Source organism: Manis pentadactyla, chromosome 12 (assembly GCF_030020395.1).
Source record: "Manis pentadactyla isolate mManPen7 chromosome 12, mManPen7.hap1, whole genome shotgun sequence".
NCBI lineage: Eukaryota > Metazoa > Chordata > Mammalia > Pholidota > Manidae > Manis > Manis pentadactyla.
The window spans coordinates 30,435,274-30,679,066 of NC_080030.1; the positions used below are offsets into that span (position 1 = coordinate 30,435,274).

The 243,793-nt window shown below is 48.4% G+C and overlaps 7 protein-coding genes and 1 long non-coding RNA gene across 21 annotated transcripts; 5 read left to right on the forward strand and 3 right to left on the reverse strand.

Annotated features, from left to right (window-relative positions):
- The first annotated feature begins 33,984 nt into the window (after positions 1-33,984).
- UNC93A (unc-93 homolog A) lies at positions 33,985-65,340 on the forward strand. 7 transcript variants are annotated; one of them, XM_057490277.1, is made up of 9 exons: positions 33,985-34,101; positions 41,722-41,858; positions 44,171-44,352; positions 45,278-45,507; positions 46,762-46,887; positions 51,308-51,516; positions 53,231-53,366; positions 55,515-55,646; positions 64,551-65,340. In XM_057490277.1, exons 2-9 carry the CDS (start codon positions 41,772-41,774, stop codon positions 64,814-64,816), a joined length of 1,368 nt encoding a protein of 455 aa, XP_057346260.1. In that variant the 5' UTR covers positions 33,985-34,101; positions 41,722-41,771; the 3' UTR covers positions 64,817-65,340. The 7 variants fall into 7 exon arrangements, with proteins under 7 accessions (XP_057346260.1, XP_057346264.1, XP_057346265.1 ...); XM_057490281.1 differs by having other exon boundaries at positions 44,176-44,352; XM_057490279.1 differs by having other exon boundaries at positions 34,026-34,101; positions 41,687-41,858.
- A 10,176-nt stretch (positions 65,341-75,516) lies between these two features.
- Positions 75,517-76,247, forward strand: TTLL2 (tubulin tyrosine ligase like 2; the record flags this gene model as incomplete). The annotated part of the gene is given in 3 exon segments (XM_036926527.2): positions 75,517-75,555; positions 75,557-75,811; positions 75,813-76,247. Coding segments are annotated over 3 exon segments (729 nt in total), but the record flags the coding sequence as incomplete, so codon positions are not given.
- Positions 76,248-77,307: 1,060 nt separating this feature from the next.
- LOC118932754 (uncharacterized) lies at positions 77,308-88,733 on the reverse strand. Its single transcript, XR_005032876.2, has 4 exons — positions 87,744-88,733; positions 83,676-83,817; positions 82,360-82,515; positions 77,308-77,353 (listed from the first exon to the last, which is right to left on the reverse strand). It is a non-coding gene; the product is annotated as an uncharacterized LOC118932754 (long non-coding RNA).
- A 17,205-nt stretch (positions 88,734-105,938) lies between these two features.
- GPR31 (G protein-coupled receptor 31) lies at positions 105,939-110,044 on the forward strand. Its single transcript, XM_036926498.2, is given in 2 exon segments — positions 105,939-107,451; positions 107,453-110,044. Coding segments are annotated over 2 exon segments (912 nt in total). The 5' UTR covers positions 105,939-107,335; the 3' UTR covers positions 108,249-110,044.
- Positions 110,045-119,185: 9,141 nt separating this feature from the next.
- On the reverse strand, positions 119,186-173,800 carry CCR6 (C-C motif chemokine receptor 6). Of its 3 annotated transcripts, none has more exons than XM_036926488.2 (3): positions 170,600-173,800; positions 121,706-121,814; positions 119,186-121,611 (listed from the first exon to the last, which is right to left on the reverse strand). In XM_036926488.2, the coding sequence occupies exons 2-3, from the start codon at positions 121,766-121,768 to the stop codon at positions 120,493-120,495; spliced, it is 1,182 nt and encodes a 393-aa protein (XP_036782383.1). In that variant the 5' UTR covers positions 121,769-121,814; positions 170,600-173,800; the 3' UTR covers positions 119,186-120,492. The 3 variants fall into 3 exon arrangements, with proteins under 3 accessions (XP_036782383.1, XP_036782380.1, XP_036782381.1); XM_036926485.2 differs by lacking the exon at positions 170,600-173,800 and adding an exon at positions 141,744-142,005; XM_036926486.2 differs by lacking the exon at positions 170,600-173,800 and adding an exon at positions 132,386-133,133.
- A 155-nt stretch (positions 173,801-173,955) lies between these two features.
- CEP43 (centrosomal protein 43) lies at positions 173,956-203,402 on the reverse strand. Of its 6 annotated transcripts, XR_005032871.2 has the most exons (14): positions 203,270-203,402; positions 202,679-202,732; positions 199,316-199,370; positions 198,776-198,864; positions 198,223-198,360; positions 193,755-193,835; positions 191,432-191,491; positions 184,586-184,812; positions 183,983-184,095; positions 182,616-182,684; positions 181,901-182,004; positions 178,235-178,274; positions 177,275-177,368; positions 176,007-176,025 (listed from the first exon to the last, which is right to left on the reverse strand). XR_005032871.2 is itself a non-coding variant. In XM_036926482.2 (13 exons), the coding sequence occupies exons 1-13, from the start codon at positions 203,369-203,371 to the stop codon at positions 175,951-175,953; spliced, it is 1,197 nt and encodes a 398-aa protein (XP_036782377.2). In that variant the 5' UTR covers positions 203,372-203,402; the 3' UTR covers positions 173,956-175,950. The 6 variants fall into 6 exon arrangements, 5 of the variants coding, with proteins under 5 accessions (XP_036782377.2, XP_036782378.2, XP_057346269.1 ...); XM_036926482.2 differs by lacking the exon at positions 181,901-182,004 and having other exon boundaries at positions 173,956-176,025; XM_057490286.1 differs by lacking the exons at positions 176,007-176,025; positions 181,901-182,004; positions 203,270-203,402 and adding exons at positions 176,051-176,233; positions 201,260-201,308.
- A 283-nt stretch (positions 203,403-203,685) lies between these two features.
- Positions 203,686-214,213, forward strand: LOC118932783 (probable ATP-dependent RNA helicase DDX4). Its single transcript, XM_036926528.2, is given in 2 exon segments — positions 203,686-203,813; positions 206,265-214,213. A coding segment is annotated over 1 exon segment (1,227 nt). The 5' UTR covers positions 203,686-203,813; positions 206,265-207,169; the 3' UTR covers positions 208,397-214,213.
- A 4,748-nt stretch (positions 214,214-218,961) lies between these two features.
- RNASET2 (ribonuclease T2) lies at positions 218,962-237,265 on the forward strand. The gene is made up of 10 exons (XM_036926505.2): positions 218,962-219,115; positions 219,499-219,660; positions 221,787-221,847; positions 223,464-223,519; positions 224,678-224,735; positions 228,201-228,268; positions 231,614-231,727; positions 234,684-234,729; positions 236,159-236,233; positions 236,947-237,265. Exons 2-10 carry the CDS (start codon positions 219,572-219,574, stop codon positions 237,166-237,168), a joined length of 789 nt encoding a protein of 262 aa, XP_036782400.2. The 5' UTR covers positions 218,962-219,115; positions 219,499-219,571; the 3' UTR covers positions 237,169-237,265.
- The last annotated feature ends 6,528 nt before the right edge of the window (positions 237,266-243,793 follow it).

Here is a 243,793-nt window from a genome sequence, read left to right on the forward strand (position 1 = left end):
AAATATAATATTCATTTTTGATTATTAGGTTAACATTCTTCAGGGAGAATGTGAATATGGACATACAAATCTGAAAAGGGCTTTTGGTCCCAGGAGACCTGAAGCCCCGGAAAGGACTGAGGCACGTTGGTGTGGAACACGCTGCATGACTCCACGGGGAGCGGCCGTGGGCCCAGCCCAGGTGGAGGGCGGCTCGGCCACTGGCCCTTCACAGAGTGCGACGGCTCCTCACTGTGGACGAGGGCTTAGTCCCTGATGGCCCCGAATGTGACTCCCTTTTTGGAATTCCGTACTGGCTACACCCGACTGCCATGCTGAGAACTTCTCCCTCTGATGGTTAATTTTCTGTCCACCTTGACTGGCCATGGGGTGCCCAGCCTGGACAACCAGTTGGGGGCCTGCATAGAATGCATGTGGGAGGGAAGAGAGCCCGCCCCCGACCAGCCTGGCGGCATGCACTGCCCTGAGCCACTGGGACGTGCACCATCGGTGCCCTGGGTCTCCAGCTTGCATGGTACTGATGGTGGGCTTTGCAAACCCCCTAAGTGTGCAAGCCAATTCCAATAATCTCTGCTTACCATACGTAGCACCTCCTATTGGTCCTGTTTCTCTGGAGAACCCTGACTAATACACTCACTCTGCACAAAGAGACCGTCCCTCTACTGGGGACTCTTTGTTCTACTCAGAAGCCCTGACGGTAGGATGAGGTGGCTCTGCTGAGCCCTGCTTGCCAGCCACCAGAAAGAGGGGCTATGTGGAAGCCTTCTGGGCAGGGGGAGGATGAGTGTGCACTGTGATGCACTGGAGGACCTGCATTCCCACTCGATGGCCTCTAACCCTCCCCAGGAGCCCACACGCAGCGGGGCCCCAAGCCCCCAGATGAGCCAAGTCAGGCCCTGGGGCGTGGCCTGGGCCTGGGCTGCAGGACCAGAAGGCTCAGCACGGGGTCAAGGTCACATGAGTGTGGCTTCCACCCTCTCCTCTCCTAGTACATTTCATGGGTGCTGGTGTTGGGGTCCAAGGAGTTTGCTTTTTCAGCCCTTACATTTATGTATATAGTGTTGTGCTGACAAATATTTAACAGCTTTCCAAAAAGGAGTGCATGGAAATACATAAGTTTATTATAAGCTTTGCTGATATAACGTGCTACATATCCTTGTCATATGATAGTAAAATATACATGCTCTTTATCATGAATCCCACTTCTAATCGACTCTCACAGGATGTTTTCATTGATTTGGTTGAACCCTGACTGGAAAAATCAAATTACTTGCAAGTCTGTTAAGTCTTCTCTATAAATTTACAGTCACTAATCTAAATTGTGACCTACTCAAATTATTGTCCCTCTTGTATATATTATATATACTAAACTGAAACTCCTTTCAGCTTCAGCACCACATACTGATCCACATTCATGTTTTTTCCATCCCTTTCTTAAGTCTAGACTATCAACAAAATAATAAACCCAGCCTCAGTTTGTAGAGCTTGCCAGTTCCTGTGAAACTGCTCGCTGAGGCTGCTCTGAAGGCAGCGGTGTAACACTGAGCATGCCATGGGGACGAGATGCCAGGAGGGCATGCGCCCTCCCACTGCATCTCCCGGCGAGACCTGAGGGCACCCAGAACGCCAGAGCAAAGGGGCTGAGCATACGCAGCTGTCAGCACCTGGTGAACTCCGCATGTGTATCACCTTCATGAACATAGTTTATATGACTGAAAGTGTGTATGATTTAATGTTCAGTAATGGTTGTGTTAAACAATAGATTTGCCAAAACCCTGAAACTGTTACAATATGAGATGTACATAGAAAGGGATGGAAGGCACCACGATGCAGGAAAATGTACAATTCCATGAAGTCACTTATAATGTATTTAAGATAAAGGTCTTGCCAATGTCAAACAAGGGAATGGTTCTGAATTTTTTTCGGAATAAGGGTATTTGTCTCTGCTGAGAAAAGGCTGCAGGTGCAGTCCTGGCAGCTATCACACTGCAAACTCCAGGGGAAAGCATCCCTGGGAGATTTCTGGTCTCACAGTTTTTAAGGCTGCAAGGAACTGGACCAGAAGCTATTTTGATGTGTGATCAGTCATCTCTGCAAGCAGAAAATCCAAATGCCACACATATCAGAAAACAGGCTCTGAGCCTCATACTCGCAGTCATTTTCAGTCACACGCCAGAACGTTGTTATAATGTGTGGAAATGAATTGGTGTTCGCAGGGCTGGCGGGCTCCCTTCCTCCGCCCACCAGCTGTTGCTCCCTCAGCAAACATACCATTGCATTTGCGCTGCCTGAAATGCTGAACCCTCCTTCAGATCGCCAGTCAGAAGAGTGTCTCCCCAGCCGAGCGAGGCCACGCTCCTCGCACACTGTCCAGATGCACAGCATGCCAGGCTGGAGACGCTTGAGCGCCCATACCCTCACCCCTGGGCAGACAGGCTGTCTGCTCACACCTCCCTCCCACGTTCTTGCAGACATTTCCCAAGAGTCTACAGCTTATGTTCTGGGCTTTTTTTTACTAGGCCAAGAAGGGAGATTAAAAAAGAAAGTCCTTTATCACACGCTGACCCCCTCTGCAAAGGCAGCAAGGCCAAGGGCGGTCGTCATGCTTTGGCTGTTGGGTGAAAAGCCCTTGGTTTCCAGGCTGTAAAGTCTGAGGTCCTCACTGCTGCTGGGACTTCTGGGGACCAGAGGCAGAGCAGATGGCCAGCTGCTCCAACAGGGCCACGCGAGAGCTGGTGTCCTTGTGGGGGCCAAGGGCCACTGCCTCGACCGGTGTGGTGATTGTCATGTTTACTGCAGGCCCCAGGCTCAGCAGCAGCGACTCATCCATGCAGACACAACATGGACGCATGAGCCAGAGCAGCAGTTTTTAACTGCAGGGCAGCAACTCTGCTGTGACCATGACATTTGCTTCCCCAGAATATTTCATTCCCAGTATCAGGGTTCTTGGAAATCAGATTCTTATTCTAGGCTTGTTTGGAACCGCTGCTTCAGAAAAGAGAACCACAGGATACAGACAACAAAACAGGACAATTACTGGCTCTTGAGCTGGGAAAACTGTGACTCTTGGCAGAAAGAGAACATTTAGGACACGGAACAGACATCCTTTTCCTGCCCGTCCACCCATTCACCTGGGGCTGGACAGAGCGTCTGTCCTGGGGGGTCAGCAAGGGGGCTGCGGGGAAGTGGGGTGTGAGACGCTGGGGGTACTGGGCGCCATGCCCAGCCTCAAGGTCAGTCTCTGGGCCATAACCGAGAGCCAACAGGATCCTAGAGGGGGGGTCTGAGAAGTGAATGTGTGAGGGCTTCAGGAAGCCTCAGGGCCTCCCCTAGGGCCCCCCACCACTGCCACGTTCTAGTGTCCTGTCCTCCCCTTTCTTCACAGTGTTATCTTGATGTGTTTTGGCGGTGCTCTGGGGCTTTGCTGGGTTTTGAGCCTCAGTTGTAGGAAATCACACCGTGTATGTTCTTCTGCAACCTGCCTGTCTCAGTCGGTATGGTCTCTGTGATTCATCCACATCGAAGAGGTTGATTTGGTTACATCATTTTCACTGCTGTACTAGAGGAATGTGACACCACGTATTTATATTTTCTGCTGCTGAGGAGGAGGACTACTTGATTTCAGGTTTTTATCAATCGTGAATAATGTCTCAGCACTGGAATGTAGCCCTGCTCCATGTGTGCAAAGGTTTCCTTGCACACCTAGGAGCAGAATAGCCAACTCATGACACCACACCTTTTCCTAACGATGACTGTTTTGCTTATCTGGTTCACATAACATCATGTCTAATTGTGGTTTTAATTTGCATTTGTATAGCACTAAGGTGGAGCCCTTTCTGTATGTTTATCGGGAAATGCCTATTTGTGTCTCTGCCCACTTTTCTTCTGGGTTCTCATTTTGTTATTCATTTGCAGGAACATATTTTTTTTCTTTTACTCAAAAATTTTTTTAATTTAAGTACAGCTTATACACAATATTATATTGGTTTCAAGGGTATAATATAGTGATTTGACAGCTTTCTATGTTATTAAATGCTTACCCCAACTAGTGTAGGTACTGTCAACATAGATGTTGCACAACCATTGACTGTATTCTCCATGCTGCGCTTTCATGATCATGACCAGTGTATATTATGATTGAGAGTCTGTGCCTCTTAATTCCTTCACCTATTTCACCCCATCCCAGCCCCTCCCCTGTGGTAACAGCCAGGTACTTCTCAGTGTCTGTGAGCCTACTGCTGTTTTGTTCATTTTGTTTTGTTTTTTGCTTTGTTTTTAGGTTCCACATGTAAGTGAAATCATATGATATTTGTCTTTCTCAGCCTGGTTTATTTCACTGAGCATAATACCCTATAGGCTCATCCATGTTGTCACAAAGGACAGGATTTTTTCTTTCTTATGGCTGAATAATATTCCATTGTATAGATTTACCACCTCTTCTTTATCCACTCATCTAAATGATGGACACTTTGGTTGCTTCCATGTCATGGCTATTGGAAATAATGTGGCAATAAGTATAGGGGGGGTGCATATATCTTTGTGAATTAGAGATTTTGTTTTCTTCAGGTAAATTCACAGAAGTGGAATTACTGGATTATATGGTATTTCTGTTTTTAGTTTTTTGAGGAACCTCCATAGTGCTTTCCTCAGTGGCTGCACCAATTTACATTCCCACCAACAGTGTAGGAGGGCTCCCTTTTTTCTACATCAACACTTCTTATTTCTTGTCTTTTGGATAGTGGCCATTCTGACTGGAGTGAGGTGATACCTCATTGTGGATTTGATTTGCATTTCCCTGATGATTAGTGATGTGGAGCATCTTTTCATGTGCCTATTAGCCATTTGTATTTATTCTTTGGAGAAATGTCTGTTCAGGTCCTCTGCCCATTTTCTAATTGGGTTATTTGTTTTTTGGTCTTGAGGTGTATGAGTTATTTATATATTTGGATGTTAGATCTTATCATTTGCAAATATATTTTCCCATATCATATGTTGCCTTTTTGTTTTGTTGATGGTTTCCTTTGTTGTACAGAAACTTTTTAGTTTGATGTAGTCCCACTTTTTAATTTTTGCTTTTGTTCCCCTTGCCTGAGGAGGCATGTCCAGAAAAAAATTACTTATGCTTATTTGTTCCAGAAAAAAATTATTCATGCTATGTTTTCTTGTAAGAGTTTTGTGTTCATGTGCATTGTATATTCTTGCCTCCTTTGTCATATATTAATGACCAAATATGCGTGGGTTTATTTCTGGGCTCTCTATTCTGTTCCATTGATCCATGGGTCTGTTCTTGTGCAAGTACCATACTGTTTTGATTACTATAGCTTTGCAATATAGCTTGAAGTCAGGGAGTGTTATGCCCCCAGCTTTATTCTTCTTTCTCAAGATTACATTGGCTATTCAGGGTCTTTTGTGTCTCCATATAAATTTTAGGATTCTTTTCTTTAGTTCATTGAAAAATGTTATTGGTATTTTGATAGGGATTATATTAAATCTATAAATTGCTTTGGGCAAGATGGCCATTTTGACAGTATTACCTCTTCCTATCCATGAGCATGGGTTATCTTTCCATTTATTTGAGTTTTCTTCAATTTCTTAATAGTTTTCAGAGTATAGATCTTTCACTTTCTTGGTTAGGTCTATTCCTAGGTGTTTTATTCTTTTTGATGCAATTGTAAATGGAATTGTTTTCTTAATTTCTTGATTTCTTTTTCTGCTTATTCATAGGAGCTTTTTAAATGCTTCATTCAGATATTAATCTTTGTCCTTTGTGTTGAAAATATCTTTTTTTCTGCTATGTGAATTGTTTTCTTACTCTCTTAGCAGTAACTTTTAAATGTAGCCGAATTTATCAAGTAGTAATACAAAAGTGACCTATCTGGTCTTGATATTTGGGGAGCAAATCTTCCCACCCTTGTTCTTTGTGAGAGGTGGACTTGGCTTTTCTTGAGTCTATGCTCTTTCAAAAAATTAAAAAGTCATCTAGTCAATTTCTGCAAAAAGGCATACTGGTATTTTGTTAGGGTTACATTCAATCTGGGCTAGTTTGGAGAAAATGAGCAACTTCCCACAATTACAACCAGCTTACCCACAACAGTCAAGGTACCCACTTACTTAGCTCCTCATTAATATCTTCCAGTTCAGTTTTATATTTTCTACAGAAAGGACTTGCATATATTTTGTTCAGTTTATACCCAGGTTCCTTATTTTTCATTGTTGTTATTATATGCCACTTAAATTATATTTTTGAACTGCGTTTTTCCTGCATAATAATGCAGTTGACTTTGTTTACTGACCTCACATTTGGCAGTTGATATTTTGTTGATTATTTCTGGGTTTTCTGTATTAATGGTCACATCTCTGAATAATATCTATTTTGATTCTTCTACTCTAATTCTTGACCTTGTATATTTTCATCTTGTCTCCTTTGTACTAGCAGTAAACAAAATTAATGTATGGATTTGGTTTGCTAATGTTTTGTGTTAAAATCTAGTATCTTTGCTCAGAATGAGACTGTGCTTTTCTTTCACTGTCCTTATCTGGCTCTGGCATCGAGGGTGTGCCTGTCTCATGAAGTAAACTGAAAAAATTCCTTCCTTTTTTGTTCTTTACAATTGTTTATATGCAATTAAAATTAGTTATTCTGGGAATGTTTGATAGAACTCACCTATAAAGCATCTGGCCTATGTATTTTCTCTATGGGAGGGTTTTTAAAATGTAACATGCATACAGAAAATACACAAACTGTGAGCTTGAATGAATTTTCTCAGAGCAAGCACACTGGGGTGACCAGTGCAGGGACCAGGGACAGGCCACCCCAAGATGTGCCGCTTTGGCAAGGATATTTTTTCCATCTGAAAACCATCAAGTCCCAAAAGACTCAGGAAGCTGCTTTGACCTGCACCCCACCCCGCCCCCCTACGGCAGCTGCATGAAAAGGATTTAGATGGCAGAATGGCCCAAGGAGAGCCATCACCATAGATGCTGTATTATAATGTAAACTAGGGGTAATTGCCAGGAAGGAGTGCCACAAAGCTTTTTGTTAAAATTTCCCTCTGTGCCCCATTATTTCTGTGTGGCCCTCAAATAAATTTTTTTTAATCAAACATTTACTCTTTTCATATTCCTGTGAGTTGCTTTCCCTCCTTTTGAAACCTCAGCCTCCACCTCTGCCTCCTAGGCTCAGGATGATACACAGACCTCATTGTCCCAACTGTCTTTGGAACCCACGTCTAGGGCTCCCGCTTAAGTGTGCAATCAAACTTTGCTTTTGTCCTCCTATTAACCTGTCTCATGTTGATTTGATTCTTAGACCAGCTGGAAGAACCTCTAGGGGGAGAGGAAATTTCTTCCTCGCCAGCACCAACACCAGGTCATGAGACAGAAACAGGAAGCCCTTGCCTTACTAGTTATCCCACCCACAAGGGTAGCCACCATCCTAACTTCTAATACTGTATGCTAGCTTTTCCTGCTTTTGACCTTTACTAAATGAGGTACATGTGAGTGTGTGACTCCTTCTTCTCAGTGTTATGTTTGTGAGATTCATTCATATTTTGTGGACAATAACAGTTCATTCACTTACTGTGTTATGTAGTATTGACGTAAAGCAGGGACATGGGACAAGCATTACGATTAAATTTTCCTGCCTATGATGAAAAATGCCAAGATATAAATAGTATAGTAAAAACAGCAGGAACTCCATCTTAAGGCTAAGATTCCATTTTAAACCAAGAAGTTAGGAGGCAAGATTCCTAACATATTTTATGGTAATTAGCCAATAGTTAACCCTATCTTAAGGCAGGGCAAGCAGTCCTAAATGATACGTTCCAACTGCTTGAAGGTAAACATTATCTTGAAGAAGAACAGGATCAAGAAATTCCTTGTGTTAAGTTTATCTGACAGAATATCTAGAGGACTGACTGTGGGTGGTGACAGGGTCTCTCGCCAGAGATGGACATCATGAGACCACACGTGAAGCCTACACACCCCCTCCTGCCCTTTGCTCCATTCTTGAAAGCCTTAAAGAACAGAATGCTAAGCCCTAAGTGTGCCTCTGAGGTTGCCTGCACTCCGCTTTCTTCTAGTGTGTACTTTGCTTTAAATAAAGACTTCCTGCTGCTCAACTTACTGCATTTTGTCTCTGTGCTCTTCCGGTGGTAAGTGTCTGTTACTTCACTATTTATTCAATTTTCTGGAATTAAGCACAAGTCTCTGCTCTCTCTGTCCTACTTTAGACAAGTAGGGAAGAGTTACTGAGATCTCTGATTTGGGCCTGCAAGTTCCTGTCACCTGGGTGCCCAGACAGGACTGCAGCAAGATCATCATACTAAAAAAGTATCCTGCCCCCAAATCTCCTTTTTTTGCCTTTGGGAAACTCTTAGAACATAATCTTACTCCATCCAGTATTCTGCCGCTCCCCCAAGTCCTGGGATGGTGGGGACTCAGTTCCACACCCTGCAGATTCAAGCAGACACTGGACGCCAGGGGGCGCTGGCTTCAGGAGCTGGCAAGGGGTCTGTTCTAGGCCGAGCAGTCCAGTGAGCTTCCCTTTTCTCCTTCTGTTCTTCCCTGCTATTCCCTGCTCTTCTGGCTTTAGTGAATTGCTTCCTCGCCTACACTCGTCCCACCTGCTACACCTGCTAGAGAATTCTCTCTCCATCAGAGTCAAGAACCCTCCTCATGCAGGTTGTGGTTTCACCTAGTGTACAAGGAGAGGCCTCCCCAGATGCAGCTGCCCAGCAACATATCCCATTGTGTTGTGTGACTAGGACACACTATTCAGCCCCTTTTACCTTTGATGAATAGTACTGCAAAGTATTCCTATACATATATTCTGATAAGCACATTTTCACTGGGAAGATACCTGTGCATGTGTACATCCATCTGGATGGATATGGCGCATATTTTCCCGGGTGTTTGTGCTGATTTCTACCATCACCAGGACAGCCTGAGATGTCCAGGAGTCCCTGCTGCCATCTGCTCATGCTTATGTCTCCTTTTCCTTCTAGCCTCCAGAGGTTTTGTTTTAAAGTCCTTTGTTAGTGCCCTTTGTGGCCTAGGGGAAAAACAACTGGTGGTGAATCCTTCCAGCTACCATTTCAGAAATGATTCCCAGATCTGCAAACATAAAAGACTCACAGGGACGTAATGAGCCACGGGGGAGGGAGGGCAGATTCAGGCAACAATGGCACCGGCCAGGAGCTGGAGGCCCCTGGGAGCAGCAGAGGGAGACAAGCCCTGCAGCCTGTACCCTCTGCCGCTTGTACCCTTGGCCACCTGCAGCTCACCTGCTGCTCACCTGCACCCTCGGCTGCCTGCAGCTCACCTGCACCCTCGGCCGCCTGCAGCTCACCTGCTGCTCACCTGTACTCTCAGCCTCCTGCAGCTCACCTGCTGCTCACCTGCACCCTCGGCCTCCTGCAGCTCACCTGCTGCTCACCTGCACCCTCAGCCTCCTGCAGCTCACCTGCTGCTCACCTGCACCCTCGGCCACCTGCAGCTCACCTGCACCCTCTGCCTCCTGCAGCTCACCTGCTGCTCACCTGCACCCTCTGCCTCCTGCAGCTCACCTGCTGCTCAGCTGCAGCTCATACGCAGCCTTCACCTAGGAGAAAGGAAGGGTTGCCACCCTGTGTTACCCAGTACAAAGTGAGTGCACAGGAGCATTTCATCTACCAGAAGGTGAACCGCTTGGCATTTAGCCGGATGGAGGCTGTGGTGATCACATAAAAGGATCATCTGCAACTCGCATGAAGAGGCGATGTCGCTGCCTCCCTCTCCTGGGCTCCAAGAAAACTCTCCATCACCCTCATTCCCAAACTGCTTCCTTCTCTCCCTGACCACCTCTCTCTCCTCCTCTCTCCTCTCTTCTTTCCTCCTTTTTCTTCCTGGAGGTACAAAGATTGGCCAGGTATGGGGCATGGGGATTTTCCAATAATTTGGATTTTGATTGAACTTTGATGTACTCCCTAATTACCATATCATTTTGCAACAGTTTATAGAGACTGAACTAGTGTCATGATTTTTTAATGTTTTCCCTCTAATTCTATACAATTATAGAATAATTAAGAGACATTATAATAATGCCACAAGCTGTCCTGGGACTAAAGAACCAGGAAGCTGAGGGCCAGGGCTGCAGGGGGCTGATCACTGTCAACACTTAAGTACTTCGGAATCTTGAACAGTCAGTGCCTCGCCACAGTCATTAGTCTGTGTTCCGGGCATGTGACAGATAACCCCTAGATCTTAGTGGCTTGTCTTTCTCACTGTGGGGCCACTGGACAGCTCTGCTGGGGCTGCTGGTCACCTGGGCCGCAGGCAGGCTCAAGCCTCTGGGCGGGACAGTAGCCCTCTGGGCGGGACAGCAGCCCTCTGGGCATGCTCTCTGCATGGCACGTTCAGCAGCTCCAAAGGCCCATCAGCCCCCCGCCCCCGCCCTGCATCAGCAGAAGCAAGCCCAGGATGAGGAGTGGGGGGTGCCCACTCATTCTCGGGACTGCAGGTCACCTGGCAGAGAGACCAAACAAGGGCCGAGCCAGCTCACCTTCCCACATACAAGCAAAGAGCAGGGATGGAAGGGACGCCTTCGACAAGGCCAGGTGTGCGTCCGCCTCCTATCAATGAGGGACACCAAAGCTGATGCTTGTTGAGTTCTCATGAACCGGGCACTGAGCTGAGCATTCCATGGGCACTGGTGGACTTGTTTATAACCACCTCACTGATGGACATTTTACCACACCCTTAACAACAGCCACTGAGATTTTCTGCACTACTTTAAAATGTGTGAAGCTGGGTGTTTAATGAAATTCAGGGCACAGCTAAGGTATCGATAGCTTATAAATGGATGTAAGGAAAAATACATCAACATTTCAACCCTTACCTTATGGTACAATGTTCAACTGATATAAGATTTGCAACCAAAACATAAATGGAAACAATTCATGAAATTTCTCCATCGATAGACTATCTCTTAGAGTGGGCAATCAATGGCATAGTTTTGCAACTGAATTTATGCAATGTGACGTCCCATATGCAAGAAATCATCCCAGCCCTGTGCTCAGCTTAGCACCAACAGGTGCAGAAAATACACCCACAGAGACACCTATGACTCAGCTATCTCCCTCCAAGGCCTCCCATGAGCCTCACGGGGCCTGCACCCTGCCAGTACCTGGATCCTTACCTTCATGCAGGTCCTTCCCAGACCAGCCCCAAGACTCCAGGACCCAACAGCCTGGAATTGCGAAAGCACCTTGGTTCCTTCTCCTTTGGAAGCAGGGTTGTTGCAAACGATGGGGCAGGGGGATGCCTCTTGGGGGGGTAAAGCTCCAGCCATGCAGGTCCGGCAGGCCCAAGAGCCTGCTAGAGGCACCTGGCCAGCGACAACGTTCAGAAAGCTGAACACCAGAGATCTTGTGTTGAATGCTCTTATACACACACACACACAAGAACACAGGGACCTTTTAGAGGTGTGGAGATGTTCAGCATGTCACATATGGGGAGGCATCTGTGTCCAAGCTCATCAGGAAGCAGTCATTAAACGTGCAATATTCGTATATGGACCACATCTCAGCAAAGCTTAAAAACAAACAAATGAACAAATAAAAGAAAGAGACACAGTTTTCGGCTAATACCCTCTCCCACTCCCCTCCCCTATGAGGGTGCGCGTCTCTTTCTCCTTGTTAACTTCTCCCTGAGGGGATGTGCCGTAACTGAGGAAATGGGGAAAGTCCGCGAGGACCAGCCAGCTGGGAGGTGCCCTGGCTGAGGCAGTGAGCGCTCACCGCCGTGCCCCACAGGCTGCCTCCTGCCCGGCTCCTGGCCCAGCGCCCCAACTGGCAGGTTTGGAGCCTCCGGGGTAGATTGGGGTAGATTTTTAAAGAAGAACCGCTTTTCCTGATTATCTTACGTTATACTGATCAGGCAGCTGCCTGAAGAGTAACCTCCACCCCACACACCCCACACGTGAATGTGCATGGCGGCCAGGGGTCCACGAGCCTGAGGGGCAGAGGCTGGCAGGTGGCACCAGAGCACGTCTCTTGGAGTCTGAAAGACAAGACCTGCCCAGCAGTGCTGATTTGGGGGATCCATCCCTGCGCTCCACCAGACGGGCCACATCAGCACCCCCATGGGGCCATCCTCCAAGGCTCCAGACGTGCACAGCCGAGTGACTCCTGCCTGGGGAAACTGATGGCGGAAAAGCCTGGGCAGGCTGTGGTGCATGAGCCCCAGAATCCTCTTCTGCACCCCTGGGCTCCATCTCACGGGGTGATGACTGAAGTGCCACGTCTGGTAGCCTGTGGCCCAGAGCACGTGCTCATCAGCCGCTACTGTCACTCCCTCTCCAGCAGACAGGTCACTTCCATGTGAACAGGTCAGTGTCCAAATCAAGGAGCTCAGCACGGCAGCAGGATTCATCAAAGGCAGAGCCCCACCGACCCTCTTCTGACCGCCCTCGTGAGCAGACGCATCGAAGTGGGCTTGTCACATCTCTGCGCAGGCCATGGAGGCAACAGCCGGTGCTGAGGACAACAGGCCAGGAAGGGTGGACCGGACAGCTCCCTGCCTCAGTCGGATCCTGTGAACCCCGGGCAGGTACCAGCTGGGCGAGCAGCCCCATTCTAGTGCGCCCTGCCCTGGGGCCTGCACACCCACTTCCCGGGAGGCAGTGGATGACTCGGGCTTCCTGATGGTAGTACAGGCACTGTGATCTACAGCACACAGCCAAGAGCGGGGGTCCAGCTGCATACTGACTAGTGTGACATTTTAAACAAGAAAACAGGATTAGAAGGGGCTCCCGTTTGTCACCAGGGTCATTCCCAGTGCCTGCTGAGCTTGGACTCTGCAGGAAGCCAGGAAGAGTGGGGGATGAGCAGGTGAGAGCTCAGCGAGAATGAAGGGCTCGGTTCTCCACACCAGAAATAAAATCCCACAGCTGCATGGTGGGAAAGGACAGAGCCGTGGCTTGAACACTTCCAAACAAAGTCTCCAAAAGGCCCTTGTTGCCCCAAATGAGGGACCAAACGTCCCTGGCTGTAAACAGCCAACTGGAAGGCAGGCCGCCTTTGAAGCGTGAGTGAGGGTGGCACACATGCCATCTGACAGGTGGCGAAGGTTAACGGGGGTCAGCAGAGAGCACCCGGAGGGCTGCATTTGGCCCTGAGGGGTGTCCAAGTTGACAGAAGCTTTTGACCCTCACAAAAGGAAGCAAGAAACACAAACAGAGCAGGACAAACACCCCGAAGCAGCGTGTGGGGCACCCAGGTTGCTTGGGCTCCTACGCCAGGACAGAGGTCTCGTGATCGACTGAGCAGCGAGGGCATTCAGTCCTCCCCTGAGAGTGGCAGGTTTCTTAGCAAATACGCTTGAATCAGCCACTTTGCCCCCTTTCCTGGGTGCTGGGGTGGCGGGATTGGGGAGTGACGTGGGCTGGCAGCCATCCTGAGCTCCAGATGAGGCTCAGGGAATCGGTGCACACTCAGCGCAACTGCCAAATGATTCAGGTAAACACACTTTTTCTTTTTTTTTTTTGCCTTCTACAAGCTACAGAGAATAGTTAAATTTCAGAGAATTTAGAGCTCATCTAACCCAATGTGCATGTTTTATGTTTCGACCACAGTCCCCCTCCAACGGTAGAAAGAAAGCCTATGGCCCGCAATTCTGGGCACTGCCTCACCAAGGCACACACAGTTTGTGCTTAGGTTCAGAACAATTCAAATAATTCCCTCAAAGTTCTGTATCTGACCTCTCAGAGCAGAGGAACTGGGAGGCAAGGCCCTGGTGGTTCCCACAAATTTCTCTTTTTGCTTAAGAGATAGAACACAGACAGATGCACAAACATAGCACATGTAAACATATCTGGGACTGTGTCAGCACGCATGTCTGGGTATGTACTGTGTGCATGTGCTGTTTGAAAGAAAAGCATTTGGGCTAGAATACTGGCTTTAGTAAAGCTCCTAAGCCTTTGTCCCAGGGTTCTGTATAACTAGCCACAGGCCAAGTGGAAAATCATTTCTTAAACTGCTGTTCTTTACTTCTGGGTTCCTATAATTTCTATAATCACTCCAAATTTCTAGCATCAAACATCCTCAGATTAAAGCATTATGATAAACATCGATTTGTCTTTCTCAGGAGTATTTATATTTAACAGAAATGAATTTTTCCAATACAAGAAAAAATTGCCTATGGTAGAAGTTCCAAGGTTCATGCACAAATGTATTATTCCATCCATCCATCCACCCATCCTTTAATGTAATTAATACTGTATTCACCGAGTTACCGCTGTGTTGGGAGCTCTTCTAGGCCCGGTAGGGAAAGTCTCTGCCTTCACAGAGTCACTCCGAGGAGCGCCTTGGCAGAGAGCAGTTTACAAAGCACGCTCACATTCACTGTTTTTTGAGAACCTCACAAGTCTGTGAGGAGGCCCAGTATATCAGTCAGCAAATGTTGTAGTAACAGTGGGTAACAAACCATCCTAAGTGCAGTGATTTCCAAACAAGCTTGTTTTTCTCTCTCTGAATCTCTAGGTCAACAGTGGCTCATCGGATCTGCACTGGGCTCAGCAGGTGGGCTGGAAGGCTTAGCTCCAGGCTGCGGGTTGAACCTTAGTTGGCCCCACATGTTATTGTGGGCCTGCACCTGATCAGGCATGTCCTTCCCATGGCAGACACACGAGTGAGACCGAGAGAGTCAGCAGGAACCCCGAGCCCCTCCCAGAGCTGGCACACCGGACCTTCTGCCCCGGGACCTCCAGCCTCCTCCAGTGTCCACAGCCAGGGCATGTGACCTGACTATCCTGGGAGGACACAGGAAGGTCACATGGCAAAGGGCAGGTGTGTAAGCCTTTTGCAGGCAAGGGAAGAAGTGGGGCTAATAATCCAATCTGGTGCCCTTGGAAAACGTATTTCAGGTGACATCCCTGTTTCACGGATGAGGAAACTGAGTCTCAGAGACACAAGTGGTTTGCTCAAGCTCACGTTCTTCAGCAGAGCCAGTCCTCCGGGGCTCAGCTCTTGGTCACTGTTCTGTCTCGGCTGCATTCCTGGGCGCCTCTCACGCACACTGACAGGCCAGCCCACTTTGTGACACTCACGCAAGCATGCCGAGGGCAGTGTTCATCCCCATCTGAGGCCACTTGGAAGCCTTACCCCAATGCATCTTGTGAACCCCTTAATTGTGGGTATCTGGGAGGTGGGTACCAGGGCCATGGACCCCAGGATAGAAATACGGAGCTGTGATGTAGATCCACCTCACCCCCAAGGCGGCGGGCTAGAAACAGGAGTGAACCCAGAGTGCTGAGCATTTCCCACACTTGTTCGTTAAGACACAAGCGAGGCCAGCACGAGGCTCTTGTGAGGTTGAGAGAGAGCCTAGCTACCCAAATCGTTTTCTTGTGCAGTAATCCTTTGGGCAAGGACCCACGGCATGTGGCAAGAGATATTAACTTTAAAATGAAACAGCCTCGAGGAAGTTATTAAAATGTTTATCTCCCATTGGCCACGACGGGACGCAGTGAGCCCAGGCCCAGGGGGAGCTGTTCTGCCGGCTGTGGCTCTGCTTCTGGCCTGACATCCCCCTCCGCCTGTGTTATCCTCACTGTGGACCGGGAGACAGGAGCACAGGTCTCTCTCTGATTAAAGAGAGTTACCTGCTGAGACAGTGCCTCATGCCCCTGCCAGGTCACCGTGGATTCCGCTCAGACATCACCCTCCCTGCCTCCCCTTTCTCTCCTGCCTTCTGCTCTGGGCCTTCCAAGCTGGTTTCCCCATACTTGTCAAGGACATTTTCGGTTGCATTGCTAATGATACAGCCTTAAAAATGCCTTTAAATGTAAACACATCCTGGCTGATGAGTAAGAGCTGACCCATCCATTCCCCAGGCAAATTTTCAGCTCTAGATTGGAAGCCAAAAAATAAAAAAGTGAACGTCAGCTCACGGCTTTAAAAACAGAAGCCAGACCCTAAAGCCTTCTGGGACCAGGCTGCTCTAGAAGCAGTGAGCTCTGGGCACATGCGAAGAACAGGCGTGGTGCTGACACATGGGTGCAGCACCCCTCCATGGGCAGGGCCCACGCAGAGCAGGACCATGTCTTCCCAGTTCCTCCATTGTGCGATTTCCCCCCACGCAAGCTGCCCTTCCACTTGATTTCAGGACACATGAATTGCTTGCAGTAATTAGCATCTTGTATTTTCATGTTCCTTAAAAACACTAGAAAAGCTTTGATTGTTCAAATTTCTACTCAGTTGGCTGTCACACCTGCCTTTCGCATGTGGTGGTACCCCGGTGGGATCATTTTAGGGAGTCACGTTTTAGGCTTACATGTTGTCCTTGGTCGGTTAGCAAATTTGCTTAGTTACCATTTAATTTTTTTGCTGGAAGACATGCCATTATCTATATGAATAGGAGCATGATAAATGTGAGCAGAGAAGGCATTTTATGAGGGCACATACCTTTCCAAAGCCATTCAGCACATTGTACAGTGACATACCTTCTCAGATGCTTGCTTAATTTATAGGATATACTTATAAACCCAGACCAATTTTGACTCCAAGGACAGCCCTCTGAAATGGCAGAGGCTCAATGGGCAAACCTCAGACCAGCTGTTTCTCTCTTGATAATCAATTTTGTCATTTTGATGGTTGAGGGCTATTGTAAGGCTGGGAGCTGTGCACGTCACTCTCAGGGAGGGTGTGTGGTGCTCAGTGGTTTGAGGGCAGAGGAGCCCTCAGCAAAATCTCTCTTGACAAATTCACTCGGTGCTTGTCACAAAAATAAACGAGGATAGTTTCTTGAGGGTAGTAAATGAGGATGACCCAGATAGCTTGCTTGTTTGAAGGCAACCCGCGGAGGGTAAACTACAGAGCCACTCCACTGCGAAGTAGCTATAACTAAAGTCAATGAGCTTCTCTGCCTGAAAACCCGTCTGTTTTCTGCTGAGGGTCTCTTCTCACTGCAGGAAATAGGAAGTGGCATCAAAAGCTCTCAGAAGTCACGCGGCAGCGTGAGCTTCTCCAGCGCGGGGTGGGTGCCCCTTGGGAGAAGTTCGTGACTCCCTTGACGTTTTGGTGATTGAATGGGACAGTGTATAGAAAGCACCCAATACTTAGATCTTTATTAAAACTACTTCCTGCCTTTGTTTTTATGCCTCAGTTTCCCTCTTTCTAAATGAGAATTTGGAAATCAGTGATATCTAAAGTTTGCTGAGATCGTCTATTTAGGTCTTCTGAGGACACAGAGCTAAGTAATACTTCTGGCCGTGCAGGTGTTTCAGCAGGAACCTCGGCCTGGAGGCTGAGGGAAATGGACTGGGCTCCCCAAAGGGCCCCGGAGCAAGCTGCCTTGGATGTGATTCCGGATCCCCATTACATCTCGCAACACGGGATGGGACAGACCCCTTCCTGCCATTTCTCCCCTGACCTTGTAGCTACTGTGCACACGTGGAAATGGGTCTTTCATCCCCTCATCGGGCATTTTCCAGGGAGGCGCCTGTTTGGCACTGCTGGGGTGCTGAGTTATGCGGGCCGATGGGAGGAGACGATCCACGCAGGTCTACGTGCAGGCACGGGAACAAGTGAGAAGCAGGTGTGGTGCCTTTTCCAACGGCTGTGCGCTTGAACACGGCGCAACCTCCATACCATGACACACGTGACTGTCACACCCACACCCTCGGGAGACGCCCACCCGCCTTCCTCAGCAGCGTGTTCTCCCTCTCTGGCGTCCCAGGGGAGGCCCTTCCCCTTTTCATTCTTTTCCCTTAGGGACTGTCCTTTCACCTTCGGGTGCCACTACTGAGCTCCTCAGCCAGTGTGACAGCGCCCCCCAGGGGACACGGCCTGAGCGTTACCTTGTTATCTTCCTCAAAATGACCATGGCCTCAGAGGCTGGGAGCGAGACGCTGTAATCCTGCAATGAACGGGACATTCCTGCAGGTGGAACCCTACATCCAATGATGCGAGTGCAGTCTAAGCCCGTTTTTTAACCGGTTACCACCAGGCCTGCTCGGGCTGGACACTCACTGCGTTCACCTGATTGGACAGCCACCCGGCTGGAAGGCAGGCTGTTCTCAGCGTCGCTTGGAACTTTCCCTGATTTGCACCATTCAGGTCACCACGCTGTATGTCGTTGTTAGTCTGCGTCTTTAACTGTTGCCTCTGGTGACCCTACATCTAGTGATTGGTCAACCAGCGTCAAATACACCATCAGATTCTCTAGGCTGTTGTACCAAAGCAGTCACATGAAAAAATACACATTGTTTTATCAAATTATTGTATAAGTCAGGATTCTACAGAGAAACAGAGTCAATGAGATGTATAAAAAATATATATGGAAGGAGATTTATTGCAAGAATTGGCTCCCTCGGTTATGGACGCTGAGGTCACATGATCTGCCGTGTGCCGTCCGGAGAGCCCAGAGTGCTGGCGGTGGGATTCAGTTCTGTAACCCAGTCAAAAGGCTGGCACCTCTGCCTTCATATTGCATCTGTCTCCTTTGCTGCCTTAACCTTCAGGCCAAAAAGAAAAAAAAAAAAAGGAAGTGGGCTTTTGCTCAGCCTGCAGCCCAGCACACAGGCTTGTTGATCATCAGAGGAATTTTGCTTACGGTTTGAGATTTTGCAAGTAGCTCTTTGCCCAAAGCTCGCCTCCTCCAGGAGACAAGGAGGTGGGAAATGGTGATCGTTCTATGGAACAAGCTCTTCCCATGTGTTCACGTCACAGCATCCTATGCATGACCCTTAGCCTCAGTTTACTGGTGAAACCCCCAAGAGCCTCCTTTCCTGTGGTCGGAGCCACTGCCACGGAGCCCACATTGCTGCTGTTGTGTCTGCCATTCAGGGGCGGCCACTCACCAAGAGGTGCGGCATGGAGCACGATTCTGCTCCTCTTCCCGAATCTCTGTGGATTTCAAAACAACCCCTTTGTGCTGGGGCAGAGTGAACAAACTTTAGTGTGGATTTTAATCGCTTTGATATTTGTAAAAGTGACACTTTTACCCGGTGGCCCACTTGGGGGCCAGGCCACGGTAGCCAGCCGGGTCACGGTGGGTGACATGAGAGAGGAGAGCACCCCCTGGCCTTTCGGGTTCCATGGCTGCCCCAGGAGGTAAACTGACATGCACACTCGAACAGAAGAAAAGCAAGCAAATTAATACTTTTATGTGTGGGAATCTTCAGAAGGAAAATAAAAACCTGAAGAAATGTGAGGCCCAAACAAATGTGTGGATACTTTTTACATAAAAAGTGATACTTGTGGGGACGTGACAAGACACAGGGGCAGGGGGCCATGGGACTGTGTCTAGGACATACATGGGGCGGGTATAGGGAGACTGGGGGTGTCTCAGTGGGTCTGTCTGTCCAGACCCATTTCGGCACCAACTCCCCATCTCTGGGGTAAGAGCATTCTCTTCCTGTGCAGGGCGGGCACCCACCTCACCAGAAATCTCATGACCTGCTTTCAGGTACAAGAGGGCAGGCAGAGAGCCACCTGCGCCTACTGCTTCTCAGGTGCAAAGGAGTCCGTGTGCCAAGGTGGCATGTTTAGGGGTGATGTGTCTGAACCCTTTCAAATGTTGGAAGAATATTAAAAAGCTGAGACGTAAGTAAGCTTGAAAAGCTGGGTGAGACATGAATCTGGCAGTGAGTGGCCCCTGGAAATGGGGCAGGTGGAGGGTGCAGGGTCCAGGGTCCATGGGTCGGGATGAAGCTGTGGTCCGGATGCCAGGGCCTCAAAGGCCCAACCAAAACGACCTGTTCCCCAATGAGCAGAAGGTGAGGGTGGAGGGATGGGCAGGGGAGATGGAGGGGTCCCCTGATGGAAATCACCTGCCCTGCAGGCCAGGCAGGGAGCAGGGCTGGCTTCACGGGACAGGCGGGTCTGCACTCAGAAGGGCCTGCATAGCCCAGTGCTCCACTGTTGTGTCTGAAAGTGTCAGTAACCTCAGGCGTGGTCGTGTTCTGTCCCCAGGTAGGGCACATGTGTGAGCCAAGGGGGCCGCCATGGGTCTGCCCCTGCTCTTTGCCTCCCTGTTGGCACAGAGCAGTCATGATGCCTGGTGGGCACAGGATTTGGGGGCCGGCGATAGTGGAGATGCAGATGAACCTGTTCTGTCTGTGACCCTAATAGGGGTCACAAGAGCCCAAGAGCTTCCCTCTGGAACCAGCACTTACAGGGGAAAGGAGGTGGTGGGTCCCAGGGCACCCCGACAGGGAGCCCCAAGCACAGGCGTGCTCCGTGTCCCCTGGCTCCTTTATCCTGGCAACGACATGATGGAGGGACAGAGGGCCCACAGCTCCCTTCCTCCGTTCTCCCCTGCTCACCAGACGCCTGGGAAGGTGCCGGCCGTTTGCAGACCGAGGAGCGGAGCAGGGGCAGCCGCGTCGTGCTGTGTGCAGCCCCCATTCCAGAGGGAGCGGAGCACAGAAGCACGAGCTACAGGTACACATTGAGCAATTCTGGTGATTTTGCAAATGAGATAAATGTTTTTATATTTGCATTTAAAATTGGCATTGCACACAATGAAGTTGACCAGTGACCTTCATGCTAATAATTGTTAATTTTCCTTTTTAGAACATTAACTGGCAAATGGAAGACCACCAGGATAGGTAGAAGAAGAAAGATTCCAGAAAAAGGAACATGCTGGGTCTTTAGCACTTTAGTGCACATCTGCCTGCTCTTCGAACAAGGGCTCTTCTTTTGCCATGCACTGGACTCCCAGATAGGTAGCTGGCCCTGGTAGGAAGCTAAGATACAAGGGCAAAGGTCACATGGCTGAGAAAAGAATGGCATGGTGGGTGCGTCAGTCCTAACCGAACAGCTGGCATGTGGTGGCCCGTGTCATGTATCAGCCATGGGGCCTCAGATGAGACCGTCACTGTGCAGCTCCTTTGTTCCATCAGTGGAGTGAGAATGATAGTAATAGACACCCCTCCTGGCGGCTGCAGTGAAGCCTCCTTGTGAGGTCCTACGGTGGAGCTCATCCCGTCTCCGCGCCAGGTGTCACAGTCCTGGGCACCATCTGCCAGGATGTGCAGCCTCATGTGTGAGCAGAGGTACAGGGCACAGGCCACAAGGCCTCCAGAGGTGGGCAGGACATAATCATGTCCTCCACGGGCTTACAGTTCAATGCGGGGCCTGAGCAACCGCAGCGCACCTGCCCTGTGACTAAGCGTGTCCGCAGGGCTATGGGGCTCAGAGGGAAGGAGCTCCTTCCAGGACTTCATGGGAGGAAGGGTTGGGGGAGAACCGTCCCCCTGGAAACTGGAGGTCCTCACTCCCGCTGCCTGTGGATGTGACCCTGTGTCTGTCATCCAGTTAAGATGGGGTCAGGCGCACCGCAGATCTAACGTAGCTGGAGTCCTTATAAGAAGAGGACAGAGACACGCGGGGAACAGGGTCACGTGAGGTTCGCAGCAGAGCCTGGGGGAACGTATCCACGAGCTAAGGGTCGTAGCAGATGCCAGAAGCTAGGAGAAAGGCACGGGCAGGCTGTCCCCCAGGCTTTGCCGGGAGCCCAGGCTCCTTGTGCTCCAGCCTCCAAAGGCCGAGATGATGGGTTTCTCCTGCTCCAGGGCTGAGCCTGTTGTCACAACAGGCCAGGGAAGGCCTCCAGGTGCTCCAGTTGGGGGCTGCCGCTCGAGGGCACGCCTGCCCAGCAAGAACTGTGAGACAGGCTCCGAGGGTGTTGCCATGACCAGCGGCATGTGTCACCTGGGACTCATTTGACCCGTAACAGAAGAATCGAAACTCCAGGGGGGCGCCCAGCCACGTGTCTTAACCAGCCCTCCGGGGCACTGGCTCAGGCCAGTGAGTGGGGAGGAACGTCTGCCTGACGTCTGAACGAGGGAGCAGTGGGCTGGACACCACACCATGCAGGCCTCGGATGCCCCGCCTGATGCACGTCCCAGGTGATGGGGAGGCTCTTGCACACTAGAAGCAGGGTAACGCGCTCCTTGGACACAGTAGCCCCGGGAGGAGGAGCTGGCTCTCCGCAAGGCAGCCAGCCAGTGGTGCAGGGAAGGCAGGGCCAGTGGTAGGCAGAGAAGGTGCAGGAGACCATGGGCGTGGGCCCCCCCACAGAGCTGGGGCTGAGAAAGGCTGAGCCGGCCCCTGAGGGGATGCTTGACAGTTTACAAAGGGCAGCCGCACATGTGTGTGTGCATGCATGTGTGAGCACGCATGTCCTCTCCTTTCGCTCCACAGTCAGTGCTGTCAAGGGTTCGGGATCATCCTCCCGGCCCTGCTGGCCCTTTGAGGCAGCCACCCAGACCCTTGCCTCCAACTCCAGGTGTGGCCCACCTGCTCTCTGGGGCAGCCCGGCCTGCGCCCAGCAGGGGAAACAGTAGGTACCACCCAGGGCTCTTCCTCCAGGCCCACTGGGCCCAGGGCTCTGATCCCTGCTCCTGGTTCTGGCAACTGGAATGATCAAGGTTTAGCCAGTAACCTTTGGGTTGCAGTGCATGACAGACTTTTGCTGTGCAGACATTTTAAAAGGCACGGACTTGCTCCTTCAGGTGGCAGGTGCCGCCCCGCACTAACAGAAAGAGCTCAGCCCTCTGCTGCCTGGCCCTGCCCTCCCGGCCAAAGGACATGGCATCCTGGTGCACAGATGCATGCTGTCACCGTGATCTCAGGGGCTGCCCATGCTCCCACGACCCCGGGCGGCCTCCCGCTCACGCGGTGACTGCAGGTCTACACGGGGAAGCAACCCCCTGGGAGAAGCTACCTTGGGGGACGGCTGATGCTTGCCGCACAGGCTGCTCTCCACCATCTGTGTCAGTCCCAGGAAGGGCTCCTTGCTGGCCCGCAGGCGACGCCAGGCCCACCCTCTGGCTGAGGCGTCTGGCTCCTCGGCCCCAGACAAGAGCAGCCACACTTGTGGTGTGGCAACCGTGTCCCCCACAGCGGGGCACAGTGAGAGCCAGCCCGCTCACTGGCCTCCCTCAGGCTGGTGCTGGCCGTAGGGCCGACCTGGCGAGGCCGCCTCGCCGCCTCCATCGGGATGGAGCCTTCAGCTTCTAGAGGCGAGCGCCTCCCTCCCTCACACACAGCCAGTGCTCCCAGCTCGGCTCCCAGGGCCCCAGCGAGCTCCCCCCGATGGGCCAGCTCCCCGCCTCCCAGTCACTGGGGGCCCAGGATGCGCAGCACACGGCCTCCCTGCCGCTGAGGGGCAGCCGCTTTGCTCAGAGGCTTCACAGGGGATGCTCGACGGCTGCTCACCTCATGCCGTGCGGCCCGGCCATCCTGGTAAAACCCCTGGTCTTCAGGGCTCTCTTGTCAGCCTGCCATCCTGCCACCGCCTCCCCGACCCAGGGCAGCTGTCAGCCCAGGGAAGGATGGTCGCTCTGGAGGCTGCTCCCTGCTTGAGGGGCGCTGGGTTCTGTGGGCTGTCTGTCTGTCTCTCGCCACGTCCTTCCACCTTCCAGGCGATTCTCAAAGTTGCCCCAAGAATGCAGATCCACACACAAGCCTGAGAGCCTCAGATGGAGGTGTTCCGGATCCCGGAGCCACTCCCCACTCCCAGGGGTTCCCCCCAGGGGCCACTCGCCCTCAAGAGGGCCCCAGATTGCCTGCCCTTCCAGGCTTCCGGCTGGGGTCTGCAGGTCAGCCTGACAAAGGGCAGGCCAACTGGAGGATGGAAGGCACGTGGGGGGCGAGGCAGGGGGATCCAAACGGAGCTTGGGTGCTTAGCGCATGGGCCTTTGCAGCACCTCAGCAAAAGGACAAGTGATGAGACAAAGGAGGGACTTGGGGCTGCTCAGGGCACGAGAAATGGAAGGAACGCTTTGGGGAGCTGGCGGAGGTAAGGCTGGTGCAGCAAGGTCTGTGGTGCAGACTCCCTGGTCCCCTCTGGTTGTCTCAGGATTAGGCAATCTGCCCTTCCCGGCAGGGGTCGGGGGCAGAGAGCTCTCCTTGTGTTTGACTTTTCTCAAAAGCTGTCTTCAGCTCAAACTACCCCCGTGCCCCCATGGCATATTTGGGGTGCCTACGGGTGCACTGAGGCAAGGATCCCGGGTCTGGCTCTTTCAGGCACCCTGTCCTTGGAGGGGAGTTACTGAAATGTCTGTGAACATGCTCAGATTGTCCATTTCAGTATCCTCCTGTCCCAAACACTCAGGGTCAGTGTGAGTCACGTGAGTGTGCAAACTGGCCCCTCAGGGAGGCCTTCCCCTCCACTAAGGCCCATGGGGCGCTGGCACACGCCCAGCCCACCGTGCCTGGGGCCGCTGCTCCATCTGGTGCGGCTCCACCTGCAGACCTGATATCTCTAGGAGACCTTCCTTTGATGTGAATCTGCACAAAAATCTCTGGGATCAGGGGAATACAAGGAAGTACACGGATGGGCTCTGGGCATGTTGAGATTAGAAGACTTTAAGAATATTATCAATTGCAGGGGAGATAAGAATTTTTCCTAAAAAGCTAAGATGGGAACTTATGCAAGACTCAAAGAAGGCCTTTTCTTTATGCTACTGAAGAAATCTTACCCTGTGCAGGAATGTCAGGTGAATGGGGGGGCCTGTCTGTCTGGAAGTCCCGGATGGGGGTTAGAGACCCGGCCTCTCCTACACCTCCTGGAAAGGGGAGGGGAGGGACCCAAACTTCCCCTGGGGGAGAGACACGAGTCAGATGACTGCCTCTTTTCAACCTTGCAAGGGGACCACCCACTTTAGAGTCACCTGGAGCGACGCAAACGTTGCAAAACAATGTAACTATTCTTTTGTCTGTGCCGGTTTGTTCCAGTTTTGTAAACTCCCTGCTGCTCTATTGCCACTTGGTGTTTCTTGTTTGTTAGTCCAGGTGGGGCCCTCCTAGGTGAGCTGAGGCTCCTCTGGGGTCCCTTTGGATTCTGAGGCACCTAAAGAAGAGACATGTTCTCTGATGTGCTCCCAGCTCCTGGAACCAGAGGGGAGGGGAAGCGTTCTCCTTCCGAGATGCTCCGTCTGCGGTCCTGCAAGTTAGACTAACAGAAGGCAGATCAAGCAGGGAAAAATTAACGGATGTTTTTTAGCCATACAGCTGGCGCCCATGACAGGACTCAGGGCCCCTCAGCCACGGGACGGGGTCTATCTCCAGGCAGGCCAGACCCATATTTCTCCAGAGACCCCTTGTGAATCCAGTATTTAATTTATCTGCCAACCAATACAAAAGGCCTGTGTCACAAAATGTACTTTGAAAGAAGGAAAAGAGGTATGAAATGTGAGACCTCCTTCCACATGAGGCTGTGCTTGTTGCTTCTCTTTGGAAATCCCCCTGAAACCAAGAGCTCAGCAGGACAGCCTCACAATTCCTGGAAGTGAGTCCGGCTCCTGCGCCTCTTCCTCTCTGCCCTCTCCTAGTGGGTCTCTGCTGGCTGCCAGGCTGGGGCCTGTGTCCTGCCCAGGACCAAATGGCCCCGTATCTGTGACTCTAGATGAGAAGGAGAGAGAGACAGAGAAGGAGGAAGAGATGGGGAGAGAGACAGAGAGAGATAGAGAGGGAGGCAGAGACGGAGGGTGCCCTGGTCCTGACCATAGCTTCCGCACCCCAGAAGCTGGCCCGGCAGGTTTTCCAAATCAGTCTTTCAAAGAGGCTTTGCCCAAGTGGGATTTCTGCAGCATTCACCAACAACCCTGGGAGGTGAGCTAAAAGTATAGTTTGAAATCCCAGAAGGATGGAAGGAAACGAACTTTCTTGGAGATGGCCATCTGTGCCCTGGCTTCAATATCAAATCCACTGCACGTGGGAAGGTGGGGCCTTACACAGCCCAGCTCAGACCCTGCTCATTTCCTGCTTCAAGCTAAGTCCTGACTTATATTTTTAAAAATTTGAAATGAGTCAAACGCCTGCCCTCTCACCTTGGCCTTCCTGCCCTTCACCAGCTCCACAGTGGCTTCACTCTGTTTTGCTTCTAAGTCATCATCTGAGAGGAACTTGTAGGTGTGAAAGTCAGAGAAAGCTGTGGCAAGGTGTTGGAGAAACCTGTTCACCCGTGGTGTATGATCGGCCCAGCTGAGCTCAGACTCGGTTTGTACCTATTAGGATCGATTCCCTCCATACTTCTCAGACCCCATGGCCACATATTTCTTCAGCAGCCATTGGAGGCCACTCCTTCAAAGCACTGTCCTACCACACGAAGACCCAGAGATGCCAGCCCCTTGACGGCATTCGGTGGAACAGAAGATGGTGAATGCTGGGAAGTGCTGGGCCAGGCATCCAGGGAGTGCTACGGAAACAGGGGTGAAGCACCAGGGTGAAAGGCCTCAAGGGAAGATTTCTGAGCAAAGTGACATTTTGGCGGAATTCTTCAGAAGACATGAAGTGAGGCCGGTGGAGAGGCAGGCGGGCATTCCAGCAGGCACCAGCATGGGCACAGTTGCCAAGGGGCCCCAGGCTCTCTCCAAGAAAGGGAACAGAGATGGGGGAGGTCTGGTTGGAAGAGGGGCAGGACTCTGTGGGCCTCTGGGCGCCACATCGAGGCATCACACATGTTCATCAAAACTAAATAAATGAATAAAGGAGCTATAAAGTTTTTATGGAACATGATCAAACTTCCATCTTAGACGGGTGGCTGTGGCTAGAGATGGGGCTTGTGCGTAGCGAGAGGTGAGGGGCCCTGACCTTAGTAAGCACTAGGTGTGGAGAGGGGATCAGAGTTCAGAGTTATTAAGAAGTTAGATTCTGTAGACTTTGTGATCACCTGGCGGCCAGGTTGAAAGAGGAAACATGCTCATAGTGTTTGCATCCAGCTGGCTGGGAACAGGGCAGTGGACACGCAGGATAACAAGTTCCAGAGGAACACCAGGTGTCCCCAGGAGGAGGAGAGGAGGCACAGCACAGTCATAAAACAGGTGAGTAGCTGCCAAAGGCATCCACAGGGGTGCACTGTTCATTGCGGCCATAGTAAAGTCCCTGCCATTTACTGGAAGTCTTCAATGCACTGGGACTTTATATATTAGTTATTATAATTTATTTTCTTATAGCGTATATGTTATTTATATATACTGACTCTGTGTATACAACAGCCACCCCCGTCCTACCGATGAGCAGGAAACCATAGGCAGGGCATCCCAGGGGTGAAGCTGAAGGGCTGGGTCTCTGGCGTCCGGCTGGCCTGGCTCCAAACCACTGCTCTGCCGCCTGCTGGTTTCGTGACCTTGGGTGGATTGCGTAAGTTCGCTGAATTTGTATTGCTTCATCAGCTACATGGGGAAAACATTGCTACTTCACAGGCTTGTCATGGGAAATCACGAAATAATGTATATAAATCACTTGGCTAGGTAGCTGCTCTCAGGAAAAATTGCCCAGACTTAAGAGACAAAACACAGAGATGGTTGGGTTCCTTCTTATGTGATACCAGGACTGTCACTAACCCCTCCAGCGATAATTCAACAGGGGTTGTGCATCTTTGATCAATTTTTGACTCACTACACTATGTCACAGCTCTGTAGGGATAATAAATAAACTTACTGAAGATTGACATTAGTGCAAATTATTTTTGTCCGTAGTAATGCAAAATCAATTTTGTTTGACAGAGAGGAAATTGATTTCCTATAGAAAAGAAAACCTCAAATATATTTTTCTACTGGTAGTAACTGATGTTGCAACTATTAACAAATTCATTTCAATATCCTTGATATTTATGTGTGTATCTGTGGTACATGAGGGTACACGCCATAAATACATATGCATTCTGTCTTCGAGTTACCCTTGAAACCAGTCTTAACCACTTCCTCTTTCTGGCTTCCTCATTGATTAATGAGTTTGACATGCATCCATTGAAGTTTGCATGAGTCATGATTTCGCCTTATTGAAAATTTTGCTCCAGCCCAAGGGATGGTAATGAACGCTGCCAAGTCAGGTATGAGGAATGGTAATTGGCCAGGTGTGACCCAAACCCGGTATCAGGCATGGAGGCCATGGCTGGTCCCCCAGAAGACACCAACTGGAGAGTATACCGACAGGGGGATCTGTTTGTTGGGAGGGTCTTTCCCAGTGGAACCCAGTAAGAGCACTAAGAAGAAATAAACCATGAAAGACACTAGACACAGCTCCTTGGACTCGGGGACCCTCCATGCTGATACTAAGGAGAGCAGTAAAGGCAAGCAAGCCAGGCTTTGGAGACCCCACTCAGTAAAGCACTTACTGCAGTTTCCTATCAAATCCCACTGTGTATCTCAGTTCAGGGCTCACCTGTGGGGGGCGGTAGGAGAGAGGGGAGCACGAACTGGCTTGGGGACATTGGGAAAGTGGCGTTGCTCAAGACACACTGTGCGGGCTCCTTCGTCAAGGACTCCCACATCACCTGGAGTTGGGTTTCTACCACTCTGTCGGTGTGACAGCCCCAGGCCTGCAGCTCTGGAGAGCAAGGTCCCAGATCCACATGGTTCTCGGTGTTCGTCTAGCACACATCTTGAAGAGGCACAGCTGGGGGGGCGGGGGCCGGGAGAAGTCCGGATTCACACACTGGGTCAGTAGAAACCACCCTGCAATAATCCATTCCTGGAGGCCATCTCTGGGAGCGGGCCCTGCTGGGTCCTCTTCTGGGTGGGGCCAAACTTGTTCTCCCAAAGTCTCTAGAAATTGTGGAAAGGTGACATCCAGGACCACGGTTCTCCCCAAAGGCCCAAAGCCCTGCTGAGAGACTGCTAATTGTCATCCAATATTTTTTCTCTCCTTCTGCATAAAAAGAACACTTAAATTTTAGCTGTCACTTAGCCTCCTGAAATAAGACTGTATTCCCAAGTGTCCCTGGCTTTTAGGAGTTGGCATGGGACTAGGTCCTGTCCAGTGAATCTAGGAAGCGGTATGAAGTATTCGTTACATCCACAGGGCACTTGCTGAAGGTACAGAGACGGCGTGGCAAGCAGCCTCCTGGGGGCTGTCTGGAGCATGTCTGGATGGCTCTGGAAGCCAGTGCAGGCCTGGTGAGCTCCAGGATGCAGACAGGGAGGCAGAAGGAGCCCGAATCCCTGCCAAGCAGGGAGCTAACCACCGTGGGAGGCACCCTCTAAGCCAAGGGCAGTGAACGCTCCAGGGTTAAGTCATGGTCACCCTGCGGTTTGCAGTCCTCGGAAGCAAGCCAAACTTTAACTGATGCACAAGGTGTGCACACAGGAAGAGCTGAATTCCAGTTACAAGCTGAGTCCTTAAAGCTGTTCTGTCCAACAGGAGTGAAAATGGCCTCCCCTAGGACAACGGAGATCTTCAAACAGGGCTTGTTATCCACCAATTAAAGTATTAAAAGGCTGGCTTCGTGCCAACAGTTTAGAAGACAAACACCTGGCCATGCTGCAGAGACCCAGCCCCTGGGGCCTCTGTCTGCCGTGGTAACATGCTTTACACTTGACCGCGGTAACACCTCGGCCTTGGCCTAAGAGACGGGCTCCGGCACGAATGCTCCATCTCTCTCTCCATAGATCTGCTGGTGTCCTACTGTATCAATGCACAAATTCACACATTATCAGTGAAAATACCAGCTGGCTTTTTGAAACAACACAATAAATTATACTAAAGTAAGTGACATAGAGACTGGAAGTGCTGAGAACCCCTTAGTGTGGTGGCTTAGCGAGTGTCATCTGTTATTTTTCGGGAAGAATCATGCAGATGTGGTGCTGTAGTCCCCAGCCACCAGAATGCTGCCCTGAGCCTAGTGGCCCCAGCCCAGCAGTGCCACCCCAGCCCCTTCCTGAGTCCAGCAGGGATGTGTCTGAAGGGCCAGCCCAGAGACAGGGCCCCAGGAAGTGTCCTGGGCTTTCCACGCATTTGGCAACAGCTTGATCTGGCTCCTTATCAGAAGGAAAAGGTGATTTTTAAAGAAACATTTGATATTGCTTCCCTAAGCATAATAGGGATATATGCTATTGCATGTTTTAATAAATTCAAGATGGGAATGCAGCCAAATAGAGCATAAAACAAAGGAAGGGCTACTTTATTTTGTTTTTGTTTTATGTTATTTTGTTTTGTAGGAAGAGCTGACAGGAGGCCTAGCCTCTCAACACCTTTTTCATCGGAATAGGGGATGGCTGCCTGTGCTAGGTGGTGCCCGAGCTCCAGGCTGGCTCATCTTGCTGAACTGAAGCTTCATGCCTGTCAATTAGCAATTCCCTTCTGTCTCCCTGCAGCCCCTGGCCGGCCACCCCACTCTGACTCTATGGGTCAGACTGTGTCCCAGCCCTGCCAGTAGGACCCTGCCTAACATGTCCTGTGTGGCTACTTGTGGCCTGATCACAGTGTCCTCCACGTGCTGGTTTCTGACCCTGAATGAGCACTTAGCAATTAATAAGAAAAACTTAAGTAACAGACAAATGATATGAAAAGCAAATTTATAGGAAAAGATGTGTAATGATTTATAAGCACAGGAAACAATGTTCAATCTCACTTGTTATTTAAAAAAGGCAAAGTGAACAACTGGATGCTCCTTTCACCCAACTGAATGCAAGATTAAAATGATAATGATCATTTCTTGGGTCTGGGGCTAGGAGCTGCTGGATGTAGCCAGTGTAACCTCTTGGCGGGTCGTTGGTTAAGGAGTAGGGTTCTGGTTCTATAAGATAAATATAAGAAATTCTACAAATTTCTCCTCTGGATACATGCCCATGTGTTCAAAAATAAGTATGCAAATAGTTTGGTGTAGTTTTGTTTAGAATAGCCAAAAACTAGAAACAGCTTGTGTTGGCACAGAGGGGCCAGCTACCAGATAAATCATGAGACTTCCACACTGAGGAATATCCTCACAGCCATCGCGGAGAAAGAGGTAGATCTTTATCTAATCATGTTAAAATATGGCCAAGTTTTTTATTCAATTAAAAAGGTGGATAGCAGAAAGAAAAAAAAATAGAATAATTCCATCTACATAAAAAAGTCTGCCTATGAGTTACCACAGGCATATAATAGGGCCAGAGACAGAGGTGGCAGGTACCAGAGATGTGCTCTTGACATCCTGCCCCCACCTCCCAAATGTCAGTGCAGCCCAGGCTGACCAGCCCTGGTTCCCTCCAGTCTCACCCTGACCTCTCCACGCCTTCCCCTGCCCCCCAGCCAACGTGCTGAGCTGCTCTGACCTGCTGCCGTGAGCCATGTGCCCTTTCCCTACTGCAGTACCATCCCCTCTGCTGGCAGATCCGCCCCATTGCGCTGCGCACCCCACGGGCTTCAGCCTAGAGCTGAAACCCTCCCCTCCATCTGGTCTGCCTGTCCCTGTGGCCATCACAGCACAAACACCCGTTAATCTGCCCCCCTACCCCCCAACGTGTGAGGGCTGGGAGTTCAAGGGCCCTGGCTGCCCACAGCTTGATTGCCAGCCCCTCGGCAGCCCAGGGCATGTCCAGCACACAGCAAGCACAGCTCCTGGGAATGAGCGAGTCATGTCTGGGGAAGGAAGTCTGAGGAGCGCCAGGAGTTCGCACAGGAAGCTCAGAGGGGCCGAGGAGTGGAGCGGCAGCCCCGGCCATGTCCCCAGTGGACACATGAGGACTGAATCCACCCAGCACCTCAGGCCATAGGAAGAGCTGTGGCTGCAAGCGGAACTCCAGGGTGAGCCAGAATATAACTGGCCTTGGATTGGAGACCAAAACCCAGCTTCCAGAGAGTGTCTCAGGGGTCAGGCTGATGGTGCCGGGCAAGCAGGGCAGATTTGGTAGCAGGGCTGGCCGCCCACCACCACTGAGAATTTAAAGCCGGTCAAAAGGAAAACATGATTTTTTTCCATCGTGATTTGCTCTGAGTCAAGGTTACTTTGCAAGTAAGTTGGCATTATGTTTCCAGAGTTTAACTTACAATAATAGAATAAATTAATCCCAGGAATAAAAATACAGCATAGGGAATGTAGTCAATAATATTGTAATAGCTTTGTGTAGTGATAGAGGGTAATTACACTTACCATGTTGAGCATTTTGTATATAATTGTGGAATCCCTGTGTTGTACACCTGAACCATTGTAATATTGTAGATCAATTTTACCTCAATTAAAACAATAAATACTTATAAAGCAAGCACCGCTCAGGTCTCCCTGTCACTGGTAGGCGAGAGATAAATGAAGAGAAGCCATGTGAAGGGCCAGCCCTCCAGGGAAGGAGGGTGAATCCAGACAGTGCCGGGTCCGAGCAGGGGCTAGCCCAGTGGCCTCCCATGGAAAGGAGAAAGGCCGTGGGCACCAGGACTGCACTTTTACAAGGTCCACCCCAGAGGAGGCCACGTGGGCGTCGCCTGGCCTGGGATGATGGGTGCCCTCCTGCTCGGGTGTCTCCTCCCTGCATGATGGGTGGCCTCGTGCCCGCCCAGTGCTCTCTGAACACCTCCTTTCCCCAGGTCTAGGGCGACCTGCACACGCGGTGTATATCCAGCTCAAGCTGGTCCCAGTGTGCGTCCTCCTTGCCTAAGAATTTTGCTGTGGTCTGTCCAAGTGGAGGCATTCTTTGCTTAGAGGTGGATTTGAAAGTAAAGGCTGGGGTGTCGTCTTCCACCCACGCACTGGTTTCCAACCCATCTCCCAGGAGGGCCTGCGTCCAGGTGAGGATGTACGACTGCTTTTGAACCACTGAATGCACCGGTTAACACCATGTGTTAGTGGGACACATGGGCTGAAATGACAGGAAACCCAGGATTCCTGGGGAAGCCCCCGTCTTGCTTACACGGCCCCCACAGAGCTCGGGTCCCGGGCAAGCCCTGGTCTCAGCCCTGCCGATTCTGAATGCTTATGACCATCAACAGAGATTTCCGCCTTGAGGGCCTTGGGTTCTGCACGCTGGGCATCATGCCTTGGGAACACGTGGCTTCCAGAGACGGAACCCAGACCCACAGAGACCGAGTCCTCCTGCAGGGGACATGCTGTAAGCACAGAACCCTTATTCACCCTTGTGAGCCGTGATCCTTTCCAGTTCCCAAAGCCCACCATCAGCTTGATTTCTCCTTGGCGAAATCACTGGCCAGGACTCTGGCCCTGCGGTGCCCTTGGCACAGAGCAGCAGGAAGCACTCCTTGACTGAACAGGATGCGTAAGTGTGGGGCTCCCCCCAGAGGAGCAGCTGATGCTCCAAGGCAGAGCCAACGTCTGGCCACACTGGCCACTTTGGAGAGCAGCCCCCAGCCAGGCGAGTGCCTGGGCCGTGCAGAGCAGAGCTCTGAGAATATTTACTGCATGTGGGTAGCCATCGGCAAGGCCTCCTCTGGGTCCCAACCACACATCTCGCTTCTTTCCAGATCTCTGGACAGGACCAGGCCTCGGGAGCTGCCCGTGCAGTGGGGAGCCAGCCCCAGGAGAGATGCTCGCCATGGAGGGCCCCAGGAGGAGGGCCTGGGTGGGAGCGCAGGAAGGGCGAGGCTGGGTGTCCTGTGCCATCGGGGAGTCTGGGAGGCATAAGTGGCATCCAGTGGCAGTGTCTGATGCTTGCATCTGCTTTGTAGACGACCAGATTCAGGCAGAGTGGGGACTTCAGAGAAGCCAAGGGAAGCATGTTAGTGACTGAGTAAGAGGCCTCACAATAAGCTGGGCTTATAGTTTTATTTTAGAGTTCTTTATAAAAGTACATTTTCCTTTAAAAGCTTTATTCTTTTAAAGTTAGGTATTCTTTCTAAAAATGTGGAAATAGTGTTTAGGTGCATCAAAGAGGAAAGTGCATGTGCCCCCTTCTTCCCACAAATTCTATTGTCCAGAGACAGGCTTGATGTGAATTTACTATAGACTCATTGGATGTAGTAGATATCTGTATGCATGTGTGTGTATCTATAGTCATATATGTATATACGCATGTGGATCTTTTTCTTTCAGTACAGGGAGTTGGTACTATTGCTATTCAAAACAAAGCAATAGCTTTCATTAGATGTCTTTATAAAATGTTCTCCCTGAGCCATCAGATGCCCCTCCCGCTCACCTTTCTACAGTTTGCCAGCAAATCTTCCCTAAAGACAGTTCAGTCATTCCCAGATAAGCCGCTGCTGGGAGCCTCTAACTGACGAGCAGGCTTTGCCACTTTCTGAGGCAAAAACAGGTGTGACTCAACGATTTCCCAGTGTGCTACGGAAAGTCAGTCATTTGCTTTGCAACCAGAGCAGACCAGAAACGCCTCTCAGAGTCCTGACACTCTCCAAGACTGAAGCAGCTATGTGCTACAAGAGAGATGCGCTGAGGCCACCAAACTAGGTAAAATTGATATAGGATGGCATTATTTGGTTTGGGGACAAAATGGAAATTTTATTGGGCATGTGCATCATAGGAGCAAAGGCACAAATTTACCTTCGGAGATTCACTGAGGTGGTTTGTGTCGCTGTGGTGTGTGTGTAGACAGGAACAACGGGTTGAAAACCACCTTGGACAGCCCGGCGTGTCACTTTGCCCCTCATGGAGATGTTGTGCACAGGCATGCCTGGCCCCCGGCTGTCCAGATTATAGTCCAGGGTCCTCAACTCCTCGCAGGCTTGGTGGGACTCTGTTCAGTCAAAAGGGCTGTGAGCTCCAACGGGCTGAGCTCACTGAGGTGGCCTGTAAGCAGCAGACCTGGGACTTTCAGTTTCTATTGAGAGAAGATCATCTAGGTCGATATCTTTGGAGCTGAGCAGCTGTAACAAGGGCCAGGTGTTATTCTGCCACCTTTGTGGAGATGTTGGAGGTGGTGGTGTGAACAAAATGTGACACCTTCCGCTACATTCTCGCCTAAGAGCTGCTTTATTTGGGGGACAAGTATCCCCTCCTGAAAGTTTTGATTTCTCTATTTGCTCTGCTGCTTATCATCTGTCTCCTGAACTAGAATTAAGCCTTCATGAGAACAGGGGCCCCCGATGTGTGATCAGTGCGGTGGTCCCAGCACGGAGAACGATAGCTGGCATAGGGCAGGCACCCAGCATGTCGCCGTGGGGCGACAGCAGAAGGCAGCCCTCTGCAGCTGCGGCGGAAGAGGTTGGCTGGGCAGGGTGGGACCGTGCATTTGGAAAACGAAGTGGTGTGTGCATGCCTGTGTGCGTGTGCCAGTGTGCTCCGAGCCAGCGGCTCTGGCGTCCCAAGTGCGAGAGTGGACATCTCGTCCCTGGCGCTCCTTCTACAGTCAGGCAGACAAGACAAGGCAAAGATGCAGCCAAGGTGAGGACCAGGGGTTCCTTGCTCTGGTCAAAATGCAGGTGCCCTGGGCAAGTGAGGCTGCTCCTGGCCCAGGTGGGCGTGGAGCTCAGGGCCCCGGGGCAGGGCAGACCCTGGCTCTCAGGACAGCCTGGAGGGCTTGAAAGAGCACGTGAGGGGAACTACTTGGGAGTATTCCTCGTCTTGCTCTAGGTCCTGCCTCACTGAGTTTGTGCTGAGTGGGGTCCTGCTCTTGCTGATAGTGATGGGAAGGAGCTGACGGGGCGCCAGCTGAGCAAGGCCCCCACGCAGGCCCAGGGGTCTGTTCAGCCAGGTCCCCACCACGCCGGCAGGCCCAGCTGTGGGGCCAGCTGCACCAACGCTCTGCCTGCTTTGGAGGCTTGCCCGGAGAAAACGCTTCTCAAGTCAGGGTTGTGTTCATAAAATCTGCTTTTCCTTTTTGTTTGTTTGTTTAACATCAACAGAAAGCACCAAATATATTTATTTCCAAAGTCTAAAATTCCTAACTTAGGTGATAAGTTTTTCCATCCCGTATATATACAATGTTCATCTTTATGTAGATGAATTTTTAACTAATGAATAGGGAAAATTTGAATTTATTTAGTACTGCTTATATTTTAAAAATGTCAACACTTAAATGTCAAGAAAATTGGTGTTCACATACTTACATACGTAATCTCTTTAAGAGAGTAAACTGTTCATTAGACCTCTTTGAAATGAAAAGGAGTCTTTAGCTTCTTAGCAGGAAACTGACTTAAAATGTGATCCTCTAGCCCAGACAGACCTCGGGCAAGCTGCCAGTGTGGTTCCAGACCACCTCAGTAAGAAAATAATGTTGAAATAAAATGAGCCCAAGGAAGTTTCTGGCTTTCCAGTGTATGTAGAAGTTATGCTTACACTATACTATAGTCTGTTATGTGTGTAATAATATTATGTCTTAAAAAAACAATGTACACACCTTAATTAAAAAATGTTGCTAAAAAATACTAACTGTCATCTGAGCTTTCAGGTCATAATCCTTCCACTGGGGAGGGTCTTGTCCTGATGTTCAGGCTGCTGACTGAGGAGGCTGGTGGCCGCTGAAGGCTGGGGTGGCTGTGGCAACTCCTTAAAGTAAGATGGCAGTGGAGTCGTGGCACTGATTGACTCTTCCTTTCACGAATGATTTACCTGTAGCATGCGATCCTGTTTGACAGCATTTTACCCACAGAAGAACTTCTTTCGAAATAGGGATCCATTATTCAAATGCTGTGGCTGCTTCATCAACTAAGTTGACACAATATTCTAAATCCTTTGTTATCATTTCAACAATCTTCACAGAATCTTTACCCATACATTCCATCTCAAGAAGCCACTTTCTTTGCTCATATGTAAGAAGCAACTCCTCATCCATCCAAGTTTTATTAGAAGATTGCAACCATGTGGTCACAGCTTCACGCTCCACTTCTAATTCAAGTTCTCTTGCTGTTTCCTCCACACCTGCAGTGACTTCCTCCACTGGAGTTTTGAGCCCATCAAAGTCCTCCATGAAGGTTGGAATCAACTTCTTCCAAACTCCTGTTAATGTTGATATTTTGACCTCTTCCCACAAATCACAAATGTTCTGAATGGCATCTAGAATAGTGAATCCTTTCCAGAAGGTCTTCAATTTACCAGATCCATCAGGGGAATCTCTGTCTATGGCAGTGATGGCCTTATGAAATGTGCTTCTTAAATATTAAAGCTTAAAAGTCTACATCGCTGCTGATGTTGAAACTGGCTGCAAGGTCGACTTTCCCAACCTCTCCAAACGCCGGCCACACCCCGGCAGGAGTGTGCACGTGGGCGGGGACACACTTTGCAGTCTGTGTCCCTTTGGTTCTGAGGAAAGAATCCGGACTACACTTAAAATGTAGTGTCCTCGTCACACTGCGGGGCCATGACTGGAAGGTCTCTCTTCTAAGTATTTTGGGAGAGTGACATCACCAAGAGGGTGATGGAGGTGGTTCCTGACTTTGCTCCTCCTCACGAGAACTAGCATCTGTTTAAGAATAAGACACCCCTGTAGGAACCCTAGAACACGGAGCCAGGCTGAGGCGCCCTGCACCTCAGAGACCAGCAGATGGACATGCCAGGAGGTAAGAGCACAGCCACCCTTGACCACACTGTCCCTGGGCCTGCCCAGCAAGCGCCCTGACGGCCCTCCTGAGCCTCCCGCTCCTCCAGTGGGCAAGGACAGCCCCCCAGCAGTGAGGGTGGTCCTGTGGGGGCCTCTGGCCTGATCTCACCCTGCAGGCGCACGGGGGAGTCCCAGGCTCAGCCACGGGAGTCTATGAAGAGGAGAGGGAGGGGCCCACCACATCTGAGCAGGGACCCACACGTCCTTCCTGTGGTGCCCAAGGAATGGGCCAACCCGGGGCTCGCTCAGCCGCAGCATCTGGGGGAGCCACACCCTGACCAGTAAACTTGGTGGGACCAGGTGGGGAGCTCTTCTGCCCCCAGAGCCCGGCCTGCCCACGCCCAGGCAGGGGGCTGGGTCACAGCCCACCTCTGTGGGGAGGAGAGCGCCCTCAGCCCGGGCTGACCAGAAGCTCCGGCAGCAGCGCCCGGAGTCTGGGTGGCCCAGAGAACCAGCCAAGAAGCAGGCGGGCACAGCGGACTCTCCCGCTCAATGAGAGCAGAGTCAGAGCCGGGCGGGGGCGGGAGCCCTCCCCCAGGCACAGGCAGGGCCATCAGGTCCCGAGGAGCTGAGGGCGGGGCCTGGCGCCGCCCACCCACCCAGAGAGACCACTGGGGAAATGGAGGAAGGCCTGGACCGTCCCTCCCAGCCCGCCCAGGCTAGGGAGCTGCGACTCAGCCCCACCCCCTGTTTGGAGTGCATTGTCCCCATCTGACCAGAAGGGCTTCCTGCAACGCCAGGAAGCCGGGGACCCCGGGGCACCCGAGCCGAGAGGCCCAGGCAGACCCAGCAGTCTGCAGAGGAGAGCCAGCGATCCTGTTCAGTCCGAGAGCTGGGCTGTGGGCTGGGTTCTATTCCAACCAGCTTCAGACCCACTCCTCCACTGCGTGCAGCAGAGCAGCTGATCTGCAGCCACACTCATCACGGAGACAGCCTCTGCCTGGCCCACCAGGAACCGTAGCCAGGGCCCCTGGGAGGCTGCATAGCCATCCAACAGCCCTGCCTCTGTATAGCGAGCGGCTCTTGTACAGAAAGCACAGCCATGGCCTCCCCCATCTGCAGAGCAAAACCAGTATCCTCCCCTGATCGGGGTAATTCAGTGCACCCTGAGCTGATTCAGGTCCCCAAACAATGCGCTGTGCAGACCCTGGGTCCCTCCCTGCTGTTCTGCCAGGGTACGGAAGCCAATTCGTACCCCACCTAGTGCTGAGTATAGGGCCCAGATACACCCCTAATAAGCCTGACCAGGGAATCCAGGCAGCCACCGCTCCCACCCCACAGCCTCACTTGGGCAGGAAACCTAGCCAGCAGTCCTGCCCTGTTGTTCTCAGCTGGGGGCATCTCCCGTATCCTCCCCCCACCCTGAGAGCCGCAGCAGTTATCTTGCTCAAAAATAAGCTGTAATAGCACACCCACCGGGCAGGCACATGACCCACAGACACACCCAGAAGAGCAAAGTGAGCCGACTGGGAAGGACTCTCTGCCAGAGCAAGCCTGTAAAGCCTGGAGGAGGAGCTCAGTGACTCCAAGGTGCAAACACAGACATAAGGAGTCAAGGATCATGAAAAATCGGGTTAATCTGAGTCCACCAGAGGAAACTAATAAAGTTCCCATAACTGACCCTAAAGACATGGAGACCTATGAACTGTCAAAGAATTCAGAATAATCCTCTTAAGAAAGCTTTAATGAACTACAAGAAAACACAAACAGCCAAACAAGATTAGGACAATGCATGAACAAAATGAGAACTTCCACAAGGAAAGAGCAAAAATAAAGAAAAAAAGAAAACCTGGAATCCTGGAGCTGGAAAATGTCCCTGAGCTGAGAAATTCAGTAGGGAGTTTCAAAAGCAGAGCCAACCATGCAGAAGAAAGAATGCGTCAACAGCCAAACATGGGAGCAGCTTGTGCCCACAGAGGGACGAGTGGGTAAAGAATTACAGCGATGGTACATCACCCGCCCATAAAAAACAAGGCAGCCCTGCCTTGTGAGGCGACCTGGGTGCACCTTGGAGGGGGCATCACACGAAGATTCGTGGAGGACGGATATTGTGTGCTCTCCCTTATATGCAGACTCTGACAAATAAATAAACAACCAAACTCATAGAAAAAGAGATCAGACTTGTGGTTACCAGAGGCGGAGGGCAAGGGGAAGGGGCATTGGAGGAAGGTGGTCAAAGGTGCAAACTTCCAGCCGTGAGATAAATAAGCCCTGGGGATTTGACTTACAGCCTGATGACCCGCTCACACTGCTGTGCGGGGTGCAGGGAAGTTGTTAGCAAATCCCTAGGGTTCTCAGCACAAGGAAGAAGGTGTTTTTCCTTTTTTCTCCCTTTCTTTTTATTGTATCTATATGAGATGGCTGTCAGTTGAACCTACTGTGCATCATTTCACGATATACCCAAACCAAACCATCATGCTATGCAGCTGAAACTTTTATGTATGTCAATTATTTCTCAATAAAACTGGGGGGAGGGCATTTTATCCTGCTAGAGACCAAGGCAAACTGTAAAATGCCCGAAAATATATATACCTGAAAACTCCCTTGTAAGATAAAGGGGAAAAGCCGGGAGGGAGAGCGAAATAGCAAACATGGCTAATGCATGACCTCGGTGATGAATCCGTGACTGGAAGTGGGACGGAAAGAGGGACGGAGTGCAGGTGACTTGCAAAGGCTAGCAGACTCTGAGGTTCCTGGTCACCCATGGGGCCCCCGGGGACACTGGCTGACTGCTGAAAGGGCCGGACAGTAGCTACAGGAAGCTGCTCCCCGGAGGCTGTTAGTAAATCCTTGAAGACTCTGCGGTAGGTCTAAATGGGGCATAGCAGAATAAAGCCTCAGGAAGGTCTTCTGATACCAAAATATAGGTCCTCTCTGGTAGTTATACAAGGTCAGAATCAATATAAACTAAAGTGTTGCTGAAAAATAAAGAAGCCAGAGTTTGTTAATGATGATAAGACTGCTGTGGAAACATCCATGTCAGGCTATGTATTATATTTCTTTAAATATTGTTCCACCTGGTATTTTTTTCTGGGTTAAAATGTCATCTTGGCCAACTGACATAACTGGTGACTGTGTTAGGGCCAACCTAGGGGCTTTCACAATTATTAGCTTCTTGAACTTTTGCAACCCTCCTTTTTCAAGAGGAAACTCAGGTTTGGGGAATTTTATGATCCACCTGGGATTGCCCAGCAAAGAAGTCACAGGGCTATGGTTTGAACCTACAGATCTTATTTGTTTCTGGGGTTGGTGTCCCCTTTTACTAGACTACTTTGTTCACACGTCTGTGTAAGTGTGGTGATTCATGTTTAATCTTTACATTAAAAAGCCATTACTTTCCTAAAATTTTGTTTTCATGGGAAGTTAAGCTGCAAGGGCAAGACCTTTATATGCTATTCCAATGGCACAGTGGGCTTCCCTCCGTAGAGGGAAGTTACCAGCACGGTAAGGTCTGCCTTATTGATCCAAACTAGATAAAAATAACTGGCTGCACAGAACTTTGAAAACGATCTTTCAACACCAAGTTTTACTAACAACTGAGTAAAGTAATTGAATAGTTAGATAAATAAATGGTTTTGCTTGCTTATTAGCTATGAGATATGGGGTGAGTTGTTTAAAACACTTGACTGTACTGTCCCATATGGATCCGCTGGTCACACGTAGCTACTTGAATTTAAGTTTGAACTAATTCAGTTTGTCAGTCGCATTAGTGATGTTTCAAGTGCTCAGTAGTCACTAGGGCTGGTGGCCACCATACTGGATGGTGCAGAAAGTTCTCCTGGGCAGCACTACCCGAGACCTGAAATCCCAAATCCCCAAACTCTCGTGCAGTTCGGTTTTCTGTCTGGCAATGGGTCTAAGCATTCTGATGATAGTTATCACAGCACTGCTGTGGGACAACATGAAACAATACAAGTCAAAGTGCTTTGCACATTGTAAAGTGCTATCTATGCTCATAAAGTTTTAAACCAATAATTGCAGTGTTGTAAATTCATATCATCTTTGAGATACTAATACTCTGCCCTCGGGCCTTATAATCATGTTAACTCTGCCAGAATTTGAACTGCGTATCTTGAAGCTGACATTTATACTTTGCTCTTTAAGACCGAAGTACATTCCACATTCTGCACCACTGAGAATTTCTCCTAATGTGGAAGGTGCCCTTAGACACATCTGTCGTATAAATATAATCAGTATTAGTTAGATAATATAATGGCGTAGATCATTATATAACATATATGATATGAAAGTCCTCAGTTTGCTGTAAGGACCATACCTAATGGAAACTAGCAGGGAAAGTGACAAGTACACCCCTTGTGATTAGAGTCCTGATCTCTTGTCCCGTTAGAGAGTGGGGTGTGGATTGCAGAGAAGGTGAATGAGTAACAACCGCGTGGTGCTCCATCGTCTGTGATAACCAAGTGCATTAACTCAAAACAGCCTTCATGACCTATGCACTTTAACTCAGATGTGAGCAAACGTGGCTTCATGGTGCAGGTGGCCTTGCCTGCACCCCGATTGGTTTCTTTTAGGGAACCACGATCCCAGGGCCCGCTGAGAGTTGACACCTTTAATTAGCACCATGGAGAGAAGCCTGAGGAACGTCCTCGTCGTTTCTTTAGGATTCCTGCTTCTCTTTACTGCCTATGGGGGTCTGCAGAGTCTGCAGGTGAGTGTGGGAACCTTCTGAATGTCTTCTCTTGGCCTCCAAGAATCTCCAGGTCACAGGTGACCAGGAATGGGGGGTTTCTCATTATCCACCAAACTGTCCTCTCATTATTTTGTTCACCCCCAAACTCCTCTAAAACAGTGGTTTTGTACGTGCAGCTCCTACTCCCGGGACTGCACAGCAGTGGGTGTGCCTGACCCTTGGACAGGGAGTCAGGTCTTGGGTGATGATTTGATAAGATATTCTTTGCTTTTAAGTGGTTAAAGAGACACAGGATGAATCCTTGTGAATCCTGTATTTCATGCCCCTGGCTTTCTGGTTAGGGGCAGTAATGTGAATATATCAGATTCCACCAGACCATATAAATTCTGAGTCTCCCCTGGGCAAAATTGTGAAAGTGGTCTTGTAAGTCTGACCTGTACGGCGCACTGCCCTCCTAGAGCCCCTCTAATGGCCATGACAGTGGTCAGCTTGCCAAGGAGTAGATTTGTTGTATCTTCCCAAGGTAGTTACGTTTATAAACTAAAGAATAATGGGCACACGATATCCTATTAGTTCCAGGTGTACACACAGTGACTTGACAATTATATACATTACTCAATGCTCACTGTGATAAGTGTGGCCACCACCTGCCACCATACAAAGTCATTACAGTATAACTGACTATACTCCATTACTGTACTTTACATCTCTGGCCTTCATGATTCTACAAAGTCTCCCTGACTCCACTGGGCTGGTCTCTCCCAGGAGCTCTAGGCCCCTGAGGACTCCAGCCCCATTTCAGTGGCCAGTATGTGGGTGTGACTGATGCCTGTCAGCTCCTGTCCCCTGCCACCCTGTCATTGTAATCTCCTTTGTATCAGCACAGCAGCATACAAAGCTTTTACTGGTGTGCACTTAAGGATCTATTTGTTGAGTGTTGAGTGACTGTCCTAATTGTTTATGGAAGCCAGGTTTTACTAAATTCAGTTCTCATATGTGTAGTTTAAAGTTCAACTTGTCTAAGACATTCAAATATTGGTGTCAGAACATGGTCATTCAAGTAGAAAAGAAATTTGCCTTTAAAGTGTGATTCCCCCTTTGGATATTGAAATCTGTCTTCCTTTGCAGGGGTTTGCAATCAAACTCTATGATACCTTGCCAGTTTGTGGCAGGACTGTGGGTGGAAAGGAAATTCCATGCAGAGAAGTGCTGCAGGTTTCTCATTAACATATAGAGATCAAGCTCATTAACACACAGGGACTTAATACATAAGTATTCCGAAAATAAAAGGCTCAGGCTGAACCAGCTCTCTTAGTCTGCACTCCTGGCAACAAGTTGTAAACAGAAACTTCCAGATAACCCCCACTTCAGAGCAGAGTGCTGTTTCTACCTTCCAGCCAGATTTTAGCATTTTCCTGGCTGTTGTTACTTTCAGTTTCAATTAATCAGCAAATGTTAGTAAGTGCCTGCTTTGGGCAGGCAGAAGGGGAGACTTAGGAAAAGCAGAACATTTCCTCTGCACTGGAAGGTGCTGTCATCAGCTGGGGTGACACCAGTGTCACCAGGCGGGATGGGCTAGAGATTGGGTGACTGTGGAGACGTGCCTGCTAATACAACAGCAAAGCAGAGATCTCCCTGGACACTATTTGGGGGCCCTTGGAGACCGTTGATCTATACCTGATGAATGGGCACCATTTGGAAATCAAAGATTTGGATGGCGAGAGCGGGTGGAGGGGTGAAGGGATGCGAGCAGCTGCACAGAGAGAAGCAAGAGAGAATCCCTACCCGGCGCCCCTGCCCCTCCTTCTTGTCCCCCCTCCCGTTCTCCCTGCCCCTCCCCCTCCTTTTCTACTTCATTCTTCATTTGTCTTCCCTCTTACAAAAGAAATAAGAGAAAAAAGCAATTAAGCTGGTTTTCCTTCACAGCAAAAGCCAGGCTTCCCCGCTGTGATACCCTTTGTTCTAGTCACCTATCTGGCCTTCTGGTCACTTCATACCAAGGTAGGCACTTAAGTGAAAAAACAACAAAAATAGGACGCATGTGAATTTTCATCCACTGGGGGTCAAATGGGACCTTCACTGTGACCCTGGCCCCTCCCGGGCGCCCGGACCCACTAGGCCGTCACCCAGCAGCTGCTCCTCCGCAGGGATAGGGGCAGACGCCACGGCGAGCCCAGGCCCCGGCCTGCCTACGGCCCGCTGTGGCCCTGGCACCCGGGCTCCGCTGCCCACTGCCTAGTCTCGGGCCGCAGTCACCCAGCCTGCTGCACGCCCACGCCCGGAGGTCCGCGCACGGGGTGCCTCTGACCGGGCTGGCCTTGTCTCCGCAGAGCAGCCTGTACAGCGAGGAGGGCCTGGGGGTGACGACGCTCAGCACCCTCTACGGCGGGGTGCTCCTGTCCTCCATGTTCCTCCCGCCGCTCCTCATCCAGAAGCTCGGCTGCAAGTGGACCATCGTCGTCTCCATGTGCTGCTACGTGGCCTTCTCCCTGGGCAACTTCTATGCCAGCTGGTATGGCCCACGCCAGGGCCCGGGGTGGCTAAGGGGACATGCGGCCACACTCCCCATGCTGGGTGCCTGCTGCCTCTGCTTTAGGACGCACTCTGCTTCCCCCAGCTCCTCTCACAGCCCTGGGGCAGCACCATGTCATGCTGTCTTCCCATTTTTCCCACCATGATGTCCTGTCCCTTCTGCTAGGCCCCCACCCCCAGCCCCAATCCTGACCTTTCCACAGCCTGCTCTCAGCCTCTAGCTCCCCTCTCCCAACCAGGCTGACACTTTCCCAGCCCCAGAAACTAGGGGGAGGTCTGATGTGTTGAGGCTGAATTGCAGAGAGACTTAGCGGAACGTGACCCATTGGCAAACCCGGTCACAGAGAGCGGACACGGAGGGGCTGAGGCTGGAGCCTGGCACCTGCCTGAGCACAGCTCCTCCTGGTGGAAGGGACCCTCGGGGACCAGCAAAGAGGTGAGGGCCACGTGCCCTTGCTCCCAGGAACAGACCTGTCAAGCATCTCTGAGGGACACGCCCTTGTTATCTAGGCCATCCCAGTTATGGTGGCTTCGCATTCTTCTTTTTCTTGTTACCACAGTTTCCATTCAGAATCCCCATGGAAGAGGGCACAAATTAAAAATTTGAAAATTTAAAAAATTCAATCAATCATTTTTAATGTAAAGCGATTAGAATTACCTAGAAACACAAAGGCTTATTTGTGCTCCCAGCTTGTTAAAATCACAAAAACAAAGAAATGTGATTGGCACTGACATTTTGCAGACAGACCTGAACCAGGAAAGGCGCTGAGTCTGATGGTGGATCCGTCTGTCTACCGGACTTATGAACATCGAGGGACCTTAGATGGGACAGGCAGGGAGTATGCCCCCAAACACAGGCAAGAAGGGAGGCCCCAGGGCGCCACATGTTTGCATTTGACTTACAGGTACACATTGATCCCCACCTCCATCCTGCTGGGACTCGGAGCAGCGCCTCTGTGGTCGGCGCAGTGCACCTACATCACCATTATGGGAAACACACACGCGGAGGAGGCAGGGAAAATTGGCCGAGATGTGGTGAACCAGTATTTCGGCATCTTCTTTCTCATGCTCCAGTTATCCGGTGTGTGGGGCAACCTGATCTCATCCCTGGTGTTTGGCCAGTTGCCCACTAAAGGTAAAAGGGATCAGGGCTCCATGGTGACTGTGGGGAGGTCCCTGCTCCCATTAGCACATGTCTTTATCCCGGGATTGGAGCAGGGGATCTCGTGAGGCCCTCCTGGTTCTCAGCCTGCCTGTGCTCAGCTTTGCCTGGTTCCCACTACCCCAAGACAGGCTGGCTGAGTCCAGTGGTGCCCCAGGATTCTGATCCTGCCCACCCTGGGCCTGTGCAGGGGAGTACTCAGGGAAACAGAGGGCCCTGCCAGGGGGATCAGGTTAGGGCTCCGTACCATCCTTTCAGGCCATCTAAGAATGGTTTGCCTAGTGTATTTCCCCCAATTCAGTCCCCTGAGAAGTGTCTTAAATATTATGCATAAGGCCACTGGTCCCTTCCCTGATCTGGGCGCTTGATGCGTCTGAAGATGGGAAGCCATAGGGGTGATAGATTCTGATTTTTTGCTCATTACTGCTGTCACCATCAGCAACAGCCAGCAAGTTGGGATTAAAGTTCAGTTTCTGTAACATGACTGGTAAGAAACGGAGGGAACAAATTCACGTTTAAAGACATTCCAGCAAGTGAGTGCAATTTGCTGAGTGGCCACAGGACAGAGAATTTGAGGGCTGGAGGCTCCGACAGCATCACTGTTTCATGCCTCCTTCCACCTCCGGCCTCCATGCCACCTACTCATTAGCTGGGCTGCAGAGCTTGCTGGCCAAGGGGGATTTTGTGGTGTTTCATGTGATTCAATTTGTTTTATAAAAACAATGAAATGCCGAGTGTTCTTCCTCTATGACACATTCCCCTTCCATCCAGAGATTCTAACATGGGTCTGACTGAGAGTCTTTGATAGTTCAAATTTCATTCTTTCAACAGATAGGAAACTAACATTCAGAAAAGGTAGGAAATACCTGCCTGAGGTCATGGAACTGGTCACAGTTGAATCTAGAAGAGAACCCAGTGGTCCCAACACCCATTCTGAATTTTGAAAAGTTGAAAACTTTTCAGTTATGTCGGGAAAGTAATATGATAAGTAACCACAACTTATTGTACATGTGTCCAGAGCACATCTTAAAATCAAGTATACAGACACATGCCTCAGGGGAAATGTTTGTGGAGACACTTGGTCCAGCAAACCCGCGTCTTGCTGTGCTGTGGCGAGGCCTTGTCTTGGGCATGCCCAGACTCCGTCCCCTGCACCACGCACCTCGCACCCCATAGCCTCCAAAACACCCGTGTTCTCACATTGCCTCTTTGCCTCCCACACCCCAGAGGCCATTCCAGAGGAGCAGCTCCTGTTCTGTGGGGCCAGCGACTGCCTGTTAGACATAAAGTCCACCAACAGCACCCGGAACCCCTCCCAGGAGCTGATCTACACCCTGCTGGGCATCTACACGGGTATGTGCGTGCTCAGAGGCAAGGACAGCAGGCCTGGCTCCTTCCTGTGCTGGAAGGAACGTAATCTCCCCAGAGCATAATCTTTCATCTGAAAAACCCTGCAAAATGTCCTCAGCTTGATCTCATTCAGGTGTTTTTTCATATGAAGTCAAATAAGCCAACCACTGCTAACTAATAGGGTTTCCTCGGATGTGAGGGTCATGGTTCATCGGTACACTGCAGTACAGTAGCCGTCAGCCACATGTGCTTAGTTAAATTTTAATCAGCTAAGTTACAGGTACTGTCCCGAGTGCCACCGGCCACATGGAGTGGATGACTACCATGTTGGATGACATCCTGGCTTACATGGCGTGAGTAGGCCAGCTATCTGAATTTCAGCTGTGTTCCAGTGACCCCGGAAACCCCAAATCCCTACAAACGGTCATATTTTTCTGGGGAAGGTATTTGAATGGTCCCTGCTGAAAGGAGGGTGTGGGGCATGGTGTCCCCTGCAGTCACCATCCTGGCACCAGGGAGGCCTCAGGACTGTCACCTGCTGGTCACAGTGCAGCTGCCGCACACAGACATCGGACATTCATGCCAACAGGGCTGCCCAGAGGGAGTTAATTCTCATGGTTCTTATCCTTAGAAGTTTATTTTAATGGAAAACATTTACATGAATGGGTTTCTAAATAACATCATTCTTATAGTCCAGATTTATTACTACTGAAGGGGATACCTTTAGAGTAGTTTCTTTTTTAACCATTTGGAGGGAATTTAAATTGATTCTTTGTCATTTTTGAATTTTGGGGTTCATAAAGGGTCTTGGAATGGGCCCTTTGTAAAGACTAAGGGTCTGAAATATATTGAATTTGGTGGGACTGTCCAGGATGCCCCTGGGAATCCACGGTTAGGCAGGTGCTAGCCAGAACCCTGCCCGGCATTCAGGTGTCTCTCAAAGCCACTTCCATTGGACGCACCCAGCGAGCACTTGTAAACAGTCACTTGGTGGGGACGAAGCAGAGTGCGGGCTGGTGTGTGACACCCACCATGGGTCAGAAACCAGGAAGACAAGAACCTCACGTCAGTAAGCTCAGAGTCCAGCCAGGGGGTCAGACTGCATTCAGCCGACCCACGTGTGAGGTGACAAGTGTTTCCGAGCGAGGCTCACAGCTGGTGTGCAGCGGCACCCTCTGCAGCATGGGTTCTAGGGCCGCTGGGATGAGGGGCTGTCCCGAGCCAGGTGGTGGAAGGTGGGGCTCACCAGCAGAGAGGGAGCTGAGAGGCCACGGGGCAGGGAAGCCAGTGAGGCTGGAGCGCACAGGCGTGGGAGGGGGGACAGCGGAGCCTGAGAAGGGACAGGCCGTGCCGCCAGGGAAGGCCTTGAAGCTTGCCGAGTGCCTGGACCAATGCACACCTGTTCCCTGGACAGGCTTGGGGTCAGCGTGATGGGAAGGGCGGGAAAACAGTGGGCAGAGAAGCCAGTTATGGGGCAAGTCCAGTGAACTGTGGAGGAAAGAAGAGGAAAGACAGTGGCACAGTGAAGACAGAGGCGAGCTCAGGGGAGTTCAGGGCTAATGGGACTTGCCTGTGGATGGGGCTGGGATGCGGGAGGGTGGGCCAGACAGCCCTGCAGTGGGGGGAGAGTCCACTGAGCTTGCGAGGTGTCCCTCCTGGTACAGCAGCAGGACGGGGCTGCCCTGGGCAGGAGGAGCCCTGGGCAGGGCGCAGGCTGTGGAACAGGGATGCATGGAGGAGGCTTCTCTCTGTGCGATGGGTGAATTCTGTGGAGGGCCTGAGATTCTCAGGGAGACAAGAAAGGGCTATGGGAAGAAGTAGAGATAGTGGGCTCAGGATGTGATGGAGGGTAGGAGCTGGAAGAAGGCAGTGGGGACCCAGGGTGAGCAGTTGGGTGGGGGACTGAGATGGTCACAGGTGGCAGAGGCTCCTGGGGGCTCAGGCATGACCCCAAGAGGCTGCTGCCCCTGGGAGAGCTGTGGGCCGGCGCCAGAGAGCAAGGCTGGGCTGAGCCAGCTGCGGGGTGAGTGGGGCTGCAGGAGGCCGTGGGTGGGGGTTGAGGACAGGGGGTGGGTTCTGCACCTGCCACCATTTGCCGGTTTCCTCTCCTCGTTGTGTGGCTCTCCGTGCACCTTCCCAGCCACCAGTCGCCTCTCCCGCATTCCCTGCAGCAGCCCTGGGCCTCCTGACACCTTGCACACCATCCCAGGAGCACAGGGGCCCAGTAGCCTGGGGGCGGCGTGCAGACATCTATGTGGACCCGAGGCCATGCGCATGTGATGAGGAGACACTGTCCCTTATTATTCGGGTCCTGACTTTCCTGCGGGGTTTCATATGTTCCTTCCCTTTAGCAAGGCTATGTTGCCATAAAGACCAAAGAAAGGGAAAAGAGAAAACGGACTAAAGGGCAGAGAACACAGTCTCCCTAGAGTAATTTCCCAAGATTTCTGAGCTTTGTCCTCATAACACACTTCCTTGTGAAGCTGTTCTCATCAAAATGCAGTGTGTTCATTGTGTAACACGGCCGTGTCCCCACACTCGCCTCCTGGGAAGGTTCTGGGTCACAGGACAGCTCGGGACACACACACATGTCCTATTAAACATGTGGCTTCTCTGCCCCTGGCCCCCCACCCACAGGCTGCCTCACCGCTTTGCCTGGACATGAGTGTCCTGGTGGGCTGCTCAGAACGCCACGTCCCTGCCCACGAGGTGGCACTGTGTAGTCAGCATTAGTGGGAACTACGCCCTTTCTCACCTGATTCACACACTACCAGTTGATGGGGTTGGCTTGGAAGAACGCTTTCCTGCTGAGACGCCCAGCAGCTCCCACCCAGGCGTGGTGACCTGCTCTGACGGTTCGTGGGCAGCTGTGGCCCCAGAGGTTAAGGGCTCTGCAGGCATTCATGCGGTGTTTAATGAATGTCGTTAAACTGTCGAGTTACCATGAGGTGGGGAGAGGGGCTGTTGTTTGGCCGAGAGGGAAAGTAGCTGAATTACAGGAATGAGGCTTCGAGGTCAGTTGGTGCCCCTCTGGGTGGGTGCAGATTGACAGTACGGCTCCCGGAGATGGGCTGAGGACGGGTCTCATGGCTTCAGCAGGTAGTCTGGGGCTGACCCTTGGGTCTCAGTGGCACTCAGCCAGCATGCCGCTGGGAAGGACCCGCTGTGGGGTGGCACCCGCTGGCTGTAAGGGACCAAAAAGGTCAGATGAGGCTGGTGAGACACAGTGAAGGGATAAAATAATCCAAACCATCTCCAAAGGACGACAGGTCTACAACCAGTTGATGGGGTTGGTGACTGACAGCAGCTCTGAGGGGTTCTGACCACCATCAGGAGACCATCACAGCTCTTAGATTGATCTGGGATTCCAAGACACAGTGCGTGATTATCACTGCAGGCAGAAGGGAACAGAAGAGATATACGTGTGTCACATTCAAACCAGTCAGGGTGTGGAAAGGTCTCCATGTAAAGAAAAAGAAGCTAAATAAATATACATAGTCTTTCACCAGGAGAAAGGAAGGTTTATCAAGTCATAAGGTGGTGCACGGCAGAGAAAGACATGTCACTTTATTTTGGAATCGCAAACATACAGGATGCCCCTTGAGGGTGCAGGGAGTAGTTGTCTTTAATAAAATTGTGTGCCTAGATAACTATTCACAAGCACTGTGCAGGGAAAGCCCCTCACCTCTGTCCCTGCCTACCCAGCAGCCCTGCCCACACAGACAGCCCTGTCTTCCTAGGCTCTCCAATGTCCTTGTAAACAGTATCTCTTCATGTCTCCCCTTGTTAAAAGCAAATGGTAGCACATTTTGCACCCTGTGGGTTCTGCACCTTGATTTCTCTCTCAGCCATTTGAGGAATTTTCCCTCCTTAGTGTATAAAGAGCTGTTGCTTTTTCTTTTTTCAAAAGCACAGTATCCTTCTGCAGTTGGGGCATACCATAATATCTGTAACTGGTTCCTCCTACAGGACTTTTAGGTAAATAGATCTGGAATAAATACAAAGCACAGCAAATGGAAGGTTTTCCTGGACTCATGGTCCTGGGAAGGGAGGCTGGCTGTTGGTAGAAATTCCCTGAGGATTAGGAAGAGAGAAGCAGCCAACCATTCAGGGTGCTGAGACGCCAGGGAAGTCCCCCCAGGTATGTGTATTTCATGTCGCTGAAGACAGGACTAACCTGTGTGATGGGCTGCACGGGGGAGCCTGGCAGACCCAAGTCACCAGAATCAGCACGGCGGTCACAGCCCTGTGTCAGCTCCCGGGTGGCAGGTGGCCAGGGGCTTCAGTCAGGCTGGGCCCGCGTCCAGACTTGAAGCTGACCCTCCGTCTCCAGAGAAGGAGAAGTGGCTGGAGGAAACCCAGGCAAAGGGTGGTGCCCCCGGGGTCTGAGCACCACAGCCCCCGCCCTTTGTTTTCCCTCCAGGAAGCGGGGTCCTGGCCGTCCTGCTGATAGCCGTATTTCTCCAACCCGTAAAAGATGTTCAGCAGAAAAATGAAGAGAAGAGACCATCGTTTTGGTTTACTGTTCTGTCGACTTTCAGGCTCCTTAAAGACAGACGTCTGTGTCTCCTGGTCCTGCTGCCCATGTACAGCGGATTTGAGCAAGCCTTCCTGGCTGGCGACTACACCAGGGTACGAGGGGCGCCCAGCGTGGGTGACTGAGGGTCTCCTGCGTCTGCACGTCGCAGAGCCCTGCCCCGGGCGGTGGGGGACAGGCTGTGCATGGCCTGCCTGGCCCTTCCTGGCCTGGGGCTGCCACAGTTAGGGTACTGGGTTTAGGATGGCCACGTTTATGGTCAGGAGACGAGCTCACCTGAGCTCAGACTTCCTTACGCTTGAGCTGTGTCTTCAGGTAAAGGACCAAAGGCATTCGTGAGTCATCACATTTAACACTTATCAGTGTTTGCTTGCCTGCATCTCACTCTCCCTCATATTTTAGAGTAAAAAATAGGGAAAAACATGAAATCCACGAGTAATGCCAACATTCCTCCTCACTCTAGCTTTCAATTATGTGTTACAGTCCAGAAAAGGACGTGGCCCTGGGGCAGAGTCACTGTGCCTGCTCAGAGCACCCTTACCACCTCAGGCCCCCAAGCTTTGCTCTACCTGCCTGTTTGTGCACAAAGGGGGGCCTCTCTGGGGGCGGCTGGAGCAGCACAGCAATGCCAGTGGGCACAGTGACCCCGTCCCTCGGTTGGCATTCACGGCCACCCCATCATGGGTTTCCCACCAAGACTCTGTCTCTAGTTCCCCTGCCCGGGTGGCATCCTGTCCTCAAGAGCCATCTGGGATGTCGTGGATGGCATGCCACAAACAGGGATGTGGAGCTGAGATCCCCTTCCCCAGAAAGTACCAGGTGGGAGCTGGGGCACTGTGAGGGCTGGAGAGCCAGGACCATGGTGGTCCAGCCAACCTGCACCCGGGGGCACTCCCCTGAGGGCACAGCCCTCCTCCAGACTTGTCATTACCCAGCCCTCCCAGATGCACTGGGGCATCCTCATCTGAGTGTCTGCCCGAGGCTGGCCTGGCATGGAGTGGTGGGTGAAGTATGAGCACCGGTGTGCAGGCCCGCCTGGGTCCTGGCTGGGGGCCGCTCTGCACCTCACATTCTGTACAGGAGCATTTTCCTTCTAGTTTCCTTTGAGGACCCCTTATTTTCTTTCTATCTGGTTCTTTTTTTTGTTAAGATGTTATTAGTTTAGAGCAATTTTAGGTTCATAACAAAATTGAGTGTAGGCACAGAGATTTCCCATATGCCCCTTGACCCCCATTCATAGCCTCCTCCAATATCAATGTCCCCACCAGACGGGGTACTTGTCACAACAGGGGGACCTGCACGGACATGTGCTCACCCACAGGCATGGTCCACACAGGGCTCACTCTTGTCATCATGCCTGCTGAAGTTCGGACAAATGTGTCCTGATGCCACTGTGACGTCATGCGCAGTATTTCACCCCAAAAACTGTCTAAGCTCTGCTCGTCTATTCCTCCGTCTTATTCCTTCCTGTCTCATAGGCAGAGTAGGAAACAAAGGGTTCATATCAGCCCCATATAAACAGGAAGTGTGTCGCAGTATATGGCAGACTGTGGGAGAATCATGTCCACAGGTCTGTCCAGACCATTCCTGCCAGTTCTTGCCCCAGAGGCATTTTCCTTGCAAGCACCCACATTGTTCCCTGACTCAGGGAGCTCGGAAGCCTAGTCAAAGGTCCCGGGGTGACAGGGCCATCAGCAGTCGGCCACGGAGTGCCATCTGGCATGAGCCGTGCTCCCCGCTCACATGGCCCAGCAGACCGCCCGTCGGAGCTTGGCCTTGCGGCCCCTGACGCTCTGTGCTTCCTCCCAGTCCTACACCACTTGCGCCCTGGGGATCCAGTTTGTCGGCTACGTGATGATCTGCTTCTCAGCCATCAACTCGCTGTGCTCCGTGTTCTACGGGAAGATCTCCCAGTACACGGGCAGAATCCCGCTCTACACACTGGGTAGGTAGGCACGCTCACCCGACTGAGGCAGTGCAGGCAACATGAGTTACATGCAGCTCCTCTGAAGTCAGGGACCCATCCCCTGACCCCTGCAATGCACTGGCACCAGGCTCAGGTGGGTGTTGGGCCAGGCCCGTGGACGCAAGTTCCCAGGGCAAGACTGTGGGCATTTAAAATGTAGTGTGGTAAGGGCTAGAATGGGAAGGTACAGGGTTTTGTGGGGGCACATCGAGGGATGTCCGAGCCTGTCTTCAGGGCCATGTGGCAAGGAGTCAGGGAGGGCTCCTGGGAGGCAGTGTCTCCACACAGTGGATGCACTGACCTAAAGCTGGCTGGCACCTCTACACACTGTTGCTCCTTATTTCTCTTGGAAAGGGGAGAAAGAAGATTTAGAGATGCTGTGGATAATGAAAAATAAGGGCGTTAACAGAACAGCCACCCACTGCCCAAGGTCTAAGGTGTCTGTGGTGAGGAGGCCCGAGGGGAAAGGGGCACCCTTGTCGGAGTGCCAGCCCTGTGGGAAGCTGAGGGTGCTGTTTCCCTGGCTCATCCTGAGTGCTGGTGGAGTGGACACTGCCCGCTTTGAGGGCAGGAAATCGAGGAACACAGAGGGTGGCTAGCAGCTTGCCAAGGTCACAGCTCAGGGCCCAGTGGGCACCCGCTACTTCTGACCACCTGGATCCTGCTCTTTCCGCCAGGCAGTGCTGGGCTGTTGTGAGCTGTTCTGTTACTATATTGGAGTAATAGAACTGCAGCACCTCCAGAAATCATGGGCCAAATCCTAGACCCCCCGGGACCAGGTCAGGAGGAATGAGCCTGGATGCTTCTGCCAGCCTCGCCTCCCCCATCCCTGCCCTGTCTGCAGGGCCTGGCTCCCACAGTGGGCACGGCCCTCCCCAGGCCTGCACCACCAGTGAGAAGCCATGCTTACGGCCCCCAGAAGGCGGAAGCCCTTCTGTGTCCCACCTGCTGGCCTTCCTGGCCCAGGCAGGACGGCACTTCCCCTGCGACACAGAGGCATTGCCCCAACCTCCCTGTGCTGTGGGGACCAGAGGCGGGCAGCTGGGCTACACAGGCCACGCAGGTCAGCCTGCACGTTCAGAGTCAAAGCCACGTGGAGAAATCAGTGTGAGTGTTTTCAGGAGACGTTATTTAGGCTGGGAAGCAAAGGATGGGGAAGGCTCCCTTAGCATTAGTGCACCAGGGCGCTCGGAGCTGGCGGGAGCTGGCGGCCTGGCACTGGCCTCCTGGCGATCCTCTGCCTCCACAGGCTCACAGCGTGCCCTTCCTCCCCCTGCACGCATACAGCATGGCCTTCCTCTCCCTGCACACTCACAGCATGGCCTTCCTCCCCCTGCACGCTCACAGCATCCTCTTCCTCCCCCTGCACACTCACAGCATGGCCTTCCTCCCCCTGCATGCTCACAGTATAGCCTTCCTCCCCCTGCACGCTCACAGCATCCTCTTCCTCGCCCTGCACGCTCACAGCATCCTCTTCCTCCTCCTGCATGCTCACAGCATGGCCTTCCTCCCCCTGCACGCTCACAGCATCCTCTTCCTCCCCCTGCACGCTCACAGCATCCTCTTCCTCCCCCTGCACGCTCACAGCATGGCCTTCCTCCCCCTGCATGCTCACAGTATGGCCTTCCTCCCCCTGCACGCTCACAGCATCCTCTTCCTCCCCCTGCACGCTCACAGCATCCTCTTCCTCCCCCTGCACGCTCACAGCATGGCCTTCCTCCCCCTGCATGCTCACAGTATGGCCTTCCTCCCCCTGCACGCTCACAGCATCCTATTCCTCGCCCTGCACGCTCACAGCATCCTCTTCCTCCTCCTGCATGCTCACAGCATGGCCTTCCTCCCCCTGCACGCTCACAGCATCCTCTTCCTCCCCCTGCACGCTCACAGCATCCTCTTCCTCCCCCTGCACGCTCACAGCATGGCCTTCCTCCCCCTGCATGCTCACAGTATGGCCTTCCTCCCCCTGCACGCTCACAGCATCCTATTCCTCGCCCTGCACGCTCACAGCATCCTCTTCCTCCTCCTGCATGCTCACAGCATGGCCTTCCTCCCCCTGCACGCTCACAGCATCCTCTTCCTCCCCCTGCACGCTCACAGCATCCTCTTCCTCCCCCTGCACGCTCACAGGAGCAGTGACCCACCTGTGTTGCATCATCACCCTCTTGCTGTGGAAGCCTCACCCCAGTCAGCTGGCTGTGTTCTTCATATTGCCCGGCCTTTGGGGCACAGCTGACGCCGTCTGGCAGACACAAAACAGTGGTGAGTTTCCCGCCTCCTGCCCCCAACCTCAGCAGCCATGGGTCGGGGCCTGGGGAGATGTGGGACACCCTCCAGCAGGGAGAGTGGAGCAGGGACCCTGGCAGGCAGGCAGAGGGCTCCAGTCTCCTCCTGTGGACTTGAAGATTTTCTCTGAGCACCTGGGCAGCCCTATGAGGAAAAGAGAAAATCACCCGAGTACAGCTTTCCTCCCCAGAATTGACACTCCTTCAGGGCTTTCCCAGACAAGGGTGCCTCGGAGCGGAGCGAGTCTCCTGCCACCTGCTTCTTGCAGGCCCTGGGGAGGCAGAGCCCTTCGGGGCGCTCAGCCGCGGTGGGAAGACAGACACATACCTTCTGGGGTAGAGGAACTAGGATCGCATCCGAGCAGCGGCACTGGGGCTGGGTGTCAAAGTTCTGGGGGATCTGAGCTGGGGCAGGAGGGGCGGTCAGCACGGGCTCCATCCTGGAGGTCATAGCTGAACTACATCCTGGGGACTGTCCCCAGGCAGGGCTGTAGGGCAGGGGATGCCAGGCAGGAGCAGTCCCAGTCCACCCAGGAGCCTGCGCCAGGACCCCACAGCCCCGGGCCTGTGAACAGCAGATGGCTCACGGTTTGCTTCTCACAGCTCTGAGACCGGGAGCCGAGAGGGAACCTGGTTACAGACGCCGTCTCCTCACGTGGTGCCTTTTGAGGTCCCCATTCATGAGCCTGGCCACCCCCGGGGGCTTGCCCCCTGATGCCATCACATTTGGGGTTAGGTTCCAGCATGTGAATTTGGGGGACACAGCATTCCAGCCACAGCAGAAGGGGGCAGGCTGAGCAGGAGCCCTGAGAGTGACCGAATGGGGCCTGGGCCTGCCTGGTGAGGGGACCGGTCTCTCAGTGTTACTGGAAGCAGCAGAAAGGGTGTGGCCAGGAGGGACAAGGGGTTGCTGTCATGATTAGGTGGGACAGGCAGGCCTGCAGCGAGGTAGCCCGGGGCCTCACAGGGCAGCTCCCTGGGCGTTCCAGATGGGTGTGAGGGGCACATGCAGACGAGGTGGCAGGCAGGTGCGCTGCTGAGGGCCTCAGCTGCCGGCAGGCCAAGGGATGCTGGTGGGGGCTCAGCACGGAGAGGGGGCTGCTCCTGATGTTCATCACCTGGGGTCGCGACCAGGCTCAGAGCTACAGTCTGTGGTGAGGCCAGTGCCCGGAAGGAGATGCAGGGGGCTGGGCGGGGGTGCAGGAGTGGGGATAGAGGACGGAGGAGGGACCGGGGGAGGGTGCCATCTTTGGGGTACAAAGGGGAGGAAGTGGGAATGAAGGGCACATAGGAAAAAGAGTGAAGAAAGTCCCATTTCCTCTAAGGTGATAGCCAGTGGCCATCGCAGGAGACAGACCCCAGGACGGTCACTGTGTGCCAGGGGCTGCGGGGGCCTCTCAGTGGGTGCACTGGCGGCTATAGCCCTGCTGGGCTGCCTACCCCTCCCAAGTCACTGCCAAGGCTTGGCTGAGAGGGCAGAGCCGGGCCTGGGCCCTGGTGCCCTGCAGAGGCCACAGCCCCCATCATCAGGTCCCCCGGTCTCATGGGTGGACAGGAGAGCACGGGGGGTGCAAGGCTAGGCCTGGGACAGCCTCGAGGGCATGCAGGGCCTTCCCAGGACCCCAGGACTGTGGAGCTGGTGCACGACTTCAGGCAGCTGAGTGGAGAGTGTGAGCAGGCGCACCTGGTGCATGGGGCTGCGCAGCCAGCACAGTGTGGGAGGGGCAGGGACGCACCAGGTCGAACTGGGGGCCACAGGTGAGGGTGACCAGAGGCACACAGGAGAGGAGGGGCCGGTGGCATCAGAGGTCAGGGGCCCTGAGAGCAGGAGCGCGCGCTGCCGGGCCCTCGGGTTTGGGGGGTGGAGCAAGGCCCAGGTGTGCGCGATGTGGAGCATGGCTCCTGAGCTCAGCCGGGGCCAGGCCGCTGGGTGCCAGTCAGGGCGCCACGCCGTGCAGGTCAGCAGGGGCGGGTCCCGGTGGAGACCGAGCGGCCAGAGCCCTCAGGGAGGGGAGCAGTCCTGCAGCAGCCAGGAGGCCCCGAGGGGTTGGAAGCAGGGGCCTGGGAGGGTGGGCGCCTCCTTGGCCGGCTCTGGTGGTGCTTCTACCATGAGATGTGTCACCAGAGAGGGCATGGCAGCCCCCGGAGAGAAGGGACAGGCTGCGCGCCGTGGCAGCACCTGGGGGCAGGGCTCCAGGGTCCCCCTTTGGTGCAGGCGGGAACCCTGATCCTTGATTGCCGTGGACCCATCTGTGGCCCAGGAGGCGAGCCCCTGTGTGTCGAGCTGTTTGGAGACTGGGAGACATGAGGGCTGCCAAGATGGGCTTGGCTTTGGAAGAGAGCTGCTCTCCTTAGAGACATCACCACTCAGCCTTGGCCTGGGAAACACCTGGGGGGAGGAATGGTGTCAGGCCAATCCGCAAATAAGCCACGAGCCCTCATTTCCAGGGACAGGAGGCTTGGCAGAGCCCTGTGCCCACAGATCCCCATGCCCTCAGCCACTGTGGGCTCAGCTGCCCGCACAGCCCCGCCTTCCATGTCAGCCTTCTTGCCGCTGAGAAAACATCCTTGAACAAACCTAATGCTGTAGGATTTATGGGGTGTGGGTCTCACAGTCTTTCCTGCTGCCTCAGTAATGCAGGGGCTTTGTGAGGTTCTGACCCAGGTGACAGACACGTGTCTGACACACAGCTGTAATCTGGTGTGTTCTGATCCAGAGCAAAACCTGGAACAATGCCTGAAACTATTCACCGCTAGGCTTTTGATACATTCACCAGAAACACTGATTCAGCAGAGAGATGAACAAAACCTGCTCCGGCTTTTCCTGGCAGTCTGGGATTATAACTAGAGACAGGTCCCATTATTTGTAGGAGTCCTAGGCACCTCACCCAGGAAGCATCAGCAGAGAATTCTTTCAGTATCCCTGTGGGGGTACGAAAGGCTCTGGTATTTTATTGAACACTCCAAATGCACATACTGACTTGCTTTCTAAAATGGTAGGACATCTCTGCATTTACCTGAATTTCAAAAAGTATTTATACCTGAAAAGCCAGGTAAGTAGCCACACAATACTGCACACTGTAATTCTCTAGATGTTTCGAATGCTTGCCATAAAAATGTTTGGTCTTCTTTCTCCCTGAAATGCACGAATAGCATGAACCCTCCCTTTCTCAAATGACCTTCAAGCCTGTCAGGGAAACCGGTGGTCAGAATTGTGCAGGGCTATGTGGGGTCCAGTGAATAACTTGAATAAAGACTCCCTAGAATAGGGATGCTAATTTAAAATGAATTACTTCTGTATTTTTGTACAGATGAAAGGTAATTTTTTTCAAGGTAAGATCAGTTGGGGAAAATTGCTCTTTTCCCATACTTGAGAATGTCTGCGGAGCCCGGACTTGCAGTCCTGGCCAGGAGTGGTCCTCCCCACAGGCCGCCTTCCGCAGGCCCTTGTGGAGCCGGCCCTCCTGCAGAAACAGGGCGTGTGGCCTTTGCATTTTAACAACTGGAAATTTTGTGTAGTTTTTGCGACCTCTCGAGGACAACTCTCTCTCATTTTTCCTTTTTTAAATAGCAAGTTGGGGTTCTAATACTATTGCCCCTGAATATGTGTCTCTATTTCAAGAAAGTATCTGAGCCACATACTTTCCTAATTAATGAGGCTGAATACAATTCAGAGCAATTAATCCTCCTTTTCCATCATCCCTTCTTAATTTAAAAACCTGATAATCACAGTTGTCCAGGTAAGAAGTGAGGCAGGTGAATGAGCCAGCAAGTCCTCCCTCTGGGGCAAAATTGGGGAGCGGCTGTGTGGCTGGTCCTGGGGCTCCAGCTCAGCCCCAGGTCAGTCCGCCTGGGCCAGTACCTCCCATCTGCTTACTCGCCCTGATGGCTCATGGAAGGGGGTGCCGTGGCCGCAGCAACCCTCACGAGCCAGTGCACTGCGTTTACAACTCAGAATGTCCAGTCTAAAAATACTCTTTTGCCAAATGGGCTGCTTCTGGGGCAACAAACTCAGGAAATCTGACTTCTCTGAATGCCCAGTTCATTTGTCTTGTCTTCCAAACGAGACCACCCGACTGCTTGTCCACATCCAAGGACAGGAGTCAGCATCCCATCCCTCCCCCGGGTGCCTTCCCAGGAGGATGAGGCTGAGAGCAAGTATCTTCCTCTTTTTAAATAAACTGTTGATTTGGTAATGATCCTAGATTTATGGAAAAGTACAAAGACAGGACAGAGTTCCCACATCCCTTTTACTCCATGTACCTGAACACTAACATTGAACAAAACCATGGTACATTTGTCAAAACTAGAAAATAAACATAAACATGTTCTTAACTGCACTCAAATGGATATGACTTAACTGAGCTTCAGACTATATTTAGATTTCTCCACTCTTCTCACGTTTTGTGCCCCAGGGTCCCATCCAGGGCACCACCTGCATTTAGTCACCACATCTCCACGTCTGGTCTGTGAAGGTCTCTCATTTTTCCTTGATTTACATAACCTGGGCACTTCTGAAGAACAACGGCCAGGTATTTTGTAGACTGTCCCTTAAGGGTTCATCTGATGTTTTCTGGTGATTAGGCTGGAGTTAGGGGCTTGCGGAGGAGCCCAGAGCACTGTGCGTCTCTCACCACACCAGCTGTGGGCATGGGGCAGCACGACAATTACCGGTGGTGTGAACCGTGGTCACTGGTCATCCTGGTGTCTGCGGGTCTCCAGTGCCTAGCTGCTCCTCTTCCCTTTCCACAGTCAGCTCTGTGGAAGCCAGTCAGCAAGTCCAGACCCCAGGCAAGCGGGAAGTAATCAACCTCCTCCTCCTGGAGGGGGGTGTGTACATAAATTATGTCTAATTCCTCTTAAGGAACAGCTGACCCTTTCCCCAGCCTACTTCCTTTTTATACACACATTTATCTATGCCCATATGGGCTCATGTATTTATTGCACCCTTTGGGTTGCAATCCAATGCTATGTTTCTTACTCTGTTGTTATGATTGTTCTAGCTTGGCTGTTGCCATCTTTCACATTGGCACATGTGTCCTTCTGACATGTCCCATTGATTTTTTTTAGTACTTCCTTATTTTCTGGCAATATAAAATGTCCCAGGCCCACTTTGTAATTCTCCTGGGCCAGTACTAGAATCAGTCACTTCTCCAAGAAGCCCAGGTTCATTTTATTAGATAATGGTATTAGAAACCAAGATCTGAGTGCTGGGTGTGCTCATTGCCACTGAGATGATGATGATTCTAAGCTCCCTCAGTGTACAGAGGGGAGGCATGGTGACCCGTATACATATCCATCTTTCTTGTCTCTGTATCTGCCTATCTGTGTGCACACTTATGTCCCCTCTACTCCGGCACTAAGGTTTCATTCTACTCCCTACTGCTGTCCTGGGACTTCTTTCTCTGCCAGAAACCTGGCCCCCACTCTTCAACCACACTGCTTACTTGTTCAATCCTAGTATACATGCAGAGTAACTTCAGAATTGTTGAAATGTTTTTAGCTTACTTTCCTTTTCTTTTTAATGTCTTTCCCCTCTACCCACCATATCAACTATTGATATTTGGCACAATTAATGTATTGCTTTCTTTGTTCAGATTAAAATAGGAATCAGATCATGAGTAGTTTCATGAAAAACCTGGTTTTGCTTAATTATGCCTGGCTCTGTCACCTTCTCCTTCCGGCAGGGCCTGAAGTTACTCGTGCACACCCCCAGTGGGTTCCCCTGTTCCCTTCTCTGTACTTCCTTAAAGGTGTTCTGGCTGCCAACCTCAGGGTCCCTGGCTTGCTCCCTCTGTGGGCTCTGATCCAGCTTCTGTTGGACAAAGCCATGCCCAGGATGGGGGAGAAGGGGCCTCACCTCTCTACAACTTGCCACGTGTCTTCTTCAGTCCTGCCAACTTCTAGGTTTTGAGTCCTCCTGTCCTCCTGTTCTGAGGGGCTCCCCCTGCCTCCCAAACACATTGAGGCTGTTTTGAATGTGGGGCATGAGCCCACAGACATTCTAGACCTCTCCTTCCCACAGGCAGATCTCTCTAGGGGCCAATTTCAGAATCAAGCCCCTCATTTGGTATATCAGGCTATGGGGGCCCAGCAAGTTTACATCGACAAAGAAACTCAGGAAGTTTAGGAGCACATGGCTGCATAAGAGGCTGAACTGGCCTTGGACCAATGAGAATCTGATCAGGGGAAAGCAGGGAGAGCCCCTTAGCTTGGAGCACAGCGATTTATAATCATCACAATCTGAATTTAATCTTAATGACACCACCTACAGACCAAAAACATGAGCTTAAAATTTGAATTGCCCTTGTTACTGGCATATTCATAAAATCGGGTGCATTTGCTCAGGTACCACACCTGTGAAGGTGCGGTTGGGCCCTTCTTGCCACAGACCATGAAGTAACCTACCCCTTTGCAGCCATAGCATCTCAGCTCAAATTTTCCTCCCGAGCATTGCGTTTTGGGAGCTGATTTTAAGAGTGACCCTCCAAAGAAGGACAAGGGGTCTTTAAGATAACTTTAGATGCTGACTAAATCCCTGGATGTTGTCCTTGGGTTCCCTTTGCATGTTAGCTTTCACCGAGGTGGACACCTTGCAGACTCTCAGCCAGAAGGGCACCTTCTTCCGAGGGTTCTGAACAGCCTCTTGTTTGCCCAAACACACACGTTACTTAAAATGTGTACCTCATATCTGCCCAAGGCCTCACCCTCTGGCGCCCCTGCCACCGTCGATGGACAGTTGAGTAGCTGAAAGCCAAGAGGCATCTCTGGGCACCATGCCAGCAGAACCTCTTCTCCCTACCACCCTGCCCCCTCCCTGCAGGAGAAGGAAAGGGACAGAACAAGAGCTGGGAAAGGAAAACCCCACACTGGGCTCTCCTGTCCGCAGCCACTCGCCCTGCAGAGGCAGCTCTGAGCGGGTCTGCATGACTTTGCATGCTTCAGCTGCCCCGGGAGTAGTGGGCTCCGTAGTGCGGTGGGACCTGCACCCCTGAGGCTGGGCCAGAGGCTGTGTGCATCCTGCCCCAGCTGGAGGCCTATGTGACATTCGGGCTCACTTAGTGCCACACTCACACAAAAGGGCCCTATGGTACATCTGCTGTGTGGCTGCCAGCCCTATATCACCCCGACTCTCTCCGGGGTGGGCTGCTGGGCTTTTAACACATGTAACCGGTAACCCTGTGGCTCATGGGCTTGAGGGCTTCCCTGCTGCTGGTATCCTGCTCACTTCATGAAGGCCCTGTCCATCCTGTGTCCACATAGTCACTCAACAAGTGACTTGCTGACCCTCTGATAGTGCTGGATTATCATTCTGGAAAGAGCGGTTTGTATGGGCATGGCAGTCACTGTCCCTACACAGGGCACAGGGCGTGGGCAGGGGGCCAAAGCGGGGGCACGATGGCCAGCAGCACGCAGGGGCCTGGAGGGCGGGGCCGGGAACGGAGGGCCCGCCCCCTTGTGAGGCAGAAGGCGGGGCCTATGAAGGGTCTCAGTGTGGGGGTGACAGGACAGGTTTTAGAAGACCGCTTGAGCGCCAGGCTGGGGGAAGCCCTGTTGGGGTGAAACTGGAGATTCAGAAATGATTAGAGCATGAAGCAGGGAACCACACAGACGGGATAGAAAAGCTAAGCACTCGGAGCCCACGTCCCGTGGGTGGGCCTCAGCCTCCCGGAAGCAGAAATTGACCCGGTCTCTGCAGAGCTCCGGGCTGTGATTGCCATGCAGTCCTTAACGGAGGCTAGAAAAGCACAGTAGTTTCAGATTCTTTTAAGATTTCTGATAACGTGTGTGAATTCTAGGCATCTGGAGGTACAGGGCCCACAAATCCGGTCCAGATGGGTACCATGCTCAGCTTCCTAGGGCATGAGTCAGCCTGGCTGCTGTAACAAAACTCCATAGGCCAGGCAGCTTCTGAACAGAAATCCACTTCTCCGGGTCCTGGAGGCTGGGAGCAGAGACCCGGGGTGGCAGGGCTGGTCTCTCCAAGGCTTCTCTCCTGGGCGTGCAGATGACCACCTTCTCCCTGGGTCATTGCATGGCTGTCCCTGTGTGTGTGTCTGTCCTGATCTCCTCTTTCTCTAAGTACACCAATCCCTAGGACAGGGGTCCACCCACATGACCTCATTTACCTTAATCACCCCTTAAAGGCTCATCTCCAAACATGGCCACAGTCTAGGGTCCTGGGGGTTAGGACTCCAGCCCATGGACTTTGAGGGAACACAGTTCACCCTTCACATAGACACAGGTCGTTTCTGTCTCAGAGCTTTATGTGACCACCAAAGGGTCCCCTAACACTAGTCCTTGCATCAGGGCATGAGTGTGGGGCACTCTGACACTGGCAGCATGCGTGGCTCAACCCTGGCTCATACAGTCTCCAGAATCATAATGCAAGTCCCATATAATGGTAATTTTGTTACTCCACAGCAGTCATCAAAAATCCTGAGGTTGAAATAACTCACCTGCTAAGCTAGTGTGCGAGTCTTGGCCGGCATTCCTGTGAAAGGCTAAACACCTCTCACAAATATGATCATTGCTTCGGTTTGTCCTCCATTCTGGGCTCCGGGGAGTGGCCGCACCTGAACTTGCACAGTCAGGTCTCGACACCTTGCTTTTCTTCTCTGCAACATGAGGGCTTAGGCCCAGAGGCTAACGTTTCATGAACTCGGTTTCTTATATGTAGCAGAGGTCTTCACTGCTGGAGAATGTCACCTGTCACCTCACCTGCTATAACCCGCAGCATGACATGATTCTGTGTTTTCAAAATGAAAAGGTTCTGATTTTGTGGAGAACGCTGGGCAAAGGGAGAGCGACCCATTTTCAGCAGGAAGTGGTGGCGGTCTGAGGCCTTCCCCAGCATGCTCACTCCATCTCTCCTTTGCAGCTCTTTATGGCGTCCTGTTTGAGAAGAACAAAGAGGCCGCCTTTGCCAACTACCGCCTTTGGGAAGCCCTGGGGTTCGTCATTGCGTTTGGCTATGGTACAGTTTTATGTGTTAATGTCAAACTCTATATCCTCCTGCTCATCCTGGTTCTGACCATGGTGGCATATGGGATTGTTGAGTATATGGAGTTTAAGAACTCAAACAGGCCGCAGGCCACAGAACAGACAAAACCAGCAGAGGAAGGGGAAACGCGGACGGAAATGTGAGAGCGACAGCCTCCTTGGCAGATGAGTGCGGAGGGCATCAGCAAGAGGAATTTATCTGAAGAGGCCTCGGGGTTTACAGTAGTTTCTTCACATTTGTTTCAGCAGTATTTGGCCATATTGAAGATACAATGATATAGTTTAGTTTCATTTCTTCATGTAATTTTTTTTTCTATTCCAACCAATTTTCAGTCCACCATCTCATCAATAGAAATCAGGAGCATACAGGAAGGAATCAGTTAATTTCCAACAAAAGAAAAATGTTTCTGGTATAATTAGCCCTAAGGAATTTGCTCAGAATCACAGAATCAACAACTTAGACTTGTTTGTGTTGTTGTCATTGTTGTTTTTTTTAAAGAATTGGAAGGATGCTTAAAATAATGCAGTCTAACACTGTGATTTTGCAAAAGGGTAAACTGACGTCTAGGCAAGGCCTTCCCAGGGTCAGTAAGTAATGAAGCCAGACTAGAGTTTATGTGTCTTAGAACTTAGTAAGAGTTTCTAAATAGATGCAATTATATTATGGACTTATCTCCTGTCCAAATGATTTTATTCTAAATATACCTAGATCACACCCAAAGCACCAAATGGGTGAGTCAGCCATTTGTCGGCCACTGGAATCCTCAGCAGTAATTGCGAGTGGGCTCCAATACCCAGGACCGACAGCCTGGCATGGGTGCACTTGCCCTCTACTGCAGCCCATCCGTGGGCATCGATGGGCTGTCCTCGTCCTCGTCATCATCGATGGCTTGGGAGCCCCTGGCGATGCTGGCTCGCCTCCTGCTCCAGCCCTTCAGCCCTTCCCAAGGCCCATGTGACTCTCCCTGGGCTCCCTGCCTCTGCGGTGCCTCTTGTCCCTGTTCCCCACCAGTCTATGCTCTTCGCCAGGACTTCCCCATGTCCTTGAAGGTGACCTTCTGCACATTCCAGTTGTCTGAGGCCAGACCCCAGGCAGCACCCGCCTCCTTGCTTAGTCCTTCCCGCCTCCGGCTTCAAGGAGGCAAATTCTCCCTTCCAGCCGAGGCCTCTGGAGGCCAGAGCTTCTAGAGCGTGCCCTCCTGCTGGCCAGCTGAGCTGGGCTGCCCCGCAGGCTGGGTGGCCCACGCAGTCCTGGCTGCTCATGTGTGGCTGCTCCCCGATGGGGCCAGAGCTTTCCGGGGTCCAGCATGTAGGCTGTAGGCCCTGAAGGCAAGTTTGCAGAGTGAAGAAAGTCGAAGAATGACTGCCCTCTCGGCCTCTCGGTGGTGCTCCCCCCAAACTGGCCCTGCGTCACGCCTCACATCCCCTCTCTGCCAGCTGAGCCCCTTGTGCAGGGGATGCCGGGGGAAACCCCAGTGCGGGTCCTCTGTGTTCTGCCCTTCCTGTGCCTGAGGGCATAGGCACTGCCAGTCAGCCTGTGGGAGGCAGTGTCCCTGGGCTCTCCAAGTTCCCCTCTCCAGCAGGGGGTCCCCGAGCCCCAGCTGCAGGACCAGTGGCACTCTATGCCCCGCCTCCCTGACCCACAGTCCTCTGGCAGGGCTGCCCCTTCTGCAGGCCACAGAGCAGGGGCAGGTCCTTGCCCATCCCCCGGATGCTCCGTGGATGCCCTGCCCACTTTCCACCCTCCCGCAGGCTCCCGTCCTCCCCACCCTGCACTGGAGCCTGCATCCTGCAGCCCAGCCCTTGGGGATCTCTCCTGCCTCAGGAGGACGGATCGGACCCCGGTGCATGGCTTTCCAGGCCTTTGTGATTCTCTCCCAGATGCCACTCTGCCCCGGCATCCATTTCAGTCGCACTGACCCACCCAGTCCTGCTCCTGACCAGCCCTTCCCCGCAGGCCCTTCACGCAAGCTGCTCTCCCCTCTCCATCCAAGTCATCTTCATGCCCTCAGCCCCAGAGGAGATACCATGACTTCTCGACGCCCTCACCAGTCCTGACAAAATTGGGCCTTTATGCTCCCTGAATCTCCTGTTTCCCATTCACTGCGGGCTGCCTTCTGTCATGCTGTCATGCTGGCCTGTCAGATGCGCGGCCATCTTTGCACTTCCCACAACACGCACGGTGGGTCATTGCACAGTCAGGGCTCGAGGTGTTCGTGCAGAAGCCTTCAGCAAGGGCTAGATGACAGGCACCATCCCTCCAGCTTAGAGCCCAGGGCTAATGAACGGTGTGGTGCTCCTGGATGCAAATCAGGTTTAGGACAGCCTGAGGCGAAGCTGATGTTCCGTCTCTCACTCAGCTCAGAGCACATGGACATGAGGTCCCCTAGGGCCGAGGCCCTGGAAGGTGAGGTTCCCTCGGGCCTTCCAGAGAGTCCCTGGGAGGTTATCCAGGAGATAATGGACCAGATTTTCCCGCCCTCATCAGGCTGGTCTCCTGAGCTATGGAGCTATGGAAGACACTGAGGAGCATGCTGTGGGCCAAAATCCAGGGGGAGCTTATTTTATTTATTGTTTTGGAAGGTTTAGTGGGCCCTCAGCTGCTGCTGACAGTGGGGTTGCCTGAGGGCAGGTTACTGGAAGCAGTGCCCGTTGAGCATCTGAGTGGGCTGCATGGACGGGCTGCCCCAGCTTAGAAGGCAAAGGTCAGACCCGTGGTGCCATTGCTGGGCATGCTCAGTTCCTCCCCTGCCCGGGTGCTGGTGCCTGAAGCCCTGTCCCAAGGGATCTCGTTGATGATCCATCAGACACTTGACACGGAGGAGAATGTGGGCAGAGAGGCCAGGGCGTAAACCTCAGGCCCAAAGACCAGCCCTGTCCCAGCTGCAGCGAGCAGAGCTTACTTGAGTGTGACAGGTGGCGGAGCAGCCCTGTGTCTCCGTGACCCCAAGAAGAGAGGCCTCCCTGCAGTGGCTCCACTCGAGGCATGGGTCACAGACTGACCAGATGGCTGTGCACAGTCCCTTGTCACCAGCCACTGCTGATGCTCACCGGAACAGGTGCCAGACCACACTTCTGCCAGGAGCCCGAGCCTCCTGAGGGACAGCAGGTTTCAGGGGGAGTCTGATGCAGAGCCCGCCTGCATGGTTGTGGGGGGCACCTGACCGGCTGGCAGGTGCTCTCAGCAGACACTCTTTCCCAGATGCTAAACCAGCAGATTGGCCTGGCATCCCGGCTCTGCCTGGAAGGGTTCCTGTGGCACCCAGGCCTTTCTCTTCTCTTCATCCATTGAACTTTTTGATGAGACTCTGTGTATGTGCCCGAGTACCCTAGCCTGGAGAACAGATCCTTATGTTTTCTTTTTTTCGGCCAGGGGTGCAGGGCGGATGGCAGGTCCCCTTGCCCACATCACGATCACCAGCCTCGTGTGCTAGTGGGGGGGCTGAATCATAGCAGAGCAAATGACTGGGCCTGGCTCTCAGCATTCCATTTGTAAAGTGACAATTTTCCTACTTCATAAGGAGTCATTAAGACTGTAAAGGGCTGTGTACAATGTAGTGATAGAAGGACCATGCCCTAGACTGAGGTTAAAATGCAATGCTTTCTATGAATCCTAAACTTCCATGGAGCTACTACAAACCTCACTGGATCTGGCCCAACAGTCATAGAGCTTTTGGCCCAAACCCAGGACCCACAACAGACCCAGGCTTTATTACTCGCTCAGTGGTGACTGAGGGTAAGATTTTTGAAAATATAATTATGAATGTATGTCACGATATATTACTAAAAACTCCTAAAACTTAAAGGTATAGCCAAAGGAAAATGTTAAATGTAAAAACAACAAAGTTAAAAGTGTATAATAAGGAGAAAGTGAATGTGTCAATTGTCTAAGCTTATGGCTATTCGACAATTGCTATAATTTACTAAAATGAGCCCTAAACTTACTGACAGCCAAGGAAATTTAAACAATACAGATTATCTAAGTCATTATTTCATAAAAAGAAGCTTGCCAGTGTTTTAAAAATAATAATTTTCTAGACCCCAAAGTGTAAACGAAGATTCACGTGGGTCTCTAACGGAGCATGTGGACCCTGTGGGTTCCGGCAGCCTGGCCACTGTGCTTACTGATACAAGCTGAGGGCCTACAGCTGCAACGTGACTCTGAGTAGGTGGGGCAAGGTGCGCCGTGAGCCCCGGGGGCTTGGTCACTCCCCTCCTGCAGTCCAGAACCGTCTACTCGGAAGCCTGGGTCAAGGCCCTTGGAGACCCTCACCCTAAGCCTCACCCAGCCTGGATTAGGTCTGCTCCCACTAGGGTTTACCTAGTCAGTGAGTTGAAGTGGACAAACCATTTTACTACTAGAGAGATGATACAAAATAAAAATGATGTGAGTTTAAAAGTACTGAAGTATTTTACAATTTTTTCCCATTTTATGTGCAAATCATACACAGAGATAACTGTTCCTCCTGAGCCCCTTTCCAGGCCAATCGCCTCTCCAGCCCCGGGGCCACACTGGGGGCCCCTGGTGCTGTTGGAAGCCCCCGGCTGCTCCTCCTGGGGCTCAGCCTTTCTCACAGGAGCCTCGAACTGTGTAAACGTCCTGGCCTCCTGCCCCCCCATACTGACTACTGCCTCAAGGACTTGCGCCCCCTCCAGCTCACCGGGCCAGCTACCTGGTTTTCTCTTGCAAATACCAGTATAAATTATGTGAAACATTAATCCAGTTACCAGTTGTGTCTCTATTACTGCATCTCACCTGCAATGCGAGTCTCCGTCCACCTGAGCTTCTGCATGCAGACCTGGACCATTCGTTGCTCCTGGCCGTCTGCATTCAGGTTTCAGATCCGCTGGCCTCCGGACACCCCTCTGAGCACCCTGGTGACCGACGCTGTTGGGAGAGCGCCCCGTAAGCACAGGTGTTCCCCTAAGCACAGGTACACCGTGTGCTGCAGGAGAGCCTCCACCCAGGGTGCCTGGCTGCTCCCAGGAGTGTCCTGGTGAGTTTGCTGAGCCCCCGGCCACCTGCAAGCCTTCGTGTGACTGTCCTCCCCACAACCCCGGGGCATTCGGGTTGGTCTTTCCTAACCTATGACCCAGAGGCTCTCGCCCTCCTCAGATGCCTTGGCTCCAGCCCAGGGGTCCTCCTTCAGCCGGTCTGGGGTGCAGCCTGGGCATCAGCAATTTTAAAGGCTCCTCAGGTGGTTTGAATGTGCAGCCCATGTGTGAGTCGAACCTGGTATTGACCTAAATTGTGTAATATCTCTGCTGTGCTGCTGCCTGCCCACCTAGCTAGCTCAGGCCACAGAAAGTACACTTTTTGAAGTTGGAAATTCTTTTACAGAATTTCTGAGATTAAATGTTATTCATTATTACTATTGTTACTATTGCAGTTCACATCACATGACATTACGGATTACACTGCCATTTGGGGACCATGAAACAACATAAAAATCATCATAGTTCCATCAGCTTTTGGCCAAACAGCTTGGGGAAACTCCAGTCCTGTGTAAATCCCTGTCTCACCTGCTCTGCCCAGAGCTCCTGGCCATGGGCGCCCTCGTAAACCCCAGTCACCAGTCTCACCGTTCCCTCAGTGTCCCGCCGTGCCCCCTTCACCCTCCAGCCGCAGTGCCCAGATTGCGCCACCCGCCTCCTGAGCCATGCAAACCAGCGGCCAGCGCTTCTGACTTTGCCTTCTGGAAACCTCCCAAACCCCTTCCCTCCCACGGTCTTGTTAGCTACTAACCCGGTCTACAGCCTTCCAACGTGCAGGACAGACGAGCCATCTCCCCTCCTCACTGTCCCCCCGCCACTACCGCCTGCCTGCAGGCTGAAATCCAGCACCTCCGGCTGGCCTGCGGCACCCCCATAATTTGCCCCAGCCAGCTTTGCCCTGCCCTGTCCCTTTTTCCCCAACAAGAGGAATTTCTCTTACAATCCTGGGACTTTTCAGTTACTGCTAGCTTTATTGAAATTCCTCTCCTCTTCCTCTGCCTGGCTAATTTCATTCTCAGAATTCAGGTTAGAGGTCACTTCTTCTGGGAAATCTTATTAAATCTGCCCTGCTGCTCCAGGCTGCAAGCTGCTTGGGCCAGGGGCCCTTTGCCTGCACTCCAGAGCCTCTGCCCTTCCTTCCATAACAATGCCCCCCCTCTGTCCCCTCCGGAGTGTGAGAGTGAGGAGTGGGCAGATCACACAGCCGGCGACACTCGGGTCTGGCGAGCAGGCCACGTTCCCCCAGCAGGTTCCTTCTCCCACCGGGGTCAGCGCCCTGAAGATGCGGGGCATCCAGGAGGAATCGCATGGGAAGAAAAGCATGTGGACCCCATTGTCCTGGCTTCCTGCGGCCGGCACCCCACCACCCCGCTGGGCAGCAGGGATGCTGGCAGGTACACGGTGGCCCCTGGAGGCAGGGCTAGCCACCCGTGCCCGAACAGATGAGTGTCCCCCAGCCAGGCACCGGTGCATGGCAGGTTTCAGGCCCCTCCACCCACCATGGCCTTAGGTGTGAAGCTTGGCCCCTAGGCTGCGTGCGTGTCATCACCACTCCCAGGAGGGAGCAAACATCTGAAAGCAGCTGTGACACTCCTTTATGTCTCCCTGCCTCATTTCCTTACAAAACAAAAACAAAAAAACTCCAAAGGCCTCCCTACCCGCTGCTCTCAGGGTAAAGCCTTTTCTCTTGGAATTCAAAAGGCAATCCTCTCTCCTCAGCGGCACGGCATTTTGGGGGGACACTGTTCAACCCCATATGGGATCCACAGAGGAGCGTCATGGGATGACTTGACTGTGAAAGGCTCACTCTGACTGCGGGCAAAGAGGACCCAGCGCAGTGATGAGACGAGAAAAGTCAGAAAGCTATTGAGCCATTATAGCAAGAAGCGACGGTGGCCAGCACGGGCGTGGTGGTGGCGGGAAGTGCTCAGCCTGGGACACTGAAGGGCAGGGTCTGCGGGATGTACTGATGTGCAGCACGAAGCCGAGGAGTGGTCCGGAGGACAGGGTTAACAAGAACTCAAGAATGAGGTGGCTGCTCAGACTGGGGACGCTGGCAGAGGGGTAAGTCTGTGGGGTACAGTACTGATGGGCACAGGAACTCATGCCTTCATCCTGAGCCCAGTGTCCCCTTCCCCTTCCAGGTGGTGGTTGGGGAATAGCTGTTTTCTTCTGGAAGCTTTTATGTGGCGGTGGACCTGACCTTAGTCTCTTGGGATGCTGGATAGGCGCCCTACCGATCAGGCCTCATTGACAAATGAGCAACTTTCCATGTCTGTAAGTCTCTGGCCGCACACCTGTCAAGGACACCCCACCTTCACAGACCCCCTCCCACGGGCCACCTGAACAGCCAGCCCCCCACCTGAGAGCACTGGGAAAGGTGAGCAGGTCAGGACGCTCCCAATTTGACTGTATCTGTGATCACTTTTGTGCAGTGAATTTAAGTAATTTACATGTTAGTAGTAAAAGCACGCTGACACATTTCCAGGCCAATCGTGACACACCCTTGTGACTGCCAGAGAGGCTGAGAACTGTAGTTCCAGATAAAATTTTTCTGAGCTCCCAGTGACTGCCTAGTGGTTGTTTTTTTTTTTTCCAGAATAAAGTCTATGGGCCTGTGACAGCTCTTCTAATTGGGCTGAAACTGAGGCCATTGACAAGTGTCTCATCTTCTGCCCTGGATAATGGCAAGTATTTTAAAATAATTCCACATTATGTTGTTATGGTCTAGTGTGTGTGTATATATATATTTGCATATTGCTTATTATATTTCTATCACATTATACATTCCTTTGCCTTTTTAATCTTGAGTATACTGAGCCCAATTTGACGTTTAAATTTTTAATTATTTTTAATTATAAGCATCAGTTAATATAAATCAGTGCCTTCAGGAAATAGCCATGGCTCTGCCTGTGTAATGAAATACCCTGCACTGCTATAATTATATATGTTATTTGCATTTTTAATTAATTTCATTATATTAGCAGTCATGCCATAATTTTCCTACCTGTCCACCTTATGTGGTACAGCCTGGAAACCCAAGTACCCAAATACATACAAATAGTTACTGATTTAAGCTCTTGGGGTAGAGGTGTAAAGGACTGGTATTTACTCTATTTGGTAAAAGGTCAAGTTTTGTGATATCTATTTTAGTTGGGAATATAATTTTCCATTGGCTTTGGGGTTCAAGGTCAAGAAGGTTGAGTTAGCCAGGGTCTCTTGGCTTCTGACCCCGGCCACTGGGGTGTCAGTAACAGGAAATTTTAGGCCGAGATAAGCGATGGGATAGGAATCTTATGTATGTTCTCTGTACTCAGCATTAGTTATCAGCAGTTGAAGGAAAAATGCACAAAATGTTGTATTCCAGTAATTTACAGGAAAATATGGAGACCCTCCCCCCTCACGCTCTCCTCCAACTCTGAACTTGGATTCGTTAGCTCCTTCATTTGTTCCACAGACATTGGGGCGCCCAGTCCACACAAATGGATGAACAAGACAGCCCTGCCCTCCAAAACTGTTATTTCAGAGGCTGAGGCAGACGGATGGCCATTTCCAGACCCATAGCAGCCGGTGGGATCTGGAAAGAGTCCGGGAGAGACTGCTCTGTGCCACAGCCCGGCTGCTGGGCGCCCCTCACTCCTGGTGCTGATCCAGGATATTCTGTCTCCTGTCCCCAACCTGCTTCCATCACTACATGCCCTCCCCCCACTGTGTACTTTTCTTAATCAAACAGAACTATTTGCTGTTGTCTGAAGAGACAGGAAGAGAGAAATTTCACATAGTTCCAGAATAGCTTTTCCTGAGCAGGAAAAGCTGTGAATCGTGCATTTCGGTTCTCAGGAAAATGTTAATAGGAAGTGGTACTTAGCTGACCCGGGACCCAGGGCCATGGGTTTACATGAGGTAAATACTCCCCTCCCAAGAGGGTCAGCACGGGCATGCTTGGGTCTGCGGTGAGAGGCCACTGGGCTGCCCACCCACCCATGACAGTCCCATTTCCCGGCTCTGTCCTCATCCACGCTTCTCTGCACCGACCCACAGAGCCCAGACACGTGGAGCTCCTAGTCACCAGGCACCAGTTCTCTGGGAAACAAGGCTCCAGCTGGGGCACCACGTTTTTTTTTGAGCCTCTGATAGGCTTATCCCGAGGCTGGGATGGTGGAAACTGCCATAAATTGGGCAATATTCAGTTTGGTTTGCCTGGCTCAGTAATCCCTACACTGGTTTTGCCAAATGGTAAATTTATGTAAGACAAATTTTAAAAGGGGGTCATGATCAAATACATTGGGAACCACAGCATATTTCTTGGAGATAGAAAGAAAAGAAGCATTTTTAACTTTGATCCAGCTTCCATGATGATTTGTTTCTGAATTGTTCCCCTCCCTACACACACACACACACACACACACACACACTACTTGAATGCCTGTTAACACTATTCACGCAGTTGGAAAATATCACTGTAAACTGCAAAGACTGGATTTGTAGTAGGCACTGCAGACTAATAACAGCCACACGTTCCTGGCAAAGCAGCCCCGAAAAGGCGCACGTCCACTTGCCGCCTGTGGTCACAGCTCTGCTGGACTCCCCTCTGGGGGCACCACCCTCACCTGCTGCGGTCTCGTGGTCAGAGGGGAGCCGGGCGGCACAGGGCGCTTCAGACTGGGAAACGAGGCCTCTTGGAAACAGCGCATCCTTCCCTCCCCAACTCTCCAGTTTCTAATTTGGAGAAAAAGGGGGTGAGCAAACTGGACCTCCCTCCCACCACTTCTCTTTCGCCCTTGCCTCTCTCCCCTTTCCCTCTTTCTTGTCAAAACTGGCTTCACTGAAAATATAGTATATGTCAAAACGTATTCATTTCGCACCAAGCAGAATCCCTCCAACACCCCAGAGCTCCACCAAGTGATTTATGCCTCTTTATGTGATAAGTTATGCATGAACAGTCTGATACTAACATTGTCAAACTGGTCAAAATGGCCTGAACTTGGAATTTTTGATGAACACATTGTTTGGGGACTTTGAAATTTTTACATTTTCCCCAAGAGGTTTTTATGTTTTCACTCTTTTTCTAGGTCACAGCAAAACATTGTGCTTCATCATCAGTTTTGATTTTTCTCAGAAACTATCTTGTTTTCTTTCTTTGAAAGTTCAGGAAAATGTCAAATCTGCATTTTCTGTTTATCTTTCAAATGGTGAGGTGTGATGTTAATGGTTTTTGCAAAACGAATTTTTAAAAACTCAAATTTTTCTTAGCTATTAGTTTCACAAATTGCCACATATTCGAGTGCGCTGAGCCTCTGGCCCTGACTCGCCTCTGGGGCCCTGGGATGGAGTTGGTGTTTGGAAACCATCACAGGTGTGTGGCCTGCGCTCCGGAAACTTGTCAGGCCAAAGAGCCTCTTGCTACTCACATATCATCAACTCCAGCTTCTTTCACATGCTCAAGTTTATGTAACTACAAGAAATTTGGCTTTCCCCCTTTCTAAATACTGCTCACTTCTTAGTCGCTCAGGGTTCACCGCAGCCACAGGCCTACAGCCGAGGTGCTCTGTGGAGGGCTGATGGTGAACCTTCAAACGTTTTTAACCTGTTGCTACTAGAGGGGGCTGTGCAGGGGAGCTCTGGGGGGACAGACAGGGTGTGTGGCCAGGCAGGTCTGCCGTGGGGGCGGTGGGGGCGGTGGAGGCGGCGGCCACAAAGCAAGGCGGGCGTTGAGTGAGGCCGCACAGGGAGGGAAGGCACGAGGCAGCCGGCCTCACGAAGCTGAAGCTTAAGCCCCCTGACCCTTCCCTCAGTACTGCCGTCTTGCAGCACACCCGCTAACACTTCTGATCAGTTCACAGAGCGGAAAACCCCACTTGATGGCCGAAGACGAGCCTGTGCGGCCTGGAAGCTGCTGGCATTGACGAGACCGCGCCGGCAGGGGTGCAGAGCGTGCTCCTGGAGCGCGGCTGGGACAGATTCCACAAAGGGGAGCAAGACGTGGAGGACTGGGACCTGCACTGGAGGCTGCCCACCTTCCGGATGGCCCGGCACCTGAAGCACATGTGGAGGGTGTACGGCTCGCGCCTCTACGAGTTCCTGCTGCTGACGTGCGTCGTGCCCGATGACTACGGCAAGTTCATGGCCGAGAACTTCAAGGAGAAGCCGTGCAGGGCAGGGCGCCCCTCACAGCTACGGGATCTGCAAGTCTGCAGAGCTGTCCCGTGGGAGGGGAATCATAATTTTCAGGGACATTAAGGACTTTGCTTTTGACAACACATGCGTGGTACAGAAATACATCTGCAACTCCTGCTGGTGGGCAGGTCACATCTGCGTCCCCGGCTTTAAGCCTTTGACGATCTACATTTATCGGGAAGGGCTAGTGCGCTTTGCCAAGGAAAAGTTTGACCTCGGTAACCTGTAGAACGATTATGCCCATTTGACCAACAGCAGAGTCAACAAACCTGGGGCTTGCAATGAAGCTACTTTTGGGGCGTCTAGGAATGCATTAAATATCAAAAGACGAATCCAAGAGCTCCAGAAAATAACGAATAAGCAACTTTCCCAAATGGGAGAAAAGAAAACAGAGAGAAGGTGACATGGCTTTTTGAGAATCAAGGATTCCTAGGCCAGGGAAAGCGGCAGCTCAGCGCCTCATCCCTGCATGGGCCACGCCATTGGGGCTGTAAATGCAGGAGTGCCTAGAAATATAACAATTTTGACCAAGTAGAGCGTGGTCAGCTGGTGGCTGGATTGCGTTATATTAGTGGCTCATTTGCTCAGATCTCTCAGGAGAGTCCCACACAGCCCCTTGCCTGTACTTGCAAAGCTTTATCACAGTCATGCTGTGCATTTATTTCAACTTGAAAAAAAGATTATTATAACATTTTTAAGGACTTTCAGGTTAAGACAGTATGAAAAAGGCCAAGGGTGTTTTTTTATAGACCATCTTTTGTCCAAAATTATTTTGGTCTAATGGTCAGTCATCCAGAGTGAGGTGAATTACTGAAGATCTCTCCTCGCAAAATACTCATACGACTCTGTTATTTCTAGGTTGTGGGCCCTGAACCAGACATGTTCCAAAGTGTTCCTCTGGAAATATCCATCAGCCATATTTGAAAAGTGCCCCCTTTGTTAGACTAACACCCCAGCATGGGATATCAGGACCTTCCGGCCCAGGCCTGCCATCCCTCCCGAGACATGGGAAGACATTTGAAGGATCCTGAGACTTAAAACTCCAGTATTCACTCAGAAACATGATGCTGAGTGACAGAAGCCAGATGCACAAGGTCCCATGTATGATTCCACTTATATGAAAGGTCCAGTTGGCAAATCCATGGTCAGAAAGTAGATTAAGGGTTTCCAGGAATGGCGAATTGAGGGGGAAGACTACTATCGGGCACAGGGTTTCCTTTTGGGAAATGCTCTGGAACCAAATAGTGGTGATGGTTGGACACACTGTGAATGTGCTAAATGTCACTCATGGTGTTACACTCTGTTACCACAATAAAGAAAGTAAAGAAATAGAAAAAGAAGATAAGCAAAATTAAGCTATTGTGACAAGGGGTGCATAGTGGGTGATACAGCTATAAAGAGGAGAATCAAGGAAGTGGTCGCCACCAGGGCCCGCATGACCGTTACTTACCGGACTAGGGACAGGGGCAGGGGCGCTTCTGAAATGGTGGCAAAATCCTGTTACTCCACCTGAAAGGTTCAGGAAAAAAGAGGAGAGAGAACAAAGCCCCAGTGGGTTTAGACATGAGGCTGCAAGGCATGTGTCGTGCACTGTCTGTTTTCATGCACACATACCTGTGTTTGCTCCTGACCTTGTTCCAAGAAAGACTTAAAGGAGGCAATAAGAATGCAGGCACTTCAAGAGCAAGCTGACCGTATGTCAGTTAGGCTCCTAAACTATAGTATTTGGCAAATAAAGTCAGGGACCTTTTTGGCAAATACTAGGGAGTTCTAATGAAACCAGATCATGCAACCACCACTATGCGAAAGCAGGAGATTAGATCTCTCTCCCACAGTGCTTTTTAATATTTCTTTATCATGAGCCAGGTTTTAATGGCACCTTAAATGTGAAGGCAAATGTTATAGAGATGAGCAAAGCATGTGTAATTAAGGAAAAATTACTGTATTTGCACATTTGAAGTTTTAGGGCAAGAATAGCTTTGGGTCATCTGTCAGGAGAAACACACAAAATCTAGGCAGTATATCTCTTATGATAAATGTGGGCCACTTAAACTGAAATAATAAGAAACTCACAAATTTCAAAGGAAACAGGAAATTTATATGCATAGAATTTGCATCCAGGTGCAAGATGCTTAAGAGAGATGGAGGAAAAATCATAGACAAAACTACAAAGTCCAGACACTTGCTAAGGAGATGGAGGGTAGTTCTTTAAAAATCCGTGAACTTCTGCTTCCAGGAAGATGGCATAGGCTTACATTTCCCTATTCTCTGCTATGAACACCTAAAAACCTTGGGAAGAGTGGGCAAAATAACATCAGAGTCACTAGAAGGGGGAAAGGAGGCTGCCCCCCTAGAGGCCCCAAGAAAACAGGGTGCTGAGTTCCCTGGGTTTTGGGGGGTTGGCCTCATGTCCGAAAGTGGGCACTGTAGGAGCCAACAGCCTGGCAACACAAGTGGACTCAAAGGACGCCCGAGCCTGCTCCCCGACCAGAGGGCACAGGGACAGCTCCAGGCCGACTGAGCTGGTGGAGCCGGGAACTGTGTCTGGGCCTCCAGCCCAGCAGTCAGCGGGCCTCGACAGTTTTGCAGTTGAAAATGAAAGTTCTTATTTCATTTCTAAACTGGATTCCATTTCCCTTTGACTCAGGGTTGGGGGAAACCAACAAAAGAGGAAGCAGAAAATCATGATCAGAACCTTCTAGACGGAATGGGAAGTAGTGGAGAAGTGTGCTCCTATTACATGTGGGTCACTGCAGGGTGGAAGGCAACAGGGAGATGTGGTGCCCACTTGCCAAAACCTCCTGGGATGGAAAGGACACTGAGTGGGAAATCCCCCTAAACGGTTGCTCCGGCCAGCTCTGGACACCAGGTGAGGAGGTCAGAGGTACCACAAATCCCAGGCATCGGATGTCAACATGCTGCCACACGCTGACCTGGTGGCTGTGCAGGGAGGTCTGCAGACACTGGCAGGAGGCCAGCGCTGTGCACAGGCCTGTTGGCCAGTCCCTTCGAGACTTGGGCTTCTGACCGTCTGTGCCCCTCCCTCCCACCTGGGAGGGGGAAGCCCCAGGAGTGAGGGGAGCTCCAAGCTGTGGCCATCCCAGCCATCGGCCCATAGGACAGGATGCCTGCTGGGCCGAGGGGCAACGCAGAGCAGGCCAATGCCATAAACTGGGCTAATAAGCATTCTTGACCCCCTCACGGCTCGCCCTTATTTCCCAAGTTGTATCTGGAGACCTGGGAGAAAGAAAGCATAAGGGGTCAGGTGCTGGGCAGTGATGCTGGCTGTGGGGTCCCCTGCCATGTGCACTGACATGTGGAGTCGCTTGGCCAGGCCAGTCGCTATAGAACTGGCTCTGCTGTGCTTTTTCCTCGGGGACACATGGACATTCCCACAACCTAGACCCCCAGACCGCACCAGCAGGGGGCAAGCAAGTGACCAGATGCTTTAGGGGCTCAGAGCAGCATCAGCCATACCCGGGCAGAACACAGACGTCACAGGGCTCAGCACCCCACTCTCCCGGGGAGTATTATTTTCATTGAAAAATTGATCTCGTTTTGTTTTTGGTGAAAATTCCACCATCAAATCTGTATTTATTACAAAAGCAGGACACCTTCCTCAAGACAGTGGTAGGGGCTTCTTTCAGGTTTGCAGAGAGGTCTTCGTTTTGTTTTTCTTCGTATTGTGCCATGTGTCTGCTGACTGTCCCCTGGAGAAGCAGAAGGAGCCGGAACAGCGAGTCACCCCAGGGCACCCTGACCCTCCCAGGCTGGGCTCGGATGATCCGAGGCTGAGATGTGACATCCACCCCCAGAAGGTCCATGTACCAGTCCCGCTTTTAATCAAACACTGTTACCAGTTTTAGAGGTAAATTTATATATAGAAACCAGAAAAAAAAAATATGAAAGAAACATGCTGAAATCACATGTCTCATAGTTATATTGAAGCTATGTAGAGCATCTTACTAATTTCTCATTTTCAAGATCTGGAAACATGAACATATGAACAGCACATTTGGGGAAGAGACTTGAATAGGTTATAACACACTAGTGTGATGTAAAGAAAAGGGGGCTTTGCTCCTGAGAACTCGGCAGGCAGGGGCAGAGCTGTCCCTGGGCCTTGGGCTGGGGCTCCATCTGTGCTGGGAGCAGGGAGTCCGGCACGGAGGAGATGCGGCTGAGGTCCGGCGAGGCCCCAGCTGGAGGCAGCAGTGACTTAGGTGGTGGGCCAAGGGGTGCCGTGCCGAGGGGTCTCATTGCCTCTGCGGGTCTCATGAACCGACACCTGAGTTCCAAGTGTCAAAGGAATAATTATTGTGATAAACGGTAAAGAGGACCCTACCCAGGCCTGAGGATGAGGGGCAAAGGCTGTCACAACAGGGGGAGGTCGGGGCACCTCCACGGAGAGCTGGGCCTTCTAGGGACTCACAGCCAAGGAGCAGAGTGGGCCCGGGGCCAGGGAATCCCAGGGGAGACACCAGGCTGGGGGAGCCTTGCCCAGGGCAGCCTGGGGTGGTCGGTATCCAGGGCGGGGAACCCCCCTAAACTGACCGACAGGATTCTTGCTACCACCGGACAGGGCAGGCTGAGGACAGGGCGCAGGACCAGGCCTTGTGGGAAGCAGGCTCGGAGGAGCCCGTCTCCAGCTGGTCAAGGAAGAGCATGTCCCTGGAGAACACCCACCTTGGGGGCAGTATAAGGTGACAGGCCCACCATGGAGCACACGGCCCAGCGGAAGGAAGCCTAGCCCCGGAGAGGCCAGGACCTCAGAGCATTTGCCTGAGGACAGGTGGCCCAGGGGGAGGGCAAAGGTCACAGTCTAGACCTGGTGTTCAGACTTCTTTAATCTCACTCGCTCGGGTTTCTCTTTAGTATGGTTACTCCTGTAACTTATTTCACTAACGATTTTGGTATTTTTCCATGAAGAATAGGACCTTTAACAGAAAAACCTAAGAATAGAGCTCTGTTTCACATCTCTGTTTCCTACACTTTTCATAAACCTCATAATCAGGCATATTAAACAGATGCAGCACACAGCCCACCCACAGGCAGAGGAGCTGAACACATGGGCCCCGGCAGAGAGGGAATTCAGCCTCGGCCACGTTGCTCATTTGCTCAAGTGTCATGCACTTAGAATGGTGGTCTGCTGGTCATGCCACGCGGGACCACACTTCCCAAACTTTCACCAGTCTGGAGCACAGACTGCAGGGCCCCACCCAAAATTTCTGGCCCAGCAGGTCGGGGATGGAGGGTGATCGTTCACACCCTGACAAGTCCCGGGTGACCCGAGGATGCAGGTTTGAGCACAGTCTTCTCTGTGACCACTCCCAGTTCCACAGTTTACGGCGGCCTTTCCGCCCACCTTCCTGCTGGTGGTCGCCTTCTCTGCAAGCAACTGGCACCAGGGGCAGCGGGCTGGCTGAAAACGAAGGGCAGGCAGGTCTGACCACAGAGTGACTGGAGGAGGACATGGGGTAGAGCCCACGAGGATGGCTACATGGGTCCCAGGAGCATGTGATGGTGCTGCTGGGGGCCTTTTCAGAAAGAAAAGGAACATTCTCATCTATCCCTCACCCTTCATCAGACTAGTGCAGGGATCTGGACCACACTGGGCCTCCTATGTCTTCCATAGATGGAATATAGTTGCACTAAGGTCTCTCATGGGCGCCTTGCAGCAGGCAGAACAGAGGCCCGAGTCCTACTTGTGGCATCTGCCAAGACATGGCCTTGCCCAGCAGAGGGGCCTGGCTGAAGCACTAAGCCAGGGGTCACGGATGGGAGGTTGTCCCCGGTATCAGGCAGGACTAACCACAGGGCCCTAACGAGGCCCTGGAAGCAGAAGCCAGAGGAGATTTGACCATTCTGTGACACTGGCTTTGAGAATGGAGGAGGGGCTGTGGGCTGAGGAGGGCAGGCAGCCTGTGGGAGCTGGAAGAAAGGAAACAGACCCTCTCCTGGAGCCCCACCACCCATTTTAGAATTCGGACCTCTGGAGCTGTAACAAATGTGGGTAGTTTTAAGCCACTGGGGTGTGACAGCACGAGCAGCTGGCCCTGGCGGCTCCCCACCATGCACATTCTGCAGACGTCGGGGAGACTGGGGCACAGCCTGTAGCCACAAAACCCAGCCCTGTCACCTGGGCTGCCCAGCCCTAGGAGCAAACACTGGGAGCTGCAGAGACATCATGTCAACTGGAAATGTTTTCCGGGGACGTGCCGGCACTCAGCCCTGAGCAGCGTGCTCAGCAGTACGGAGCCAGCCACTGTTTCAAATGTGGAGACACAGAGAGCATGGCGGAGCAGACGGCGGTCCATGCCATTACTTGGCTTTTCTTAGCATTAAAGACAAACGTGAAGAAATTCCATTTTTTTAATCTATGGAAATATTACTATTCTAACCAAATTCAAATTATTCTAGTAATAAATTGAGTGTTCTTGTTAGACCTAAGTGGAATTTTATCTAAATCTAAACTTTAGGTATAACCAATATAAATCAGTGCTATTTCTGAATGTTACCTTTTCATCCCCAAACGCAGGGGGCTTTTCTTCAGGGGGAGGCCCCCTGTCCGTTGGTGTCCTCCTGTCCTGAAGGCTTCCCAACAGAGCTTCAGCTTTATGTGCATGTGATTCTGTTTTCCCTGAGCTGACTCCTTCTATCTTTACACTTCCTGGCTGAAAATAAATGTGGGGGCACTTTTGCATTAACAGCAATCATATCATCCAAACATACCAGTAAATACATCGTGCTGGCTATCAGGGAGGCCAGACTGTTGAGACGCTGTCTGCCCCACAAGGGCAAGCTGGTGAATCCTTTTCCATCTACAGCTGTGTTCTTGCAGGATTCCGGAAAGCTGTGACTGGTCCTGTAGGAAAGGTTCACTATCACAGCAACATAAACTGCTCAAAACTGCACTTAAAAATGTACAATAGAAATGTATTTTCCCCTATGCTTTATTCAAAAAATGATGGCTTTGAGGTATGGATAAGCGAGTTATCCATTCCCTCAGACCCATGCTAGTTAAGCAAGGAAGTTGCCTGCATTTAATGCGTTCAAGTGTAATTTGAGAACAAAGGGCAGCTGCGTTGCCAAGGAAACCTGAGAACTCACAGGGCCCATCCTGGGGCTTCAGATGCTATCTACATAAAGGATGGAAAAAAGGTATTTTTCCTGCTTTTCATAAATGTTTCAGCCAGGAGATTCCAGATCCTCCTTCAAGAAATAAGACACTTTCTGCTCAGCAGTCTCCTTGGGAAACAATGTCAGGATGCGAGATCATCCTCAGAGTCTGGGGGTCTCCTCACCAAGTCAACCCCAGGATGGGTGCCGGGTGAGGACATAGGCAGGCTTCCCAGGCGTGAGGGTGACACAAAGCTGGGGTGGCAGTAACATACCGGTTGGCAAACTACTCTAAAGAGGAGCTCATTTTAACAAGGAAAATGCAATAAAGACAAATAACATCCTGCATTGAGACCCCAGAACCACACAGAGGAAGCCCATGTGGAAAGCAGCAGGTCCACGCCCCCCGGGTACCCCAGGAAACACCTATGGCTTTACAGCCACCGAACCAGATGGCATGAGGCCACGTGGCCACTCAAACCCCCGCCTTAGGTTGCCTCACTGGAAATGAAACATGCAGCCCATGCCAGCCACCACCCCGTGCTGAGCTGCCAGTCAGGCGCTCCTTGAAGGCGCCCCAGGGGAGCAGCCCGGGATCGGGGCCCTGTGCTCCCAGCACTGTGCACAGGGACGCAGGATCCCGTGCCAAGACAAGCCAGTGGGGTCCGTCCTGGACCCCTGCCTCCTTTTACAGGTGATCAGCACCAAGGATCACCTGCAAACAAGTCACGCTTTTGGGCAGCAGCCTTCGTCCTGTGACAGTCACACTCTGCCGTCTATGGCCAGCACACATGCCTGTGCTTTACTTCTTCGCCTGCTGACAGTGGTGAAACGTTTCCAAGAGCAGGATCTGAAACCTAAAAGGCAATTTACCATAAAGAAAATTCAGGGGGAATGTCCTCATTTCCTAAGGTATGGCAACTGTAAGATAAATTCAAATTTTAATCCATTCAATAAATATTGCAATGTCCTAGGGAAAAAATGGGGGTGCAAGGTGGACGGATGTGGGTGTTTCTCCCCCTCACAGTGCTGAAGAATCTCTGGGACACATGCCACAAACACGGGGCCACTGCTACTATTTCAAGATATACCCAGTTCCCAAAGGCAACAAAGTAAATAATACCCAGATGTATTTCCTTGGATTTTGTGTCTTAATCTGAAAAAGAGCTAAAGGAAGAAATTACCTCTTTTGTTACCTCTCATGATTTATCAGAGTGAAAATCAGCTGTTTATCAAAACCGCAAGCTTCCCTGCTCTAAAGCAAGCTCCAGACACAGTACGGCCTTCCGCCTTCGGGAGGAATGTGCCCCTGAGGAGGGGAGGGGAGTGGCCTCATTGCCAAGAGCTCATCCACGGCCCTGCACTTCCACCGTGTGCTCGCAAGTGTCCCTAAAACTGTGCCGACACCTACACGTATCTAAGAGTGTGGGATCCACATTCCTGTCCTGCTGTCTTCAAATCAGACATGCCCTTTCGAGAGCACATGCTGTCCTTAGAGATAACCCATGACCCCATGCCCAGTACCAGGTCCAAAGCCCACAGATGTTTGGAAATTCCCCAAACACACGAGCTCAAAGTAAGAGAGAAAGGGTGAGGGGGGTGATGTCAATCATTGTGCCCTATTAGAAATATCCTAACCCCTTGACCTACAGTTAAAAGTTTACACAATAAATGCAGATAAGGAATGTTAGTACTTTCCTTAATCCACTAGAAAATGGCCCAACCATATGTTTTGAGGTTGTTTACGAGGTTTCATGCTGACAAAGCTACACAGAACTTTAATGATTGGAGTTGTCTGGATGCATATGCGGGAACTAGAATAAGGGGAGAGCCACAAAGCCCTGGCTGCTCGGTGACCCTCAGCACTTTGTCCTCGCCTCTGCCTGGACATGGAAGCCGGAGGTCACATCGGAGTGGGCTGGTGTGTTTACAGGATGCCGCTGCTCAGCTGTGGGAATGCAGACCCTTCACCTGGAAGTCTAGTGGTTGGGACTTCAGTTTCACGGAGCTGCCTGGTGTGGACAGAGTGCCCTGAGGCCCTGGGAGCTGGTTCTGCCCCTGCGGTCCAGCAGCCCCATGACCGCGCATGGCTTAGTGACAGAATCCATCTCCTGGGTCATCTTAGTGGGTCAAGAGGAGCTGTGTGCAGGCCAGCCTGTGCACACTGGGAAATGTCTGCTGCTGGCAGAATTAGAGGTCTAATTTCAGGAATTAGTGGGCGGGAGTGCCAGTGAGGCCTGGCCGATCCCATTTGGTTATGCGTCTTTTTAGGAAATGGAGTTGGTAAGAGCGAGTCCCCCACCTCCTGGAGGGTGCAATTGGCTGCAGTGGCCAGTGACAAAGTGCGCCTTTACTAATGACGCTGCTCTTCAGTAAAACAGAACAGCCTTGCGTACAGGAGTGTCTGGCTCTCTGCTCGTGCGAAGGGAGGCTGCCAAGGCCTCGCTGGCTTCCCGGCGCCCAGGCCCCCAGGCTTGCAGCCGTCGGTACAGCTCCTGGTTCTGCATCATCAGGGTGTGTATCTGGGTCTGGAGCTGGCTGTGAGCCGTGGACCAGCACAACTCTGCCTGCCCACCTCCTCCTGAGATTTGGCAACCTGCCGCTGTAGTTGCTGTTGTGCGGGAGACAATGCAGGACTCAGACGTCACAGCAGGGCCCAACTCTGCTCCCAAACCCTCCACCCTTGCAGGCGCAGGGCCAGACATCCCCCCCAGGGAAGAGGTCGGAGGCTGACGTGTAGGCACACCTATGCCCGCTCTGTCCCCCTGGCACTGGCAGAGCTGTCTGAATCACCCACGGGACGGGACGCCCCCCCATGAAGGGGCCGGGGACTCGCTCCCATGAAACACTGCAGACCACGCAGGGCACCACCTCTCACCACACTCCCTCGGCTGCCCTTCCCAGAGGCTGCGTTTCCACAGATGAGGCTGGTGGCGGCCCAGCAGCACATGTTCCCAGCAGCCTCTGCTCCCTCTGTGTCTGCGTCACAGTATTGCAAACGTTTTCATTATCGTTCGTCATGTTTGCTGCAGTGACCGCGACCTGCCAAGGGCCCACATAATGGCTGGCATTTTCTAGCACTAAGGTACGCTTTAGCTAAGGTATGCACATTGTTTTGTAGACAAGATGCTATTGCACACTTCAGAGACCACAGTACAGTGTAGGCATAACTCTTATGTCCACTGGGAGAGCAAAAGTTTCATTTGACTCAGCTTATTGCAGTATTCCTTTACTGTGGTCTGGAACCAAGCTCACAATACCTCCAAGGTTGCCTTCTTTCTTTCTTATCTTATCCTTAAGGGGCAGTAGACAGGGAGTTAAATGCATGAGTTTTGAAATGGTTCAAACCTAGACTGTAATCCTGGCTTCACTGCTAGCTTGCTGTGTGACCCCAGGTTAGGCATCTAACCTCTCTGAGTCTGTTTACGCTTCTGCAAAATGGTGATACAAATGACCTCAGACTGCTATTTTGAGAGTTGAAACCTATTCTGCATGTGGACCACCCAATGCAGAGAATGGATTATGCAGAGTAAATGTTAGTTTTATTTTTGCATTTCCTTCATTCAATTATACCCATACTAATGTCACACCACTTTTCATGTTAATATACAAAACAGACTTCAAAATAAAATAAATATTGACTCAAGAAAGGATATGTTCTTTGTTTATAAGAATCGACATTGTTTTCAGTAAAGATATTAACCTGCCTACATTAAAAACAATTCAGTATTGAACCTTAGAATAAAGAAAATACGTTTAAAAACTCTAAAACTACAGGAAAGTATTCTCCTTTTATAGAGATTACCTCTGAAAAGCAATTAACATCACATTGCAAATTAATGATTAGAAGGGAAAATTACATCATCTGAGAAGGAATGGGTGATATTATCTCTCACTTTATGCTAGAAACAGTGGGAAAGTAATTGCATTTGCATTTTAAATTAATATCCCTCCCACCCCAGAATCATCCTAGTAATAGCAAAGAGAAGCCTGGCAATGCAGGGCTTCTGGGTAGAGGGGAGAGGGTGGCCAGGAGCCAGGGAACTTGGAGTGATTCTCCAACAACCAAGCCGTGTCACCTTCCCCACAACAAATCACATGTGGGGTGTTTCGGGTGGAGCCCAGAGGGAGAGGCAGCGGGCTGCAGAGCCCCCAGTGGAGAAGGAGCCCCTCCAGTTGAAAGCAGAGGGGAGGAGGGGAGTACCACCCCGGGCCGCTGCATGGCCTTCTGCACAAGGCCCACACAGGGAGCCACACTTATCCTGGTGCCCAGACCAGTGGAGACACTGGGGTCGCAGGGATTCAGGGACCAGGAGCCCATTCTGACTTTTCCCAGGAAGATGGGCACGGAATTCACAGCCATGCCCATATCCGCTGCTCACAGTCATAGGGCAGACGGTGCTCGGATAGGACATGGGGCTTTGGTGGGAGCGGAGAGAGTAATGATCACTGCCCCAGGGGTCTGCAAGAAGCTGATAAAGCTCTGGAAGTTTCGGGGGATGATTCAAGTCTTGTAAACATTCTGATTTTTTTAATCAAGTGTTACGTTCATGTGCCTTCTCTTGGATTAGGGCAGCTAAGCTGAAATACTAACATTTTCTTGATTTCCCCATCCTGTCTCACATCTATCAGACCCAAAGCTGCAGAGGGGGAAAGAACCGTATGCCCTCCTAGAAGGAAGTGGAGTCACGACCTCCATGTTCAGGCATCACTGAAGTGGTCCCGCACCAGGAAGAAGGCGGGGGACATCCCCAGGCAGGTTGGGGAGAGGGGCCCTGCTCACCAGCATCTCTTTGGCCCTGCAGTGTCCCCCGGAGAGCCTGGCCAGCTCCTCGGGGTCCGCCTTGGTCCCACCATCCTCTGGGCAGCCCAACTCTGTGGGCTGCTGGGCCACGAGGTCAGTCGGCATCATTCTATGTGGAGAAGGAGGCTGTGCACTCAGCAGGTGGGGTGAGCAGGTGCCCTTCATCAGGGCCTCCAGCTGCTCACTGCACACAGCTGGCCCAAGGCCAGGCTGCCTCAGAGCCAGGCCATGTCAGCACGAGCCAGGACACTCGGCCCCTTCATCAGCACCAGCCGAGCAGGCCCCCGGCCTGGCCCCCATGCGGGCCCAGCGAAGCAGGACATGACTTTCCTCCCATGCCCAGGGGTGGCTTGGGTGGTGGAGGAAGCCACCTGGGCCCCAGGTCCTGGAGAGATGGGACGCGCCGTCCCTGGCCACTCGCCTCCCCAGAGCACATGGGGCAGGGCTGCTCCTGCTCCCAAGCTGCAGGCCTGGGGCAAGAGGACACGCCTGCGGGGCCAGGCCTCTGGGCGGAAGATGCGGAGCTGGAGACACCTTCCCGAGGACAGCGTCTGTGCTGGCTACACAAAGTTCACAGCAATTCAAAACAAAAGCAAAACCCAAATCCAGAGGTTCCCCAAAGCGTGAGGTCCTCTCAGAAGCCTCTGCCCCAGCCGACGACTCCTGCTGCTGCTGTAAGGGAGTGGGGTCCTCATCAAAAAGAGGCCCAGGGCCGACTCAGAAGGAGACAAGGGGCTCCTCCTAGCAGCACGGGGGACTTGGGGGCAGAGTGGATTTCTGAAGACAACTCAGATCATAACAAAATGTCCCGTGTGCAAGAGAAATGTATTCGTAGGCTTCAAACTGTATAGAAGTTTAAGAGTGAACAATCTAACTGCAGCAATAGGGAAATAAGCTGCTTGCAAGCATTTTTCTCCTGATGAGAGGTGAGGCACCGACAGCAAAGGCACTAACAGCCTGAACATGCATCCATACCTCATGGGTTTTCCAGAAGCTTCATTTGAAAGTTGGCTTGAGCTTATGATCCAGGAACCCTGAAAGAGGCACATGGTTCCCATTTCTCTGAAATAGTAACTATCGCAGAGTCCTTGACCACCAAGTCTCACATCCCTCAGTCCGGGGAGGACCTCGTCTCTCAGCCCACCAGCCAGACTTGGCACCTCTCCTTGTCCACAGTGGTCGCCTGGGCCCGGATCCTGGGCCTCCAGCCGCATACCCCTGCTGTTGCTCCTGACCCCTTGCACTCCATCTGAAAAACCAGGGACAATGGATCGATTCTAAACTGACTCCCTTTCTTAAAGGGGCACACCCTCTCCACACTCCCCAGAACCCTATCCAGGGGCACCGTTTCATAAGCTTAAATTAGAGTGACATGTTTATGAATATGTGATTTGAGTACAGTAAGCTCACAGTCGGTGGACTACACCTACCCACATAGGGAATTGGGAGATGAAAATCCCCCCACCCACCAACTAACCAAAATACTTTGCTTTGTGTTTACATCAAGTGTTCCATATGCAAGGTATAGGAAGAACTCATTTAGCACATAATTCTTGAAGAAATAGAAACTGTCTTTTGATGTTAGAACAAAATATTTGCCAGAAGAGATGTTTTTCATGAGGAAAACATAAGATATGCAAGTTTAGGAGAGGGGCGGAAGATGGCGGTGTGAGTAGAGCAGCGGAAATCTCCTCCCAAAACAACATATATCTATGAAAATATAACAAAGACAACCCTTCCTAGAATAAAGACCAGAGGACACAGGACAATATCCAGACCACATCCGCACCTGAGAGAACCCAGCGCCTAGCGAAGGGGGTAAGATACAAGCCCCGGCCCCGCGGGAGCCGAGCGCCCCTCCCCCCAGCTCCCGGCGGGAGAAGAGCAGGCAGAGCGGGAGGGAGACGGAGCCCAGGGCTGCCGAACACCCAGCCCCAGCCATCCGGGCCAGAGTGCAGGGCGCTCGATACTAGGAAAACAGGGCAGCAAGAACAGTGAGCAGGCACTGGAGGCTGGGCGACAGAGGGCATAAGAAAAGGGCGCGACCATTTTTTTTTTGCTTTGTTGCTGTTTGTTTTGGCGAGCGCTTTTTGGAAGTCTTAAAGGGATAGGGACCCCAATACTAGGGAAACAGGGCAGAAAGACCGGTGAGCAGAGGCCTGAGGCTGGCACCGGAGAATAAAGAAAAACGAACGACCAGCTTTTTTTTTTTTTTTTTAATTAAAAACCTTTTTTTTTTTTTTTAATTAAAAAATTTTTTTTTCTTTTTTTTTTTTTTTTTTTTGGTGGGCATTGTTTTGTTTTGGAGGGTGCTTTTTGGAAGTCTTAAAGGGGCAGGGTGGGTCACTTAATCCAGAGGTAGGGAATCCAGGATCTCTGGGCACCCTAACCCGTGGGCTGCAGGGAGCAGGGAGGCCCCTTGCGGAGATAAATAGCCTCCCAGCAGCTCCTGCTCCAACGCGACTCCACCATTTTGGAGTAGCTGCCAGAGCCAGGCCACGCCCACAGCAACAGCGGAGATTAACTCCACAGCAGCCGGGCAGGAAGCAGAAACCCTGTCTGCGCGCAGCTGCGCAGCACAAGCCACTAGAGGTCGCTGTTCTCCCAGGAGAGGAGGGCCACAAACCAACAAGAAAGGAAGTCCTTCCAGCCGTCACTCGTCCCAGTTCTGCAGACTATTCCTATCACCATGAAAAGGCAAAGCTACAGGCAGACAAAGATCACAGAGACAACACCAGAGAAGGAGACAGACCTAACCAGTCTCCCTGAAAAAGAATTCAAAATAAGAATCATAAACATGCTGACAGAGATGCAGAGAAATACGCAAGAGAAATGGGATGAAGTCCGGAAGGAGATCACAGATGCCAGAAAGGAGATCGCAGAAATGAAACAAACTCTGGAAGGGTTTATAAGCAGAATGGATAGAATGCAAGAGGCCATTGATGGAATTGAAACCAGAGAACAGGAACGCATAGAAGCTGACATAGAGAGAGACAAAAGGATCTCCAGGAATGAAACAATATTAAGAGAACTGTGTGACCAATCCAAAAGGAACAATATCCGTATTATAGGGGTCCCAGAAGAAGAAGAGAGAGGAAAAGAGATGGAAAGTATCTTAGAAGAAATAATTGCTGAAAACTTCCCCACACTGGGGGAGGAAGTAATCAAACAGACCACGGAAATACACAGAACCCCCAACAGAAAGGATCCAAGAAGGGCAACACCAAGACACATAATAATTAAAATGGCAAAGATCAAGGACAAGGAAAGAGTGTTAAAGGCAGCTAGAGAGAAAAAGGTCACCTATAAAGGGAAACCCATCAGGCTAACGTCAGATTTCTCAACAGAAACCCTACAGGCCAGAAGAGAATGGCATGATATATTTAATACAATGAAACAGAAGGGCCTTGAACCAAGGATACTGTATCCAGCACGACTATCATTCAAATATGACGGTGGGATTAAACAATTCCCAGACAAACAAAAGCTGAGGGAATTTGCTTTCCACAAACCACCTCTACAGAACATCTTACAGGGACTGCTCTAGATGGGAGCACTCCTAGAAGGAGCACAGCACAAAACACCCAACATATGAAGAATCGAGGAGGAGGAACAAGAAGGGAGAGAAGAAAAGAATCTCCAGACAGTGTATATAACAGCTCAATAAGCGAGCTAAGTTAGGCAGTAAGATACTAAAGAGGCTAACCTTGAACCTTTGGTAACCACGAATTTAAAGCCTGCAATGGCAATAAGTACATATCTTTCAATAGTCACCCTAAATGTTAATGGGTTGAATGCACCAATCAAAAGACACAGAGTAACAGAATGGATAAAAAAGCAAGACCCATCTATATGCTGCTTACAAGAAACTCACCTCAAACCCAAAGACATGTACAGACTAAAAGTCAAGGGATGGAAAAACATATTTCAAGCAAACAACAGTGAGAAGAAAGCAGGGGTTGCAGTACTAATATCAGACAAAATAGACTTCAAAACAAAGAAAGTAACAAGAGATAAAGAAGGACACTACATAATGATAAAGGGCTCAGTCAAACAAGAGGATATAACCATTATAAATATATATGCACCCAACACAGGAGCACCAGCATATGTGAAACAAATACTAACAGAACTAAAGGGGGAAATAGACTGCAATGCATTCATTCTAGGAGACTTCAACACACCACTCACCCCAAAGGATAGATCCACTAGGCAGAAAATAAGTAAGGACACGGAAGCACTGAACAACACAGTAGAGCAGATGGACCTAATAGACATCTATAGAACTCTACATCCAAAAGCAGCAGGATATACATTCTTCTCAAGTGCACATGGAACATTCTCCAGAATAGACCACATACTAGGCCACAAAAAGAGCCTCAGAAAATTCCAAAAGATTGAAATCCTACCAACCAACTTTTCAGACCACAAAGGCATAAAACTAGAAATAAACTGTACAAAGAAAGCAAAGAGGCTCACAAACACATGGAGGCTTAACAACACGCTCCTAAATAATCAATGGATCAATGACCAAATCAAAATGGAGATCCAGCAATATATGGAAACAAATGACAACAACAGCACTAAGCCCCAACTTCTGTGGGACACAGCAAAAGCAGTCTTAAGAGGAAAGTATATAGCAATCCACGCATATTTAAAAAAGGAAGAGCATTCCCAAATGAATGGTCTAATGTCACAATTATCGAAATTGGAAAAAGAAGAACAGATGAGGCCTAAGGTCAGCAGAAGGAGGGACATAATAAAGATCAGAGAAGAAATAAATAAAATTGAGAAGAATAAAACAATAGCAAAAATCAATGAAACCAAGAGCTGGTTCTTCGAGAAAATAAACAAAATAGATAAGCCTCTAGCCAGACTTATTAAGAAGAAAAGAGAGTCAACACAAATCAACAGTATCAGAAATGAGAAAGGAAAAATCACGACGGACCCCACGGAAATGCAAAGAATTACTGGAGAATACTATGAAAACCTATATGCTAACAAGCTGGGAAACCTAGGAGAAATGGACAACTTCCTAGAAAAATACAACCTTCCAAGATTGACCCAGGAAGAAACAGAAAATCTAAACAGACCAATTACCAGCAACGAAATTGAAGCGGTAATCAAAAAACTACCAAAGAACAAAACCGCCGGGCCAGATGGATTTACCTCGGAATTTTATCAGACATACAGGGAAGACATAATACCCATTCTCCTTAAAGTTTTCCAAAAAATAGAGGAGGAGGGGATACTCCCAAACTCATTCTATGAAGCTAACATCACCCTAATACCAAAACCAGGCAAAGACCCCACCAAAAAAGAAAACTACAGACCAATATCCCTGATGAACGTAGATGCAAAAATACTCAACAAAATATTAGCAAACCGAATTCAAAAATACATCAAAAGGATCATACACCATGACCAAGTGGGAATCATCCCAGGGATGCAAGGATGGTACAACATTCGAAAGTCCATCAACATCATCCACCACATCAACAAAAAGAAAGGCAAAAACCACATGATCATCTCCATAGATGCTGAAAAAACATTTGACAAAGTTCAACATCCATTCATGTTAAAAACTCTCAGCAAAATGGGAATAGAGGGCAAGTACCTCAACATAATAAAGGCCATCTATGAAAAACCCACAGCCAACATTATATTGAACAGCGAGAAGCTGAAAGCATTTCCTCTGAGATCGGGAACTAGACAGGGATGCCCACTCTCTCCACTGTTATTTAACATAGTACTGGAGGTCCTAGCTACGGCAATCAGACAAAATAAAGAAATACAAGGAATCCAGATTGGCAAAGAAGAAGTTAAACTATCACTATTTGCAGATGACATGATACTGTACATAAAAAACCCTAAAAACTCCACCCCAAAACTACTAGAACTGATATCGGAATACAGCAAAGTTGCAGGATACAAAATCAACACACAGAAATCTGTGGCTTTCCTATATACTAACAATGAACCAACAGAAAGAGAAATCAGGAAAACAACTCCATTCACAATTGCATCAAAAAAAATAAAATACCTAGGAATAAACCTAACCAAAGAAGTGAAAGACTTATACTCTGAAAACTACAAGTCACTCTTAAGAGAAATTAAAGGGGACACTAACAGATGGAAACTCATCCCGTGCTCGTGGCTAGGAAGAATTAATATCGTTAAAATGGCCATCCTGCCCAAAGCAATATACAGATTTGATGCAATCCCTATGAAACTACCAGCAACATTCTTCAATGAACTGGAACAAATAATTCAAAAATTCATATGGAAACACCAAAGACCCCGAATAGCCAAAGCAATCCTGAGAAAGAAGAATAAAGTAGGGGGGATCTCACTCCCCAACTTCAAGCTCTACTATAAAGCCATAGTAATCAAGACAATTTGGTACTGGCACAAGAGCAGAGCCACAGACCAATGGAACAGACTAGAGAATCCAGACATTAACCCAGACATATATGGTCAATTAATATTTGATAAAGGAGCCATGGACATACAATGGCGAAATGACAGTCTCTTCAACAGGTGGTGCTGGCAAAACTGGACAGCTACATGTAGGAGAATGAAACTGGACCATTGTCTAACCCCATATACAAAAGTAAACTCAAAATGGATCAAAGACCTGAATGTAAGCCATGAAACCATTAAACTCTTGGAAGAAAACATAGGCGAAAACCTCTTAGACATAAACATGAGTGACCTCTTCTTGAACATATCTCCCCGGGCAAGGAAAACAACAGCAAAAATGAGTAAGTGGGACTATATTAAGCTGAAAAGCTTCTGTACAGCAAAAGACACCATCAGTAGAACAAGAAGGATCCCTACAGTATGGGAGAATATATTTGAAAATGACACATCCGATAAAGGCTTGACATCCAGAATATATAAGGAGCTCACACGCCTCAACAAACAAAAAACAAATAACCCAATTAAAAAATGGACAGAGGAACTGAACAGACAGTTCTCCAAAAAAGAAATACAGATGGCCAACAGACACATGAAAAGATGCTCCACATTGTTAATTATCAGAGAAATGCAAATTAAAACTACAATGAGGTATCACCTCACACCAGTAAGGATGGCTGCCATCCCAAAGACAAACAACAACAAATGTTGGTGAGGCTGTGGAGAAAGGGGAACCCTCCTACACTGCTGGTGGGAATGTAAGTTAGTTCAACCATTGTGGAAAGCAGTATGGAGGTATATCAAAATGCTCAAAACAGACTTACCATTTGACCCAGGAATTCCACTCCTAGGAATTTACCCTAAGAACGCAGCAATCAAGTTTGAGAAAGACAGATGCACCCCTATGTTTATTGCAGCACTATTTACAATAGCCAAGAATTGGAAGCAACCTAAATGTCCATCAATAGATGAATGGATAAAGAAGATGTGGTACATATACACAATGGAATACTACTCAGCCATAAGAAAAGGGCAAATCCAATCATTTGCAGCAACATGGATGGAGCTGGAGGGTATTATGCTCAGTGAAACAAGCCAAGCGGAGAAAGAGAAATACCAAATGATTTCACTTATTTGTGGAATATAATAACAAAGGAAAAACTGAAGGAACAAAACAGCAGCAGAATCACAGAACTCAAGAATGGACTAACAGGTACCAAAGGAAAAGGGACTGGGGAGGATGGGTGGGTAGGGAGGGATAAGGGGGGGGAGAAGTAGGGGGGTATTAAGATTAACATGCAAGGGGGGGTAGGAGAAAAGGGAGGGCTGTACAACACAGAGAAGGCAAGTAGTGATTCTACAACATATTGCAATGCTGATGGACAGTGACTTAAAGGCGTTTATAGGGGGGACCTGGTATAGGGGAGAGCCTAGTAAACATAATATTCGTCATGTAAGTGTAGATTAGTGATACCAAAAACAAAGCAAAAAAAAAAAAAAAGGGCAGTTCCTGTGTGGTAAACTCCAACGAGTTCTACACAAGGGTATAAAGGGCATATAAAAGTGTAGGCAAAGGGTCTGTTTGTGTTTATACAGAGGATCAAAGCCTAATTGGGCTACCCCGAAAATGAACTAAGATACGATATGAAAAAGAACTTCCAACATCAGCACTCTCAGGAAGACTCATGCCAGAAGATGATCATCAAAAAACCCCAACAAAGATCCACACACTGCTACAGCTGTAGATGCACTCATCCCACCAGTTCCTGGACCTGCCATGGGAATGAGGAAGGAGATATCTAAGCTGGCCTGTGCATACAGTAAAACAACAAATTTGACTGGATCTATACTGTTGGAACTCAACCAAGAATTTGGAGAAGTGCAAATTGTAGCGCTCCAAAGTCTTACAACTACAGACTATTTACTGTTAAAAGAACATATGGCATGTGAACAGTCCCCAGGAATGGGTTGTTTTAATTTGTCTGATTTCTCTCAGACTGTTCAAGTTCAGTTGGACAATATCCACCATATCATAGATAAGTTTTCACAAATGCCTAAGGTGCCTTAATGGTTTTCTTGGTTTCACTGGAGATGGCTGGTAATTACAGATATGCTTTGGTTATGTAACTATACTCCTATTATGTTAATGTGTGTGCGCAATTTAAGTAGTAGCTTAAAACCTATATATGCTGAAGTTACTCTACAAGAAGATATGTCAAAGAAATAATCAATCTTCCCATGTTTTCTTCCGCCTGCTACTTCTATAGCTTTTCTTCTTCCTTCCTAATTATAACCCTTAAATAGAATTCGTGCCTCATATCAAATTTACCGAGTATCATAAATCTTCCAAGTGGTAAAGATACCTCAAGACAAATGCTGGGCATAGAAGCCACAGGGCATAAATATGCAAAGAAGTAAAAAGCTAACCTTTTCAAACAATAAGGCTTCCCTCTCACTTACCAACTTCACATTTCCCTGTATGGCCCCGGAAGATGACTGGTTAGCCAGAGACGGGTAAGATTCCTCAAGGGAGGAACAACCTAAGACAGGCACAGTCACAGGGGAGCCATCAGGTGAGAAATTGGGGATCAACAGAGGTGAGGCTTAGAACCTCACCCCCCCTGTTCTGAGAGAAAACTTCTGCATACGTGGATGTTTTATTGCCCTGGTCTAGCTTGGATTAACACATAGTCTACAGGCACACACCTGATCATCTACATTTGCTCTCTTACAACACTAAACTATGTTTTCTACCTTTATCTTGTATCTACCTACCACTTCAGCATTTTATTAAAAATAATAATAATAAAGAGAGAAATGTGGTATCCACATATAAATCAAGTATAAAAACCAAATGAGTATTCATATTTGAACTGACTGTTTAGAGTTCATAATGCATGAGAAAAACCGAAAGTTTCTGTGATGACTGCCCTTGTACTGTTCACTATGTAACTTATTCATTATGTAAGAATTTGTTCTACATGTAAGAACTTGTTTGTTATGCCTCAGAAGATTGGAGACTGACGAAAACTAGGCTTGGGGTGGATTAATGATTGTGCATTGAGCATTGACTCCCCTATACAGAATTTTATTGTCGTTAACAACCACTTGATCAATAAATATGAGAGATGCCCTCACAAAAAAAAAAAAAAAAAAAAAAAAGGACAGACTTCCAATGGTAAAATAAATAAGTAACCGGGATGTAATGTATAGCATAAGGAATATAGTCAAGATACTGTAACAGCTTGGTAGGGTGATAGCTGGAACCTAGAATTATGTATATAAATGTTCTACCACTGTGTTGTACACTTGAAACTAATGTAATACTGTGCATCAACTACCCTTCAATAAAAAATAATTAATTAAAAAAAAAAAAAAGATATGCAAGTTTAAATCAAGAAATGATTCAAAATTTCACCATTTCTCAAAATGCCTCTCCATCTAAATTGTCCGTACGATTTCTGTGATAATGGAGAAAATTAAGAGTAGATAGTGTTGTGTTTACACTAATCAAATATTTAGGTACTCAGCACAAGGAACCTTTTGAACATGCATGCATTCCACACCGTGTACAACATGACCCCAGGGCCCCCGGCCACAGCCGCACCATGGGACATGGTTCCCCGGCTCAGAGGCTGATGGCCCTGCTGCCCAGACATCCAGCAACCAGCCCCGTTCCAACTGCACAGCTCCGAGCCCACACTCTCGTCGTCCCGGCCTTGTTAGCCAGGGGCAGCATGTGCCCGGTGCCCCAGGTGGTGTGCCCGGTGTCCACTGAGTGCGGACAGCCCAGGGAGGGTGTGAACCAGGAGGCTCCTGGAGGCAGACAGACGGGTTCCCTGGAGTCTGAGGCCCTGCCGCACAGGAAGCACCGGCTGGTAGCTCTCCCGGCTCCGCCAAGATACACCTCCACGCATTTCTGCCACTTTACGCAGTATGCTGACGCGTTTCCATTTCACTATCTCACCAAGCCTTTTAACAAACAGCTCAAGCCCAGCTTTCACACCTGGGAAGGGGCACAGTCACCAGGAGTCTGTGTCCGCCTCCCAAGGCCCACTGCAGCAGCGAGCGGCAGGGACACAGACCAGAGCAGGAAGGCCAGAGCCGGCAGGGGCTCCCAGGGAGGGGCCGGGCTGGGGGTCAGGCTGCGTCTGCCATGAGGGGCGGCTGTGCCTGACACTGTGCTCCTCTGCAGAGCCTTGGGCCCTGGTGGGGTTACGGGCTCCAGAGGGCTGGCAGCAGCTAAGGAAAGTCCTCATGTAAAGGCAAACAGAAACCTGGATGCCTCAGATTTAGTCTATTTCCTTAGTGGAAAACATTAAAGATACACACAAATGTGGGCTTGGGCTTATGTGAGAAAAGGCTTAAGGACTTGCTTAACTTTAGCTGAGTTGTTTCTTACTCCTCCCATGGATCCTGAACATGGCGGTGCGCATGAAAGGGGAGCTGAGCTGTGGTTTTAATATTGCAACTATTTGATGCTAAGATATGTGTTATAAATATTCACATTCAGTAAAAAATACTGCTCAAGGACAGAGAATCTCTCACCCATTTTTAAGGAAGGAGAAGTTGAGGCAGGAATATGTCTTTGGGTTTCCTAAGTTAGTAGAAACCAGGGACCACGATGTTGTATCTGTCACAAGGAAACAAGGCAGAGCTGCAGAGAGAACTTTCTGCAAAGCAGCTGCCCTGGATTCTGCAAACACGTTATTATGGGAAAGAGAAAGAAGGCAGGTGGGGCTGATGTGGCGAGTGGGTCTGAGTGAAAAGAAAAATGAGACCAGGTCGGTACACATGATGCCTGAGGTAGGTTGGACCCTGGGTCTGAATTAGAAGCGAAGGAAGAAAATTAGCATAAAGACATTCCGGGGACAATGGGGAATGAATAGGGACCGTCTGATGTCACCAAACTGTATCTAGTCAAAGGCGCCCAGCCTGAGACTTGCGCTGGTTAGGAGACTGTCCCTGTCTTAGGGGACACACATTGGAACACCTGAGGGCCATGGAGCCTGGGATCCAGATGATCTGATGAAATGTGCACACACATGCCACGTGGACCTGCACGCACATGTGTGTACAGAGAGACGGAGAAAGAGACAGAGACAGAGACACAGAGAGAGACACAGGGACACAGATATAGAGAGACAAAAACAGAGACAGAAAGAGACAGAGAGAGAGGGAGACACCGAGACAGAGAGCCCACAGCCATGGTGGTGCAAAATTGAATCGAGGGGAGGTCCGTGGGTAATGGTTGTATTATTACCCTTGATCTTCTCCTGCGTTTGAAATTTAAAAATAAAAGGCTGAAAGAAAAAGCTTTGACACCAGCTTTGTAAATATCAAAACAGCAAATAAGTCTTTAAAAAAAAAAGGGACTGAGGCTCCGTGAGTGGCTGATCTCTTCAAAATTTCACAGAACCTCTCCTTTCAGTGGTGAGCAGTATAATTTGATAAAGAGATACCATTATAGTAGATCAGGCTTTAAATTTCCTTATTATGGTAAAAAAAAAGGAAATGGGAAAATTATTTTTAACATCTGTTTTGAGAGTGTACCTATGAGAGAAAGAACTAGAAAAGGGCAACATAAAGGGCATCTCTGTGTCCACTTTGATCGTGCAGTTCATTCCATTTAAATTCCTTCCTGTGAGGTTTTAAACCATAACATTTTAAAATAAAAGGTAACTATGTTCACCTACTATTAATATGCAAAGCTGACAAATGCATTCAAAAATATTCCTGCAGTGAACAGGAGCCTCATGCTTTTCCTGATAGCAATACAGGGACCCTTCCCTGACACCTGGCCTTGGGCGCACATCCCGCTATCTGGTCACTTTTTCCTGGACTGCTTGACATGAGGCCTGAATGCAGCCATGTTTGAGAGCATGTGGTATAGAAAAAGAAATCCTTATCAGACCTGGCCCCTACACAAAAGGGTTATATGATCTTAATACAGGAGTTGAACTCTTTTTATTGCCCCTTCTAGGTCTAAGTTCTCAGATATGGGTGCCATTTGTGACACAAGGGTGAGGCCTTCTATACATAGTAGCACATCTATATACTTTTCCTAAGTCATCCAGCCAGGACCTCAGGACTGGCTGCTTGTCATCACGGGAGTTGGCAGGTGCGCTTGAGCATCTCACGGTCCCATCAAGGATGACAGTTTGAGGAAGGTGCACCATACAGACACTCTTCAGCAAAATCTAATTACTGCTTTAGCTACAAATCTTCATATAAGACAGAGATTTCTGCATTATGTGATGCTTTTGTAAATATTTGATGACTCATACTTGCCCTCTCAGAACTCTGTCAGCCAGAACTTTCTACATAGTGCAAAAAATAAGAACTAATGTTGGTCTTGAAATACTGTGAAATCATGCACTTTCTGAGTCATCAGTGAAGGAGAAAACGTCAGGCAACATGGATTTGTTCTGTTTGTCATCACCTTCTAACTCCCAGGATGTGGACGGATCAGCAACCTCATGGAGGGCCAAGGGCAGACGTAAGACACAGTTTCTGGTGTTGGAGGACTTAGGGCACAGTGGAGCCCAGGGCATCTCAGCTACAAAGAGCTGGTCAGCATGCTGGCCAGAGCGTCCCATGCCAGGGTGGATCCTCAAGGCCTTGAGTGGAGTCTGGTCTCTGCAGGGCAAGAGGAAGATAAAGGAGGGCAAGGAGGTGCTCCAGGGGCACGGGGAATGGGACAGAGTGGTGGGGCAGCTCAGATATTGGTCCTTCTCAAATCCAGGCATTCAGCCCTGGACCTAACATGATAAACAATGGGAACTTTTAAGTTTGGGCTGGTAAAGCTGATGTTGGCCCAAGTATATACATCACTGCAAGAGGAAGGGCCTGAGCAGCAGCCCCAGTGACCAGGGCACACAGGGTGAGGTCTGGGCCATGGTGCACATCTCCAGCGTGTGTAGAAACCGTGGTCCACAGAATAACAGTCCCCAGAGATGCCCACAGCCTAAGCCCTGGACTTGTGAATATGCACCTCACATGGCAAAAGTGACATTAAATTGATCAGATCAAGGTCTTGAGATGGGAGATTATCCGTGATTATCTGGGTGGCCCCCTGAAATCACGAGGGTCCTTTAAGAAGGCGGGAGGGTCAGAGTCAGCAGGACTTGGAGGTTGGAAGAGGCCATGCTCCCACTGGAGGAAGGCAGGGCCCCAGCAAAGGAGGAGGCAAGGGCGCTGCTCACATGGAGCCTCTGAGGGGAGTCCCCACACCCTGGCTGCAGCCCTGGGAGACACTCTGGACTCCAGCTTCCAGCTGGACAAGGAGGCACACGGGTTGTTTTAAGTCACTAAGTTCATGGGAATTTGTTACAGCTGCAACAGGAAACACATAGAAAAATCATGAGGAGACTCCTTTAAATGAGCATTTCCAGGACTTACCCACAGAAATTCTGATTCTTCAGGTCAAGTGCCCGACTTAATGTGACTGGGACCCCAGAATGGCAATTTGAGAGAAGGTGGCTGGTGGAAAGTAATGGGCAGGAAGGAGGAAGAGTAGATACGTGCAGCTGGACGAAGATGGGGCACAGGGGTGGAGTCTGTGAGCTCCTGGCAGCCAAGGAGCAGTGACCGGGAGCTATTCTGCTTTCCAGCCGGATGGAGGGGACCGACAGTGTCTTCCTGCGGACACCCAGGGGCTGAGCAGTACAGTACTGGCTGACAGAGGCAGCCTTCCTCAGATGCAATGCTCTGAGGGCTGGCTCACCAGATGCCCACCAGATGCCCACATGCAGGCGTCGGGGACCTGGGCCCTGTGGGCAGCCAGAGCGTCACTGCAGGCACAGAATGAGGGCAGGCTGTGTGTGTGACAGCTGCAGGGAGGGAATCAGATAAAGTTGGGGGGAGAGAAGAGCGGGTCCTGGGCTGGGGCTGCAGAGCAGGGGTGGGGGTGGGGGTGCTGGCTCCCAGGGCAGCAAGCAGGCAGGAACTGGGGTGTCCGCAGGGACACCTGTGGCTGAGAGTTTCTGGAACTGCAGAGGACTCGGCCAAGGTCAAGGCAATACATCTCCAGGGCGTTCAGTTTCCCCATCTGCAAAATGAGAGATGTAGGTTAATTTCTAACACCTCACCTGCTGTAAAAAACCTAAGGTCCTCTGATTAAGTAGAAGGATCACCTGCGGCTAATGAGGCCCACCAAGAACAACATCTGAACATGCACCTGCTCCTCTGCCTAACGGAAAATCCCCTAACCAAGAACAATTTGATTAACGGGATCATAACATTCTTCAAACACACCGGAGAACGTCCAGTAGCACAGCCAAGATGTCTTAGCTCGGGTATAATTTAAAGTGTCTCCCGCCTCCCCCATCCCACTGAACGTCTCAGGTTGAGGAGCCCAGCGCATCCTGAATAGGGTCCCCTGTGAACACCGGCTCCTCTTCCCTTTCTGTTGTAGGACTTAGGCATATCGGGTGAGTATCTGCCCTGGTGTAAGGTCCACTCTAGCAAATGCAAAGCCATGGAGATCACCACCCCTGTCCCCTGCCTCCTTATCAAAGCAGTGCTTCAAATTAGCCTCATTTAATCCACAGCAAAGAAATTTCAGTAACAGCAGATGAATCACTGCCAAAATCTGCCATCTGCAGGGAGCCCTCGCTAAGAGACGGCAGGTGGCACTTGACTGGCCACACCCAGCATGCTGACAGGATGCCACCCGACTCTGAGCCCTGTCTCTGACAGTCTCTGCCTATGTCTGCTGGCCACCACAGAAAGGCGTCTGTAGTCCCACATTAGTGGACAAAAAACAATGTGCAGAATGAAGTCTTTTAAACCAAAGTACAGAGTGTGCGGAGGCAAGATGATCTTATTCTACATATTTGACTTTATTTTCTTACCCCTTATTTCCTCCCCCTGATCTTTCCAATTATGCATCAAGATGGAGTTGTTTTAATTTTTATAACCTAAGAATACATTGTAATATCCAATTCAAAAAAGCTCTTGGACACTTCTACTTAGTCTTCCAAAAAAAGATATAAAAACTTCTGAAGCTTTAAGCAGAACCCTGCTCACCCTGCCTGCCTGCATTCAGTTAACACTCCTTCCCACCCTCTCCTTCAAGTTTCCGCTCACAGTGTCACCTCCCTAGGCCCTCCCAGGTCATTCAGTCATCCGCACTGTCTCCCTGGGTCTCTCAGCACCCACTTCCACCTGGCAGGTCCATTGTCTGGATATAGCAGCACCCGGAGGGCCAGAGCGGGACTGGACGTGGGCAGCTGCCCCACAGATTTGTTGAATGAATACACAAACAAGTAACACATTTAAAATTATGTTTCACACACAAAAAAATCAAGAATGCCATTTTTTTATATGGATTAAATCAATCTCTTCAGTAACAAACTGAAAGAACAGCTTTAAAGGCCTGGCCTGCTTGCTGGCACTGTGGGCTACCCGCGTTCACTCTGCCCACATCTTCCTCTTGCACGTCCACATGGAAGGTCTAGGGATTTTCCATCATTCTGAGTCACGAACTCTATGTTTAATTGTATCCTGTAGTGAAAAAAAATGAAGATAAGAATAAAATCTTTTTTTTTACTAAGAAGAGCATTTGTACACTTCCTGGTTTGGCCCAGTGTTGCGATTTGAGTACAATTATTCAGCTTCCATTAAAATTTTATTTTTATAGGATTAAATTTTTTTCTTTAGTAACATGTTCCCATTGGTTTCCTCCCCAGGCCCTCCCAGGACGCACAGTCATGAAATGCTGCCACCTTAGTAATTCTCTTTTGAGACACTCACGGTGTAGGAATATTCTGAGGATGCTGCAATTCCTTTACAACAAGCCACAGACTCAATCACACAACCGGGACCACAACAGGACTCTGCCACATCTGACTTCCTTTTCTAAATTCGTTGTCTTTTTCTTAGAAGTGACCACAGATCCTTTCTCCTAAGGCCACCCTCCCCAGGGCCAGAGGGAAAAATAAGAGAAGGGCAGAGTGACCCAGTCCTAGAGGCGGAGTGGGGCCACAGCGAGGAAACAGACACTCCCCTGGAAGAGGGGGAGCAGGCGGGCAGAGATTGGGGATCCCTTGGATATGGGAGCAAGAAAAGAAAACGAAATGCACGAGGTTTTGAGTCTACAGGAAAGCCACTAACCACAGCTGGGAAAACCATCAGCCCTCCCAACAAGAAAGATGCAGGTCACAGCTGGGCACGCCCACGCCCGCCTGTCTCCCCAGAGGCTCTCGCCCCGCCCTGGCCTTGCCCTGGTGCTCAGCTGCCTGCCTCTTCCTCCCGGCGCATGCCTCTCCCCGCGCATGCCCCTGCTCCACCCACCCCACCCCAATCGCACCTGCTATGTAATCTATCACGTGTCCTTCCAAATGTTTGTGCCGCTCACTAGCCTCCTTGTTGGTCTATGAGGCCCTTAAAGTTAGCAAGTGTTACTAGCGTTATGAGTGACACTAACTATGCTCTAAATTTTTTGAGTAAGTTTAACTGTGTACTGAATAATTGAACTTTGCCCAAAAGAAGTTCTGACCTTTGCTCTCAGCAGCTAGGGGGTCATCTCCCAGCCCCTGGAAGGCCATGTCTGGTAGAAGTACCTTGGTTTGCCCAGGGGGCTCTGGGCCAGCCAGATGGTAAAGGGCAATGTGGGGAAGGGCTTTAGGTCACACACTGTCAGCTGGTCCTCCATGGGGGCTGAGACCAAGATCGCCGTGTGCACTGTCAGCCACGCCTACTGATGGACCCCAAAAGACTGAATGCTACGGCTCAGGGGGCTTTCCTGTGCATGTTGTCACAGCTGGACTCGGGAAACCAGCACTGTCCTGGGAGGACAGCAGAAGCCACATTTATTACCTTCCTGGACTCTTGCCCATACACTGCCTCCCTCTGCTGATTCTCATCTGTGTCCTTTCCCCTAACAAAATGTAACTATGAATATACAACAGTCAGGGAGTTCAGGGTCCTTCTAGAGAATTACCAAAGCTGAGAGCAGACTTGGAGTCCCCCACATTTAGAACTTGTGTCCAAGAGGAGGTGGTCTTGTAGGGACCATCCTATCCCCACATTTGGCTAATCCCAAAGCAGGTAAGAGGAAAATCTAAGACATAGTATTTATTCAATCTTTACAAAAGTCCTCTTTCTTGTTATTTTCAGACATGAAACAGAAACTGGAAAGAAAAATGGACAGAATTAAACTTGTGTGTTGGTTTGAAGCAATGATTTAGTTTTCATTTAATTTGGGGGAGCAGATGTGTAAATAAATATGTGCCATAAAAAATGAAATGAGAACAGGGAAGTTTCCTAAATGGGAAGATTACTGAAGAAATAGCAATGATGACTGAAAATAGAGTTTCTGGGGAAATAAGATTTAATAAAACAAGATCCCTAAGGGAGAGGCTTAAGTAGTATATCTCTAAAAGACAGGAAATAAAGAGAAATTCAGTCTTTTTAGAAATAAGGAAGATAAATCAGCCTACTGAGAAATAGAAGCAGAATATTTTTCATTCTGTAATTTTTATTTCGTATACTTAAGTAGGAAGACATGGAATTATTCATGTTTGTGTTACCTATTAAGCTAGAATTTCTATAATGTAGAAAGTTTTTGGTCTAAATGAATCTGTAATTAAGGGGCAGCTTTAACACGTTGAGAGAAACCTTATATAACTTCCAGCTTCCCCGAGAGCGGAGCCAGGTGCCGGCTCTTCCGGCCTCACCGTGCCCTGACAGCTCTCTCAGAGATGAGACACGTGGTCCCCAGCCTTCCCTGACCTGGGACTCGTGGCTGGAGTTCATTCTCTCGTGTTCCCGGGGAACCGTATATAATGAGCGTGAAGTTGGCACGCTCATCATGGAGATACCAGGTGGGGCGTTTCCACAATTTCAGGTGCTTGGAGGACTGTCCAATTGCCCCTTCTTAGGAATCAAACAGGCAGATGAATCTCCGTGACACAGGGATGGGGTGACATGCGGACTGGTGGTCCAGTTGGAAAGAAAAACTCTGATAATACTAATGTAAGAAGAAAACAAATCAGACTGCTTGAAAAGGCCTGCAAATCAATAGCCTCAATGGGCTCCTGGAGGCGTGGGCTCTACGTGAGCACAGGAGCAAAGCTGCGGCCCGCCGGACAGCAGGAGAGCAGCGTGCTCAGCCGCTGGGCCCCGCCTGTTTGTGCACTGTGACCTCGAGCAAACCACCTGCCTTCTCTGTGCCCCACTTCACCATCCCGAAGCCTTAAGTTGTGCCGACCTCTCCTCACTGGGATAACACAGGTGAACACGTAACCGTGCCTGATACGTGAAGAACATGCAGCCAGCTTTAGTAATGGTTGGTGTGGGAGTTTTCAAAGCTCATGGTCAGTAGCGGGTAAGGTAACTGATTCATTCAGCATCTATTGATTGACGCCTATTCATTGCCAGGCATGTTCTGCCACCAGCACCCAGAGCATGTCCCTGGGCTTGTGCAGCTAACACTCCTGATGTCTGTGCGCCTTGACGACCCACCGGCTGTACTCCACTTCCAGGGCCCGCGGAGGCCCTGTGTCCGGGTCTGAAGCCAGGGAGTGTAGGAAGAAGGGAAGGCTCCTCAGCAGAAAATAGACTTTGACAAAATTTCAAGACAAGAGAAAATGACCCGCTATGAAGTAACCAGGCCATCCCAGACCCTCTCCAGGTGAATGCAGGACCCTATTCTGACTGCCAGCATGGGAGGTGCAGGCCCGAGCAGACGCGTCTCTGCAGAGGCCCCTTGTATGGGGAGAAGAGGAGGGCTTCCCCACGAAACGTATTAGAACCAGCAAAGTTCTTGCCTCAATCCTAATTCTGATTGTATAAAGTCTTGGTGTAATTAACATGTCAAGTTCCTTCTGCAACAGCCGTGCCCGCTCAGCCAGACGTTCTCAGGACACTATCGCTTCGTTTGGCCCCAGATGATGTGAAGTGAAACACAATTTCCCCTTTTTCAGGGCAAAACAAAACTGCAAGGGTTTTTTCCCCTGCCCCTCCCCCACCCCCTTACCCCAAACAGACTTTAGTTTACTCCTGACTTTGTTCTGACAGCGGTTCAGGATTTCTCTTTCTGGGGAAGCGCAGAGCTTGCGCGCTTCTGCTGAGGGAGGGACGCGCCCGAGGGCCCGGCTGTGCCTCCGCCGCTGCGGAGTCGGCGGTGGCGGCAGGACCGCAGCGACATGCCTCCTCCTAACTGCTCGGTGCACAGCGGCCCGCTGGAGTGCGGGCTCGGCCTCCTGGGCAATGCCGTTGCGCTCTGGACGTTTTTCTTCTGTCTGAAGGTGTGGAAGCCCTACAGTCTACCTGCTCAACCTGGTGGTCGCGGACCTGCTGCTGACCTTCTGCCTGCCCCTCCACGCCACCTTCTACCAGAGGCACCGGACGTGGAGCTTCAGGCGCGCGTCTTGCCAGACGCTGCTGTTCCTGCGGGCGCTCAGCCTCAGTGTGGGCATTACCTTCCTCACTACGGTGACCTTGGACCAGTACTTCCGGGTGGTCCACCCGAGGCTCAAGGTCAACCTTCTGTCCCTTTGGGCAGCCCAGGGGATCTCAGTCCTTGTCTGGCTTCTGATGATCTGCCTCAACCACCAGAGCTTGTTCGTGCCTGAGGCTGGGTGCCCCAGTCTGGAGCCCAGAGGAGAACTCTCCTTCAGCATGACTTGGCAGGAAACTCTCTTCTTCCTCCAATTCGTGTTTCCCTTCGGCCTCATCTTGTTCTGCAATGCCAGGATCATCAGGACCCTGCAGAGGAGGCTCCGAGACCCGGATAAACAGCCCAAGCTGCAGAGGGCACAGGCGCTGGTGGCCACCGTGGTGGTGCTGTTTGCACTGTGCTTTCTGCCCAGCTTCCTGGCCCAGGTCTTTGTGGCCACCTTCCAAGGGGTGGGCAGCTGCCAGGTGCTGGGCACAATGGTGCACACATCCGACCTGGCCGGCAGCCTGGCCTCCCTGCAGAGCGTGCTGAACCCAGTGGTGTACTGCTTCTCCAACCCCGCGTTCAGGCACTCCTACCGCAAAGTCTTCAACACCCTCAGAGGCCGGGGGAGGGAAGCAGAGGCACCCGGCTGTGACCCCAAAGACTCCTACTCCTGAGGCCAACTGGCTTCCTCCACCATTTTCAGGAGCCACCTGGGATCTGGGCAACAAGGACCATTCATTAGGATTCTGCAGGACGTGGAAGTCTCGAGGCTGCCCTGCAAAGATTGGACAGACTCGGGCACACATGCAGAAGTCATTGCCGTTACATTATGGACCAGCCAGTCAAAGCGAGCACACCAGAGCCTCCTTTCTGCACAATGTGAAGCAGGCTTAATTGCTGACCTGACAGCCAGGTGGTCACGGTGCGTGAAAGCTAGACGGTGACACTTCCAACTCCGTGTACTCAGGCAGGTCGTCCTCATTTTCTTTGCTTCAGTTTGTAAATGCAGACAGATTGCTTTGTTCTCAGCTGTTGCACAGACTTGTGATTATTGATATGGGAAAGTGGGGATCTGGGGCCTGAAGAGAGGCCCCGGGCATGGAAGTCACTGTACTCCATGCCTCTCTGTGAAGCACATAATGTTCCCTGTTTTATAAGCTTCGTTATCACGGAGCACACATTATGTCAAAGACAACACAGTTCCCTAGTTTATGATAAGAAACATTTTCTTATTCAATTTCTCAAAATTGCCTCTAGAATTTTCTTAAGTTTGAATGTTTAAATGCTTTTGAAACTTACTTTGCTGCCCTGCTCTAAAAAGTCACTGTATCTTATGCCTCCTGGAAGGGCACAATGTGAGGTGGCAAACTGTGTTTTCCACCCGACGCCGCGGCATACTCGTGCAGAAGGCAGCTGGCACCACCCCAGAGAAGGTGGGGCCCCTGCACCCAGCCCCTGGACACTCTCGCAACGGCTGCAGCTGCCCATCACACACCTCTTAAACTATGTCCCTGGTCATGCTGGTGACAAAGGATTCTGAAAGTCACCTTCCTGACTGCCTTCTCTCTCATTCTCTGCTCAAACCAGGCAGTTTGGTCCCCAGAAGGGACCCACCAACGTGCCCGGAGGAGCTCCAGAAGCTACTTTGTAAGGACCTGGGTCCCACGCATCCCATCCTACCTGCCCCCCACCCCCCCGGTATTGCACCTGTGTGGCTCACACAGAGAGGCCACTGCTTTTCCCAGGGGCCAGTCCTGATCTCTGTAACATTTAAGGTCAAAACAGATAGCACTAGGTGACAGAAAATGGCAAAGTGTCCCTGTAGTATCTGCCTGCCTGGAAGGCTCCTTTCAGACCCAACCTGGAGGGTGTGTTGTTATCCAGCACAGGAAAACCCGTCTAACAGGGGTGCTAAGGAGCCCTCTGTGGCTTCTGGGGGAAAGTGGATCTTCAGCCACACTGCGCTGTCTTTCCAGGGTTTGTTTCCTCCCTTGTGACTAGAATATCAAAGGGACAAGGAGGGAAACATGACCGGGTGAGAATGTGGAGCACCTAAATAAACTGTGCCGTGCACACTCTACACGGACCCCTTCTCTTCCCTTCCCACTGGAAGGGAGGCTGTCCCCCCCTCCCCCTTCTTGCTGCATCTACCATTTTACATGCTGCTTTTAAAGCATCTAACATTTAATATACACATTTTCCATATTATGATCAACTCCCCGCAGGCATCCTTGACTTGATTACCCAATACATCTGTCCAGGTGTTTCTTAACCATTTTCCTGCTGCTGGGCCCTTGCATGCCTGACTATACACAGACAGATCCATGCTGAACTCACGGCCTCCCACAGACGTCTCTGTGGCAGAGCCCTCGGGTGGAGCCAATCCCGCCCACACTGGTACCTGGAGAGGCTGGGGTAGCCCTGTGCCCCAGCTCCCACCCGGCCCTGCCCACATTCTCAGCCTGATTAAATGGGGGCTCCCACAGCATGGCAGTGAGAGGGGGTGTACTGCAGGCTGGGGATCCTGACATCTTGGCCAATCTGATGTTCTGACTCTCTTGGTCCTGGGGTGCCCAGGTGCTGGTGTCTTTGGGGTCCTCTCACCGATGCTGTTAATGTGCAGCCTAGACTAGGGCCATGTGTCGGTGGCCAAGATCAGGGCCTTTGAGCCAGCATCCTGCTCTGTCTCTTCCTAGCTTTTTGCCCAGGGACAATCACCCAACTGCTCTGACCCTGGTCTGTAAACAGCCATAACGACCCCCACGTGCGGGGTTGCTGTGAGGATTAACCGAGGTAACCCGCAGGGTGTGAGCAGTCCGGTCCTTCGTGAGCAGTCGGGTCCTATGCGGTCAGCATATTCTGGCATCTCTGTTTGCATCCCCACCCACACTGCATGCACTTCAGAGATGGCTTCTCCCCCATGCAGCTCAGCACAGAGCCTGGCACAGGGAAGGTGCTCAATGCACTAGATGCAGAAAAATTCTGCTAAATCAAGGGTTTATGACTAGTCTTCCTTCCTTGTAAATCCTTCCTGGATATTTTACAGGGTTTCTGTCTGGCTCAAGTTTATTCTGCACTCAGGGAAGGAGGTGGCTCTTTTGTGCCTCGGAGGTCGGGACCCCACAAGCACCCGTCTCCAAGGACGCTTCTTTGGCCCCCAGCCCCCCCTTCCCGCACTCAGACGGTCTCCTCCGTGGATGCGGAGCGCAGTAACGAGGCCTCCCCCTTCTCCGGCTACGTTCTCTGAATGAGGAAATGACTCAGAGGGAGAGTGTGGCAGGCAGCGAGCGAGGGGCCGCAGACCACAACCATTTTGCTGTCGGTACCAAGTCTTAGTGTCCTCTCTCCCCTGACTCACTTCTTATAAGGTAGCAAGTGTGCGATCTTGGCTGTGACACTGGCAAATCTCAGCATTGTCTGAATCCTGGCATCTAGGAAGGAGAGCCAAGAGCCCAAATTTCAATTTGGGGGATGGATTTCTTTCCCTATTCAGAAAATGCTATCACTGTTTTTAAATTCTGTTAATTTTGTCATTTCTAATCTATAGGCAACACATTCCTCCTTGGCCACGTACGTGACCTCCAGGCGAAGGGCATCCTGCGAGGAATGCTCTAGTCTCTGTCTCGTGAATTCCTACTGGCTTTTCCTGGCCTGTCCCTTCAGACCTGCCTTCTTGAAGCCTCCAGAACAACCCCCACCAGCACCCCAGCGAGTCATCATTTCCTGCAGGCATCCTGCAGGGATCATGTCTCCACGTCAGCTTCCTGAAACTTGGATAACGTCCATTTATCTTTGCATCTTCCAGCACTTTGCCCAGGCCTGGCACACAGTAGATGCTTCATAAATGTGTGAAATAAATGATAAAAAATGAACAAATGAGCCTATCTAAAGTTAACAAATTAATGTCATTAACTACTTAATAGGTGGTTTTTAAAATATGCTTTATAAATACACAGGCAAACTTAAAACTGTATCTTGAATCTTCAAGAAAGATGGTAATACAAATGAAAATATAATCACTTTTCATATTTATTGGAGAGAGCTTTCCCTCTATGTATTCATAGTCATTTCAGCCAATAATCAAGGGAGCAGTCTTGACTCATTTAGGGGTCAGAATAAGAGCTGCAGCCGGATGCGGCTGTGGGCTTGGTGGGGGGATGTGAGGTGCATTCATGTGACTCTCAGAGGCTTCCGGCACATCCGGCCATGTTCACGGGATCCCCAAATAATAGTGATCCTCAAAATGTCTCCTTTTTTAAATTGTGGTAAAATATACATAATATAAAATGTCCCATCTTAACCATTTTTAGGTGTATAGTTCTGTGGTAGTAAGGACATTCACAATTCTGTGCAGCTATCTCTGCCACCATCTCCAGAACTTTCCACCCCTCCAAACCAAAACTCTGTCCCCATTAAACACAGGCTCTGCACACTCCCTCCCCAGCCCCTGGTGCCCACCCTTCTACTTCCTGCCACTAGAAGTTTGATGACATATCTTATGCAAGGGGAATTGTACTGGATTTACCTTTTTGTGTCTGGCTTATTTCACTTAACATGGTATCTTCTAGACTCATCCATGTTGCAGGATGGGTCAGAATGTCCTTCCTTTTTAAGGCTTGATAATATTCTCTTGCATGTATAACCACTGTTTATCCACTCATCCAGGTGTCGATGGGCACCTGGGCTGCTGCCCCTCTGGCCACAAAGCTGCTGTGGGCAGGGGTGTGCAGGCCTCTCTCAGGGAGGGGTCTCCGTGCCTGCAGGCTGTGTGCACACGAGAAAGCACTGTCCATCTCGGAATCCTTTCGCTGGCTGCCTAAAGGCTGCAGTCCAGCCTGCAGGCAGATTTTGATTGGGTCACGAGTTATTTTTAAGTTTGGGTATGTAGTTTAAATAAACAAGACAATATTTTTAAAGGTCTAGTTTTCCAGCTGTTCTTGAAAACGAGATTTGCCCACCCTGGGCCCAGACTCTCCCCCACACCGCAGGGGGGGCCCTGCCTCCAGGGGCTGTGCTCACTGTGTGTCTGTCAGTGTGTGTCCTGCCCTGGTCCCCATGGGTATTTGCACAGTCACCCCTTCTGCACCCCGGTTTTCAGTGTCCCTTCCTTGGCGGGTATGTGTCCACTTGGTCACACCGCAGTGCCCAGCAGCTCACCATATGCTAATCCAGGGGCCATGTGAGGGTGTTTCTGGATGTGGCTGATATCTACAATCAGTTGTCTGTGAGTACAGGTGTCACCCTGGATGACGCTGTGGCTTCATGCAGTCAGGTGAAGGCCTGAAGAGGTTTCTCAAGAGAAGCGGTTTGGCCTCCAGACAGATGTAGAGACTCGAGTGTCAGGCTGGCCAACCCCAGGCATGAGCCAAGCCCCTTAAGTCAATCCCTGTATCTATGTACATCTCAGGAGTCCTGTTCCTAGAGGGGGCCCCACCCTTGCTGGTCTGCACCCCCAGCCCCCGGCATCAGAGCAGCAATTTCATAGTGGCTGTCAGAGCAGATCTTCAAGAGGCTTACTTCTGTGCCCTCACTTCCTCTCTGCCACCCCATTTCTCCCTCCAGCTCTCTCACTTCCGGACCTTCACTGGGCCTCATCTGACATGCCCTCCTGCCCCAGACCGCCGGAGTTCCTGCCCCACACAGCAGCACATGACCCGCCCTGTCCATTAAATCCTCCTGACCCGCCTCCGGGGCAGACCGCAGTCCCAGAGCCCACCCTGGCTTTCTGTCCTGTATCAGACCAGTGGCTCCCGTGTGGTGGCCACACATGCCAGGCCAGGTTAGATGTTTGCATGGCACTATTCAACATGAAAGTTCAGCACAGAAGGCAGGTTTCTTTTTGATCTATGGGCCAAAGCTCAAACTGTTCTGTTATCTAAACATTTGCATGACATTTGTTTTCATTTTGCAAGAAGAAAACAGCCAGGACTCACCTCATACCTAGCCTCCTTTAACACCTGCATGAAATAGAATCATCAGTTCTGGGCTAAGGGCTTTTGTCCATTAAAACACACCAAAGACATAGTTAATAATAGTAATTATTTCTAAAATCAAAAAATACAGGCAAAAGGAACCCTCTTTAAGCCTAACCAGGAACCTAGGGTGAGTACACGTTGAACATTCTAGAGAAAAGAAATGTGTTTCAGGGAAATGATTCCTCGAAGCAGCAAAGAATGTGGCTCAGGTGGAGGACTCAAGGGCGGGATTTTGGTTTCTGACGCCCGAATGAGCTCAGGTGGAGGAAATCCACCAGCCCTTCAATGACTCACTTTTCTCATTTTTACTAGAGCTCTGAAGCAATCATATTTTATTTTTTAAGACTCCAATAGAGCTGCATAATAACAAGCCTGTTATTGTTTTTAACAAGCCTAGAACACTCCTGTTATTATCCTATTTTACCCACAACATATTAAAAGCATTTAGGGCTTTTATTTTATTCTAAAACATTTTGTTTCTTTGATTTCAAACTCCAGCATATTACAATTTCAAGAGCTAGCTGCCTAGAAAAACCGCACTGGTTATTTCTTCTGCTAATATGTTCGTGAACATTTTTTAAAATAAAGGAGGCAAAATGATGTAGCAAAATTCTCTGAAAACTGTGATGACTTGGCTATTGCATTACTGAAAATTAAATTCCCAGCCTGACATTTAAGGGGCACAGGGAGGAACAGAGGACTGTGGACAGGCCCATTAAGGAGAGGCAGACAGGGAGGACTGGCCATCCCTGATGGGGGGACCCACGGGGACAGCATGGGCCCACCCAGGCCCTCACCCGTTCACACCGACTGGGGCCAGAAGCCGGCGCTGACCGCTGGGGATCCCGTGCACCACCCCCAAGGGACCTGCCAGCCTGGCAAGGCCTCGGTGGAGACCCAGCCGGGTGAGCAGCTGCCGGCGCCCCTTCCGCAGCCGTGGATCCCTGACAGATCCCTCACCACCAAGGGGGGCGCACAGGACAGAGATCACCCGGTGAGCTGGCAGGAAGCCGCCACTTAGACCAGCAGGGGGACCCGCATGGCACGCCGAGGCCGTGAATCAGCTCCCTGGAGACGCAGAGCGCTGTCCTTCCATCCCGTGGCCTACTCGCTTGTTATTATGAACCGTGGCTGAAAAAATCAGGGACTCAGGAGTGCGCAGGACCCACGAGGGGCCGTGGGCGGGGGTAGCCAAGGGGCGCCCAGCAGTGGAGAATCTGGACCCATCACCGGCCCCCACGGGCGGCCACCCCGGGCCACGTCTTCCCGCCACGGGCTGTGGGCGCAGACGCCGCGGGCTGGGCCTGGCCGGAGGGCCAGCAGGCCACAGATGGCATCGCCCCTGGGCCGAAGGGCGGGTGCGGTGGCGGCTGCAAGGGGGCCCCGGCCGGCCGAGGCCATATCCCTGAGCAGGCAGTCTTGTCACACGGTGAAGTGCAGGTGGCTCGCACTGACAGAAGCTGCCCGTGTGCACAGGGGTGGGTAAACTGGTCAGCGCGGGTGCCTCGGGCATCTGCGCTCGGGCCGGACATGGCTGCCATGTCCTCAGTGCCCCGGCCTCACCTTGGCCCCAGGCCCGGTTGGCTTGTGCTGCCTGACGCTGCAGCGCAGCTGACAGAGCGGCCAGCGTGAGGGGAAGCACCTGCCGACAGCTCCCCAGGGGGTGCGCATCTCCACCACTGCGCCCGGGCCTGCTCCCCGCAGCGGGGCTGCTTGGCCTCTCCAAAAGCGCACTGGCGCGGCCGCTTGCTGCTGGGCAGTCATCCCAAGGGAGAGCCGCAAGGACGGAGGGGCAGCCCGGAGGTGCCACCGGGTGCCACTGGCAGCCTCTGGCAGGTGTCCCCAGGTGGACCAGCCCCCCACACTCCCACCACAGCGCACGGACCAGCAGCAGCCGGGACGTTCAGTGATGCCAACACCCAGATGTCAGCTATTCCTCTGCTGTCCAAATAATTAGAAGAAACAAACTCTGATATACCCAGAATTTAGAAACTATAGAAAAATGAGAGTGCTGAACTTTAGAATTTTAGAATCAATTTCTAGTGAGTAGGATATTATAAGGCTTCTTTTTTTAAAAATCTCTTCTTTGTTAGTTAGAATACCCTAAAAACTGTCCTAAAATCTACTCCTAAAAATATACTCTTTCTTAAATCATATATGCAGTTACAGACATATGCATGTGCTATACCAAAATAAACAAGCACTTAAAAACCAAAATGTAGCAAAAAATGTAGATGTAGAGCCAATCTGCTATCCCATGACTATTAAAAGCAATAGAAAAAAATGAATTGCCACAATACTGCAACCAGATTTTAAAACTTTATTCTAAGGGTTCTATACCAGTTTTTTGAGTATAGCATGAAAGTGTGCTCATTTTACACGTGGCTTTTGAAAGTAAGCTCAGCGCAGGGCTGTGAGTGCGGCCTGTGGCCACCAGAGGGCAGCAGCGTCCTGCCAGGAGGCGGGCGGTGCTGCCCCCCACCCCCACTCCCAACCACCTTCGGAAGCCCGCTCTACAGTCTTATCTCACAGATGCATTTGTTCACTGCAAGACCCGTGTGCTAGTTCATCTGTTTACATGGTAAGTTCAGAAAAGGGATTCCAAAATGTCATGTGAAATTCAAGAATCCAATTAACCTTCCCAAACAAGGCAGAGAAATGAAGCTTTCTTACTAAAATACTAACCCTAATTCCAAATGTGGTGCTTTGCAAATGTAGACTGACCAGTGCTGGACCATGTGGTGATGATGTGGGGCACGTGCACAGGCAGAGGGAGGCCCTGGGCTGACCCTCTCTCCCGCTACCGGCATCTGGCCTCTTCTCAGCTGAGACTGTCACCACCTCTTGTGTGCCAGCTTCTATTTGCAGCTGCAAGTATTTCTTTACCATTTACAGCCTTCGTTTTTTTTTTTTCTGAAGTCAGTAGCACAGCTTCCTTCCATTGGAGTTCATGTCCCCAAACTCTCTTCTCCCCTCCTGTACACTAATAGTGCCTAATGGCAGAACTGCTCTGTGTTCACTGTTGTCACATGCAAATGGACACCTGGCTGCCCAGCAGAAAACATTTCCCTGGCTTTCTTTCACCTGGTTGTAACCACATGACTAAGTTAAGGCCAATAGTTTGGAAGAAGAGATTCTTACAACTTATACATGGTGCCCTTATAGGAAAAGCCACTTGCTTCCCCCTTTCCCTTCCTGTTGGCTGGGATGGAAAGGTGATGGAGGGAACTAAGGCAGCTTCTTTGCACCATGAGGACAGCCTGGAGATGAGGATAATAGCATCCTGCCTATCTTCCTGGAGTGTCTACCTGAACTCTAATATGAGAGAGAACAGGCCGAGGGATTAAAAAAGACACAGCTATCAACTCTAGCTCTCTTATGGATTTACCTAAATAAAACATCAGGAAAATTCTTATATTAGCAAATGCAATTCAAGGAAGAACACAAGAATGCAATCTGGCAATTTGTAGCAAGTGTGACAGGTGTATGTACTCAATCATGATGTGTGAAATAAGTCTCAGCAGATCATCCTGCACTCTGCATGCTGTAGCCTCCCCGTTGTGTAAAATCCCTGTGCACAAAGGCAGCAGGCTCCCCATACGGCAACGAGCAGAGTGCAGACTGCATCAGAGGAGCTGGACTTTGTGGGGCTGTGATGATCCAGTCTAGCAGCAAATGTGAAAGGTCACCTTCTTCCCAGACTCCCGAGGGAGGGTCTGATGGTGCTCCAGGAATGGGATCACAGCACCACAGGCAGCCCTGAAGTCGCTAGCCAGGAATGCTGTTTGCCCAGATATGCTGGCAGAGTGGGGTCCTGGCCTCCAGGGCTGCCAGCCCAGCCGCCTTCTGCTGCCCACCACCCTGAGGCCCCAGGGAGAGAGAGCAGTGCCTGCACTGATACAGAAGCCGCCTGGGCTGGGGAGATGTCACCACACTGCACAGACTGGAGCTGGGGTCGGAGGCAGGAGTCCCCTCCCCAAAGGCGGGTCAAGGGCAGTAGACAGCCACTGGACAGGGGACACCGAAGACTCCCTCAGAGAAGTGCTCCCACGGTGGCCGGGAATTGGAGCTCAGTGCCCGTACAGGCTGAGTGGGCAGGCCAGCCTTTCCTGACGCCACAGCCGTCTGTCGCCACGGCATTCCCCAGGATGTGCACCTGAAAACCTGCAACGGGAAGGGATATTCGGAACACCACTTACTAGAAAGCAGGAAACTACCTGGAAATGAACTTTCAAGTGTTTGAAATTAACTTTAATATGAACAGTTGCCCTACCTTCAGAAAACTAGTTGTTATAGGTTGGATTGTGGCCCCCAGATCTGCATGTTGGAACCTTAAGACCCAGTTCCTCAGAATGTGACTGTGTTTGAAAGTGGGGCCTTCACAGAGGTGATGAAGGTAAATGAGGCCGTGTGGATGGGCCTGATCTAGAGACTGGTGTCCTTGTAAGAAGAGGAGATCGGGATAGACACGCACACAGGGACAGCCATGCAATGACACAAGGAGAAGGTGGTCGTCTGCACGCCCAGGAGAAAGGCCTTGGGAGGGACCAGCCCTGCCCACCCCAGGTTTCTGCTCCCAGCCTCCAGGACCCAGAGAAGCGGATTTCTGTTTAGAAGCCGCCTGGCCTGTGGTGGTTCGTTAGGGCCGCCCGCTGACTCTGCGCTAGTGGATTCTAAGCACGCACTGCACCCGTCTGGACCAGCTTCTCGGGCATTCTACCTCCAGAGTGCCTGAAACTTACACATGATCAGAAACTTTAAAAAAAGGATTTGATAATTCTGTACTTTTATGGCTTTATTTCAAAACTAGCCCAGAAGCAACTGAGCAAATACAATTTGCAAGGTGATGCTTAAGCACCTATCAGAAGGTATGCAATTTGCAAGATAAATCTTCAGTGCCTAAATTTTCAGCTTTGCTGAGATTTATATATAGTAAAATCTCATTTATCCAGAAATAATCATTTGTGACCATCTCAGCTCCCTCTAACAGGAACCAAGAAAAACTGTCTTGTGGTTGCCATTCCAGAGAGTACAGAAAAGGGACTAAAGGCAGGCACAACTGAGGTCCAGCCAGAGCCCAACAGTGAGAGCAGACATGTGGAGATCAGTGACAAAGCGGCCTGAACATGCACCCCTCCAGAGCTGCTCTGTGCAGGAGCAAACACCCCATGTAGCTCTGTGACTCCCAAGGGTGTCAATGTAGCTCTGTGACTCCCAAGGGTGTCAATGCACTGCAGCCCCAGTTATCAGTGCCCAAGGAGCAGGAAATTGCTATTCAATGAAATAATGTAGCACATTTTAGAAACGTTTTTAAACACCACCCCTGGAACTCTAAAAGGGCTACTGCGTAAAAGTAAAGATGAAAAGGTAAACTTCACTTATCTAAATACTTACATCACACAGAAGAGTTCATTCCCAGCTGTGCCAAAGAAGCTTGATGTTTCTATACCAGTTTAGAAACATCAGCCTATTTTCACAGATCATATCAGTGTGTGGGTCATACTGAAAGACGTGTCTGAGTAACACCTCACCTCCTCTGCTGTGATTTCTGGCTTTGAACACACACAGACTTGAAGGGCGTGGGAGCCCCAAACACCAGTCTCACCAGTCAGAACGCTGAACCAGAAGACAATTCCTACTTCACACACAGAGCTGTTTTATTTTGCAAAGCCAAGCCATGTTTTAAAAATACAGATTTTGAATCCTAAAATATGACTTTGATTTTCATATTGAAACGCAGTTAAAGTTTACAATAATGATGGAAAGTTTCAAATAACACATTTGTCAAGGTTACTCATCCATATCTTTGCAATCTTTGCAAAAACGTATCTTTGGTACGTTTCTAATATGCGTTTGTGTTTTTGTAATACGTATCGATATTTTTCCACTTGTATTCATATATTTACACAGCACTTTCAAAACGTGAGTCCTATGAACTTTCTACGAAGTTGAAGAGAGTTGTTAAAATCAGATTCCATAGCTAACCTCAGACTTTTGGTATTCAAACCAGCAGCAGACACCAACATGGTACCCACTGTCGGCCAGGTAGTTTGAGGCTGGTGGTGACCACAGTCCTGTCCACACCTTCGGCTCCCCTATGGCAATGGAAGCTCTTTCCACATGGTCTCAGTAAAGTTTCCTTTTTCTTTTTAAAAAGCTGTCTACTTAAAGAAAGAAATTGTTTACACTTTAAGCTTCTCTATAGCTTCCTATTCAGTACACTTTGCTAAATAAGTATTTATTAAGCCCCTTCTATATGCCCCATGCATCCCGGTCTGATGGGTTTCTGGAGAAGCATGACCTATCACAGAGACCACTTTCTCTGGGAAAAAGAGCAAATAGACACCTTCCTGATGTCGCCTTGCCCTTGGTAACAATCGCCCCTAGTAGCTGTCCGGCCACCTCGCTGTCTCCCCACACGCTTTCCCAGCTCGTGAACTCCTGTGCTTTTTTACAGTCTCATTCTTGCTGAGGCCACCAAGGGGAAAGGAGATAGACCTCAAGCCAGTCCATCCTGCTGCCTGTGATTGTCAAGAGTAAACATTCCAATGGATAAGATGTTTAACCTTTTGCCTAATAGGAGTCATGCAAGGGCTTTTATTTGGTCTTTCTTTTTTTCTGTTTTGGTTTTTTTCAGACCATGTGATTTTTTTTTTTTTTTTTTGCTACAACCCAAAGAAATTGCAGTCAAGAGTGGCTTCATGACTGTCTCTGAAAATTTTCATGTCTGTAAGCAATTCACTTTAAGTCAGCCTTCCCCAAAGCCTGTTCTGTGAAATGCGAGCTGTAAGGTACTTCAGAGTCACAGCCTTCCTGGCCAGGCGACTGGGGTGCACACTGCACCCCATGGGGAGATGGTGCAGTCTTGACCTCACAGAGAAGGCAGCTTGTCCAGTTCCCACGCTCCCACCTGCTAGCACACCCACGGCACATGCTCAGGGCATCACATAGTGAAGGACGAAGCGTTCTCATTGTCCACAGCCTCGCTGTTCTGCCTGGAGATGAAGGTTTCAGAGTGCAGCCTGGAGCAGGCGAAGCCCGGTGACTTCTGCTTCCTTCCTACACACCACAGGTCCTTCATGACCTTCAGAAAGTAGTTTCTAAACTTCTGACCGATGAACGCATAGAGCACGGGGTTGAGGCAGCAGTGCAAGAAAGCCAGGACCTCGGTGACGTTCCTGGTGTAGCCAATGAGCTTCTCGCTGTGGCAGGAGCGGGTCATTCTGCCCAGGTTTGCAGCAGTCACGAGGAGCACCATGTTATGCGGGACCTGGCAAGCCATGAAGACGAGGACCACGGCTATGATCACACGGATGGCCTTGTGCCGTTTGGAGTTCTGAGCTCGCAACAAGGTCTTGACAATGAACACGTAGCAAAACACCATAAACACCAGTGGGATGAAGAAACCGAAGAGGAGCTGCAGCCCCAGCATGAGCAGCTTCCACCTGACGGGCTCCGAGACCGTGTGGTACCTGGGCTCACACACGTCGCGGCCCTGCACGTTGTATTTCTGGTTGAATGTGAAGGTTGAGCTGGAGATCAGGATGGACACCACCCACACTGCGGAACAGATGGTTTTATGGTGCGCGAGTGTCCTGGAGCGCAGCCTGAAGGACGTGGTGGCCTGCACAATGGCAATGTAGCGGTCCATGCTGATGCAGGCCAGGAGCAGCATTCCACAGTTGAAATTGACAGTGTAGATGCCTGCGATCAGCTTGCAAAGGGCATTGTTGAAAACCCACTCACCAACAGCATGGTTAACAGCCCAGAACGGGAGCGTGAGGACAAACAGTATGTCTGCGATGGCCATGTTCAAGAGGTAGACGTCTGTCATGGACTTGGCTTTCTTATAAAAAGCAAAGGTTACCACCACCAAGATATTGCCCAGGAGGCCAAAGACACATATCACAGAGTAGGCAATGGGCACGAATAGCCCAGAGAACTGCCTGACCTCCTGCAAGGAGCAGAGTAATGTGTCATCTTCAACTGAATAGTCAGAAGTATTAGTCAACCCAAAATAATCCTCATTTAAATCAAAGACAGTGGTGGAGTTCACTGCGTCCTGGAAATTGAACAAAGGTAGAGTTAGCTGTAGCATAATTTTCAAGGAGCCACAGTGGACCAAAATTTTACTCCAAAATAAAATAGACACTCACCACACTCATTGTGGTGCTTGACTGGGGCAGAAAACACAGGCCTGGTGCAGAAGGGCTGGACATTCAAGCCCTCAGGCTCACCAACAGAGGTAACAGGACAGAAGTGAATCTAAGGAGGAAGGAAATCAAAATACATTGTAGTTAAGACACACCTGCTCGGACAGCTGGAGACTTAGGCCAACCACATTCCAGTCCCAGAGCGCGCACAGCATGTATGGGATTTACATAAAAAGATTCATTTAGGACAGAAGCCAGCAACCTCTTTGCACAAAGGACCAGAGAGTAAATAATTTTAGGCTCTGCAGGTCATGTGGTCCCTGCCACAACTATTCAAATCTACCCTTAAAGCTTGAGAGTAGCCCTAGACCATTACATACACACATGAGCTTAAGCAGACTTGGGTTCCATGGCTGCGGTCCGTCAGTCCCTGAGCTCTAGCTTAAAGAAGGGTGACAACAGCAAAGCCACAAACTTTGATCTGCACGAAATCTTGATGCAAAATTCAATTTAATTACATCTAACAGGATTCCACTCATCAAAATCTATAGAAGTGCCATGTGTCCAGAATACTTATTATGTATAGTCTTAGTCTGCAAGTTGTTTACAATATACTTCAGGGATTTGCACCTGTGTGGACAGCTGAGAGACACTGCTGAAGTTTTTTAAGGTTTTAATATGAGGGTTATTCTCAAGCTACACTGAATAAGTCTCTGGCCTGGAAAGACAGTAGTTAAGTATATGTATTTCTTAAAAACCATAGATAGTTTCAGTGTACATTCTAGTTAACAATCACTAATCTGCTGGGGCAGACACATCGTAATTGTTAGAAAGCAGAGGTTGGGAAGAAATGCTAAGGTTGGCCTGGTTAGGAAAGGCTGGGTGGACAGGGCTACTCTTGGTCTGTGGAGAACGGGCAGGCTGCAGGCAAGGGGGTGGCAGGGAAGGTGACCCCCTGTAGGTGACTGGTTGGCTCCTGCTGACCAGGGAGGGCATGGTGCATCTGTGAAGCGGCCATGCGACCGGCTGGGCCCAGTCAGGCCGACTGTTATCAAGCAACATTTGCGGAACAAGTGATGTGCTGGAAATGCCAGGGGGCGGAGTGTGAGGCCAGGCCTGAGAAGTCCGCCTGGGCACAAGTAAAGTGTGGTGCTAGGGTCTCAGAGTGAGGGACGCTAAACTCTGTCATTTGAAACTCAGAAAGGAACGAGAGAGCTTAGCGACCCTCACACTCGCTGCCCTTCGTCTGCTGTTGTCATTCCCACCTGATGAGCTCCCCACCCCAAATCCCTGGCCTGGGATCCTCGGATAATTGCATTGAATGTGCGTTAATTCCCTTCCTCTGTCCTGCCCCTCACCACCTGGCAGGCCAAGGGGGCGAAACAACAGAAACGCAGGCCTCGGTCTGTAGGCAGAGAAGGTGCACCTTGCCCAGGACCACCCGGCCACGCCAGCTCCTCCTCGTGGGGAGGGGCTGCCCAGGTGCCCTCGGCTTTCCTCGGCTTCTCACTGCATGGCCACCCGGTCGTGGATGGGCGCCTCCACCCGCTGCCCCCAGAGCCATCACCTGCCCAGCGAGTCCCTGCCGCCCCCAGTCCCCGCCCGGATAGGACAATGGCTGCAGGCACGCCCCTTGCCGTCTGTTCCAGAAGCATGGCATGAGGCCTCCTGCTGGGAGCACCTGGGAGGAGCCGCACATCAGCCCGATCCTCCGATTAAACATGTCGGTCAAACCACGATTACGCACTTGCCCTTTGGCCGTGGCAGTCGCGAGGCCAGGTGGCCACACCACACAGGCAGGAGGCCGGGACGATGCACCCCCGGCCGCTGTTGGATCTGGGGCCAAAGACGCCACAGGACTGTGGTCCCAGCACAAGTGGGCCCTGGCCTGAGCCCCGAAAAGCCCCCGTCCACGCTGGAAGCAGTGTCCAAGCACGGAGCAGGGGTGCACCCTGACCTGGGAACGGCGGGCTCGCTGTGCCAAGGGGCCCGGGCCGGAGCTCAGGGAGGCCAAGCAGCCCCCCTGTGACAGAGAGGGGAGCGGCCCGCAGGCAGGTGGGGACAGCCGCTGGGAGGCGTCCCTTAGAGAAAGCAATAGACCCCAGGAAAAGAGCTAGCAGAAAGGGGACCCAGCGTCCTCAGAGCCCTGCAGGCTGGAGCCGCAGCAACACCTCCTCAGTCACAGGGTGCTGGGGGGCATCCTCAGAAGGGGCCACTCTGGGGGTGACACGGCTAAAATAACCCTACATAAGATGCTGCTCTGGACCTGCCATAAGAACGTATAAAAGATGTCTGATTCTAATAATACAACTACTTTCCAGAACAAAACCCAAGATTATTTAAAGAAATCTAACAAAAGCCAGCCTTCATTCAATAACATAAAGTTTCTGATGTCGGGTATCCAAACAGAATTTTCCAAACAATTGTAGGCTGAATGCTTGTGTCGCCCCAAAATCCATCTGCTGAAGCCTCACCCCCCACGTGCTGGCCCTTGGCATTGGGCCCCCCTTGTGAGTGGCATTGGTGTCTCAGGAGAGACACAGGGAGCTGGCTGCCTCTCTCTGCCACGTGAGGACAAGGCGAGGAGCTGCTGACCAGAAGGGGTCCTCACCAGGCCCCGGGTCTGTCTGGGGCTTCCAGCCTCCAGAACTGCGAGAGGTGCCTGCTTGCTGTCTGAGCCGCCCAGTCTGTGATAATTTCTTATGGCAGCTCAAACCAAGACACAGACATGTAAAGAAGCAAGAAAATATAAGTCATAATCTACATGAAAACTAAAAAAGACAGAGATAATAGAATTAGCAGCAAAGATGCTCTAAGAGCTACTATAAATATATTCCATATGTTCCAGAAGGGAGGGGAAGCAAAAACATGATGAAGAAAGTATCATCTTCATAATAATAAGATACCTTATAAAATACAAAAAAGGCCCAAATAAAGATTCTACAGATGAAATATACAATATGTAAAATGAAAAATACCCTGATTCTGATTAACATCAGGTCAGACACTGTTCACATACACAAATCAACTGCAGTGCTAAACCCTAGGAGCAGTTAGGACATTTGCAAATTGAAACTGAAAGAGAAATATAATAGCATCAAAAAAATGAAATATTTACAAATGCATCTAGTAAGAGGTATATAAGATTTCTGTGCTGCAAACCATAAAATGTTGAGAAAAAATAAATAACATCTAAATGAATGGAGAAATACATCATAATCAGAATTAAACAATTCATTATTGTTAAGATACTAGTTTTCTCCAAGTGGATCTGCAGATACAACATAATCAAAATCAAAATTGTGATAGGGACTTTTTTGTAGAAATTGATAGGTTAATTCTAAAATTGATACAAAAATTCAAGAGACTTGGAAGACACAAAACAATTTTGAAAGAGAACAAAATTGTAGGGCTTAGCTTACCTGAATTCAAGACTTTCTAGAAGCTCTAGGAGTCATGTGGCATTGGTAAGGGTAGATACACAAATCATAGGATCAGAATAGAGAGACCAGAAATAAATAACCCCACACACAAATGGTCATGTGATTCTTAACTAATATGCCAGGGTAATTCAACAGGAAAAAACAGTCTTTGCAATAAACGGCACTGAAACAACTGCATATTCCTGCATAAAAAGTTGACCCTTACTGCTTATCTCACACTAGAGGCAAAAAAAAAAATCTCAAAATGACTTATAGAACTAATGTGAAAACTAAAACCCTAAGACGTTTAAAAGCAGGCACAGGAGAATACCTCTGTGCCCTTAGGAACAGAAGAGATATTTTTACATAAATTGCAAAAGGCATGAACTATTTAAAAAAATCGATATATTGTAATTGATCAGCATTAAAAACTTCTTGCATTTGAAATACACTTAAGAAAATGAAAAAAACAGACCAATCCATGGGGAAAAATTGTAAATCTGATTATGGACCATATCCAGAATACACAAAGAACTCATACACCTCAGTGTCAAGAAAATACACAGCTCAACAAGAAACAGGCAAAAAGTTTGCAATAAGCACAAGGAAAGTCTTAATGTCATGAATCAGGGAAATGCAGATTAAAATGCCAGGAGATGTCCCTTCTCACCCGCCAGAAGGGATAGAATTAAAAAGACAGAGAAGGCGAGAGCTGTGAACAGTGGAACTGCCGGGGCTCTTGCACCCTGTGGGGTGGAAAATCACGCGGCCACTTGGAGATCCTCCTACAGCTTAACGCGCACTCCGTGTGAACCAGCAACCGACTCCCGTGTATTCACCCAAGGGAAGTGAAATGAAAGACTCACACATGAATGCCCACAGCAGGTTGGTTCTCAAAAGCCCCAAACTGGAAAGAGCCCCAGTACCCACCAGCTGGTGAACAGATAAGGACATCGGGCTATGTCCACGGAGTAGAACAGCGTCCCCAGCAGACAGAACAGAATGCAGAAACATGCGCCGGCACGGCTGACCCCGGTGCATTTTGCTGGGAATCCAGACACATGAGACCAGGGGCTGCGTTATTCCATTTATATTTACATGAAGTTCTACAAAAGACGAAACAATAGTGGCGGAAATCAAGTCAGTGATGGTTGTGGGTTCAGGGATGAGAAGAGATGGGCTGACGGGACAAAGGGACCTCTTTGTGGCGAGGGAAATGATCCCCTCAGGGCTGTGGTGATGGTGTCAAGACCCACTGAATTTTATAGACTTCAGATTGGTGGTGCTGATTGTGTGTGAATTATATCCCAATAAAGCTAATCCTACAGTAACTGCACACTGGGTCGGACAGCAGCAGGCTCACGGAGCAAGCGGGACTGGCAAGGACCCTGAGGACATTACCTGTGGGAAGCGGTGGGGCCAGGTAAGTAGTGGGGGTGCGGGAGCGCAGCAGGAGAGGCAGGCACGAGAGTGGGGACACGGCCTCCCCTAGAGGTGACCGGGCAAGGTGGGAGCGGGTGGGTGGCAGTGCATCCCTGGGGGGCACGCAGTTCCCCAGTGGGGGACTAGGCAGATGGATGCAGGGGCGTTCCCTTCATGGGGAGGGGCCTGCAGCTGACAGGGACGCCATCAGTCACCAGGCTATGAGGGACAGTCCAGCCTACTGTGCATCCAGGCACTGCTGGAGAATGGGGCCACGTTCCTTATATGTGAAACGTAATTTAATTCAGCTCAACAATGGTGTGCAAAATACCTACTGCACAAACACACAGAGGTGAACCAGGCAGGCCCAAGGTCAGGATGCTGCTGGGCAGACATGTCATTCTGAGGTTGTGTGGTCTGCCTGTGACCAAGGGAGGCGCAGAAAAACAAGCGGTGACTCTTAGGGAAGGAAGGTCGGTGTCGGGAAAGGCCTTGTAATGCCTGTAGGTGGAAGGGCCAAGCAGGCAGCCTGAGCGACCCAGGTACTTGGGCCATGCCAGAGGGCATTCCCATAGAGACTTTAGAAGGGTGGTCTGAATTATGTCTATTCATAAGACACTACTTTAATTTCCTTTCATTTTCTCTTATTTCTGATTAGAATGGCAGAATAAGTCACAGTAACCCCAAATCTGTAAATTCCATCTCTCTTAGGGAAAGTGCTATATACCTGCTGGGTACGGACAACACACAAATCTGGATAATGGCAAATTTAATGCTATTGTGGTTAAAAATCCGTGTTCTCAATAAACAGATTGTTGTCACGTTTACATGTATGCCAGGCACTCAGAGTGACTGGAAATGATTCAGCCCGCCCCAAACTACCTCTGTCACCGCAGAAATCATGTGAACTATCTTAAGGAAATTGTGTTGGTGACAGATTGGCATCTGGGCCACCACAACGTGTGGAGAAGCCTGTACCCATTTTGCACAAGTTACCTCAGATCTTGAGCAGCCATGGCCATGTCTCTGGAGAAACAAGCCATGGCCTTTCTGCTCTGAAAAGTGTAAGAGTAAAGACGTTTGCAAGTCTTTAAGTAGGTATTTCTGTATCTTCTTTAACAAACTGAGAGTAAATACATTGTGTCATCTGCCAGCGGCTGAGAGAGGTGCAGGCCAACACAGCAGGTCTCTCATCCGTCACCCACTGAACCAACACATCAGCAGCTGTAAAGTCACCAGAGCTGGGAGCAGCCTGACCTCATTTTTCAATCTCACTCTCTCCTTTATGCACACACTCCTACCACTGCCATTCTTGCCAGATCTGATTCTGAAGTCCCCAAAGAACATATAAAAAAGAGCACAGAGCTCAACTGATTCTAAAAATGCAATTTGCAAAGCTTTGAATTTAAATATTTCCTAGATCAGTGTTTCTCAAACAGATGGGTATACAAATACATCTACAAACCTAGTTGATATTAAGGGGATCTGTAGGATGAACTGCTCTACATTGTCCTCTGCAGGAAGAGGATGCAAAACCATATGATGATGCCCTTAGATGAATTGTTTATTCAACTGGTTTTTGCATTTAAGAACCTTTTTTTCTGGTATTCAGCTGCTTTGAGTGAAGTGTTGATGGTGGCCATCCCAGTGGTTCATAGGACTACCTGCCTGGGTGCTGGCTGCTCACAGGACTTGATAATCCTTTCCGGCCCGCTGTGTATCATGCAGGGCCCGAGGGGGCAGTCACTGCATTAGGTGACACACAGAAGCTGGGATGCCCAGATCCCGTGACTGAGGCCGTGGAGTCCCAGAGGACAGACGTGTGTCAGAACTCTCACAGCTCATTTACATAGAGAGGGAAGCTTAACGCCTCCGGTCGGGGCAGAACATCTGGTGTTGATCCTGGGCAGCATGCTGACTGCATTACATGGGAACAGCAGGCCATCTGCAGATGGACAGGCACGGGCTGCTGAGAATCAGGCTGCCACACCCGCAGCCTGGGCTGTCATGCTCACGAGACTACAGAGCAGAGAGGTGCTGTAGACACTGCAAATCTGTGACTAATCTGAAATTCATAAGTAATCAGAATGTGGATATATGAGCCAGGTGAGGTAGGGTGAGACGGCTTACGAGCTGGGTGAGCAGCATGGTACCCTCCACAGGGGCCTGGTGGGAGACCCTGGTTGGCATCATGCTGGTCTCCGTCTTCAGTCACATGCTGCCTATTATTTTTATCAATACTACAGACAAAAATATAGGGGCAAACTCCTCAGATCTGAAGATCACAAGAGGCCTAAAAATATAATTATTATATTGGATGATAGAATCAGTGTGAAAATACTCTGGACGGAATCAAACAATGGATCAAATCTAATTATGTCTAATCAAAAGTTAATAGGAGCATCTTACTATGCCGATGGACAGTGACTGTAATGGGATTTGGGGGGGGGAGACTTGGTGAAAGGGGGAGTCTAGTAACCATAATGTTCTTCATGTAATTGTAGATTAATGATAATAAAATGAATTTTTAAAAAGTTAATAGGGAAAATAGAAGAGCTGCATCTGGATTTGAATATTCAACTACACAGATATAAAATAAAAGTTTAGTCGTAGAAGTCTTTAGTTATATTTCAAAGCAAGCTCACTGAGATGGGCGGGTCAGTGCGGGGGGTGGGGGTGCGCAGCCACATCCAGCTGCCCAATCCCCTCACTCCACTTTCACCTGGATCACGTGTCCCCACCTCGATCACGTATGACTTTCATACCTAGTAACAGATGCACAAAGCCGACGGACAGGGGCAGTGTGTGGGGCCAGCAGAATCATCGCCCAAAGATGTCCACACCATAATCCCAAACCTGAGAGCACAGGACTGTACACAGGGAAACGGACATCGCAGATGGGGAGAGGGGCCTGGATTTTCCAAGAGGGCCTGACATAATCGTGAGTCCTTCAAAGTGGACAGTCTTTCTCAGCTGAGACAGAAGGCGGAGGAGAAGAGCGTCAAAGCCGGAGAAGGACTCAGTCCATTGCTGCTGGCTTTCAAGAAGAACAAAGGCCACAAACCACACAATGTGGCCTCTGGAAGCTGGGAAGGGACTCCATGCAGATTCTAACTGTTTATACAATCACTCAGAAGGTAATTGCATAAAACAAAAATTACAGGACTCGAGCTAACTCCTGATTGATTCTCTTATTATGGTGGACATACTTAGAAATTAACTTCTCTTAAAACATGTCTTTGAATGGCTTTCCTTCATTTTTTAGAGGCACGTAATGATAGGTTGAACTTTCATGTGACTTTTGTATTTAAAGTTTGAAGCCGAATAAGGATATTACCCTTTTAAATGGAAGACACAGGTGGTAAAATCGCAAGATTAAATGTACGCATGTGGGAAGTGGTAACTTAGCCTCTGCATTTCTGGTTTTAACATTTCAAAGATTCTGTTATCACACATAAAAGAAAGTGTTACTTTAAGAAAAATTTGATGTTACTTAATTAGAGTAACATTTTTAACATAGTATTTAAAATGTTAACTTATATTTTTATTGCAATAAAACAATGTGGCTTCCTAATGTAATGTAATATCAGTTTTGCAAGGTACTATGTGCAAAAGAAAGTGTCTCAGAGACTAACAGCTAATTGATTAATTCACTCAAAAATGAACAGAATGCCTAACAGTGCGTGCCCTAACCTTGGAATGGCCCAGAGAGGCTAGGCAAGGATTGGAACCATGTGGTTTAGGACGAGCAGGCAGTGATCTGTTCTCCCCCAGCAAAACCACAAGCGTGGCCACCACAGACCTCCACAGTGCCTCTCCTTGTAGAAAAGTATTTCTTTGGATGTCAAGAGCTTTGTGGCTCTCTAGGCACCTGAGCAGAGACAGCTGGGAAAGAGCGTGAGTCCCCTACAGCAAGCGTCATAGCTGGTATCAGTTAACTGGTGGAAAGTCTCAGGGAAACGCATTATGGTCCGCTCTCTGTTGGGCCCAAAGGAGGGTGGCAGCAGGCAGGGGGGCAGCAAGAGGGAAGCAAGAGCCTCAAGGCAGATGACACCCAAGGAAGGGGACAACACCGACTGCGACTATTGGTCCCCTAGGGCGAGAGCAGGCTCTGCCCAGAAAAGGGAAATATGAGGCCACATTAGTCTTGTTTATCAAAATATTACCAGCAAGGAAAACTGTGTTAAAATTGTAAGTTAAACAAATTTAACAAATTCAACAGCTTGTTAAAATTAAAGCAGAAGATCTTAAATCCATCCTTATTTTCATACATATTGATTGCCCACAAGACAAGGAACAAGAACAAAATAAGAATGAGTGTGTGCCTGTGTATATGTTGTTCTTTCATGTGTTGTGTGTGCATGTGTATGCATGTGTATATGTTCTGTGTGCATATGCATGTATGTGTTGCATGTGTGCATGTGTATGTGTTGTATGTTCACATATTGTGCGCGCATGTGTACCTGTTTGGTGTGTGCATATGTGTGTGCTTATTGTGTGCATGTGTGTGCACCTGTATGTATGGGCAGGTGGGGGTGCTGTAAATTAAGTTCTAATTGCATACTGGGCATTGGGCCTCTGCTTTACACCTATTATCTCCTCCAATCACACAAAGACCCCTTAAAGCAGACACTGCGCCCATTTCATAGATGAGAAACCACAGCCTACCCGGCTGCTTTCTCTTACTCACCCCTCCAACTCACTGGCCTCCAGGGGGTCTTACTGAGGGCTGCGGAATTCCCACGAGGGCTTAGGTGGTACATTTATTTTAAACCGCTCGCTGGTACCAGAATCTCGCACACTGCAGTGGCAGGTACTCAGGGAGGGCAGGGCGGGCTCAGTACATCGGAATCACGGGCACCGTGTTTTATCCTTTTTTAGATAAACCAGTGGAGCTGAAACTCTAGGCTGGCTTCCTTCTGCTTTTGAATAAGAGTGGTTAAGAGAGAAGCCAGAAGGTTTTTTCCAATGTTATATGTATAGGTTTGTGATTTTTTTTCTTTTTTCTTTGGGTTCCTTTTGCTTCTTTGGAAGCTTGTCATTACAGAAACTTTAAAATTTTTTACAGCAATTATATCTGTAATCATGTCAAGAAGAGCTTTAATTGAGAGCTCGCGTCAGTCTCCTGAGAGTGCTAAGCCCGCACTGTCCACTTTCTGCTACGGCATAGGTTTTGGGTGGAATCTGCGGCCAACAATTATAAAGACTATTATGTGTTCTTTTATGGTCAGAAACACTGGTGTCACGACCATCCCCACATTTGCAGCTGTGCTCAGAGCTCTTTCTGCACTACGCTGAGCCCCACGGAAATTCCCACCCGATCAATCTCTCTGTCCGGACCCCCCCCAAGCCCCTTCCTGCTCAATCTCCAGCTGCTCCCAGTGCCTGCTCCTTACCTTCCATTGCATGAATCACTTTATGCTTTGCCTCCAGAATATTGCTTAGCTTACTTTTTAGCCTTTCAAACTCTTTTTATGTGCTTAGTTAAATACAGAATTGTGTTTCTCTGGAGATCAATGGCCTGTGGACGGTCACCAGACGGAGAAGCAGTTCCCAAGCCATCGCCCCGACTCCTGTGCAAGGCAGTCAGAATAAAATCACCTTCTGGACATTTAGAGGAAAAGTGAACTTCTTGAGAATACAGTACTTTCACTGAAAATATTAAGGACAGTGTATTTGTGAAAATAAGAATATGCTGTATTAAATGTAAACACAGCCCATGCACCAGAATTCTGGAATTCATATGAATAAAGCAGTTCCATGCCTACCTTCCTTAGACAGGGTCTCAAAGAAGCTAAGATGTTTTTGAAAGGAGTGACGGGCACTGAGCCATGCTCACCGTGAGAAGCGCTGAGGCCCGGAGTGGGTTGTCCGGTCGCACTGTCCTCAGAGATGCTCCAGGTGCCCACATCACCAATGCGCTTCTCTCAGGATGAAATGTTAATAACCACTGAGAAAAAAGGCAGTGACAGGCCAGCACTGGCCAAAAAGCAAGCTGCTGAATTTCCACTTCCTACTTCCAAAGCAACGCCTATTTGACCAAATGCAAATGATTAACCACGTATGTCCTGATGGTTACAAAATAACCGTGTGACTCCCTGGAACCGCCGTCACACCAGGGGTGAAGTTCATGGACGGGGGGGGACTGTGTGGTGTTGCTCCTCAAGGGAATGACTCTTTGAGCTGATTTTTAACGTGTGGCCGTGAGTTTGCACTCGGACATGCACACTCCTTTACCCAGTCCGTCACCTGGGTGAGCAAGGCTGCTGTGCACGCTGCCTGGGAAGGTGTGGTAGTGTTTGGGAAAGGCCGTGATTGCCCCCTGGTCAGCAACGCAGCTCTGGGGCCCCTGTGCCAGACCTGCCCCCAAAGCCGCGCCCCCACAGACAGGTCACCCTGCCCCACACCACGACACCCTCGCCCATCCTGTGCGGGGTCTTCCTGCAGGGTCATGAGACGTGGCCGGGTGTGTCCGCAGAAAGCAGCTAAGGCAGTGCTTGAGTAGGGCAGGTCCTCGGGAAATACATAACCGGGGATCAAAACCAGGAGTCCTTAGAAAGCTGGGCACATGATCTTTACGAGATGGCAGGTGACGAATGCAATGAGTGCCCTGTCGTTAGATACAGCAATTGACGATTCATGTCAGGACTGTCAGTGGGGAAGGGACACCTGGCACCTGCCAGCCCCTGCCTTTCCTCACCTGGGCCTGGGCTGCTGCTCTGGGATGCATGGGCCCCGGGACCCCCTCTGTGTTTCAATGTAAAGCCACTCTTCCACGTCAGCCTTAGGAAGCTCAGGCCCACTTTGTTTTTCTCTCTCCAGAAACTGCCCACATTACAGATCCTGTGAGATCTCGCCCTTATGGAATCTTCCACAGATTTAAAATTATGCTGCTCGTTTGCAGAGACATCGTATGGTACATACAAAGCAAGACATATCGTATACAGTTATGCATTTCATATGAACAATTTTCCAGTCTGAAAGTTAGACAGTAAATGTGAAAAGTTCATTCAGAACAAAGTTCTGACAGTGAGGTAAATTAATAGCATAGCCACAAGGAAGGGCTTTAAAATGTGCGGTGAGGCCGTTCCCAGTGCTACCGAGGCCACCAGCGTGGTCCAGAGCTTCCTGGCGACCGTTTGCTCTCACAGCCGGGCCCCGGGCTCTGAGGAGGGCGATCCTTGCACCTGGAAGATGCTCTGAAACCTAAAACAAAGGCAAGGCTCCAGCCAGCAGACTCAGCAGAGAGTACAAACTGGCTTCCTAAAGAGGGAAGAAGAATTTAAAAGGAAAAATGCCTACTTAGGAAATGTGTGTAGATTACAAATAAACACATTTCTAAAATTTACAGCATTATAAAAATTAAAACGATGTCACAAAACAATTGTGTAAAGAAAGGTTTTTGATCAAATTGACTTCCTCACAGCTTATATGAAGTGTTTCTTTAAAAAATGACAAAAGATTTAATATATCATTAACTCTGTGGATAACTTCAAAAGATGACGGACTCACAGATGATCAGTATATGCTGATAAACATGTGGCTGGAAAAGCTGACACCCTTTCATAGTTCAGTAGACCCTCGACCCTCCCTGATCTACCAGCTCCCAGATCTCATATTTGCTAGCCACTACCCAGGTCCACAGTGTACTAATTTGCACTGCTTCTGAGGAGACACGTGAGCCTTGTGCTGCATGGCCAGTGTGCGGGGGTCACTGATACCTGCCAGGTGAACCTACCTGGTCTTGGTGTGCTTGTATCTTAATGAGATGTTTACTTCTTGTGATAGTCTTAGAAATGGTCACCAACCCTTCCTGTCCTCCCTGAACGGGGGATGCTGCTCCCAGGTTAGAGGGAAAACCTAGTTTCCCTCTGCTTGAATCTGGACTGGCCTTGGTGACTCAAATGACAATACCTATGGTGGCAGCAACAATCTGGGATTTCTGAGGTGGGTCACAAAGATGCCTGAGGCTCCCCCTGGGGCCTCTCAGAATGCATGGTTCTATGCTGGCATCCATGCCGTGGGGAGGCCTATGTAGGCAGGCTGGTGGAGAGCTTCTGGGGAGATCCTGGGCCACAGCAGCCCACTGGGGGGTCACACAGCCCAGGGCAGCCCTCAGAGCACTAAGGTCCCAGCCACCCCCTGATTTGTAACTGCAGGAGAGAGACACCCCCAACTGAGAGTCACTCAGCTGACCCAGTCAACCCCAAAGCCACAGGAGATGATAAACCATCGCTTTAAGCCGTCACCATCGGAGGTGGGTCAGTAAGTAGCAATAGATGCCTGGAAGGGTTCTCGACAATTCATAACTTACTCTGAACTCTTACGAAATAATGAGGATCTATTAAAATTAAAATAGATCAAAACAAAATATACTTTCTTTGTTTAAAAAGAACACCACCACCCTCTCCCAAGAAGCCAGCATTAGAACAGGTGTTAGAAGGGCCGGGGGCTGGGAGAGTGGGGGATACGAAGTCCGAAACATGCGTTGGTGGGAAGGTGGGGGCAGGGCGCGTCTCAAATAGATTCCCGGGCCCTGCGGGGCTGAGGTCTGTGTGCCGCTACATGGGTCCATCTCTTTCCTTCCATAAAGAAGTGAGAAAACATTTCTCCAATTGTCAAATTGTTATCCCAGTAGGGACCCAAAAAAGTGCATTTTATGGGGGGATTAACAGCTATGCTGACATGTCAAATTTTGGAATTCACAATTTCAACTTGCACGTCCTTCCTTTTACCTGGTGAGCCACGGCTTCAGACCTGCAGTCAGGGGGCTTCTTGTTTCTCTGCCCCCGCCCCCGATATCCCTGGCCTGACACTTGTCCGCCTAAGAGCCAGGAGCCCACAGACCTGATTCGCCTGTTGTAAATCAATGATTCAGATGCTGCTGTGTGCACCGCTCTAAAGAGGTACCTGGAAGTATGAGACTTATTTCCCGCGTTTAAGGAACTTACCCGGGTTGAAGGTGGAGGCACGAACACAGAGGGACAAAGTAGGGCGCGCGACGGCAGAGCGTTGAGTGAGCCCAGGGATGCAAGGTGGAAGGGAGGGCGCACCGGCCGCCGCAGCGAGCCCCGAGGCCCCTGTCAAGAGGGAAGGGCTGGCCTCCACCGGCGGGGAAGGAGACCCCCAGCCAGCTCGGAAGGAGGGAAGCGCGGCCTGCAGGGTGAGACGGATGGAGGGACGGGGCTGCGGGGGAGTGTGAGCGGAGGGCCGGGCAGCGGGCAGGCCTGCCTGGAGGGGAAGCACTGCAGTGGGACAGCGGCGCCAGCCCCGTGGAGCCCAGGGTGGGGCGGCGGCCGGCTGGCGGGGCGGCTGGCACGCATCTAGGCGCTTTGGGCCGACAGGCTGATGTTTCCTTCATTCTGTCTCGGGAATCCTCACAACAAGCCTAGGTCGCCAGCACTGTCAAACTGAAACTCGCAGAAACAAAGCAACTTCCTCAAATCCAGACACCCAGCACCTTGAAGAACGCAGGCTCCCAGCCCTGACGTCGGGCCCCGTGCGCTCAGGAGGGATTCTGAAAAGCCAGCAGGAGCCGGAGGAGGGAAGGACCACAACGAGGCCGGACTGTTCATCATGACGCAATAGGGAAATCAGAACCGGAAACTCATGGCTAAGTTTCTGATGTATTTCTATGCAGAGGTTATAGAAAGTGACCCAAGGGGAAGGAAATGAGTCTCATTTAAGGTATGCGGAGTGTGAAGGGACGGGGGCCATGTGACCAGACGGTCTTTGCCAGACGTCAGGCGCATGTCCGCCCCATATGGGTCTTTTTCCAAGTGGATCTCGGGCGTCTCCTCATTGATAAAACAGATTAGACATTTGTCAAGGATTCACGTGAAGAGCGGAGGCACAGGAGGGCATATTGCCCACAGAGCATGGCACACAGTGGCAGTGATGGGGGTGACACTGGCGATGACGAGGATGATGAGGGTCCTCAGGAGGGGCCACAGCAGGAGGTGTGGGGACCGTCCCGGGATGGGGTGTCACTGACCCAGAGCTGCAGGTGGGAGCTCTGGGTGCTGGGGCCCAGGCCCAGGGGCGGGACAAACGCAAGTGAGGAGAACAGCCAGAAAAGAAGCAACCAGAGGACGGGTCACTCAACACCAGTCAGTGTGCCTGGGGCGGGCAAGGGAACGCTCGAAGGGGTGCCCACAGAGCAGGACGGAGACCAGCTGGGTGTCCAGTCACTCGTGTTCACAGATCTTTGCAGACAAACATTGAGCTCAAACATCGAGTGAAAACTTCACTACAAGGATGTAAGAAGAGAAAAACTGAGGAAGCAGAGATGATAGTCGTACAAAATTTGTGTTTAAAAATTGGCAGTGAGGCTCAAATGGGGGACAGCAGGCATGAGTAAAATTGTATTCATTTAACGCTGGAGAGTCAGAGGACACCACGTTGATTCACTGCAGTGGGAATCTTCTGGTCCCTGCGGCCATGGGGACAACGGGAGAAGTGAAGCCCAGGTCTTCCAGCCCCAGGTCTTTTACTCAGCCCTCAGGCACAGAGCAGCTAATGGCCCCTGATGGACCAGTGGGGGGCCCTCAACTCACAGAGACAGGAGCCGGGACTTCCCACCAACATGGACCCCCGGGGTCTTCCCAGTGGGGCTGCCAATGTTAGGGCAGTCAGCCATCCTGGCTTGCCAGGGACTGAAAACTTTCCCAGAATGTGGAAGCTTCAGTGCTAAGACCATGACAGGCCTCAGCAAACTGGGAGGGTTGGTCCCTCAGGGTCTGGGGGAAGCAATGGCACCAGGGACTGGGCTGGAGGAGCCCTCCTACTCCGCAACGCGGTGCCTAGTCAGGGGGCGCAATCGGGGTGGTCGCAGGGCCTGACACCAGGACTCTGAGGAGCAGGGAGGTGGCGGGTGGGACAGAGTAGAGCAGGCGACCACTGCTACTGCCAGGCCCCGAGGAATGGGGAGGGAAGAAGCTGCCCCGAAAAAGCAGAGCACCAGGGGTCGTGGCGGAGAGAAGAGCTGGGAGGTGGAGTGTGCAGCGAGGCACCCGGGACCGGGGACAGCGGGAGAGTCTGGGCGCATCGGGCTGGGGGAGGCAGCGAGAGGAGGTGCTCCGTGCCCTGCAGGTCCCCCCGATGTCTCCCAGGGACATGGACAGGGGCTGGAACTCTCTCCTCACCCCCTGCGGGCAGGGGCTCCTGTGAGCTTCTCCAGATGGAGGGACAGCCCTACCCACCCCCGTGGGACCCCATGTGTCTGGCTCTGGGCACAGCTGCTGTTTTAAAGATGAATTCAGTTAGCTTTAGAATACCTGGGGGTCTCTGAAATGGGAGGAGAGACAAAGTTTTTCTAAGCTTTGAGTCGGCCTCATGAAGATAGCAATCCCCTCCACAAAATTATGTTTCAGGTCCCAGATTTAACGTTCTAATTCCAACCACAACATTCTAGACACACCAACATTGTTACCAAAATTTATAAGTAAATATTAAAAACTGTGACAAAACTGTGCTCTCAATACAGCCTGAGAAGAAATGTATTGAAATGATAATGGTGGTCGCTTAGAGAGGTAGAAATAAAAGAAATGTAATTTTGATTCTATGTCTTTATGCTTTCCTATGGACTTAACAAGGAAATACATAGTTTGTATAAGGAAACATTTTCTAAGAACAGCACTAATTGTAGCAACTATCACAGACACCACTTATGTTCACTGCTGGGAAAATGAGGCTTCTAGATGTTTCCTGACACTCTTCGCTGCCTGAATGCTCCCATAATCACGATTTCTTTTCTTGTCAGTTTCCAGAGCAGTAAACATGCTGCTTTGCTTCAACTCAGACACAGGAAATACATGGAATTGTTGAACACCAGCCCTGGTTCAGTACAGGAAACAGTATTGTCGACCTAAGGGGATTATTACCATCAAAAAGTAGCTCTAAAACTGACTTCCAGTGGAAGTGGCTCTTCCCAGACTTACTTAAAAATATCAGAATACTCTTGCAAGAAGGGCCGTTTGCTAGAATAAACAGAGTGGGGCTGACAGAAGGACTCCCCTCCCACCTGCTCTGCCAAATCAGGGGCTCAGAGGACGCTGCAGCCCTGCCAGCTGGGCTCCGACCCTCAGGCAGACCCCCCAGTCCCCCAGTCCATCGAAAGTCTGAAAAAAACCTATTAGGGAGCCCACGGTTTCAGGGCAGCACGTGTGGGAGGAGAATGCAAATCGTTCTATCTTATTTTACAGAACCTGAAAAGGCACAAACTCACACATACAAAAAAACCCAAAGGAGACTGATTCATTCTATTTCATTTTCATTTAATTTTATACACAGACAATAGTTTTTAGGTTTACTAAAACATCTGTTTATCTACCAGAAAGAAATCTGAAAGCCACACATCCGTTTCATGTTGGGGGACTTGTCATGTGATGTTGATGGTGGATAAGCCCACAATGAAGCCTCCGGCCTCCCTCCTTGAGTCCACACACCACGGCCTCAGCCCCCCACAGGCTCACTGTGCATGACGGGGGCAGGGTGGGGGGCGCAGAGCAAAGGGCCCGGGGCCACTGACTCATTGCACTCCTCAGTGACCTAGATTCAGCCTTTACTTTCATTCTCTCTAATGGGAAGAGCCAGATGATATATAAAGGTGCTACAGAAATGAGAAAGGGTGACATCGTGATAATCTGAGGACAGACACAGCTTGCTTTTCCCGGTAGTCACAGAAGGCAGCTGCTAAGACGGTTTGGGTCAGAAAAGGTCCCTGCCCCTCTCTGCGCCATCTTTACACTGTAAACAGCACAACAGCAGAGCCACCGTCTCCTCTCCAGTAACGTTTGGATCATAGTTTCCTATGCCTAGAACAGGGGCTTCCAAGCAGGCTGTGCATGAGTCACCTTTCCACAGGGTCACAGTGAAGATGCTGGCTGAGCTGACCTCCATGCACTGAGATCCACATATTTAACACCACATTTGAGCAGGAAGAATCCAAGGCCTCAGCTAAGTGCATGAACTGTAACTCATTAAGCCTACCATGGCCTGGCCACCCAAATTCTAAGTGACCCCCAAGACGGCTATGGACGAGCCCACCCAGGGCCTGGGCCGTTTGCTAGATAAGGTTCTGTGGAGCCTGGCACGGCCACGGTGCCAGGGGGCTCTCCCTTGGTCCCGGCTGGCTGCTGCCTCCGCTGCAGCTTCTGCTCCCGTCCGAGCATTTCTCCCGTTTTACTCCCCCTGCCTCCGCAGCCTGCCCCCTGTTGTACATCTTTATTGTTTCTTTGTTCAGTTTTCTCTTTCTTCATATATCCAACTCCCCACTTCACCCCAAAGGTCGAAAACGTTTTTAAAAAGTTAAAAGAGATGTATTATTTCGGAGATGCTCAGTCCTCTCTGATACGGAATTCTCTTGAGATCCAAAGCCTGCGCCGGCCGTTCTGTCCTCTGAGCCCTGAGCCGGGGGCCAGATGCTTTGCGTACATCAGGCAGTGTCTCGTTAACCGTGGGCTTGGGAAAGCCATTCCGAATCCACTTTCAGCTCAGGCTGATCGTTTGCAATTGTAGATATTTTAAACTTTGAGATCTAATTGGTGAAACTCTTGCTCAAACGTGTCTTCTGGTGCAGCTGCCACCACCCAGCTCTGCCTTTGCTGACTTTTGTAGTTACCGCTGGGGTCACAGGCTTTTCTCCTCGGCAGCAGTGTACCAGGTTCCATGCAGAGATCGTTCAAATACTTGGGACTGCTTGCTTCTGGATTAAATGGCCCCAACTTAAGTACACTGAGTTGTCCTATCTGTATTCTGGGTCTTGTCCATGCCAACTTTTGATGGCATCCCGTCCTCTGTCATGCCTCAGTATTGCCAGTGTCCGACTCCAGCAGTTCACCTTCCCACATCTAACCCCTTGCTTCTAATAGTTCTGGGGTAGGGACCAAACAGCCCTACTTATCAGAACTGTACCTAAAATAAGAATCAGAACATCTGAATGTGCACCTGAGGCTCTCCCCTGGGGAGAAGCTCCCCAGGCTGTGGGCACAGGCTCTGTGGTGACTATTTTGGCTGCAGTCTCTTGCATTCATTTCCTCTTTCTCGGCTTGTCTCGGGGAGTTGATATCATTAGATGAGAGACCTCCAGGTCAGTGAGGGCCCAGAAGGTTTCAAGCATTTGATAAGAGAAGACGTAACGCAAGTGTAAAGCAGATGCCCCCAGTACTGTCATATAAATGCAATAACGTTATTTTTTTTAATGTCATAAATATCTTAAACCACAATACAATGAAACCGATAGCCACCCATTTGTCACTTTCACTTGAAAGATGATGTTATCATGAGGGCTTCTTCCCATGAATTACAGCATCGCGAATTCTCTAGAAGCAGACCCCAGAGCATGTCCGCATGTGGGTGCATGTTCACTTCTGCACGCTCTGCTGAGCCAGCAGCAGGCCTGCCCATGCCCCCATCCCTGTCCTCGCCGTCTGTCAGCCCTGCCTCTCTGCTGCATCCACAGGGGACTCGCTCCTGCCCTGCTCTCCCGCCCCCCGAATACCTCCCCGCCTCTGTGTCAGCCCCCAGTTCCCCTCACACAGCAGGCTCGCCTCCTCTGCTTCCTCCACACTCAGATCCACCTGCACCCCTTGCCCTGTAACCCAGGTCCAGCCCCGCAGCACGTGTGGACGGTAAGGAGACTGCGTTTGGTTTGGTTTGTGGAACCTGTGTTTCTTATTAGAGTTAAGGTCACATAGATGGCTGTGCCTTCAAAAGTGGCTGCGGTTTATTAGGGTCTTCATAAATGTTCCTACAGCTCTTTCACAAATACTAAGTCACCGTAAATTCTGTCACAGATGACCTGATGACCATACTTGATCTACTACAAGATAGAAAGAGCACAGACTCTGGAATCAGACAAATCTGGACTCAGATCCCTCCACTACACACTTACAGTGTGACTTCATCTCCCTAACTCTTTTAACACACCTGCCTTCCAGGACTGTTATCAGAATCACATAACATAACACACATGCAGTCTCTAGGAGAGCGAAGCGCCCAGCAGGCTCAGCATAGCAGGTGTCTCTGCCTTCTCCCCAGGGCATGACTAAAGTCATTTAAAATTTAATAAGCGTTCAATCAATATCTGACTTGATAAAACCAACTTTGCAATATTCCTTTACCTTCAAAGCATAAAACAGTTATGAACACAGAAGAGATATGATATTTTCTAAATTCCAAAATAAAACAAAACTTACTAATAAAGAAGTAGCTTTTTGTTGTTCCACAAGTGAGCAGCCGCCAGGTCTTTCTCTTAAATTGCAGATTTCTTAAATCTTTAGATTTCTCCTCATGACTGTGAACACACTGCCTCTCTGCTGATTAGCACAGCATATGCATCGCTGCCCCGGGACCCCTGTGTGCGGACGTCCCGACACTAACTGCTCAGCTGTCTTCTCAAGTGGGTGCTCGCTCCCTCTGCACCCACATGCTGGGCAGCGTGGCGAGCCGCCTCACCACAAGTTCTGTTCTCCCAACACCTACTTCAGATCATGTAAAGGTAACAAATAAGGCAGAGGAAGGAAGGCTAGTTTATGTAACTAGGTCATTTGATAATTTCAATTTTCTATAGGGTTTTTTTGTTTCAGAATTATTAATCTGTGGAATATTTTTTTTATTTTTCTTGGAAATTCCAAATGAATTAGAATGATTATAGAGTTCTCTGAAAAGGTCCACACACTACCTAAAAGTCAACTACCCACGTTCCTATTCTGAAAAGAATAAAAAGCCCCCCAAAACCACATGAGTTGTGCTTGTATAGGCAAAAATATAATGACTAGACAATCTCATGTCACACATATTGTAGGACTCTGATCATCTCCAAAAAGAGGCATAACCCAGTTGTAAAGGAGAAATGCCACCCTCAAAAGATTCATGTTGCTTCACTAACCATTTTCTACAACATGTGGCCATTACGTCATGACCTGACCTGCTTAGAGACACCTGAGTTTCCGTATTCCCAGAGCAGCTGTCAGCATTCAGTTTAGGAGGAACTCTTTGCCTGCAGGCTCTGGGTTAACTTCTCCACCTTAGTCGAAAATAAGCAGTAGTCAAGCTACAAATGCCCGAGGAAAATCCCAGATTGGACCTTGATACGCAACACCAAAGATTTGCAGTGAGATTATACATCCCTGGTTTATCAGATTGTCATCTCCTTTCTCTGTCATATGATTATAAACATTATTGTTAATGTTAGTTAACACTTGTGTAATAAAAATTAAAAAGTACTCATATTTATCATTTCATTGAATCCTGACAAACAATTTTAGCGAAATATTTTACAGATGGAGAGGAAGTAACACAAACGGATGTGAATTTTCCCAAGTGTATACAAATCAGGAGTAAAGGATTCAAAATATAAGACCTTAGCCTTCCAAATCTTTATATCATACCACAATCCATTTGTTCCTTCAGTTAACATTTATTGAATGCCTACTACGTGCTGGCCATGTTTCTGGGCAAATGAGTTACAGCAGTGAATAAAGACAAAATCCTTACCTCGTGGGATTTACATGTCAGTCATGGGATCTGGACAATAAACAAAATAAATAAGAAGATGTATAGTACGATGCATGTGAAAAGTGCCATGGATAAAAACCAAGCCAGAAAGTTAGATAGGGACCACTGAGGCAATCTTAGGTACAGTGAACAGGGATGGCCCCTCTGACAAGGCAGCAGGTAAGGAGACCTCTGAGGGAGGGGAGGGGCATCTGGTAGCTCTTTATCTGGTCTTGTATTGCTTCCTCAAGGACATCTCTCTGCAGCTGTCCTAATTTCTCTGTGGGTAGCTTCCTCCCCTGTCACATCTTGCCTTGCAAAGTCCCTTTGCCTGACATCTTAGAGACCTGCATGTCTGGAGTTAGGGGAGGGAGTGGGAGATGGGATTGAAGAGGTGACAGGACCCAGGTCACAGGACCTTACAGCCCCTTGTAATAGCTTCACCTTCTCCCTGGGGTGAAACGGGAAGCTGCTGGAAGGTTCTGAGTGACACTGTCTGACTCACCTTTGGGGAGATCACTCTGTGGCCATGTTAGAAGAAGACTTGGAGGACCCAGGTCGGATCAGGAGACCATCCTGGTGAGATATGGCGGATCTGTTTTGGAGATAAAGCCAATGGGATTTGCTGACAGACTGGATATGGGGCTTGTGAGAAGTAGAAGCACAATAGACAGCGCCAAGGTATTTTATCTAAACATCAGAAAGATGAAGTTCATTAAATAAGGCGGGAAACATTGCAGAAGCAGTAGAGGAAGATACCAGGAAGTTAAGAACCTGAGAAGTTGGAGGCATATACTAGACTCTCCCAATGGAGACATCCAACATGTAGTTTGCTTCTTTGAATATGGAGTTCAGAGGGGAGCACTGGGCTGGAGATATGACGTTAGGGGTCATCAGCTTATAAGTAGATCAGGTCACCAAGGGAGCAGGCACAGATGGACAAGAAGAAAGGTCCAGGGCCTGAGATCTGGAAGCCAAACACAAAGGTGCTTCAAGAAGGAGAGAATGATAAACCACGTCAGTGTTTCTAGCAGATCAAGCAACATAAAAACAAAAAAACTGACTATTAGATTTAACATGCAAATCATTGCAACCTTGACACAGTTGTTGAGTGGTGCAGGAAAAACCCTGACTGGAAGAGAACTGAAGACAGGAGAGAATACAAACATTTATTTCAGGGAGTTTTCATGAGGGGAAAGAGAAATATCCATAGACAGAAACGGTACTAATATTTTGTTAAGATGGGCGAAACAAGAGAAGTTTGCAAATTGGTGGGAATGACCCCAAAAAGAGAAAATAATGACCCTGAAGAAAGAGAAGGCAGATGTGCTCTATCATGGAGCAGACCAGGGAGTTAGGAGTCACCCACCCGCCAAGGACTGGACTGTGTGAGGAGCAGGGCGGTGCTTCCGCAGCTGCAGACTGGAAGGCGGCATCCGTGGGCCCAGAGGCCAAGACACAGGTGCGTGTGGTGGTGCGTGCTTATGCAAGTTTTTTCTGGTTGTTCCTGTGTTCTCAATGAAATAGGAAACCAGGTCATCAGCCAAGTGAAGAGAGAAAAAGAGCTTTGACAAGTGAGGAAACGGAATGCAACAGCCATCTAGGGGAAAGGCTAGAGGATTGTGTAACTTCCAGGCAACAATAGGGGAGTCACTGAGAATTTAAAGTTAGGCGAACCACCACCATTGCTTGCTGTCCTTTGCAAGACACATTCAGCTATGTAGGTACATAGAGCTGAGTGGGGAGAATATTGAAGTCAACCAGAGCTGTGGTTTAGCCAAGTGAGTAAGATGGAGAGAGGGCCACTGGGTTGAGAGGATGCAGTAAAAGTATTACATTGCCTTCTAACCACTCTGGCCCAGAATAGGCTACTGATAGCCTGCTCAGTCCCAGAATATTCTAGTGATGGCCTAAAGACAGGCCATTCCACCCCAAAATATCCTACCTGTTGCCCTAAGAGATGCTGACATACTCAAAGAAGCATGAGGTCAGATCTCGATTCTGAGTTCTTCTCCAGGTCCATTTACTTGACTTCTTGCCATGTGGAAGAATTTAGTCATCTGAGCCCATGGAAATGAAAAGAACTAAGCAAGGCAGAGCCCCTCAGACACAACGCTGGCTCACTGCACTGGTACATTCATTGCTAAGAACAGTAAAGAGCAGAAAGTCTAAATGATTTGAGAAGACACACGTGGGCCAGAGATTGGGAGATAAGTCCAACACCAAGAGCCTGTGTTCTCCAGAGATGCCCCTGTGGGCCCAGCATCTGCGGCTGAAACCCCTTACCACCAGAAAGAAGGCTCCATTCTGTCCAGGCTGCTTTGGATTTGGAAGCAACATAGGGAACTCTCTTTTTCTAAGCCATTAACTTGATGACCAGCAAAGACACCAGCTCCTGGTGGGCCTGGGGCAGGGTAAGACCCCTCGGTGGTCCAGGCTGCAGCTCTGTCCATGCTGTATTTGCCAGCACTCCTTTTCAGCCTTGCCAGAGGGCGGTTACTTCCCTTCTCCCCCCTCAGGCATGCAGGGAGCCCTTACCTCCATTCCCCCAGCATGACAACCCAGCTGTCAAACTCCATCTCACTGAAGGCGAGGGAACAGCAGAGGAGGCTGCAGTCTGTGTGGGGACTGAAGCTGCTATGAGAAGGGACCGCCACCTTCCTGACCCCAGAGCCGCCCTCAGGGGACTCGCAGAGACCCCGTACATGGCGCTGGCGAGGTTCCTGGTGCCATCCTCCTGGGCAGGTGCCCCTCCCACCAGAAGTGCTGTTGGTCAGCCTCAGGGAGCAGCCAGAGCTCCGGGGAAGGATGCATCCCACTCCCCAGCCCAGCGCCCCCTCTGTGGCCCTGCCCTCTGGTTCCAAGCTCTGGACCATTAATAGTGTGGGAATGACTCCTGCCCTCAGAAGCCGTCAGCGTCACTACCCTACCCAGCCCAGCCACAGGACCGTGGGCCAACTCTCCCCAACAGAGCAGCCACCTCGTAGCGTTATGACCAGCATACCTGGGCTGATGTCGCCCTCAAACGTTACACTCCCTGGACTACCTCACTCACCCAGCCCAGCCCCACTCAGTGACCAGCACAGTCTCCTCCAGCTTGGAGGAAGGCTCACATGCATGTCTTTCTTGCAGCCAGATGTCCTGAAACCTCTCAGAGAAGCAGCCAAACCTCGGGCAAGCAGTATCATGCCAGGATCCACTGTGAGCCCATGCGTTCCTCCAAGTGAGGGACAGTTCTGCAGAGGTGCTGCCGAGCTTACACCTCCCCTACCTACCTAACAGGACACTGCATCCAGGAACATCTGTGCCCACGTGCCCCATCCTCTCCCCACAAGTGCTGATGCGGGGCTCACTGATAAACCACCAGAGGGGGAGCCTCTCTGTTTCAATGAGTGGTCAGGTCTCTGTCTCTTTAAAATTTGAATTCACTGAAACAGTGAAATTTTTCATCAGGGCAAAAACAAATATGCACAGTGATGGGCCCCCCATCGTGCCGAGCAAGCCCTTCCTTCCACAAAGGCATTAGAGTCACCCTGCGTCACCATGAATGTGTAGAGAGCTTCAACAATATTCGCCATTGTTGAAAAAAGTTACTAAGTCAAAAAAGACACACAGAGTGAAAGAAAGCAGCAAAAACTGGTAAGTTTGAGAGTTTCATTTCCATCACCAGTAGGGCATTCATCTGAACAGATGGTAGAGAGATGATGTAGCAGGATTTCTTTTCATACCCTTTTACCGAGACGTTTTACTTTGCTCTCACTGTTGCTCCATAAGTGAGAGCTATTTTCAAGCACACACTGGGGTTGCCTCCCCCATATACCCTCAGGCCTTGACCTCCCAGCCCAGGCACCCCAAGAATCTGCTCATCCAAGCAGGAGTGGCAGAAAGTGCTGGAGACCTAACGCCCGAAGGAGTAGTGTCTGGTGAGCGCTGGTGTACAAGTGCCCCACTCCCTCTCCCTTTGGGTGGGGCAACGTGGAGGCCCACAGGGCACCCTCCCTTGGCCAGAGTGTCCCAGGGGGATCAAGCCAGTTGCCTGCAGAGGGGCCTCAGTGTATAGCGCTGCCCTCCAGCCCTCAGCTACTCTCCAGGGTCCTGGACGACCCACCTGCTCCCACCCCACCCAGGGGCTGCTTGCAGACCTCAACCCAGGATAGAAATTATGAAACTTGTAAACATTGTCCTGAGATAAACTTATGCTTTTGTTGTTACAATACATGCATTCTTTTCAATACATGCAAAAGATAGTTTACAGTTAAACATTTTGTTTTGGTTTATTGAAATGAAAAATTGTAAGGGGGCCTAGGGGACTTGGGCAGAGTTCCTTCGTGTTTGCTGAAGAAGCAAGCGCGAGTCACAAAATTCATTTATTCTTAAGGAATAAAATGGGTCCAGTTTTTGCCTCCTAGAGCCAAACAGAACAATGCTAAAGGACTCAGCTGTTTTTAAATGAGAACCATCAGTCACTAAGAATGTTTGAATCATGATGGCTGGAGAATGCGCTATGTATGCAAGGAATCTGGAGTTTCGGTGCAAATATAAATAATCAAGACTTAGTCATTCTAATCCTCATGGCGATTGCCTCCTTTAATTAATATCTTATTACTTAGCCATATTGCCCACTGGGGCCAATTATTACAGTGTACTGACATAACGAACTAAAAGCAGTTTCAAAAATTGAACAAAAAGGCTCAAACCTTCCTCTGCTCCTTTTCCCTCCCACCTCTCGTGAGAAAGGTGTCACTGTGAAGTCTCGAATAATGAACAGGCTGAATTATCATTCCCAAGCATAATCCTTTATTTCTCAGGATTAACTTTTCAAACATCTACCACATTCAGGCAGGAGCTGCTAAGGGCAAGCTTTTCAGGGTTTCACCTCTGTCTGCATGTTTGTGCTTCAAAATTAGCATATGAGCAAGTAAGATAAAAAGGAAATAAAAATAAATAAGGAGTTAATCCTAAAAGGTAGATCACAGCCCCAAAGGTCTGAAACTGAAAGGATAAGTGATAATAAAAACAAAATATCAACTCCCCTGCCACATCATTCAATCACCGAACATTTTTCTCTCATTTCTTGTTCTCCATTAAAAAATTTCTTCCAAATCTACTTCTTTGTTTCTCTGTTTGACTAACTTGTTATTTTTCTATTTTCCATATCAGCATGTTTCACAGCTCTACGTGGGCAGAAAATGTAAAAAGAACTATTTGTGGCCAGTTTGCATGCTGTGATCTTTTGACCTGGTGGTAAGGCTTAGTATGCTGAGGCAAGAACTGATACTTGCAGTGAGCACAGGTCATCCCCATGGTCTGGTCCTCGGCCAGCCTTCCCTTCTTGTGTGTCCAGTAACAAATTATTGTAACTGTTTTCAATATTCTGTCTTTTAATCTTCATACTAGAGCTATAAGTGATTTGCCACCACTGTTACCACATTAGAGTATTCTGAATTTTACTATATATTTACCTTTACCAGTGAGTTTTATACTTCCATATGTTTTCCTGTTACTAATTTGAGTCCTTTTGTTTCAGCCTGAAGAACTCCCCTTAAAATCTCTTGTAAGGATGGTCTAGTGGTGATGAACTCCTCCAGCTTTTGTTTGTCTGGTAAACCTTTTATTTCTCCTTCGGTTTTAAAGGACAGCTTTGCCAGGTGTACTTGGTTGGCAATGTTTTCCTTTCAGCACTTTGAATGTATTATCCCCCTGCCTTCTGGCCTGCAGTTCCTGTTGAAAAATCTGCCTACAGTCTTATGGTTTTCCCTTGCATACAGCAAGTTGCTGTTCTGTTGCTGCTTTTAAGATGCTCTTCTTGCCTTTAATGTGAAAGGAATTGATTAATGAAATACTATAGGGTTGTGATATTGATCTTGTGCTTGTTAGAATTACTTTAAATCAATGACTTGGATGAAAATAGGTAAGAGATGCTTAGCAAATTTGCTGATTGTGAAATTTATGATGGAAAATGAAGAATACAGATAATACTCAATAATGCATATTATTTCATATAGTTGGAATTCTGTGCTGAAATAAATAAGATATAGAGATAAGAAAATTATAAACACATAGTCTAGAAGGACACTGTCTTGCACGGTGTTAAACTGTAGAGACATAAGGCGAGTCACATATGTAATATTAAATTTTGTAGTAGTCACATTTTAAAAAGATAAAATAAACTGGGAAGATAAATCTTCAAAATATTTTTAACTCAGTATATCCAAAATATAGTCATTTCAACATGTAATCAATATAAAAATTATCAGTAGGATGTTTTTCCCCTTTTTTGTACTAAGTCTTCAAAGTCAGATGAACATTTGGTTCTCCACTCAGACTAACTGCATTTCCAACGCCCTCCTTCCACATGAGGCTGGCAGCTACCATGCTGGGTAGCACAGGTCATGAAACTGGTAACGTAAACATTGTCAGTGAGGGTAATTGAGCACATCTGATGCAAGTCATTGCAATGGACAATCCAATCTTGACTGGTGCTGGGAATATGGTGTCTTAATTATTTACTGCCAAGATAAGGCTGCATAAGGAACAGCCCGAAGACCTCAGCAGCAGGCAGCACTAAACTTACTATTGCTCACAAGTCCACTGGGAGCTAGGGTTCTGCTGACTGTGTCAGGCCACCAGTGTGACTGGAATCAACACCCATGCCCAGCCAACGGCTCAGCCCTGCTGGCAGATCTAGAGGGGCCTCGGCTGGGACACCTCCTCTCTGCCCCATGCGTTCTCTCATGCCCCCAGGCTAGCCTGCTCTCAGGAGGGCTGTTACCAGCAGACACCCCTCAGGCACCAGACTGAGAACTGGCCTGCTAGCCCTTTGCTTCATCCCATGGACCGGAGCATGTCTCCGGCTGAGGCAGACTCCCTGACGGGAGCCCTGTGGGATCACATCACAAAGGACCAGGGGCTGCAGGCCCTTATGTGGGGCCATTGGTGCTGTCAATCCTCCCTAGGTGGTGACAGCAGTGTCTACACTGATCAGACAATGAGTGGACTCTGTCCTCCAGGCCTGGGCACATCTTAGAGGTGAGATGAGCCCCTTCAGGAATGTAGGCTGCACAGTGGAACACAGGGGCCACGCCTCTTCACAAAGAACCGCAGGAACAGCATGCGTTCAGTCCCAAAGTGAGAAGATTAGGGGACAACCTGAAAGCTACCTTCAAACTAGGAAGAGCTCTCCTGTGCAAGAGACAGTCTTGTTCTCAGTTCCCCTATTACTTTCTGAGGGTTTGTGCTGTGCCAGGAACTAACTGTGTTAGATGCAGGGACAAAAGTGCAGTGAGGGAAGTCCCAGCAGGTACCAGCCCCTCAGAGGAGCACTTTCTAACAACAAAAGGACCACACTATCCAGTAATTCACCTGCCACAGGTGGGCCCTGAAGCCACAGGAGGCCAAGCGGAGGCCCTGCAGGAGTCCTGCCCTCTGAGGCCCTCCAGCTGTCAGCTCTGCAAGCCGGCCTGGCGTGGCCAGATGTGATGGTCTTGTCTGCAGACACACATTGTAGCATGCTTTGTGTGCACAGGCGTGTTTATTCTCACAAAGTGCTCCAACCAGGGGTACAAGTGATCTTAAATCAGCCCCAAGTTGCTAGGTGATTAGTACATTGTTTTGCTATACTAAAGGGTGAAAAAGCACAGAATGGTTAAGGTACTGAAAGTCATGTGAGAAAACGGGATAAGATGGAAGTGAAACAGCGTGGGTGCTGATCTGTGCAGTCCACGCAGCCCAGCGCTGCCGACCGCAGCCCAGAGAGAGTACCGTGTGCCTCCAATTCTTAGCACATTCATTGCTCTCCTGCGGCTGATCAGTTTATTCCTTCGCACAGAGAAACAATGTGACCTTATCTAGGCTAATACTGAGCAAATCGTTAACAGAACCAGAAGTAGAATTCAGAAATACGGGAGGAAGAGTTTTTGTATGAAGAACAAAAGCATCGCACAGCTTTGTTTTTGTTTGCTTAGAGGCACAGGATAATTGGTGGAACCTCCAGGAACTGCTGGCAGCGGGCGCGGTGAGGGTGTGGGTGCTCCCAGCGAGCATGGCCGGAGCCGCACGCAGCTCCCCGGCGCAGGGCCGCCGAGAGAAGCCGGGGAGCAGGTTGCGGTTCCCGGGGGGCTTTGTGAACGCAGAGCCGGCAGGCCCGGTGGTGAGCGGCGGCAGAATCTTCGGCGGCTGGCCCGGCCGGGCTGTCCCGCGGCCCAGAGTCTGCGAGGCTGTGGCTCCGGGAGGAAGGCCTGGGCAGGGCCACCCCCGGGAGAAAGGAACCATCTTCCTCTTCAAGTTCAGCATCCCTACAACTTCCCCGGTGATCAGGGTGCCCCCCCCACCCGCCCCTTGAGATCCACCTGCCGAAAGAGCGCCCCAGGGATCAGGCCACAGGCCTGCGGGCAGCCGGGACTCAGCACGTGGGCCCAGCAGGGGCTGCCTGCCCCCCGGCCGCGGGCCTGGCCAGGGCACCAGCCGCCTCCGGAGGCCCCCTGGCACACCCAGGGGCCAAGCCCCTGACCTCCTGCCATGGCGCCAGCATCAGGGGCACCAGAGCAATGGCGGGAAACAGAGGGGCGGCTGCTCGGAGTGGGGAGTGCGGGGCGGTCCGGGCTTCAAGGCGCAGTGGTGGAAATACTTTGTGTTTCGATGGTGCTTGTCGTTACACTGCTGTAAATTCGTCAAAACTCATTGAAATACCCCTGATAAGGAATGCACTTCACTGTATGAAAATTATATCTCCCTAGAGTTGATTTTAAAAATATGGGACACCCGTCCCAGCTAGCTCTGGCATGGGGCCCAGGGGCAGGGGTGGGACTACTGACGCTCATCCGGGGCACGCAGCCTTACTCCAGAGCCTTACAGCAGAGCTGTCCGAGCCGCGTGCACGCTTACCCCCGCGTCCTCTGCTGTCCTCCACTGGTCACTCGGTCTGAATCCCAGTGGGATGATGGAAGGACAGAGTTGCCCAGGCTCCTCTGCTGGGTCCTCCCGCTGCCCCCCAAACATCAGGGACTCGTGCTGGGGCCGGAGCAGCCCTTAACCTCTGTCTCTGCCCTGACACCCGCAGCGGTCTCCTGGGGACGTCTTAACAAGGCACCACAAACTTGGTGGCTTAAAACAACAGAAATCTATTCCTTCTCCATCTGAGGCCACAAGTCCAAAATTAGGGTTGGTTCCTCTGAGCTCTGACAGAGAAACTAACTCCTGCCCCACTCCCGGCTCCCGGTGTCCTGAGACTTGTGGACACACCCCTCCCAGGTTTGCCTCGTGTCCGCCTCACCTTCTTGCCTGTCTGTCTGGGTCCTCTCCTCTTAGGACACTGACTTAGGGTGCTGTGGGCACCCCACCCTCAGACCAAGATGATTTCACTGCAACACCCTTAGCTAATTGCAGCTGCAAAGAGTCTATTTCCAAATAAGGGCATATTTGGGGGTTCCAGATGGACCTGAATTTGGGGGAGACCTTCTTCAATGTACTACATCCCCACAGGGTAGCTCAGTCCAGATGCCTCTCCAGAACTCCAGCCATCAGGATCCCCACCGAGAACGTGCAGAAGAATCTCATTATCTCCTGCCCAACACCAGACTCGGTTCCCCTTCCCCGAAGTGCTCAGGCTGAGTCCTGAGACTCCTTCCAGGGGCTCCAGACTTTGGGGTCACCCTGGATTTTCTCTCACTTCCCTCCCAGCCAGTCCTTTGAGCGCTCCCTCAGGACCTAATGTAGGACCTGTGAACCATGCCCATGACCCCTCTCCCTGCTGGCAGCATGGCCCAGAGCTGCCAGCTGCCAAGTGGCCTCCTACCCCACCCCTGCATTCGGCGGCCCGTTCTCCACCAGACAGAGCAGGGCTTGGAAAACTATGTGAACCATGTCTGTATTCTGCTTGAAATTCTCCAGGAGTGCCCCAAATACAACAGAACAAAACTCTGCACCCTAACTCTGACCGGCAGGGCACACACAGGCCCTGCCCTCCCGTGTCCCACCAGCCCCACTGTGGTTAACACTGGCCACCCTGCCGACCGGGCTTTTCCATGGGTCTGCTAGGCACATTTCTGATTCGGGGCCTTGGTCCTGCTATTTCTCTGCCAAGAAGGCCTCCGCCACAACCACAGGGCTGGCCCCTCCCACTTAGGTGTCTGCCAAAGTGCTCAAGCCTCCCCAACTACCGGCAGACAGTAGCCTCCCAGCCCCAGCCCCTTTTCTGGCTCCTGCCCCGCTCTGTTTTCCCCCCACCTGGCACTTTGGCCTGCCTGTGGCCACTAGCGTGCAAGTGGGGGAACAGCTCTGCCTGTTTGGCTCCCCGCTGACCCCCACTCGTCTGGAACAGGGCCTCACCAGTGGCAGGGGCTTCAAAATACATGCCAAGTGGGTGAATGAATGAAATAGTGATTGCCATGGAAATTAGAGAGTGTGGGTTTCTTAAAAGCTTATCTCATTTTTGCAATCTTTCATCAACCTCTAGTTAGTGCATAGATGGGGGAGATCACTGCAATCTGGGGCAAGCCAATTTTGTGATTTGTCATCTCAAAAGGGGAAGAGGTTTCAACTTGAAAGAGAAAAAAAAGTAGGCGGCCTTTATGTGGGACACTTACGTGAAGCTCACTGGGGGCCAAGCAACTTCCTTTCCAACTTCTCCTTGCTCTGGACCCCTCTGCACATGTCTACCACCTTGCTAGAGGCTACAGAGGCACCACAGACATCTTGTTAAACAAATCTTAGTTTGACAGAATACACAAAGATGCTTCTAGAGATTGGACAAATACATTTCAGGGAAATGAATGGAGTCTCACACTGACTGTCTTACTCCTGAATTTCCTTGTGAAGTTGAAATTTCCTCTCAGTTAAATTATTAAAAAGCCTAGGGCATGGAACAAAGGGGACACTGGAGGGCATGAGTGTAGTGGATGGGGTCATGGGGGTGGAGATACACAAAGGTCTTGATGGGACAGGAGCAAATACAGCTGAACAGACCATGGAACTAGGTCAGTATCTGAATCTTGACTCCACGACTTATTAACTGGGAGATTTGTGTAAATTAGTTAATCTCTCAGAGCCTCAGTTTCCTCATGTGTGAAATATGGGATGCATCCATCTCGTAGGGGTGCATGGCATGTAGTGGACGTTATAAACTGCAATGAAAAGAGGAGGAGCAGGCAGACGATGCCTAAGTCACCTTAAGAGATTAATGGCAGGCGTCTCACTTTGTGTCCTTCTCACTTGTCAGGTTGCCAGAGACGCCCACCCAACAGCCAGCCTGTCATTGCTGTCAAGGTTGGTCCTGCCTTTCAGGAACCTCTCTTCAGAAAGTTGGTAGGAAAATCACCCATTCAGGTTTAAGTCTTGCAGACACAACCACTGTGTCAGCTAGTGCTTTACATACGGGAACCCCCCAAATGGAGGAAGTGGGTGTGAGGAAGAAAAGAATGGAAAAACAAAAGTACCACAGAGGTGCAGTGGCTGCCCCTCTTCCTGCCACCTGGAGGAAGCACTGATGCTGAGGCCAACCAAGAGGGCACCAGAGGTTCCACTGTTCTGGCCATTTGGCAGAACATAAAAATGTCCCTTCCTGAGTGGAAGGAAGAAAATCCTTTATCTGCTGCTCCACAGAGGCAAGGACACAAATCCAATTCTTTGTCCATTTAAGGTCCTCCAAGTAAGGACATCTCTCAGCGGGCCGTCCTGCCTGTGGACCACCCCCCCAGGAGCTCCACCGTGGTCCACAGCTTCCTGGATCAGAAGCCCCCTCCTCCCACCTCTCCACCCTTCTTCTGATCCCTGTTCTTGGTGATTCGGCCCAACACTGCTGTCCACTTGCTCTGATCTGCTCCTCCAGTCCAAAGCTGTGACTGACTCATGGCCTCTAGGCAGCTCGTCTGCCCAGCCTGGTCCCACAGACATGCCCCCCACATGGCCCCAAGCCGACCTGAGTCCCTGCAGAGATGCTACTGATCTGTGGCCTCTGGAGGAAATGGGCAACACGGTCTCACTGTGACCCAGATGCTTCTATCACGACTATACACAGAGGCCACACAGAGAGGTCCCCATGTTCCGGAGCAGAAGGTCCCTAGGGTTTTCAAGAATATCTGATTGTGCTTAGGGATTCCTATTTCTACATGCTGACCACCACAGGAATATAAGTGCTTGTTAAAAGGAAGTGGTCTTCTTGATGTTAGCCCAGGCCACCGTCTCTTAGCAGCTAGGACATCAGTTTACTCCCGTTTGACTCTGTCCTGTCCTGACTAGGCTCAGAAATCAGTGACACAGCATCTCCTACCCTAGGGGACACTGCCCCTCACTACTCGGGGCCGCGGGTTAGCAGGAGGCCTTACCTGAGGGACAGCTGCCGTAGCATCACACTTTTCAGGGTGGACCCAGAAAGTTCAACTTTTTAACCAACTCCCTCACGTGATTCTGACATTAGTTAAATTTGAGAACCACTGAATTAAATGAAAAGAAGGTTTTTTTTCCCTTCTTAAACAATAAGTCTCAGATTGACCTCATGCTGGCTATACTTTTTCATGTATGACAATGTTTGTTGATACCAGCAATTGATCTGAAATTACTAGTACCTTAGTAGTTTACATTTACAACACTCACTTCAGCATCTCCCTCCCATTCCCTGTATAATTATTTCCATGCATTTTGCTTCTATATATGCTATAAACCTCATTTATTATTTTTGCTAGTCAACAATCTTTTAAAGAATTAATTAAAAGAAAAATATTTTAAATATCTACATTATTTTTACTACTTCTGATGCTCTTCATTTCTCTGTGTAGATACAAATTTCCATCTGGTATAATTTTCCCATAGCCTGAAAAATTTTCATCAACATTTAATGTACCACAGGTCTGTTAACCATTATTTCAATTTTTTTTTGTTTGAAAAGTTTTATTTTTTGCCATCCATTCAGAAAAATATTTTTACTGGGTATAAAATTCTCGGTTAATACATTTTTTTTTCCTATCAGTACTTTAAGGTTATCACTATTATCTTCTAGCTTGCATATCTGATATGAAATCTATTGTAATTGTCTTTCTTTTTCTGTATGCAGTTTTTCCCTTCTCTGGATGCATTCTATATTTTTCCTTCATCTTGACTTTTAACAGTCTAGTTATGATATGCCTAGGTGGGGTTTTTTTGGTTTATTTTTGGTTTTCATTTTGTTTTGTTTTTTAATTTATTTATGCTGTTGAGGTTCTCTGTGCTTCACGGATCTGAAATTTGTCATCTTGCATTATTTTTGGAAATTTCTTAGCTATTATCTATTTAAATATTTCTTATGCTCTATTCTCTCTCTCTTATTCTTGGACTCCAATTGCCTGTATGTTATACTGTCCCACAGCTCTCAGATATTCTGTTAATTTATCACTCCTTTATTCTTGTGTATCACTTATATGATTTTTAGTGACCTGTCTTCAAATTCACTGATCTGTCTTCACCTGAGACTAGTCTAGTGATAAGCCTGCCAAAGGAATTCTTTGTTTTATATCATTTTTTCTTTTTAGCATTCCAATTTTCTCTTTCATAGTTTCCACCTCTTTGTTGAAATTTCCCATCTGTTCATGCATGTTCTATACCTTTTCCTCTAGACCCCTTAACATATTTATCATGGTTATTTTGAGGTCCCTGAGTTCTAGTATCTGGGTCGTCTCTCATTCTGATTGATTGTGTTGATTGCATTACCTGTTGGCAATGAATTGGTTTTGTTTTTCTTTGCTATTTAAGTGTCAGTTTTTTACTAACTACAGAAAATCATGCATAAGTAGTAGAGACTGAAGTAATTTTTACACCCATAAAAAAATATCTTTTATGTGCAGTGTGAGGGGCAAGGTGGTTGTGATCTAGTTAGGAGCTGAGCTGGGTTTGAGTTCTGTTTTAAGTCATTCCCTTCAATGCAATGCACCACAGGCCTCAAAACCCTCCAGTGACAGGCTGCGTCAGCTTGCAAGGGGCTGAAGTGCTGGAGCGTTTCCCAGTGATCCTGCTCCATCTTCCATTGGTGCTCAACTCCTGGTGGTGGAAGGAGGGATTTTCTGTCACTCTGCATCTTGGGCAAACCCTGTGAATCTGGGTCCTGCTCTTCCTTCCCAGGGAAGCCAAACTCAGCCCTCAGTATGTGGGGTTGGTCTCAGGTACGAGAAAGTCTCCTGTCCCTACCCCTGCAGCACTGGATCTTTGCATTTGCCCTGGGATGAGAATCTGGATTGCTCTCCCTCTCAGTAGCTCCAGGCTTTTACTTACTGGAAGAAAAGGATAATGGGGACAAGATAGAGTGTTGTGTCTGTTCCCCGGGAGCCACTGGTGGCCTCATGCAAGCTGTGCCCCCACAGGGGCTTTTCCCGGGCTCCTGCCCAACCCACAGACTCTTGGGGAGACCTGCAGACACGATCATGCAAGCAAGAACAACTTCCTACACCCCAACCCTCCTGCTGTTTGAACCTGACCTGCCAGTCCATTTTTGGACTGCTTTGCTCTTACCCAAGATATGGCAGCCCCTTTCTCCCTTCCCTGCCAAGTTTGCCAAAGTCCATGTGTCTGATCTCTCCACAAAGGGGCTTTCCTCTCCTTGGAAGTCAGCTCATGTGATTGTCTCACACCCAAAGCTCTCTGAAGGGCTTGAGAAAAGCTGTGATGTTGTAGATGACCTGGAGTCACCGCCTTTGCATGATAAGCTCACTTTGTGAGAATGTGCCTAGTTCCTGTCTCGGGGGCAGGGTAAAACCCAGAAGGGCCACCCCAGGCTGAGGAGATGCACCAGGACCAAGGCTCAGTGGGGCTGGGAAGGCTTGGAGTCGCCCGGCTGGGTCCCAGGAGGGCAGAAGGTGGGCCCAGGGACGGGCTCTCGAGTGCAGGGATCCTGAGGACACCTCCAGGGTAGAGGCTGAATCAAAAGGGCAGAGTTGCAATTCCAGGAAATGGCCTGAGGACAGACAGACTGGGCTGGGAAGCTTCCTCTTGGTGGCGGATAAGGCGCTTTCCTTGGCTGACTTAGTTAGAACCACCCAAGGGCTTGATACCAAACTGGGAAAGAGTCAGGGTGGCCAGACCAGAAGAGGCTGCGGATGCGTGTAAGCACGAGAGACAAGGGAACTTCCAAATAGGGGAGGCTGTCAGGTCCTTTGTCCCAGGCTGGCCTGTGTCACCTTGTCGCCCATGGCACGGAGCTCCACTTGTGGTTACTGGAGACCAAAGTGTGGAAAAAAATAGATTCCTACCAGAAATGTAAGCTTCAGGGGTTGCGATGCCATCCTCATGCATTAGCTGTGTAATTGCCTGTTTTTGAATAAGAACATCAGAAAAGTGCCGTTTCTAATTCTGAAGGGAGGGCAAAGTCGTTCTCTAAATTGGCGCTCCTCAGACTTTGATGAGCGCACGAATCCCCTGAAATCAATGAATTCACGGATTCTGACACCCTCGCCTCGTGGGGGCCCCCCCCCGGGCAGCGAGGTTCTGGGGCGCAGACGAGCGCGGTATCCGGGAGCCGCTGAGCACGTTCGGAGGGTCCGCGGCGACCACCACGCACCCTGAGAACGGTGGCAGCGCTTGGAAACCGCCACGCGCCCTGGAGGGACGCCTCGCCCGGGGATCTGAAGCTGAGGCTTCCGCAGAGGGCCTCGGGGGGCGGGGGGTGCTCCGGGACGCCGCCGGGTCTCCGAGGCAGATCTAGGGCGCGGCGAAGGTCCCCGGCAGCCCTGCGCAACGGCCTGGCAGCGATGGCAGTCCTGGCGACAGGGTAAATGGTCCCTGGTACATGGCAGCTTCTGTCCTTCCTCTCCCCGGGGCCTCCCCACCAGCAACAGGCCTTGTCTTGTCTACAGTCCTAGGAGGACAGCATTCACTCCTTCACCACCGTGGAGGCTGTAGAAAAGAACGAGTTCCCTTTTTCTGAGCTGCTGAGAATATTTTGTTTACCATGAATGGATGCTGAATTTTATCAAATGCTTTTTCCATATCAACTGACATGATCACATAGTGTTTTTTGGAATATTAACATGTTGGATTATATTGACTGTTTTTCAAATATTGAACCACCCTGACATTCCCCAGATAAACCTAACTTAGTCATCGTGTATTATTAATTTTATCTACTGCAGGATTCAATTTGCTGATATTTTACTGAATATTTTTATATCTATGTTTATTTAGAATATTGGTGTGTTTCCTTGTACTGTCTTTGTCTGGCTTGGGTATCAGGGTGATGCTGGCCTCTTTATAAAGTGTTTGGAAGTGTTTGAAGTTTGAAGTATCAAGAAATTTGCCCATTTATATAAGTCATCAATTTTATGTATCCTCTTTTTCCTTGCTAGAACTTATGAATTTCATTGATATTTTCAAAGAATAAGCTTTTGGTTTATTTGATTCTCCATGTTGTTCTGCTTTCAATTCCATTGATTTTGACCTCATCATCTTTGCATTTATTTTTCTCTTCTTTTTACAGTTAAAGGTAGAAGCTTAGTTGATTTGAGCCTCTCATTTATAAGTTCTGAATGCTGTATGTTTTCTTCTAAGTACTGCTTTATTATTGCTTTCTAAACACCCATACATTTTGATACATTGTATTTTCATTCTCATTCAGTTCAACTTATTTGATAACATCTCTTGAGATTTCCTCTTTAACCCATAGATTACAGGAATGTAGTAATTCCAATATCTTCTATTAATTTCTAAATTAACACCATTATGATCAAAAACATATTCATAGCATTTCAGTTCTATGAAGTTCATTGAGAGTTTTTAATAATTTAAGATACAGTATATTTATGTGCTATTCTGTGTGTACCTAAAGAGAATGTTTACTCTGCTATTGCTGGGTGGAGTATTTTACAAGGGTAAGTGAGATCCAGTTGAATCATGATGTTGTTTGCTTCTACATTCTTACTGGTTTTCTGTCACTAAGGAGTGCTGAAACTCCAGTGTGGATTTGTGTTTTACTTCTTTCAGTTTACTCAGGTTTTGTTTTGTATACTTTGAAGCTGTGTTGTGAGGTACCCTCTTGGTGACCTGACACTTTTATTACTACTTTATATCCCTCTTTATCTCTGGTAACTATATTTACTCTGAAGTCTATTTTGTTTGATATAGCCACCCCAGCTTTCTTTTGATTCATGTGTACATAGTATTTCTTTTTCCATGCTTTTCCTTTTGTATTCTCTTTTTTGTTTTGGGGGGGGGCATTAAAAATAGCTTTATTAGGAAGTAACTCACATACTGTACAATTCATCTATTTAAAGTATACAGTTCAGTGGGTTCTTAGGATATGTGTGCACTCAGCACCACAGCAACTTTAGAAAAGAAACTCCGTGTCCTTTAGCACTCACCATCTCATCCCCATTCTGCCTAGCACCCACCAATCTGGTTTCTGTCTCTGTAAATTTACCTGTTCTGGACTTTCATATGAATGGAATCATATAGTATGTGGGCTTTGCGAATGCCTTTTTCATTTAGCCTATGTTTTGCAGTTTCATGCAAGTTATATCAGTACTTCATTCCTTTTTTTTGCCAAGTAATATTCTATTATATGGATATACCATATTTATTTATTCATTTCTCCACTGACAGACATTTGGGTGTTTCTACCTTTTGGTTGCTATGAATAATGCTGCTGTAATCATTCACATACAGGTTGTTGTGAGGACATAAGTTTTCACTTCTCTTGGGTACATATCCAGGGGTGGAATTGCTGGGTCATATGGTGACTCTGTGTTTAGTCATTTGAATAACTTCCAGACTGTTTTCCAAAGCAATGGCACCATTTTACATTCCCACTAGCAAGGTATGAGGGTTCCAATTTCTACACATACTCACCAACATTTGCTGTATCTGAGGTTTTCTAGCCTTCCTAGGATGAGAAGTGGTATCATTGAGGTTTTGATTTGCAGTTCCCTGGGCTATTGATGCCATGCATCTTTTCATGTGCTTACTAGATATTTGTGTATCTTTCAAGAAAGCTATTTAGGTCCTTTGCCATCTTTTAATTAGGTTATTTGGGTATTTATTATTGAACTTTTAAGAACTTTATATTTTCTAGATATAAGTCCCTTATCAGATACATGATTTGCAAATATTTTCTCCTATTCCGTGGGTTGTCTTTTCATTTTCTTGAAGGTGCCCTTTGAAGAACAAAACTTCTAAAATAAAATAAAGCCCAATTTATCTATTTTTTCTTTTGTTCCTCCTGCTTTTGATACCAAATCTAAGAATACTTTGCCAAATCCAAGATCAGAAAGACTTACCCCTATAAATTCTTCTAAGAGTCTTTGTTTTAGGCCTGACAGTTTGGTTTCTGATCCATTTTGAGCTATTTTTGTATGTGGTAGAAGGTAAGAGTTGAACTTGATTCTTTTGCATGTGGCCATTTATTTGTCCCAGCACCATTTGTTGAAAAGACTATTTCCCCCAGTGAATGTTCTTGGCATCCTTGCCAAAAGTCACCTGGTCATTCATATATGGGTTTACTTCTGGACTTTCAGTTCTATTCCACTGACCTATATGTCTGCTCTTATGGCAGTACCACACTATCTGGATCACCACTGCATTGAGTAAGTTTTAAAATCAAGAAGAATGAGAACTCCCTTGTTCTTTTTCAAGATTATTTTGTCTATTCTGAATCTCTTATAATTCTATATTCATAACTTCAGAATTAGCTTATCAATTGCTATAAAAAATCAGATAAGATTCTGATAGGGACTGTGTTAAATTTACAGAAAAATTTGAAAGTATTGCCATCTTAACAAAGTTAAGTCTTCTATTCCATAAATATGGGATGTATTTCCTTTTATTTAGATGTTTAATTTCTTTCAATGTGTTTTGCAGTTTCAGAGTATAAGTTTTGTATTTCTTTAATTTTATTCTTTTTGATGCTATTGCATATGGAATTATTTTAATATCATTTTCAGATTATTCATTGCAAGTGTGCAAAAATATAATTGATTTTCATATATGAAACTTGTATCCTGCAGTCTTGCTGAACTTATTTGTTCTAGTAGTTTTTTAATGGCTTCTTGAGATTTTTCTTTACACAAGACTGTGTTATCTGCAAATTTAGTTTTTCCTCCTTTTCAGTCAGGATGCTTTTATTTTTCTTGCCTAATGATGCTGGCTAGAACCTCTAGCTCATGTTGAGTTGAAATGCAGCATGGTCATCTTTGTCTTGTTCCTGATTTTTAGATGAAAAGCATTCAGTCTTACACCATTAAGGATGGTTTAGCATTGGGCTTTTCATAGGTACTTTTAGGTTGAGGAAATTTCCTTATGTTCCTAGTTTGTTGAGTGTTTTTACCATAAGATGGTGATGGATTTTGCCAAATATTTTTTGAACATCTTTTGAGAGAATCATGTGACTTTGTATTTATTCTATTGCTATAATGTTTACTTTAATTGACTTTCAGATTGAACCAACTCTGTATTCCTGTGATAAATCCCACTTGGTCATGGTGGATAATTCCTTTTATATGTTGTTGGATTTGGTTTGCTAGTATTTTGTTGAGTATTTCTGCATCCATAGTCTTAAGAGATGTTGGTCTGTAGTTGTCACATCTTGTGAGATCTTTGGTTTTTGGTATCAGTATAACTGGCCTCATAACGTGAGTTGGAAAGTGTTTCCTCCTCTTCTCTCTTTTGGAAGAGACTATGGAGAATTGATATTAATTTCTTTAAAATATTTGATAGAATTCAGTAGTGAAGTCATCTGGAACTGGAATTTCCTTTGTGGGTAGTTTTTTATTATAATGATTAATTCAATCTCTTCGTTTGTGGTAGGTCTAATCAGATTTTCTATTTTTTCTTGAGTTGGTTTTGGTAGTTTGTCTTTCTAGGAATTTTCCCATTTCATCAAAGTTATCTAATTTGTTGGCATACAATTGTTCATAATATTCTTTTACAATCTTTTTTGTTTCTGTAAATTCAGAAGTAACATCTTACATTTCTGATGGTAGTGATTTGATTCTTCTTTTTTTCTTGGTCAATCTAGCTAACAGTTTGTCGATTTTGTTGATATCTTTTCAAGGACCAGTTTTTGGTTTCATTGATATTCTATATTTTCTATTCCCTATTTCATGAATCTCCTCTCAGGTCTTTAAGATTTTCATCTTTATACTTGCTTTAGAGTTACTTTGCTCTTCCGTTTCCAGTATCTTAAGATAGAAGTTAGGCTACTGATCTGAGATTCATTTACAACTATAAATTTCTCTCTAAGCTTGTTAGCTTTACCCAGTAAGATTTGGTATGTTGTATTTTCACTTTCACCCAAAGCATGGTACTTCCTGATCTCCGATTTTAGTTCTTCTTTCATCTATTGGTTATTTAGTACTGTGATTTTAAATTTCTACATATTTTTTAGTTTCCCTACTTTTTCCTGCTACTGATTTCTAATATCATTCCAAAATGGCTAGAGTATGTACTTTGTATTATTTCTAGACTTTCAAATTTATTGAAGGTTGATTTTGGCTTATCATATGGTCTATTCTGGAAAATGTTTACTGCCCTTGAGATAAATGTGTAGTCTTTTGTTGGGTGTAGTGTTCTGTAGGTGTCTGCTAGGTCTAGTTGGCTTATAGTCATGTTCAAAGGCTTCTGTTTCCTTGCTGATCTTTTTTCTAGTTGTTTTATCAATTATTGAAAATGGGCTAGTGAAGTTTCCAACTGTTCCTGTTGGACTGTTTATTTCTCCCTTCATTTCTGCCAGTTCTGCTCTGTAAAAAAGCTGAAGACATACAGCATAGCTTTTACTTTTATTTATTCTAATCTAAGTGAGTTTCCAATGAGAAGCTAGCCCACCATAAATGTCATCAACACTAAGACAGCATAGAGTCAGGTTCTCTCTCTTTTTAAATCTGACAATTTCTGTCTTTTGATTAGTGTGTTTAGAACATTTCTTTATAGAAGTATAGACATATTTGCTTTGAGGCTTATTGTGGTTTTTTTTTCTGCTTTCTGTTTCTCATTCATCTCTCTTATTTTCTGCTTTCCAGTGGATTTTTTTGAACATTTTATGATATTCTATTGCTGCTTATCTGTTGTGTGTTTAAGTATATCTCTTTGAAAAGATTTTTTTAGTGGTTGCTGGAGTGATTGCACTACACATAATTAAACTTTAATGTTCACTTAGAATACATATTTTACCACTTCAGGTTGAATGGAGAAACCAAATCATAATATATGACCCTTTACCTCATGCCCTTATATCACATCAATATACATTATATACACTGAAAACTTGAACAACGTGATAATTTTTGTTTCTGATTATCAAGAACATTTTTAAAACACAAGAGAAGATTAGTCTATTATAGTTACTTACAGAACCACCATTTCTGATGTATTCCTTCATTCCTGGTATTTCAAGTTTTTCCCCCCAGTATAATACTTCTTTCATCTGAAAAACTTCCTTTAGCAAGTCTCTTAGGATCTCCTACCAATGGATTTTGTTTTCCTTCATTTGAGAATATCTTTATTGTACCTTTATTCCTGAAGGACATTGTCACTGGATATAGAATTCTTGGTTGATGGGTCTTTTGCTTCAGCACTTTCTTCTGACTTTTATGGTATCTAGTGAGAAATCTGCATTAATTTGAATCTGTGTTCCTCTATAAATAATGCATTGTTTCACTCTGCTTTCAAGATCTTTTTGTTTTAGTTTTCAGTAATTTGATTATGATGTGTCTAGACATGGATTTCTTTTAGGTTTATCCTGTTTGGAAGTTGCTGAGGTTCTTGAATCTGTAGATTATATGTTTTGCCAGACTTGGAAAGGTTTTAGCCATTATTTCAATTTTTTTTCTTACTCTTAAAATCTGTTTTTCCATAGTGGCTGTATCAACTTATATTCCCACAATGTAAATGGATTCCCTTTGCTCCACATCCTTGTCAACACTTGTTATTTCTTGTCTTTTGTATAGTGGTCACTCTGGTGTCAGGTGATATCTCACTGTAGTTTTGATTTGCATTTCCCTGGTGATTAATGATGTGGAGCATCCTTTTTTGTACCTATTGGCCATCTGTCTGTCTTCTTTGGAAAAATATCTATTCAGATCTTCTGCCTGTTTTTTAATTAGATTGTTTGTTTTGCTATTGAGTTGTATGAGTTCTTTATATATTTTGGATATGTAGCCCCTTGTTAGATACATTATTTGCAAATATTTCCCCTCATTCAGTAGATCACCTTTTCATTTTGTTAGAGGTTTCCTCTGCTGCATGGAAGCAAATGTTTCTTCTGTAGTCATTCTTTCTCATCTCTTTCTGTTATTCCAATGATAAAATGTTAGCCCTTTTGGGGTTCTCTTGTTTTTTGTTTTTCAGTTTTTTTTCTCTCTGTTGTTCAAGTTAGATAATTTTGTCGATTAGTCTTCAAGTTCACTGACTCATTCCTCCATCATCTTGGTTCTGCCAGTGAGTCTTTTACCAACTTTGAATTTTTCAGTTCTGATTTCCACTTTATTCTTGATGTGTTCTGTTCCTTTGCTTCTAATTTCCATCTTTCTGCTCATTTCAAGGAGCATTATTATAGTAGCTACTGTAAAGTCTTAGTCTGATAATTCCATCATCTATGTCATCACAGTATGTGCAAATGTTGTCTTTTCCTGTGCAAGTTGAGATTTTCATAGTTCTTTGTATGCAGTGTAATTTTGGATTGTATCTGAGATATTTGAATGCTATAAGCTTCTGAATCTTGCCTCAGTTCCATGAAGAATGTTGTTGTTTTTTTTTAGAAGGCAATCTATACAGTGTGTTCCAGCTCTAAGTTCCTACAAGCCTTCCATGGGCTTTCCAGAGCTGGTTCTGTTTTCAAAGCCTCTGCTCTGCTCTTTAGATCTGTCCTGTGAATATGGCCTCCAGGGGCCGGTCAGGCTCAGGGAGTGACTTACCCTGTAGCTGAGCCCTCAAAGCCTAGGGAATGTGGTGTAGGGTCAGACCCATGCATGCACAGCTCAGGCCTGCCCAAGGTTCATGAACACTGTTATGGGGTCACTTTTCTGGCTTCCTGCCCCTTTGCAAGCCGCTAGCATTTTCTGCCTCCTGGCAGCTGGCTCTGGCTTTGATCACGCACATCAGCACTCTCCCCCTTTGATGGCGCCCGCATCCAGAGCTAAGCTGCAGAAGCAGAAACTGAGACGAAGTCTCCCACAGGCTTGTCCCGCCCTTTGGAGCCTCCTCTCCTCCCAGCAGAGAGGCGGCTTCTACCCCCCCCAGAGCCGAGGCGGCTGTGAGCCTCTGCCGCTGCTGAGGTTGCTGGGGGGCTGGGCACAGACAAGTGGGGGCCACCTGCCCTCTGACTCCTGAGTGTCCCACGTCCCAGGCTCTGAGCCAGAACCAGATGGTTTCTATTCACATTCACTGAACCACACCTTTCCTCGCATCTGATACCTTTCGACTGAAGATTAGAGAATTAACACCACCTGGGTCACAATGACCTTTTTGTTTTTAAATTGAGATTACTTTTCCCTTTTGAAAACATGTAACACTGTAACACTAGATATGTTAACTTAAAATCCCAATTCAAATCCATTACCCTAACCCAACAATTTTCACTTTGCCATCCCATCATTCTTAAAACACACAAAATTACTCTTCAAATTTATCTTAGTTTTTCTTCAAAATTATCGAATGCCTTTTAGATGCTAGGCACTGGACCACACTGGAAATACGAAGATCAACAAGATAAATATCCCTTATCCCCTGTCATTGTGGAGTTTATTATTGAGGAGAAAAATGGACAAAGACCCAGTGATTTTTAATGGTGGCAAGGGTTTTAAAAGAAACAAGCAGGGTGATGAATAGAAGAAAATAGGTAGTCTGCGTGTATCTGTGACCTAACACTCTAGAAATTTATTTCTCATTCATAAAAATCCAATCATCTATCAGCTTTCAGGGGCAGGGCAAGTGTCTCCACTGGATATCCTGGGGCCAGGGCTCCCCCGTCCTCGGCAGCCTCTGCAGGGCAACTCCAAAGGTTGCAACCAAGGGAACAGCTGGAAAATGGTAGTGTTCGGATGCCTAACGCAGTGTTTTTTCTGCGGCCCGTGGCAAGAACTGAGGGACTAACAGTAATTGACATTAGGATGATCCTCAGAGTGAAAACCCTAAATCATTAAAGAAAGAACGGGCATTCCTTACAGTGATCAGTTTGCATTTTAAGTAGGTTTTCAATCTTTTCACTTGGGAAATGAAGTTCACAAATCTCTCATTTAGAGAGAAAGTTCAGTTAATGGGTGCAACTCCGAGCTGGAGTCGTCATACTGACAAGGGTTTTGGCGTGTGCGAGCATGGCTGAATAGAGGATGGTGGACAAGGACATCCACAGTAGGGTCGCTATTACATAACAGAACACACTTTGAGCATACACATTATTTCTGAAACCACAGAAGCCAAACCACAGTGGAAAATTCAGCTACACTGGAGAGAGAGCAAGATAATCTGCAAAGCCTCCTATTCGGTGTGCATTCTACAGGGGCCTAAATGTTAATGCTTCTTAAAGCCCACAGGGTTGAGGAGGAGTGAGTCTCTATGCAAGCAATGCAAACATATTATGCAGGTTAGAATTGAGGACAGATGGCATATTAAACAGTGCCGTGACACCAGATAAGTCAGGGATCCTGGCAGTTAGACCTTGGGAAAGTTTGCGTCTGTGGTTCTGCATTCAATCTCACACACTTCCACCATTAGTGAGATACTTGAAATGCTTCACAGGACTTAAGATTTCACTTTTTCAGTACATAAATAAACCCCTGACAACTATGAAGACATTCAACTCATTTTTTTGACATCACTGAGGGAGTAGGCATTGCCTACAGACATAATTCACTCAGCATGTATTCGAACATCCCACTGACCTGCACTCGGATCCAGCATCCTCAGAGCTGGGCTAGGAACATCTGCTGGATTGGACACCCCGAAGCAAGTACCTCACGAGATGAGATTATTTTGTCCACACCGCTGCAGCTGGGAATATTTCCTCCCAGGAAGCTTCTGTGACTGATCCAGTGTAAGGGGCCCGTGAGCAGAGGCTGAGTTCCTGACCATGGAGCTCGTGGCAGTCCTGTTGGTCGGGAGCCCCACCTGGTGGGAGCAGCCCATGTGACCAGCACAGTGCAGCTTACCTTTCTCTTTCCGGTTGGTCACCGCAGATTCGGGTTGGTCCACGGTACTGGCGCTGCCTGGAGGTTCTCCTCCGTCCTGTCCTTGCACCCTGCCCACCGGTATGGTTCTCACTCTAAGAAGAATCTGTCCGTGCCCCAGAAAGCCCGTTGTCTTCTTCCAGGACAAATGTGGACACTGAAAATTTATCAAGGCCATGTCCATTTCTGGCCTCACTACCATCAGTATCAATTCTAGGCTATTATACCTATTTCAACCAAAACGTTTATGCAATTCCTATTAGGTCCATATGAAGTGAGCGCTGCCTGATTCTCCATCACCTGCGTCTGAACTTCATCCCAGCTGTTAGCACACAGATGCCCTATGATCTGCCCAAGTCCCAACTCTGCAACCTTACACACCCTTCTCTGTAAAATGGGAGTACCTCCCACTGGGCTGCTGGGAGCATGAAGCAGAGTGACGTTCATCATGGAAATATGGACACAGCCATAACTGAAACCAAGGTTTTATGGAAATTACTTTCTCATGGAGAACACTCTACAAACTGTAAAAGTTCTAATCATAGCTTGCTTTTGCCTATTATTACGAATGATAATTATGTTATTAACAGTGCCCAGTGCAAATCATCCTTAAAAAGGCATGGTAGCAACAAATGAAAATACTTTCCTTAAATTTCTCTGATTCGTACTAACAGTTTTGTGGCTGAGAGACCCTTCGGAGGGGTCTTTGTACGTGTGAAACATGATGCGGGCGGCTGCTCCGTGATGCGGGGCAAAGGCAGTGCAGGGAGAAGGATGGTCTCCTCCACAGGCTGGTGCTGCATCTGGACACCCGTTAAAAATAAACCTAGACACAGACCTTTGGCTTTCCCTAAAAATTAACTAGAAACATAGCATAGAGCCAAACGTAAAGCACAAAACTACAAAAGAACTAGAAAAAAAACAGAGAAGACTCTAGGTGACCTTTGGGTTTGGTCAAGTTTCCGGATATGCCTCCAGAAGCCCAATCCATGGAAGGCAGATTTGATTCAAATTTGAAACGTCTTCTCTTGAGAACGACTGATGATGAAATGACAAGCCACAGACTGGGAGGAAATACTTGCGAAATACACATCTGATGAAGACTTGTATCCAAATATGTCCAGTCTTGTCACCCAGGGCCATTTCTATAAGGATTCACGGTGATTTCCTGCGATGGAAGTACCCTCTTGTGGTAAACGCTGAGTTCTAACCAGTACTTCCGGTCTCCTGCCCCCTCCCGGGACGGCCCTCAGTGCAGCGGGCGGCGCTGTTTGGGAGTGCGGCCAATGGGCTGCGAGGAAGGTTTGCGGGCGGAGGAGGAGGATACTGGAAGGTGCAGAGCTTTCCAGCAAAGGTCTGCAGGATCTGCAACTTTCATATTCCTAAGTTATTTGAGGCACAGGATCTGCTCGGATTTCAGACTCGTACATATTTCCAAGGACCAGTGCTACTTGGTGACAGACTTGAGCTGGTTTTCCATCCACACTGCTTTCCTGTCTGGAGGCCCCGCCGGTTGACATGGGCAGGGCCTTGTTCACTGGGCCTGAAGCCTGTAACACTGGGGAGAATCTTCTTTTAGAAAAGGGCTACAAATCACTTACACAAAATTAGCTATAAATGGAAATACCTGAAGAAACAAAATTCCCACAAATTATAAATTTTAAAAAACTTACAAATACCAAACATCACGAAATGTAGGAAAATCACACAACACTTTTATTAGCCAACAAGACATCAACACACCCTTCCTACATCACTTTAATGGTGTACTTTCTGATATCACCTCTTCATATCACAATGACTTTTTAAAAATATCTTTCTGTGAAGATAATTCTTCTCTGGAATGACTGATCAAAATGGTTTTTTAATTATTTATATATTTTATGAGTATCATCGATCTTTACAATTCACTTTTGGAAATAGGTAAGTTTTAGAATCACCAAATTTTGGAAACTTTTTTCAAGTTCAGTTTTCACATAGAAGTTTATGATTTATGGCATTTCAAATTTTCTTTCAGTGACTAGAAACATTTTAGAAATCATTCTCTTTTTATGACATTCAGCAGTTTTTCATTAATGTCTTCAACATATCTTACATTACACATTACAGCTTTACATTATCATTACCCATATTTTGTGTCAAATCAGAGAGGTATTTTTACACTTATAGGATGTACTCTTCATTGAATGGATCATCAAATAATACAAGGGCCTATTCATTTCTATTCAAAGTTTAACTCTCGCGTCGCCGAGTCCGGTGTGCCTGGGGAGGACCTGTCAGCGCCCGCCCCGCTCCTGCGCCCCGGCGTTGGGACCGAGCGCAGCGCGCCGTGGGGGCCCAAGCTTAACGTCCCTCGGCCGGCTGGCCTGGAGCGCACCGAGTTATTCTCTAATCCCAAACAATGCGTTCTGGGGTTAAAATCACAGTCAATGTGAATTGTGATGACATACCTCGGTGCTGGTAAGTTTCAGTGGTTTTCATTTCGTTAATGAGCTGCCAGTCTCCCCCACGTGGCGGTGGCGCGTCCTGAAGAGCAGCCCAGGTCCCGACAGCACTGAGAGGCCTAAGGGGACCGGCCAGGCCTGCCCCACCCGCTGGAGGCAGCCCGATAACGGGGAGGCGGGCTCCCAGGCCGAGGGGCGTCGGGACCAGGCCTTGGAGGGTGACAGAGGCTCCTCGGAAGCTGGGCCCCCTGAGGCCCTGCTGACCTTCCCACCTCCAGTAAAACTGTGACTGTTCCCTTTCGGTAAAAATGGTTGATACCCCCAAGTACTGTTTGCCAAGAATAATACTAAACGTTCCACAAGCATTATCTGCTTTCCACAACAGCCCTATGAGGTCATCAGTTATTTACTCCTCCTTCTACAGATGAACAAACTGACTGTTGATAGTAACTTGCCCAGCAGCTACTCGGGCAGGTTTCAAAACGCACCTGCCTTCGCTCTGCTGCACCGCCTCCTGCATGCCTGCTTCCTGCACGGCACCTCCCTGCTGGTAACACTTCCTTGTGCTGCATGATTCCAGTAATCCTGGGCAGACCCCTCAGCTCATCAGCTTCCCAAAGTTCAAAGATCATCTGACATTCTCCTGTCCCCACACAAGGTGCAAGTTTATTCTCTGCCCTGTTCCTAAGAGGCATGGCAGGCAGTGCACACACTCCAGCCGCCAGCACACAGTGCGGACACATGTCCCTGGTCCCTGTGGGCAGAGACCAGGATGCTGTGAGATGCGTGTGTGCTCATGGCACAGTACCTGGTGTCCGGCAAAACCTAAACAGTTGTCAAACACGTTGGAATATCGGTAACATTTCCCCCACGACAGGTGTGCAGACAGCAAAAGTGAGCAGGTGACGAGTACCTGTACACTGAGGGAAGAGGACATTTATACCCTCTCACCTGGGCCTTGGGGAGACTACACACGGCCCAGGTATGCATGAGATGGGAAGCGAGGGGGGCACAGGCAGAGGCAGGGGGTGTGTCCCAGGCAAAAGCAACCACGTGGCAACAAGCCATGACCATGCAGTTCAGTGCAGTTGGCACAGAATTGTACCAAGGTCAAAACCACACACCAATGTGGACTGAGAGAGCACAGGAACACTGAAGGCTTTAAATGAAAAGGGAACTTAGCAAAAATTTTCATTTCAGAAGAGCTACCAGTTTTACAAAACTAAAAATTATTTACAAACAAGTATGATTAAGATCTATATCCCATAATTTGGCAAATTATAAAACATGCCAAAATTGTTTTTAGCAACTACAGTTTTGAAAATTAAAGACTAATGGGAAAAATAACTTAATCATCAAATCTGAAGATTTCATAAATCGTCAAAAACCAACTCAAGTTAAAACAGCAGAAATGACCATCGTGTAAGCCACCATCTGGACGCCTCTGTCCTGTTGCCGCCACCTGCCTCTCTTCCTCCCAATGCACCTGAGACTGGCCCTGCCAAGCCCCCGCTGCTGGCCCTTTCTAACCCCCTGCCCTCTCCTCCGTTTCTCAGGAAGCAGGTCTGTGTGAAGAAGGCAGACCTTACCCAGCTTAACTGTCCCGCCTGCAGGCGCCACCAGGAAAGGCGTGGCCAGCTTTGCCAAGGCAGGGAGGATTCACAGGTCACCTTCACCAGGGACAGCAAGCCCTGTAGGGGCAGAGTAAGCCCGATAACACGCAAGATCCAGGCCCACCTAACCTCGCTTTGGGATTCACTTCCTACTGACAGGAAGTTTCCTTTCTTATTAGCACAGATATGCTAGGTTCAAAAATCCTCTTCTAACTGTAGTTGTGGCTAACTTCTAGCCAATCCCACACAGGCAATTTCACTCTTTCCTTTTAGGTAATCTTGGAAGTCTTCTTATGTTAGGAATGCCGTTTTACAGGATATATGCACCCAGGAGCCCCTGCGCCCATGCACATCCTTGCCAGTGTCTGCCCGTTTGCCCCGGGGACTTGTCCAAGGGCACATGGATGCTAGTCCTCAACGGATCCTCAGCCCACACCTCACCTCAAGGCTATTCAGTCTTCATCTTTGCCTTTTTACTAAACACAGAGTTCTTTACCGCTAAGGTTACTAAATTTTTTTGAGTTATCTGATCACTTCTACTGAACTTAGACCAATGATTTTTTTAACTGAAAATCATTTTGATTGTACCTTTTCCATAGCAGCCTCTTTTAAGTAAAAGTTATCTCAAATCTCAAGCAGTGTAATCAGGTTTTTCTTTTTAAACTATCTTGGTGTCTGAATTAGGTTTCCTCTGAGATAACCAGCTGTTTATACCATGCTGTTCACTTTCCTGACAGCTCAGGGCTTGTTTGCTCTGAAAGTTGCACGAGTGAGTCATAAATGTTGCTGCCCTTATTTTCTCTGCCCATTTCACCAACTATGCCCCTTCCTAGAATGGAGGCTGGCAGGGCAGACCATGTCAAGAGGGCAGGGGTGGGCAGAGCACAGGTGGGGATCAGGCGGCTTTGCTCTGCCTCCCTGGGGCTCAGCTTTCGCCAGGACAGTCGCCATTCCAGCTCTCCTTCCTCACATGTCCAGCAGGGTCATCTGTCCAGCTACTCAAGTCCTGCTCTGCTTCCCTCCTGTGCCAACATAGCCCCAGGCAGAACGACTGTCCATTTCCATCAAGAGCACTGTTCCAGCTAGTCTTGGTGCAGAAGGGGCAGAGAGCCAGGGACCAGCTGTCCAATGACAGCCTTTATGGAACCAGGAGCACAATTCTCCCCGGTGAGGTTGGAGCCTCTCCAGGTTTGGTCAGGACAGCTGTTGCCACACAGCTGTGTGGTAGTGTTCTTGGGAGGCAGCTGCCCAGCCAGAAACTACATTTCCCAGGCCTCCTTGCCAGTGCTCAGAGCCAGTTCATGGAGTCTTCCTGAGCACATACATGGACCAAATGCTGTTCTAGGTACCAAGGATGCACAGTGGCTGGAAACATCCTGGCTGTAATGGAGCTTATGGACAGTCAACAGGCCCATTTCAGTGATGAGTAAAACACATGGGGTGGAGGTGACAGAGAGTCAGGGTGGGAGGGAAAACAGGAACTCCTGGGGCTGGAGCTTCTCGGAAAACAAGACAAAACAAGCTGGCTGGACAAGTTCTGGGAGAGGGTGATGCAGACATCAGGAGGCAAGTGTGGCCATCCCAAGACAGAGCCAACATCAACGGGGAGGTGGCCAGGCCCACATGCTGGGGCCTGGTGGGTGGGGGGGATGGTGGAGGCAGGCTCTGTGACAGGGACAAGAGCATCACCCACACAGCAGCACTTGGTCCTTGTCACACACTGTGCAATATAAAGGCTGTGAGACAGGCTCCACAGGTAAGAGTAAAGCCTTTATTCCCTTTGGGTTACCATCAGTGAGACTAAGCACATGTCGACTCCTCTGTGAAACACAGGTTTACCATAAAGATGTTCTCCATGGGTTAATACTTCAGTATGTATTTCTTAACAAAAAGAAAGCACTAAACACATTAAAAAATCTAAGCAAAAAACACATGTAGAAATAATACTTTTTCATCACTTAAGTTATTTAAAATTTTCCAATCATATGTATGTAGTGCTAATGACAAAGGAAGTCTCATGTTTGGCACTCTTCTCCCCATCTTCCCAGACATTATCAAAAGGTCAGAGTCTCTGGATAACAAAAATGACAAGTTTCAAATGCTACTGTTCAAGTTCCCACAAGTTTAAAAAGCCACCTCTTGTTATACTTTCAAACCATATCATTGGAATCTAGCTATCCAATAATATAAATAATAAATCACATATTCATTGGACCCCAGAGGGCCAGAACTCTAATGCTTTATAGAAAGTGACTGTTTATAGACAAGACATCTAAGTGCATTTTCTAACAAGCATACGGGGGACTTTTAGCAACTGATTTCATATTCACACAATGCTATTTACACACATAAAACATGAAAAACTCAACTGAGATCACAGCCTACAAATCAAGGGCAGACAAACAGCTGCTTCCAGACTTTCTCACCCTTTTTTTGTCTTACGTTCTCTTAGTGTTTTTGGCTCCATTTCACTTAAATTTTACAAAATCAGACTCTAACGTTATATAATCTTAATGCTTACATTATCATTTCCCTTTACATATGAGGGCCCAGCAAATACTTTTCTAATACTTGGGCTGATACAAAATGAAAAAATGGCATTACACAAACCAGGAAGTCTGCTCACTTAATGAGACCAAGAATTAAGTCTAATTTGCACCTTTTATTAATAATGGTAACTGTTCATAAGAAGCCATAAACTAACTAAAATTTTAAAGTACAACACTTCACATACAAGCAGTTTATGTTCACAGGCGCATACACGCATCACTCCAAAACCCACGATGCCTCAGCAACACGTCAGTAGCCACAGAAACAGCTTCACGCGGATACAAGGGGAAGGAGACTGTGAAGCCCTGCTCCGGGCTCACCTGAAAGAGTGGCCACAGAATCACATACAGTGCATAGCTTGTCCAACTGTGTATGGTCTTAGGGCATTACTACTGTTATAGTTCAATTTGGATTTTAGTATCATCAACTTACAGATCTGAAATAAGAGTACTGCTTAATGGTTCCAGATGGGTTTCAGTGTTTAGAATGTTTTGAGGTAGCTTTACAATAACTATGGTGAAGAGAACCTGCGACCAGCGCCTCTCACAAGGTCAAAGGGGCAGGCAGCCCCAAATACTGCCACTAACAACTTGGTGAATTAAGTCACAACCACCTCAAGATTTCATTAAAACAAGCAAAATGACAGCATGCACAAGAGTAGTTTAATATAACCTTAATGGTCTAACAAGCCTTCCAAATGGAAGGAAATACAAAATAAAATTGACATCAAATGTGATTTACAGTAATAGGTGTCAGCACTACAAATGCACCCAGTCATTTGCAGACTCTCTGCAGAACCACCTGGTATCAAATGCACTGTGACTCTGGATGACTAAAACCACGCGCGCACACACAGCTGTGTGAACCTCCAGCTTTACTCACCCTTTCCATGATACTCCTAACACTGGTGCCACCCTGGGTAATGAATCTGATCACAGACAATCAATTTCCATAGAAAAATGTGTAACTGAACCAAATTAAGAATATTAAATCTCCCACACATGGGCTCAAGTAGGAAGTACTTTGTTTAGTATGACAAAAAGTTAATTTTTTAAAAATCTGCAGTCTTTCTGAAACATGAGGCACCAACAGGGAGCAGACATTCCAGCAAAGAGTGATTGTCTGGAAAAAAAAAAAAGGAACCAATTACAGTCCTTTGTCCTGTATTGATTAGGGCACTTCCTTCTTTCCTGTCTAAGCAACGTCTTCCAGGTAATCTGCCACGTCGCTGAGCTGGGACATGGTCAGGTCCTGCGTCAGGTCAGCAAGCTTTGTTGTTCAAAAGAAAGCAAAGAATTGGTGTCAAAATATAGCTGGCATCATAGGTAATTTGTGAAACACAGAGCTACAATTTAAATATTATCTTATACTCTGACTGCTTCATGTTAAATACTGACCTGTTTCCTCTACCGTTCCCTTTCTTCCTCCTATTGTGATATTTGTGATAACACCAGAAGGCTGAGCTAACAGCTGATTTCTACATTAACAAGAAAATTTTTATTTTTAATTATCCTTCTGCAGTTCTTTAGGTAAGTTTAAAGCAACATTTTTAAGCCTCTTAAGGATGACATTAGGGGAAAAGGTAAGAGAAAGACAAATTATTGTAAGCCTATATGTGTGTCAGGAATTAGAAGAGCTTTTTACATATTATCACTTAACCTTCAAACCACCACATGAGGTAGGCGTTAGCACCCCCATCTCACCAAAAACCAAACTGAGGCTCAAAGGGTAAAGCCTGCCTAAGAACACACTGCACACGGGGCAACACCCCCCCTGCCCCGGTCTGCTGGCTCAGACTGTGCCGCCTCTTTCAGAGGCCTTCACCCTGTGGTGACCACGGAGAACCTCCTGCACCTGGAGAAGCCCTCTTCCTGGAAACCCACACCTGAGAGGCAGACTCACCTGGGCCGGGGTCCCGCTCCGTGGGCACCAGCAGGTGATCCTCAGGTGCTCCCTCACCTCTCCCATGGGACACACATGTCAGTGCTCTGCTAGCCGCCCAAGGTCAAAGGTGCATCTCCAGCATGGACTCCTACTCTTATACTGCCCCCGGTGCACCGTGTTGTCTGGGAGGGGCGCCAGCACCGGCCTGACCTGCCTGCTCAGGCCTCACAACACAGCGCTCCAGCCTGCTCGTCCCCTGCACAGCCGTGGTGCTCATCTTTGCACCAACGGTCCACGCTGACCCCTCTGAACATAACCTCTTGCCTGTACCGTCCATACCACTGAGCTGGTTGATTCTGACTCTACTGTGGTCCATGTAACCACAGCAACTGGCACCCTAGTAACTATCATATGCTGACATTTCAAAAGCACTCAGTTACCAAAGTAGATGACGGTCAAAAATAATCTTACATATTCATTAAGACATTCTTTTTAGAAGTGGACCAGGTAACCGTCACGAACTTTTCACAATTTTCAACTGTTTTGTCCTAATCTGTGTAAAATTGTGAAGCTTCAGAGAAAATCCAGACAAGCAGGCACAAATAGAAATCTGTGGGAAATGCGCAGCACCTACTTTATCACTGGTGTTGATGTCATCTATCTCCACAGAGAGATCTTCAATCTCTTCACCAATGCTTAGCTCACTTTTTTCTGAGCGATGGCTGGTACTAATTTAAGATGAAAAAAAAAAAAAGAAAAACAAGCACTCTTATTATGAACATTTTGAGAGTAACTACAATTCCTCAATTTATCAGATATTGAATCCTTTAAATATTAATATTAAATATTATTAATTTCATATATATTATCTCACTTGACCCTTAAAATAACTTCACCCAGGCAGCAGCAGAAAGAGCTGCTGAATGATGGTGGTGGTGGCCACGAGGGCAAGAAAGCAGCAAACCCAGATTTTTAAAACCATCAGCAACATCCTCTCTCTCTCAAAAAACTGTACAATAAATTATGCTATTAAAAAATAAGAATGAATTCCCAACTGGAAAGAAAAAAACCTGTCAATTATATAAAATTCTCAGACTCTAATTCAAAATTTCTAAATATATCCACAACAAATACTACTTTCAAATTATCAGCCAACTCATAGATTATCTTTATGTATATAAAAAAGTTACCTGAAACAAACTATTAAGGAATGTCACCCGAATCAGAAAAATAATTTAAGAGGACAATTTTTCTGAGTTGAATGTAGACAACTGCCACCATGTGAGGGACGGAGGAGCAGCACCTGGGACCCAGCGACCCAACAGCTCCTACGTGGCTGGGTCAGCCCGTCAGTGCCATGTTTTGATCTTAATCTTACAAGCTTCCCGAACATAACAGCAACGTCCCTATTCTAATGTAAAGTCAAAAAGACACACTTCAAAGTCCATGGTGTAATTTTGGATGAACTATCTTTTATTCACCTTCAATCAATATGAGAATCAAATAAACTAAAATAAGCACCAGCGTAATTCATACTTGCCTTGTTCATAAATGTTTACAATGTATACATTTGTAGCCCAACTATTTTCCTTACCTATTAAAATCATCAGCATAGTCATCATCTTCTCCAGTCCCTAGTAAGTTTAAGATATATATATTACATTTGCACAAACACATTTCACAATTTATCTACAGTTAAACACACTTCAAAAAAACCTACATTACTGAATTATATTGTATCTTTAAAGAGTGTCAGAGATCAGAGACTTCTTTTTTACCATATATAATATCAAAGTGAATGACAAAGTAAACTACCTAAAAATTAATATATCATAAAATATTCATATTTAGTCTTTTATTCCAAATGCTCAAAAGCTTAGGCATATTATATGTTTATCTTTATAATATCACTTGACATTAAAAGCAAATATTTGATGTAATGGGATACAGCAAAAGTAAGTTATCATCAAGCCCTCGTTACCTTTTTTGAACTACTGAGACTTCTCAACTTAATACAGTATATAAAATTCAGAACTGATCCCAAGGTGTGAAGAGGTGCACACACAGCCAGAGGGCAGCCCCGGCCAGGCCAAGCACCCCCAAAGAGCTCTGCGGCTGCTGGAGAGGGAGGTCCCCTCCCTTGGCCGTTTCCTCGGCTCTGAAGCGTGGCCCCACAAACACCGAAGCCAGGATTGGTGTTAAGGACACGTGCACAGGAGGGGCTCGGCACACTCCCTGGCGTGCAGGAAGCCCTTCATACAAGGTGGTGTCCCAAGGACAGGGCGACCGTTAAAGAGTGGGTGGCCAAGTGTACATGAGGCCTCAGCAGAGGGTGTGCCTGAGTCCCCTCTGTGTCTCCTGAGGAACGTTTGAGGAACCAGGTCGTGAACCTCCAGGTAAGGACTTCAGGGGCCCAGGAGAGCCGTCTCATACTGTGCATGACCGGCCTGTGGAAGACACACTGGGAAAAGGGAAGATGCAGAGCAGGAGAAGAGGTCCGGCTCAGCAGCACACGGTTCTGAGACACTGCTGGTGTGGACAGTCCTTCCAAGCTCCAGACAGGCTCTCTCTGCAACAGGGGCATGGCTGAGGGGATTCAAGTTCCGGACAGGCAGTAGCACACACGATTCTCTCTGATAAGCCTCCCTGATTAACAAAGCATTAATTGTTAATGTATTAATTTACATTAACTGTTAATGCATTCAAATAAGTGGCTATGAGCCCCCAAGGTAAGGCGGCCTCCCTGACCTCTAGCTAGAGGGACTGACCCTCCAGCGAGAGGAAAGGGGAGGCCAGTCTGAAGCCAGACATGGTTCACAAGGCTCACGGGGGCTCTCTGAGGTGACAGCTGAGTTGAAGCCTAAAGAAGGTACCAGATATACAAATTATCAGGATCCCATGAGGAAGAAAACACGTGCAAAGACTGAGACAGGGGAGGGTGTGGTGGTTTAAAGAGTGAGGAAGCCAGTATAACCAGAGAAAATGAATCTGGGGGCAGGGTGGGGAGAGCAGGGCTGGCAGAGGCCATGCAGGGCCTTCAGCATGAATGCAGAGGGGACCGGGGCTGGGGGAGGGTGGGGGGGCAGAAATAGTGAAGGGTAATGGGTTTCTGTCTTCCACCAACATGCCAACTACTGCAGCAGAACCGTACTGGGCGGTGCTGGGCAGGAAGGAAAGGAAGGGGACAGACAGCTACCATGGGGTCCGGGCCAGAGATAACTGAGGGCCAAGCGTCCTACAGCATAAATAGACAGACAGACAACCCATATGGGACAGGGAGGAGAGAGCGCTGGAAAAATGGAGAACACGTAGATCCTGGCCAAGGACCCCCAGCCTGTTGTCAGCAGTCCCCAGTAAGCAGGGCATGGGCATGGGGACTCCAGGCTTGCCCTCACCCCACTACACAGCTGAGCTCCAGCCACAGCCTGCGTGCCACACAGCTTCCAACATAAGGGGGGTGTACACAGGTTAGGGGAGACACAAAGTTAGGGGTATACACAGGCTGGGGGTGCACACAAGGTTGGGAGTATACAGTGCCTGAAGGAAAGCAGAACTGTCAAGCAAAGTTCAGGGGAGAAAGATGGAGAAAGCTTCTGATTAAACCAATCAGTGCAGGTGGCTGGTGTGCAAGGCCCAAGAGGAGCCACGGCAGCAGCGACTCCTAAGGCTGGGAGGCGGCCTCCAAGTCCGGTCACAGCACTCCAGGTAGACCAAGTGCAGACTTGGGGAAGCTGGACTGAGAGTCAACTGATGCCCCCATCTTCTGCATCTGCAGCCAGTTACAAATTATTTACTGAATAACATGCTCGAACACATTCAAGTCTGATGTCTTCGTTCTATATATAACTATGTAACTATGTATATAAACTTGACCCACAGGCCAAATCCAGTCGACAACCTGCTTTTGTATGGCCTGCAAGAATGGCTTTTACATTTTTTTGAGGATTACAAAAAAACACAAAGAATATGCGACAGAGACCACATGTGACCCACAGAGCCTAAAACATACACACCGACTCAACCCTTCACAGAAAGTACTGCCCAGTCATGCTCCAAACACACAAAGTGCCTGTGAACATGGGAGCCTGTAACTAATATTTGTCCACCAAACTGAAGGAAGTGTACTATAAAGTTTTACTTTTGAATTATTGCTTTAGAACACAGAATTTATTTTTCCATTGATACTTAAACAATGGCTAAATAATGTGTAGGTAAGAGAACACAGCAATTAGAGCTCTTTGTTGTATCAGGATTCTAAGTGGTATGATCTTAGGCAAATAACTTAATCCTAGGTTCTTCACCTGTAAAAATAAAGATAATAATAAAACCTACCTCACAGGGTGAGAACTAAATAAAACTGTTTTCTGGTACAGTGCCAGGCACACATCACTAATATTATTCTCCTAGTCTATTAGCACTGATGTCACTTAGAACACCAAGAATACTGTATACACAGAATGAAAAGAAAACGATACTGTTATAATACCATTAAACAAAACTACAAACAGATGCTTATTTATACTGAACCCTAGTGGCTGGCCATGTGACCACACATTCAGCTAGAGAACTGGTAAGTCACACGTGAGTGGCTCCAAAAGCCCCAGCCCGGGTGGCCCAGAGTCCCCCACACAGGGTGGGGGGAAGTCGCAGGACCCCCTCCCTCAGAAGGAGGAGTCTCAGTACCTGTTCCTCAAATATGGCCTGGGAACCCCCTTGCTTTGACAAAGAGCCGGGTCATCAAAGAAACTAGATGGCAGCCAATGGACTGAATACTACAAAGGTGAGACACAAACAGAAGCCAGGACAGGGCAGGAGGGGCAGCGCCAGGTGTGGAGCTTGGCGCAAAGTCTCTGGTGGTAGCTCTTCGCTGAAGCAGGGTGTGGGGCAAAAACCTGGGAGCAGACTTCACATCGGGGTGTGCAGAAGAATGTCTGACTGCAAGTGCCACCCCACCCAGCAGGGGAGAAGGAAGGGAAGAGGGAGCAGGCCCACCTGACCACAGACTCAGCAGCTGCCACGAGGCCAGGGCACTGCTGACCAGAATCCGGCACTCAGGGAACAACTACTCTGCTGCACACGGAGAAACAAAGTAACGTATAAAGGAAGCTGACATTTATTAGGCACCCACCATGCCAGGCACTGTACTTCTATTTATGTCTGGCACATATTTAGGTTTTATCTACTTTTAACACGAGGTAGATGTCAGTAGTTCCACTTAACGGATGAGGAAATAGCTTCGTTTACCTACTACCTTACCCACCTGTTAGTGCCACATCTGGGATTTTACTTTATCTATCCACTTCCAAACTCAAGTTCTTTCCACTCTCTGAAATGTTTCTCTTAAGGTATGTCTATCACACCGGCCTGCAGTTTGGCACAGAGAAAACCAGGTGAGAACCATGCTCTGCATAAGCGGCCCAGGGCTCTTTATATTCACACTGAGGTCCTTTCTTCTGTAGGAATCAATCTACCGAAAGAACTGAACACAACAGCGCACACTTCTTCTGGTTACAAGCCTCTCTCCTCCATTATACCAGTTCCCCAGGGCCTGGACCACACAGTCCCAGCACCCGAAGAAGTAACTGCCTTTGTACAAACTGTCCTCTCAGTCTCACTGAAAGCTCTTCCCTGGCCCTTACCCTTCAAGTCTTGGCAGAGGAGTCACTTCCAAGGAGAGGCCTTTCTGGGATGCCGAGGCCGGGCCCAGCCTACTGCCCACTTTCACACAATGTGTACTGACTCCTTTAACAGGCACAGAATCTCTGGGTACCTGCTTAATGCCGACCTTCCCTACGAGAGCTGAACTCCACAGGATAGTCTGCCAAGCTGCTACTATATCCCCGCTGGATGCACAAAGCCATCCAAACATCTTCTGCTCACGAGGTGCCCCTGTGAGTGACTAAGTCACCTCAGTTATTTCATCCTAAGAAATAATTACCTTCAAGCAGTCAACACTAAAATGGGAATCTAGTTACCTAGTCCAAATGATCCAGTTTTACCACTGACCAACTTGAGATCTTTCAAAGCTGTGTTCCCCCTTTTACCTGTGAAGGAAAAATATTCACATTAAATTGACTTTTAGAATACAATAGTCTCTAAACCATGTCTTTATTTTCAATATAGAGTTTTTTATGAAACATAATAACGAAAACCTAAGAAAATTTATCAACTGTTGTTTTCATTGTGCAATATACCCCTTTTTAACCACACATACTACTACCCTTCACTGTAACGTGGCCGTCAAAATACTTTTTTGCTGAACTATCAGTTATCACCTTCCATAAGCAGCCCCACTAGGGATGAGTTCATGGACTACAGCTAATTATTCTCAGTTGTATTTATTTATTTATTTATTTATTTGCTCGCTCACTACTGCATTTATCACATTCAATTCCTCACTGCCTTCCTTTTCTCAGTCCTGGCTTTCTAAGTCATTCTTCTCCGACCAGTGTTGAGACTGACATGCTCATGACACTCTGGGTCCCTTTACTGAAGGTAACAATAACCACGGGAAACAAGTGGGAAGCAGACGTGGCCACATTCACAGAACGCGGCTAGTTCACTAGATGGCAAAAGGAGTCCCAAAGCTCTGTGTGTGTCTTAGGAAATCCCACCATTGTATCATGTCACTCAAAAGGTTAGTAAGTACTGCAAAATTACGCAAAATCACACTGCGATTTCCTATAAAGACCACTTTTAAGCAAACATTCTTAAAAGGCACATTTACGCTCTCTCTAAACACTGTCAATTAAATCCTTTATTTACTATAATCTAGTTTACGAAGTCCATCTGCACATTCACACGTGTAAAGCTATGCTTCTCAGGCCTTGGCCTCATCGCCATCTGTGTGCGGGGCAGGCGCAGGCAGGTAGCCAACAGCGTGTCTGTTAATCTCCACGTCCGCTGCATACACGGACGGCCGACCTGAGTCCCTGCGGCAGACACTTCAACATTCCTATGATGACCAGTGACCACAGAATCTATGGAACTAATTTTTAAAATTCACTGACCTTAAATCTTATGCAAGCCAATGTAAATACCCAGCAAAAGAGAGATGGTCTAAAAATCATGCATTATATAAAGCAGCTAAAAAGCCAATTTTCAAAAGTATTTTGATGGCACTGGCAGAGTACAAAATGATAGAATATGACCATATGAAAAAGAAGTAAAAACTGTTAATAAAATATTAACAGGAAATACCTCTGAGCGGTAAAATTATGAGCCATATTTTTCTGAAAAAAATAACACAGACATACTACTTAATTAATTAGAGAAAAAAATATCATCAGCATTTCAAGTCCACATCTTCAGCCAGAAAATCTAGGGGCTTTCAGGCACTCACTTTCAGAGTCTCTCAACGAGGGGGCTCCAGCAAGGGAGCTGAGTCCACCTTTTAAAGGGGGGGCGTCGGAGAGCGATGTCAGGCTTCCTACATGCTTACTAGGTTCACTTCTCCTAACAAGAAACAAGGGCACGGTTAAGGTGTACTCTTACATTCTGCCACTAAAACATAAGCAATTCAGTGTATTTTACCATGTATACAGTGGCTGGGAAATAAAGAAGAGACATTTCAGGAACTCAAACCATAAAGTCTGCAAGGCAGACTCAGATCACGTAAGTTCACGTAAGTTCTCAATGAGAAATCAGCTCACCCCTCTCTAGAACTGTTTGATATGCTGCAAATTAAATCTTCAGTGTGTGATTTTACCAACAGCCCCACCCATCACCCAGCACGTGACAAGACACTCAGTACATAACCACCTACTGCAGTCATTAATTTCTAGGTTTTTTTTCAGAATTGTTTTACAACATAAAAGGTTTTTATGATACAAAATCAGACTCTTGAATTCAGTAATTATAGAAACTTATTTTTAAAATATAAAAATACTCAAAAATCACATTTTTAAGCCTCTAGTCTGATAACCCAAAAATACTGTTCACCCACCAGCCGTGAGTTTCTTCTGGTTTAGGAATGGGGTCGTCAAAGAAAGAATCCCCTTCCATATCATCTTCGTCTGTGCAAAGAGCAGCTTTGTCTGTGACATCCAGACTTTTGCTGCTTAAGAAAGATCCAATTTTCACCTCTTGGGCCATTAAGTGAAGACCACTTATGCTCTTTGCTTCCGATGAAGAGGTGCTTTTATCACTGTGACTCGCATCACTGCTGGCCCTCTAGGGGGAGGGGGAGAGAAAAGGTCTTCTCGGTGAGACGGAACTTTAGTAAGGTACCGCAGTGAAAAGAAGCCATGAGCATATGCAGGTCTGTGTGCGCACACATGCATGTGCAGGTATCACAACTGTGTGAGATGTGGAATAAGCCCATGGCCCGTCCGTTCACCCCAGCTTCAGAGCAGGGCTACTGTGGAAGGGGAAAATGTCAAAGAAAATATTCACACCATTTTCTTCTCCCTCCCTTAATGGAATTCTATTATAAGTATCCCATTTACAAACGAACTTTCCCATTTATAAACAACTTCCCCATTTCCTCTTAATATACACATCATTCTTCATAAATTATCTTAGTATGTTTTCGACTTGCAAGTAAGAGAAGGCATGACTAGTAAAGCAGAGGTTAGTTCGCAAAAATGAATCTACTGTTAAACTGTTCATCAGTAAAACAGCAGTTTTCCATCCAGTCTAAACACTACAGACACCAAGGTAGAAGATACCATCTTCACCATCTGCATTTCTAACATGAAGATTTGCTAGTTAAAAAACTGATCTCAATTCAGACTTCCAGAGTAACTCCCCAATCCACACCTCCCTTGAGTTCCGTGGACATGTGTCTCTATGTGTGTCTGCATTTTAAACCAACATGTAACATTCCCAAACATCACTCCTGTCCCACTACTCTGGTGATGCCAGCCCAGAAGTGACACTGCACCGTTTCAGTTGGCACTGACTGCCACACCCCCATGGCACCCATCCTTGGTCAGGTTTCTCTCTGCCCTTAGACATAGCTATGTCAACAATAAAAATAATTAGCTCAAAATAAGAGATTATGACAATAGCAGTAAAAGTAGCAACATTTATGGAAAAGCCTTCAAATGTATTCCACGTTATCTCCTTTTAATCTTCAAAATGCCCTTGGGTAGGGGCTAAGTCTGTTTTCCCCGCAGACATGAGAAAGGAGTCACACAGACATTTCAATCACTTGCCAGGGTCTCCAGGGATTAAGGGGTCAGGACCAATATGAAAGTCTGATTCCAGAGATCAGCTCTTAATTTACATCATGCTATTAGGTCCTATGAACTACAGTTTTTTGTGGGTTAAAAATGACAGTTTCCCAAGATTCAGCCTGCCATACTAACGAGAGCAGCACTGCAAGATGCCAGTGGTGCATGGAGACCACACTCTGCCACTAATCTTAACTAATGTTCCCAGGCATGAACTTCCTCAAGAATTGAACTAGAGCAGTACTTTCCAAATCAAATTTTTACCAGTAGTTAGGACAGGGGGATGTGTGGCTGAAACACATTAATGACTACTGAAGCAGGGTGGCAATAATATGGGTTAGAAATTACTCAGTAAGACACTTTTCATATGTACTGACAGAATACATGATAGTATATATTATGTATGTATTAGATATACATGTATATGTTTACACCAGAGGCCACAACTGGTTGACAGCAGGCAAGATATGTGCTATGCAATTTGTAGTCCCTTGTATAGACTGTACATAACATATGTTGTTAATGTAAGTTAATGATTGTAAAAAGACAGATCTAGAAAATACCAAATTATCAGCCTTTTAAACAACACAGAATACTTTCAAAGAAGCGGAAACTTAAAGAATTTCCGAACAACTTTCTTGGTTTCCCTGCTATCAAATACAGAAAAACACTGTCACTTATGTATTTTTTAATTAGATTCGCGTCCATTGTAACTCCTGACTTATAAATGTTTTAAAATTGATTTCTATCTTTCCAAAAGCATATGCACTTGGAAATAAATACCCTGAGTCTTGTGATATTTAAACACATTTACAAATATTATACTGGGATAATGACAGATTCTCTCCTTCAAAAGCCTACGAAAATTCAGAAGGCAACCAGCACGAGACAAACCGAAATGTAAATAAACAAGTAGCAACAGCACATGAAAGAAGGACCTTCCATTGAAGTCTTTCTTTCCTGTGGACTCACATCACCAACACAATTTAAGCCCACATAATGAACTATCTAAACTCAGCACATCCATGGTTTTTGACTGTTTTTAGCAGTACTCCTGCTACAGAAAGACTAGTTTCAGAAAGACAAGTTTCATGGAGAAGCACATTATGTTCAACACATGTTTTAAAAAATAATAATTAGCTTGTTTTAAACTATAGTTCTACTTGTGGAGTATAGCCAACCTTCATGACATTCACTATCCTTGGAGCTGCTCTCGAAATCAATTTCTAAACCACACAGGAATGTGTCATTACTTTGTACCTATGGCTACTTTTTTACCAAGAAGACTGGGTTACTAACAAATTCACTGAACTTAGTTCCAAATAACTTACACTATTAAAAAAAAATCCACATGAAGAGGTGACAAATTTATCGACACATTCTGCAAGTTAACACAGATGTACTACAAAACTTGAGAGTAATTTCCAAGGAGAAAGTCCAATCTTCTGAGCAAAAACAAATCAACTGATAATGTATATATACCCTGGGAACTGTTTAAAACACCTTTATCATGGCTTAAGACAAGTTTTTATTTTATATACATAAACTTCAGTTACTTGAATTTCTATCACCTAGAGTTCAGATGGTTAAGAATTCTTTAAAACAAAGAAGTGTGACAAAAAGAAAAAACATGACAATGCCTTCGAATTCACTCCCTAGACAACCTCACAGGCCCTAGCAGCTATCATGGAGTAAATGCATCTCGCAAAAAACTCCTATCTCTCAGCACCTCAGAGTGGGCTTTCATTCAAAAATAGGGTCATTAGAGATGCAACCAGTTCAGATGAGGTTCTGCTGAACGGAGGTTAGCGCCCTAACCCGGTGACACAAGACAGACCCAGCTGGGAAAACAGGCCAGGAGGCTCCATGCTGTCTATGAGCCGAGCGTGCCTGGGGCTGCTGGGAGCCAGCAGAGGCTGGAGCACCCACCTGGCCTACAGGCCCTGCACAGCCTCCAGTGGACCAAGCCTGCCCTCACCTTGACCTGGGACTTCCAGCCTCCAGAACCAGGAGACAATACATTTCTGTTGTTTTAAACCACCAAGTCTGTGGTGCTTTGTTATGGCAGCCCTAGGCACCAACAGAGATATTTATAATAAATACCTAAAACTTGTAATAATAAAGTTTTGTTGCTTCATAAAAACAAGAACTGACTGCACAGCATGATGGTGCCACTAAATGCCTTTGGACAGATCTCAAGACTAAACAGGCTTTATAGTAAATTAAAGTTGTAAGAAAGTTTTAGTGTATTTATTTTTCTACTAGCATATGTTTACACTCAACATTGCAATCATTTCTAGATTAACAGAAAATAGCATCACAAAGAAGTTTCACAGTGGAAATAACCAATTTTCTAGTAGCCAAAAACTGAATTATCACTAGAATATCTCAAAAACTTAGAAAAAACAATTTTGTTTTTCCAAATTAAAAGCTTAATCTGCACTGCTTATAAGAGAAACACATCAAAGCCAAAGAAACACACCAGTTTTGCAAAAGTATTCAAAATAATTAATTCAATATTAAATTCTCTTCCCACCTAACCCCTCCCAGTCTAAGACACTGATTAAAACAATCTATATAAACATGCTGTTTTAAATTCTTAATTATCTTTAACTATGTCTCATAGGCAGTTTTCCATCCATGACTTACTAACGAACTATGGAGAGAAGTAATTTTACTACAGGTGTAACATATTAGAAGTTTAGACACATATTTAGAAGTTTAATTCATTCACCTAGAGAGTAAACATTGTGGCATTTCACAAAACAAACATTTAAACCTCCCTTTCTAAAAACTCAGTTTGTCTCGAGAAACTCTATTCCTCTGCTCTACAAATACTCTCGTCTATAAATACTCTCCTCTTTCCAGCTCTGAAATCAAGAATTGAAGACGGCCCATGCCTGGCTACTGCATGCTCAGCCCCAGCTCAGGACTCAGCAGCCAGGGGGTGCCACGCTTTCCAGTCCCGGGCGGGGACAGCCAGAACGGCAGAGCTGGCCAGGCGGCACTGCTCGGAGCATGCTGTTCACCCTCAGGCCTTGCGCACTCAGGATGGGCTGGGGGTACACATGTGCCGAGGGAATGGTAATGGCTTATCTAGAAAACCCTAACTGAAAGAATGCAGAAACACCCCCCAAGCATAACATGTGGCCCCATCACTGCCCTAGATGAACATAAAGCTGGGTTCCAGCTTTATCCCAGGATTTTGAAAACAAGGAACAAATTAAGAAATGTCCTCCTTTAAGAACTTGAAGCAAAAATACCTCAATATACACTAGTTTTAAGACACCTGAAATCCAGTTGTAAAAAGAAAGGATGACCATGTGATGATTAAAAGCATTTTAGTCTAAATATTAAAAATGAAAAATATCTGTCTTACTCAGTTTTTCCAACTGAATGGTAAACCTAAGTCAGCAGAGCCAGAAGCCTGTGGCAATCTTTGGCATGAAGTGTTTTCCAGAGAACTAGCACCATGTGCGCTGCAACCAGATGGCTTACAATGAAATAGACTGTTACAGATGGTACCTTGGAAGGAAGTATTAATACATATTTAAAAATTTTAACTTATTAAAGAAATATCCTCCCATCTGCTATTTAGCCAGCTTGCATTCCAGCTCTTCTATCCATCCTTTATTGTCTCACAACAATAAAAACCAGAAAGTAACTTTTATTTTTATCCAAGCTAAATTAGCTCAAAACCCTTAGATTCTACTGTGCATACTGACTGGTTTATAGACGGGCTTATGACAGTAAGTACGAATCAGTTACATGTAAATATGTGTATGGATGTACATAGGTGATTTTTAAAAATCCACTTCTACTATGAACAGAGCATCTCCAAATGAGCAATCAGTACTTGGGCTTTGCTGTGCACAAAAGCAGCAGGAAGACGCACAGCGCTCCTTGCTCCATTCCTGGCTCGGTTCAGGGACAGGCAGGGCTGCCCTGAATGGCTCTGCACAATGGGGAAATGCCACCTGGCTACCAGGTGCAGAGCTCCCCCTGGAGTCTTGCGGTGTACAACCTCAACAGCCAAACACAGCCTGATATTTGGGATAAGATGTTAACAATGTTAGGACACAAAGGACACTGGGAACCTGCCGCATGCTCAGGCAGAGCAGAAAGGCAGAGGGATGACATGCTCAGGGCCCACCTACCAGGCTGGAAGTAGGCAATGTTGGCACAACACAGACTTTTCAGAAACAAGATCAGGTAAGTGTAGGGAAAAACAGGTTTCGGGGTCAGGAATATAGTGAAATAAAAGGGGCCTGACTTACAGCCTTTAACCCCTGGATGTGGGCCAGCACAGATTCTCCAGCCACCCCTCAGGAGAGGGAAGGAAAGAAAGCCCTCCCCACAGTAAGAGTGAAAGATAAACCTGGCCGCACTGCTGCCTCCCCTCACACAAAGTGACAGAGGGTCTCTTCTCACACGCTTCGGGTTCTAGACATAAACAACTTCAAAATGTTTTAACTTCTTTAAAATTCACACCAGTAAGAATATAAACATGTGATATTATGAAATGCTATGAAATCCTCTTTTACCTTTAATAAAAGTATAAGATACTGATTAAAACAATCTATATAAACATGCTATTTTAAATTCTTAATTATCTTTATGTCTCATCTCTCCTATTAGACTGTAAACTGCTTAAGTGGGGACCACATTAAAATCTGTGTTGCCCACAGCACTTAACACAATGACTTTCACTGTGTAGTGTTCAAACATACTTGCTAAATAACATTTTAAAACATCTTCTCCTGTAGTAATGCATAAAAAAAAGTGTGGACACATACAGTAATAGGAATTTACCACTGAAAATACAAGAACTAAAGGCAGCTGACACAGCAAATACGGTTCTTAAAAACCCTTTAATTTTAGAGGTCCTTAATAATCTATACACAAGCCCAGGCTCAACAAGGACCAAGGAATCTCACAGAATGAAAAGTTAAATAATTTTACCTTATTCTAGTTAAGTGTAAGAACTGTACTGATCTAACATGCTTCAAAGACCTCTACCATTAACCTTTCAAAAGCAGCTGAGCCCATTTCTGTGGCGGTCTGGGGAGCAGACGAAGGCAGCCAGGGCACCGACGCGATGCAGCAGGGGCAGCTCTCCCACGCCCACGTGTCCGTGTCTCCTGGGAGCAGAGCTCTAAGGACAGGCTGCTAATGTGTGATGGCCTGATAAGCTGACCACAAACAAAAATGTCTTAAAATTCAGCCTCTATCAATTGGAAATTATCTAGCAAGTAGTTTGATATCCTATTTACCTCAGATAAAAATCATCATGTTGAGAATATGTACATGACCATCCATTCAAAAGGAAAATAAGTATTTTCAATTTTTAAAATTGCCAATGAAACAAGAAATTCTCAAAGTAAAACAGCGTGTTTTAAAATATAACAGTGTGATTTTCACCTGGATAAACACTGAAAGCCAAATAACTTTTTGTTTTATGCCACCAAGACCTTACATTGTTCTGATTACAGAAAAATGAAAGGGACACTTCAGAAGAGAACGTAAGGCCGGGCCACAGGGGGCCACAGGGGCCCCGCGAAACCAGCAGCCCATGCAGCACAGGCCACTCTCTCCTTTGCCCTCTCGCGCGTTACCTTGGCACCAGACTTCTGCCCGCTTGTCTTCTTCTTACCTTGTCCTTTATACCTTGGTATCTGAGCATGAGAATAAAATGACATTTTACCATATAGTATAAATCTTTAAAAATAAACCAATTCGTAACTAATAAAGATGTCTATTAGAAAATGTCTTAAAAATGGAAAATCTAATGTGCTCCTTTTTGAAACCCTTTTTTTCTTTGGTCTTTTCTTAACTCCATTCCTCAAGTAGTCCAACCCCCATTTCATTACTCTGTGCAACAGTTACACAGTCCCCTGTGGGCACTGCTGCCCTGTCTGACCTCTGCTGTGTGGTGACTCACTTCCTTCATGATCCACTTGGCAGCGTACCAAGAAAGCCAGGCTTGCACTCCCAAGAACTTTGGGAGCTCCTTTAAGAACTGCCCTGGCCTTCCCTTCCCTTCCCTAGGACATAAAACAGGTTCCTAAAGGTCCGCTGGACCCTGGGCTGGACCACAACTTCCCAGAACCCTTAGTGCCCTGTGGGCTCTCCAGACTGACGAGGCACCCTGAAGCCAAGGTCCTTCCTGGAGCCCAAGGTGATGCAAAGGCCACTGAGAGAGAGGAAAGTCCACAGGGACCGAGTAGGGCACGTACAGGGACCCCCCAATCCAGATCCTTTAAGAATCGTGGAATTGCATTTTAAGTGCCAAAAGAAGGTCTCATCTTATGACAGAGATGGGCTACCAGAGTTCAGAAGTGGCCACGCTGCCACAGGCCCATGACGCTAAGGCCGAGGCCACCCTGGACACCGGCAAGAGGTGGCAAAGCTGGCACCACCCAGAGGACAGACTGCTGCTCCGCACATCCACCTCACCAATTGCTTCTCTGTATTTGGAGCAACACTTCCTGACTGAACACAAGATTCTCATTATAATTCTTAGATCCTAAAAAAAATTATTTTAATGCAGAGAGAATAAGAATATGTAAAACAGACATTAACATCTGCTCTTGAAACCATATGTGGGAGGTGATTACTACTGATTTGCTTTAAAAAATAATACTTGGCTAAAAAGACAACTTCCGTGTAGCTCAATGCTATCAGTACTGATAAGTACTCTGGAATATGCATTAACTTTCACCTCTATACAGACATTTTCACAGAAAGCAAAGCTTTTTACAAAGGCTCTTATATCTGCCAGTTCATTTAAAGAGAACTTTTAAAATTTATTCATATTCATGACCTTGTTCTGTACCAGGGTTACAGTCTCCCTATAGAGAAGGCTGACTAGACCTCAGAGAAAAGGAACAACTAAAAACAGAATAATGGGCTCTTTCTTGCTTAGAAATAAAGTATGAAATTCCTTTGGTTCCTAAATTTAAAAAATAAAAAGGAGCAATAAAATAAAAACCAGTGGCAAATAACAACAGGAACCACCTACTGACCCACTCACATTGGAGGTGCTCTGAGCCCAGGCACCTGAAAAGGACAGACATCCTGCAGGAGGGTTTGTGTCCCCCAGGGGGTCACCTAATTTAAGAAGATACAACTTGTATCTACAAGTCAGTGCAGTACAAGGAACCACTTTTAAACCGTACTCCGAGACATCACTCTGCTCCCCATAATGGAAACCAGAGGAACGGTCACAACAATCTGACCCAAACCCATCCTTGGCTAAGACTGTTTGGTTCTATCGCACATGGGCACTCCAATAGCCACGAGGCAACGCAGGCCCAGCCATCACCTTCCGGCCAGTCCCAGGATCACACATACCCTGACTTCACACCTGAGTGTTCCACTCCATTTTTTCCTTCATTATGCCAAATACCTGAACAACCAAGGCCTGAGCTTTAACCACTCATAAAGCACACACACACACACACACACACGCACAGACACCGAGCACAGATTTTCTTATAAATCCTCCAACGAGCTCAGCAATATGAAGAGCCATGATGACATGCAGTCCCAAACGGGCTGCCTGTCTTGCCTACCACGTCCGACACAACAGTCTACATTCTGGGACCTCATAGTCTCAAGCTAAGAATTCATAAATGAAAAGTAGGTAAACCTCCTTGTTAATTGAAAGAAAAAAATATTCGAAGTACCAAATCAGTCCAAATATCCTGCAATTCTGTTATTTAACAGCATACTCCTTGTACAACACAAAATTCAAAACACTACCAACAAAGCAAAACAATTTTTAAAGACACATACTTCATCAAAGGGGAAAAAGCACCTTCAAGACACTAAATAGCACTTGTGCTACAAAACAATTTGACTGGTGAAGGACCAGAGAGAGAACTAGGGTCCTGGGGTCTTCGCCCAGACTCGCCTCACGCCCCGCAGCCGACTCACCTTGCTGGTAGTTGTGTGCGTGCTGGCTTTTCCTTCTGGTGACTTTGGAGGAGAATGTACATCTGATAGGTCCAGTACCCCCTGAAATAAAATCAAAACATACCCAAACGTAAAATATGAATATACACTAATTATACCTCAGCAAAATTTTAGCATTTAAAACAACTATACAATGTTGCTATTTTTATTTCTTCCTAATTAATACAAATATCCTTATTAGATTTTTTCCTAACTTTGCCAAAAAAACAAAGCAGAACACAGTCAGGTCCCACTTCCTGCAGTGCACCTCCCTCAGTGCCTGGGCACAGGCTCGTCCCCTACCCGCCCCTCCATCCTCCTTCCCACCCCTGCCCCTCACTTCCCTGCCCCGACTCTCCACACCGACATGTCCAGTGACTCTCAGAGACCTGCTCTCTCTATACAGGCCCTGTGCTTGCTTCCCTACTTCATCTCAGCTCAGGGGAAAGCACTGACAGCAGCTCTCCCAAACGACCTCTGGCTTTCCAAGGGCAGCGCTCTTCTTCTTTTCTGCCCCAAAGGGTGTCTTCGCTCCCTGACAGTGGCCCTGGCTCAGTGCATCCTGCACCTGCCATCAGGTCACAAAGTTCTCAGCGGGAGCTGCTAAGTCCTCAGCACTATGTCAAATGCAAAGGAGGAACTTTTTTCAGTGTTTTTTGAATGGAAATCAACTAAAATTCACTCACTGTATCACCACAAACTCCTCACTGTGCATATTAAAAATTGACATTTTGTTATAAAAACCATCCTGACAGCTATTAACTTCTTAAATACGAAAATGTGTCTGCTCTCCTCAAATGCCATTATTTCTGGTATTGGCACCATCTAGTCCCAGGCCAAAAACCAAAATCTCTTTTGAAAGCTTTTCTTTCCCCTATCACCCTCTAAGACCCTGTCTCTCTGCCAAAATATGAATGTACAAAGTCTCACTGATCATTCCTTTAAAAGGTCATCTTTATCTGCCCTTTGTTTCTGCTCTTACTGCCACAATCTTGTCTATATCTGCCTTTTAAGGGTTTCATTTCTCCTAGTCTTTTAATGTCTCTCAATTCACCAATCTAACCTTCATAAATCTGTTTCCCAAATGTACAAAAGTTCTCCAATGCTTCCCACTGGCCCTGAACACATACCTGTTGAGAAATTACCACTGGACCCCACAAGATAAGACAGCCCTTGTCCTGGTGAGCACAGAAGGTGGGAACAGTGCAGACAACGGCAGATGCTGTGGACGCCACCCAGAGGGAAGCAACCCCCAGCAGTGACAGAGAAGAGCATGAGGGAATGCCCCCAAACCAGAGCTAAGGAGACCTGAGGGATAATGTGCCCTGGCTGGGTGGGGAGATGATGCCCTCTTTTAGGTAGAAAATAGATGAGAAACAGGAAAAGCGAAAAAACAAAAGCCACTTTCAAGTACAAGCTCAGTCTGGCTTAAGCACAGGTTCCATGTTTCAAAAAAGAGGCAGAAGACTAGAAAGACAGGTTGGCACCCATCAGGCAGGATCTTAAACTAAAGTGGAAGAAACCTGGAGACTATTTAATTGCTATTACACAGTGACTGCAATTGTTAAAGAGGAAAAGGAATAGATGAAGGGCTGAATTTTAAAATTAGTTCAGCAAGTACGAACAAAGCCCGGGGATGGAGCGCCAAGGAGGAAGACGAGCTGCCAATCAGCAATGGGGACCAGCACAAGGTGCTAACAGGAGGCGTGGCTCCCCCAGAATCTGTGAAAGCGGCAGTGTGCTCGGTCACCTACGCTGGGACTTCAGCCACCAACCTGGATGGCAGTTTCACAAGCACTTCTGGTATAAGCACCACTAAGTCAATGGGCTCGAGCCACAGCAACTTTCCTTCTTCAGCATCAAACACCAAAGGTCAATAAAACCTGTACGTTTTTATTTCATTATAAATGACAAGTTTCCTCTCAGTGATAAACGCTAGTAAATGATAGGAGGGCCAAACGACACCTGTGGGCTCCCTCTTTTAAATATTAAATTATCTGTTCATTTGTGTGTATACAAACACAAATGAACTATTAAGATGAAAACCCAGTTATTAAGAGGGGAATGCTAGCACAGGGGGAGAGCAAATGCAGTACCGAACAGTTCTGTTTTGAGAGTGAACCAATCGCTTTCCCATTCTAGGTCGATGTGACAAAACCACAGTATGGAATGGGGCCCACTGCCTGGGAAGGCTGGGATCTGCCAGTCACAAGGTGCGTTTCCTGAGGTTCCATTTTCAAATCAAACCAACTAGACAGGAAAGCATCTCTGGGCATCCGTTTGAGGCAGACATCCTGTCTGGCAGAGAACAGAGGTTTCCAGCAGTCAGCCCGTCTCCTCCTACGGCCTGTTGCCAGAGCCACCACGTACAGGAGGGAGAGCAAGTCCTTAGTGACAGAAGGCCCAGGCAGGGGGCACACGTGGACAGGCAGCGCCTTGGGGCAGGAGGGAGGAGTCAGAGGACAGAACCAGCACATGAAGGAGTGCGGGTGGACCGGAACTGGGATGGTTTTGGTGGGAGGGGAGTATTCTTCGTCTATGTGGCTCTCACTTTGCTAGATGTACAGAAAATAAAGTCAGTGTTTTTCATACGGATTACCATGTGCCAGTGGGTTAACCAGGGGCATGTTTTGTGAAGAGTTGGAAGTTGTGGTCTCAAGCTAGAGGGATGGACTGAGATGGAGGGAGTCACCCAAAGAGTACTGATAAGAAAATAAGAAAGTAATGCTAACAGAAAATATGCACATGGTCTCTCCACGCTAGGTTCCATTCGCAGAGCTTTACGTGTATTCACCCCTCTGGTCCTCACTGCAACCCCATGGGGCGGTACTCCTACTGTCTTTGTTTCACAGGTGAGGCACATGGAAGGTAAGTAACAAGAGGGTCACATGCAGGAGCGGCAGAGCTGGGGTGAGCCCCGTAAGTCCTGGCTGAGCAAGGAGAGCAAAGCAGAGACTGAGGGCGACCACCCCACCCTGAATGAGCCAGACCACACCAGGAGAGGAAACCAAAGGGCAGATAAAGGGAGAGGCTAAGGACCACAGAAGCAAAGAGATGTGACCACCACCTACAGGCAGGGGCTCATGAAACAGCAGGAACCAACAGTCTGGGCTTTTTTAGACTTGTGTATTTTTTATTCACGAGAAGCTAGCACAATGTCCATGATACAGTCAGCACACAACGAAACTTGGTAAGTAATTACAGACCTACGAATGAGCGACGCTGGAAGGCACGAGCTGCGGTGCCGTGCTCTCTGCGCAGGGGACGCATGCACCCTCCCAGGTCTGGCCCTGCTTCCACATCCTTCTGGGACACCATTCCCAATCCTCTCCACCCACTCACACTACGATTGAGCCTAACAAAATTTAAGCATGAAACAACCACTGTCCCCTTTTAATAAAAATAATTGTTCAGACTATGTTTGAACCTAATTTACTACATGATTATTCTATAATTTATTCTGTAATTTACTCTCTGTACTCAACCATTTAAATGTCCATTTCCTATATGAGCATAATTTATCTTGCATAGCTTTCAACTTCTAAAATCCTACTTATATTTTACCTTTTAATTGAAATAATCTATTTATTATGCCTCAGAGGCAAATCTTAGGTACTCAGTCAAGATTTACTGATTTTCAAAGACTCTAACAGAAAATAAACTCTGAGACTTGCCAAATGAAGTACATGGCAGCCCATAAACCCTCTACATTCTTACTACACACATTTAACCAGACAACTGGAATGGTTACCATGTGGTCTACGTCTGTGCAACAGTAACTTTATATAAACCCAAAGTATATAAATAGAAATCAGACCACTCATCTCATTGGCAGGATTTCTAAAAAGAAAGAATAAGACTAAGAAAGGAAATCGTCAAAAAACATAATTTTGAAAATGTTTAGAAATTAAGCAAAATCAATAGCTTAGTTTTAAGTCTAGTATAGAAGAGTCTTTGTTAAAAAAAATCAACAACTACCATATAATTCAGCCTTTTAATGCTTAAAATAGCAATAAAAGTAACAAGTAACAATGAGTTGAGCACTCTCAGTCCTTGACACGCACTAACTCGTGAGTGTGAGCCTCACAAGGCCTGTGAGGTGGTCTACTCTCCCCATTCCACAAAGGGAACAGCAAGGGCAGCAGTGTGTCCAAGGCCAGCGGCTAGTCAGCAGCAATGCTGGAACTGGTTCCACAGAGCCTGGCCCCCGAACCTCAACATTCTGAGGGTCAATCTGCAGAACAGGGGCGGCAGCAGCCTCGGATCTACTCTACCTCCAATTTCCATTAGAACATGTTTATGCAGTCTTAGTGTGTTTCATTTTGTTTTTAAGGAACAGCCTCTTTTAATTGTAACCTTGACTCATTTTGCATGGACTGGTCTGTATTACCATGCTAAGTAGCCAATAATTAAAATAGAAAATGATAACACAGCATAGGATTGCACTTACCTCCCCACTTGCTGTCCCTTTGTCTTTTTGCTGACACCGTCTGATCACTTCTAATAGTAAGGGTCCACCCACAGTACCTTCTGCTTCAATAATACCTAAGTCTCGGGCTAAGTTTTCTCGACCTTCGAGACCTTGAAACTAGGGAAAAATAAGTTGTAACAAGTAAGATATAAGTGTGCAAAAATATAGCAAAACCATTTTCAGAGATTAAAGAAAAATATTTTTGGAACATAAAAACATCTCTAAACTCAGAGAGGTTGTTTTTCTAATGAATGAAATGTCCACTTTTAAAAATTACATATTTTTTCACCAGTCTCTACATTCAAAGTATCCATTAAGGGGTATAGTCTAACATCATAACAAATTAATTCTACAAAACATTCCTTCCAAGTTATACGAAGCATCTGTTTTAAGAGGTTGGCTAGCTAAGAAAAAAAAAAAATAATCCATATGTAAGATACTCTAGGTTGTCAAATTTTGTTAACTTTCATATTAAAATAAACTCATTTATATCAAGGGTGGCTTCAAAGGAGATAAAGTCCACTATTCTTACCGTGCTAGCCTCAGGTTGAAAAACAGCCAGGGTGAAGTCAAGATTGAAAAACTGAAGAAATTCTGCAACAAGACTAGCCACCAGCCGGCCTACAAACAGCGAGAGAGGAGGTGAGCAAATCTTTAGGGCCCCTGAAGCCTCTTCACCAACACTATGAAGTAGGTAAACAAATGGGAGAAAAGGTTTCTAAATTTTTTTTAATGACAAATTTACCTTTGAATAATACATTTAAGTAATATGAATCTCAGTGCCTCATTTTTTCATTAGGAACATCTGTCTAGAACTATTACTAAGACAACATGACATTTCATAAATGGATTACAGTGTTCTGCTTCTTACAGTAAATTAGTTTTAACCAACAATTTCCCATGACAAATAATATTTAAAGCAACTCAACAGTTGTACAATAAAATTTTTAAATGAAATGAGAACCTATAAGAATCCAACTTCAAAAAATTATCTGAAATTGCTGATTTCTCCTAAATGGAGTCAAGCTTTGAAATTCAGACAAAATAACCAAGCAGAAGCAGACCATCTTACCATCTTTCGTATTTAAAAACTTTTTCAGGCTCTCATTGACTAAAGGAGTTTTGTTCTGTTAAAAAAAGGAACATTGTTAAGTGTCATGTGTTCAATTCTAAGAACAACTACAAAATGTGGATTAAAGTTTAATTTTTTGGCAAAGATGTAAGTAAAATATTGTTAGTCATAAAATGCTGGTTAAACTCATTCCACAACTATCGATTACTACAGAAATTGCTTTGCACTATTTAATATCTCAAAGTTAATATGACAACACTATAGATTGAGATTTGTGTGTATTTATTTTTAAATGTTTTATAAATTGCTTATTAAACTGCTTTAGAAACTAGACCTTCAAATACTCATGTCAAATAACATTAAACTTACAAAAACTTCATTATTTCAAGTACATGAAATTCACTATTTTGTCATCTTAGATATCTACCATTTTACACAGCACACTTATTATGAACAGGACTTGGTTATATATGCTTGCAGTTTCCAGTTCATTAATAGTATGTGAGATGATTTTATGTAGGACATAGGCCAACTAATTTTTGTCATGAAATGTTTATATGAGCAAATACAGAAAACATACTAGAAAATACTGGAAAAAGCTTCTTTAAACAGATCACATGAATTATAAAGTAGAGAGGCAATCTCATACACTGGGAATGTAAAATGGTGCAATCACTTCAGAAAAACAGTCTAGTAATACTTTAAAAAGTTAAAGGTACCCCTACCACATAACCCACCTGTAGGTATTTTCTCAAGGGAACAAAAAGCACAGATCCAAGCAAGTACGTGTACATGAATGTTTACAGCAGTCTTAATCATAATAGCTGAAAACTGGAAACTGAAATGTTTACCAACAGGTAAGTGATAAACTGTGGTGTACCCATATGATACAGCACCCAGGAATAAAATGAACTACAGATACAAATGACAATACGAGTGAATCTCTAATGCATTATGCTCAATGAATACAGCCAGACCAAAAAAACCAAGAATACACTGTATCATTCCATCTGTATAGTTCTTAAAAATGCTCGGGTTCCCTGGGGTTGAGGTGTTACGAAGGGGTTTGTGGAAACTTTGAGGGTCACGGGTATGTTCACTATCTTGTTTCATAGTTGCACAAGTATGTTAAAATGTATCCAAATATATATTTTATGTACCTTGAATTTACTGTAGGTCAATTATACCTAAAGTTGTTTTTAAAAAAATGACAAAAGATAGGAGGGAAAAACAATCAAAAGGTCCTTGGTACACTGGCTAGGGCATTTTAAGATGTGTGCCAACTGAAATATTTAAGGAAAATGGAGGGACAAGATCAGATGTGTATTATAAATAGCTAGTATAGGAGCAAAGTGAAGAAAGAACTTGAGTAAGATGGTAAGGGACACCAGCAGAGAAAACTGGAGAGAAGGAAGGGGTGATGTAATCTGAACAGAAATGACTAAGCATAGGCGAGGGGGCAGCAGAGAACCTTAAACACCTCAGGTGCAAAACTGACAGACATACACACTGGCAAATGACCAGACAAGTGGAAAGACTAAGGCCTAGGCAACTTCCAGATTCTTGCTTGGGTGACAGTCCCCATAAGGTCAGCTTCATAGGCAGTGTGACAAAGAGGTAACTGGTGTGGCTATGGTCATCCAGGAAGAGAATGTGGAAAGAGCACCTTGGGGTACTGCTCCAAGGGTTTCAGTGAGGTGTTCAGGAAATAGAGCATGCTAAAGAGACAGGGAGTGGTCAGAAGGAGCAAAGAAACAGAACAGGGCCCCAAAAGTCAAGGAAGATTTTTAGAAAGTAAAGAGGAATTAAGAGTGTTAGATACCACAAAGAGCAACTAAGACAGATAAGAACTCCACATACTCGGGTAGGAAGGTCTGCTTGACCTCTGCATAAGAAGTAGTTGAGATGCAGTGACAGTACAAGATGTTAATGGAGTAAAGGTACCTGGAGCATGAGGAGCAGTCCAAGACATAAACAGTCTTTCAAAACGTGGCTGCGGGAGGGAAAAGAGCATTAAAAGCAGAATAATGAGTCAAGGAAAACAGCTTTCTCCCTGAGAAATGTAAATGTGCTCCCATGTTCAAGAGAAAAGCCACCAGAAAGGGGGAGGCGAGAGACACAGCACACCACTGAGAAGCTGAGTGCGTATGGAAGGCAGCACCCAGAGAAAGTGACTATTCTGGGATAACAAAGAGTCACCTCCTCCTCTGCTAAAGTAGGAAGGAAAAAGGTACAGTAAGTACAGACACAGGGCATCCTTTTCTGAGGTAAATGAGAGATTGGGGGGTGGGGGGCGTGCACAAACAGTTAGGACCTGATGCTTCTTATTTCACTGTGATGGAAAAGACCAGCTGTCAAGAGTGAAGTAAACAGGTGAGGTCGCAGGCTAAAGTGAAGCTAAGCAGGAGTTGTTGACTAACGAGGAGAACTCAGCCTGCTGAGGACCTCGCTGAGGTAGGGTAGGCACGCCCCAGTTAGGGACATCAGCAACCCGGCGTAGGTAACTGCAGCGGTGCCTGCATACACACAACGAGGGAAGGAAGCTAAACTGCAGAATTAAATGACCATTATGGTTCTTCCTGGACCATCTATGACTGGAAGACAAGGTAGTTAGGGTTTCTGAGATATGGACCACGGGGTTCAGTCAGTCAAGAACAAAAGGCAGCCAGAATACTGACGCCTAGAAAAACACAGAAGTGCCAAGAACTGAAGTGCTTCATGAAGCTAAAGAGGAGCAGGCATCTAAGTCTGAAGAAGTGAGGGAAGGGGACCGATTTGTCACCGAGGAAAGGGAAGACCCCGATTACAGAGGGATCTTGTTGACAACTTTCAGGATATTTCCTCAGGATGTCGGTAGGACTTGGGTAGAAAGAAAACACTAAATACACTTAGAGAAGTCGCTGGACTCTTGACAGTAAGAAAGATCACATGATTTAAAAATAACTGGGCGGTGGGATAGTTTTGAGAGAAGGTGCATCCTATAACCCCAAGGGGACGCCGGTGTATGGAAGGCTCTGAGGGATCCTGCAGCGGACTCAAGGTACTGACACCGGGCTGTGTTTCCCATGACTCCTATGTCCTTGTGTTTCGGATTTCCTCTACAAAAGGGGATCTGTGATGCCTAAGACATAGTCTCTGAGTTACCGTGGCACCTTAACTTACTTTAGATTCCAAAATTCTAAGATACACACAAAAGGAAAGTAATTCTGATGGCCTCTCAATAGTAATGAAATGAAATCCTTAAAGCTTAAATCATCCCTGGTCACACACAGTAGCACACGCAGTAGCATCTTAGAATGGCTTTTAAGTAATGAGATGTTCAACACATGAATATGGTCTTTTTAAAATCTGTACATTTCATACCTCTACTTTTTCTTGTTCCTCTAGCGCTAAAAACACAGCTGCTCGGAGTTCAGCCTTGTTTTTAAAAAGGGGAGAAAAACAAAACCGGTTTCAAAACACCTTTCGTGACAAGGAGCCCATGCGGCGTGAGCGCAGGGGCATCTCCCCGCCGCCCCGCGGCCGAGGACGGGGAGGAGCGGGCCCGCGGCAGGTGCCGGCAGGTGCGGACAGGTACGGGGCAGATGCGGACAGGTGCGGGGCAAGTACGGGGCAGGTGTGGGCAGGTGCGGGCTGGTGTGGACAGGTGCGGGCAGGTACGGGGCAGATGCAGACAGGTGCAGACAGGTGCGGGCCGGGGGCCCGAGCCGCGGGCCCCGCGCCGCCCCTGCCGCTCCCCGTTCCCCGCCGCGTCGGCCCCGCTTTCCCGCCCGCGCCGCGGGTCCTCGCAGGGCCGGCCCGCACCTCGCGCAGCGCACTCGCGCCGCGGCCGCAGGGCTGTGCAGGGCCCGGCCCCGGCTCCCGGCCCCGCCAGCGGCAGCACGACGCCCGCCGTCCGCACCGGGCCCGCGAGCGCAGCCCGCTCCTCAGCCAGGCCCCGCCGCTCCCGCCCACCTTGACGCGGTTCAGGACCCCGCTGCTCTCCAGCGTCTGCACCAGCAGGTCCCGCAGCTCCATGTCCTCCTCAGGAGCCACCGCAGCCGCTGTCGCCGCCATCTTGCTTCTCCAAGACAACCGCCAAGCCGCGCCAACGGCCAACGGCCGTCGCAGATTCCGCACGGCGCGCGGCGACGCGCTCCAGGCCACGCCCCCGGCGCCGGCACGCAGCCCGCCTCACGCCGGGGGCGGGGCCTGGGCGGGCATGTCCCTGGGACCTACGCGCTGCTGTCGCCCGAGGCGGGATCTTGGAGCGCGGCTGGAGGAGTGGCTGGGCGAGGGGTGGGCGGCGGTGTAGGGGCGGGCCTGACAGGCCCTGAACGACGCGTACGGCGGTGGATGGCTCGCTTCTTCCAGCCGGACAGAGGCCCCGGGAAGGCGGGGCCGGGGAGGCTCGCGCTTGGAGACAGACACTGGAAATGTTTCAGGGCTGCTCCTGCAGGATGCTAATGTACACGCGTGCAGCGGAAGGAAGTCCAGATATCTGACCCGGCTTTCTGAGGTGAGCCCGAAACGTGCGTGCACGTACGTGTGTGTGCACGCGCTCACTGTGAAACAGTATATACAGGGATGTGTGTATGTGGGCACGTGCTCACCGAGAGAGCTTTATAGACATGCAGGCGTGTGTATGTGCACGTGCTCACAGAGAGTGAACATGTACATACACGTGTGTTTACATGCTCTCACCGAATGTGCACACACGTATGTGTGCAGCACTTACAAAGAGCATGTACTTGCCTGCATGTGTATGCACACAGCATAAATATGCATTCATGGGCATGTTCTAACAGCATGTACATGCATGTATGTGTGTATGCACACACCCACCAAGAAAGAGCTTGTACACGTGTGTCTGCGTGCACTCACCAAGAGAGAGCCTGTACATACATGCATGTATGTGCATATGCTCCCAGAGAACATGTGCATACATGTGTGTATGCACACATGCTCACCATGAGAGTGCATGTATACCTCTGTGTGTACATGTATATGTGCACACACAGAGAAAGCATACAGGTACACAAGTGTGGGTACCCGTGTCTGTGCACAAGCTCACAGAGAGAGCATGTCTCCAGGTTTACCTCAAGGACACATGGTTCTATTCCAGACCACAACAATAAAGCAAGTCAAGCAAATTGTTTGTTTTCCCTGTGCATATAAAAGTTACCTTTACCAGAAGGAACAAAACAACAGTAGACTCATAGCCTCTGAGAAGTGACTAGCGGTTACCAAGGGGGGGGGGGTTGGAGTGGTGAGGGGGATAAAAGGGACAATAATTTGTGATCACAATATAAGTTGGTCATGGGGATGGTAGTACAGCATGGAAAATATAGTCAATGATTCTGTAATGTCTTTCTGCATTGATAGATAGTAACTGCACTAGATGGGGTAAGGATTTAATAATATGGGTAACTGGTGAACCGCTATGTTGTATATTTGAAACCAAAAGGTCCTGAGCGTGCAGAGGAGACTACAGAGCCCAGAGCATTTCTGGGATGGAATTGACAGTGTGCCCAACTCACCCAATGAAGTAAGGCAGGGACATGGGACAAACATCATGATTAACTTTTCTTGCCTATGATGAAAAATGCTGAGCTATAAACAGTATAATAAGAGCAGGAGGGACCCCATCTTAAGGCAAAGGTTCCATTTTAAAAAACAGAGTTGAGAAGTAATAGTCCTAACATACTCTTTAGTAATCTGCCAACAGCCTATCTGAAGGCAGAGCAGGCAGTCTTAACTGATATGTTCCCACTGCTTGAGGGTAACCACTGTCTTGGAGAAGAACAGGATCAGTAAATGGTTTGTGTTAAGTTTATCTTACAGAATTATCTAGAGGATTGACTGTGGATGAGGACATGGTGTCCTTCACTAGACAGAGACATCATGAGACCAGAAGACCCAGCAATCCCCCACCCCGCCCTTTTCCTCTTCTCGGAAGCCTTAAAAAGACAGAATTCACATCCTTTAAGCATGTCTCCTCTCTGAGGACACCCACACTTTCTTTTCTTTAAGTGCATACTTTTAAATAAAGCTTTCTCACTGCTCAACTTACTGCGTTTTGTCTTTTTGCTATTTCATTCTATTTCCAAGTCTCGATTTTACCCCTGATAAGCGAGGAGGGGCTGCTGAGAGCGCATATTTGGGACTGCAAGTTCCCATCGCCTAGGTGATCCAGATGAATCTGCAGCTGCAGGAGCCTGCCTGGACGTCTCCCTCCTTTGGGAATTTCTCAGAACATAATCTCACTCCATCCCATGCTCCACAGCTCCCCCAAATCCTGGGGTGGTAGGGGCTAGCCCCCACACTGTGCAGATTCAAGCGGACACAGGATGCCAAGTGACCCTGGCTTCAGGAGCTGGTGGGGGAGACTTCCCTGTGCCTGGAAGCTCAGCAAGCTCTGACTCCCTCCCTCTGCACTCTCCTGCCCTCGGCTGCCTGCAAGGCAGCTGCCATTCATTTCTACTCTCACTTTGATGAATTCCTTTCTTACCTACACTCTGCTGACCTGCTCATTCTTTCTCATTCAGAGTCAAGAACCCTCCTCTGTCCAGGCTGAGGTTTCACCTGATGCACTGGGAGAGACCTCCCAGATGCAGCTGCCAGGCAATATGGGCATAGGCCTTAGTGAGGGGGCCTATGATGGAGACAACCTTTCACTTATGACCGGCATTTGCTTAGTGCTTTTCCATGTGTGGCTTCATTTGCTCATATCCACAGATGGGTGAGCCCCACACGGCAGGCTGCAACCAAGGGGCTGAGCTCCTGGACCAAGCACCAGCTCCAGAACACCAGGTAAGGAGCAAACCCAAGTCTGGAGTGTCAATCTCTTTTCCACCTCACCACACTGCTTACGATTCGAGACAACATACACAGATTCATATTCAATAACAGTAAATCATTATTTATTATATTCAATAACAGTAAATCATTATTTATTATTTCCACGCAGGGATGCCTCAAGCTGGAGGAAGCACGATCAGAGCTCAGGGCCAGCCCCTGATTTCAGGTGCACAAGCTCCCAAACCCTCCCCAAGAGGCAGCTCCTGTTCGCCTCCCCAAGTGCTCTGCGGATGCAAACTGTGAACATCCCTCGCAGCCAAGCGGTTTTTCCTCAGAGCCACATTCAAAGTCTCCTTTTTAATAAGTTGCTTCAGGATTTCTCAGGTATGAGCCAGTTGTCAGCCTGCAATATGAGCCACCTCTGCAAACTTGGGGAACAGCAGTGTTCTTGACCCAACGCAAACCTGCTTCCTGGCTTCGGCTTATGCGCTTCCCACCATGGTCAATGCTGCAAAGGAGGTCAATACTTTCTTCCAAAGCCCAATGTCTGGGCTTCCGAGCATGAAGGGAAGGGTCATCATTCTGGCACTGGAACCTGAGTGCTCCAGCCCAGGGAGCCTAGCCATTAGCCATATGCCGACTCCCCTTGTCAAACAGACATTCCGATTTGTGTACGGACACAGTTCCCAGCCACCCTGCCAGCTGCCACTGTAACCTGAGCCCTCCTTTCATTCCAGGGACCCCTTGATAAAATGAGTAAATGACTTCATAAAGAAATAAGAAAGCTGTTGCCGGAGAACAAGCCGCGGAGAGAACTGGAAGCCACAATGGGAGATGCAGACCGGGAAGCAGAAATTATCAAATCTTCTATGTATTCTCATGTTCCTGTATTTGAGAAGGATACATATTCTTCTGGAGCAAATGGAGACACTTCTAACAGGACTCCAGCTTCATCACCAGAAATGGATGATGGACCTTCTCAAAGAGATCATTTCATGAGAAGGGGATTTGCCTCTGGGAGGAGTTTGGGAAACAGATGCTGGCACGTTTAATAAGAGAGAGAATACATCCACAATGGGTGGTTTTGGAGTTGGAAAGAGTTTTGGAAACAGAGGCTTTTCAAATAACGAATTTGAAGATGCTGATCGTTCTGCTTTCTGGAGAGTTCTGGGCTATTTAAAAATTGCTGGTCCAGATATTCTAGTACATTTCTTTGCTGACACTGGTCAAGGTGACACTTACCAAAGCAGAGGTAGCAGAGCAAGTCGACAAGGACCAAAAGTAACCTATATACCACCTCCTCCACCTGAGGATGAGGACTCCATCTTTGCACATTATCAACCAGGGAGAAACTTTGGCAAATACGATTGTATTCTTGTAGAGGTATCCGGACCCAATGCACCACCACCAATTCTGACTTTTAAAGAAGCTAATCTCTGTCAGACACTGAATGACAATATTGCTAAAGCTGGTTATACTAAGCTTACTCCTGTGCAGAAATACAGTATTCCTGTTATCCTAGCAGGATGAGATTTGATAGCTTGTGCGCAAACAGGGCCTGGAAAGACTGCGGTGTTTCTCTTGCCAATTTTGGCTCATATGATGAGTGCTGGAATAACTGCCAGTCATTTTAAAGAGCTGCAGGAACCCGAGTGTATTATTGTAGCACCAACTCGAGAATTAATCAGGCAGATCTATTTGGAAGCCAGAAAATTTTCTTTTGGGACTTGTGTAAGAGCTGTTGCTATATATGGGGGAACCCAGTTAGGGCATTCAGTCCGTCGGATAGTGCAAGGCTGTAATATATTGTGTGCTACTCCTGGGAGACTGATGGATATCATAGGCAAAGAAAAGATTGGTCTCGGACAAGTCAGATACTTAGTTTTGGATGAAGCTGATCGTATGCTGGATATGGGTTTTGGACCAGAAATGATAAAGTTAATTTCCTGCCCAGGAAAGCCACCAAAGGAGCAGCATCAAACCATTATGTTTAGTGCAACATTTCCAGGAGAAATTCAGAGGTTAGCTCGGAAGTCTTTGAAGCGGAATTACTTGTTTGTTGTGGTTGGACAAGTGGGTGGAGCATGTAGAGAAGTTCAGCAGATCATTTTCCCAGTTGGCCAGTACTCAAAAAGAGAGAAACTTGTTGGAATTCCACTAACCACAGGTGATGAAAGAACATGGTTTTTGTTGAAACTAAGAAAAGAGAAGATTTTATTGCCAGTTTTCTTTGTCAAGAGAAAATATCAACAACAAGTATTCATGGTGACCGGCAGCAGTGAGAAAGAGAGCAGAGTCTAGGGGATTTTCGCTGTGGAAAGTGCCCGGTTCTTGTTGCTACCTCAGTAGCGGGCAGAGGGCTGGATATTGAAAATGTTGAACATGTTATCAATTTTGATCTTCCTTCTACCATTGAGGAGTATGTCCATCAAATTGGGCGTACTGGTCGTTGTGGAAATACTGGCAGAGCTATTTCCTTTTTTGATCCTGAATCAGGTAACCATTTGGCACAGCCTCTGGTGAAAGTATTGTCAGATGCTCAACAGGATGTTCCTGCATGGTTGGAAGAAATTGTCTGTAGTACACGTTCCGAGCCCCAGTGGTAGTACAAGAGGAAATGTGTTTGCATCAGTTGATACTAGAAAGAATTACCAGGGCAAGGGCACTTTCAACACAACAGGGTTTTCTTCGTTACAAGCTCCCAATCCAGTAGATGATGAGTCATGGGATTAAAGCTGAAACAGCCTTCAAGTTTGTGGCACAGTTTTGATAAAGAGAAGACAATAGTTTTGATTTTTGAGCTTTTAACAGAACTGTGAAACCTGACACTTGTATCTCTTGTCCTTCTGTTCTTACTCCCACCCTTAAAGAAATATATATCCTGACTAGTTATGTGAAATGCTGAAAGTTACAGCGTTGCAGTTACTGATATAAATGGTGTTACCTGGAAAGATTAAAGCATTATAGATGTCTTGCTTATTTCTAGAGTATTCTTCAGAGGTTTTAGACATGTTTCATGTCTAAATGCTAAGTCTTAGTACAGTGTTTACGGATCCTATTACAAGCAATAGCATATATACATTTTTGGTTAAAAATTATTAGGTCTCATTTTTACTCAAAAGGAAACCTTAAAGCTAGATAGAGTGTTTCACTAAAATATGGTAACGTGATTGTCATGAAGCAGTGAAAGACATAAGCCTGTTTAGACTATTTTGATTCTAGATCATCCAATATGTGATTAAAATGGTGAAATGTTTGCTATGTGAGCTCTGTCATCAATGATATAACAAATGCTTGTTTTCATAAAATGTAGACTTTCCTTGAAAATAAAGGATGAAACACTCTTAAAAAAAAAAAAAAGAAATAAGAAAGCTGATAACATAAACCATGTGAAGGCATCCTCAGGGAGCCCTTAGAAGCAAAGCCACTGTCCCCGCTCCGGGTTTGGTTGCCCAGAGTTTACGTGCACCCTTGGGGATACAAAGGTTTAGCAAGGGGGGCAGAGGTGGGAGACTGCTTTCCTCACACCCACTTTCCAAGGATTCCTCTCCCTACTACTGTGCTTCCTCAAAAGGAATCTGGAGAGGAGGGATTCCCCTTCTGCCTCGTGAGTGAGCCCAGTGAGTGCCTCTGGGCTTACATGGTTTAGGAAGGTAAGACTGCTTTCCTCATCAGGAGCGAGCCTGAGTTCACCGGTGCGTTTGAGTCCCAAGGTCTAGGTTAGGTTTGTGGCTGACATTCTCCACAAATTTAAGAAGTTCTTTTCAGGTTAAAGGCTTTGAATAGAATACATTTAAACCAAGTCTACAATATACCATACTCCAGAAAATATATTCGTTATAATTATTTGAACTCACAATAAAAATATGTAGATGTCAACTTACAAACACATTCTCAGGCTTTGAAAACTGTTTTAAAAGTGTGAGAGTGACCCTTGGAGGCCCCTGCCAGGGGGCAGTCAGACACCAGCCATGGCTGGCTGGCTTCCTAAACTGGGTCAGAGGGAGGTGCCAGGAGCTTCAGAAGCCAGAGAGAGGATCTAGAGATTTCGCTCTCACCTGGAGGTGCTCCTAGCATGTGGGGGGAGAAGCCGCAATACTGCTCAGCGTCCTGCGGGACACAGGACACCCCCCCCATCCGAGGGATCATCTGGCCCAAGGTGTCAACCATGCTGGGAATGAGCCCTGACCCTGAGGGTCACCTTCATTCAATACTCATCTATTTAATATATCATGTTTAGTTACATAAAAAAGCTATTTAGGAAATAGATTTAAATTTAAAGTAAAATGAATTTTGAGAAAAGGCAGTTCAATACTAAAGTCCTGGTGAAGATGTACAGAGTAGTACCTTCATTAGACTTGATGCTGCCAGCTTTCTAATGCCCAGAGAAAGTGGGTGGTATTAGGGGGCGTTGGGCTGAGGGAATGGTGTGCTATCCCCTACACTGCCCTGGGGCTGAGAGGCCAGCCACAAGGCTGTTTTTACTTGAAAAAGCTTGTTGCTTCAAGGAAAACAAATGACAATATTTGTTGCCAATTATAAAGTTGGAGTTTTCAAGTGAAAATTTTGGAAAGCTGGTATCTGCCATGGGTACTTGAAAACTTACTAATATTTAAGGGGTTTTCTGATAAGGTCAGTGTGATATTAATGAAGATTCTTTGCTATTGCACAATGAAACATGCCAACATTGGGGAAATCTGCATATGACTCAGTGAACCATCACTTTCTGAATGACAGGTGCATGATGCTGCCGCCCTACACAGTGTAGGTAACAGTGCTGCTGTGCCAAACCACCACGACACAGTGGCTTACACAACACGACCTGTTCTTGCAGTTCTGTAGGTCCAAAGAGAGATATGGGTCTCCCTGGGCTAAGATCAAGATGTCGCACGGGCTGCATTCCTTTCTGGAGGTGCCAGGGAACAGTCTGCTCCCCTGCATCTTCCAGCCTCTCGAGGCTCCCGCATTCCTTGTCTGGTGAAATCCTTCCATCTTCAAAGCCAGCAATAGTGGGCTGAGTCCTTTTCATGTTGCATCTCTCTCTTTTCTTGTTCATCTCCCTCTCCATGTCCCTAACAGTCACATTGGCAAACATCACTTTTGCCACAGAAGATGGGATATGCCCAGGTTCACAGAAATAGGTGCAGGTGCCTTTCAGGGCCATTATTCGGGCTAGTACATGTGGACAAAAGATCACTCCAAATTCCAAACAGAGCAATGGATTCTAAGGTAACAGAGTACAAAAAGCTCATTGATACAATTTCAGATTCTACATTGCAGCTAATCTTTTACAAATTTTAGAGTTTTGTTTTTGAATCTTAAAGACTATAAAAATTCTCTCTCCCATTTCCAACTATGTATCTTTGAGGAGCTGGATTTTCTTTATAAACTTTAACCAAGCAACCTGTTACAACAGACTGAACCCAGGAGCAGCAACTATAATCATCTGATTTTTCTCCCATTAAACCAGACATTAAGGAGATGTGCAAAAAGGTAAAAACAATGCCATCTTCTTATTAAATCATTTTTGTTTTAGAAAATGCAGTAATTTTATTTTTAAAAATAGGCTATTTATGTTAATATATAATGGGCTTATTATTTATAAATCAATAAAAATTTTAAATGTTCTTGGTTTTAATTTTCAATGAGATAAATATTCAGTGAGTTAACTATAACACATTTAAATAAAAGTTCTCTGGAATCCTCATTTTAAGGGCATCAGGGATTTTGAGACCCAAAAGTTTGAGAATAAAGTAACTGCTGGGTGGCCTGTGAAAAGGGTGTCTAGGATGACATTGGGAGGACCTATAAGTATCTTTTTGCATTATTTCCAAGTTTTAAGTAACATTTCTCAAATCTTCTCTACAACTACTATGGGGTAAGAGGAAGAAGAGTCTATGTGGATTCGGGACCCAGGGCTCACCCACTGACAAGCTGCCTCCTTCAACACCTGCTGAACTGCTTGGTCCTCAGACGTGGGCATACACACCTGCTCTGTCCACCTACAGTGTTGTTAGAACTAAATACGATAATTTAAGGAAACTGCTTTCTAATCCAGAAATTGTTTTATAAGTGTAAGTTGGAATGTTTTAGGCATATAAAGGCATATAAGATATCTGCTTTTGGCTGAGTGGATAAACTGGACTAAAACAGTCAATTAGCAAGTGCCTTTTGCACACCTGCCTAGCCACAGCACAGCAGTGACCTGCAAGAATTATAAGACACAGCTCTGTCCAGAGCTTATAATTATGAGTTAAAGAGTGGTGAGATCAGTATCTCAGAGCATATTTTCAGTGGCTTCTGCCTGCAGAGAAATTAGAGTTCAGATAAGGAACTGGAGAGGTTAGATGGAGGAGGTCAAATTTCAAGAAAAAGATGAAACATGAGCTGTGTTTTGATGAATGGATAGGATTTCATTTTCATTGAGGTATAATGGACATATAACATTATATTAATTTCAGGTACGACATAATGATTCCATATTTGTATGTATTATGAAGTGACCACCAGAATAAGTCTAGTGAACATCCATCCACAAGCATAATTGTAATTTCTTTTCTTGTGATGAGGACTTTGGAGATCTACCCTCTTAGCAACTTCCACACATACAGCCCCGTGTTATTAACTGTAGGCCCAGGCTGCACATTTTCAGTGGGTGGGATCTGAAGCACAGTGGAAGCAGCAGCTCCCAGCAGGGATGCTAAAGTGAAATGCTAGCACTTCAGTGGGAACAGCTCAGCACTGATGGGGAGAAAGCATGGCCTCTGGTCTTCTGGGCCCACGCGCCATGGCTGCCTTTCTCCTGGGTGCGCTGCTGGGCTCCCCTCCCACTGCTGGTCTAGTGGGAAGGCTTCACTCTCCCCCAGGAGACCATGTTTAACTTTTTTTCCCTGCTGCTTTTGATGTACTTACAACATGAAGACATGTACAGAGGGTTGGTATTAATGATGAGCAGTGACTCCCCCACACAGCTTCTTAAGATAGTGATGAATCTGTTTACTGTAAGCTAGTTAAGACAAGTCATGAGTCATTAGCTTAATCTGGTGCAGGTAAACCATGTCATGCTTTAATTAGCTTCCCAGGCCCAAATCAGCCCCAAGGCAAAGGGCAAATTAATGACTACATATGTTTTAAAGAAGGAGCAAGGTAGCATTTAGGCTAGAGTCCCTTTTTAAATCTGTGGCCACATAAATGCTTGAGAGTTAAGGGAGATGCAAAGATATATCAAAATAAGAAAAAAAAATCACAAAATATGAAAGACCTTTCAACCTAAATTTGAATCAGAAACATCAGCATGAATTCATGGTGTATTTTCTTTAAAACAAACAGAAACCAAACACGTGGACAAACCAAACTGATTTCTAGTTCCATCCACTGGACAGGCCTGTGTCTAACCCTGTGGCAATAAGCGCAAGACTCTGGTTTCCGAAAACAAATCTTCACGGAAAGAACCCAGGATTCCTGCTACCAAAATACGGCAGGAGGAGCAACGTCGATATTAACTGACATGGAATCTGAGGAAAACATATTTCAATACAAAAAGAAACATGTTTTAACGATAAAAGGGAAAATTTTTAAAGAAAACCTGAAGCTATAGCACCAAACAGCCCAAAAGCAAAATACACAGAAACTCAGCGGGTATCATTAAGCCAGGGTGCACGCTGTTGGCGCAGACCAGACCAGCAGGTCAGGCTGTCTCCCTCTGATGCCAGCCGTGATCACGACAGGTGTCTGCAGGCCGATCCGTCCCTGCTAGGTTTCCTTCTTGCTCCTCCAGCAGTTTAGCTTTTGTCGATGATTATCACTCAGACTTGTCATTTTACTTTGGGAGGCAAAATGGTAATATTGTAATACTCTTACCCTTCATTCTTCAGCTGAAATTCTACAGAGGAGAACTTTGCTCATCAAGTATTTGATCAACCTGAGGTGTCCTCCCTATAGGAAGGGAAGAATAGTCGAGTGATGCTTACTCGGTATTCCTCAGTATTCAGTCATGAGCTGGCTCCTTTGCAGTCCCTAAGGGTGACTGATGAGGGTGTGTGTGTGTGTGTGCGTTTGCACATGTATGTGCATGCGGGGCTGGGGGAGAGGGGTTGGGTATCACTAAGCATTCATGGATTTCAACATATTTGGTATGTTTCAACCCATTGCAGTTACTCTGTTTGCTGCTCAAAAAACCATTCCATTTTGCTGTTTGGAGCCCCTCAAGTCCAGTTCTGGGGCCTGACGTGGCCCCAGAAGGGTTGCACAGCCACCGTCCTTTCTGATGGGACACGTGTTCATCCCAGGATCCCCTTGAGCGTTTCCTTCTCCAGCCTGGAGGCAGCCATTTCCCCAGGAGCCCTGGTTCCTTGAAGTGAAAATTCACATTAGAGACCACAGTCCTGGCATGGAGCTGAGCTGGTCACTCACTGCTCTGATAGAGCTCAGCAATAATACTTTCTCTTTGGCTGGTCTTGTTTTTTCTTTTTACAGAAAATATATCATGGGTTCATATGGATATTTACCATCCAGACTTAGTTAGCATGACAGAACTTTTCATTGTTAATTTCTTTAATTTTGTTTCTGCATTGTCTTTCTCTCATACTTAAAACATCCCGGGTAGCGTTCCCATCAGTCCTTACTTGGTCTGTGTACTTTGTGTATTTGGTTCCACAGTAACAGTCCTGTGTATTTACTTACTAAGAGGAGGAACCTGGAAGCAGTTGAGGGGCTTTGCAGCACCTTTGCCTTCAGATGCGTCCCACTAAGGCCACATTAGGTCATGTGCATTATTTCAAGTCCCTGTGTTTTAAAGTTACGTGAAGTAACTCTCCCTGTGGTGAAGCAACTACCCAATACGCAGTTACATCCATTTCTTCCACTTTGCTTTCATTTATGAGGGTTGCCTTTTTAAGAACTAAACTGTATTTCATAACTATGTTAAACTTCTTACACTGTTCCAGTGAAATGCACAAGCCAGTTGCTCTCAGAGAATTCTTGCTTCCATCCTTGTACCCTGGGTTGCTTCCCTCTACTGATAAAACTTGTTCCAGTTGCTCAGGCTGTGGAACAAGGAACCCCAAACTCTGTGGTGTGCACAACCATTTATCACACCCACTGGTTCTGTGGGTCACCGGTAGGGACAGGCCACAGCAGGCTGACTCAGCCGCCTCATGGTGTCGGGGCCTCAGCAGGAGGCATCCGAGGTCGGTGCTCGAGTCAGCGGCTGGTGGTGGCTGCCGGCTCCGAAAGTTCCCTTCCAGGTGGGCCTTTCAAAGTGGGACTTTCCATGTGCGACTCTGGGCTGACTGGCGCTGCCCCACAGCCCACGGCCGGCCTCCTCACCACGAGCACCATAAGGCTGAGAGAGAAGGCCACGGGGGCCATGGGGCCCAGAAGCCACCCAGTGTCCCTTGTGTGGCCTTTGCCTGGCAGGGGGTCAGCTGTCCCATGCAGGTTCATAGGCAGGAGGGGCCTCATATGCCGCCGGAGCAGAGCAAGGTTCTGGAGGAGTCTCTGGCCTGGAAAAAATGCCAAGGACACTTTTGGAAAATACAAAGAGCCACACGCCGGTGGGGTTTGGTTTGTTGTTCGCTATGAAATGCCAAGAGGAGAGGAAAGGGAGAAGCTGTCACAGCGTTCCATGACGCCGTGGATCTGGGAGGAGTCTCAGAAAGCAGGACGGTGGCGGCGGGAGGCAGGCAGGCCCCCTAAGAAGGAGGTGGGACACGAGCAGTTAGGTCAGGACTGAGCTGTGACCTGGGGGAGGCCCACAGTGCTCCATTTGGTTTCAGGGAAAGAGGAAGCTTATTCCTGTTTGAATGAGTAGATTTTTTTTAATTGGCTTGTAGACACTTCTATATAAAGGATTGTTATCATGGAGCTTAATTCAAAGCAAACCCAGGCTTCTCTCTGCGTGGCAGCCTCCTGTATAATGTACAGGCTGCCCCTGTCCGTCTCACTCGGAGGATGTCTTTCCAGGGAGAAGGTGGGGTGAGTGGAATGAATGCAGTGTGCCAGGCCCTCTCCTCATGCCCATGAGCACCTCCCGAAACCTTGTGTGAACTTGTCTGAGGGCACATAGTAGGTATGAAGCAGCTTTATACCACTCCATGGCTGGGTGTAGAGCTAGCGCTCTTAACCGTGTGTTTGGGCATTAGCTATTTTTACTTACATTAGCTACTAAAACTATTGATCAGAGCTAAACATTAACTGTTGCCGTGATCTTCAGCTATTGTTGGTACTGCGGAAGTGTTCTCTGAAGGCAGCAGCTCAGCGGTGTAGTAGAAGTCTGCAATAGCTTGCTTATTTTTTTTTTAAGGTAAGTGACTGTTAAAAATAGTCCAAGTAAGCAGTCTATTCTCACATCCACATAGGAGTATATATGAATGTGTGGGGGGTGTGTGCACACATGTACCTGTGTAGGACTGATCATTTTTTTCTTTTCCTTTTTCATATACTTTTATGAGAACAGTTAGAAATATTAAAAGTAATAGACTTTTTTTAGGTCAAATTTGGTGATGACTCCTTGGCCTTGAGCTCTCAACTTTGTCATCAAGAATAAAAGTAATACATTCCTTTATTTCACCTTTCAGAATATCATGCCATTTCATTCGAGTCAGTGTTATTTATTCTCTGTTCCAAGAAAGTTTCTTCCTTGTGGTTCCAACTGTTAAAGTAACATCTTGAAGAAAAAATATACTGTGAGAAACACTTGATCATTCCTTCTCCGTTCCTTTCCTGTCCCCGTTTTGTCATTGCTGTGTCTCAGAACAAAACGGTTCCACAAAATGGGTCCCATGGTGCCGGGCTGACGTGGCCAAGATACTGGCGCTCTGAGCAGAGGAAGGCCAGAGAGGATACCCATGAAGTGTCTCAATCCTCGGTATATAAATACTATAGAATGCAAAGGGGTGTTTAAGGGAAGATCCCGCAGTGACAGAGCTACTTAGAGCCTGAGAACCCCAAATGGACACAACAGAGGCTGGGGACAAAGTCGCTCCTGTTGAGTGGTAACACATGAGGTCTAGAACCAACCCGAGGTCAGGCCTGGGGCTCAGGCTGCATCTCTGGGGCTCCCACAGGACTATGCTGCCTGTCTCCTGGCGGAGGCTCCGGAGGCTCTGTAACGGGGGAAAGCAGCACCGAGCCCCAACACACACCAGGCACAGGGGCCTCCTGCTGAGCCGCAGCTGACGTTCTCCCCTTTAGACTCAAGGCACCCTGTTAAGAGGATTGCTTTCCTCCTTTACAAAGGAGGAAGGCGAGGCTCAGAGAAGCAAGGCCGCTCACCAAGTTTGCACAGAACAAGTGGGAAACCTGAACTCATCTGCTGCTGGAGGACACGCCCCTGAGCACTGCGCGTCCCCTGCTCGCTAATGAGACCGCGTGGCTCTCAGCACTCGTTCGCCCTGAACCTTCCCTGGGGGACCAGGGGACAGCTGTGTGGTTGGAAGACACCCAGTAAACGTGGCCTGTAACTCAGCAAGAACCCACCCTTGGCTGCGGCTGGCCAGGCCAGAGCCCTGCAAGTTCCCTGAGCCTGTCTCCTCGGGAATAGGCGCAGATACCCAGGGAGGTAACACTGCACTGACATTGGCCACTTTCAACTGTTCTGCAACTGAGTGTTCACATCTATTCGTTTTCATCTGACAAACTCCCCACCGACAGACACTGCCTACCCGCCGGGAGCGCTCCAGGTGGGGCCGTGCCTCTTCTGGGGTTCCTGCCGCTCTCTCCCACCAGGCTGTCTCTCCGTGGGAAGAGCGCAGGGCACCCCTACCTAGAACATATGCACAGTCAACACCCACCTCCGACCCTCATTTCTCCACTTTTCAAGGCCTTCTTTCTGCCGTCTCACTTAGGACAGATCATGTCTCGGTTATTTGCTGCTGTTTCCCATAAGACCCTAACATCTGCGCTGAGAGGCAATGCCCCCATCTGTGGGAGGAGTATATCTTCTACTCCCTTGATGCCAGGCTTGAATGTGACTTGTTTTGGCCAAAAGAATTAAAGTGGAAGATCAGACATCAGCCCCCAGTGGTCAGAGCCGAGGTGGGCTTCTGCCACCGCTTGGACATCTGAGCGGCAGGTGCCGGCTAAGGCTGTTCCTTCTCTGGGTGCCAGCGAGGGAAAGGCCGCGGACTGTAGTTGCAGCTGACCACAGCCAGCATGGAGCCAGCGAAGTCAGCCTCTGTGCGTGCAGCAGCGAGCCGCTGAGATCTGGGGACCACTTGTTGCTGTAGCATCACCTGGCAAGAGCTGACTCAGGATGCGGCTGATTTGGGAATAGCTCTCAAAGGAGCTGAATTAGCAAGTAACTGCATAATGGAAGTCCCTTAGTTTTTGAGGCATAAGCACAGGTTTAAGGATGATCTGTTCACGCAAATGGCAGTGACCACCCTGTCCACACTTCTGCACAAGCTTACTCCACCGACGGCCCAAGTCCCGGGGCCCGCAACCTTTCACAATGTTGTGGGGCCACTAGGGCTAACCAGAGGCTGCCGCCTAGCAGGCCCCGCGGCAGGGAGCGCAGGGCTGCAGGGGCTAACGTACCGTGCCGCGGGGGCCCGCGTCCTGAGGGCACAATCACGCCGAGCTCCTTTGAGATAACAGCCTGGCCCGAGGAGGGTCGCCTTCTCCGGCGGCCTTGCAAAGGCCTGTGCTGGCACGCCCGCCACCGCCAGCTCAGCCCAGGCGCTCCAGGCGCGAACGGGGACACCGCGAGCGCCGGAGGCCGGGCTCTAAGCCAACTCCACGGGTCGGACGGGACGGGACTGGCTGGCAGGGACGCCACTCGCATCGAGGGACCAACCCGCGCGCGCGCGGCCTCCGAGCTCAGGGGGCGTGTCCCGCTTCGGGACGTCAGGGGGCGTGTCCCGGCCTCGGGGCGTCGGGGGCGTGTCCGAGGCCAGAAGCCCAGAGGCGGAAAAGGGTCGGCGTTTGCAAAGGCCGTGGGTCGCACAGCACCGAGGGCGGCTCTGCGGCCGGGGTCGTGGTACAGAGCTGGCCGGGACGTGTGTGCGGCTGGCAGGCGGGGTAAGGCAGCCGGACACTTGGCACTGGGGCCCTCCTGGGGATCGGGGGGCGGGCACGGGGCCCACCGGGGTGCAGGGGGCGGGGCCGGGGCCCCAGGAACAACACCGGGGGTGAGGGGCACTGACCCCAGCAGAAGTGGAAAATCCAAGTACCTTCGAACTCACCAAGAACTTAGGTACTAATATGATGGGCCGGAAGCTGGGCAGATGACATTATCCACTGACACATACTTTGTATGTTTCCTGCACTAGGAACTGTATTCTTGCAGTCAAGCAAGGTAGAAAAAGGAAAAACTTTTAATTTATTTAAACAAAATGGGCATATAGATGGACCCATGCAGTTCAAACCAGTTGCTCCAGGGTCAACCCTCTGTCCATTTTCAGGGACGCAAGGCCTGGGCGGGGCGTTTGGCGCCTCTGTCCTTTGACAGCTGAGCCTCCCGAGGATCTGGGCAGGATGAAGCCTCGGGCACCTCGCAGCGTCCTCCTCAGCTCCTTCTGCCTGGCCATTTTCTGGCTGTGCAGCACGGGCGCCCTCTGGAGGAGGTAAGCTACCTGGGGCCACCTGGAGGAGGGGTGCCCCCTGCGCCTGGGGGCTGGGGTCTCAGCGGAGGACAGCCAAGGGCCAGGTAGACAGCACCTCCGTGCTCTGAAATTCTCTCAGCGTTTGTTGACGCGCATGTTTAGTTCAGATTCCAGGTCAATATTGCTGACATGCTGGTGGTTCCTCTTTCTGAGTTTCTAACTGGAGCTCTTGGTTCCCCTTCCTTTCCCCCTTTCATTCTGTGTTGCAGCGACCAGTTAGGGGTAAACAGGCTGTGTTGTAAACAATTCGCTTTGTGCTTTTGTAGTGGAAACCTAGATCTGAATACCAGATTTCAATTTTTTTCTTCTTATTTGGGTTAATGATCACCTTAATAGAAAGATTTCGTACTTAACCTGGCAGGTGTAAGAAAAGGTGGGCTTTGCTTTGCACTTAAGCACCAGTGCTGTTTTACCACATACTTTAAAAGGTAACATTGTGTTTTAGTGTTCTCAGGAAGTATATTTTCTGAAAAAAATAGCTACTTTAGTTAGTTTTTGCCACCAGGTTAAGAGTCTGTCACTGGAGGGGTGGTGTGGAATGCTGGCTGAGTGCCACGGCTAAAGCAGAAATAATAAAGATAACACCACCACCTAGCTCCCAGAGTCAATGGGAGGAGAAATCAGTTCAAGCACAGTACTTAGAACCATACCTGGTCACTAGCAATCAATAAATCTTAGCCAAAGTCCTTAGGCTTTAATACATGGTACACCCCATTCTCTCCTAATTCATGCAGGTTATATAATGGGACAGCCAACACTAGCCAGGAATGAACACAAAGTTAATCCAGGCCCTGGAGGGCTTCTCAAATCAGGGGATGCTTTCCCACGTACCAGCCATCCTGGGAACCTGGTGGCTCCTCTCTGCTCTGTTCTGGGGCCTTTCTCTTTGCAGCAGGGAGATGCTTCTCTGAGCCTCACATCATTCTTTTGCCGGGATTGTAGGTGGAGATTGTATTACAGACGTTCTGAGTCTGATGGTTTGATTGTAAACGGCATACAGACAGTCTAGCCTTCCTGGCCATTGTTAAACTTCTAGCCTCAGTTTCCACCTATGTTAAAAAGTTTTTGCACCCAGAAAATAAGCAAGCTTCTAACACTTCACGCAGCTCTCCTTCTCATGCTGCAGTTCATCTTTCTTCTTTTATAGAGTGCTTGGGTTGTTAGCTCAGACTGGAAACCAGGTTCTCCTGACATCTGCATGTTGATTTCTGCACTTACTCAGCAGTACTCAGTTGCTTACAAAAGCTGATGTGTAAGAACTTAATTCTGTCTTACTTTGTAATCTTTCCTTCTCAAATTTAATTTACCCTGAATTAAGTATCCACCTGAATTATATTCCCATGTGGCTGCTGCTGTTTTTTTTTTTCTACCTCTAGAGGAGTATTTTTACACGCTTTCCCTGCTGCCTCAGCCTCCTCTCTTGCTCAGCCTTGCAAACCTGAGTTCCCGGCATGGCACAGCTCCTCAGGGGGGTCTTAGAGTCAGGTGAGTCCAAGGGCGCACAGGGAAGGCAGGTCACATCCAGGTTGTGGACAGCGCCCAGAGGCATCAAAAGGAGCACTGTAGGGTCAAATGTTACCCATTTTGCAGAGAGCAAGTGCTGGTGCTAGTTCAGGTCACATTTTCTGCCAAATGAACTATAAAGAAATTCAGTCTTTAGGCCCCAGGGGTTTCATAAATGCAGCTAAGGGATAATGCTTCTATTTCTAAACTGTGTGAACATCTTGAGAGGAGGGCCCTTTGTGGCTCATCCCCTCTCTTCCGGTCTCTGCCTCCCTTCAGGGATGCCCTCCTGGCTACTTGATGGAGAATCTCACCTCCCCCCACCCCCGACCCCTGACACTTCCTCTGCCTGAGTTTCACTATCACTTATCACTGTGTGACACCATGTGTCTTCTCAGTTAACGAGGTCACTGTCTTCCTCACTAGCAAGTGCCTTGGGGAGGACAGGGACTGGGTCCCTGCTCAGGGCAGCACCCCACCCCATGTCGTGTTCAGGTATGATGCAGTATTTGTTGCGTGGATAGATGAATTTTCTGTAACTTTAAAAAAAGTTCTTGAAAAATAAGTGCCTTGTCTTTTAACAGTGGCAACCAAGAGTGGAGAAAACTAATTATGGTTCAACACTGGCCTATAACAGTGTGCAAGGTGAGTCTTTCTGCCTCAACTGGTCCCTTTGGTCCACTGAGACTGGCAAAGGGTTGGTTTACCAGCATGTGTCCTCTGGGTCATGAATTCGTGGTCCGGAAACTCACGGCCAACCCCGTGCCGCTGGAGGTGACTATGCCTCATGTCTCTGCGTTTCTGGTGCCTTACATGCTGGGGGTAGAGGGGGAAGCTGGGTGGAAGTAGGATGGAGCTCACCTTTGTGGGGGATCGGCTCTTGCCCTGCCACCAGGCATCCCAGAGCTGTTGGCTGCTGCGGGAAGGCCCTGTGTGTGGAGCTCAGACCACGGGTGTGGGAAGATCCGCCTTGAGAGCAGTGGCTTGGTGGGTGAGGCGCGTATATGGCAAAATGTGGGTGTGCCCATGTACTGATCAGAAATGTGCAGGGAGGGGTATTTCTGCCTTGAGGGTTTTAGACATGAGGTTTTAAAAAACTCCACTGCAGGGGAACGTCTTTGTTAGGGAACTGATTTCCATCCGGGGGGCCATGGTAGGGGCTCTGCTGTCCTGGTCAGGGTGTCCCTCTGGGCAGCAGGGCTATCCTGGTCTCCTTCTTGGTGAGGTGGCAGGCAGCACAGGTGCCCAGACAAGCCCATCTTTCCCCACTGGGTTTTGGTACTCATGTGGGCCTTGCACAGGCCAGGCGCTGATGTGAGAGGAGGCTTCCTGTCGGCCCAGTCACCCCCATATAGGTTCATCTGAGGCACTGGAGGGAGAACTGGCAGGGGATCCAGCCGGTCACCTGATGGAGGGACTGAGGGGGAGGTGGGGTGCAGCCTGGCACCATGCTGCTCTCTGCAGGCACCTGTGCTGCCCCCCTGCTCAGGGGATTCAGGTCACCTACCCCAGACCAGGCCGCCCGCAGAAGGAAGCCGCCTCCCCAGACAGCGACTTAAGGAGGGAGGGCATGCAGCTGGGAACAGCGCACCCAGCCTGCTCCTCCGCAGACATGACACCTCCTTTCTGCACTCATTCCCTGGGCACCAGTTCTGCCCCATCCTGTCTGAGACCGGGATATATTCCTTGACAGTTTGTTTTGGAGAAACTGCGTTTTTGCTCAACAATTTGGAGGTCCTTAAAATTTTTTACCCCAAGATTTTTATCGTCATGCATTTATGTTGATTATTAAGGATGTCCTATTCTGGTCTTGGCATTTTTGCCCCCAAATGTCTGAATTTTCAGAACTTATTTGTTCACGAATATATTTGGATCTGGAGCCTGAACAGACTTGAGTTTAGCAGAGTAATATCAGCCTTTTGTTCACATTTATATTTGGTTATATGATAAGAAAATTATGGGAAAATCTGAGTGTTTCCATTAGATTGCCTTGATTTGAGAGCACATTTAAAAAGCAGAAATAGGTTTTTAATTCTGTTATCTAATTGTTTGAGGACTGGCCCACTCATTTCAGATAGACTATCTAGCCCCTGTGTAGTTTCCTCACGAATGTGTTGCTGAAATGAATTTGTTGTAAATGACCACGGGAATTTATTTTGTGTTAGTCCGGTCCTGTATCTCTTTGATGTAGTCAAAAGAAATGAAGGTTGCTAAATGTATTTTAATTAAGCCAATTATTTTCTTTGTTTCTTTTTTTGTAGGAAGTTGGAAACAACTGTACAAGCCCTCCAGATTACTGGACAATACATGGATTATGGCAAGCACTTAAGACATCTAAAACTGACTTGGAGTCAAAAGAAGCTAGCTAACTTGAAACTCTAGCTTGAGTCTGCTCCTAATATTTATACTAGTAATTCTTGTTAGTTTACTTATTAGACCAGATCTTGATTTTAAAATATTTTTTAGTCTTTCTAACATAATACTAATTCAGTTGTTGTTTAATTCTGTTTTGATAGAACAGTCACAGCCTAGTTTAGATACATGCATTTAGTGATTCTGGGTAGATTCTGGCATCACTATATTTAAATTTTCTCATTTTGTTCTTTTGGAGGCAGTAAATAGATATGAAGATGAATGTGTGTATTATATAAATCATACATCTCTGTAGTATACACACATCACAGACACCCAAATGCAATTTTCTGGCATTGCCTGCAGCTTTTTAGTTTATACATTTGTTAATTCATATATTTTTGATATGCACATGTGATAAACTGTGCACATACTTTGCCTGTCAAAGGGATCCCCTCACTGCTTCCACGAGAGAGGAGCCATCCTGGCTTTTGCTGGCACAGGCTTGCTCCTCAGAGACCAGGGTTCATAAGAAGCAAATTAGACTGGGGACCTGGCTGTAGTCCCACTTCATCCCAGGCTCTTGGGGTGACCTTGACACTTTAGTCTCTGGTACCTTGGCTGATGCCCACTTCAGCCTTTCTCCCAGCTGGATGACAGGGCACAGCTGCTCCCACCCTGGTGGAGTCATCACGCTGGTTTAATCGCACTGCAGGGCCTGCTGTCTTTGGCAGTGGAGACATGCTGGGGGGCTAGAGAGGAGATTTGGTGGGCTTTTGAATTAAACTGCATCAGAAGACTGAGAGCTGACCTCCAGAATTGAACACGTGGAGCCAAAGCAGGAGTAGGGAGGGTGAGGTGCTTGGTGTTTAAAAAACCATGCTCGTGGACCCTGAGTCATTAGCAGGCACTTCCCGAGCACATTACTGTTGTTGTCTCATGATCCTCATCACCATTTAGAGCTGGAACTGCCCTGATCTCGCAGTGACACCTCACATGGCACAAACCATTCCCACTTAGAATCTCTCCTCCTCTGCTCTCTGCAGACCTCGATGGAAGTGTCATTTAGAATTCACCCCAAACAAGACTAATTCCTGTTGTCTTTTTAAATTTTCATTTCTAGGCCTGATAGAGCTGAAGAATGTAACAGATCGTGGCACTTTGACCTAGAGGAGATTAAGGTACTGTTCAGTGTGTCACTGCAGATCTCTGCGCCGGATTAGCTCTTGCCTTCCTAAGTGGGCCCTCAAAGCCATGTTTTAACATGAAGGGGTTCTGAGTGTCTTTACCAGGACTGAACAGCTGGCATATTTAAAACAATCCTAATTAGGACCTAATCTTTCTCCTCCTGTGTCCCGAGCCCAAACTGTGCACTGAAAGCAGGTATGTGTGAAGCCGACCTTGACTCTCGCCTGCCAGCCACCAGTAGTCCCCTTCCCTGGTGGCTCTGTGGTGAGGCCCATGGCGACAGCTCTGGCCTGGAGTATAGGCCATGGAAGCCATGGCTGTCCTTCCTGGCTGTGGGTGGGTAGGTTCCTAAGTAGGGCCTGTGAGCAGGAAGGGATGGGCCTTCCTAGCCCAAAGGCGTGTCTTAGAGAATAACCCATGGACTCGTGTTCACCAGTGTTGTTAGCAGATGTTTCTTTTTGAGGCCCTCCTACCTCACGTGCACAGAGGTACCTGCATGCATGCATGCACCCACATGCACACAAGTGTGCTCACCTTTCCTCGGGAGTGCTGACAACCCCTTGGGTGTAACCAGTCGTCTGTCTGGGTAACTAGTACCTGGGTTTAAAGGGCAGGGTCCATGAGGTCACTGGGGACTCCCTGAAATCATGGGGTAGAATCAGGATTTGCTACAATTGTGGATCTTTCTCATGTACAGCCTCCAAAAAGGCAAGGTAATTATTCCAAACCCATCACAGGATCCAGTCCAAAGGGAACTCTTTTCTCCTTTCTCTTTCCTTGAGGTTTTTCGGGAGTGTGAGTCAGGAGGCCTGAAGGGCCAGGGACCATCTGTAAGAATGATTCGTGCACACCAAAGCCTGGTCATGCCTCTCTCCTCAGGCACACCTTCCTCCTCCTGGGCTCACCTCCACTCCCCCTAATACCACGAGGGATGTTCCCAGTCAGAATATCTTGACCCTAAAGTGCAATTAGAGATTAACTTATTCAGTAATGTACTGGATGCCTATAGTTTGTCCGGAGCTGTGCTGGGATGCTAGGACAGAGTGGAGACACACGACGAGCAAAACCACAGGTGGTCTCTGGCCCACATGGCTTACAGCTGGGGAGACAGCTGCTGATGAAGTCACCTCACACATGCAGAAATACGAGCTGGGCACCTCGGGAGAATACCACTGAGAGCTCAGGGCCATGGGCCCATGTAGAGCTGGAGTCTGACTCAGCTAGCTGAAGGGCAAGGAAGACTGAGGAAGCAGCCTGTGCAAAGACCCTGTGGTAGTACAGGGCCTTTGAGGAACTGGGGTAAGCCAGTGTGGTGGGAGGGGGAGCAGTGAGCCCGGAGAATGCTTGGGGCCAGTTCATTCAGAGCCTGTGGGCTGGGTGGGGAGCTGTTTCTCTGACTTAAGACCCAGTAGGAGTTGCTGGAAGCATGCAAGCTGGAAAGTGAGATAGCCCAGCGTGCATTTTCTGATGGTTGCCCTGCCTTCACGTCAGCAGTAAGAGCTGGCGGCGGGGGACAGAAGGGTGCTCCTGTAGGAGGCAAAGAGCCATGAGAGTGGCAAGGGGGAGGGCATTCTGGAAGTAGAGTGGACAGGCCCAGGGACGGACTGGCTGGAAGAGGAGGCCTCCAACAGGACATGGCAAGGGCGTGTGTGCTTCAGAGCTGATGGTCTCCTTCCTGGGTATGGGATGAGTGGGCAGGGCCTGGGCTTGGGGCTGACGGGCTCCTTCCCAGGTATGGGGAGTGTGGGCAGGGACCTGGCTTTGGCAGCTGTGTGATCGGGAGTCAGCTTTGCTGGTGCTGAGTGTGCAGAACCCTGGAATCGTCCAGTGGGCTGCATGCATCAGCAGAAGTGTGGCTGCAGGTGAACCTCAGGTGCTGTCACCCTGGAGGCAGTAAATTAGCTGTAAGTGTGAGTGTGGACAGTGTGGGAGAGGCAGGAACAGGCCTCCAGGAGCCCCACTGTTTGAGGGGCACGGGGACTGTGAAGCACAGCCAGAGGAGGGGGAGCCTGGGAGGTGGGGAGGGTGAAGGAAATGGGGCCAGTTCTGTAAAGAAGGCTGAACATGCCCTTTGGATTGAGCCACTTGCAGGTCAAGGTTGGGGGCGACCCTAAGCCACTCATTGTTCAGAAGTAACAAGTAACAGCTGGTTACTTGTGTAGCAAACTGTCAGATTTAGCATTTATCCTAAATAAAAGTGGCCTAGTTTGGGCAATAAATTATATCACCACCCTGCATCCCTGAGGGCTGGTGGGGCCGCAGCCAGACTGTGGCAGGTAGAAGGTAGGTGGAAATGGAGACAGGCAGACAGCGTCCCGACGGAAGCTCAGCCACGGGGAGGTGAAGGCAGGGCTGCATCTGGGCAGGTAGGGGGCTGGGGGTCAAATGCTGAATAGCTGGTGGGCTGGATCCTTACCCAGGGGGGGGCTGCTGACAAATACACCAGAGTGGGTCACCCTAAGTTTCTGTGGACACCTTTATAATCAAACCTTTTTTGTGGTCTAGTGGGTATGTAGAAATTGAAGAATGAACTTGAACACTGTTCAATTTAGGGTAACTGTCTATTGAGTATAGGAGGGCTCAGACTGCCAAGCCCAAAAGAGCTCTTCTCTGTGGAAAGGAGAATTTGTATTTTGTATTGTTTTAATTAGTTGACATTGTTTTTTAGAGCAGCTTTAGAAACCTAAAACAGAAAAACTAAGTGGAAAGTACAAGGTTCTCACATGCCCCCTCCCCCCAGTACACACACACACACACACACACACACGCACATGCACTTTGCCCTATTATTAGCCTCTGGGATTGGTGTGGCATTTTTGTTAAAATCAATGAGCCAGTATTTGTATGTTAGTACTAACTAAAGTTTGTAGTTCGTATTAGGTTCACTCTTTGTGTTACCTAGTTTTATGGGTTTTGACAAATGCATAATGTCACGTATCCACCATCACACGGTATTTTCATTGCCCTAAACACCCTCTGTGCTCAGACTAGTCATCCCTTCCTCTCCCAGCCCCTGGCAACCACCGATGTTTTATTGTCTCCATATTTCACCTTCCCCAGGATGTCATAGAGCTGGAGTCATACAGTGTGTAGTCCATTCAGCCTGGCTTCTCTCTCAGAGTGAAAGGCATTTAAGGTTCTTCCATGTCTCTTCGTGGCTTGACAGTTCATTTCTTTAGCATTGAATAATAGTCCATTTTTTGGATTCACTACAGTTTATCAACTCACCAATGTGAGATTGTATTTTCAAATGCACTTCCATGATTACTCAAATTTTACCTTCAAATATGTTTTAAGAAACACTTCATTAAGGTAGGCACAGAATCATTTTACTCCCCTGAGTGTTACTAATTAACAGAAGTCAGTTCTTTTACTATCTTAGTTCTAGTAAATTTACCTGATAGACTTTGAGTTGTTAGGTCCTACATAGATTGTTGTTTATTTTTTTTTGTACATAGGACCTTTTGCCAGACATGAAGATATATTGGCCCGATGTGATCCATCCACTCAGTCTCAGCCATTTCTGGTAAGTCTGAGCTCTGGCAGCCAACACGATCTTGAAACACCAGGGCAAGAGCTTTGTGAGTACAACCTAAGTGGGCCATGGGACACAGAGGGCAGCGACAGAGTGTGCCTCTGAGGGTGAGAAGTTCGAACAGCCTTTTATCTAGAACAGCCTGTTTTTGGGTGTGCAGTTTGGGGCATCTTTCTTCAGGGGACAGAAAATGAGAACAAGTGGAATTTGCTTCATAAATGTGTTTTTAGTCTGTTACTTCATTCATTCCTCCATTTAAAACATTTCCTCTGAGGTTTAACTAAGGCAAATACATGCACACCTACAAAAGCCAAACCTCACCTCCAGACCAGATAGGAGAGGCTGTTAGGAGGCTGTGCTATTGTTTTGAAATTTGTCAAGAAAAAAGGTGTCTGAACGGAGGTCGTTACCTCATTCACATGACTTAAGGAGGAGAGGAGGTGACATTGTCCCCGGAGGCTCAGTCCACACCTGTTCCAATGAGACTCTATTAACAGAGCAGGAGCTGAGTGAAGAGAAAAATGCTGCATTTAATCCAAGGTATCTTCTTAAATCACCACTTCTGAAGAAGATAAATGAACATTCCCTGTATTTACATTGTATGTTAACCAAAGATAATTCTTTATTTTCTCCATCTCCCTCTAATGTGGCAATTTGTAATTCACATTACAATTAATCAGATTTTGTCCAAAATGAGTCATTTGGAAGTAGTTTTGTGTAGAATTTTCTGGAAAAGAGTTTAGAAGAAAGCTTTCTGAAACTAAATGGAGTGGAAATGATGTCTGCCTTCTGGGTTCACCAGTGTTCAGGCTGAGATTTCACTTACCCGAGTGTGGCACGGAAGTGGTTTCAGGATTTGTGGATCCTGGGTCTGTACTTGGAAAACACCCCATTAGTAGAAAAGAGAATCACTCAGTGAACATTTGGGAGATGGGTGATTCAGAAGTCTAGCAGTGCCCTGCACATAGCTGTGTTCTAGAAAATGGTTTCAGAATAGATAAAGGCCTTAATAAGTTGAAATGAGGGACAATGACAGAAAGTCTTTTATATCACACTTCAAAGTAAATTTCAAATGAGGAACACTTGGTAACCTGGCAAAGTATAATTTTTCCAGTTGTTGAAGTGTTCCATGATAGAGCCAATCAGATTTTTGCCAAATGGCTTAAACATAAATCAACAAATATGCACAAGGAAGGTCTTCTGTGCATTGAATCCTTGAGCATTTAATCAAAATTGTGGGGCAGACTACACATTTATTTTTTTTGGCTAATAAAGTCAAAATGAGAGACTTTTTCAGGTTGGATAGTTAGACACTTAAAACTTTTGCTTTAAATGGAAAGGTAAATGCCCCACACTAATTAATATTTATCCTTTCTAGAGCTCTTGTGTACAAACGAGAGATGTGGAGACTGCTTATGGGGCACTGTCATTACTGTTGCTCTAACTACTGCATTGGGGTCACTATTGCCCCAATTCCCTTTGCTGTACTAGTTCCTGGAGTGTCCACAGGGGCATCCACAGGCTTCTCCACCTCTGCTTTGCTGTCAGTGGGGAGAGAGACTTCTGCCAGCAAACTTTGCTCTTTAATCCCAAATGGGAATCAAGTATGCAAAGGAGAGGGTCTGGGCATCACTTGGTGCTTGAGATCATTCCCTAAGATTAGATGTGTTAATAAAATTAACCATATTGAAAAATACTACATACACAACCCCCTGCACAGCAGGACTTCTGCTTGTTTCTCAATTCTTTTAAGAAAAAAAATGAGAGTTGGCTCATGCCCAGCTGGCTGCACAGCCTCACTGTGGGGTGTGCTCAGAGCCCCTGAAAAGCAGCTGCCTGTCATCCCCGAGGCAGGCAGGTAACAGTGGAAGGAGACCTCAAGGTCCACCCACATGACCTGTGTGGGGTTAGGGTGACACAGTGGTCACTTTGATTGGTCACTAACAATGCTGTGTTAAATGAAAAATGATGTGTGACTAAATGTTTTGAACTATGATAATATCAATACGTTAATATATTCTTATCCCTGACATTTACTGAGTTAAGCTTGCTCCAAAAGTAATAATAGCTGGGATGTGTTGAATACTTATGAGGAGCCAGGCACTCTTTGGCCTGTGTAAAGTGTCATAGCCTGCTTCAGCTCAGAATCCCCCATTACTCGGTACAGGGGGTTTAGTGTAAGGATTATTCTGTTTTACAGAAACTGAGACACCAAAATCCAGGTTACATTTCAATCAGCTGGAAAGAGTCTCCTTTGTCTTCTCTGTAGAATATAGAAAGTTATGAAATAATTTGCAGTGGAAGCTATTCTAGATGAAGAAAATTATCTATTTTTATTTTCCTCCTGGTTTTCTTAGGTCTGAGAGACTTGTAACTTTAACAGTGTCACTGGGATGAACTTTACCAGTGAAGGAGGGCACATTTTGATGGCAGTTTTGTGAGTCAGCATATGATTGTTGTATGAATACTTGCACCAATGTTGTTTATCATAATTGCTCAGATTAGTCGCTGAGAAGTGCGGAACCCTGACGCCGACCTTGTTTTCCATGTTAATAGTGCTTAACATCTGAATAGCCAGGTTGCCAGTCATTCTGATGGTGGGTATAAATTGCATTTAGCTGTCCCCTGGACGGTACCACAAGGCCATGGCAGGGGGCCTGAGAGTACAGTCAAGTGGGGCTCAGGTGCAGATGCTGCCACTTCTGGCCCAGTGGCCTTCCACAGGGCACCTAGATAGCTGCTCTGAGACTCAGTTTCCCCATTTCTAAACCGGCCGTGATTTTTCCTCCTTTGCAGAGTTGTGAGAACCAAGCAGAGGATGTGAAAACATTTTGTTAACTTATCTGCAATGAAACGTGAGGAGTTACCAGGAACAGTATTTTTGTCGAATCCAAAGGGCCAGTTGTTCTGCAGGCATTGGGTTAGGCTGTTTCGCCACGGCCCCTCCTGGAGGTGGGCACTGTGTAGTCACGACCGTGGGGCTGACCCGGGCATCAGCCGCGCTGCCCTTTCTCCGCTAGCGGCTTACACACGACCGCTCAGCCTGTGTGTGGAACCCCCGGCTGTAAAGCACTGGCTCTCTGCAGGGCTCCGGGTGCTGCGGGAGTGCGTGGGTGCTGGAGTGGCCTCTCCTCCCCCTCGTGGGGGTCTGCGAAGTGCCACCCGAGCCGGGGCGGGTCAGCTGTGTAAGCCACGCAGCAGGAGCGCGCCGGGGGCTGGCTGGCGGCGGGACACCAGCCCTTCCTGCGCGGCGGCTCCCGTCCTGCCCGGGGGGGCCTGCGCGAACATCTCCGCCATGCATTCTTTTCATCCTCACTGGAGGTCGTTAACCCTCAGGAAGCACGAGTGGGAGAAGCACGGGACCTGTGCCGCCCAGTTGGATGCCCTCAATTCCCAGAAGAGGTACTTCGGCGCAAGCCTGGATCTGTACCACGGGCTCGCGCTCAACAGGTAGGCGGCCTGCTGGCCTGGGCATGGGGAGCCGGGTGCGGGGTCCCTCCTGAGGAACACGGCTCCTGGGGACCGTCCCTGTCATGGTCCAGCTGTGACTCATCAGAGGGTGGGCCTGATCGGGGCCTCCGACCAGAGCGTGTCTGCAAGCAGGGCAGTTCCCCTCCAGACCGGGCACCTCTGGGCTTTGGCACAGTGCCCTGGGGCACACAGGAGGGGCAGAGGGCGCCAATCCTCCCAGGGTCCCGGGCCCTGGGGTCCTGCCACTGCCTGCCCTCCCCTCAGCCCTGTGGGCAGGGGCATGCGATGCCACTCCCAAGCTGCCAAACTCGGAGAAACCGCTGCAGGGTCGCAGTCCTGACCACTAGTCAGCCTGGCCCCTCTGCCAGCCTGGGCCGGCCTCCCCGGCTGGACTACCCAGGCAGACTAAGTGTGGGGATTCTTACCCTCCACCTATGTGGTCATAATAAACCCGAGGCCTCTAAGAACCGTGACAGACGTCCCAGCTGGCTTTAGTCAGGGCAGCCAGAATAGTGCCAAGGTCCTGCGTTCAAGGCTGCACATCAGAACCGCCCAGGGGAGCCAGCCCCCTGGCACGTGTGGTCTGCAGGGAGTGTGCAGTGGTGCCCCCAGATGGCCTCCGCATCGCTGTGATGGGAAGTGAATTGGTGTCCAGCTGGAACTTGGATGGGGTGGGTCCATGCCAGAACAGGAGGGGTGGCCCTTGGGGAAAACAGGATTATGTGGGAAGCACCCAGCAAATAAGGTAAAATCCCGGCTCAGAGCTCCTGCTTTTAATCCAGCTTTGGAAACCATATGAATAGTCTGTACAATCCACCTTCCTTGGTCCCGTTTCCATGCTGTAAGGTATTGGGTGGGTTGCCCTCTCATTCCAAAGCCTCCCCTAGACTGAAACTAGCTGCACTGAGCACCCAGGCTAGGGATGCCCCCTGAACAGCAGCGTGCTGTGGGTCCTGTGTCACACAATCATCTGTAGGTTCTTCATATGGGAAGCTGCACTGTCCTGCAGTAAGAGTAAGACCTTTGGACACATCTCACCCCAGAAGCATAATAAAACCCACTGTACAGTTCCCATGTGGATCAGCTGGGAGAGTGCGGCCCCTGGAGGGCAGTGGGCAGCCAGGACAGGAGGCCAGACTCGGGCAGAGGCCACCTCCGGGCCTTCTGGAGAACGGTGGGCACCCTCTGTCCCCGAAAACCCCCTCAGGTCCTGACCCACAAGGAGTGGGTTTGGCTGACTACCACCCACACACAGGAAAAGGAGATACTGCTGAAAGCTTTTAAGAAATTATCTAAATCATTCATCCCTTCATCCAGCATCTATCTAATAAGTACCTCCTACGTACACGTACTGAATCTCAGTAGCTGTACACACATGCTTGACACGTGCAGATCACGGAGTCCTGCCACGGCAGGAGAGTCAGCGGGCCCACAGATGGGGGAATCTGGCCCTAAAGTTTCACACAGCAAATGTGTACCAGGGCCTGCCTGAGAAGCACTACTGGGAACATAAGTATTGAGCAATTAAAGGAATTATATTCTTTCCAGTTTCTCCAAGAATAGCCTAAAATCTCAGTACTCACAAAATTAAAATCAAGAAGTCAGAACTTAAAATCCCTTGTAGTTTTCACTATATTATAAACCATTACTACAGATTATCTTTTTCTCAGAGGAAAGCCTATCAAATTATCATAAACAAGCAGTTTTTTATTCACTTTATAATATGAAGGCAGCAAACCTGAAAAAAAATGCAAAATGTGTTGAACTGAAGTTCTCGGATTACCCACAGATACGGACCCAGGAATTAATGCCAGACTAAACTCAGTAGAAAGCAGTGTAGACTATTCTGGGCTAGATGCCAACCTTCCCCACATCTCTCTCTTACTTCCTTGATGACCTAACTTGGGTCTCTAAAGCAGTGCTGGCTGGCCAGTAGAAATACGATGCAAGCCATAGTCATAATTTTTAATTTTCTAGTAGCCACATTAAAAAGAGCTAAAAGAAACAGGTGAAATTAATTTTATATTTTATTTATTCAAAAACATTATCATTGCAATTTGTAATAAGTATTTTAAAGCTTGAGCAATTTAGCATTTCTTGGGTACCACATCTTTGAAATCTGGTGTTTGTCCCATGCTGGCCACATGAGGGCAAGTGCTAGGCAAACTTACTTCTAGGGCCTCAAGGGCCCTTGCCTACTGCCCCTTCCTGCGTGTTCCTGGAGCCCTGCGACAAAGATGCCAAGGTTACTAATACATAGTCCTTACAGAAACTGTCTTGGTAACACGGTCTACTTTTGTCAGAGATCACGGCTGGGAGGGCAAGCCTGGTCAGTCTTGTCTACCTCCACCGATGATGGCATGTGGAGAGGGCCTGCAGCTCTGCGTGTGCTCTGTGTGGTCATAACCCAGTTAGAGGTGTGATGGAGGCTAGGGTATTTTTTTAGAATTATTAATCTGAGAAATTTTTATATTGTACTCCCTAATTTTATAAGTGAATCATATGGTACTTTGACAGGATGTACTGGTTAAAACCATGTGCGTTAGGAAATAATTAAGGCTGTAGGCGTTGAACGTACTTAAAGTTTTGACCAAGTGTAGTTCTCCAGGATAAGCCTGGAATCCAAAATCAGTCACTAACTCTCTTTGAAAATCAGCATGGCCAATAGGACATAGTGTGTGTGCTGACTCCATCTGGCGCTGCTGAGACGAACGCAGGTGCTGGGGAGGGAGGTACTCAGTGGGAGGTTGGGACAGCCTGAGCACCACTGATTCTCCGTCCTTGTTAACAGACTTATTACCCAAAGCAATAGAAAATAGGCACTATCCTTTAACAGTATCTTAATTTATACTATGAAATACAATCTTTGAAAAGAACAGGAAAGGAAAATGAACCTTCATTATACAGCTAATTTTTTTCTGAATTTAAATTTTAGCATGCTCCAAAAATTGGGGATTAAACCATCTACCAGTTATTACCAGGTAAGCCCTGCTTCCAGCTCTTTATCAAATGTGTATCTGCTGAGGTCACATACATTACATCATCACTTCAGTCACTCCACTGCCTTAGGTTTTAAAGTGACACAAGCAAGCCTCCCACCAACCTATTATGTTTTTCAGTAGATTTTATTTAAATTTTTTCTTTCTGTGCATATTGAGTAAACTGAAGGCTACTGAAACCAATGATTTTGAAGTGCACCCTTAGGGTCCCTTGGTGAGAAGTATGTCCCAAGTTCAGACGGGACAGGTGGAATATGCAGTTTAAAAAGCATGTTCAGTTTTTTAATGTTTTGTTTGAGGAAGAAACATAAAATTTGTTTTTGTTTTCATGATAAAACTATGATTCCTTTCATGATAAAACTACAGACTTTAAATATGACCAGATCTTATTAGCTGGTAAGCATGTACAAAAGGTAATTATTTTCAGCTCAGGATAGCCTGTTTTTGTAAATAAAGTTTTACTGGTTCACAGCCGTGCCCATTCCTTTACATCATCTGTGGTCACCTCCTTGAGTAGCTATTCACCAGTGAAGCTTAGTGACCCTCGGGGCCTGAAATATTTATTCTGTGGCCCTTTATAGAGTAAGTTTGCTGACTTTCACTTTAGAGGAATATCAGGTACTTTGAGATAGTTCTTATATTTATCATAGGTGTGGATTAAAAAATGGTTTAAAGTCAGTGAATTTAGCAATTTCACTATTCCAGTATCAATGAATTGGTCAATGAATCATCTCGCCCTGTGGCATCTGTGTCTGCTTTCCTCTCCCTGTGGAGAGCGGGCAGGGGAGCATGTCGGCTTTGAACATCCTTCCAAGAAGCCGTGAGTGTTTGCAGGACCCCTTCAGTCCTCTGGATTCATGTTCAAGTAGATAAAGGGAATGTGTTTACATTTGTCCAGCACATGCCAATCAGAGAACTGATTTCAGGTACAATAAAAGCAACAATGACCACAAATGTTTTTTGATTTGAGCTCCTTGTCTGTGCAGGAGTTGCTTACTTAGGGATCAGAAGTAGCAAGATGTATGACTCAAATAGAGGCCCTGACCTGTGAAAGGTAGTTTGATTTACTGTCAGGAGATTTTCAGCATTTGCATCTAGTATCCAGGCAGGATGCTCTGGGTGTAGACGGAGGAGTGGGGCAGAGATGAGCACGGAAACTGTGGAGCCACTTGTGTGTGTGACTGCAGTCTGGTGGGTGGAGCCTGAGCAGGACATCCTCCCCCTGGTGGGGAGGTGTTGGGGGGCTCGTTCCATCTGCATGTCCTGCCTGTGAGCCAGAGGATCACTCGGAGGATATCACACAGTTGACGGCTGTGATACATGAGAATGTAAACCACAGTGTCTGAACAAAACAGAACCATTCGATTTTCTCTGCTAAAGCTTCCTTCTAATGCACTTTATTTAATTTCAGATTTCAAATATTAAAGATGCTCTTGCCAGTGTGTACAGAGTCATACCTAAACTCCAGTGTCTTCCCCCAAAACAGGTCAGACCTGCTATGTTTTGTTGCCCTTTCTGTCTTAATCAATAAGATAGTTCAAGCTTCCCAACAGCTCTGTGTTGACCGTGGCATTCCCAGGAGCAGAGTTGTGTGTGTGTGTATGTGTGTGTGTGTGTGCCAATGCGTGTACCGGCATTTGCTCTGGGTGTGCTGTGTGTGTGTTTTGACCTAACGGCATGCTAGGGTGGGGTTTTTCTGGTGGACAGCCCCTAGTAAGAATACACCTATAGTGAAAGGGACAGAGGAGTAGGGAGCAGGGGCTCTGGGTATATTTCTATACTCAAACATAAATTAGCAATATCTCAGGGTTAACTTTGTTAGTCTTAGTAATTTTGGTTGTAGTTATCTGTCCAGGTTAGAGATGAATTGTAGTTTCTTCTGTCAGCTGATAAATACTTAAGTTCTTTTAGCAGTAGTTTTCCTATTTATCTACAGAAGGCTTTTCTTCACTCTATATGGTGACCCACATGATATGTGGGCAGATGTGTGAATTTCTAAAATGAAGGTGGTGTCCCTCCCGCATGGCTGCCAGGCTGTCTGGGTGCTGGCCTGGAGCTGGATCCCCTGTCCCAGTCTGGCACCAGACAGCAGCTTGTTGCTGGAGCCTGGGATCCCATTCATGTTCTAAAATGTGGTGGTTGAAGAACCGTGATGATAATCCAAGACCTGAATTCTGAAGTGTCCTGTTTCCTTTTTAGGGGGAGGAGGTGCAAACGCTTGGTCAGATAGAGCTGTGCTTCACTAAGGACCTGCAGCTGGAGAACTGTTTGGAGCCTGAGGGTCCCACGGAGCCCAGGGTGCTGTTGCCTGGTGGGCAGGGCGCCTTGTGGGCCCGAGCCGCTGCTGTGCAGGGCCCAGGGCTGGAGGTCTGCAAGGACGGCTTCGCCTTCTACCCCCCACCCGAAGAGACCCCTCACTGATGCCCACATCTGGGGAACATTCTGTGTTCTGGAAAGAAAAGAAAGCCACCAACCACTGCTTTTCAAAAAGCAGCCCCAAAGAATAATCTCATGTTCACAGCCGCCTTAAGCCTGTTCCTTTGTTTTGCTTTTCGCTTCAGGGCGCTGAGTTGATTTTTGCAGCACACGTGAAAACAGGGTGAAGGCTGGTAAGCGGAAAGCAAGGCAGCCTCCCACGCACGCCCAGGCAGCTCACTGTGGCTGGAGTAAAGCTTACAGATTGCCTCCTTTTCTCCTTTATTAAGCTGTCCAGCATCTCAGACCAGGAAGGCACCCTGGAGTTTGGGGCAGATGGTACAGATTCAGGAGACCTCTTGCCCGCGTGCCCCTCAAGAGCTGCCTTCTAGGTGAGGGTCGTATTGGGACCTGCCTCCAAGCTGTCAGGCATGTCTGCCTCCTAGCTCAGGCGGACACATTTTGTTCCCTGAGGCCAGAGGCCACAGGATATGTTCACCCTGTCTCTCCGGTGAAAGATTCCAGCCACTGATAAGTCTGTGCTTAGAAACGCTGTGATGCCTGTGGCCCCAGGGGCTGTTGCATCCCTTGATTCCTCACCCTCCTTCCTGCCTCCCTTTCTGAGCCTGTGGTGCCGCGGCCCCCAGGCTGGCCCTTTGTGCTGCAGGGGCCTCCTGCGACAGCTAACAAGGAGATAGGATGGGTACCCATAGTGTCAAGGTGAAAAAATGCTGGATTTTTCATCAGAGAAAATCCTAATTTTATTTCCCTGAAGGGTGAATCTTTTTTTTTTTTTTTTTTTTTGTGAGGGCATCTCTCATATTTATTGATCAAATGGTTGTTAACAACAATAAAATTCTGTATAGGGGAGTCAATGCTCAATGCACAATCATTAATCCACCCCAAGCCTAATTTTCGTCAGTCTCCAATCTTCTGAGGCATAACAAACAAGTTCTTACATGGAGAACAAATTCTTACATAGTGAATAAGTTCTTACATGGTGAACAGTACAAGGGCAGCCATCACAGAAACCTTCGGTTTTGCTCATGCATTATGAACTATAAACAGTCAGTTCAAATATGAATACTCATTTGATTTTTATACTTGATTTATATGTGGACACCACATTTCTCTATTATTATTATTTTTAATAAAATGCTGAAGTGGTAGGTAGATACAAGATAAAGGTAGAAAACATAGTTTAGTGTTGTAAGAGAGCAAATGTAGATGATCAGGTGTGTGCCTGTAAACTATGTGTTAATCCAAGCTAGACAAGGGCAATAAAACATCCACGTACACAGAAGATTTCTCTCAGAACGGGGGGTGAGGTTCTAAGCCTCACCTCTGTTGATCCCCAATTTCTCACCTGATGTCCCCCCTGCGACCATGCCTGTCTTAGGTTGTTCCTCCCTTGAGGAATCTTACCCGTCTCTGGCTAACCAGTCATCTTCCAGGGCCATACAGGGAAATGTAAATTTGGTAAGTGAGAGAGAAGCCTTATTGTTTGAAATGGTTAGCTTTTTATTTATTTGCATATTTATGCCCTGTAGCTTCTATGCCCAGCATTTGTCTTGAGGTATCTTTACCACTTGGAAGAACTATGATACTCAGTAAATTTGATATGAGGCACGAATTCTATTTAAGGGTTGTAATTAGGAAGGAAGAAGAAAAGCTATAGAAGTAGCAGGCGGCAGAAAACATGGGAAGATTGATTATTTCTTTGACATATCTTCTTGTAGAGTAACTTCAGCATGTATAGGTTTTAAGCTACTACTTAAATTGCACACACACATTAACATAATAGGAGTATAGTTACATAACCAAAGCATATCTGCAATTACCAGCCATCTGCAGTGAAACCAAGAAAACCAGTTAGGCACCTTAGGCATTTGTGAAAACTTATCTATGATATGGTGGATATTGTCCAACTGAACTTGAACAGTCTGAGAGAAATCAGACAAATTAAAACAACCCATTCCTGGGGAATGTTCACATCTCTTATGTTCTTTTAACAGTAAATAGTCTAGTTGTAAGATTTTGGAGCGCTACAATTTGCATTTCTCCTAATTCTTGATTGAGTTCCAACAGTATAGATCCAGTCAAATTTGTTGTTTTACTGTATGCACAGGCCAGCTTAGATATCTCCTTCCTCATTCCCATGGCAAGTCCAGGAACTGGTGGGATGAGTGCATCTATAGCTGTAGCAGTGCATGGATCTTTGTTGGGGTTTTTTGATGATCATCTTCTGGCGTGAGTCTTCCAGAGAGTGCTGATGTTGGAAGTTCTTTTTCATATCGTATCTTAGTTCATTTTCGGGGTAGCCCAATTAGGCTTTGATCCTCTGTATAAACACAAACAGACCCCTGAAGGGTGAATCTTGAAGGCTCTTTGTGAGTTCTTGGCCACCACAACCATCCTGGGAACTGTGTCCAGAGCAGCAGGAACCTGTTCTCTCGCCATCTGGAGGCTGCATCTGAAACCCGCTGTGGCCATGGCTGGGTCCCTCTGAAGGTGCCAGTGGGTGGTCCTTGGTCTCTCCCAGCTTCTGGCAACCCTGGGCTCACAGATGCACTATTCCAGTTTCTGCCATTGTCTTAACAAGGTGCCCGTTTAAATTTCCCTCTCCTTTTACTCAGGACAGCAAGTGCTAAACACGTGCCTGGCCACCAGGGTCCAGTTCAGTAGCCTCGCCCCTGTGCTGGGCCACAGAGGTGGGGCTAGTCCTGAGTGGCATGGGGGCCCAGGGGGCAGACCTCAGCGCTTCTGCCCCATAGGCCACTAGGTCACGGCTTGTCCAAATTCAGCTCACGAAAGCCCCGCCGACAGATCAGGGGGTCCTGGGACCAGGTGGGCCCTCGGGGCAGCTGCTGGGGGGAGTGGGCCGCGCGCCGCCTGGAGGGACCCCTCCGAGCTTGGGCGGCATCTGGGGGACGGTGTCGGAGGAGGGGGGGATAACGTGGAGACCCGCGCTGGCAGCATGCACAGCGGAAGCATGGGGGGGGGGGCGCTGGCGGCCGCGTGGAGCTGCGCCCCGACCCGAGGACAAGGCCGGGAGCGGAAGGAGGCGCCGGGTGGCAGGGCCCTGTTCATCCCGCGGCCAGAAAGCAGGGCCTGAGCCAGTGGCGGCAACACCGGGGAGGGCAGCCCGCAGCACTCGCAGCCGCCAATTTCACAGCCCGTCTCACCTCCCGGCAGCCTGGCACCCGAACCCCCGGGAGCCGGCCCGCCCTCCCTTGGGTCCGGCCTCCAGCCCCACTGGTCCCCTAACGTCGCGGTGGCTCAGGGTCCCTCTCCCCACGTGCACCGCCCGAGGCCGCTACGGGAATGCCCGGCGGCACCCGGCTCCTGAGCAGCCTGCAGCCCCGGTGGCGGCCAGCCCACCGTCCTCGCCACGCTCAGCAGCCTCCCCAGCCACCCCGGCGTGGGGCCCAGCAGACCCCGGCCCGTCGCCGATCTGCCCTGGGCGCTGGAATGCCCTCCCCGGGCCCAGCCAGTCCAGGACCCACCTTCCCACCCGCCCCCACCGTCTGCCCCGGGGGGCCCTGGGTCCTCTCCCGACAGCTCTGGTACTGCTGAGCCAGGGAAGGGCTGCATGCCCCCTGCCATTAGATGAGGGGCTTCGTATTCACTCCACAAACATTTCAGCACCCTGCAAGCCAGGCCCTTTTCCAGGCCCTGGGGACCCGGCAGGAGCAAACCGGCAGAAAGTCCTTCCCCAGGGCCTACCTTCCACCGGAGGGAGGTACAGACAGTGAATAAAATGAGGAAGATGGTTAATTCAGTGGTAATGAGTTCAAGGGAGAAAGGCAGGGAGGGAGTTGGGGTTTAAAGGTGGTCTGGGGGGATGGGAGTGGGGGAGGCTGGCTGGGAGAGGGACTGCTGGTTATTGCCAGGCCCAGGGAAGGGAAGAACAAGAATTGTCTAATTACCTGTGTTCTGTTTCTGTTTTTTGAACTTTGGATCAGGAATAAAAAGAATTTAATCAAGGTCCCAAGGCAATTTAAAATTGTATAAATATTTTTCCAAAATTCAACTGTACTGGCTATATTCATCACTGCAGAGGGCTGAACAACACTTAGGGGAAGTCAAGAAAGCTAATTCTTCTCCTCAGAAGGTCTGGCTCATGAAATTACCAGGACACAACCCCAGATTTTAAATCAATATTTGCACTTTTTAGAAGATGAGTCTATTGCATTATTTATGGAGCGAGCTACATTTCCCATAAAAAGAGGGGCAGTAACTAGGAATTCCTTATCCTAAGCAAAATCTTTGACAGACAGTGAGAAATGCTGCAATTTTATATAATTTTTGTAATGGGAATTCTGCTTATTTGAGTGACTGTAATGAGTCTTCCATTTATTTTAGACAGAATTAGTATTTCAGGCTCAGATGGTCCCAGGTTCTTACAGAGCTGGAGATGCATGAAGCTAACAGCTGATGAATTCACACCTGTGCACCTTCAGCCATCATGGTCCCTTTTCTTCAGGAAACAAGAATTATGCAATAACATTTCCTATCCATTTTTTGACATCAAAAAAAGCCTGTGGCGTCATAAGCGCCCATGTTTACCAGCCGAGCTGTGGCCCCTTGTGGGCTCTGCTTGAGGGGTACACTCACCATCCACTCTGTTCTCTCGACAATGGGGCCATTCGGGCTCCACCACGAGGTGTGGGCTCCGGCTGCTACGTGCCCTGCATGGCAGCTTGGGCAGGAGTAGGTGCCTAGTGAATGTCTAACCAGGACCAAAGACAGACAGCAAGGCCCAAGGATGACCACGTGTGTTGAAAGCCACCTAGTAGGTGAAAGTGGAAAATGCAGCCAATCACCAGCATGTCCCCAAAATTCAATACATGGTTTCCCATTAATCACAGACTCAGATGTCACTTGAATGGCTTTTCTCTGAGTGTTTTAGAGCAGAATGGAAACAACCATAGCAAGAGAAATGTGAGTGGTCCCCCCTGGGGCACAGAATTCTCCTGCAGGTGGGCCCCTCTGTTTAAGTTAATGAGTATCTAGTGTTGCTACAATCAAGGTCTCATCTGCGAAGTGGGCGTTTTGGGGTGTGAGGCCTGTGGGGTGTAGTGGTTATCAGGCAGGCAGCAATGGAAGAGGGTTTACTAGGACCAGGAAAATCTTGCCTTGGGAGTGTGTCAGTGAGCCATGATCATTTATAGATATTTGTTTCACATTTATCTAATATGTTGCCAACATACACAGAAACATGCACATGCATGGAAACTTGATATGCAAACGTACTTATCAGGCAGCACCCTTGCAGTTATGAATGACAAAAAGTGGAAGCTCTCTTTAAAAAATGAAGGAAATGAGTTGGCTAGATTAATTAAAGCCTCTGCCTTCAGGTGCAGTTTGATCAGGGGTGGAACTCAATCCCCACCCAGGTGGCTGGTCTCTGTCCTCCTGCACGTGGGGGGCTTTTCCCTCAGCCTTGCTTCCACGTGGAGCAAAATGGCAGCAGCTGTGCCAGGCCTTCTGCCTGCCGGAGGGAGGTCCCAAGGCATTTCCTTTGGAAGCAAAGCAATTTCCTCCTAAACCAAGTCTCCCTGAACTCCTCATTCTCTTCCATGTTTTTTTTTATAGGACTTGGAAGGCCCAGAGGTCCCTTCTACAGGCACTACCCAGAGCTGGAGGAGTCTAGTGGAAGGAACTTATTTTATGTTATATGCTTAATTATGAGACATAATAACTGCCTCAAGTCAGATACTGGGTATTTTACACATATGTTCTTATTTAATTCTCACAAAAATCACACACAATGTAAACCTTGACCTTATAACTAAGAACAGCGGAATCAGTAAGTTACCCAACTTGCCTAGGGGCAGAGTGATGGTGACTGGCATCAAATAAAGTATTTGAACCTTTAAAAACAGCAGCTGAATCCATCATGAAGCAGGTACCCATATGTCTTGGGAGAGGGTAAAGTCTGTGGAAGGAACAGCCTCTGCTCCCAGCGTGCTGCCTCCCCAGGACCCTCAGAGCCTGTGCAAGCCTGGTGCTGAGTGAGCACTCCCCACACTGAATCGGAGAGTCCTTGGGTTCCAGGCCAGCGTGAACGGCGGTGTCAGCATCCTCCGGCTTGCTTTCACGTTGAGGCTGAGGCTTGCAACATGGCCTTGCACACCTGTTTATCCTTTGGGCCTTAGTTCATGCAGAGAATGAGAAGGGTTGGGAGGCACCTGGCTGTGGAGCCACCCTGGCCTAGGTAGGGCCATCCTGGGCGAGCAGAGTATGATGGTCAGCAGAATTCAGCCCTGCCGCACCTTGGTGGGCACAGTAGGCCTGCGGACCACGTCCCCGAGGCACAGCAGGCCTCACATCCCTGCACGCTTCCTTGAACAGTGCTACAGGCATGGCCTGAGGGACATGGAGGCTCTCTGCCCGGGCACAAAACCCCAGAGGTACATGTTTGAGGTGGGTGTTTGGGGCAGGACAGGGGCTCCTGTGGGTGGTGCCTTTCTTGCCAATGGGCTTCAGTCCTGGGTAAGGTCACTATGGATTCAGTGTGACCAAAGAAATGACAGTAGAACGTTCTTGGGGTGAAAGGGTTACACCCAACTTTATTTCCAGGTGGCAGGTCAGTCACTAGAATCCCATTCGCTCAGAGCGAGTCAGT

Excerpts from the sequence above, each read along its gene's own strand:
- UNC93A (XM_057490277.1), top strand. The coding sequence starts at position 41,772 with ATGGAGAGAAGCCTGAGGAACGTCCTCGTCGTTTCTTTAGGATTCCTG. Across the intron at positions 41,859-44,170 it reads GGGGTCTGCAGAGTCTGCAG|AGCAGCCTGTACAGCGAGGA; the intron begins GTGAGTGTGGGA and ends TTGTCTCCGCAG. Across the intron at positions 44,353-45,277 it reads GGCAACTTCTATGCCAGCTG|GTACACATTGATCCCCACCT; the intron begins GTATGGCCCACG and ends TTTGACTTACAG.
- CCR6 (XM_036926488.2), bottom strand. The coding sequence starts at position 121,768 with ATGTCCAGCCCTTCTGCACCAGGCCTGTGTTTTCTGCCCCAGTCAAGC. Across the intron at positions 121,612-121,705 it reads CAAGCACCACAATGAGTGTG|GACGCAGTGAACTCCACCAC; the intron begins GTGAGTGTCTAT and ends TTCAATTTCCAG.
- CEP43 (XM_057490283.1), bottom strand. The coding sequence starts at position 203,371 with ATGGCGGCGACAGCGGCTGCGGTGGCTCCTGAGGAGGACATGGAGCTG. Across the intron at positions 191,492-193,754 it reads CGCACACAACTACCAGCAAG|ATACCAAGGTATAAAGGACA; the intron begins GTGAGTCGGCTG and ends TCTCATGCTCAG. Across the intron at positions 184,813-191,431 it reads GGCAGAAGTCTGGTGCCAAG|AGGGCCAGCAGTGATGCGAG; the intron begins GTAACGCGCGAG and ends CCCTCCCCCTAG.
- RNASET2 (XM_036926505.2), top strand. The coding sequence starts at position 219,572 with ATGAAGCCTCGGGCACCTCGCAGCGTCCTCCTCAGCTCCTTCTGCCTG. Across the intron at positions 223,520-224,677 it reads TGGACAATACATGGATTATG|GCCTGATAGAGCTGAAGAAT; the intron begins GCAAGCACTTAA and ends TTTCATTTCTAG. Across the intron at positions 234,730-236,158 it reads CATCTACCAGTTATTACCAG|ATTTCAAATATTAAAGATGC; the intron begins GTAAGCCCTGCT and ends ATTTAATTTCAG.